Genomic DNA, 288,358 nt, shown 5'->3' on the forward strand with positions numbered 1-288,358 from the left:
ACAAATCACATTTGCATGCTTAATCTCCTGCTTTGTCTCATGAGAGTTTCACAAACATAATGTTTTAGTCTGGATCCTTGTGGAACAGACTATTTGTTTGGTGTGATTACATGGGAACTTTCCTGTTGGAATCCTATTTGTGTCTTCTCCTTTAGGGGTTTTAAATAATGAGAGCTTAGGGGAAAGGCTGCATAGTGTTTAAATTATCTCCCCACTTACGGATGTAGACACAGTATCTGGTATAACTGATTCTGTTTAATGATCCCATTTAAAAATTTCATTTAAAAAATAAAATATACAGATCATTTTCAAATATTATAAAATAAAGAGAGGTTGCAGTTACTAAGCACACTGGGGAACAGTCTCCCATTATGTAGTCAATTGGCATGATCTCAAATGTGGGAACACTGGAAAGACAAGGCAGCATTGTAAGTGTATGGCAAAGAGAAAATAATTACCAGTGTGGGATAGAAGAAAAACACATAAAAGGCAACATGAATAAAAAGGTAATAGTGGATAAAAATTTAAATGTAACTTTGACAGTTGCAAAAATGGAAAATCACTTGTAGCATGAAGAGTATATAGATTTTGTACGGTAATTTTCTAATATATTTCAACAGATTTTGAATTTATCAGGGGAAAGTTTTAGATATAAGTTTTTCAAATAAATATTTTGTACTTCTGGATTACAGTGGGATCTCCCTAAGAAACCCTCGATGTTGTCTCTTCTCATATTCTAATTTACTTATAAAGGCAAACATACACACACACACACACACACACACATAAATGACAAAGCACACAGGATCACTGAAAACTGAGAGGTAACTATACCAGTCAGTGTTTAGTTAGAAATATAGAAACTACACTAAGTAATTCTAAGTGAAATTAAAATGGGAAATTGCACAGAAAGCAGAGGGATCGAAGAACAAAAACAGAACCATGAAGTAACCAAAAATAATAACTTCAAGTGTAGCTACTCCTCCTAAGGACAGGGGAACTCAAGGAAGAGGTGAAATTTACCAGAACCTTACAGCATAGAGAGGTCTCACAGAGTGAAAAGTCAGATCTCCTAGGAGATGACTGATATAGCTGCTGGTTGTACCTGTGAGGACTCCTCCTATCTTCAGATTCTAATAAGAAGTCCTTTGGTAAGAGGATCTGAAAAATGCAGTTTGCAGAGCCCCAAAACTACCATCACAGAGTAAGGGAAGCTGGTTTTGTGTCTGAGAAGTAACAGGCAAAAAACTGGCAAACAAGCTATTGGCATAATCCAAGAGAAAATTTTTTTAAAGATCTTATTTATTTATTTATTTATGTGAGAGGAGAAAGAGAGAGAGAGCGCCAGCACAAGCAGTGGGGAAGAGCAGAGGAAAAGGGTGAAGCAGGCTCCCCACTGAGCAGGGAGCCTGCTATGGGGCTAGATACCAGGACTCCAGGATCATGACCAGAGCCAAAGGCAGACGCTTAACTGACTGAGCCACCCAGGCGCCCCATTAAGAGAAATTTTTAATGAAACAAGATTTGTTAGAAACCTTAGGTTTTACTTCATAAATAAAAACAACCAAATATTGTTTATGTCCTATTTGTCCCATTACTCCAAATTACAAGACATTTACAGGCAGCCAAGGCACTGACTTTATAACTCTTATTTTACCAAAACATTCCTGCATTTAACCACATCTTAGGTAGAGAGACTATTAGGAATCAGAGGGACAGGAAAACAGTATGACTTGCTATTAAAATTGTGTCCTGATGAACACAGATAGGCATGGGTGTCTGTAGGAAAAGTAGAGACAAGATTAGCCCTAAAAGCACCTTAAACTCAGGGCTGTGATGTTTTTTTGTGTATTCCAAGGCACAAAACCACAGACTCTAGAAGGAGACAAATGCTACTCAGTATAGCAGAACTATACTAGTTCTTGGCTTTCCAGAAAACTACACACGGAACACTGAATATTAGTTCATTCTCTAGTCTATATGAGAATAGGTTCAATTATCACTCATTGGCCATTCAAAGTAGGTTAAAATGTCATCCATATGTGTAGTCTTTTGATTAAGGTTAGGGCATAATGGATCCTGATGCCTAATTATAAGTGAGTAGTAAGTCAAACACCATTGTGTTTATGGAAACACCACTGTGCTCATTACAAAGCAAAGGAAAAGTAACCTACTCATGGAAGACCCACAGATAGAAAACTATCTATACCAGATGAAGAATTTAAAAATCACCAAATATTTGGGATAAAACAAAAAGATATAAAGAGAGAAAGGTTGGAGACAAAGTTACATTATGATGCCATTAAAATGTAGATGGGAATTGTATCAGGTATGTGGATAATTTTAATAGTAAACAAGAATTCAGGTTAAATGATGTATGATAAGATGATAACCGTGGGGGGGGTTAATTTATGGTAATCCAAGACAAAGAAAACAGGTGTTTTTCAGGGAGAAATAAGAATTGAAAGGGAGGAAATAATTGAATAACAGTTTTTTAAAGAAGAAAATAGAGGGTATCTAAGATCTATATGACCCAACCCAATATTTTAATTATAGCTAAAGAAATATTAAAACACTTCGGCTTACTGTTTTATATTCTATGAACTTTCTCATATGGTAGTCTCATATGGTGGCTATTTAAATTTAAATTTTAATTAACTATAATTAGATACAGTTAAAAATCCACTTTCTCAATCTGGGTACATTTCAAGTAATCAATAACTACATGTGGCTTGGAGATACTGAATTGTACAATGCAGATATAGAGCACTTGATCATTACAGAAAGTTCTGTTGGCCAGTGCTGTTCTAGAAAATCACTGAGGAAATAAGAAGAGGTGGTCTGAAAGATTTATGCCAAAGGAATGTTATCTCAGTAATATACAAAGAGGAATTTAAAAAAGAAATCCAATCATATTATAGTTCAAATGAATTATAACCATAAAAATTATGAACCATTTAAAACTATTATTTGGAAGGAAATTCCATTATATTAGAAAGCATTCCCACAATAATATGTGAAAAAAATATATAATTAAATATTTGGGATGCTCCTAATTTTGGAAGGTAAAAATGGGCTTACATGTATTTTTGAAATAGTATTAATATATAATATCAATGCTAGTTATCTCTAAGTGGTAGGGTTGTCCAGTATTTCTTTTCTTTTAAAAATATGTTATTTGTCCTGATATAAAAGTATTATTTATAGTCAGTCATGTTATTTTATAGTTAGAAATAAATTCCTTTAAAACAAGATGGACATACATACGTATATAATGCAAGTTAAGTGAACAGAAATTGTGGAATTATTTAAACCAGTATTTTGAAAGGGAGAGCATATTGTCTATGGAACAGTGGACTGTCTCCCCATATGCATGCTTGCCACTCTGCAGAAGGCTTACATCTCATTCAACCACGGTGGACTTCAGAGCTCTTTCTAAGTATTTGCAGTGGAATTTTGAGAAAAACATTCCCTTGCTTTTAAAATAATTTGAATTCAAGTCTCTACAACTAGTACTCCTTTGTCAGTGCGGTAACCTAAGACAGATAGATTTACATGTAAAATACTGTAATCTTTCATATATATTTGGAAAATATATGCTCAGAGTTCTTAAATTAGGAATAAAAGGCAAAGATGAAATATTTATATTCATCTTTTAGTTTGTGTTTATATATTTATGTTCCAGTTTATACAATAATTTACCTGTGAGGTTTTCCTTAAATGAATAAAATAAGTCTATAGAATGTGTGTATCTCTACATGTCTCTATGCCAAAAGTTCATAATATATGAATATCCATATCATACACATACAATTTCTTAGTACCGCAATAAACACTGTATTGCAAAATATTAATTTGCATAAGTGTATAAAATGTTGCAAAAAGAATTTTATAAATTGTATTACTACAATATAAAGTTAATATAAACAAATATACTACATAGACCACAAAAGGTCAAAACATAAATAACATTTGTATAAATTATGAAATACTGTAATATCAGTACTACTTTGTTATAGTGGTAAAGGCATTTTTTCCTATTAGAACATTCTGAATGAAAATAATACAGAATGTCTAAAGTGGAAGAAGTACATGGTCTGGATAAGCTTTATAAAATTCTATATAAATACCACATAACCAAGAACTTTAAAATTGTTACATGATCAGTATTCAACAGTACCCGGTATAATACAAAAACATATTTTCTTATACTATAATACTTTATTTGGCTCTAAAATATTCTATAATCCCAACATGTACATTAATTATAAATATCAAAATGTTTTTGAAAATGTATTTTCAGTGAATTATTTTCTATAGCCTATATGTTATGGCAAGTAAAGATCACAATCATTTTCTAATTCATCTAACATGAAACACATATATCACAAAGTTAGTGAAATCTTTATTTGAATAAAAGCTACATTTAAATGTGAATTGCTGAATCATATTAATTATATAATCAACCAATCAATCTAGAAGGTACTGAACAAATGGCCCTCATCAATGCTGCTTTATACTTACAGTCCATTAAACAGGACCAGGTGAGCAAGGCAATAAAAATATTTTAATCTGGCATCTGATTAGGAGAAACAGAAGACTATCAAATGATCTGGGGTCCATCTTTAGCAATGTATTGTGCTCCTGGGAAGTAAATTAATCTTATGGGATTGTCATCTATAATCTGAATTAAATGTATTATTTTCAGCAGATGACATAATTTCTTGATTATTTTTACATATATAAATTTAAAACTATCAATTTTAAACAATCATCTAAATCTAATATCTATGGTCATTTCATTCTATGAATATAGAAGTATGCCTCTTTCAAAAAAAGGTGATGAATTCTAAAATGCTGGGAACTGTATCATCACTTATAATAATGAATCAAACATTTAAATATGAAATTCTTTTAAATTTTATAAAAATTGTCTAGTATGAGAATATGTATAATTACTTGCATATATTTAAAATTATAAATTTTATATTATTAAGGAGATTATTTTTAAAATATCAATAAATATTTACCACATCCTCTTCTACTTGCTTCATTTTTAGTGGTGATCAAACCAGACCCAAAGCCAAGTGATAAAATGGACAGCAGCAGTATCAGAAGAAGAAAGCTCCTTCAGTTAGGATAGTCATTGAAGGCATTTCTGAGAAGCTGATAGATAGTTCAGCTGAAGAGTGAGCAAGAAAAGCCATGGAAAGAGTCATGTGAAAAACCTTGTAGGCCAGAAATAAAAGAATACAAACAATCTTCAAGACTAAGGGTGTGAAGGGCAGACAGATAAATAAACCTGAGCTGGAAAGGTAAGCCAAGAACAAAACATATAGAGTTTCCTGGGCCATGGGAGGAAATCTAGATAGTATGCTAAGAATACCAAGGTTCCACCAGGTTTAATAACATTATCTGATTTAAATATACACTAAATATACTCTATTATGTGAAGAATGAATAGTAGGGGAAAGAGTAGAAGTATGGAGATCAACTATGAGATATTTTTCATTGTCTCAGCTGAGAGATATTGATAACCTTGACAGAGGAGGTGACAGCTAAACTAGAGAATAATGAATAGGAGGAGTGTAAATTTTAAAACAGAATCAACTGGATTTATTGGGGTATTGTATGTGAGATCAGTACAAAGATGGCATCAAGCCTTCTCTTTATTTTTTTTCTTTTAGTTTTTGGGTAAATCAATATAAACCTACTAAGAGAAGGAAGGTAAGCAGAAGAAAGTATGAAAGACAGTGATGGAACATCGAGTGCTTCATTTTTGGAAGACTGTGTTTAATTCATCTGTTACATATATGCAGATAGAGGTATCAAAAGAGATGTATGAGACTGACCCTTAAAGAAATCAATGACAGAAAACTTAATTTTTAATTATTGACATATATATATATATATATATATATATATATATATATATATATATATATAATGTAAGACATATTTGATGCTCACAATTCTCTTCCCCTTCCCTGATTTGGTGATATCTCACTGAGGTAAGTGTATAATTTTGAAATGTATGATTTGGAGTTTGGGCATGTGACTTGCTTTAGCCAAACAGAACATGGGTAGAAATGACAGTATACAATCTGTGCGCTTAAGGTCTTAAGAGGTATCAAGTACTTTCATTTATCCCTTTTATGTTTCTACAATCTGCCATGAAAAGAGCATGCCCTGGGTATCTGTTGGTTCTGAAACAAGAGACACGTGGAATAATTCTGAACCAATCCTCAGGCTGATGCATAACTGTCCCAGTCACCCTGGAGATCTATGAGCAAAACAAATACATGGTTATAGTTCTAAGCCATAGAGCTTCAAAGGGTTGTTGCTGTACAGAGATATCTCACCAGAAATATCACTGAAAGGCATACAAAAGAATAATTCAAAATAAGATCATCTGGGTTAGAGCATAGAAGAAAAAGAAAAGAAGAATCAAGACTAGGGCAAACCTTTTTGAGGCCTGGTAGAAGAGAAGGAACTAGCAGAAAACTTTTTAGAAATATCAGGGATGTAAAAGTAAGATAAGGCAAGTGAGCACTGATAGAAATCGAGATAACTTCTTTCAAAAAAGTAAAATAGAACAATTGTGCAGAATGCCAATGAGCAGTAGAGAGAGATGAGGACAGAGAAGTGTTCATCCCTTAATTATGATCTCAGTGAATCCTAATTTACATAGGAGATAGATCTTCCAAATTTGCACAAATTGAAGCATATAAAAATATACTAAGGAGCTCATAATCTTCAAGTAGATTTGTATGACATTTAAATCAAAAAAATAAAGCTTCATGGATATATATGTGTGTGTATACACGCACAGACACACACACACATTAGTAGAAATACATAACTATAGGAAATATGATTTCACAAGAATCCATCAGACTTAAGATCCAAAATAAAATGGGATAAAGATAAAGACTGTTGATTGGTGAAGCCATGAAGAATATTCCACAGCTTAAGCTATATTTGTGAGCAGAATGCAGTAGAGGATTTGCAAGTCTGCTTGGCAGAGTGCTAGAGTATTAACAGCTGAAAGAAAATTAATGACTTTACTTTCTTCTACTGAGTTTAGAGAAATGCTTTTTTTCAAACTAAGAAATCTGGCTTTTAATAGATATTTGAAAATCTTCCATGAGACTCCCAGTGCATTACAGAATGATAGTGCATTTATTTAAAAAGTATCCCACTAATCCAGGAATAGAACTAGTGACAAAACATTAATTCTTCATTTACTCAGCACATTTTTATAACATACCTAACAAGATACAGAGCACTTGGCTAGGTAGCAGGGGTAAAATTGTGAACATAAATGAGCATAATACTTGGCATCAATTAATCAAGGTAAAATAAGAATAAAATAAAAATATAACTGTGGAAGTATTACAAAGATGGATGTATAGTGTTAGGAAGTATAATATGACTCAGAAATTCCACTCCTATGTAAATACCCATAAGAACTGGTAACAGGTGTTCAAAAAACAAACAAAACAAAACAAAATCTCCTATACAAATTTCAGCAAAACTATTCACAGTCGTCAAAAGACAGACACAGTAGTCCAAATGTTCATCAGCTGATAAATGGATAAACAAAATGGATACCACTGGTGGTATATCAAACAATAGATATTATTCAGCCATAAAATGAAGGAAATACTGACACATGCATGAATCCTGACAACTTTATGCTAAATGAAGGAAGCCAGACACAAAACACCACATTTTGTACAAAATGTTCTAGAGTATAAGACATATCCAGAATAGGCAAATTCATATATAGAAAGCAGTTTAATGGTTAATTTCATTAGGGTAATGAAATTATCTGGATCTAGATAGTGGTGATGTTTGCACAGCATTATGATTTTACTAAATGCAAAGAACTGTACACTTTAATTTTTTAAATGGTGAGTATGTTATATTTTACCACAACACACACACACACACACACACACACACCAGTGTAGATTCAGAAATCCCAATTTCTGTGTTCAAATCCTAGCTTTACCATTACAACCAATTAGTTGTGTGATCTTAGACAAATAATTATGTTCCTATTTGCCTCAGCTATAAAATGAGAGTAATTTAGTACTCACCTCAGATACTTGTTATAAGAATAGAGTTAATTCAGGCAAAGGCACCTTAAACAAATGTTAACACATAGTAATCATCCAAGAAAAGGTTAAACACTACTGTAAATACTTTGGTATATTCCCAAGAAAAATAAGAAATGTTTAAAAATTAATGCGGGAAGTGAGAGAACAGCAGATTCTAAAGCACTAAAAACAGATGTATGAAAGAACTCTATGAAGAGAATGAAAAAGTGACTTGTAGAATGGGACAAAAAATTGTAAGTCATACATTTGATAAGGGCTAATTATTTAGAATATATTAAAAAAGCAAAAATCTCTCACAACTCATAAATAAACAAAAAAAATTCAACAAGTCTCATTGAACCAAAGGGAGAGAAATGAAGAGTGTTCTTCAAGAAGGAAAAAAGCATGTTTCAAGAAGAAAAGAGTGTTTTTTGTTTATTTTTCAGCTTCACTGATTTATAATTGACAAATACGAACTGTGTATATTTAAGGTGTACAACTTAATGTTTTGATTTATATATACATTGTTAGATGATCACCACATTCAAATTAGTTAACATATCCATTATCTCATTTAGTTAGCATTTTTATGTTCTTTTCCTTTTATTTTGTAGTGAAGACACTTAAGACCTACTCTCTTAGAAACTTTCACATATACAAATCAATACAGTATTGTTAACTATAGTCACCATACTGTACAGTAGATCTCCAGAACTCCTATATCTGGCTGATTTAACACAGAATAATGAAAAAGGTGCTTTATTAGATGCTACTGAAATATCTTGTAAGATGAAGGTTGAAAAATATCCATTTTATTTATAAGGCAAGATACAGACCATTTGAGTGCAGTGATGGAGGAGGAAGTCCTAATTAAGTGGTTTAATGAGTAAGAGATAGGCAAACAAAGAAGACAGAGATTTTAGTCATTTAAATATGTTTTTCTATGAGCAAGACAAGATTTACAGGGAGATACTATGTGTACATGGAGATAGGCAGTGTATTGCTTTTTGTTTGCTTGTGTTATATAATGGCGGTAATTTTAGCGTGATTAAAAGCTGTTAGAAAAGACCAAACTGTCAGTGAAAAGTCAATTATATAAAAGAGAAAATGTATTATTAATAAATAAAAAAAAAGGAGTTGCAAAGAAAGAGCAACAGGATCTCACCCTTTGGGGAGATTAGGCAGATGATAAGAAAGAAGGCCCTCTAATTCTAACAGAAGGAAAGAGTGCAGGTGAGGGCAGATGTAGGCATTCTATGGTATGGCTGCAAAGAGGAAGAAATTGATGGATAGTGATTTTCTTTTCTTTCTAAGATTGGGCCTGGGTGGAAAGTAGCAGAATTTAGAGAAGAAGAAAAGTGGAAAAAAAATATATACACACATACATGAATTAAACTAAGTGACATGAATTAAACTAAGAAGCTAGTGTGATATATGGGTAGTTTCTTGGATCCATTTTAGATTTGGACTCATGGATTTATTGCAAGATAATTTAGTTTATTCTGAAATAACAGTTTTATGTACCACCCAATTAAGGTGCAGAAAAAGTAGACAGGATTTTAAGAGAGATCTGTGACACATACATAAATTGTCAAGGAGTCTTAGAGGAATGTTCTTAAAATGATCAACCACATAATCTAAGGCATAAGGAGAAATGAGAATAAAGGGAAGGTTGATGGATTGGTAGGGAGTATAGGGGTCAATGAACTATGAAAAGTGAATATTTGTACAATAGCCACTTGAGTAATAAAGGGTAGAATGCATCACAGGCTACTTGCAGTTTAAACATCTGTTCTTCTCATAACACAATAGAAGCAATCTAAAGATAAATTAAGTGATCAAGTTCTTAACAGAATGAGTCACAGTTCTTGCCTTTGCTTTACTCTCATGTAATTTTCTCCTAGATTAATTACATTGTGTTCCTTTATTTTTTTTCTATTACTGGACAGATTTTAAATACAAAATAGGAAAAAATACAAATAATTGGTGAATAATAGAGCATTGAGTCATCTCCATGGATTTAGCAACCATGCAATAAGATAACTGCATTAATGCAAATTAGTTATGTTTTCCTCCCAAAAGTTATTTCAACAGAGTATCCTAGGTTTTAATACCTCTTTTTAAATTTAATATTAGTTACTAATCTCCATCTCTTTTTTTTTTTAAGATTTTTTTTTTTTTTTGAGAGAGAGAGTGAGAGAGAGAGAGAGCACAAGAGGGGGGAGCGGGAGAGGGAGAAGCAGACTCCCCGCTGAGCAGGGAGCCTGATGCGGGACTCGATCCCAGGACTCCAGGATCATGACCTGAGCCGAAGGCAGTCGCTTAACCAACTGAGCCACCCAGGCGCCCACTAATCTCCATCTCTTAAAAACATTTTAAGATAATAATATAAACTATTTTGGTTAAAAATAATTATCAACAATGCAAAATTCATTTTCATGTGTCTGTTTATTGGAGTCCCCTAGATTTGAACAAAGAGGCTACCTCACATGTGGAGGACCTTTTCACACACCCCAGTGACACAATGCTGACACACAATTCTGTTCCTTTGAGTCATATCTTTTTTAGAGAGTCAGGAGTGTAATTTGACTATCCATCATTTGTAGAAGTAGAAATTTAAAATTTTCCAGTAGTGATACATGTGTCTAAGCTATCATTGTTTCTGAAAAATATATTTTATTATTATTATACAGATCAGTGACTTATTCTTGCTAAGTGATGTTTCACTTGTACTGGCAATGTTTGAGGAAGATAAAAATTAAATATATATTTCATAGGGAAAATTTTTTAAATTCCACTTCAAACTGTATATGTATATATATAATTATATATTTATAAATATATATTATAACTAGATATATATCTAATTATATAATTATATATTATTTATGCATAAATACATATTTATACATAATATGTGTATTACACATAAATTTATTATACATGAATATACATTTATATATCAACATATAAATAAATATTATTTAAGACACATACACCCATACCTATATGTATAGATGCCAAATGTTTTAAATATTCAGAAGATAAAAAGGAAGAGATCCCTAAAACTAAACATGACAAAATCAAGAAAACAAAGAAAAACAGCTTATTTAATGAAGTCTAATGGTTAAAAGAGTAAAGTTCTAAAATTGCTCTATGTAAATTCCCTCCCTGTCCTATTTAAAGAGAGAATCATAGGGTGACTTCCTACCAGTTTACTAAATAATATTTTCATATGTTGGCAGAGAAAATTATCATGTAGGCTCAAAACCAATGAAATCTATGAGTATCATAGATTCCTTTTTTTTCCTGCTTTGACCATAAATATACATACAAAAAGGATGAGTGGCAAAGAATGAATTTGCTCTTAAGCTGTGAGAACATTCTATGTACAGGCTCATTTTTCTTCTTAAGTGTTGCTTCATAATTAGATTTAACAATAAAACATTAGTTAATACCTTCTTAGTGAAAAGAGATTACCTCCTTCGAAGGACTCCAATAACAGAATATATTTATGATTCCTTAAAATCTTAAGGTACCAAAGAATCTGTAGCTAGCCATTTGACTTAAAGATAAAAGACATTCTTAAGAGAAGTCAGAAAATGCAAGTGGTAGTATGAACACTTCCAAAGCACTGCACATGAAAGAACAGAAATATTTCTTCTGAGAGTAAGCTGGAAAACTCATGCAGCAATTAGTAAGTCCAATCTATCTGGCAAAACTGGAAGATAACATTTAAGGATAGCTTTTAAAAATGCTCTGGATCGGAAGAATAAACATTGTTAAAATGTCTATACTGCCCAGAGCAATCTATACTTTCAATGCCATCCCGATCAAAATACCAATGGCATTTTTCAGAGTGCTGGAACAAACAATCCTAAAATTCGTATGGAAACAGAAAAGACCCTGGATTGCCAAGGAAATGTTGAAAAAGAAAAACAAAGCTGGGGCATCACATTGCCTGATTTCAAGCTATATTACAAAGCTGTGATCACCAAGACAGCATGGTACTGGCATAAAAACAGACACATAGATCAATGGAACAGAATAGAGAGCCCAGAAATGGACCCTCAACTCTATGGTCAACTAATCTTCAACAAAGTAGGAAAAATTATCCAATGGAAAAAAGACAGTCTCTTCAATAAATGGTGCTGGGAAAATTGGACAGCCATATACAGAAGAATGAAACTCAACATTCTCTTACACCATACACAAAGATTAAATGGGTGAAAGACCTCAGTGTGAGACAGGAATCATCAAAATCCTACAGGAGAACACAGGCAGTAACCTTTAGACATCAGCCACAGCAACTTCTTTCAAAACATGTCTCCAAAGGCAAGGGAAACAAAAGCAAAAATGAACTTTTGGGACTTCATCAAGATAAAAAGCTTCTGCACAGCAAAGGAAAGAGTCAACAAAACAAAGAGGCAACCCATGGAATGGGAGAAGATATTTGCAAATGACTCTACAGATAAAGGGCTGTTATCCAAGATCCATAAAGAACTTCTCAAACTTAAAACCCAAAAAACAAATAATCAAGTCAAAAAATGGGCAGAAGACATGAATAGACATTTCTCCAAAGAAGACATACGAATGGCTAACAGACACATGAAAAAATGTTCAACATCATTAGCCATCAGAGAAATTCAAATCAAAACTACACTGAGATACACCTTACACTACTTAGAAGAGCAAAAATTGACAAGGCAGGAAACAACAAATGTTGGAGAGGATGTGGAGAAAGGGGAATCCTCTTACACTGTTGGTGGGAATGCAAGTTGGTACAGCCACTTTGGAAAACAGTGTGGAGGTTCCTCAAAAATTTAAAAATAGAGCTTCCCTATGACCTAACAATTGCACTACTGGATATTTATCCCAAAGATACAGATGTAGTGAAAAGAAGGGGCACATGCACCCCAATGTTCATAGCAGCAATGTCCACAATAGCCAAACTGTGGAAGGAGCTGAGATGCCCTTCAACAGATGAATGGATGAAGAAGATGTGGTCCATATATACAAGGGAATGTTACTCAGCCATCAGAAAGGATGAATACCCACCATTTGCATCAACATGGATGGAACTGGAGGGAATTATGCTAAGTGAAATAAGTCAAGCAGGGAAAGACAATTATCATACAGTTTCACTTATATGTGGAACATAAGGTACAGCATGGAGGACATTAGGAGAAGGAAGGGAAAAATGAAGCGGGGGAAAATCAGAGGGGGAGATGAACCATGAGAGACTATGGACTATGGTAAACAAACTGAGGGTTTCAGAGGGGAGGGGAGTGGGGGGATGGGTGAGCCCGGTAATGGGTATTAAGGAGGGCATGTATTACATGGAGCACTGGGTATTATACGCAAACAATGAATCATGGAACACTACATCAAAAACTAATGATGTAATGTATGGGGATTAACATAAGAATAAAAAAATAAAATAAATAAAAAAAATAAAAAAAATAAATAAATAAAAAATAAAAAAAACTAAGGATGTACTGTATGGTGACTAACATAACATAATAAAATTTTAAAAAGTAATAAAATAAAAATGCTCTGCATTCATTTCTGCTTTGTCTATAAAATATACTATACAAGTACATAATCAGGTCTGTAGAAAACATAGGGAATTATATCATACACAGTTTGCCAGCCCTTCTCTTTTCTTAAGTTCTAACACAAACATCTCTAAACAATCAGACTTAAATTGGTATGTGTGTTTGTGCACCCATGCACATTATTGAATGGTTTAAGCTACTAGAATTGTGGATGTGAATATCCAAAACTAAAATACCTTTTTTCACTATATCACTAAGTGTCATTAAAAAGTAAGATAAAATTCTTTGATTTCCCATAATTGAGGTAATATTTACAGTTAAAACACCAAATTCTTTGAGTTGGGGGAAAACAGGATTTAAATATTTCAATGGTTTTAAGGGTTTTTTTTTTCCATTCTGTATATTTAGATTTTTATTCATTTAGTCTTTAACTAAATATAATACACTATCTATATGCCATATACTGTACTAAAATGTGAGGGTAAAATCACAAAAATTTTATATCCTTTACATAGTAACTATATTGACATTTATTATATAGCACAATAATGGTTAACTATTTTATCTAATATTATTTGACAGAGCTATAATACTTGGTAAAGATCTTTGAATATGGTATATAATATGCTGTTGTATTTTTAAGCATGTACATGGATTTTTATAAGAACTTAAAAATGTAACATTAAAGCAACTTTTAATGTAAGTATGTGTGGAGGTATTTTTAAGATTAAAACTATATATATAGGGTTAATAATCTACTTCCTGCATGTATACATCTGCCTATTCTGGACATTTCATATATATGGAATCATACTCTATTATATACAGTATTTGTGTCCTTTTTCTTTCTCTTAACATAATGGTTTCAAGATCCATCCATGTTGCAGCATAAGTCAGTACTGTTGAGCTCCTCTAATGAATTTTTCATTTCGATTATTAAACTTTGCATCTACAGACTTCCTGTTGTGTCTTTTTTTTATAGTATCTGCCTTTTATTGATATTCTCCACTGGATGCGATATTGTCACCATGCCTTCCTTTAATTACTGAATCCTAGTTTCCTTTAGTTCTTTGAACATGTTTACAATAGCCACTTGGAAATCTTTGTTGGCTAAATCCACCATTTGGGCCCCTTCAAAGGTAGTTTCTATTGTTCCCTTTATTGTTCTTTGTCTAACCGTGCATGGGCCACATTTTCCTGTTCCCCTGAGTCTCTCCTAATTTTGTTGTTATTGCAAACTGAACATTTTAGATATGTTTGTAGCACCTCAATACAGATACCATCGTTTCACCTGGTGGTGATCATTGCTGTTTGCTTGGTGATTTGTTTAATGACTTGTCTATTAACTCTGTGAAGTATATTTTTTCTGCAGTAATTTTCCTGCTCACATTATTTTTCTCCTTGTTTTTATCTTTTAGCCAAGCTACTTAGAGATAATGCCCCTGGAGTGGGGAGTGGTGGTGAGGTATCAGGCATTTACTTGTGAAAGTTTCTGTTTAAATCCCCTTGGCCAGTTTCATTTTTACCCTTTTACTGTTGGGTGTGCTTGTGGCTTGGAGGCTGCAAACATTGTTCAGAGCGATTTTCTACTTTTGAATCACAGTCAACTGGAGACTATGAGCTTAGAGATTACCTCTTTGATTGCTCCTTAGAGGGTGCTGCATTGGGCATGTGCAATCTTCCAGACTGCTGGGGATAAGGGATAAGTGTTATTTTATTTTCAAGCATGATGCCTTTGGGAGTCACCCTCTGGGTTAGGGTAGCTAAGTTTTCATTTAGTGTTAATTTAAGAGGTTGTGTTTAAGCTCCTTGTGCCACTGATGCTTCTACCTTATGTTGATGGGTCTGCTTCTGGCTTGGGGAATGTTTTCAATTCTATCCCAGGTTCTGTTTTGATTGTTCTGAGTGCATGCAATCTAACAAACACACACAACTTTCCCAAACCTAAAAATTGATCAGGATTGCAGGAGGGTTCTTCTGGGCTCTCCTCAATTCTACTAAACTTTTGGCTGCTCTATTGTTTTACTAGTATTATAGACCTATTAGCCTCTTAATTGCCATCCACCAAGATCTCCATTATTTTTGATAATACCCTAGGCATGGAATTCTCCATCTCTGTTCCAAATAAAGTCAATAATACCCTCAGGAAAAGCTGCAGAGCCCTTTGACTACTGCACCAGCGCTGGGGGCAGAATCCGTGTTTCTCAGAGTAGGTACTGGTTGTGGTGGGGACAGTAACCCCTAATGATTTTTGCTTGCCGCTTTCAGCATGGAGGTTCCATGAGCTAGGGCATGGGCAGTCAAGGCCCCATAGTTCTGCCATCTGTCAGGAAGATCCCTGCCATCCCTAAGGAACCACTTACTATTAGTAGGGATTGTGTAGAAGAAGGGAGATCTGTTCTCTCTGCATACCTGCATGGACTAGAGATTTGGTAGCACCAGACTGGATGCTGTGATGAAAAACAAAGGCAGCCTGCCTCTCCAGAGGTGAAATCACAACCCTTCACTGGGAACTGGGAACAGAGTGAGCCCCGGTATTCTCGGCTACACCTGCCTGGAATAGAGCTCCTAGGGTAGGACTTCTGTAATACAGAATTGGGTGGTAGTAGTGGTGGTGTGTGGAACAGGTTATGGCTTAAATGTCATAAATTCTTGCTGTTCCTATCAAGATTTAGTATCCTTTTAGGACAATTTCCAGAGACTTTAAATGATTGTTTTATTATAACTCTCACCAGTTTAACTGTTGTTTTGCTGGGGAGAGACTCTACTCAGCTACCTACTCCACCACTGCAGAGTCCCAGCTGTTTTGTTTTTTGTTTGTTTGTTTTTAATTTCAAATATCAATCATTCATTCCTGTCCCCAGCTTCATTTTCCATTATTTTCCCTCTTGCTATATTTGCTCCAGACACACTAAACTTCCTATTTTTATAAACTTATTTTCAGCTCCTTCTTTCTTCTTTGTTTTCCATGTGCTCTTCCTCTGACTGGAATGATCTTTGTCCACCCTCTGAGCTTCACCTTATTAACTTGTATTCTCATCCTTCAGATCTCCACTTAAACAACATTTCTTAGCCCAGGCTTGGTAAATCATTACCCTTATAGACTGTGCTTCACATTTGCAACTTTTTTTTTTTTTTTTTAAACGGCAGGCTTAATTATTTGTGTTAGTATATTTATTTCTATCTTTTGCACCTTTAGCACCTTCAAGAACCATTTTTTTCCCTTCTTCCCTACTGTATTCCCACAATCCTAGCCGGTACATAATAAATACATGGACACCTGAACTTATGTGAGTCACCATAACAAAAAACAATTATATATAATGAGATCAACAATTGTCTCCCATTCTCAATCCAAGTATTGTTATTAAAAGGATTGAACTGAGGGCGCCTGGGTGGCTCAGTTGGTTAAGCGACTGCCTTCGGCTCAGGTCATGATCCTGGAGTCCCGGGATCGAGTCCCGCATCGGGCTCCCTGCTCGGCAGGGAGTCTGCTTCTCCCTCTGACCCTCCTCCCTCTAATGCTCTCTGTCTCTCATTCTCTCTGTATCAAATAAATAAATAAAATCTAAAAAAAAATAATAAAAAATAAAAAAGGATTGAACTGAAAGATCTTACCATAAAAGTCATGTCTCTATGGGGATAAAACAGAGCATCCCTCCTCTAGATTAGAGGTGGAGAGTAGGCCTCTATTCTCTAGTTTAATCTTCCTGAAAATGTGGACAATTTACCAGGAGATAATCAGTGTTACTACCACTGACCTAAAAACTTTAATCATTTTGAGAATCGGAATCATCCCTAATGGTATTTAAGGTTGGATGAACAATCTTTAGGTGGCCCTAAATTATAGGTAAGACTGGCCAGGTCAGAAGTGGCTTTCTCAGAGTCTCTCACTGATTTGCTAAGCAGGTTTACCTCAGGTCTGTCTATTAATTTCACAATTACATGATCCTGCATTTAAAGAATTATTATTTTTTGGATCCTGCTTACTTCAGTATACCAGGGCGTTGTTGTATTTATTAAATTATCTTTAGATATCTCTTCAAATCATAGCACATCTTGAGTTATGATAAACTTTGATTCATAATGATGAATTTCACCTATCATATCTATTTCATCTGAACATTGCTCCTTCTTTTGTAATTTTAATTAGCAAATTAACAGGACTTTTAAGAAATAAGGAAATATCAAATAAAAATAATTTGTTGGCTTTTTCTAGCACCATTATATAAATTCATTTAAAAATACTGTTTTTTGATATTGTTGGTTTCTACATATGTAAAAGGATATAACCTTTGGAGCTCCAGGTTCAAAACTGCCACCATTTTTACAGCATTAAAACAGATTTTTCCAATTTGAGTCAGATTAATTTATAAAATTAATAAACTACATAGTTTATTTGGTCAGTTAATAGGGGTAGATCTGTACAAAATGTTGATGTAATATGGAGATAACTGCATCCAATATTTTGGCATCAAAGAAGAAGCAGCCCATAATTTGGACTTCAGTGAGGTAAAGAAGACATATTATAGGTGTTGACATCTGCTATGTTTTAAAATCTATGTAGGTAGGAAATTGGAAGTGGAATATGTAGAAATTCATGCAATTAACAAAATGGAAAGAATAGAGTCACAGAGGAATCTGCAGTGTGGTGTATTAAAATAACTAAAAGTAGTTCAGGATGGCTGGAGCAAACAGTAAGGGTGGGTGAAAGATATTTTAAGGTGCTTAAAACCCCATCTTTTTAGCACTCAAACTGTCATGGAAACCAAGATATATCAGCTAGCATTGCAAAGAAATATGCAGAATATGAGTCTGAGCCAGACCTTCTGCCTTAAAGTACTGGTGGAGAATTTTGTCATGGTTATTACAGAGAATGTCAAGATTTCATTCTTGAACATGGAAAATAGTATAACTGATTTACATTGTTCAAGTTTCTCTTAAATATGCAGAGAGGTTGTCATCTACAGTCGTACTGTGACTGAGCCACATTTAATCTGCTGGAAGTAAATTGAAATAAATGGAATATATATGACATTCTGAAGAGTAGAATGCATAAATGTGCAATGAAAATATGTGGTTAAACTGTATAATAAGACATCATAAGGGAAGAAGCCATAAGAAAAGTAGTTAGTATGAAGATCTGACAATTTCACTAGTATAATTACTTCATATATTACATTTCTCTTTGTATAATTAATAATGCTAAGAGGTACAAGCTGACAGATATAGTAAGAAATTGAACTGAGTTAGGAAATGTGGGTTCCAATAACAGCTCTTTTAAAACAATTTTGTCACTTCAGACAAATCCCTAATATCTAGAGTTAATATTGTATCTATAATATTGTAAAATTTTTAAAAATGTGTGATTCTGAGTAGTTTACAATTTAGCAAAAATCTACTTATTGATATTTGAAATATATGTACACCTCTTAAGTGAATAAAGCAAGATATGTAACAGTATTTTGTAACAAATATCATTATTATTAATTTATTAGTTTGGAATATATCAATATATCTTTAATATGATTAATAACTTCTTAAAGGGAAAAATTCTTAAAGACCCCAATTATTGATTTAAATACTCATATTGTTACCAAAATTTCTATGATGTCACTTAATATGTACAAAAATAAAATTAGGCATACATTTCTCAGGCTTAAACACTCAATTCAACCATAAACTAAAATAAAATTACAAATTAAATATAAATCTAATAAAATGAAAATTAACGGTAACAGTATTACTTTAGCAGATGACAGTTTGTGGCTACCAAATATATGCTTACAACACCCATGTAGTATCCACCAATGGCATATTTTCTTTAATTTTTTTTTTTTTAAGATTTTATTTATTTGGGAGAGAGAATGAGATAGAGAGAGCATGAGAGTGGGGAGGGTCAGGGGGAGAAGGAGACTCCCCGCTGAGCAGGGAGCCCGATGTGGGACTCGATCCCAGGACTCCAGGATCACGACCTGAGCCGAAGGCAGTCGCTTAACCAACCGAGCCACCCAGGCGCCCAATTTTCTTTAAATTTTAACAGGTTGAAATTTTATAAAGTATAAATATGTCTCAATGCTTTCACTACTTTTCTCAAAGCAAATTATGAAACTTTTCTTCAACAAGCAGCGACACTTTTGATCTTCACCTGACATAAACTAAATATTTATAGATTAAATCTCCCTTTTCTTTTTAAGATTTTATTTGAGAGAGCAAGAGAGAGCATGAGTGGGGGGCAGAGGAAGAGGGAGAAGCAGACTCCCCACCAAGCCGGGAGCCCCATGCAGGGCTCAATCCCAGGACCCCAGGATCGTGACGTGAGCTGAAGGCAGCTCAACTGACTGACTCAGTCACCCAGGTGCAACAGATTAAATCTCCCTTTATCTTTCCTCATAGTCAATACAATTAATAGAGTTTTTCTGCTAAAGTGAATAATCAGAAACAATTCTAATGAATATACTGAAACTGAGTAAACTGGGTATAAGGTGGACGCCCTGAAAACTTCAGTTGTGTTTATTCTCATTTCCCTCTCTTAATTTCTTTCTCTCTTAAACACAAACACGTTTTCATATTTATATTAGATATAAAATAAAAATCTAAAATGTAAAGGAAATAATATAGAACTAGTTAACCCTGAAATATATAAGTTTGCAAGAGTCTGCAGATGCCTTTTTGAGAGAGAAAACTGGACTTCTGTAATAACTAGCTTTACACTTTCCTCACTATATCACTATTTGCAGCTAACCAAATATAACTAAAGTATATAAAAGTTATTGGCCTCTAATAAAGTCTCTCATCATGGACACTTTCAGGACTAGTTGAAACTCCAATGTGTAAGCAGTGTGAAAAAATATCACTAAATTTTAGAATGTCCTTTTGAAGACAAAACAGTACAGTTTTATATAATTATAATCGAATGCAGCTTTCTAGTAGACATTTCATGTTAGTCTCAGGCAATTAAAAGGAGTGGCTTTTGTGCCGTTCAGCAAAGAGGGGAATTGAGAAACTTCAGTAGGAAAAAAAAAAAATTAAAGAGAAATATGGTAGTGCTATATACTACATTTGTATAATTGTATGATCTTGGCTAAATGATTTACATCCCCTTGCCTAAAGTCCTCATCTGTATAGCCGTGATAATAATGGTATGTTCATCTAAGATTACTATGAAGTTTAAATAAGGCCATGTTTGTAAAAATGTTTAGAAATAATAAACTCTTTTGTTTAGGTCCCATTATTAATACTGGAATACTATCATACAAATTCTTCATTTTCTGAACTAGTAGTCATACATGAAGTGATTTATAGGTATGATATCACTATATGATATACAGTATTTGATGAATAAATGAACTACCGCATCTAACTGGTTAGTTGCCATTTTAGCAGGAGTTACAACACGGTAAAGATTAAGACACTAAAAATCACTAAAATATTTCTAATGATCACAAAAAGAGTCTTATAAAACCCTGGAGCTACATTTCCCTTTCAATTACCAAGATTAGCTCATAATATAATGGCTTTAGTTATATTTCTATATACTGGGAAACATTTATATCAAAGTTCAATTTATGGGGGCGCCTGGGTGGCTCAGTCATTGGGCGTCTGCCTTCGGCTCAGGTCATGGTCCCGGGGTCCTGGGATCGAGCCCCGCAACGGGCTCCCTGCTCCGTGGGAGGCCTGCTTCTCCCTCTCCCACTCCCCCTGCTTGTGTTCCCTCTCTCTCTGTGTCTCTGTCAAATAAATAAAATCTTAAAAAAAAAAAAATTCAATTTATGTAGGTCATTAATAGTTCAGAATCACAGACCTTTCAAGACTGACAATGTGAATACTGTCTTTCATAAAAGGTATTTAGCTCTTTTTTTTTTTTTAAAGATTTTATTTATTTATTTATTTGACAGAGAGAGAGACAGTGAGAGCAGGAACCAAGCAGGGGGAGTGGGAGAGGGAGGAGCAGGCTTCTCGCCAAGCAGGGAGCCCGATGAGGGGCTAGATCCCAGGACCCTGGGATCATGACCTGAGCCGAAGGCAGGTGCTTAATGACTGAGCCACCCATGTACCCCTTTAGCTATTTTTTAATTCATATTCTTTTAATTCCTTTCTGTTACGTTTTCTACATTCAAAGAGTTATTATGTAGAGATGATTACCAAAAAAAGCTATATGATCCTTTTAAAATATTACAATTTAATATTATATCCAATATTAATAAAACATAGCATAATATGGTATTCAGGATGGGCATATCAATACACTTATTAATAATAGTAGAAGTAATTTTCACCCATTTTATGTTAATATTTCACCGTATTCCTTGCCAGAAGAAATCATCCGCAACACTATCATCATGCTTTTGCTGAAAACATATCAGATTTTGGTATCTGAATTACTGGGTTTGAACTCTAGGTCTGATGTGTACTGATTTTGTGATCTTATTCAAATTACTAGGCCTCTTTGATCATGATTTCCCATTTGTAAAACAAGAGCTAATGCCTCCTTAGTGTGTGTGTGTGTGTCTGTGTGTGAGAAAGAGGGAGGAGAAGAGTGTATAAGTGAAAATAACATGCATGAAAGACTTAAAAAATAATAATCTAAGATAATTTTGTTAATGTTATTATTATGATAACCATATTCATACTCATAATCTTGAACTCTTCCAAAAAGAAAATTAAACCACAGATCAAAAATTCCCATTGTTACTGGTTTTGACAATGATAAAGATAGTTACATATTGGCTACACAATTTACTTTCTACACAATTTTATTCAAAGTGATTAATAGTACACAAGAATAGGAAATGTCCAAGTTATAATAGCATAACTGAGATGAACAGATATACAGAAATGTAGCTACTATGAGGCTACGGTGGGAGGTCAGTCAGTTACATGATTTAATGGAGATAAAAGTACAAGGATTTTATTAATATTCTTGACAAAAAATTCTTGGAAGAATTACAGAACTGCAAACTGCTGCCATGTTCTTCTTATAATGGGTCAAAAAGAACTGAGGATATCATAGGCTTACTAAAATTGTACTTTCCCAAAATTGTAGTAACATGTTTTCCCTCTAGAATGTCTACTTGAAATTCCTGATGGTGATTTCCTAAAACATTTAAAAATAAGTATATAAAGACATATTCTCCTCAAATAATTATTCACTTTTAAATCATGAAGAAAATATTTACCAGATTCATGTTAAATGGTAGATGATTGTTTTTGATTGGTTTTAAATATTTTGAAATGCAATTACATCCACATGAAAATTAAATAATTTGTACATCACTTTTTATTGACTCATTCTGCTTGATTTAATGGCATTGTCAAGAGAAGATATTAAATATAAATTGTGAATTAGGTAAATTTAGGGTACTTATTTGAATTAAAGTAGCCATTTTATTTGTGTAAGCCTTTCTTGTTAATCTTTTTCATGCATGTTACATATATGATTATTATTTTACATTAGCAACATCTCCTATCATGTCCTTATGTTTAGTATATGCTTTTGTTCTTTTCCTATTCCGCACTAGAGGGTCAGTAACAAATGGGAAGTTTATGGTTATTTCAGAGTTGGGTGTATTTCAGAACTCATAATCTGATCCAGATCTTACTGCTTTTTACCAAGAATCACTTCATTTTCTGTTTTCCTTTGGTCTAATTTTTAATATAACTGCATTTTACAGTTCTTTATAAAAATTTGCATCTGCAGTTTCTGCTCTTTCTGACAGAACTATTTCAGGAGTTTCCATCCACAATATATTATATTTCTACTTCTCAACTAAGGAAATCCTAGAATCACTCTTCCATTTTTATGTGCCATATTTATGGTTCTACCCTTGATTGATTCTTTCAACATAGATGGAGGGCATTTCTCAAAGGTCTGTGATTATCTAATCTTGCTTGGACAAAGGATGAGTAAATCAGCTGTCAGCTTGTATTTTAGGGATTGCTTTTACAGAATATCGACTCCTGCTTCTCTAACACCCTTTGTTAAAAAGAACCACATGCAATAACAAAGTTATAGGATCAAATATAAAGTGTGTTTTAGATTAAAATTTTTTTAAAAAAATATTTTACCAATCAGCAAAAATCCTACAGTTTAAAATAAATGTTTAAGTGCATTACCTGCACAATGGCTCTACTCCATTAATTTTTTAAAATTTTATTTATTTGAGAGAAGAGAGAGAGTGAACACAATCAGGGAGAGGGGTAGAGAGAGAGAGGGAGAAGCAGACTCCCTGCTGAGCAGGGAGCCCAACATGGGGCTGGATCCCAGAACCCCTAGATCATGACCTGAGCTGAAGGCAGACGCTTAACCGACTGAGCCACCCAGGTGCCCCTGGCTCTACTCCATTATTAAAAATAACTTTATGAGCAAAATTACTATATATCTTTTTTAACAGTGTTATTGAGAAATGTAATGCATATACCGCTTTACTTAACATATTCAATTTGGGGTCTTTCAGCATATTCAGACATTTGTCCACTCATCATTACAAATCTAATTTTAGAATATTTTGTCATCATGAAAAGAACCTATGAGCCTTCAGTCTCCATATCCCTGACTCAGATTTAGGCAACCATGAACCTACTTTTTTATCATTATAGATTTTCCTCTTCTGGATACATCATATGGGTGGTAACAAATAATATATGGTCTTTGTGACTCTCTTTTTCTTAATATATATATATATTTTTTTCTTAATATATATATATATATTTTTTTTTTCAATATATGGGCCTTCTTGGTGTCAGCTTCTATTCTCTGCTTTACCTCCTCTCTTTAGGTAATGCTTTCCTGCTTCTATGCAGGTCTTAAATTTTTGTTGTTAACTGGGCATTTTAGGTAATATATTGTAGCAACTCTAAATAATGATTCACACTCCTCCCAACTCAGGCATTTTTGTCTTTATTATTTCTTTGCCTGCTTCTTTAATGACTTGGATGAGCTACTTTAATGAAGTCTATTTCCCTCACAGTGTGAAACCCTTGATGTTGCTCCTCAGAGGTTATAAATTTGGACTTTCACAGTCTCCCTGACACCGTTTCACTAGCTATGACTAAAATTTTACATGAACTCTGTGACTTTTTTTTTTTTAATCTCTCAGTTGAGTTTTTGAATGATTTGCCATTATTGGAATCACATCCATGAGTTGTCTGCTACTAAGTGCTAGCTGATGATCTGTTGTTTCAACACTCTGGGGACATAAACTGTCCCACATTCTGATCCAGCTAAAGTTGTGTTTCCTTTCAGAGGCTGAGTGTTACCAGGCTTGAGGTTTTCTCCAACCTCAGAAGGGATCTTCTTAGCTGTCACTTTTACTTTTCTCTCTACTGAACTTCTATCTGGTCTTATATTTTACCCTCTCTCAATTGCTCCCAACCTAAATTTCCAATGTTTTCCACACATCTTTATGCATGAACTTCCTCAAAAAAGTCACTCTCTTCTAAGGAAAATGTTTATGGCTCTCTTGTTATGGACTACTTTTCCATCTAGTTAGAACCTCTAAACTTCTGCATTGAAGATGGGGATGGAGACAGAGGCCTGTTCCTCATGGATTATTATCTCTGTTCTACAAAGTGTTGAGTGGTTTAGTAGCCACTAGTTTTCTCCCATTTGGAATGGAACCTCCACTCTATGAGCAAACTGTGGTATCAGAGGTGGAGACCCAGTATTTTCAGCCTGCTTCACCTGGGGAAGAGCTCCCACCTTATAAACGGAGGTTGAGTGAGTCAAGAGAGCTCCCTGCATGGAAAAGAGTATCTGTGTAGAATAAAGCTTCTTGCAACATAGCTGCAGGGACCAGAGAACTTGGTGGCCTGCCCCTTCCAGGATAGAATGGTAGCTTTGGAATGGGACTTAGAGGAAGAAGGAGCCTTTATCCTGGTGACTTTCTATCACACTTAACTGGGTTGAAAGGGAAGAGGAGGTAAGGGAGCAATCATGCTCAAAGGCCAAGACTCTCCCTCTTCTTACTGAGAGTTGAAAGAAGTTTCTCCCTTTGCTATATGCCTTGAAGACAATTTTGAGAGACTTGTTTGTTTGTTTAATAAAGAACTCACAATGCCATTAAAGAAGTTTCTCCCCAGACCAATGGTTGTGGGTTTCTTATTATTTTGCTAGTTCTTATTCCCAAATAAAATAGTTTATATTTTAGTAATATACCTGTCAGAATGGCTATTACCAAAAAGATAAGAAATAACAAGCGTTGCAAGGATATAGAGAAAAGGGAATCTTTTGCACTGTTGGGAATGTAAATTGGTGCCACGGCAATGGAAGACAGTATGGAGGCTCCTCAAAAATTAAAAATAGAACTACCATGTGATCCAACAATTCTACTCTTACATATTTATCTGAAGAAAATGAAAATACTAATTAAAAAATATATATATGCACCCGTGTTCACTGCAGCATTATTAGCAATAGCCAAGGCATAGAAGCATCCTACGTGTCCACTGATTTATGAATGAATGGATATATAGTGTGTGCGTGCATGTGTGTGTGTGTGTGTGCATTATTTGGCCATAAAACAAAATATTTGGCCATAAAAAATAAAGGAAATCTTGCCATTTGCAACAACATGGACCTTGAGGGCATTATGGTAAGTAAAATAGATCAGACAAAGGATGAAAACTATGTAATGAACTTATATGTGGAATCAACCCCCCCCCAAAAAAAACAAACAAACAAAAAAACAAACCCCATAGAACAGATTGGTGGTAAGAGGCAAGGGGTGGGAGATTGGAGAAACAGGTAAATGATTTTTGTTTTTTGGATTTTCTTAGTTTAAATGAACTGAATAATTTTATTTTAAAAATAGGTTTTGAGCCAATAAAGATAAGTTCACTCCTTATCATTGTTACAGTTCTTCTGCCTCCACCCCTTGACCTGTGCTGAGAGGAGCCTAATTAAGCCTCACTCTGATGAATAGCAGTAGGTAGGGGTTGTCATATAAGACAGATAAAGCTCATCCCTAGGAAGGATGGCTATTTCTCAATTAACTTTAGCCGTGAGTTACAGCAAAGCAAATAAAAAAGAGGATCAATAAGGGATCATTACCGTTATATATATATTTCTCTCTTAAGACACATGACCATATTGTGAAACTGTCTTTCTTGTGAACAGTGATATTTATTAGGAGAGGAGATCACTGTTGCAATATTTCTTTTTGTCTCTTTATACAGATTATTACATCTTCTTTTCTCTAATAGAGTTCTATTGTTAATAGAATTTGACCAATTGAGTTTGCTAGAGAGAGCTTAAAATTTACTCTACCTGCAAATTAAATTAGCACATAAGTCATTCTTTAAAAAACTACTAGAAATATCTCCTTAAATAATTTATTTGTTCATATTACTCTTATTCAAAAAGTTCATGTTGTCCCATAATGAATATACTCTTAGCTTGATTTCCACATTAATTATCAAAACTTATTTCCTCTGTAACATCTATCTTGTCCTATAGTCATATTGAAATGTTCATCATCCAAATATATGTGTTTCATTATTCCTGTATGTATGGTCTTTAGACATACTGGTGTCTAATCAAAATGATTTGGCTTATTAAATTTCCATTATTTTAGCATAAAATAATATAAATATTTAGAAATAATGTCATAAAAATATTGAAAATTACACTGCTGCCCACACTTTTATTAAATGTTCTACCTACTAAAATATTCCCTTGCTCTCCTGTTGAACAGTGCTGAGAATTTGATATGTTTATCCCAATATATGTAGGATGTCAGTACATTATACATGGCGCTGCTAAAAGGCAGACATAAACTTGCTGCTACAGCAGCTCAAAACATACTAAAAAACTAACACCTAGAAAAGAAAATAAAACTTAGCGAATAGAATATTCTGATCCTGTTCATTTTGTAAAGAAAATATGCAGTGGAAGGTATAATCCAAGTTCAATGTTCTCTGCAATTTACCTATTTTTCAAACATGTAGCCAACTTTAATTTAATCCATGCTTTGAAGATAACAGTAATATGGATAATTGTAATCCAGGTATTAAGCAAAATGAAGTTATAGTTCATTCACAATTACAAGTCACATGCAATTGCTGGTTTCAGAAGAGGCTGCTACCCCAGCTTGCTATTCTTATCCCCACATCTACATAACCCTTTGCATATATGTACTTTCTCATAGTTTTTGCCTACTGCTCTCTGGAACTATGTTTTAAGGATGAGAAAATTGTTTTTCTTTTTCTTCCTTTTTTTATCTTCTAAATTACATTGTACCAGCATTCAGCATTTTCCTAAAGTCAGAAATCAGTAGATTCAATGCCTCCCTCCCCCCAGAAAAGGGATTTGGGGGAGTAGGGTGTATGAATATTTATGGTTTGTTAAATTTGTAAAACTTGTGTTAAAATTTTTTTGTTGTTGCTGCTTCTGGTGTTTGTTTCTATCTCATAGAGACCATTAATGGACTTTTTTTGTTGCAAATTTTCAGGAAAGCTAAACAATACAGAATTTATTTAACAATAGAATTTACTTTTTTGAGTTCTGAAAAATATACTTAGGGCAATACTTCCCTTGACATAACTGAAATTATGCCCTACCAAAACAGTTCTCTTTTCATTTTTCTTTCCCATAAGATATCTTTCATTCCTCCCAATCCAGTGAGAATGAAGGGCTTTCAAATGCACAAGCAGCATGTGTGAGATACATAGAACTATTTTTATTTTGTTTAACCTCATTTTCTACAGTTCATGAAATGTTATTAACCCATACTTATGATAGCTAACACTGAGTGTTAACTATGTGCCTATGTGTGTACTAAACACTATATGTAGATTATTCCATTGATTCTTCACGCTAGTGTTAGGTTGTAATTCTTTTTTTTTTTTTTAAAGATTTTATTTATTTATTTGAGACAGAGAGAATGAGAGACAGAGAGCATGAGAGGGAGGAGGGTCAGAGGGAGAAGCAGACTCCCTGCCGAGCAGGGAGCCCGATGCGGGACTCGATCCAGGGACTCCAGGATCATGACCTGAGCCGAAGGCAGTCGCCTAACCAACTGAGCCACCCAGGCGCCCCTTAGGTTGTAATTCTTAGTATTACTCTCACTTTGCTGGTAATGAAACCAAGATACAGATAGTATAAGTGACCTTCCAAGTCTACATGATGAATATGAAAATGTGTAGCGAGAGATACGCTATACATCAAGAAAACTGGGTCAACAATAAATGTTTGTTGAACAAAGAAAAAACTTATTTTGTGATATTACTCTATTATTGATGTCTTTTGATATGCCAGAGAACAAAATCAGAGCAACCAAGAGCATTTTATTTGGATGTAGGTGTCTATCAATTATTACAATTATATCCATGGTGAGTCAATCTACCTAACAGAAGCTTGGTAGTCACTGGGAAACGGTCCCCACCAATATTTTTTTTTCTTTTTCTCTCTTTTGCCTACCCTCAAGATCCTCTCATTTCTTCATATTGTCTTTTCTGAATGCAGCTAAAACATAATATGTTTTACCTCAGTCTCCTGGCATTCATACTGAAGATGCCTCCCCACCTCCCACCATGTGCACACACACACATTTCTCAATCAAAAGTTTTAAAATATTGGGGTGCCTTGGTGGCTCTGGTGGTTAAGCACCGACTCTTGATTTCGGCTCAGGTCATGATCTCGGGGTCGTGAGATCGAGCCCTGTGTCGACTTCGCCCTGAAGCTTGGAGCCTGCTTAGGATCCTCTGTCTCCCCCTTCCTCTGTCCCTCCCTGCCCCCCCCTTAAAACAAACAAACAAACAAAAAACAAACAAAAAAACATTAACAACAAAAAAAATTTAAAATATCAAAGAATAATGGCTAGGCAAATAATGTGCTTCCAGGCCATCTTCAAAAAAAACTATTATTTTGTGTCCTTGTGACAAGCATATTTTCAAACACATTTCCAATGTTATAACCATACAGCGAAATCAAAAGCCTAGAATAAATCGTGAAATGAAGAGAACTAAAAATCTCCACTATTTCAGGAATTATTCTCTCAATGCCAGGTCTCATTGGAGAAGATATAATGTGATAATGTAGAAAACAGGCAAATAGTTCACAGGGTAATTTTATATTTTAAATGTAGTATTCCAAAGCAGATTTATTATTCTTATACCTGAAGCCTGTGACTAAGCTGCAGATGGGGCAAATAAATCAGCCCTGCTACAGGCTCTCCAGATTTTAAAAAGAAAAATGTTCTTTCCTAACAAATGCAATAGGAATGACTGCCATCTGCATTTCCTACACCCTCAGAACCAAGTCCTTAAATGATGAGGTACTTACCAATGATGTTCTTTGTAATATTTGAAAGTTGTAACATTTTAATTTCAGATGGTATATTCAATCCATATGTTTACTAGTGCTTCTGGTAACTATTTAAAAAAAAACTAAAATGTTGTAACTTGGATTCAAGTGACTTTTTCCTCTATTCTGGAATATTTCTATATTATCATGTCAATTTTTTAAAAAGTATTTTAAAAAGACAAAAGCAGTTGAAATAGCATCAACTCTTTTTTTTTTTAAGATTTCATTTATTTATTTGAAAGAGAGTGAGTGAGCAAGAGAGAGTTAGAGCATGAGTAGGAGGGTCAGCAGGAGAGGGAGAAGCAGACTCCCTGCTGCAGGGAGCCCAAGGTGGGGCTTGATCCCAAGACCCCAGGATCATAACCTGAACAGAAGGCAGACACTTAACCAACTGAGCCACCCAGGTGCCCCAGTATCAATTCTTAAACATCAATTTAATTTTTATCCTAAACACTTAAAAATTCTCATTAGATTTAACTATCAAACTCCACATGGCTATTTACTGGACCACGTATTAATTAGTGTAAGGAAATTTACTAAATCAGTTTATTTTGATTGTTAATTTAAGATCTGAAATTGTTAAATTATTTATTTTAATATTGTCTCATATTTAAATAATTACTGTGTTGCTAGATTCTAATTTAAATTTCCCACATCAAATCTCCTGGGTGTGTGATAAAGGTGGCTTTAATGAGTTTTAGCAAATAACTGAGAGCACACTTAAAAATAAGCTTTGCAATTTGGAAGTATATGGTCACTAAGAGTAAAGAACAATACACTATTTCTAGAAGGTTCCATAGGGACAATTCATTATGTTATCTTGTATATCAAATTTGGCATCTAGCTCTTAGAATATGAGCTTAAAAATCTCATTTTCATCAGCAAGATAAATAGTAACAGTAACAACAATAAAGCTCAGAGCAACAATTAATAGCATATATTAGCATCAGCCAGTAGTACTACTCCCCCCCCCCCTTAACAAATGAGAAAATTTAAACTAGGAGATTAAACTATTGTCCCTCTCCTCACCCCCACCCGGTTAACGTCAAAACTAAGCAATAAAAGAGACTCAGAATATTTTGTCTCTTCTCACACACATCACCTTCCCTTCTGTGATGGTGAATTGGAAGTAAAAAGGGACATTTCCCATGTCTCCTATTTCTAATTTAATAATCATCAGAGAATACCTCAAAGTCTTCTACATTTACTTTTTTTTTTTTTTTTAAGAGAGCGGGGGAGGAGCAGAGGAAGAGGGAGAGGGAATCTTAAGCAGGCTCCATGCCCCAGCATTTGACCCTGACTTCATGACCTGAGCTGAAATCAAGTGTTGGATGCTTAACGAAATGAGCCACCCAGGTGACCCAAAGTCTACTACATTTAAATAGTAGTGTTGGGGCGCCCAGGTGGCTCAGTCGTTAAGTGGCTGCCTTCGGCTCAGGTCGTGGTCCCGGGGTCCTGGGATCGAGCCCCACATCAGGCTCCAGTCTCCCTGCTCGGCGGAGAGCCTGCTTCTCCCTCTCCCTCTCTCTGCTGCTCTGCCTACTTGTGCTCTCTGTGTGTGTGTTAAACAAATAAATAAAAATCTTAAAAAAAAATAAATTAAAATAAATAAATAAATAAACAAACAAACAAATAAATAAATAAATAAATGTGTTCAGTCTCCTTTGCCCCAGCCTTCAGAAAACTTGGGATGTACATATCTTAGTTTGTGCTATGGCCTCATTGTGGTCATTTACTCATTTAACTGGAGATAGATACTGTCTTTTAAAGTAGAAATCAGAGCATCTCAAAATTGCTTCTCACTTCATAGTAAAGGCTAAAGTACTTACAATGCCCTACAGAGTTCCCCCAACCTCTCTAACCTGCTTTCATACCACTTCCTCTCTCCTGATCATTTATGTCCAGCCATACAATCTTCTTGGCATGTTCCTGAATATGCCATATGCTCACCTGCTTCAGGACCTGTGCTTTCTGTGTCTCTTTCTTCAGATACCCATTTTCTCACTTCCTTCAGATCTCTTAATGTCAACTTACCCAAGATGCCATCCTATAGGACACCCATACTCAATCTCTCTTATCCTGCTTTATTCTCTCAGCACCTTTTGATCCCTAATTTGTGATGTATTTGTTGTTTACTGTTTGTCTACTCTACTAGAATAAGACTTCTAGCAGAACTATAACTGTATTATCTCCTGTTGCATTTCCAGTGCAGAGCATATTATATGGTAAATGATGAACACTTAAGTATTTTTTGAAGAATGAACTATGTGAGAAAATACATTCCCATTCAATAATCTCATTATGTGTTTTAATCTAATTATCAGACACAACAGCACATATCTAACCCCTAGAAGAGAAGATTAGAACACATTTCCTTTTGTTTACTCTCTAATTTTGTCTGAAATTATTTTTGTTTTCTACCCTATCTATACCAGTTTTTCTTTACAGCTAGCTACCCAGGCACTAATATTTGGTACATTAGAAAGAATTCTAAAATAATACCAGAATAAAATTTTAGCAAAGTTATTTTTATGTTTTATAACAATATTAGTTTGAGAGATCTTATTGATCATGCTTATTTTGGGAATAAAAGAAAAAGTTTACATGTACTATAAAATCTATATAAAATATTTTTAAAAAACATGCATTTGTGATTCTAGATTGCTTACAATTTCCCTTATGATGTACTCTGTAAAAAAAAAATAATAAAAAGGAAGAAGAAAGAAAGAAAAAGAAAAAGAAAGACATTCAGATTTTTTTTTCCTCCAGCTGGTTTTGGCAGCTCAATTTTAACACTCTCCAGAGAGCTCTCAGACATTTATGCAATTTAATGGTCTGCTATTATTAAGCCAAAGATATTTTACTTTATGTTGTGATTGCCACAAACATTGCATTAACATTTGAATAATAGGCAATATCACTGAGAATGTATCAATGTATTTTTTTAGTGAATTAATCTATATCTCTTTCTTACAACTTGCTTATTGACGCACGATAAATGCAATAATAACAATAATAAATCATCAAACATTCTGGTAAACTGCCAGGGAGGGGAGGTGGGGAGTGCACAGAATTGAGTTTGTTGAGAGACATTTCAATGCAGGAGAAATGACATGTTTCATATCATCCCACAGTGAGATGACAGAACACATGGGGATGGCTGAATATCAGCACTGCATACAAGTAAGGCATGATTGGAGCCTCTGGTTGCATTTCTGGTTACCCTATGTAACACAGTAATACTGGCTTCATTAAAACAACAGTCAAATCCTGTAGGAGATATTTCATCTGGAATAAGAGAGAGAAAAACAATGTGGAAAATAAAAACAGGAATCATATTCCCCTATAAATCATATCTCCCAACCATCTATAAGAACCCCAGAAATTAGGGTGATAAATACCCAGGGTAGCAAAAAACAAACAAAGAACCATGGTGTGGTTGCTTTGACTAGAATGGAAGGGTGAGATCACTGAAATAGCCCACATTAAAGGCATTCATTATACCAATAATAAGCAAGCTAAACTGGCTACTATAGCAAAAGAGTTGACAATTGAAGGGCATCATTCATGATATATAGATTTAATTATATGCATTGTTAGTGGAGAGACCCCTTAGGAGAATCATAAGGAAGTCCACACAGGAGATGTTCAAGTGTTGGACCACTGGGATGAAGACAGAGAGAGCTACAGAAGAAATCTGACTCAGAATGGGAAAGAAGATACCTAATGATCAGATAAAATACTGAAACCCTGTCCCCATTGTTTTCTTTTTTTCTCTAGTCTTTGCACTAGCCCCTAAGCAATTCCATGGTGGTGGTAGCAGCTGATGGTAATGCTAACCTGTGTTAGCCAAATCTCTGAGAAAGGAGAAATTTCTATTTGCTAGAGCTGTGATTCCAAGAAGGTGGACCAACTACTATTGCCCCCCTTTTTTTCCCCTCTCTGTCCTTTTTGCTGCTTGATCCCAGATATTTAATCACTAAAGCAAAGAATACAGTAACTATAATCCCAGATTTTAGGCAAAAGGAATAAAAAAGGGGATTCCAGGGACTAGAACACACAAAAGAGGTGACAGAGGAGGTCAGTAAAATGACCTCTTCAAATTTTTAATAAACTCCTGCACTTATATCTGAGCTGCACTGATGTGGGTCTGATCCTATTCAGCATACCAAATACAGTAATTTGACTAACAAACAGAACACCACTCATATGCCAGATTGGCTACTGGTGGTACACACCCAAGACACATCTGAGTAGTACAACAGAACCTTTGAAAACTGAACGGACATTGGAAATAACCTGGAAATAACCTGCAGAAGGACGGTTGGCTAGACCTAACCAGATCAACTGCTTGCTGAAACAACAACAACAAAACACTATTCTCAACAGGATTTAATTAAGATCAGTATCCCAAACATATTATTTTAAATGGCCAGCACTCTGTCGACAATTATTCAACACATGGAGAATCCCAAAAAAAAATCTCAGCTCACATGGGAAAATCCAATCAACAGAAGACAATGTTGATATGTTGAATTATCTGACAAAGACTTTAAAGTAGCCATTAAAAAATGTTCCAGGAAGTAATAAAGGATACTACTGAAATGTATGGAAAACTGATCTCAGCAAAGGAAAAAAAAAAAAAAGACAGATGAACCAAATGGAAATTTTACAACTGAAAAATGAAATACCTGAAATAAAAATTTTCACTGTGTAGACTCAATTCAGAATGAGGATGACAGAGAAAAGATAGATCAGTAGAAATTATCCTTCTGAATAAAGAGAGAGAAAGCAATGAAAAAAAAAGGTATGGAGCCTTAGAGGCTTGTGGGGTAATAACAAAAGCATTAGTAGCATTTGTGCCATAAACATCCCAGAAAAAGACAAAGAATACAGTACTAAAAACAAACAAAAAATTGAAAAAAATAATGGGTGAGAAAATTCCCATTATGCTAAAAGATAAAAACTTACAAATTCAAGAAATGCAGTGAACTCCAAACATAAAAAATTAAACAAAATAAAATAAATAAGCCGGACATATTGGAAGGAAACCACTGAAAACTAGTGACCAAGATGATTAATACAGCTTGAGATAAACAGTTGACCCTTGGGTTTGAACTGTGCAAGTCCACTTATGTGGGCATTTTTTTTCACTAAATACAGGATAGTACTGTAAACATATTTTATCTTCCTTATGATTTTCTTAGTAAAATTTTACTTTCTCTAGCCTACTTGACTGTAAGAATACAGGATACAATACATATACAAAAGAAGTGTTCATTGACTCTTTATGCTACCAATACAGCTTCCAGCCAACAGTGGGCTATTGGTAGTTTTGGGGGAGTCAAAAGTTATATGCAGATTTTCACCTATGTGGGCATCAGTGCCCCTAAACCCCACACTGTTCAAGGGTCAATTGTATTTAAACTGAAGCTCTTACTATTCAATTCCCTTATACTATGTCTATGCTATAATCTATTCTGTTCTGGCAGAAGGCTTTGAACAATCATTCTTATCTTCTCCTATTAATTCCAGATTATATACCTCTGTTTCTTGATTCTAAGAGAATATAGTGTCATAGCTTCTGCTTTTTTGTTACATTGAAGATGTACAGAAAAGGATAAAGTGCCACTGATAATGTTAGTATTAGTGACCCAAGGTTATTGTCCTTTATTAATTTTATGGCCTAGTAGAAAAATGGTAATACATTGTCATTTTCTATGCATTTGAAGTATTTTTTAAATGCACTGTTATGATGTATTACATAAGAGTAAATTACTGTGTAAGTCATATATCCTTTACTGTGAATAACACCATTAAAATTACATTAAAAACAGTATTTGCATTTGCTACAATTCAGGCGAGTCTTCAGCAGATAAGTCATTTTGGACCATAGTTATATTTATGAAATAGATTTATGGAAGTTTAAGCAAAAGAAAATTCTGGTTAATATAACAGTACTTTGGATAGGTATACATGATATACAATTGTAGGTATAAAATTGTGAGTAGAAACATTTCTTTTGTGAGTTATTATTAAACTTTCTAATATCCCATTTCTTTCTCTGATTTTCCAGGCATCTCCCCTAGTACAATATAAATGCTACTATCTCAGACTCAATTCTCAGAAAACCTAATCTCACTGAAAAGATTAGAAGGATTTAAAAGAAATCTTAAGGTTGGAAGCTTAAAAGTTCTTTGTATCTATGAAGTCACATAAGAATGTCAAAAGTTCTAAGAAGTGTTGCTGAAAAAAAAACTTTAAAATATACAGAGGTAGCATTTCTTTTGATAGACAGATTTCCTTTTATCTCTTAGAACATTTTTAAATCACTTGGGCAGTTGATTCCTGATCAATCCCCCACAACACATATAGACAGACAGACGTGCACACAGATATGCACAAATGTACAAGGCACACAGAACCCCTGGTTGGCTTATATATTAAAAGATGAGATATTTTGGGGGATAAAACAGATGTAATTAAGCACATTTAATCAGACCATAAACATTTCACCTCTATCTCTTCTTGATAAATTCCCAGTTAAGGTACAAGAACAAGCAAGGAATTTAATTTATGCAGGATGGAGTGGAATCAGTTCCAAATGACATCTGATATCTGTTCATGTAGAAAGACTGCTGGTTGAATGGAGTGGGATGTTAATTATAAGAAGAAAAATTCCTATATTTTAAATATCTGGTAGAGAAATCGTTTCTAAAGTTTAGTACAATGAGAAATTGATAGAAGTGGAACTACAGTGTTAGGTTACTAAGTTATTGTGGAAAGAGTTATTCATTCTGTAACATCCTTCCAAACAAGAGTGGAGTGAAAGGTACAAGTTTTTCAGAATTTTCACATTAAAGAGTCTCTCAATTTACTACTGTTAAAAATAGTTGAAAGTCATGTACAGCTATTAACCTAAATGGATTATTTAGTGTCATGCAGAATAACCTGTTTCTTTAATACTGTTTCCTTCTGAAATCGAAGACACTGGTCATTTGAAATAGTACAAAGGAGAAATCACAGATTTTTTCAGCATGAAGTGACATTTTGGTAAAGATATTAATATGGCTTTCATTTCATTTTCATTTTTGAAAAGCAAAGCATACTAATTTATACATTTTTAAATAATCTATGCCCATAATTATCAAAATGCAGGGAGCAAATACATTACTTGAATCACTTTGGTGAAAATAACTTTCAAGTAAAATGAAAAAATATCATTTATATGGATATCACTTTGAAATAAGTTACAGAAAAAAAATATAGTTCGAATTTAACAGGGGAAAAAAGATTGGAAAGGACTGAAAGCAAGGAAGAAGAGTTGATGCAGTAGAGGAAAAAACACCACTTTTGATTCACAGTCATTTAATTCTCAATTTCCACAATTTTAAGTTTTCCTGGGTTGTACGTGAACCTTCTCTGAAAATCTGCATTGCTTTTTGTAGGAATAAAAGTTTCTTGGAAAGTTAGGTACAATGAACTTGCACATTTTCTATCGTGTAGTAGTTAGCTTTAATCTCAAAGGAGAAAAACTGTTCCAGGTTAAATAGAGCATATGTCACAAGGTATTAGTGGTGGGGAAGGAGATAGGTATTCTGACCAATAAGTAATTTCAAGGATTGTGAAAAATGTCTTTCTTGCATAGGTCAAAAACTAATAAAACTACTATCAGATATTATAAAAGTAACATGGTCTCGGTCTCCTGGTAACTACAGAGAAGTTTTGTGGCAGAATATGATAAATGGTTGTTAATATAACTGTGCCCTGTAGGAGATATAATAAAATGTATACCGAGAGTTTCTCAAAACCTGAATCTACCATATACTTATGGCTAAAATTTAAGGGAATAATTTCTCTGTATTTTTTGCCATTTGAAATTAACTAAAATTAGTAAACCTTTGTACAATGATATAATTGTGAAAATCTTCTGTAAAGAAACCTTTTTTTCAAAAAGATAAAAAAGGGGGGAAGCCTAGGTGGCTCAATCGGTTGGGCATCCGACTCTTGATTTTGGTTCAGGTCATGATCATCCTGGGGTCATGAGATAACCTCCCCCCCCCCGTCAGGCTCTGAGCTCAGCATGTGGCATCTGCTTGGGATTCTCTCTCCCTCTACCCCTCCCCCTACTCATGCTTGTGCTCTCTCTCTCTCTCAAATAAATATAATCTTAAAAACAAATAAAATCTTTTTCAAAAAATTTTAGAGAAACAGAAATGAACAGAAGTAGAAAAATGCTGCATGGAGAAATGCAAACTGGAGAGAAAAATAAAAATAATCAATTTTTATGATGTTCTGGGTAGCTGATAACTGAGATCATATATCAATGCAAGACAATTAAAAGTGATTAGAATAAGTATATCTGTACATAAAATTTTAAAGCAAAATATAGGTGAAAGATCTTGATGGCTTACTTGTTTCCTCTCCTTCTATACATTTACCCCTTGAAGTTAGGTGAAGCCATTTGAGATTTTCTTCGACCAAGGAAAAGTGAGGGACGATGTTGTGCTCCAGATCAGGATAGAAGCATTTAGGAGTTCTTGCTTGACCACTGCCCTCCTCTTCCTCACTGATAGTTACAAATGGAGGTACAAATAGAAGCAGCTGGGAATACTGAGCCATTAAGTGGGGGAAAGCTGCCTCAGAGCTCCCCACTGATTTGCAGCATATTTTCTGTGAGTAAGAACTAAATGTCTGTGGTGTTAATCTTAGGAGATTTTGTCTTTGTGCAGCACAGCATAAACTATCCTATCCTGAGAGATAGATTCAATAAATTATTAAAAAATGGTTGATGTGGTTTTGTACTTGTATGTAAATTTAGATAGTAAAATGGCCACATAGGAATAGAAACATCAAATAGTACTAAAAAATGAAAAAATCATTTTTATTGTTTAGAAAAATGACACACAAAGCCAAAATGGTTGATTATTCAAATACTCCATTGGCTTCATATGATTGATCAGTAAAAATGATAAATCTTTGCATGGGATTTAACACTCAACATAACTTCTATTTTTTACTACTATTAGTGGGAATGCTCTCCCACTAATTTTCCTGTGCTTTAAAATTTGATCAAAAGTGTAGAAAAATCAATGCTAGGTTAGAATTGAGATACACAGGCAGCATTCCTGGTCTGCTGTGTGTAGAGACTGACGTTGGACAGCTCACACAATCTCTGTGACTACTGCTCACATGTAAAGTTAAGGGAGGTGGGATAGCAGGATATCTACTAATTGCTCAATTCCAAAGATCTGCCTGCAGATCTCTGAATATTTGCTCTACTTTACCACTATTACACAATGGCCCTTGTGTCTGTTGTTTCATATTTCTGATTTCTTTCTTCCTATTTCATTGTTTCTGGGGCTTAACAATATTTCAAATCCCCACCAAAATGGAGACTCCTCCATAATGCGTTCACTCCTTTCTCATTAAAAATCATTTCTGTTTGAACTCCACTAGCATACAATCACTACTTCTTGTGGTATTTATTATTTTTGTCAATTAATTTTCAGATTTTGCCTATTTAACATACTATAAGTTTTTCTAAAGTCCACAATACATTCTTAAGATTATTTGTATACCACATAATACTTGCAGTAAGGGAGAAATCTTTTTTTATATATTCTCTAAAAATACTTTTAATAACAATGGATAAAAAAGCACAAAAGGACCCAAAGACAAAAGTAAGGAAAGAAAAAGCTGAACTAGGACTTCTATAGAATTATTTTCCTATAAGGACTTTTTAGAAAAGGGTCACTACCTTTATTCTATCAAATCAAATTATTTGTTCTTTTACTCTATTAATCCATTTTCCCAAATATTATATTTCTATTTACTTTCTATCATCTAAAACTTGAAAACTTTTACTGAATCTAGGTCTCAGAGTTACCAAATACTATAATCACTCTTTGGAGTAAATTTACTTGAAGAACTTTGCACTTCACTGATCCTTAAAGAATAGAGAACAGCAACATTTCAAAATGCATTAGGATCATTTTAAGAACAGAACATTTTATTTATGTAATTCAGGTTCTGTTGCTTATATTGCACATTACCTATTGCTATAGTGTGGAATGAAAGAATTAAAGTTTAGTTAATGGTTATTTCTTAAGTTGCTATATTTTGATGAGAGATATATATGTTCTTTTTTTAAAGTTTCTGCATTTTGAAAAGATATATATATATATCTTTTATATATGAAAAGATATATATATATCTTTTATATATGAAAAAAAAATATATATATATCATCTAACTATCTACTAGGTGAGCACAAAAATAACAAAACAGAGACCATAGTTGTATGGTGTCACCGTGTTTACCATGCCTCTGAAACTGAATGCTTAGGTAGCAAACATGCAGAGCATTCTAAAAGGACTTCTTTATGTGTATAATAAAAGGCCAATATGTAACCCTTATAGTAATAATAAACTGAATTATGGTTTGCATAGTGATTAACAAAATGTTTTTCCCACATACTGCTATATTTAATACTCATATAACAATGAGATAGATAAAACGTATTACTATACAATATTTGTCTATAAAGAAATATGAAGAGGTTAAATTATTTGCCCAATATCAAACTGTTGTAAGCTTTAAAGTCATGATTTGAATCTAAGATTTTTTTATTCTAATTTATACTGTATTCTCTCTGTAATCATGAGTGGGATATCAAAATTTTTCCATTTGGAAAATTTTAATGTCTATTCCTTTAGCTCTTCTAAATAGTAGACCTCACATACACATTAATTAGAGTTGCTTTACCAGCATACAACATGTTTGCTGTTTTCTGGCTGTGAAGCTCTCCATAGCCCCTTCTGAAAATACATTACAATATTATTTTGAGAAATTGTCTCTTCTGTTGAACATGATCTGTTAAGACTATATCAGGGACATGCCCTCCCATGGTTAGTGGTTTGAGCTATCAAATCAGATGTTTCCTCCCAAGACTGAGTCTTATGAAGTACAAAGAGAAGAGAAGACTACTCATGTCATAAAACCCATCCTGTATCCAGTCCTTAAAACTCTGTACTTGATTTAGCTGTAAACAGTGCCCATGTGTCTTTTCCAAGGCTTTCTGTTAATTCTGAGAGCTTATTCTATCTTTCTGGCAACCTCCCTTGCTTAAACTAGCCAGGGTAAATTTGGGTTACTTGCAACCACAAAGTTCTGGTATTACTGGCCATCTTCAACTTATTCATAATTATTTTCTCAACATATTACATGTCATATAGTATCAAAAACATATTTAATAATCAAATGGAATGATTAGAAAATGAATTAATCAATTGTTGAATGAATATATTATTGAATATAATGTATTCTCTGCTGAAAAAAGGAGTCACATATAACATTCAGTGACCTATCTCAAGCCAGAAACACATTAACTCATTAACTTAGAAAATGACATCTTATTACTCGTTACTTGAGAGCTAGAATACATAACATGTAATTACCATTGGGGAAGGCAAGAGTGGTCTTGAATTCTACACATAGTTCTGTACTTCATATAAATGTCTTCACATGTTACTTTTTCAGACTTAGATGAAATGCCACACTCTAAATCTATCTAATGGTATACATTGTGTTTGAGATGCACTATTTAGGTTCATTTAAAGTAAATGTAGCTATTGTTAAATTTAAGGATACCTTTAAAAGATTTTAATGGGGCTTCCATTTTTTAAAAGATGATTAAGTGGTTGTACCTATTCAGTAAGCATCCTTCATGTCTATAACCACGCTATTCTCACAAAGTCATTCCACTATTCATTGATATTATATTATTCTAAATCCATTTTGTATCTCTTGGGCCTATTATTAAATGGAAAGGAACATTAAATAATCAAAACAGATACAAAGGAGATAATTTAGTTTTGTAATAGGTGGGAACAAATTTTAAACAATGTAAGAAACCAGATATCAAATACTGTCTGATCATATAAATTATGATATCAAAAACAAGATTCAACGAACTAATATGATAAAGCATAAATATCCTTTACATACAGAAAGAGCTCTTTCAACATTCCAGAATAATTAATAAACAGCCAAAAATAAAGTCACTTAAAAATAGTCTTAAAGATTTGTATCATAATTAGCATGTGAGAGATCAAAAGTTATTTCATTATTTTTATGAACACTGGATAAATAAAAATGTGTTTTCTATATAACAACAGTAACCATTAGTGGATTTACAAACAGGCATATAACTTTAATCTAAAAACAGAATATAAGGCAATGAACACTGTGTGTGTGTGTGTGAGAGAGAGAGAGAAAGAGAGAGAGAGAAAGAGATTTAAAATTAAATGAAGGACAAGGAAATTGATATAAGTAAAAAAAGCACTGGTCAACAGAAAAGAAGCCAATCAGGATGGCTAATGGTGGAAGAAGACAGTAATGAGAAGAAAGTGGGAGAATTAGGCAGATTATAGAATTGAAATTATATTTCAACAATGATTTTGAATGTTCTACTTAAAAGAAAAATTACATTTTAATCTACATTCTTCTATTCTTTGGCTATCTCCAGTGGATCACCCACACTTAAATCTCAAGAATGCAGATTAAATAGACTTAGGTCTTCCCAGATTTTGTTATATATAGCATGAAATTTTTGAACCTACTTATTTACCAGAGCATACTGTGGAATGTTAGTGAAAACTCTATCAATGCATAGAAAGTCTTCTCCTTCTTAAGCCAAGTATATTAATAGGGTTAATTAATACTTATCCTATCAAACACTGATTTTACTGTTTGTCTCCAAACCCACAGCTATATCTGAATACAGATTGTTTTCACTATTTTAAACAAGGGTAAGATGGTTTATTTTTCTTTTTTAAATAGCCAGAATTTTGACATACATGGACATTCACTTAAAAGTACATAATCCTGATAGCTTGGAAAATAAATGGATCCAAAATATAAGTACTTCATCGTCTCCTTAAATAATTTAAAATTGCAAATATAGTGCTTTTGATCCTTTTATTTTTGAAGAATATTTCACTTTTGTTGGTGAAATTAATGGGAAAATGACAGATATTTATTTATTTTAAAGATTTTTATTTATTTATTTGAGATAGAAAGAGAGAGAGAGAGAGATAGCATGAGAGGGGATAGGGTCAGAGGGAGAAGCAGGCTCCCCGCTGAGCTGGGAGCCCGATGTGGGACTCAATCCCAGGACTCTGGGATCATGACCTGAGCCGAAGGCAGTCCCTTAACCAACTGAGCCATCCAGGCACCCCAATGCCAGATATTTAATAATAATCTAAGTTTTAGAAATATCTAGTCCATAATTAGCTCATAAGCTATAGTTTATCCCAATTATTATCAGTATACTTTATAGATTTCCTTTATTTATGTCATTAACACTGAAAGTTTTTCTCCAAAAGCAAGGGAAACAAAGGCAAAAATGAGCTATTGGAACTTCATCAAGATAAAAAGCCTTTGGGGGCGCCTGGGTGGCTCAGTTGGTTAAGCTACTGCCTTCGTCTCAGGTCATGATCCTGGAGTCCCTGGATCGAGTCCCGCATCAGGCTCCCTGCTCGGCAGGGAGTCTGCTTCTCCCTCTGACCCTCCCGACCCTCCCCCCTCTCATGCTCTCTCTCTCTCAGTCTCTCTCTCAAATAAATAAATAAAATCTTTAAAAAAAAAAAAAAAGATAAAAAGCCTTTGCACAGCAAACTGTCGACAAAACCAAAAGACAACTGATAGAATGGGAGAAGTCTTACCAGATAAAGGGTTAGTATCCAAAATCTATAATGAACTTCTCAAACTCAACACCCAAAGAACAAATAATCTAATCAAGAAATGGTCAGAAGACATGAACAGACACTTCTCCAAGGAAGACATCCAAATGGCCAACAGACACATGAAAAAATGATCAACATCATTTGGCATCAGGGAAATACAAATCAAAACCACAATGAGATACCACCTCCCACCATTCAGAATGGCTAAGATTAATAAGTCAGGAAATGACAGATGTTGGTGAGGATGCCAAGAAAGGGGAACCCTCCTACACTGTTGGTGGGAATGCAAGCTGGTGCAGCCACTCTGGAAAACAGGATGGAGGTTCCTTAAAAAGTTGAAAATAGAGCTACCCTATAACCCAACAATTGCACTACTAGGTATTTACCCTGAAGATACAAATGTAGTGATCTGAAGTGGCACCTGCACCCCAATGTTTATAGCAGCAATGTCCACAATAGCCAAACTATGGAAAGAGCCCAGATGTCCATTGACGAATGGATAAAGATGTGATTCACACATACACACACACACTCTCTCTCTCTCTCTCTCTCTCACACACACACACACACACACACACACACAAAATGGAATACTACTCAGCCATCCAAAAGAATGAAATCTTGCCATCTGCAACAATGTGGATAGAACTAGAGGGTATTATGCTAAGTGAAATAAGTCAACCAAAGAGAGACAATTACCATATGATCTCACTCATATGTGGAATTTAAGAAACAAAACAGAGAATCATGGGGTAAGTGAGGGAAAAGTAAAACAGTGGAGGAAATCAAAGAGGGAGACTAACTATAAGAGACTCAATCATAGGAAACAAACAGGGTTGCTAGAGGGGAAGAGGCAAGGGGATGTGGCAACTGGGTGATGGGCATTAAGGAGGGCAGGTGATGTAATGAGCACTGGGTATAAGACTGATGAATCACTGAACTCTATCTCTGAAACTAATAATATATGTTAATTAATTGAATTTAAATTAAAAAATTTATAATTATATATATTTACCTTGATCTAATCATAAATATATAGACCATAAATGTAAAAATGTAGAATTAGGCCTCATTTTTTTTAAGTCTTGCTTCTTCTAGAAATTTTCTATACATGTCTCAGCAGGCATCTCTCCAACTCTGGCTTTTCAGAAGCACTGTGATCATGAAGTGCAGGTTTAGAAGCATAATTTATAATCAGTCACTTGATTTTTTATATTACAAATATTTTAAAAATTAAAATATATATATATATGAAGGCAGACATCATCTCCAACCGAAGCCCATCAATCATTATTTAGTCTTGTCATCACCCTGTTCATTTTGTCCTGACTCCAAAAGCTCATAAGCTCTGTGGGCCAGTATTAGCTCTAAAACACGGCAACCAAATCCTACTCAATAATTCAGATAGAATCTCTAGTCAATCTTTGTCCTTCATATCTTTGAACATACTCCCTACATTTTATAATCACCCATGTTATGTGTCCTGCTTCCCAAAGTAGAGGTTAAAAGCAAACAAACAAAAAACACGTATGTTTAGAGTGTCCTGTAGTTGGGTATATGCATACGACTCAGGTTCTACCCATCAGATGTCCAAGTGAGATTTGAAATCAGAAGTGAGCAACCGGAGGAGGCAATTGTGCATAAGGGGAATGCAATGTTCATACATGCACCAGGCATCCAGGCAGACATACTTGTTTCTATAATTTTCAACAAACACTGACAGAATGGGTAGCATCCAGTCTTGAGTTTTATAGGATTGGTTTTGTTTGTTTCTGTTTGTTTTTTTTCAGGCTTGATTTTTGAGTTTCTCCTACTGCAGCCATTATGGTGTGGTTGGACATGATTCTTGTCTATAGAGCTATAGACCCTGACTTCTAGCCTTCATGAGACTCTGTGCTACATTTTATTTAATAAAATCTTTCCCTACTTAATCATTACAGAGTAGATTCTCCTTTCCTATATCTAAGCTTCCTGATGGATATACAGTCCTAGCAGATTACAGTAAAAATATTACCAGCCTTGATCGGTATGCTATGCTAAAATTACTCCCCCTCACATACCTTATATACATGTGCTTATCATAGGTCATATAAACCCAATCTAATCTCAGCATATGTTGGAGATTTAGATAGCTCATGTCAATCTGTTACATTTGTCCATAAAATGAGTTTTTCTTACACAGCCATAATTTTCCATGTCAAGATACTTTTGATCCTAACTACTTTTCATCTCTGAAGGTCAATTTCAGGTTTATTCATTATGATGTCAATGTGTTTAGTACATTAATGTATACTATATTAATGCATTATCTGTAAAAGTTCCTACTGACTGCAGATGGTGGGACCTGTTAGCCTCCATAATCATGTGAGCCAATTCCTTAATCAATCAACAAACACAAACATATAGATAGATAGATGATAGATAGATATGGATGGATATATATGAATATATATGGAGATATATATATAAATGTTCTGTTTCTCCAGAGGCTTTTATTTATTTTTTTTAAGATTTATTTATTTGAGAGAGCGAGAATGAGAGAGAGAGAGAGAGAGTATATGAGAGGGGGGAGGGTTAGAGGGAGAAGCAGGCTCCTCGCCGAGCAGGGAGCCCAATGCGGGACTCGATCCAGGGACTCCAGGATCATGACCTGAGCCGAAGGCAGTCACTTAACCAACTGAGCCACCCAGGCGCCCCTCTCTGGAGGCTTTTGACCAATACAGATCTTGGTACTGAAAGTGATTCTAGGGAAACAGAATTATAAGGATGAGTTTTCTTAATTTATACTAGGATATCTGAAATTGGCTTTCTAATCAGATTAGATTTGAAGTTGCCAATGACTTTATTTCCATTAGTAAAGAGAGTAAAGATAGTCCATGATGTGATCTGGCAATAGAGACATACAAAATGTTACCACTGGATCCTCCTAATCAAGCACTTATAAGAAGCAAGGATCTGGGTGACAATGTATACTGTACTTTCAAACATTTTGCCCAAACTAATGACTTTATATTATGACACTGGCTGGCTGCTCTTAACATCACTAGACAAAGTGAGTAAAGAAAAGGATGAGTCCTATGGTTTGAATTCCCAAATAAAATGTTACATAAATCACCCGAACATTTCTATTTGTGCTTTGAAGGAGACTCTCATGTCCTCTAACAACAGAGCTAAGACTGCTGAAAATCAAATATAGAGCCTCATCCTTTGACTAGATGAATTATAAGTTGAATTCCCAGGCTCACAGCATGTCTCCTGTTAAAGTGAGGACATTAACTGGGAAGGAATGGGATCCTGAAAGGAAATATGGATGTATGGGAAGAACCTGATAGAGCCGGGAACACCAAATCCCTAAATTTGATGACTTTTCTCTCCCAGTGGAAGAGACCCTCAAGTGGGCCACTCTACTCCCTTCTTAGGAAATTAACCCTGCATTGCCTGAAGAAACAGCAGTGGACTCCCTTGGGGAAGCTGCCATCCATGACAATGCCAGTTCTTCTTAGGACCCCAACGCTTAACAACCCTCTTTGTTTCTAGAACTATAACTAGAAGTAAATCCCAGCAGGACCCTAAAGGTGAGGTGGAAAGTGTGACCCAGTACTCTCCAAAAGAAGTACTTGAGTTTTCTAACTTATACAGATAGAAATCCAGAGTACATGTATAGATTTAGATATTAAAGGTATAGGATAATGGTGGAAAGAATATTAAGTTGGATCAAGGCAAACTTATTAATATAACCTCAACAACAAATAACATTTTAAAAACTAAAATTTTATGTGTGCTTATAACTCTACTAAAGTTGATAAAGTTAGTGCTATTATAATTAGCATATCAATGATATAATGAAAATCCGACTATAGTTCTTTGAAAATATCTCATCTTATATATACATCCAGCTTAAATTTTGCTAGTATAATTCCATTCATCATTCATATTTAGTGTATACATATAAAAAGTACAAATTTACTAAATGGTTTTACATATATAATTAATCCCTATGACTTTATTTGATACCTTGTATCCAACTAAATAAATACATGTATGAAAGCATAGATAGGTTGGTAGATAATTAGATGTATAGATCAATATATAATGCATTATTTTGTTAGGGTATATTTTAAAATGCCTAACATTGACAGACTTTATGAAGCAATAAACTTGGATTACTCTATAGTTTATCAAAATATATTTTGTTAATTCACATTTATGTAGCATTCATATAGTAAGCTATTAGATAATCTATAAAGTAGTCATACAGGAATTCTATTCCTAATTAAATGAAAACAAAGTGAAATGTTATTCTGAAAAGCAGGCTAAACTTTCTTCTCTCTCTCATTTTTATACACTCATGGGTATTTGATGTTTTCTGGCTATGTTTTAGGTCTGAGTGAACCGAAATAACTGTTCTCTCATATCTTCTGATGTGACATAGATTACTATTGTCAACCTTTTTTTTTCCCTGTTTAAAGGTCTAACTAACATTAATGTACTCCCTTGAAAGAAAATGTTTCAAAAAAAATTTTGAAACTCAACATTCCTATACAGCCACTAAATAGAACGGTAGTTTGAAAGGTATTGTAGATCCTTAGATATCTTTTCTAAAAATAACAACATATATATTAAATTTTAAAACAAGAAATAGATAATTGGAAAATTGGATTTAAAATGTCTGTATCATTTTCTGATACATTTTATGGCTTAAGTTTCTGAAATATAACTTTGCAATCATTTTATTGTTATTTGTACTGTGACTAGTTTGTCTATTTTTATTTCTCACAGAATTTAAATTAAAAATCATCATTTTCATATTTGTGAAGCCAGCCCAGGATTACCTTTAAGTAACCAAAATAACAGAAGATAGAGAAGTCACATCATTTTCTGAGGAATAAAAAAAAAAAATCATTTTTTCTTCTGCTGCATTTTTGCTGCTATTTTATAACACTTTTTAGATTTAGTCAGCATTTTTGAAGCTTGTACAGATTAGAAATCTCTTAAGAAATGCCCTGACAGCAAGAAAATCCATGTTATCTTCTATTCATAAAAATGATCATTCTGGAGAGGTACTTTCCTTCAGTAGCACTTGGAAGCTTGTTTATGGAATGTAGCAGCAGACTGAAATTTTCAGAGAAATTAGAAAAGTACAAAAATATAAAAATTATGTAATGCCTACCAATAGAAAAATTATTAAGTAATAGGAAATTCTGTAAACATACAAATATTACTGGCATAGGAAACTGAATTGTGAGTGCACAAGTAATTCAGTTCCTAATGGAAAGAGAATGGAATTTGAGAACTACATAATTTAACCTATAATGGTATGCAGAAAAGTCAGGAAGAAAAATTCCCCAGCTACTGCTGGAACTTAACACATCTTATAACAGTATTCTGGATGATGATGTCATGGACTACTTTGGCCTCTACCCATCATGAGGTTGCCTGGGCTAACAAAGAATGTTTCCTAGGATAGTCAGGTACCCAGGGAACTAAAAGGAAATTCTGACCTACCCCAAATATTCTCCCCAACTATTTCTTTATTATGCCTGTTGGATATTATAAATACAGAAAATATCAAGTTAGATTTTACAGCTAGTAAATTCATTCTACTTGGAACAATGTTATTTCCATACCTCTACTGTATATAATAAAATATGTTTATTTCAATCTCCATTTTTATTTACTCTCATTCCGTTATTGTTCAGTTGCTTAATAATTAAAATTATTATACAGTATGCATGTATCATACTTTCAAATTAACAATATAGCCCTTATATATTATCTTAATCTCTGCCAAATGTAGACATGTCCTGCTGTCATTTGTTATTTCTTGTTTTGGGTACCTTGCATTTCATGAGGCTTTTAAAAAACTCAGTTTCATTCCTTTAGTCCGCCAAGTATTATATTCTCTAAGTCCACATGTAAAATTACTGACTAATTATTGACACCAAGTCATAATCTGATTGAATTAAAAACAGAATTTCTACATCTTTTGAATTAAAAATTAGGACCTAGAAACCCATGGAAATATACATATATCTTCAACACTTAACATATGATGACTTTATTTTTTTTTTTTTAAGATTTTATTTATTGACAAAGAGAGACACAGTGAGAGAGGGAACACAAGCAGGGGGAGTGGGAGAGGAAGAAGCAGACTTCCCGCTGAGCAGGGAGCCTGATGTGGGGCTCAATCCCAGGACCCTGGAATCATGACCTGAGCCAAAGGCAGACGCTTAACGACTGAGCCACCCAGGCGCCCCCATATGATGACTTTAATACAGATAAAACTATATTATCCACGTGCTTAAGATTCACTGATACAAAAAAAAAAAAATTCCACCTAATGAATGGAAATAACTTTCTTTGAAAGAACTAAAAATGCTTTGAATGAAAAGAAAAAGAAAAATATCACAATAAGTTATCAGTAACATGCTGACATTTATTGATGTCACATTGAAATTTAAATTCTTTGTGGCCCTGGGCTTCTTGATATTTGATGCAATTAAAAATAGCTAATGGGGTTTGCCATTTTGGTTTTTGTTGTTATTGTTGTTTGGATAGCTGCTGGTTTGTTAGCTGGTTTATTGATGGTTTTTTAACTTCAATGGGAAAATGCAAAAAAAAATGAAATTAAGTCTGGACCAGCTAAAGGACTCTTATGCTCTAGTAATATTATCATCTTCTATTAATAAACTGGATTTCTCTCAGGAAACTCAAGATCCATTCAATATTTCTCATAACATTTGGGGCAAGTAGACAAAGGGAAGATGGAATGTCAACCTATATAATAGGGAAACTGAAAAAGAAGTAAGGTGCTCTATAAAGATTATTGTCTCTAGCTGAAACAGGACCAAAAGCCATTTCTTTAAAAAAAAAAAAAAAAAAAAAAAAGCCTTTAGCTACTTTGACCCAGAGTGGGTGAAATTCATGCTTATATTTTTACTGCCATTTGCTTTGGAATACTCCATAGTATAAAAATGATCTCAGCATAAATTATAAATATATCAATACAAATATCTCATGTTGAGATGAATATATTGTGTCATTTCCCTCAGGAAGTTAATTTGTACTACTTCTGATGAAAAGCTGCTCATCTTACTTATTACAAGATGGTTATTTTATAACACTTTAATATAAATGCTTGACCTTTAGAAATCTAGTTCTTTTGGAGAAAATCCCAGATGCGCTTACAATTAGAACCAATGTCGAATATTTTGTGTTGCCAGACCACTAATTAAACTCCTGCACATAACCTTTTTCTTCCTGAAATGCAACATTTAGTAAATTTTTTTATAATTATGCAAACATTGTTTTGCATAGCATTTGCATTTTAATGAGTTTGGGGGAAATCACAATTTAGAATGAAGTCAGAATCTGAAAGAAAAGATGCTGTACTAAAGTTAAAAAGCTGCCATCTAATCCTCACGACACACGCTACTTTCAGGAAGGCTGCAATTCCTTTGCCATTTTAAAGTCCCGTATTTTCAGTTTATTTTTTTTTCTGTTTTTGAAGAAGTTTAAATACCAAACCCACAAAGGACAGAATAAGAATCTTCCAGAGTAAAGAACAACTGTCCTCTTTCCCACAGCTTTTTCTTTAATATTACCTCTCAAATATGTGTCTATGGTTCCTGTCTTCTATTTGGTTAGATGAACCTTCAGTAAGCTCAAAACCTAAGGGCCAATGTAGGCAGAAATATAATTCCCATCATAATTCCCTTGATTTCAGCCATATTTCAACCAGAAATGAATAGAGTAGCATAGTATTAACAAGATTAAATGTATATTAATTGTTTGATTAAAGGAAATTTTTATGAATTACCTTAAAATATTTGAATTTCTTAATTTGTTAAACATTTTGATCTCACACCGATTTTCTGTTCTTTAGAATATAATCAGTATACATGAGCCTCAAACTTGCATATAAGAGAATGTTATAAGTAAAGACCTGGCTCAAGTTGTGGCATGACTCATGTGAAACATTTGGTATCTCAGTTGTCTGAGCCTTTTGCTAAATTTTCTATGCCAGGATGTGCTTTATAAAATAAAATATATGAACCAATAAATAGGAGTAAAAGTTATTATAGGACAAGCAATATCACACAATAGATATATAGATGACAGATACATACATGCACATATATGTATATGCATGTATGTCAGCAAAGACATACATCTTTAAATATATCACTGCCAAGACATTTAATTTGTAGTCACAGTCACTTCATTCATTTAACTCATCTACAGATTTCTTACTATAAGATATCTTTTAAGTATAAACGTGAAATAAAAATATATTTAGACAAACAGAAAATGGAGAATTCATCACAGCAGAAATGCTTAAAAGGATATGCTAAATAGTGATTATCACACATATGGTAAGAGAAAGCCTTTGGAAGCCTGGAGATACAGGAAGGAAATAACAACAATAAAAGAGCAAAATGCAGGGGGCGCCTGGGTGGCTCAGTCGTTGAGCGTCTGCCTTCGGCTCAGGTCATGATCCCAGGGTCCTGGGATCAAGTCCCGCATCGGGCTCCCTGCTCCGCGGGAGGCCTGCTTCTCCCTCTCCCACTCCCCCTGCTTGTTCCTGCTCTTACTATGTCTCTCTCTGTCAAATAAATAAATAAAATCTTTAAAAAAAAGAACAAAATGCAGGTAAATCTAAATAAATATTGTCAATGTAAAATGATAACAATAATGTCTTGTGCAGTTTTAAGTATACATAAAACAACATATTCAAAAATACGCACCTATCTGGAGGGTTTAATGTGGTAAAAATGTGTAAGGCCTATGCATTTCCTGGAATGTGGTACAAGTACTAATTTATATTAAAATATGTTAAGCTAATTAAAAATGTTATAATCTGTAGGGTGAGCACCTAAGAATAGTAAGAGTATACGTAAACATCAATTAACAGAGGAATAAATGGAATAAGAAAATACTTAACCCATCCAAAAGAATATAGGAAAGGAGAAAAAAATGTAATATAGAACAAATGAAACAAATGGAAAACAAATAATGTAGGGATATATTTAAACCCAAGTACAAAACAATTATATTAAATATAAATGGACTAAAATCTCCAAATAAAAGACAAAAGTAATATTAAACAAAGGAGTATCCCAGAAATAGGTATTAAAAAGGAAAATATGTTTATTTTATAAAAATACAACTTATAAGATAAACTGAAGTTTGGGGAATACATAACATAGCTTAACATAACATAGTTTGAGCTACATAACATAGCTCAAATTAAAAAAGAAAAATTTTAGAACTACTTGGAAATTATTTAAAAAAAAATTGACACAAGGGCCTCTAACTTATTTTTTTTTTAGATTTTATTTATTTATTCATGAGAGAGAGAGAGAGGCAGATGGAGAAGCAGGCTCCCCAAGGAGCAGGGAGCCCAATGCAGGACTCGATCCCAGGACCCTGGGATCATGACCTGAGCCAAAGGCAGATGTTTAACCATCTGAGCCATCCAGGTGCCCAGGCCTCTAATTTATTTATATTGCATGTGTGTGTATATATATATGTACACATTTATGTATGTGTATGTGTATATCTATGAAGACATATAGGGAAGTGAATCCAACACTTGCTACACTCAAAACCATATGAGAGTCTGGTGTACAGACTGAAACATTTTTGTTCTTCAACACAACTTTCAAACATTTGAATATGTTACACCTGAGATGCCACCTAAAAATCTCTCTTCCTGAAAAATCTCTTGAGATTATTCTTATCCCTAGCCTGATATGAAAATCATAGGAAAAAAAGAATATACACAAATTATATTATTTCTAAATATCCAACTATTATTCTAAAAGAATTAGCATATGCTAAGTCAGTATGAATCCAGCATTCATTACTTTTGCACTCAATGCACACGCTGCTAACAAATTACAAGAAATCATTACAAATTATAAAAGCCCTCACAGTAGGGATTTTTCTCAGCAACTTTCCCTTGAGCCACCAGTAGCCACTAGTAATCCTCTACATTAGGAAAATTATAAAAAACAATTTCATTTCTCTGTATGTTTTCAAAATAAAAAGGAAAAATATACCAAAAAACAATTATTGATGACCCTATGTTGTATCAATGATGCAGTGACACTAGAAATTAAGAACCAAAGATTAAACAAAATTACCAAGTAACTTAGAAATCTTATCTTCAAATGCCATATTGATTCACAGACAAAGTTGGAAATCAAGCATGAAATGTCTACTTAGAAAGCAATAAAAATAAAAAATAAAAATAAAACAACCTATATATCGAATTTCTAAAATACAGGCAAAATAATACCCAGAGTAAAATCTATAGCTACAAAAGTTCATTATTAAATAACAAATTAACTAAAGATTACAAGGAAACAAAAATTAAAGAATAAAAAGAGCAAGACCTTATGATGTTTCCTAAAGCTAAAGAAAGGAATTCTATTGTTAAATGTATAAAATATTAAATATAAAGCAGAAAACTTGAGAATTATAAGTTTATGAATAGCAAGGTCCTTGAAAATAACAATTGTATTAAACTCTAGCTAATTAGAAAACACAAGACAACACATATACATATGTAAAAAATCAGGATAAAATTGAGAAAGTCAAATAAAACTTTATTATATGACAATTGAAATTTAAAGCCATTAATATTAATAATTATATCAAGTCATGTAAATTAGTAAGTTGACAATAAAACCCTGGAAAGTGATGATAAATTCATAAAAAGAACTAATCTTCCTAAGAGTAATATTTATCTTAATTATTAGCAATAAAAATTTTTGCATCCTTTCAGACCATTTTATTTTAAATATTTCAGGGTACAGAGTAAAAAGGAATGTTTTTCATGTCTTTGTATAAAATAAGCATAAAAGTATAAGATTGAAAACAAAATTTCTAAAAACACATATAAAAGACCAATTTGTAAGTGCACGTATATATTCAAAAGTATTTAAAAATTATAAAAGCAAATAAAAGTAAATGTTACTGTACTAAATGGCTATTATGCAATATTATTACTTCACCTCCTGTTCTTAAGATTTTTAAATTAGAAATGTAAAGATTCCGCCTTATTTATTATCTATTTAATATCAAGCCAACACTAGGTAGAATGGTTACAGAACGTAAAGTCCCATGAAATTCAGGAACAAGAAAATGATGTCTACTATAACCATTAGTATTGTACTTTATCTCAGAAATGTGACAAAATGGTATTAACATCATCATAAAATCAAGTAAGTAAATAAGAAAAAAACAAAGAGAGAAAAACTACCCTTATTTGCAGATAATACAATTCTCTCCCTGGAAATAATAAGTGAAACTGCCTTTAAATTATAAAGAACTGTGAGAAATAAATAAGACACATTCAATTAGAAAAAAAACAGATAAAGAACCTATAAAGTTATCCCAAATGGAAGAAATTCACATTGTACATACTCAACTCTTGTTATTACTCCAAGAAGTGAAAATCAAAATGGGATAAAATTTTGCATATCACATTGGAAAAAAAAATTTAAACTTAATTCTTGGTATGGTGAATGTGTAAGAGAAAAGTACTTTTCACACACTGCTGGTGAATGTGTAAAAGAGGACAGAGAATGTTGTTGTATAAGACAAAAACAAAAACAATAAAAAAATCCATATATATTTCCTTTGATCTAGCAATTCTATTTCAGGTTTGGTGAATTCATTTAAGCAAATACTTTGAAGGCCTTAAAAGTGAGGACATATATCTATCTTACTGACATAAAGTGATATTCATAATTTATATGTAACTAAAAAAAGTTATAAATCATATATATGTACACAAAATACAATACTAATTTTCTATAAGGGAGGTTGTTCTTTCCATGACATAAGTAGGGAGTTGACAAAGACAAAAGGAAAGCATTTCTGGGGGTCACCTCTGGGAATTTAGGGATTGTTGTTCTATGTTGCAGAATGGCCCATACTCTCGTACTCCTAGACAGATCAGGTCCCTGGTGATAAGTCTCCTGGGTTTACTAAAAGAATCATGTTATGTTCCTTGAGAAACCAGGTCCACTTCCGTGAGGAGCCAAATTCACAATATACTGAAGCCATGAGACCCTGTCCCTCCCCTGATTATAGATCTGTCCTGGCTTAAGATCCAACATGGTTGAATATGATGCTGGGTTTGACATGATCCTATAATATATATCAAAAGCTCTGGGCAGACACAAAAGGTAATGGAGGTTTTGTGAAGAGAGAGGATGTGCATGCAGCTCCAATGAGAGCCTGAACATGCTGGCTTAGAGGACACAGGAAAAAAAAAAAAAAAAGGAATACTGGATTTAAGGCACAACCTCAGTGACTAAATTTAAACAAACAAATGTGATACATCTCTTTGGAGAAGGACTAACATTGTCACAGTGAAATTTAGAGAAAAGCATGAATATAAGCACCAGGCTTATATAACATTTCCTAATTCCTCCTCTCAGTTATATATGAAAAATCAATTACTTAAGATATAAAATTGAGGTTGATATTTGTGTGTTTTTAAATGATCGCAATACAAAATGAAATACTTATTTTCCGTAAAAATATCTATGATGTCATAACAGAATTGGTAATTATGAAGGCCAAATTAACTCAGGTTCTATTCAAAGTAGGGAGACAAGAATGTGGAAGGACGTATCTGAGGGTAAATTCCAGCCAATGGTGTCAGTTTTTAACACCCAGTGTAAAGTAGTTCAGTTCTTAAGTGGATTGGATAGTCTGAGGCAGTATGATCACTGGAGTGAGTGCTCTGATAAACACCAGGGACTTAGCCTTTCTGGACACAGTAGAAGCAGGAATGTGCCCAAGAATGTTTCTCTTTGTATACCACCTTTTTTTCTGTCCCTTAAGGACTTTTAGAATGCTTTGGGGAGAATCAAAATAAAACATGCGTGACTTGATTAGGGAAAATGGATTCATAAAATTCTTTGACTTTTCTTCTGTCAGTACCAGGTTTAAGAGAAACATTTGGGATGAAGTGGGCTTTCCGTGGACCCCAATGATCTCTGTCAACAAGAACAGACTCACCAAAGTTCTGAGGTACATATATTCATACTACCTCAAACTGGGCATGCCATCTGAGATATAAGCCAATATATCAGAATATTGATAATCAGGCATTAATAATTGAGAGTGTATAAATGGACCTGGGCTCCAGCTGCAGCACAAATTTAGTTGAAACATACTCCTGAATTTCTACAGGAATAGGAACTAACATATAGAAGAAAAGGAAGTCTGTGTAAAAAAAATGCATGGGATTTGAAAATGTTTCTATTGCCAAGGTAACTGAGACTTAAAAGAAAGTTGTCATCTGGGAGGGTAGAGAACCACAGAGCTGTACAAGTCAAATTTACAGTATATAAGACTATAGCAGAGAAGGAGTTTGCTTTTAAGATAGGGGCCCTTACTATGAAATCAGTTGAAAAGAAGGCGGCTATCAAGGAGGCTTAGCTCAGGCCCATTTTAAGTAGGGAAAAGCTGGACCTAATTGTATGGAACAACTTGGATCCTCCTGCTAATCAAAGAGCTTCCTAGCCTCTCCCTGTTACCAAGACAACTGAGGGTATATATAAGAGGAGGAAAAGAATTTGGTTACTTAAGAGCAGGAGAAACCCAAAATATTTGAAATAAAGACGAAGACAATTCTATATAAGAATTTATCCTACTAGCTTAGAGCTCTTATTTTGACTATAAACCATTTTAGAAACCAGCAATGTTGAAAGTATCAAACTGACAAAGAAAAAAATTAAAAATAAATAAAACTTTGATTCCATCACTAAAATATCATAAATATGAATAAGAAGAGAATTGCAAAAAGGCTACTGCCTGAAAAAAAATCCACTGGAATTACTCCCAGATTTTAAAATCTTTGGGGAACTTCAGATGATAGCACTGGAATTAAATTTAAATCATATAAGATCCACCCAAGTATATGGCCTTACCGTAATATGATGGCATCACCTTACTCCAGGAGTTAGTGATACCAGGAGATTAGACTAGAGGGGTTCCTCATGTTGTGCTGAATGAAGTCCACATTTGAAGTTGAATTTTACATTTTCGTATCCATACCAACCCTCTTCAGGAATATAATAATGGGTTAGAAGAGTGTTTCTCTAAGTGTGGTTCATGATCCAGCACCATCAGCATCACCCAGACCTACTGAGCCCTAGAATTACTGAATGAGAAACACCTGAGGTAGGGTTGACATGCTGAGGTTTAACATCCAGATGATTCTCATGAGCACTAAAGTTTGTGATCTCCTGGGCTAAATATACAGGGATAACATTTAACCTAGAAGTTTGCATATAAGGCTAAAATTCCCCCAAAAGGTGATGGGATAAAGAAAGAAGTCATTACACCTTACATGAAAGGTATGGTAACACCTTATAAATTTCTATAGGAAACACATGAGTTCATAGATGGAGGTGGTAAAACTAGATTAAGGGAAAAAAGAGAGGGGTAGAAACCAGATGGAAGGGGAGAAAAGGAAAGGAGAAATAAAAAATAAAGGGGAAAGAAACTAGAAGAGGAGAGATTGGATAGAGGAAGAATCCAGATCAAGGGAGAGAAAACTGACATAGGGAGAAGCCAGACAGAGGGAGAGAAAGGGGTGGAGAGGAAAAGGGGAACTGATTTTAAATTGTTCCCAAAATATTCTGCTTTCAGTGGGATTAAGTCTGCAACCTTGGGAAAATTGAGACTGATCAGTTTCTTCACATTTCACTGCATGAAGAGTTTAAAAGTAGACTGAGTATTTAGATATGAGGAAACCCAGAGTTCTTTGCAATTCAGTAGAAACAGAGAAACTTCATAGAAGGTATAGGCCTTCCTAATAATATAGGATTGTAAATCTTAAATTGGGTTTAATTTTTTATTCCCAACTGAAGACTGAGTCATACCAATTTTCTACTATATATCAGTAATGAATGCTACATGTGGTTTAACTATATAGTGTTTGTACGTGTGTATATATATGTATAAAGTACATATTAATGATATAATTTACAGCCAATATACAATCGTGATATATAAAATGATAGTGTGCTCACTATGTGTGCACATATACATATGTATGTATACAGATTATACAAATATCAAAGGACATTTTCTCTTAGTAATGGTATTAAGAGGAGTTAAATTCCACTCTTTATTCCATTTTATGTATAGTTGATGTTTAATATATTTTCATTGAATTTTGGAGGATATCCTATGTTTACAAAACAGGTGTATATATGTATTTGTTTTTCCCTAAGGCAGATACCTATGTTTCAACAATACTAGCACATTTTATGCTATTTTATTTTTACTAAGAACATGTTTGAAATGTGAAATGTGAAGTAATGGGACAAACTTTTTAGCAAGCTTACAGAATTCGTACAAAAATATTTTCATTTAAAAAAAAAAAAAACTAAACTGGATGGCCGTACATTTATTCCAATAATATCACCATTCTATTCTTGGACCTTATCTTTTTAAATTGCTTCCAAAACCTTCAGGATATTACTTCAAATATCAAATAGGTAAAAATATTTTTCATCTTAAGATGGAAATACAAATAACGTTTAGAGTTGGGCTTGCCTAATAAAAGGGGATATCTAGTTGCACAGAACTTTCTTTTCATTATTTTACTTAAAGTTAGGTGTGATTTAAAAGTGACAATATTATTTTCTTCTGTGTGGCCTCCATGCTACTTTTTATAAAGCAATTAAAATAAAGAAGTTTTGAAATTATTATTAATAATCATTTCAATGTAAGACCAAGCATAAAATCTCAAACATAAATTTGAATGCTTAATTTCTGCAATTTTTATATCAAAAGATGCCTTTTACCACATAGTCACTGTATCATCTTCTATGACTTTACAGAGGATATAGTATGTTTGTGGTTTTATGGAATTTTTTTAATCTTACTAATGGAGCTTTAAACTGACCTGGAAAATACTGAAATTAAGTTTTATTTTTAATCTAAGTACTCTGCACTTGGCAGCCAAAGAGGAGGTGAAGGGCAATACTGTAGCTGTTTAGGCGAAATTACTGGGAGATTAAGGCTGCCTGTTTTCCTCCTCAGATCTTTGCCATATATATCATATTCTCTATGGTTCAGCCTGGCCTTTTTAGCCTCATTTGCCTGAGCCAAGGCTGTGTAGTCAGTAATGTAACTGCCCAAAGAACCAATCCTATTTGTCCAAGTGAAGATATTTCTTCTTTGCTAAATGAGAAAGCAGGGTACCATACCAATCATTAGAAACATTGAGATACGTTAAATAAATGTATTAACATTATCCACTAGGGAATTTGATTTCTCAGAAATACTTGCCTGTAAATCCTGGGATATATCTGCAGAAGAAATAGCCTCTTAAATATATGTCGGTTGCTCCATTTTTGCAGGGCACAGATTTACAATCTTCAGTTTCTATTTCACAGATGTTTCTTTCGTATTTTTGCAGACAGCTACAGTTGCAGTTGTGCAAATGGACCAAGCAGAGGTCATGCACTGATGTACTCTGGTTTCCTAAGCAGTCTTCAACACTGAGGATATAGAATCGGTCCATGTAAACAGAACAGCTGGATCTGCAACATGCAAAAACAAAAAATCCAATTAGTCATAAAATTTAAATATTTATCACATATTCACTTAAATACACAGGAGAGCAAATCAATAAATATGGTTGTGGGGCACACTTTTAAAATATTCTTATAGAAAATGTCGATACTTGGCAAAACTTAATACTGCTTATTGTGTGGAATGACTAAAAAGAACTCTGGCAAAAGACAGACCTAGACTCAAACACAGGTCCTGCCACTTAACTGCTATGTATCCTAGGAGAGTGGAGGCTAAAGGACAAGGTTAGTGTCTGTCAGGATTTCTGTGGAAGTGTGCATTGTGAGTGCCTGACAATTAGTTTTTTTGATTGCAATATAAGTGCCCAACATAAATTTTTGAGTGTGGAGGCATTCATTTCAAAGATATTTATCCTGAATAAACATACTGCCAGCTACACAACTAGGCTGACCCACCTGAAGTTCCCTTTTCGGAAAGCCTTGGTTGACCTAGGTGACCGACCTTTTGTGTGACCCTGCTTTTCCCTTCCCACTCTTTAGCTTCGCTGGCTGGTGTGTTTTAAATTCACCAACAGAGTGAATCCGAGAAACCCTAGACACCACTCCCTCCATCTCAATAAAGCCACAACTCTAGGTCTGCTTTCTCTTCACCTGAGATGCAGCCTGTCTGGCCTGTCCTGTGTCTGCCGGAACCTGGGTCAAAACAAAACAAAACAAAAACTTGCTTTTTCACTGAGGTGCATCTTACAATCATAATAAAAACCACAGGGGGCGCTGCTGCAGCAACACCGGCTTGGGGAAATGCCTGCAAGGGCTCTCCCCAGCTTAGCACCGGCCCACGTGACCGCCCCAGGCATTCCCAGCGGGTAGGTGAGTGTCCCAGGCATTGGCAGCCGACAAGTGAGGGCCGAGTGCCCCAGCCAGGCATTCCTAATCGATAGCATCACTATCAATAGGCTGAGACGCGCACAAACAAGTTTGAAGTATCTAACCTCATGCCTAAGAAAAATGGGGTTTTAATTAATAATAGTTTCTATTGAAAGTATTCATTCATTCATTTCTATATTCATTCCATAAATATATATTTGCATGTTCTATATGACTGGCACTGACCTAAATATATTGAACATTCTTGGGTCTTATCTACAGGCTAGGCACCACCTTTGGTAAAGTGGATTATGAGATGCCATTTTATTACAATTATACACTATATAATATGAACACATTTATTCCTTTGAATATTGCATATACATGCACATAAAGCATCAGAAAAAGAAGGCGTAAGGTGAGAAAGACACTAATTCATAGAGACAATCTTTGGTCTAAAATAAAGTGTTGTGATTTTAAAGTATCCTTTGCCAACTATTCAAAGGGCACTTAAGATAATCATATAAACATGTCAATGAGTTGAGAAGAGCAATGTCAAATTACTTTGCTTGTTATTATTAGTGAAAATTAACCTACTGAACCTAAGTCATTACACTCATAAATTTATATGATGGTAGGTGTTTGGAGCCAACAAGAATGTTAAAGGTCAATTAGTTCAAACCTTTCTTCTTGTAGTTGTGAGAAACTTAGCCATTTAATGCAATTTCCCAAGGATCACTGAGATTGTTAATGGCAGTCGGTATAGTTGATGCTTTGATATATTCAAAGCACTATCCTTGGAATGGGAACCTTGGGTCTAACTCTTCTCTAACTTATTTAGAAGTTTTTGTGCCCTAGTTTTCTCATCTGTAAAATTATCAGTACTACATCTATTTCATAGAAGAGAATTAAGTGTGTTTATTACTGGGCAGGTAAGTCTGATACCAACCATATCATATGTATATATGTTTACTTGAAACAAAGTTATTGAACACAGGCTTGGCAGCTATATATGGAGACTGATTATAGTAGTTTCTTATTAGAAATTCAAGTAGGATGATGTGATTTTCCAATACGGTTAACAAATTCTAATACATTTCTGAATATAACATAGTATGTCCTTGATTAACATGAAAGTTTAATTCCTGGAAAACCCAATGATTATTAAAATTTTATAAAAATATTTTGTACTTTTATACATTTGTATACATTTGTAAAATGAAGTTAAGATATTGGCTCAGATGTTTATAAAAAGGCTTTATATCCATATTAATGTATGTTGGGACTTTTGGAAATTGTGCAAACCATGGAACACTTTTTGCCGTTGTTGTTCATGGAACTATTCCGTGCATTGAAAGATTTATAACACTCATTGTCCACCACTTACCTGCTAAATGCCAGCTATTTCAACCAATTATACATAACAGTACAATGACCCTAGAATCCAAAATGTCCCCAGAATGTAAGACCATCTCTCTGAAAATCATTGACCTAAATAAGTTTCTCCAGTTTAGTAAAACACACACCCAATCATGTACAAGTTTGTGGAGTATTTTGTCATCCGAGTTAATAATAGGCATGTAAATGCTGGCATACATGTATATATGGATACCTAGTGCTAAGATAAATTGCTATTAAATTGAAAACTTCTCAGTGACAAATACATCAATTTTGTTAGAAAGTCAAGAAAATTATAGGGGTCCACATATATTATTTATAATTTTAAACTGTTCTTATAATTTCATAGAACTTTTACTTTGAGTAAATAAATTGGACTAAAAGACTTCATGAATGTATTACTAACTTTATTATTAAATAAGCCAATTTGAATTGTGCTTAAGTTAGAGACAAGATTGAAAGAACAAAGCAAAAACAAGTCAGTTGAAAATATGATCTCATATATAAATATCGTGATTTAAACTTTTTCATCATTTAGTTTTTTAATGGGAAAATACTCTGGGAAGAGATGAAATTAAGGATATCACTCTACCTATTACCCTAAATCCTAAGATTATGATCCATATGCCTGATATAGAGTAGATGCTCCATTAATATTGTTTAATTATATAATCATCACATGTATATTAAAATTGAATTATGCTCAAGAGAAAGGTCATCTTAAATGTTCTGAATAAACAGCTTCATGAAATTCCAAGTCTTAGGAGATAATTTGAAAAGTAATGCAAAAAGGTTAGACCTATAAAAAGCTATGTAGATATAATGAAGTAAAATAAAAAATCTGGCCCAGGTAGCACAAAATCATATAACATGCATACATTTTTTATTGTTTGACATATGAAATTAAAGCATGCAAAGTCATAGAGCCTGAAGCTATAATATAGTCAAACTCTGACTTTACATCGTAACATATACATTGGTTTGCACCCAGAGGAAAAAAAAAAAGCTACATGGGAGGTAATTATGTATACATTAGCTAAGTTTCAACCCATACTGTAGTTGAAACTTAATGATACAAAAGTGTTTCCTTTAATGAAGTTTATTATAATTAACTTTTGGCATGGATATGGAACTACAATGGTATCTACTTTAGAATTGCTTAAATGAATTAATGACCTCTATATCATTTTACTATAAAGCTTAAAGAAGCAAGGTTATTTCATTTTCCAGGGGACAATAAAAGGGAAAAATATATATATGCATGTAAGTGCAATACACAAAAGGATCTAGTCACTAGAGAAATGTTGTTTAGTAGTAGCAAGACTAACCGAAAACAAAAAATACATACACATACATGGGGACATACAATAAGCCATATTGATATGCAGTTCACTTTCCATTTTTTTCTTTTTTTTTTTTTCCTGAAAGTAACATGCAACAAAACTTCTGCATGGGACTCAGAAAAGTTTGCATGACACATCCAAAATTAAAAATAGGGGCGCCTGGGTGGCTCAGTCAGTTCAGCATCTGACTCTTGGTTTCCGCTTAGGTCTTGATCTCATGGTTCCTGAGATCTAGTCCCCTGTGGGCTCCACGCTAAGGGGAAGGCCACTGGAAGATTCTTTCCCTCTGCCCCTCCCTCTTCTCACAGGTGCATGCACGTGTGTGTGCTCTCTAAAATAAATAAATATCGAAATAAACACAAAACAAGACATTCAACTTCTTAATTAAAAAGTCATCAATATCATGGCAAAAATTAAAATAGTCTTAGAAATTAATAATCATCAGACTTCCTGGTTCAGAAGTAATTTAAGAAAACCATAATCAAAATATATTTCTGTGGCAAATTCACATAAAGTTGTATTTATTATATAAGCCTCCTGACTCTACAGAAATAGGTTTTGCAACTATACTTGATTTTATCATGGACTTTTAGATTTTACACTTTAAAATAGAACTTTTGCTTATAACTGAAAAATAAAGTTTTGGTTATATTTAGCATTTCATGGAAAATGTGAAATTTTTTTTAAAATAGCTCAAGAAAGAAACAGGTTTATTTTAAAGGTCCCAGAAAGAAAGGCAGAAAATTATTGCTATAACACAAACTACTTGTATGTTTAGAAAGTGGAAATAATAGTTATTTTAGTAATATAAAAAGATACTTTCTAAATGATATAGAGTAACCATGAGATGTGTTCTGAGGAGACCATTAATTTATCTATGGATACCTGGGGTCAGGTATCAGATATCATTTTCACATTTTGCCCAATGTTTTCTAATTAGGGAGTACTCAAATGTTTAATAAATATATGAATGAATAGATTTCATTTTGTTATGATATTTCTGATAGTAGGGACTGGTGACTTGGGCACAAATTTAAACTTCATAAATGGGTTGAAGCTATGAACACTTTACAGTCTGGGCTTGGTGTTGCCAAGTTACTATCCCATAATTACAAAAACTACACTAGGTCCAGAGTGACAAAACGGCTGGTGAAATTTTTTCCTCCCATTAAGCTTTTCCAAATTCCCAAATAATGTTTTTGAACATTTTAGGGCAAAAATGTGGTAATACTCAAACCTGTGTAAAATACTTCATTTCCATTATGCCCTGTAAACTGCATTTATATAGAATACATTTCAAAAGAAAAATGTTTATGATTAGCAACTAAAAGACTTCATGGAATATTCAGAGTTTGCTTCTACATAAAGTGTAAAGCTGTAGTCCAGTTTTATTTATGGTCTCATAGTGAACTCATAGTGAACCATTTTCCCAGTCCCTTCTACTAAAGTTTCGGTGTATTCCCATTAAACTGTGGGCAAATTTCTTGTATATCAAGATCCTATATGTACATGAGTTGTTCTCAAAGCTCTCTGTTGGTCCGCTGTTTGTTTTTACAGTGGCACCATATGGATTTTATAGTTATCATAGCAGATGGTACATGAAGTCTCACCCAATAACTCTTCCTTTTCAAAGATGAATCAGCTATTTATAAAATATTATTATTTTTATAGTTTTTTGAACTTGTTGATTAGTTTCTAAAATAATAAGCAATATTATTGGTATAGCATTCATGTGTGAATTAACTTGATAAATTGCTATCTTGGCCAGATTAAGGCATAATATCTAAATCCATGGACTACATTTTTTTTTTTTAAGATTTTATTTATTTATCTGACAGAGAGAGACACAGCGAGAGAGGGAACACAAGCAGGGGGAGTGGGAGAGGGAGAAGCAGTCTCCCCACTGAGCAGGGAGCCCGATGCGGGGCTCGATCCCAAGACCCTGGGATCATGACCCGAGCCGAAGGCAGACGCTTAACGACTGAACCACCCTGGCGCGCCCATGGACTACATTTTAATGTGTTCAGAACATCTATTATTTTCTCTTTTTAATCAAAATTAATTGTGCAATAGACTTTTTTATAGAGAACATGAGCATCTTTTGAAAGTTACTTCTAAGATTTTGCGTATCTTGCTATTATAGTAGGTGATATATTATGTAATTTCTAGATTTTGTGGCTGATATAAAAACTGTTAAATTTATATGAAGTACTTATATTTGCAAAATTTGTTAAGCTCTATTTCAGTATTAATTATGAGACAATGTCAAAAGCCATAACAATACTGATTATTTTTAAGATTCCAAAATTTTTATTTATTTATTTATTTATTTATTTATTTGAGACAGAGAGAATGAGAGAGAGAGAGAGCACATGAGAGGGGGGAGGGTCAGAGGCAGAAGCAGGCTCCCTGCCGAGCAGGGAGCCCGATGCGGGACTCGATCCAGGGACTCCAGGATCATGACCTGAGCCGAAGGCAGTCGCTTAACCAACTGAGCCACCCAGGCGCCCCCAAAATTTTCTGAGTGTCAAGAAAAGTTTACCATAAAAAAAGAAACACAAAGTCAGAAAAAATGTAATTATATCACAGAACAAAAAATACTTCTAATAAAAAACTCCTGAAAATCATTGTTTCAGTACACTAATATTTACTTAGTTCTACTGCATGTGTCATTTATGACTGACTTCTTTCCCGTAGCATAAGGTTTTCAAGGTGCACCCATACTGTGGCCATGTTTTAGTAATCCATTCTTTCTTATTGCTGAATAATATTCCATGTATAAATATAACACATTTTATTTATCAGTTGATGAACTTTTTCAAAGCACCTGCATGCACCATTTTACATTCCACCAGCAGTATATGAGGGTTCCAGTTTCTCCAAATCCTCACCAACGCCAATACTTGTTACTAATCTTTCTTTTTGATCATATTATTGATACTAGCAGATGTAAATTATTATGTTGTTTTCATTTACATTTCCAGTCTTTTTCCATCATTAAACAGAATGTAATTATGTTGCTGCTGCTTTTTCTGCTTCTGCTTCTTCTTCCTCCTCTTCTCCTTGTTCAGCATACTTTATCAAGTTGAGGAAGTTCCACTGTATTCTTCATTTGTTGATTGTTTTTATCATGAAGAGGTGTTAGATTCTGTAAAATGTCTTCCCCCCCCCGCAACTATTGGAATTATGTGTTATCCTTTTTTCCCATTATTCTATTGACATGGTACATTTACATTAATTGATTTTAGGATGTTAAAACCGCCTTGTATCCCTGTGATAATTTCCCCATGGTCATGATGTATAATCTTTTTTATATGTTGCTGCATTTGTTGTGCTATAACTATACTGAGGGGTTTTGTGTTCAGATTATCAAGACATATTGGTCTGTAGTTTTCTTGTGATGTCTTTGGTTTTGTCATCATTGTAATACTGGTCTAATAGAATAAGTTTAAAAATGTGTCCTCCTCATTTAGTTTTGGAAGAGTTTGTGAATAATTTCTATTAATTCTGCTTCAATGTTTGCTAGCATTCCCCAGTGAAGCTATTTAGGACTGAACATTTCTTAGTGTGAAGTTTTATTTGTTTGTTGAATTACTAACTTAATCTTTTTGCTTGTAATAAATATATTCAGATTTTCTATTTCTTTTGAATCAGTTCTACTAGTTTATATTTTTCTGGGAACGTCCGCATTTCATCACAGCTACCTACATTTTGGGATATACAGTTGTTCATAGTGTTTTCTTTTTTTTTTTTTTTTAAAGATTTTATTTATTTATTTGAGAGAGAGAGAATGAGAGAGAGCACATGAGAGGGGGGAGGGTCAGAGGGAGAAGCAGGCTCCCCGCCGAGCAGGGAGCCCGATGCGGGACTCGATCCAGGGACTCCAGGATCATGACCTGAGCTGAAGGCAGTCGCTTAACCAACTGAGCCACCCAGGCGCCCCATAGTGTTTTCTTATAATCCTTTTTCTTTCTGTAATTTAAGTAAAGTTTTATCTCTCTTGATTTTAGTAATTTGATTCTTCTCTCTCTTTTTCTTAGCATTGGTAAGGCCTATTCATTTTGTTAGTCCTTTTCAAAAATGGACTTTTGGCTTTGTTGATATTCTCTATTTTCCTATACTCTACTTAATTAATTTCACTCTACAGTTTATGATTTTCCTCCTTTGGCTTGCTTTAGATTTAATTTTTTTCCTTTTCCATTATGTTAAGGTAGAAGTTTAGGATATTGATTAAGATCTTCTTTTTTTTAACACAGGCATTTACAGCTATAATTTTTATTCTAAATGTTGCATTGCCTACATCCTATGAATTTTTTATTTACTTTAATTAATCTTAAATGATTTTCTAATGTCCCTTGTACATTCACTGACTTATGTGGAGTGTGTAATTTGATTCTCATATGTTTGTAAATTACTGAATTGCTTATTGTTTTTGATTCCTAATTTCAATACATTGTGGTCAGAAAACATATTTTTTATTATTGTAATCCCCTTAAATATATTGCAGCTTGTATTAACATATGATCTATCTTGGAAAATGTTCAATGTGCATTAGAGAAGAATGCCATTCTGCTGTTGTTGAGTGGAGTGTTCTATAGATACCTGCCAGTTCTAGTAGATTTATAGTGTTCTTCATTTTTTTTATACTTTTGTTCATCTACCAAATGTTATATCCACTACTGAAAGTGGAGTGTTGGAGTTTCCAACTATTATTATTGAATTGGTCATTTCTTTCTTTAATTCTGTCAGGTTTTGTTTCATGTATTTTGAGTTTCTGTTGTTAAGTGCATATATGTTTATAATTGCTACATCTTCTCATGATTCCTTTGTCATTTTAAAATGTTGTTTGTTTTTGCATCAACCTTTTTTTTTTTTAAGATTTTATTTACTTATTTGACAGAGACAACGAGAGCAGGAACACAAGCAGGGGGAGTGGGAGAGGGAGAAGCAGGCTTCCCACTGAGCAGGGAGCCCGATATGGGACTCGATCCCAGGACTCTGGGATCATACCCTGAGCCGAAGGCAGACACTTAACGACTGAGCCACCCAGGCGCCCACCATTTTTTTTCTTTTAAATTCTATTTTGTCTGATATTAATAGAGATACTCCAGCTTTCTATGGTTGCTGATTGAATGGTATCTTTTTCTTACCTTTTACTTTCAACCCTTTTGTACATTTAAGTATACAGTGTGTGTCCTATAGATGGTATATACTGTCTATATCCAGAAACTATCTAACCTGAAAATCTTTGCCTTTGATAGGATTTTAATCCATTTTATTTTAATGTTATTATTAATATAGTTGGATTTATGCTTGTCATTCTCATTTTTGTTATCCATATATCTCATGTCGTTTTTATATCTCTAATATTCTGATACTACTTACTTTTGTATTAAGTAAATACTTTGTAGGGCAAATTTTTAGTATCTATAATGCTGTTTTTACTACATGAGTTATTTTCTTAATAGTTGCTCTGAAGTTTACCATACACACCTTAACTTATCAGATCTACCACAGATTTAATCTATCACAGATACTAATTTAATTCTAGTGTGATATAGAAAAATATTACTGTAGGTCTTTCTCTCTCCCCCTCTTTTTTTGTGCTTATGTTGTACATGATAGAATACACATTATGTAAATAATATATAATAACTATACATGCATATGTTTGAGATATAAATTCCAATCATTTTAAACAACAAAACATTATTATTAATTACTAAAAAATAGTTCAGGAGGCTAAAAGCAAAAACACAAGAAATAACTAGTATTGGCAAGGATGTGGCGAAAAAAGAACCCTTATGTACTGTTGGTGGAAATGCAAATTGGTGCAGCCACTGTGGAAAACAGTATGGAAGTTATAAAACAGAATATTACTCAACCATAAAGAAGAATGAAATCTTGCCATTTGTAACAACATGGAAAGACTTAGAGGGTGTAAGGACAAGAGAAATAAGTCAGTCAGAGAAAGACAAATACTATATGATTTTACATGTAGAATTTAGAAACAAAACAAAATTAGAAAGCAACAAAATACAACAACAAAAAAACCCAAACTCTTAAATACAGAGTACAAACTGGTGGTTGCCAGAAGGAAGGTGGGTGAGAGATAGTTGAAATCCATAAAGGGAATTAAGAGTACATTTTTTTTAAAACATTTTACTTATTTATTTAAGAGAGAGAAAGAGAGAGAGTATGTGGAGGAGGGGCAGAGGGAGAATGGAGAAGCAGACTCCCTGATGAGCAGTGTGTTGGGTGAGGAGCTCAATCTCAGAACCCCAAGGTCATGACCTGAGCCTAAGGCAGACACTAAACCAACTGAGCCACCCAGGTGCCCCAAGAGTACATTTTTTTGATGAGCACTGAGAAATGTATAGAATTGTTGAATCATTAAAAAAAAAAAAAAATTTGGCTTGTCAGTACAATTATAACTTTTTGATAAATAGGTAATATTCTTTGCTCAAATGATGCATAAATACCTGAATTTATTAATTTCATCTTTACAAAGAGCTTCATGTTGACATCCACTTTCTTCATAATCAGTTGTATTTTGCAAGACCATCTTGGAATACATAGACACCAATATCCCTTATTGTCTTCTTTAGTCAAACAACTGCACTCATTTGCACACATCTATAAAAAAATTAAAAAAAAAAGAATTTTGTAAATGTCCGTTGCATTACAATATTACAGTCATTTCAGTTTGAAGTTCATGCTTTCCTTTGTATATTAAATTCATGTTTTCCTTTAGCAAAGATAAAATAAACTCAGTTTTGATTTATTTCAAAATCATTTTAAACAGTCATATTCAGTTTATTTATGATGGAAATATATATATTGTAAAAAACTAAATAAATCAACATCCATTATTCAGTTGTTTTAAAATATCTTTAATGTAATTTGAATCAAAATTTTATAGACATTGCTTATATGTTAGCTGATACGGTGGCAGTAGCACTCTCCTGATAACCAGATCCATGAAAAAACTGTTTCCTTTATCACTAGTTTTTTCTCCTTCAGTGAGTTATTTGGACTCATGTTTGAACTGAGTATAACATTTTACTGACTCCTTTATTAAAAATGAATTACATAAAATCTTTAACGTATCTTTATTTCATATTTGCATGGAAGTCATAATTTTACCTGTTTAAAAAAACATATATCATTTTAACCATTTTAGAGGTCTTTCACAAATACTCCCAGTGTATTTACCTTAAAGGATTAAGTAAATTTTGTCGCCAAAGTGCATCTCTTATGACAGCTTAAAACCAGGCATATCTTTTCCTAGCTCTCAGAAGTGAATTCAAAACCACAATAGAACTTTGATAGTTCCTCTTTTTTTTTTTTTTCATTTTCCTCTCAATACTTTTATGTTTCCTTTATGGTGTTGGTTTATAGCCAATAAATTATTTCTTATCAATGGCTACAATGATTACAAATTTAGTTTCATGGTCTGATCCTTTGGTGATAGATCAATGATTTATAGAAATCTAATCTCTGTTGGGTAAGAGTCAACTGGAATTTCTTTCTCCATTTTTCTATTTGGAGCTCTAGTAAATTAAAAATTTTTAGTCTACTGGGAAAGAGAACATCTCTTTGCATGGACAGGTACTTTTTTTTTCAAATGCTATTTACCCTTAGCCTACAGCTAAAATATTATAAATTCAATCCCTCAGTTTTCTCTACATGTGTTTGTATGTCTGAGTGTTTGTACTTCAGAAAAAAATATTTATCCCTTACTGTTTGAATGTGTAATCATTTTCTATATGCAGGGGGTATTTGTTGTACAGTTTCTTAAATCAAAGCGGTACTGTTAAAATTTGCTTCCAAAGTTAAATTAGCACTTACAGAAGGAAATAATTATTAACATTTTATAACTTACATTATTCTCTCTTCATATATATTATATAATAATGTATAATAATATATGTATACAAATATACACATATTATTAGCTTTTTCTGAAATTTGTGATTATATTACACTTTGTCAACCCAATTATGTTAGTGTGTAGTTTTTATAAAAAACAAGGATATTATCTTTTCATTACCTCAGTAAAATAATCAAGTTAGGAAATTAACTTTGATATAATATTATATTTTATAACCAATAAATTTTATTCCAAATTTTCCAATTATTCTAATATACTATATACAAATCCAACATATAAATTCTCTTCCTTCGACATGACTAGAAAATACAAAGCACCAAAACTTCAAATTACCCAGAAGTAGAATGCATACATAAGCACAAGTGATTAATGATTTTGTTTTTGCTCCTTGTTGGTCTGTACTGTTTTGTAGAGATTGTATTGGAAAGTTTGAATTTGCATGCTTTCCATTATCTTGTTTACTTTGAAAGTCCTCTTAGTTGATTTGGTTCAATTATGAAAGCAATACAATTTAATTAGTCATTCTACAATCCAATTCCTCTTGTGCTCTGCACACACACATGTTTTCTTCATTTCTTGTAAAAAGCTTTTCAATTTTTTTCTTTTTATTTTTCTGAAGTTTTTATTTTTATAACAGTTAGTTAACATACAGTGTTATATTAGTTTCAGGTGTACAATAATTTAACCCTTCTATATATCACCCTGTGCTCATGACAAATGCCCTCCTTAACTCCCATCACATATATAACCCATCCTCCCACCCACCTTCCTCTGGTAACCATCAATTTGTTCTTTATATTTAAGAATCTATTTTTTGGTTTGCCTCTCTCACTTTTTTTTTTCCTCATTGCTTGTTTGTTTTATTTCTTAAATTCCACATATGAGTGAAAGTATATGGTATTTGCCTTTCTCTGACTTATTTTGTTCAACGTAATACTTTTAGCTCCATCCATGTCTGTGCAAATGGCAAGATTTCAATCTTTTTATGGCTGAATAATATTCCATTGTATATATATACCACTTCTCCTTTATCCATTCATCAGTTGATGGACATATGGGCTCTTTCCATAATTTGGCTATTGTAGATAATGCTTTTATAAACATTGGAGTGTGTGTATTCCTTTAAATTAGTATTTTTGTATTCTCTGGGTAAATAACCTAGTAATGCAATTGCTGGATAGTAGGATAGTTCTATTTTTGACTTTTTGAGGAATCTCCATACTGTTTTCCACAGTGGCTGCACCAGTTTGCATTCTCAGCAACAGTGTAAGAGGGTTTCCCTTACTCCATATCCTCACCAACACCTGTTGTTTCTTATTGATTTTACCCATTCTGATAGGTGTGAGGTGATATTTCACTGTGGTTTTAACTTGTACTTCCATGATGATCAGTGATGTTTGAGTCTTTTCATGGGTCTGTTGGCCATCATATGTCTGTTGGCTGTCTTCATTGGAAAAATGTCTATTCATGTCTTCTGCCCATTTTTAATAGGATTCATTTTTTAGGTGTTGAATTTTATATTATCATTGTACTTTCAGCATGCATAGTCCTGTTAAATTGTCTGTTTGTACGGTCTGCTTGTTGGAGGAAATTATATGGGTTTTCAAAAAAGTGGAAGAAGACTAGGCTGCACAGTCAAGTGTAGTCCCTGAGGACAGGGCCATTTTTTGTGGCTATCCCCTTTTTATTATTCAGACTTTGACACTATGTCTCTAACAGCAGCTTCTGTACTCATTGACTGTCTCCACTTGTAGCACCTGCTCCATTTTCCTACTTGGCTATGTCGTTTGTTTCGGGGGCCTAGTCAGGAGTACATAGATTGATCCATTTGGCTCATGCAAACTGCTAAAGACCAATGCTTCCCACATACTGGGTTTCTATACCTTTTGCTTGTTTGTTTGCATCTTTTTAGTATAGTATGGGATGATTCAATGCAACATAAGGAAAAAATTAAACACTACCAACTTACCATCCTGAAAGCCTAGAGTCTGTGAAGACTTGTGTATACTTAATTCTCAATTTCTACTAAAAAATATTAAAAAATGCATAATTTGCTATTTTATAATGAAGAGAAAAATGCCATACACCAAAGACTTTTGTATTTTCAGTTATTATAAATCTAGGTCACTAAATAATACATAATAAAATCTTAGAAAAAATAATGTTTTAACAACAAGGAATAATAGTGCAGAAATCAGATTATGGCAAACTATTACTCCACATAAAAATATACTTTTCTTTTTTGCTTTATTTTCCCAAAATAATTATTACTGGGATTTAAGAAAACCTGAAAGAACTAAAAGAAAACTTGTCTAATGAATTTTCCTCAAAATAATATATAAAAAAAAATACTATCCTTGGTGTAAAGATTGTAATATGAACACCTAAATTACACTGAAAGCTTTGTTAAGACTCTTTTAGTACATGTTGAAGATGGTTAATTTTTCTTACTGCAATTATTTACTATCTCTAAAAACCATTGCAAGTAATTGCTGCAATTGAAAAATACTTAATTTGGTATTTCAGCAGTGTTTCTCATCTGTTCATATAGTCTAGTCTTCTACTAAAATTTTAGATTTCTATAATTAAATTTAGACATAAGAAAAGGTCTCCCAGAAAAACTTATAAGACAGTAAATTATATCAATGGGTACATACAAAGTTGAATCTACAATGCACATTTAGGGGAAAGATTTCTCAATTTTTGAATATATGGAAAATCAAGAAATCTACTTCAATAAGTCCATTAACCCTCTGAAATTTTGTGCAAAACATTGTGCTTGTGTGTGCATAAGTTATTGTGAGAGAACTGTTTCTAGCTTTCATCAGATTTTCAATGGATTCTGATTAAAAAAAAAGAAAGAAAGGTTGAAATCTACTCATGTATGCCCAAGATTAGAGTAAGAGAAATTACTCTGGGAAGTTCAGCACTTACATGTATTAATATGTGATTACTATTATACTAATCATTATAATTATTATAATCAACTTATAATAGTTAACTTATAATTATATTATAATTAATAATCAATTATTAACATCTGTAATTGTACAAAAAGCCAATATTAAAAACGTACATGAAAAATGGAATGAGATTTTATTTTACTCTTGATAATTAAAGAATATTTATTTGATAAGGAAATGTAATATAGTCATAAATCTGGGCAAAAGATAATCTTTTCTTCCCAAGGGGAAGAGAAGTAAAACAGTACGGGAAAATCCTTTTATGGTAATTCATTATTACTGATGTAGGTAGGTAACACAATAATACACACAAAATTAACTTGGGCTGAATAGAAGTTAAGCTACAAGAATATTTACAACATACTTCAGAAAAATGTTCTGTATATATAAGTAAATGACTAAATAATGATATCATTTCATGGAAAATCATATTTTTGTATAAATTATTTTGCCATTTCCATATTATATTGGTAAAATCACTTAGTAAAGAGATACCAAAGGGGAGAAACTCTAAGACCTAATATATGACATATTTACTATTTGTTGGCCCATGTCAATTAAATAGATCTGTAGGGGTGCCTGGGTGCCTCAGTCGTTAAGCATCTGCCTTCAGCTCAGGTCATGATCCCAGGGTCCCTGGGATGGAGCCCCACATTGGGCTCCCTGCTTGGTGGGAAGCCTGCTTCTCCCTCTCCCACTTCCCCCTGCTTGTGTTCCTGCTCTCTGCTATCTCTCTCTCTGTCAAAAAAAAAAAAAAAAAAGCTTTAAAATAAATAAAAAAACAGATCTGTAAAGAGACTTCACCCATAGGAGTGAGTGACTTCTTTATAAGATATGTAGAAACCTGGGTTCTTAGAAAAGTATTTGTCAAAGTAAAAATTGCACTAGACAAAATTCAACAAGCAAGAAAGGCTTTATTCAAGACTATTGCAATAGAAGAGAGAGATGGAACTCAACTTTGCGGAAACAAGACAAGAAAGATTTTAAGTGCTGGCATTAGCTAGAGGAAAACTACTGGAGGAAATTAGGGGAGAGACTGATCAATGAAATGAGTAAGGCACATTGAGTTATTCTTGAGTTTGCAAAGGTTTTGCTTTGTTAGTGGGCCTTCTGTGTTTGCTAATTGGTGCCCACTGAAGTTAGGCTCCTACTCTCTCACAGGATGTTTACATTTACATCTCTCTCTCTCAATGTTTACATTTCAAAGAAATAGTTCCCAGGTCCTTAAGAAAGACAGTTCCTGGGTCCTAAAACTGGCAAGAGGAGGAAAGTCGATTTGCATATATTTCAGAGAGACAGAAAATGAACTTATAATTGCAAATTTTCTGAAGTAAATGCTCTAAGAAAAAGGAGACCAAGGGTCTTTAGTCAATAAGAAGCCTATCTAAAATTCAGTTAAGGTGAGGGAAACATTAAGAATGCCTTGGTTATATTCCTAGCTAAATAAAAACATATTTGGATGAATTAGAATCCAAATTTATACTGGCATGGACCTAGTAAAAAATACTGAAATAGTTAAATCTGGTAAAGATCTTTCCTATTCCAACTTTTAGTGTCCGTCTGTTTCTTCTGTGTGGTTTTAAAAGCATTCTCTGTCCCCAGTAACTCATAATAATATATAATCTCAGAACCTTTTTGTAGCAAAAAATGTAAAAGAAAAAAAAAAAAAAAGAACTCACTTATATTTATGTGCTTTCCTTCCAGAAGTGTTTGCATTTAAAAAGACCTAAAGAGAGGACATTTTTTAACACAAAGAAAGGAAAGAATACTTTTGGAATTTTAGTCTTTGATGATAAGAACTGAAATGAACCAAATTTCCTGTCCTATATTTAAAAATACTGAGAAAAAATATATATATATAAAAACTTACTCTTTGCTCCATGAAATACTTTTTCTTGGAAAGTAAGACTGTGAACCAACTAAAATAAGTTATTTACCAAGCATAAAACCTTGTTCATGAACCTCACTTTAAGATTCTCATCACATTCTGTCCACCAGTACAAAGCTTTATTCATGAACTCTAAGCAATCCTTACAAGTACCCACCCCCTACAACTAAGGCTCTAGAGCATATAAACATCTTTCCATAAATTCTTCCTCTGAGACACTAGTAAGAGTCTATTAGGGGTTGTTTTCAATTATTATGGCAAATCTAAAAGAATTAGTTTCTCTTGATCAGCAGAATTGTCTGGTGGTCTTTTGGAGGCTCAGTTGTGAACAAACACAAAATACTGCAAAATCCAATTAAAATACTCTCACTACAAAAGCTCACGACACTAGACCACAAACAGTGCACTACTCTGGGACCACTGGACATTTATCTCTCCTTAGCTGTGACAGGGACATAAATATAGTATCAGGTCTGAACTCCAATTTATTTTCATCAAATTCCCAAATGTTATTTTTCTTCTTTTAAGAATAAGGAATCATTTTAGGAATCCTTTGATTATGTGATCCAATTTGATCCAAAGAGAAAAGCAATTTCCTCACTTCTCTGGTGAGTCTAAAAGAGTATTCTACTGGAAGAGGACAAGCATAGCTCTCACAGTTTCATCATTCAGATGACCTAAATAAAAATGAGTTGAGAAAGTCAGAGTAATCTACATTCCTTGAACACAATTTTCCTTGAGTCACCTTTTCAAAATCTTGTAAACACTTGTCCAGCCCTTAGTTTGGACTGACTGCTCTTTGGTAGGTTTTGGTGACATGACATTGCACAGGCACCTACTAAGTTTTCATGGGGCCTTCTCAGTCTCATAAGCTTCAATACCACACATTCCTCCCTTCATGTTGTTAAGTCAGATACATATCTCTCTAATTGCTATAACTTCTCAAAGGGCGAGCTGAAATTGCTCGGGCCACTCTGGAGAGAATTTGACATGAACAAGATCATTCATTTGACAGATATATTAGAACCAAAAAAGAAAGACTCTCATGAGGAGACTCTCCATCCCATGAGTCTAATAGAGAGATTACTCTGTTGAATGCACGAGGCCCCTCTTTCCTTTTCATGCTTCTGGGATTAATAAGCACTAGATTTTTAATTATATTGCTCAATGGAATTATCAAGGATATGAGTTATTGTTTAAACTGTTACTAAACTATCCAAAGAACTGGATACCTGAGAACAGAATGGGAAGATGGAGTTTATTGAGTAGACAATTATAGTACACTTTCAAGAGTGTTTAAACTATCTGTAATAATAAGTTGTGTATATGTGTATGTGTGTGAAAATGAGCTTTTCTGCATTTAAGCCTCTCCTGCTCTTTGAAGATAGAAGAAAATTAACCTTTAATAGTCATGTATTTGCCTGAAGCTAGCTCCCCATTGTTTTTTCATTTGCTATTTCATTTTTTCTTTTTTGGTTGGGATATTTTTTTAAATTAATTTATCATAAATACATTTTCTATCAATATATGTACATTTTAGGACTATTGTTCAGATAAACATTCAAAAATGAAAGGAAAAGGACAATGATTAACTGTGCTTTATATGTTTTTCCCTTTGCCAAAAATTTAACAAACAGAAAATGTGTACCTGTGTGTGTAATATAATTAGTCTTTTAGATGAAAAGAAAATTATACCCTTAGAAATCTGGCAAAGTCAAAAGTCTTGCTTTTTTTAATATATGAATGCTGAGGTTTATTTACATTAAAAAGAGCTTATGTAATTTCCCAATAAATAACTGAATCCTTAGGCAATTAGAATGATTTAATCTATCTTTTAAAGAACTATTCTAGATTAGAGGAGAAGAGGGTGGCAGAGGAGTAGAACTAAATTTTGTCTGGTCCCAGGAATTCAGCTAGATAGGTATCAAACCATTCTGAACACCTACAAACTCAACAGGAGACTGAAGAAAGGAATAGCAGTAACTCTATGAACACAAAAGTGACCACTTTCTGGAAGGTAGGACATGCGGAGAAGTGAATCCAAGGGGATATTCAGGAAGATAGATGGCGGGGAGGGGGCCAAATTTTAAAAGTCGGCTCCGCTGAAGGACATGGCTCCAGTGGCTAAGCGGGGGCTGGAACCCTCGCTGGGACAGTGTGCTCTCAGGACCCTCAGGATACAGGAAGACCGGGGGTACCTGAGTGTGGCAGAGCTCCCAGGAATAGGAGTGGGGAAGCCAGCTGCAGAGATGGAGCCGAGGAGTGGGTTCTCAGCTCGGGGTTGCCATAAACTGTGATCCACAGCAATCGGGCCACTGCTCTTCCAGCAGGGACCCAACAAGTGGCAGATGGGGGAGACTCCTCTTCCTCCCCAGGGAGGAGCAGCACAGGAGCGCACCACAGGGATCTGCTGGGTTTGGAGACTCCACACTGGGTCATGTGCCAGAGAGAAATGCTGGGTCACAGACTGGGTGAGCACAGAGTGGGGCCAGAGACTGGGGAGACAGGAGTGACTGACTGCTTTTCTCTGGGGGTGCACTGAGGAGTGGGGCCCCGAGTTCTCGGCTCCTCTGGTCAGAGATTGGGAGGCCACCATTTTCACTCTCATCCTCCAAAGCTGTATGGAAAGCTTGCAAGGAACAAAATCTCCCGAGAGCAAACCCAAGCAGATTACTTAGCCCAGACCGGGCAAGAGCGGGGCAATTCCGCCTCTGGCAAAGACATTTGGGAACCACGGCAACAGGCCCCTCCCCCAGAAGATCAGCAAGAACAGCCAGACAAGACCAAGTTTACCGATCAATGAGAATGGCAGAACTCCAATGCTAGGGGAATACAACACATAGAATTCATGGCTTTTTTCCCATGATTCTTTAGTCTTTCAAAGTTAATTTTTTAAATTTTCTTTATTTTTTCTTTTTCTATTTTTTTAAAATTTTTCTTTTTCCCTTTTTCAACCAACATCTTATCAATCCCTTTTTTAAAAATCTTTTTTATTTTTCATTTTTAGAGTCATATTCTATCCCTTCATAGTAGTTAAACTTATTTTTGGTACATATATAAGTTGTTCTTTCTTTAAAATTTTGGGATACAGTTTCTTCTAACAGACCAAAATATACCCTAAATCTCTAGTGTGTGGCTTTGTTCTAGTCTCCTGACTGATCACATTCTCTCCCTTTTTTTTTTTCTAATTTTTCTTCTTTCATTTTTCAACCAACTTCTTATCAATTCCTTTTATGAAATCTTTTATAATTTTCATCTTTACAGTCATATTCCATCCCTTCATCGTATTTACCCTTATTTTTGTACATACATAATTTTTTCTTTCTTTAAAATTTTGGGAGGCACTTTGTTTTAACAGACCAAAATACACCCAAAATCTAGTGTGTGGCACTGATCTATGCACCAGCCTGATCATATTCAGTCATATTCTTTTTTTTTTTAATCTTTTTTCTTTCTTTCCCTTTCTTTTCCCCCAGTTGCAGGTCTCTTCTGATTTGTTTAGTGTATATTTTTCTGGAGACATTGTTACCTTTTTAGCATTTTGTTCTCTCATTCATCTATTCTCCTCTGGACAAAATGACAAAACGGAAAAACTCACGTCAAAAAAAAAAAAAAGAACAAGAGGCAGTACCGACTGCCAGGGACCTAATAATTACGGACATTAGTAAGATATTGGAACTAGAGTTCAGAAAGACGATTATAAAGAAACTAGTTGGGCTTGAAAAAAGCATGGAAGATAATAGAGAATCCCTTTCTGGAGAAATAAAAGAGCTAAAATCTAACCAAGTCAAAATCAAGAAGGCTATTAATGAAGTGCAATAAAAAATGGAGGCTCTAACTGCTAAGATAAATGATACAGAAGACAGAATTAGTGACATAGAAGACCAAATGATGGAGTATAAAGAAGCTGGGAAAAAGAGAGATAAACAGTTACTGGATCACGAGGGTAGAATTCAAAGATAAGTGACACCATAAGATGAAACAATATTAGAATAATTGGGATCCCAGAAGAGGAAGAAAGAGAGAGGGGAGGAAGGTATATTGGAGCAAATTATAGCAGAGAACTTCCCTAATTTGGGGAAGGAAACAGGCATCAAAATCCAGGAGGCACAGAAAACCCCCCTTAAAATCAACAAAAATAGGTCAACACCCTGACATCTAGTAGTAAAGCTTCCAAGTCTCAGAGACAAAGAGAAAATCCTAAAAACAGCTCAGGACAAGAGGTCTGTAACCTACAATGGTAGAAACATTAGATTGGCAACAGACCTATCCACAGAGACTTGGCAGGCCAGAAAGGACTGGCATGATATATTCAGAGACTAAATGAGAAAAATATGCAGCCAAGAATACTCTATCCAGCTAGGCTGTCATTGAAAATAGAAGGAGAGATAAAAAGCTTCCAGGACAAACAAACACTTAAAGAATTTGGAAACACCAAACCAGCCCTAGAAGAAATCTTGAAAGGGGTCCTCTAAGCAAAGAGAGAGCCTAAAAGTAACATAGATCAGAAAGGCACACAGACAATATACAGTAACAGACACCTTACAGGCAATACAGTGGCACTAAATTCATATCTTTCAACAGTTACCCTGAATATAGATGGGCTAAATGCCCCAATCAAAAGACACAGGCTATCAGATTGGATAAAAAAAAAAAAAAACCATTGATATGCTGTCTTCAAGAGACTCATTTTAGACCCAAAGACATCTCCAGATTGAAAGCAAGGGGTGGAAGACCATTTACCATGCTAATGGACATCAAAAGAAAGCTGGGGTGGCAATCCTTATATCAGACAAATTAGATTTTAAACCAAAGACTATAATAAGAGATGAGAAAGGACACTATATCCTACTTAAAGGGTCTATCCAACACGAAGATCTAACAATTCTAAATATCTATGCCCCTAACATGGGAGCAGCCAATTACATAAGCCAATTAATAACAAAAGCAAAGAAACACATCAACAACAATACAGTAATAGTAGGAGACTTTAACACCCCCTCACTGAAATGGAAAGATCATCTAAGCAAAAGATCAACAAGGAAATAAAGACTTTAAATGACACACTGCGTCCAATGGACTTCACAGATATATTCAGAAGATTCCATCCCAAAGCAACAGAATACACATTCTTCTCTAGTGCCCATGGAACATTCTCCTGAATGGATCACATCCTAGGTCACAAATCAGGTCTCAACCGGTACCAAAAGATTGGGATCATTCCCTGCATATTTTCAGATCACAATGCTTTGAAACTAGAACTCAATCACAAGAAGAAAATCAGAAAGAACTCAGATACATGGAGGCTAAAGAACATGCTACTAAAGAATGAATGGCTCAACCAGGAAATTAAAGAATTAAAAAATTCATGGAAACCAATGGAAATGAAAACACAACTGTTCAAAAAAAAGAAAACACAACTGTTCAAAATCTTTGTGATACAGGAAAGGCAGTTCTAAGAGGAAAGTATATAGCAATACAAGCCTTTCTCAAGAAACAAGAAAGGTCTCAAATACACAACCTAACCGTACACGTTTTTTTTTAAGATTTTATTCATTTATTTGAGAGAGAGAGAGAATGAGAGAGCACATGAGAGGGGGGGGGGGTCAGAGGGAGAAGCAGACCCCCTGCTGAGCAGGGAGCCCGATGAGGGACTCGATCCAGGGACTCCAGGATCATGACCTGAGCCGAAGGCAGTCGCTTAACCAACTGAGCCACCCAGGCACCCCCATAACCGTACACTTAAAGAAGCTAGAGAAAAAACAGCAAATAAAGCCTAAACCCAGCAGGAGAAGAGAAATAATAAAGATCAGAGCAGAAATCAATGAACTAGAAACCAAAAGAACAGTAGAACAGATCAACGAACCTAGGAGCTGGTTCTTTGAAAGAATTAGTAAGATTGATAAACCCCTGGCCAGACTTATCAAAAAGAAAAGAGAAAGGACCCAAATAAATAAAATCATGAATGAAAGAGGAGAGATCACAACCAACACCAAAGAAATACAATTATAAGAACATATTATGAGCAACTATATGCCAGTAAATTAGATAATCTGGAAGAAATGGATGCAATCCTGGAAAAGTATAAACTACCAAAACTGAACCAGGAAGAAATACAAAACCTGAACAAACCTATAACCACTAAGGAAATTGAACCAAAAATCTCCCAACAAACAAAAGCCCAGGGCCAGATGGCTTCCCAAGGGAATTCTACGAAACATTTCAAGAATAATTAATACCTATTCTACTGAAACTGTTCCAAAAAATGGAAATGGAAGGAAAACTTCCAAACTCATTTTATGAGGCCAGCATTACCTTGATCTTCAAACCAACAAAGACCCCATCAAAAAGGAGAACTACAGACCAAAATCCCCGATAAACATGGGTGCAAAAATTCTCACCAAAATACTAGCCAGTAGGATCCAACAGTACATTAAAAGGATTATTCACCACGACCAAGTGGGATTCATCCCTGGGCTGCAAGGTGGGTTCAACATCTGCAAATCAATCAATTTGACACAATACATTAACAAAAGAAAGAACAAGAATCATATGATCCTCTCAATAGATGCAGAAAAAGCATTTGACAAAGTACAGCATCCTTTCTTGATTAAAACTCTTCAAAGTGTAGGGATAGAGGGTATATACCTCAATATCATAAAAGCCACCTATGAAATATCCACAGTAAATATCATCCTCAATGGGGAAAAACTGAAACCTTTTCCCCTAAGGTCAGGAACATGGCAGGGGTGTCCACTATCACCACTGCTATTTAACATAGTACTAGAAATCCTAACCTCAGCAATCAGACAACAAAAAGAAATATAAGACATCAGGATAGGCAAAGAAGAAGTGAAACTCTCACTCTTCGGAGATGATATGATACTTTATGTGGAAAACCCAAAAGACTCCACCCCAAAACTGCTAGAACTCATACAGGAATTCAGTAAAGTGGCAGGTTATAAAATCAATGCACAGAAGTCAGTGGCATTCCTATACACCAACAAGAAGACAGAAGAAAGAGATATTAAGGAGTTTATCTCATTTACAACTGCACCAAAACCATAAGATACCTAGGAATAAATCTAACCAAAGAAGCAAAGATAGTGTACTCAGAAAATTACAGAATACTCATGAAAGAAATTGAGGAAGACACAAAGAAATGGAAAAACGTTCCATGCTCATGGATTGGAAGAACAAATATTGTGAAAATGTCAATGCTACCTAGAGCAATCTACTCATTTAATGCAATCCTTATCAAAATACCATCCACTTTTTTCAAAGAAATGGAATAATAACCCTAAAATTTGTATGGAACCAGAAAAGACCCCGAATAGCCAGAGGAATGTTGAAAAAGAAAAGCAAAGCTGGTGGCATCACAATTCCCGACTTCAAGTTCTATTACAAAGCTGTAATCATCAAGACAGTATGGTACTGTCACAAAAACAGACACATAGATCAATGGAACAGAATGGAGAGCCCAGAAATGGACCCTCAACTCTCTGGTCAACTAATCTTTATGTCCAATGAAAAAAAGACAGTCTCTTCAAGAAATGTTGTTGGGAAAATTGGACAGCCACATGCAGAAGAAGGAAACTGGACCATTTCCTTACACCACACACAAAAACATACTCAAAATGGATGAAAGACCTAAATGTGAGACAGGAATTCATCAAAATCCTTGACGAGAACACAAGCAGCAACCTCTTCGACCTCAGCCACAAAAACTTCTTCCTAGACAAATAGCCAAATGCAAGGGAAGCAAGGGCAAATTTGGGACTTCATCAAGATAAAATGCTTTTGCACAGCAAAGGAAACAGTCATCAAAACGAAAAGACAACCGACAGAATGGGAGAAGATATTTGCAAATGACATATCAGATAGGGCTAGTATCCAAAATCTATAAAGAACTCATCAAACTCAACACCCAAAGAACAAATAATCCAATCAAGAAATGGTCAGAAGACATGAACAGACATTTCTGTAAAGAAGACATACAAATCGCCAATGGACACATGAAAAACTGTTTAACATCACTCAGCATCAAGGAAATATAAATCAAAACTTCAATGAGATACCACCTCACACCAGTCAGAATGGCTAAAATTAACAAGTCAGGAAATGTCAATGTTGGCGGTGATGTGGAGAAAGGGGAACCCTCCTACACTGTTGGTGGGAATGCAAGCTGGTGCAGCCACTCAGGAAAATAGTATGGAGGTTCCTCAAAAAGTTGAAAATAGAGCTACCCTACGACCCAGCAATTGCACTACTGGGTATTTAACCCAATGATACAAATGCAATGATCCAAAGTGGTACGTGCACTCCAATGTTGATAGCAGCAATGTCCACAATAGCCAAACTATGGAAAGAGCCAAGATGTCCATATATATATATCTCTTCTTTATCCATTCATCTGTGTATACACACACACACGCACACAAACACACACTGGAATATTATGGAGCCATCAAAAATCCCGAATCTTGCCACTTGCAACAATGTGGATGGAACTAGAGGATATTATGTTAAGTGAAATAAGTCAATCAGAGAAAGACAAGTATCATATGATTGCACTGATATGAGGAATTTGAGAAACAAGACAGAGGATCATAGGGCAAGGGAGGAAAAAAGGAAACAAGATGAAACCAGAGAGGGAGACAAACCATAAGAGAGTCTTAATCTCAGGAAACAAACTGAGGGTTGCTGGAGTGGTGGGGGGTGGGATGGATGGGTTGGATGGGTGATGGACGTTGGGGAGGGTATGTGCTATGGTGAGCACTGTGAATTATGTAAGATTGATGAATCACATACCTGTACCTCTAAAACAAATAATACAATATATGTTTAAAAAAAAAAAAAGAAGAGAGTAGGAAGTGAAAAATGAAAGGGGGGGAGTGGGAGATGAACCATGAGAGACTATGGACTCTGAGAAACAAACTGAGGGTTTTAGAGGGGAGGGGGGTGAGGGGATGGGTTGGCCCAGTGATGGGTATTAAGGAGGGCACATATTGCATGGAGCACTGCATGTTATACACAAACAATGAATCACGGAACACTACATCTAAAACTAATGATGTAATGTATGGGGATTAACATAACAACAAAAAAATTAAAAAAAAACTAATGATGTAAAGTATGGTGAGTAACGTAACATAATAAAATAAAATTAAAAAAATAAAATAAAGAACTATTCTATCATTGTTTCCTTAGATTGTTTATTACAAAAATATCAAATTGAAATATTTGACATTTTAATAATGGATATCATTTAAAAGGTTTTTAATCTTGTGAATTCTTATTGATTCTACTACATTTATGTATTGAAATGTTTTACTGATGATACTATAAATCAAAAGGACTTAACATGATGGTGTAAATTGCAATTTCCAAATCTTTCGTTAACATCAAGACTTTATACTGACATAAATTGAATTAACAAATTATTATTGGATACCTGCACAACTTTTGAGTAAGGAATATATACAAATATTATTCTCTAAATATAATTTTAAATTATCCCTTTTCCTTACAGAATGAAAACCAGGACATGCAAATATTAAGTGATGTATATTTATGTTTATATGTCTATATTTATGTTTATTTTGCCTAACATAAAAGTTGTCAAAGTGATATAAAATGTGTGACAATGAAAAAATAAAATAACTAACAGTTATTGGATTGCTATCTTTGTGTTTTTTCTTGAGTCTAAAAAAACAAATATTAGTTACTTTATTTAAAGTTGGTAATTATTTTAAAAGAATACAGAGAAATTGAAAGATGTATACAAGATAACTATGATTTGCTTGCTTGTTTCCTAAGAGAAGGTATGCATTTACTTAATTAGTAAATTTAACATAATATGTAATGCTCTTTTATATGCTGATAAAATTAAATATATCTTAAAGATAAAAACTTTAATCATCTATGTGCATAGTCATGCATCTTTGAATGGCTAAATACATACATGTAAAATTATATTAAGCTTAATCCCAATGTTTGTGAATTTTAAAAATATGTATCTAGTTGAGGGCTTAAGTGAAATTAAAAGTTCTGAGAAATTTGAAGTCTATTTGCCTGTTTTTGTAATGCTCTCCAGCTGGTTCTTTTTTTTTCAAAAATTTTATTTATTTATTTGTCAGAGAGAGAGAGAGAAAGAGGGCACAAGCAGGGGGAGCTGTAGGCAGAGCAGGCAGACAGCAAAGGGAGAAGCACACTCCCCGCTCCAGCTGAGCAAGGAGCCTGATGTGGGACTTGATCCCAGGACCCTGGGGTCATGACCTGAGCCAAAAGTAGATGCTTAACTGACTGGGCCACCCAAACATCCCTCCAGCTGGTTCTTTTTGAAGTAAATAGTGACTTGTATTATTTTTTATAATGTTAGCTCAGTGTTAATGGATTTATTCATAATGAAAAGGTTTTACTGAAAATTTTACTGAAAATTTACTGACAAACCTAAAATCTAGTGTTTGTGAGGCACGACTTCCCAGAAAATGTTTCTATAAAATAGCCAAATTAAGGTTTGTCCAGACAAGAGAGTTTACAAATATTCTGTTAATTCTCTAAACTTTTTGGAAAATTCCTCAATCTCTTTGATAAGAAGTTCCTTATTTGTTTAAAATTAAGATTCTAAAATTTTTCTTATTGTTATTTGTTTGATAATATTACCTAATTTGTATAAGATAGACATGAGATGGGGAAAATGAGGGCCATTCTTTGTATTCCTGCCTTAGGCCCCATAATTGTAATGTGGTAAAATTGTCCAGAGATTAGATATCTCCTAGAAATGTACGTATATTCCAAAAGGCAATGGGAATGCTTTATGATCTTTAAACAAAAGGGTGACATAATCACAACTGTGTTCAAGAGGCTTTACTTGGTCAACAAACTGTAACATGAATAGAACACAAAAAGACTAGAGATAAAATGAAATAATTTTTTATTACCTGTCTTTTTATAAATATAAAGCATAAAAAAATGAAAGATTTCCAAGTAGATTGTTGAGAATTTGTTTCTGAGGTTATATATCAGCTACACACACATATTGAAACTGAATGTGCAACTTTAACAATTTTAGCTTTTTTTTTCAAATTAGAAAATTATGAGTTAAAGAGACAAATCAGGAACTACTACATAAATGTACCTTACCTTTATTGTTCCTTCACATAGGAACCAACGTACATAATCAAGGTCTTCAGATGTGTTCACATAGACTGCCTCTTCAGTATAGTTTGCAGAGAGAAAGAAGTAGGCATCAATAATAGCCACTTCACAATTTCCATCTTCAGATCCTTTCAAAAGACTGAAAATTAAATAATCTTTCACAAACTTAAATTTACATGAAATTATCAAAGACAGTCGTCAAATTACTTGGTAATATCAATTTGACAATGTCTATCACAAAATAAGCTTCTATATGTATAGAATCCCAAATCTGATAAAGACAAAGTAGAATAAGGCCCAACTTTCGCATTTTATAAATGAACTGAGAAATAGAGCATCAAAACAAGACACATATTCCAGGCTAGTGTATTTTTTTAAATAATTAAATGTCAAATAAATTTCCAATTAATGATTATAAAGATGATTTCATAGATAAAAATATAATAAATTTTGTATTAAAAGCACTTTTATTCTTTATATACTATAGCTGCAAAAGCAATTATTTCAAAAGTTATTTGGAAAACATCCTTAAAATCTTTATAATAGAAAAATCATTAGTACCCCATCCTAGCACTCTGATAAAAAAGAAGGGAGTGTATTTATATGGGGGTGGGAAGGTGTCAGTATAGATATAGATATGCATACATGTACATATATAATTTAGCTATTTTGCACTCTGTTAGACATAATATCTGTAATACAATAAAAAATGACATTGCAAGAAAGCAAAAGAATGTGACCTATATTCAAGAGGAAAGAGTAAAGGGGCGCCTGGGTGGCTCAGTTGGTTAAGCGACTGCCTTCGGCTCAGGTCATGATCCTGGAGTCCCGGGATCGAGTCCCGCATCAGGCTTCCTACTCAACGGGGAGTTTGCTTCTCCCTCTGACCCTCCTCCCTCTCATGCTCTCTGTATCTCATTCTCTCTCTCTCAAATAAATAAATAAAAACCTTAGAAAAAAAAAAAAAGAAAGTAAAAACATGACCCAGACTTAGAACTATATAAAGATTGTAAAATATCTATGATAAATATGTTGAAGTATCTATAGAAAACGGTTAATATAATTGGTAAACAGGGAATTAGGGAATGAGAGTTTTGGAAATGAAATGTAAACAAACAAAGAAAGAAAGATATCCCAGAATTGTGGAGAGAAAGGAACTAATGCTGAACCTAGAACCTGTGATTTTTATTAATGGTGTAATTCTCAGGTAGTGAAACAACATAGGAGACTGGATACAGTTTCTTTTAAACATAACTAAACCTCCTAGTAAAGTGACCAATAAAATTTGTTAGGTAGATAATATTCATCCACAGAATCCTAGCAAATAGTCCTGTTTTAGAATTGCTTATGGTTAACAAACCTAAAATCTAGTGTTTGTGAGGCACGACTTCCCAGAAAATATTATTTTCTTACAATAACACAACTTACAACTGAATTGTAAAGTAGAGATGGTTCACAAGCTGAAATCTTCCTGCTGTGTGCAAATCTATTTAGATATCTTATATGTAACTCTAGAAAAAAAAAAGGAAGAAGCTAGGAAGCCTTGAGGAATGTTCCAGACCTTTCAACCTTACCAGTGTAATTTAACTGCTAGTAATTTTAAGATTATAAAAATTATTACTAGTTTAGTAATAAAATAATCAGTGGGTGAGATTATCAGCAGATCAGCCACAAGAGAAGAAAATATCTGTAAATTTAATGATGCCAATAAGAATCATATCTTCAATGTGCTGAGATAAAATAACTCAAACATGGCTAACCTAGCCTATATTATCAATTGATAAATGCTCCTTTCTATTTTCTGAAGGAGTTTAAATAGAATTCAATGAACTCTTTATTGAATATTTGGGAGAACTTTGATAAAGACAATATATTTCCAGTGGTTTTCTTTGTGGAAATATATTTTAAAACTAATTATTTTAGAGCTTATAGGACTATTCTGATTTTATCTATATTATTGAATCAGTTTGTCAACTAGTATTTTTCTATGAATTTGTCCATTTCATCTAAGTTGTCCAATTTATAGGCACCGAGTTCTCTATAATGTTGTATCTGATTAAATATTTGGACCTAACTGAGATATCATCCCTTCTTCCTCCCAAAGCCTCAAAAAGGAGGTAATGATAAAATAAAACAAAAGTGTTAACTCACAAAGAGAATGAGAAGGAGGCAACAGTGAGCAAATATTTTCTGAGCAAATATTTTCAATAAATTTCAAGAAGCTGAAAAGATGGTGGAAATGTAGTAACAAAATTATCAGAATGGCAATAATCAAAAGACAAAAGTGTAATTAGAGGACATACTTATAAAAAACCAAATTCATGTACTTGGCAGATATCTTAAGATACTCAGGACTTAAACGTGTCTGAGAATGTAGTACTGGGTTCTGGCAACAGGGAAAGTAGTTGACATAGCTTTTCTTTCAAATCACAAATCCAGGTAATTATTCTGACCCACCACTCATCTCCCTGCTGGCCCACAAACAAATAATTTTCAAGGTGTATTCTCAGGAGAAAGAGGATCTTAGAGTCTCCTGCCTCAAGGATACCAAGCTCATTGGAATTCTGCCATTGAATGGCCAGCTGTCAACTTGCAATCCTCCAATAGAGCTGCCATTTATCAAAACCCATGTTCACATGGTAAGCTTCCAATAAGTATTGTTAGGTCATCACCATTAAATATGATTATCCAACATTTGGCAGAAAGATTCCAAATAAGAAAAAATAAACCATCATTAAAAATACTTACAGAAACAGAGACACTGAATGGAAGAAAAAAATTTAAAACTAATCAAAACTGTAATAATCTTAGAGTTACAAGAAAATTTGTTTTATCTATATAAAAGAACAGAATGTCATGGAAATGTACAATTTAGACAAGAGTAAAAATGTCTAGAAAAGTAAAAAAAATAAAAAATTCAACACTAGTTTTCATATATTTAATTGGGGGAATAGAGTAGAAAATAGGGCAAAATAAAAATAAACGGAAAACATAAGAATTATGAGAAAATGGGATCAATTTAGGAGAGGCAATATCAAATTTTTGGGCTTAGAGGCACAGAAATAGGAACAGAAAAGACGGATTATTAGTGAAATAATACAGAGATTACCCCAAAATTGAAAGGCACATGCTTCCATATAAAAGGGTTTATCAAGTGCTTACACATGAACAAGAATACAGTCATGGGAATGTAAATTGGTGCAGCCACTATGGAAATCAGTATGGAGGTTCCTCAAAAAAAATTAAAAATAGAACTCTTATATGGTCCCACAACTCCACTTCTTAGTATTTATCTCATGTTAACAAAAATACTAATTCAAAAAGATATATGCATCCCCATGTTCACTGCAGAATTATTTACAATAGCTAAGGCATGAACAATCTAATTGTCCATCGGTGGGTGAATAGCACATGCACATGTGCACACACACACACACAGAAATATTATTTGGTCCTAAAAAAAGAAGAAAATCTTGCCGTTTGCAACAACATAGATGGAACTTAAGGGCATTATGCTAAGTGAAATAAGTCAGACAGAGAAAGATAAATACAGTATATTTCAATTATATGTAGAATGTAAAAGGGAAGAAAAAACAGAAACGCATAGATACAGAGAACAGATTTGTGGTTGCCAGAAGTGGGAGTGGCGGATAGGAGAAACACATGATGGTGATCAAAAAGTACAAACTTCCAGTTATAAAATAAATAAGTCCTGGGATGGGATCAATGTACAGCATGGTGACTATAGCTAACAATACTGTATTGTATATTTGAAAGTTGCTAAGAGAGTAAATCTTGAAAGTTCTTATCACAAGAAAAGAAATGTAACCATGTGTGGTATGGATATTAACTAGAATTATTATGGTGACTGTTTTGCAATACATACAAATATAGAATCCTTATGTTATACATTTGAAACTAACATAATGTTATATGGCAATTATTAACTCAATTTTAAAAATTTATGATCTAAAACATAAACCCCAACATAGTGGAATTTTAGAACACTGGAGTAAAGAACATAGAAAAAGCCTTCCAGGGAGATAACCACAAGTTGAGTATAAAAAATCAAAAGGTGACTTGTTACATACACAATTCCACATTACTGCATGCCTTCCTTTCTTTTTGCTGTATTATATATCTCATGGATTGCCATATCAGTACAAGGAGCATTGCATAATCATTTTTACATTTGTGTTCATTCTTTTGCTCAAATAACCAATGATGCCAATTATAATCTTGTACATATATTACTTAGCATGTGGATGGAAGCATGTGTGATGGGAAAGCTAAGTCAAACAGTATACACATTTATAATATTGATGGATATTGTGAAATGGCTTGCTCAGATTTTATAATGATTTTACATTTCATGAGCAATGTATAAAATCTCTCAAATTTTTGCCATATTTATGAAAGATTATATATTTATGTTTTTAAAATCTGCTTTGTTCTCATTATGAGTAAAGCTGAACACTTTCTCGTATATTTAGGAATACTTTTTATACCTTCTGAACAGTTTTTGTTTGTTTGTTTTGCTGTTTGACTGCTTCCATGATGTCGTCCACAGACACTTTTTCTTGTCATGTAGTCGAATGACTAGTCTTTTCTTTCTGGCAACTAAATTTTGGTTGGTAGCTGAAAAAAGGTCTTCCCCATCCAAATTTATAAAGTAATTCTCCAAAATTTTTCTGATATATTTATCATTTAAATTTTTATTTTAAAAACTTATTGATATGAATTTAACTCAGAGTATTCTGTTAAGATACAAATCAGACTTTTTTTTTTTTTTCCAGATGATGATCCAGTTGTTCAAGCTCAATTACTGAGCAATTCCTATTTACCCTAATGACTGAGATGGAAATTCTATTAGATGTTAAATTTTCTGTATGACTTGATTTTATTTTTGGACGTTGTATTTGCACAGTTTTGACTATCAGTGCCACAGTACCATGCTCTTCATTATTGAAGCTATATAATATGCTTTATTATTTGGCAGAACTAAATCTCTGCCCCACGACCCACATAATGCACTTTTACAGAGTCTAGCTGGCTTTATTTATTTAGTTTTCCAAGTGGACTTTAATAAATAGAACAAATATAAAAGCATTGGTGTTATTATACTGAAATCTTCATAAATATATAAAAGAATATGGAGATCTGAAATCTTTAATACATTAGGTCTCCTTTCCAATAGCATGGTATATCTGTAGAATTTTTTTTTCCAGATTTGTGTGTTTGTAACTATACTATAGCAATATTTAAAGTTTTCTCAATGTAGAACTCATGTAACATTTTTGTTAATTTTAGTCCTGGGTATTTTAATATTTTCACTGCTGTTTTTTTTTTTTTTTTTCCACTAAATCCTTTAATTGGCTCTTCTCTGTATATGAAAGCCACTTATTTTTATTTATTTATTTTTTTAAAGATTTTATTTATTTATTTGAGAGAGAGAGAATGAGAGACAGAGAGCACGAGAGGGAAGAGGGCAGAGGGAGAAGCAGACCCCCTGCTGAGCAGGGAGCCCGATGCGGGACTCGATCCCGGGACTCCAGGATCATGACCTGAGCCGAAGGCAGTCGCTTAACCAACTGAGCCACCCAGGCGCCCCAAAAGCCACTTATTTTTATTTAATAGTTAACAAAATCCCGTTACTGTAAACATTTTTTATAGGTAATGTAAGTGAAACGTACTAAAATACATTTGGTTTTTAAAACTCAGATTTGTTTTTTAAATCTTGAAGTAAGGCCTGAAAATCTTCTTTTTTTTTTCTTTTAAGATTTTATTTATTTATTTGAGAGAGAGAGCACAAAGGGAGAGCGAGAGGGAGAAGTAGATTTCCCACTAAGTAAAGAGCCCAATGTGGGGCTCGATTCCAGGACTCTGAGATCATGACCTGAGCCAAAGGCAGATGAGCCACCCCCGCACGCCAAGGCCAGAAAATCTTAAATGGATATAGAAATAACAGCAGGTATTTAACAAAAGACTTGAAAGAGGAGCAGTATAATAAGAAAAAGTACTCTTGATCAAGATTGCTTTGGAGATACAGGAATTTCCAATCTCCAATTAATCATTATAAAATTATAAAAGTCATTTAAATGAATAGATTATAATTAATATCTTACAATATCTTTTACCACAAATAAGATCTACTACTTCATGGGGCGCCTGGGTGGCTCAGTTGGTTAAGCGACTGCCTTCGGCTCAGGTCATGATCCTGGAGTCCCGGGATCGAGTCCCGCATTGGGCTCCCTGCTCGGCGGGGAGTCTGCTTCTCCCTCTGACCCCCCTCCCTCTCATGCTCTCTGTCTCTCATTCTCTCTGTCTCAAATAAATAAATAAAATCTTAAAAAAAAAATAATGTTTTGGGAGATTCATCCATGTTACACATATAGTTCTAGTTCATTTAACTTGAAAAGAAAATATGAATTCTTACATTACTGGTAAGAGGGTAAATCTGGACAAATATTTAGTAGAGCAATTTGGAAATACTGAGTAAATTTCAGAGAATATATATCCTATGACCCAGAAATTTCATTTTATACACAATCTTTAGAAACTATCACACATATGCAAAAAATGTGAATAAGGTTTTTGATAGCAGTGATTTTAATAATGAAAACATGGAAGTAATCTAACTAGTGAAATGGACAAATGGTACAATACTATATAACAGCTAAAATAGCATTTTAATAAAGCAGTGTATGGTAATTTTAGAAAAATGATCAAACTATTAAAAACATGTAAGTATACAAATAATACTTGAGAAAATCTATGTGTGAAAAATTACTTAATTTGAAACCTTATAAAGCAAAATATATTCTCTTATACCTCACTCACTATAATTTTTTATATAATCTATTTTTGCTCAGAACCAGTGTATTGGGATTGGATATTTAGTTAGTTCAGGTAGCCAACATATAGTACATCATTAGTGTATTGGGATTGAATGAGCTAACTACAGGAGAAAAATAAGACATCTCCAAAAGAGATGCAGGTCAGTAAATAGGCAAGATCTACTTTGCAATTTTATTTCAATGTTTTTATGCAATGCTGGATAGCAACTGCTTATACCATCTCAGTAAATCACAATCAAAGAAGTCCTTGAAATTAGTGTTATTTAGGGGTCCTCTGCTTTAAGAAAATCTGGCATATTAAAACATGGGCTTAAACATATATAGTAAGGGGCGCCTGGGTGGCTCAGTTGGTTGAGCGGCTGCCTTCGGCTCGGGTCGTGATCCCAGGGTCCCGGGATCGAGTCCCACATCGGGCTTCCTGCTCGGCGGGGAGTCTGCTTCTCCCTCTGACCCTCCTCCCTCTCATGCTCTCTGTCTCTCATTCTCTCTCTCGCAAATAAATAAATAAAATCTTAAAAAAAAAAATAAAAAAAAAAGATCTACTACTTCATAAAGAAAAAAAGAGAATTTAAAGTACATATTGGTTTGCAATATCAATTCAGAAGCACAGAACTCTTTCATTTAGAAAAAGAAAAACTTCACTAACACATATTAAATGTTGTAAATGTGTGTTTCAAATTCAGTTAACGAAGTTGTAATGATCACAAGCTTTAAAAAAAAGAAAGGAATTCAGAGAACTTATGTCTTTATTTTTGCTATGATTTCATCTTTTCTTAACTAGATTCATATTATCTTATTTCACTTCACAACTCATTATCCACTCTGTCAGTATCTCCTTTTCTCAAACCTAATAATACATATAATGAACATAGATGATGACATTGAAAAGAAACGGTGCATGTCAGCTCTTTCTCAAGTTGTGCACTGTAGACCAATTGTCCTTGAAGGGGCTTCTTCTACTTAATTATCATCCCTTCTTTGTAGAGCAATCATATTGGCAAGAATTGATTGGGCGTGTAAGACACTTCACTTAGTTGGTAGAAAAATCTCTTAATTAAAAATAATTTTACTACTGGAAAAATTAATGCACCCCATGCAAATTTACCAGCTTGATTTTAATGTTCCTCTTCAATTATATTTTAAGAGAAAAAAAGGAAATGAGATCTTAACAGCATCAACCGGAAAAAAAAAAAAAAAGAATTACATAAAAGACGTAATTCTATTTACATACTTTCAAAATTTAACCTAACTTCTTTTTTTGTTTTGAAAACTTTCCTGGGAGAATTGTTTTATTGAATCTTTCTACTGGCAGTAAAAAGGAATTTGGGTAGCCCTACTTAACTATTTATTGACTATTTAGCTTCATCACACTGCCTTCTTTAGCTTGGACAGCCCAAGTCATTTAGATTCTCAGAGGTGGAGGTCACATAATTCTTATTTTTGTAATCATCACCTTATGTTCATTAAGTTCTGAACTTAGTTTCATGAAAGGATAATGTCTAAATACACTTACATTACCTTAATGTTAACTGCTCAAAGCTGATTTATGCATGAACAGTTTTGACTTCATATTATCCCATGTCCTAAAAAATCTATTTGTTTTACTTTAAAATAAACTTACTTTATCATTCATAAAACTATGTTTACTCGGGCACCTGGGTGGCTCAGTCATTAAGTGTCTGCCTTCGGCTCAGGTCATGATCCCAGGGTCCTGTGATCGAGTCCCACATTGGGCTCCCTGCTCTGCGGGAAGCCTGCTTCTCCCTCTCCCACTCCCCCTGCTTGTGTTCCCTCATTTGCTGTGTCTCTCTCTGTCAAATAAATAAATAAAATCTTAAAAAAAAAACACTATGTTTACTCAGAGATGATTTATTAACAAGCTGTTTGATTTCCTATTACGCCTCCTATTTTTCCTAAAAATATATTTGCTATTTTATTTTTGTGAATATGTTCCCTGTAGCTATTTTTGGTTCTCAGAGAATTTAATGTTTATAATTTAGTGAATGTATACATGCATTATTTCTACTTTGAGACAAAGGAAAATCGAGTATAAAAATGATGCAGGCCCTGAAGTCCATGAACTGATTGGGCTGGGAACAGTAAATTATGTTTCTCATACCGTGGATGTAAAGCATTTGGGCAGCCTTTCAAGGTCTCTATGTCCACCTTACTACTGTACCACTTTCATTGTTCTCTAATGCAAGTCCAGCAGTAGTAGGTTTTAAAAGTCCCTCAGGTGATTAGAATATGTGGCTAAGGTTTAAAACCACTAAATTAACACAATCCCTAAATAGTCCTGAGACCAGATATATCAGGTAACTTCTCTAACCTCAGTTGTTGTTCTTGTTTGCTTGTTTTGTGTCATTTTTAAAATAGTAAGTATTCATAATACAATCTCCTGAGTTCCTTTTAGCACTAACATAAAATAGTCAACAGGTCATTGCTCTCTTCTACCACTTTTGGTGTTGAGTGTGATTTGTTTAATGAACCGATAACTATTTCTGTCATTAGGGGTTGTTAACTCTTCAGAATAACATTTTAGAGCATAATGAAATAAATTATCATGTCTACTGTCTAAAAAGCTAATTGTTAGTTTACTTCAACACCATTTTAATATAATAGTAGTGCTGTAAGTGCAGCTGTTGTCAGTTGAATAAAATAAGCCATTAGTTGAGAACAGACATATCAAATATACTCATTTGCTGATTGTTGATAAACTATAATGCCAAAATATCATCGACAGAAGAAATAGTCTTTAAAAGATTTACCTGAAGTACCATACAGTGTTAAGAATGTCGATCAATTTGCATGAGCTAAGTCAAATAGTATACAAAGTGTAATCATAGAACAGAAAATTATGTTCATCAAAATAAATTTTGAAATAAGAACTGCCATTGTATAAAATAATTAAAACATATTTAATAAAATGTGTTGGAATTATTTCAAGTGTTAAAGCCAGAAACCTAGAATTCCCATTGACACCTGTCACTTGCTGTCTGTATTCACTTCATAAACAAGAAATTCCATGTACTTCAAGCTTCCATCCCCTCACAAGATAACTAATATTCAACTAATTCTATCAGTTTTCCATTCTCCACTTGATCGCTTTTTAAATGTGTCAAACTCAACAGTGATTTCCTATTCCTTTTAGAATAAAAATATAAATATTTAACCCAGCATTTTAGTTCTGGCATGGCCCTCTCCCCAAATCTTATTTCTATTCTTGCTCTCAGAGATCCAGCCAGGTCTTCAAAGGATTCATCTCTTCTAATTCAGTGGAAGTTTTTTTTAACCCACTTTATTGGGGGTATGATTGACATATAAAAAGTTGTAGATATTTAATGTATACAACTTGATGTGTTTGGAGTTACATATACATATGTGAACCATAATCAAAATCAATGTCATAAATTTATCTATCACCTCTAGAACTTTCTTCCCACCCACTTTGTTTTTTTTGTTATTTTGGTTTTTTTCTTTTGTGATAAGAACATTTAATATAATATCTACCTTCTTAGCAAAATTTTAAATATATAATATGGTACCATTAATCATAGGCCCTATGTTGTACAGTAGATTTCAAAACTGCTTTATCTTGCATAACTGAAACTTTGTATCCTTTGAAACATAGTGTTTTTAAAAATATAATTCCCTCAAACTAAAATGCACTCTTCTCCAACTTCTCTACCCTGGCTTTATTCTTTGTACCTTTGTTCAAGGGTCATTTTATAAAGGAAACCTTACCTGACCTCCCAACTTACACTTCCAATTGTCCATAATTTTTTCATTTTTTTCCTTTCATTATAAGCTTTCATGAGAGGCTATTTCTTTCTGTAGGAACATTTTATTTCAATTTACAATTATACACTCATCATTGTATGTGCCCAATAATTCCTCTCCAAAAAACAGATCTATAAGAGTAGGGAATAGCTCTAGCTTTCTTCATTATTATATATCTTGCACCAAGCAGAATTCCTGGGAGGTAGTGGGTGTTAAGCATACGTCTATTAAAGGAACAAATCAGAGAACACAGTATTAAATACATTTTTTACTTTATTTTGTGTTTTGAGATATAAAATATTTAGTATAATTAGAAAATATACTTACCTAATAGATTTTGAAGTAATTCAGGCATATTTTATTTTATTTTATTTTTTTAAAGATTTTATTTATTTATTTATTTGAGAGAGAGAGACAGAGAGAGAGAGAGAGAGAGAGAGAGAGAGAAACAGCATGAGAGGGGATAGGGTCAGAGGGAGAAGCAGACTCCCCGCCGAGCAGGGAGCCCAATGCGGGACTCGATCCAGGGACTCCAGGATCATGACCTGAGCCGAAAGCAGTCGCTTAACCAACTGAGCCACCCAGGCGCCCTCAGGCATATTTTAAAGAAATTAATTGGATTACCTTTAAATCCCAGTTGCCACACATATTTAAATTGAGGAGGAGGTTGGACTTTCATGGCTCAAATATCATGGCGGATGGTTCCACAGTAGCAGGGGTACAGATGAATTAAGCAAACATTCTTCACAATCCAACACGAGTATCTTGTGCACTCTAAAGTACATACATACTAGAAAAGGAAGCAATGCAAAATGATATATATCTTATTGAAATATGTTTATAAGTATTTTGCTTATAAATATATATAAATATACAGCTGATTTCTAAAAGTACCAATTAAAGTTTATAAGACATACCCTTTATGCTACTTTTGTTTATTTCTTTTATTCTTTTAACTTCTCTTTCTGTACTATCTTTCATCATGTTCATGTTCAAAATGCTTATGTGATATTCTTTTGGCTAGATTGACTCATTCATCAATCTACAACAGTCCCTTATGCTCTGTTTTCTGGGAGATATATATATATCTGATTGGGCTGGGAACAGTAAATTGTTTCTCATACCGTGGATGTAAAGCATTTGGGCAGCCTTTCAAGGTCTCTATGTCCACCTTACTACTGTACCACTTTCATTGTTCTCTAATGCAAAATGATATATATCTTATTGAAATATGTTTATATATATATATATATATATATATATATATATATATATATATATGACAAAGTATGTTCCCTAGTGTGTATTAGCCTGGGTTTTTGTCCTGTTAAGTACACAGCCTGAGGGTGGGACAGACACCATGACCATCCAGGGATCCCACTGTAGCCAGAAGAAGTCCCTGACCAGTAGGGCACCATGAGGTACTCTGACCAAATGCCAGGGGTCAGATAGATTTAAAACTGTGTCAACGGCTCTGACACCAGAGCTTTGTACATGACCCAGCATGTGCCCCAGCCTAGGGCTGCCCCTCCAATGAGTTCATGACAGAGCCAGGAGTCCCAGAGCACCGGCCAGTCAGTGCCTCCAGAGAAGCCCAGGGCTGCTCCCCTAACTGAAGGCACATCACAATGCCAAGAGATGCTCCACTTAGCACTCATACCTTCTACAGAAGGAAACCAATCAGCAGAAATAGCATAATGATTACCCAGTTTCTGAGATCTTCCACCCCACTCAGCTTCCACCCAGACCTAAGTTAATTGGGCTTTTCCTCTAAAGAAGTCACAATTTCGGGGTGCCTGGGTGGCTCAGTCGGTTAAGCGTCTGCCTTTGGCTCAGGTCATGATCCCAGGGTCCTGGGATTGAGCCCCACATCGGGCTCCCTGTTCAGTGGGAAGCCTGCTTCTCCCTCTCCCACTCCCCCTGCTTGTGTTCCCTCTCTCACTGTGTCTCTCTCTGTCAAATAAATAAAATCTTTTAAAAAATAAGTAAGTAAGTAAGTAAGTAAGTAAATAAATAAATAAATAAATAAATAAGTCACAATTTCTGTGGTATATGAACATGTATATTACAAATTAAAAGTAACTATGGTATTAAGAGATACACTATTTAAAGCACAGGTGAACCAATAGGATTAACACAATGAAATGCCAAGGTACTATTCGAATTTGTTGGGTTTTTAAAAATTTGTATATCATTTGAAAATATTTTAATATGATTAGGACATATTTTCTAATAATATGATTTGTCTATGGTGATCCCTAGTATCTTCAAAGACAGAATTTGTATCTGGTTACATCCACAATGGAATTAATAAAATTTAAACAATTTCAAGTCACATTCAAGCCATCATTAAGTTTTAATACAGGCTACTTTACTGAGGTTTTAGAATGGCATAAACTAATAAGATAAATTTAAGCTCTGGGGACAGACTACTATTGCATATTCTGTTTAGAGCATACGCTACATTTATTTCTAACTCTCCAAGCTTTCAGTGAGAAAATTCCCCCGAATTGGCCAAGGTTAGAATAGCTGAGTCATGGGGCGCAAAGAATCACAAACATCTGAAATTTCCTTTATTGCAATTACTACACTAAGTGATCTTTGTACTCACTGTTTCAAGCCATGATGACCTTTTACCTGGGTTCACAATACAATTGCCTAATAGCTAGACAAAATATGAATATTAAAGTGGAAGCCTTTATATTAATTAATAAATGGCCATATAACTAGCTGGAATCAACACTAAAGATGAGAAATAATCTGAAAAATTAATTAATTGATTAATTAATTAAGGAAAAGTAGTCATTCTGAATTCGTGTGGACATGGTAACTAATAAAATACTACCTATTAAAACACTATTTTCTTAATTCTTATAAACTTAAATAGAAAGACTTGATGATTCAGCATAATTTGACCAAATTGGTGTCTGTAAAACTCAGTTACTCTAAAATGGCCTCTCTTTTACATTAAAGTTAATTTCCAGTAGTATGAATGGTCTTCTCTGCCATTAAGTTACCTAAGGTTCTACAGTGACCTCAGATAACATGGTAGTAATAATTTTTCTCCATCAATTTTATTTGGTTCCATGAGGATTAAAAACATTCACATGGAAACGCTCACTTAACTATTTTATTTTTTAATTCCCCCAAATTAACACTTGGAATTAATGCTTTAAAAATAATCCTTAGGGGCGCCTGGGTGGCTCAGTCGTTAAGCGTCTGCCTTCGGCTCAGGTCATGATCCCAGGGTCCTGGGATCGAGCCCCGCATCGGGCTCCCTGCTCAGCGGGAAGCCTGCTTCTCCCTCTCCCACTCCCGCTGCTTGTGTTCCCTCTCTCACTGTGTCTCTCTCTGTCAAATAAATAAATAAATAAATCTTAAAAAAAAAAGAAAAAAAAAATCCTTAGTTTTTTTTTTTTTTGCAGGAGGGCAGAAAATAATCCTTAGTTTTAATACTCCTCATTGAATTCATGTATTAGGTAACAAATGTTTGTTAGAAAATCTGTGGCAGTCTGGAAATCTGTGGCAGCAATCCTGTGGAAATCTGTGGCAGTTTCAACCTTCATCCATGAAATAGAAATATGGCTCTTTTTATATAAAATGGGTTAAACTGTTGTGGTAGAGTGGATTTAGTGTGACCAACTCAACTGTTAGCCTGGGACTTGACCTTGTTTGTATTGAAATTCCTGTGTCCAATGAAGGCACTCCATCCTCTGCAAACCACGATAGTTAGTTGTCCTCAGTAGATTATACATTCAAAGTATTATTCCTGAAATGAATGAGAATGAGGAACAGAGCTGAGCTGGCATGTGATGATAGAAATTATCTTCTGTTGTTTCAGGCCTCTGAAATATTTGTGTATGCACCTGTGTGTTTGTGGGGGTTAACCACCACAGCATAACTTATCTAACACTCTTTTTTTTTTTTTTTAAAGATTTTATTTATTTATTTGACGGAGAGAGAGGCACAGTGAGAGAGGGTACAGCAAGAGAGGGCACACAAGTAGGGGGAGTGGGAGAGGGAGAAGCAGGCTTCCCGCGAGCAGGGAGCCTGATGCGGGGCTTGATCCCAGGACCCTGGGACCGCGACTTGAGCCAAAGTCAGACGCTTAACGACTGAGCCACCCAGGCGCCCCACTTACCTAACACTCTTATCAAAAGTTTCCTCAATCTAGAGATGAGACTAAACTCATTTTCTGAGGATTGTTTCAAATTTGAATATCTATCAACTATATTAAATTTGCCCTTATCCTACAAAATATATAGCTCATATTTCTGTAAGAAAATTAATATTACATTTATTGCAGTAAATAGTGTATATTTATAAATTGCTAATAAAATATATACAGAAAATAGCAGTGTCAATTTATCCTGTACTTGACTGCCAAGTTTATATATAAAAATTGAAAATGGCAAACAATTCAGCATTTATACTATTTCTTTTGGAAGTGAGTGGGGTGCCAGGGGGCGGGGATATACAAACATGCATTTGGATGTGAACATCTATCTTGTTGTTGACAGTGAACTAATTGACTGGCACATATTAGAAACCTACACTTGAACTGACTTTGAACTTCAATAAGCCTGTGAGAGCATAATTTTGGTAAACAAAGAGTGAAATTAAGACAATGATGAAGTAGTTTCACAATGGCAGTAAAAAGAAGCAAGAAAATCAAGAGAATGGCCCATAAAAAGGAAAGCAATCATTTTTTTTTTTTTTTGGCATCACATGTCAGTATATGTTATATCAGAAAGGAGCAAATTTTGCAGTACCAAAGTTTAATGACTTTTATTTGATTGACACAAAATACATATTCATAAAAATTTTATAATCCTAACCAACTGATTTAACATCTCATATGCCAAATGTATTTGATGATGCTTTCCTTAAGGTTTTTCCTTTTTTTATAAAGGGAGACTGATCTTGATTGATAGTATGAAGAAACTTTAAAAACAACTCTAGATGTTGATTTATTATTCTAACAGCCACATTTCTTAGGCTAGATAATGATTTCTTTTAGATATCCTGCTTCTCTTGCTGTATTAAGTATCTTAAACTTCTCTCTTTCAAAGAAACTATATCCCTAAATCATGCCTTATACTTAGGACTACAAGATCTATATTCCCTGATGATTCTATATTTATATTTATTTTAAGCACTTATCAATTTTTATAAACTGTGTAAGAATATGTAGACATGTTTTGCCTAGGTCTATTTTACTATTTTGGAGTGAAGAAAAATTAAATTTATATATAATATATGAATATATATTATATAAGTACATAGATAATGTAATATAAATAATATGAAATTATTTTATAAATAATTACATATTTATATAATTATATAATAAACAGAATTATTTATTTATAAATATAATATAAATATATATGTGTAAATATATAATAATATATTATCTACAAAATAAATAGTATGTATTTAAAGATTTTATTTATTTATTTTTAGAGAAGGAGAGAGAGTGCACATGGGAGGGGCAGAGGGAGAAGGAGAGAGAGAATCTCAAACAGACTCATGCTGAGCACGGAGCCCACGGCAGGGCTCAATCTCACGATCCTGAGATCTTGACCTGAGCTGAAATCAAGAGTCTGACACTTAACGACGGAATCACCCAGATGCTCCATTATCCATATGTATTTAAAGTGTTTACTTAGCAAGTGATATTCTCCCCCACCTTTTCTTGGCTTTTTACGTTTTGAGGTTTTTTTAAGTATTTATTTTTATTTCAGTTAGTTTACATACAGGTGTACAATAGAGTGATTCAACAATTCCATACATCACCCAGTGTTCATCACAAGTGCAATTTTTAATCCCCATCACCTATTTAACTCATCCCCTCCCCCTCCCCCTCTGGTAACTAACAGTTTGTTCTCTATAATTAACAGTCTGTTTCTTGATTTTTCATTCTCTCTTTTTTCCCTTTTCTCATTTGTTTTGTTTCTTAAATCCCACATATGAGTGAAATCATATGGTATTTGTCTTTGTCCTACTGACATATTTCACTTAGAATTATACAGTCTAGCTCCATTCATGTCATTGTGAATGTCAGATTTCATTCTTGGCTAAATTATATATAATTATATAGTTATAGATATATATTATATATATATTATTATGTTCGATGGAATCACTGAGTTCCTTAAGTCTATTGTTTTGCATAATTTTTTTCTCTCTTTTGTTCAGCTTGATTACTTCCCATTACTCTGTCTTCTAGGTCATTATTTAATTCCTCTGCTTGCTTCTTCCTGCCTTCCATTTATTCCATCAAGTGTGTTTCTGATTTTGGTTTTGAGCCCCTTATCTCTGCTGTTATTCCTTATCTGTGTCAACGGTCTCACTGATGTCCTCCACTCTTCTCTCAATTCCAGTAAGTATCTTCATATTTTTTAAAGATTATTTATTTATTTATTTATTTATTTATTTATTTATTTAGTGAGGTGGGGAGAGAAAGAGAAAGAGAGAGAGCAGAGGGAGTGGCAGAGGGAGAGCGAGAGAATCTCAAGCAGACTCCCTGCTGAGCAAGCCAAGCCCCCTGACCTTTAAAACTCTAGGCTTTAAGCCCTGCTGATTGTCAGAAGTCACAAAATTTGGTCCCTTTTGATTTCCAAGCCAGTTGCTATGGGGATTCCTTTTCCTCATGAGCTCCCAGCCTTTCTCCATGACTGCAGCTCCCTTCCCACCACAAAGGCCAAGATCCGTTTCTCTCCCTACCCCTGTCTCCATCTTTGCAGCCTCCTTTGATGTAACCCTTTCTCTTAGTTGTGGGGTTTGTTCTGTCAGTCTTCAGGGCAATTTCTGGGATATTCAGGATGATTTGATAGTTACCTAGTTGTCATCATAGTTTTTCCTGTATCATTTTTTTTTAAAAGATTTTATTTATTTATTTGAGAGAGAGAGAATGAGAGAGAGCAAGCACATGAGAGGGGGGAGGGTCAGAGGGAGAAGCAGACTCCCTGCCGAACAGGGAGCCCGATGCGGGACTCGATCCCGGGACTCCAGGATCACAACCTGAGCCGAAGGCAGTCGCTTAACCAACTGAGCCACCCAGGCGCCCCTGTATCATTTTTTATAATCAATTTCTACCTCACTGATTTTACATTTTATATTTAGCTACTTAAATATTAAATATTTTCCTAAATAAGCTACCGAATATATTTTCATAAATGGGTAGATATGAGTATGACTTTACCTGCTGGTTCTCATAAAATAGATCAAATTGGACCATATTAAAAATACTAAAATTCACCACGGCATCCTCTTTGGGGGTGATTCTAGATAATTTTATAATTTCTTCAGGTCTTTCTTATATTTAAATCAGGAGTTTTAATGAGGAAATTAGGGACAATGTGCTTCTGTGGGTCAATTAGGTTCATTTTAAAGTTCAGCTCATTCACCTTGGTTACCACCACTGAGTTATTAAAATCATTACTAAAGAGATAGAATAGAATTAAAAAGAAGTGGTTAGAAAATTAGAACTTTGGGGCACCTGGGTGGCTCAGTTGGGTAAGCGGCTGCCTTCGGCTCAGGTCATGATCCCAGGGTCCCCGGGATTGAGCCCCGCATTGGGCTCCCTGCTCGGCGGGGAGCCTGCTTCTCCCTCTAACTCTGCCTGCCTCTCTGCCTACTTGTTCTCTCTCTCTATCTCTCTGTCAAATAAATAAATAAAATCTTAAAAAAAAAAAGAAAATTAGAACTTTGCAGAGTAAGAGTAACAGAGGCACCTAGTTTTTTAAAACTGAAATTTATGTATCCTGATTTCTATATTCACTGTTCAAATGAGATGAGTAATTTTAATTTTCTTTGCAAGAAAATTTAACTGGGTGACAGTCTATATTAAGCCTTTTTGTTACAATTATGTAGTTAAACTTTGCACCTCATTGTAAAGAGTTCTAGTCATCAGCATATTGTCAGAAGGAATTTTTGTAAATTAAGAAAGATTGCTTGCAAAAACATACTAACTTTGTGAAGGGCATCTAGAAAGATAAAGAATTAGGACTTCAGGTGATTAGCTGAGAAAAATTGGTAACTGACAAAGAAGTGGTGAAGCAAATGCCTTTCTCTGTTCACATAACAGATGTAAGAATAATTAGGGGCTGGCCCAGATTTGCTAATAGTAAATCTAGTCAAAATACAATGGCAACAACCAACAAAAATACTGCCGCTCCTATTCTTTCAGGACGTACAAGATTCCTTTTGTGACCATTCATCTGCATGCAATTCTTATTCCCTGAACTTTTCTGTCCAATCATAGGTTCAGGTAAGAAAAGATTATGAAGAGCTGGGGAAAGGAGGTAGGAAATATATTTAACATTAAGCCATCAGTTTGAGGAAATAATTCTTCTTTTTTTCTTTCTCCAAATTTTTCTTTAAATTGCAGTTAGTTAACATACAATGTAATATTAGTTTTAAGTATAGAATTTAGTGATTCACCACTTACATACAACACTCAGTGCTCATCACAAGTGCCCTCCTTAATACCCTATCACCTATATAACCCATCCTCATGCCCACTTCCCCTCCAGTAACCCACAGTTGGTCCCCCATAGTTAAGATCTGTTTCTTCATTTGCCTCTCTTTCTCCCCCTATGTTCATTTGTTTTGTTTCTTAACTCTCACATATGAGTGAAATCACATGGTATTTGTCTTTCTCTGACTGATTTATTTTGCTTAGTGTAAGACTCTCTAGATCCATCCACGTCTTTGCAAATGGCAATATTTCATTCCTTTTTAATCCTTCCTTATATATTTTTTTAAAAGATTTTAGTTATTCATTTAAGAGAGAGAGAGAAAGAGCACAAGCAGAGGGAGAAGCAGAGGGGAGGGAGAAGCAGACTCCCCGCTGAGCTGGGAGCCCAACGTGGGGCTTGATCCCAGGACCTGGAGATCATGACCTGAGCTGAAGGCAGACACTTAACCATCTGAGGCACCCAGGAGCCCCTAAGATACAATCATCAAACCTAAACTTAGAATGACTACTGTAAAGCATGGGATAGGACCATGACCTGTCTTATTCAGCAGTGTATGCCTAGGTACAGTTTCTACAAAGTAGTTTTTCCATAAATATTATTTCATTAAGAACAACTAGTCACATGGCACAAATAAGAAGGCTACAAAATCTGAGATGAAAAGAAGGGTAGAAGCATTTTCCATAGAGACCCCTGACAAAGGCTTTCACCAAAACTTATTGTGGAAGAATGAAAGTTAGTTAACCCATGGGCCTCTGTGATTACCCCTGATTACATCTGCCCTCAAGATGATAGCTGTATAGTAAATTATGTATGATTCTCACTTTGTAGTGTTGATCACCTCATTTTTAATTAATGCTTTCATTGGTTTCTTAGAGTGCTAGGTGAAACATAACTTCATAATTTGTTAATGATAATATCAGGATCATATAGATCACAATTTATAAAAACTCGGTGTCCATATTGGGGAAGAATACCAGTTAAACAGTGTTCCATGTATAAACCAGCCCTGGTGCAATGCCTGTTATACCAGACAAGTAATTGATAGAACCCCATTTAATTCTCCAATGTATCCTGGTGTGGGTGATAGATTAGTAAGTCACGTACACATGCAGGATATGTTAGCAGGGGCTATTCCTGTCTGAGTGAGTAATGGAAGAGCAAAATGTTAAAAGACAAGATCTCACTTTATGAGCATGCCTGCTGTTTCCCTAAGTAGGTGACAAATGGACTCACAAGCACGCCTACCATTTCAAAGTAAACACAGAATTTTAACCAATGAATGATGAGCCTATTCCTTCCAAGATACAGAACCAACCTTTTTGTCTGACCTGCACTGATTCATCTGTATCAATTAGTTACAGACAGTCCTAAAACTAGATTTCAACTATTCACAGGATTGCACTAGTTTGGAGTAGGTTGTCACTTCTTATACTTAAGCTGTTTTAATTTACTTTATCACCTGACATAAAAATTCTGCTGAAAGTAGGCAAAAGAAACGATAAAATGTATGCTTGAAACACCCTCCGTTCTTGCTTTTATAAATTGATAATAGTATAAAATCAAATAAAATCAATTTTTTAAATATGAGAGTTTTTTAATATATTCATAATTTAGGTTTATTCATCATTAGCTATTATACAGCTAGTACTAATTATTATAATCACATAAAAATATGTGGAATTGCAGTTATTATTTATTGTAAATCAGTTAATTCTTCGAAGATGGGGATACCTGTTGCTTAATCATTGCTTGCCGCCTAGGAAGGCAGTGTCAAGGGGACTCAGCTAATACTATGTGAGTCCAACCGTAAAAGAAGTTCCTACCACTTTTTGTTATTAACAACGTAGGACAATAAAATCATTTGGCAATCAGTTAAACACTAACCCTAGGAAAATTTTTTTTCTTGAGTTCTTTGAAAAAATTTATTCCAAGTCAAAACATGTTGTTTGTGCTTGCTTATTTAAAATATGCTTGGGATTCAAATGATTAAAATATATTGCAGAACTAAAATAAAGAAGTAACATATGCACAGGAAAAAGACTTAAAAGTTTAAAGCTACTGTGAGGACATGATTCTCTTTCAAACATTATTTTAGGCAACATCAACTTCCCTACCAAAAATCTGAACAGAACAGGATAAATTACCCACTTAATGAAGTAGATAGAGAAAGTCATTGAGAAACTAGTCTATGAAAGAGAGAGAAGAGCAAAGGAGTAACAATTTCTGAGGTATAAGACATGGACCAGGAGATTATTGAAGTGGACCCTGATTATATAGCCTTCCTAAAGCTACTTCAAGCAGTTCAATGACTCTTTAATTTAGCCATTTTATGTTTAATAAATCTGGAATCCTGCTCCTGCCTCCCCCCTCCTTAAAAACAAAGTAGAGAGAACTCGTTCTCATCATGTATTTCATGCTACTTAACCTCTAAATTTTTCAGCTAAATGTTCAATAATATAAATAAGAGGAAAAATTGAAACAAATTTGGTGTGCCTAGGTGGCTCTTCCCCCAGGTCATGCTCTCTCTCACGCTCTCTCTCTCTCTCTCAAATAAATAAAATCTTAAAAAAATTCAAACAAATTTAATCTAAGTCAGTATTTCAATATTTTTAAAAAGATTTCATTTATTTATTTGTCAGAGAGAGAGAGAGCACAAGCACGGGGAGTGGCAGGCAGAGGCAGAGGGAAAGCAGGCTCCCCACTGAGCAGGGAGCCCTATGCGGGACTCAACCCAAGGACACTGAGATCATGACCTGAGTGGAAGGCAGACGCTTAACCATCTGAGCCACCCAGGCATCCCTAAGTCAGTATTTCAGAGGGAAGGACTGAAAAGCAGAGTTTGTGACCAACCAGCATATATACTTCTTTCTGAACTGAAAGTAACTAGTCTATTCCCAACAAAGGAAGAAAAAGAATAAGAAAGCAATTTGATTTAACCAACTCTATGTACCTAACTCAGTTGCAGCACCCACATAAACTGGAAAAAATGTTTCTCAATTTAGAATGTTATCTTATGCTAGGGGTCTGCTAGTTTGAGACAAAAGCTTCTCTTCTTTAAGTCTGAGCTTCTTTAACTTTCATGACGACTGTTTTTCTTTCTGTGCACAGGTTTTACTATTCTCCAACTTACACAACCTAAACTTCCTAAGTCCAGTTTTCTCAACCACAGTGGTATAAATATTTGGACCTGATATTTCTTTGTTGTGGGGGCTGTCATGTCCATTGCGAGATGCTTAGCAGCAAACCTGGCTGCTAAGGCAGGCACCAGAAGCAGACACAATCTGTATTTGTGACAACCATAAATGTCTCTAGACATTTGTATCCCCCAGGGGACAGAAATTACACTTGGTTGCTCTGGGATCTTTTGTATCTGACCTTACCTATTCTTTTCCAGAGATGTCTATATCTCTCACCACAAACTATGGCACTATCCATCCATTCTCTAAACCTCAAGAAATGTCTCTGAGGATTGATAAAGAATGAACGTATTGCTGTATTTTTCTGGTTGAGGGTACAATTACAAGGTACCTTTACGAGCTAAGGATAGTTATGGGCCAGTAGGAAATAGTTTCAGCTTTTCTGTTCAACTTAGGCTTTAGTAGCAGATCATAGTGTAAATATTAGATTTTTTCATTTTGTGTATGTGTGCAAACTAATATTTTGAGTGTCTATAACATATTTAGCTTATCCAGCATTCCTTTCTTTGATTTGTTGACCTTTACATTTTTTTACATTAAAAAAAAAACCAACATTGAGGGGTATTTTGTGTATCACATAATTCTTTCCGTCTTCACCAAATGTATCTCTCCCCAAATTCAGTGTCAAGTTAGCTTTGACTACCCTATTACTAAGAGAGATGTCTCCTGTTGGTCAGTTTGTGGAGGTTGTGTTCTTCCTACATAGAAGCATCCTTCCAAAGAGGTTCCCATCTGCTACACTTGGCATGACTTGCCTTTGCTGAAATTTTGCTGCCTTCCCTGGAAGAAGGGTAGTCCTGTACAAAGAAACAAAGATATCTACCTACAAAGAGCTTAAATTTCAGCCTAATATACACTTATAGACAATGAAAAAGATATGTGAAGAACTATACTGTTATCTGGGAAACTGGATGGCAATGGTTGTTAAAAAGAAACTAAAAAAAGGAGATGACATGTATGAACCAGAAGTGAGTATTTAACATTTTCCACTGGGTGTCTATGGAAGAACTCACTGAAAAGGTAAACATTTGAGAAAATACCTAAACAGAATGAAAAACCCCACAAACCAGAAATTTGGGTCAAAATCTTTAAGATAAAGGCCCTGAGGCAGAACAGAGTATGCCTGGTTTCTTCTGGGAACTTCGAGGGCACTGTTGCTATTTTAGTGTGAGCTAGAAGGAATATGAACATTGAGCCTCCGGTTTAATGCTTACCTGATCTAGCCCCTGAAAAGCCTAATTTTGTGAGACTTCAAATTCTTGTGTGCATATGTGTGTGTGAAAGAGAGAGAAAGAGAGAGGGAGAGATTGAAAGAGAGAGAGAAATATTCTGTTTAGATTTTCTGTTGTTGCAACTAAAATTTTAAAACTCTAACTCCTACCCCAAATGCAAATTGTATTCATATGGAATTCTAATTTGAGCTTTACTTCTCTCAGTGTTCAGTATGAGTTTGCATAAGTCACGCTTGCTGCAAATTATTGTAAAAAAAAAAAAAGATTTAACTAGAGGATGGAAATAGAGAAGAGGAATGAAACAGATGGTAAAGTTAAACTAGATGAGTTTTAAATTTTGTTTTTTTGTTGGTTCCCCAGTGAAACCTTATAGGAAACTTAAAAAGATGAGATAAAACATAAACTGCTTTCTTATATCTGCATCCCAGGACCAGTTATAAAACAAGAGAACCAAAGGAGCTGTATATAAAGCTCTCATGGTATTTTTTTTGATGGTATAAAAAGCAGCAGTCAACAATTCTGCCATAACATTAGGAAGTTATAATATATTTGGATAGGCACAGACCAGAAATTGTGGCTCTAACTATGTATAATATCTATTAAAATGAAATTAAATTTATTAGTAAATCACTGAAACTCTAAGAAACCCTGAATCATTGCTATGAGGTGATGTAAATAGCATTTAATCGCACAGTGCCTATATTTTTAGTTTATTGTGTGCATAGTATCAATCATATTTTTAATTTAGTGGCTGTAATTTTTTCATTTTTATAAACATGAAAATGACAATCAGAACAGTTCTCTCCCTGTTTGAGTTCTTAATTTTTTTCAATGATTTATTTTTGGTGGCTATTGGAAATCTGACTCTCATTTGGGGTATAACAATTGTTTTATCATGTGGCTATTTATATTATTACTATTGAGATTAATATTGACATTGTGAAAATGCTTGATTAGAAATTCCTCATCACAATTTCAGTGAGAAAGTTCAGCATCCTTCTGCCACTTTAATTATAGAGAAAATGAATTGAAAAAAGGGAAATTTAACTCATGATGAGGAGCATGGCTTAGAATTAATAAGGTTCTGACATACTTTTTTTTTACACTTAATATTGTCCATCCTATTGCATTTAATATAAACTTCCTAATCTTAAAGTAATTATGGAATATGTTTTATCCTTCACAATACTACAATTAAATGTATATTCAAAAGAAGTAAATCATTTTTTCTGATTATAATTTTCATCTAATTCCATTAACAGGAGTAGACCACTTTCACATTGTTGGTTTATTTCCTTTTAGCCCATATTATGCATATCTGTACAATACAAATATCATCCAGCCTCCACTTGCCAACACAACTCTGGTTAACCTTGGTGTTAAGTTAGATCTGGATTTTAACTCAGAGTCTCTCTGTGATTCCCTAAGCCATTCTTCCCCATGATTCTCTGTGGCTCCCTGCTTCCCTGTCCCTGTGTGTATTAACTTGTTCCTAGACTATATAGATTACAGGCCTCAGATATTTCACTCTTTCCATTAAAATGCAAATCTATAGGGAAAATTTACATTTATTTAAAATGACAAAGTCTTGAGTGATTATGGGGATGGGTAAGTCAGAAACTGTATCACCTTGTGCCATCTAACTGGCTCCTCCAACCCCCTGCACTTCTTACTGCCTGGAAAAGCCTGGGCTCTTGATATATAATCTTTCATGATGTCTGAACACTCTGGGAGGTGAAACCCAATGGATAATCTCTGTGGGAGTAGTGCTGCCATGCCTGTTGACCTTTCCCACAACACAGGAAATACATATTTTATTTTATTACAAGAAGATAAATACCTTACATATACACATCTAAACCCAAATTACAGTTAGAATAATATAGCCATTTCGATCTGAGTATTTTCCAAATATCCCAATACACTTGAAAAACATAGTCTAAATTGGAGGTGTATTCTATTATGGGGACACATTATAATATTTAAGCTATTCTCGTTGCTTAATTTGATTATTTCTATTCTAAAATAAACAACAATATAGTGAATATTTTCTACACATGTTTAATATAATCCTGCTTTCTTACTTCAGGTATTTCTAGATTATTACAGCTATTTTCAGGTATTTCTGAATTATTACAGATGAAAAAACTTTAGGTATATACGCTAAATTGCCAACTGGTGGTCCTATTTTCCCTGAATACATGCGAAAATACTGTTGCAATAAATATGTATACTTTTGTGTTTTGATGGAAAAGTATAAAACGGTATGTCCATACTGCCTTAAATGATATTTCATCTATTTGAACATTTTAAAAGTGTGCTTATTTTCCATTTGCATTTTTATCTAAAGATTATTTATAAAAATCTACTGTTGAAATTTATTGTTTTTTCTTTAAAAATTACTGATATAGTATACATATAATTTTGCATGAAGTAACAAATATGCCCCACTATGACAGAGTGTTTTTTAATTTCTTGGCAAGCAATCAAGGGTCAAGGAGATCACTTAGGGCATAGAGCCGAAGTGAAAATAGTAATATTCAAGCCTTTATTCACTTATTGCCACAGTGCTGTTAACAGGAACAAAGAGGCTCCAGGTATTTTTCCCCCCAGAGGAACAACATGAGGCAAGATCCAGTGGCTGCAACACAGATGAGGGAACCCTCTCATTGCCCTGAAGAAAAGGCTCTTGACTATGGACTTGGTGGAAAGGTAGAGAAAGAGGGCTAGGGGTGGAAAAGTATTAAGTCAATGTGGAAAATTTGGCTCAGTCAAGGCCCCCCTACATAAAGAGGTCTCCCTGGAGGCACACGGGAAATGCCCCAGCTACGGCCCTCAGCTCCCCCATAATGAAAAAGGCCTCTGAATAAGGTACATGTGTTGTTGAGAAGAATAAGTAATCTGCAACTGTTGTGTGTACCATTTTGTAGTCATTTAGGTAAGTGGATTGATAGTACTATTCACATTTTGTATATCCCTCCCGATTTTCTGTCTACTTATTCTACCAATTACTGAAAGGAAAGTATTCATCTCTCAAATATAATTTTACTTTTACTTATTCCTTTTTTGGATTATGTCAGTTTCTGGTTCATATATTTTGAATCTCTTTTATTAAATGTATAACTCAGTATGATTAGTTGACCCACTTATTTTTGTGAAATAAAGTCCCCCATCTTTGATAGTTCCTGATATTGAAATCTACCTTATTAATAAAACTATACCAGTATTTAATTTGCCTAATTTTTATTTATCTCTCTCATTATTTTACTTTCAATATGTCTCTATCTTTTTTATATAAAATGAGTATCTTTTCAACATTTGAGTTTTGCTTCAGGTACCATTAATAATCTCTGCCTAGTAACTGAAGTGTGTAATCAATTTATATTTACTGTGATCCTGGATATAGTTGAATTTAAGTGTATCATTTTGCTTGCATTATGCCTGCTCTCTTCTTTGCTCTGAATATAAATATATTTGTTTTCTCCAAATAGGAGGAGAAATAGTCAAATCTCTTCCTAAAATATTATAGTTTATCATATAGTCTCCTTGAATTTGGTCGATATATTCAAAAGTTAATAATGCAAAATTAGAGTAGAAAAACAAATATCAGTTAAAAATTCCAAAAATGCATTTTATATTTACAAGCTAAAAATAATTTGACTATAATATATATTTTATTTTCTTTAATATATCACATTGAACTTAAGTATCATGAAAATATAAATTAAGTTAATTGAATATAAACTATTTCAAAACTTCAATATATCCATAACTAAGATTATTAGTCAGTAGGGAAAAACATATTTTTGAAAAAATATTATAGTGTTAAAAACATTCGTAATGCACATTATCTTCGTCATCACCTAAATTTTAACCCAATGGGAAGGCCAATAGCATTTCCTTCTTGCTAATATTTTATCTAATGAAAAGTCATTAAACTTAAAGTAGAATTATAGAAAAAGCAGATTTGGCAAGGTGATAGTAAGTCCAGTCTAGTTCCTTAAAAAAGAAATTAAAACTGGATTTAGAGTCAGTAACATATAGATAATTGTTGACATACAAGAACAGGTGAGATTTTCCAGGAAGAAATGATGGTGAAGGAAGAGAAATTTAAAAATAAAAGTCAGAGATAAATTCTCAGAGACTATCTCAAGACAAAACAGAAACCAAAGCCCAAATATAAATAATATAATATAAAAGAAATTCAAACCAAAGCAGGAAAGACATTTCAATTAGACAATTTCCTATTAAGGAAAGGGTAAATATATTTTAAAGGAAAAAGAGATGCTAGTACATTCTTTATACTGAAAGTAGTTATGTATAGTACTTAAAAGTATGAGTTGTAGAGTTGCTTGGAATAAATTTAAATCTAGCTTTATCCATCCTTACCAATATGTATGAATTTGGGAAAATATTAAAAGCTCAATAGACATTTTAATTTTCTATAAAATGTAATGGTATTTATGTGAAGATCAAATGAAATAATGACCATAAATGACATGCTGTAATATCAACGTTTTATAGCTGTAAAATGAATGTTATGTTCTTATCCTATGTGTTCTTGCATAATAACATTTTTATATTTTAGCATATGTTTCCAGAAGTATACACATAAATTTGTCCATGATTCATTTCATAAATTGACTTTTTATTACTTTAAAAATATTTTATTAAAATATTTTGTATTTAGAGAAAACAATAAAATGAATGCCATAATCCTACTGTCCTTGTTTACCAAAACAGTTTTAAGAAATAAAGCATCATAAATGGATTAGAAGTTCCTTCTGTACTCTCAATGATCTTTTCCCCACATCTCTTTATAGAGAGCCCTTCTAGTAAAGCCAGTGTGTATATTTCTGATATGTGTGTTTATACTTTTGCTATATATTTATCAATCATAGAAAGTATGGACTTTCTTGTGTATAAAAATTTTAATTAATTATTATCAGGCTATCTATGTCAGTCTTCAGTAAGATTTTGAAATTCAACATTATGTTTTGATATTTAAAATATTAATACTTGTAGCTATTGTTCACTAATTTTAACTACTCATTATAATACCATGGTGTGATTCTGCCATGATGAATTTTTCCACTCTCCTATCCATAGGCTTTTTAAAAAATATTATTTATTTATTTATTTATTTATTTATTTATTTATTTATTTATTTATTTATTTATTATTTTTATTGTGTTATGTTAGTCACCATACAGTATCCTTAGGCTTTAAGTTTGTTTTAGATTTGGTGTGAAAATTCTTGTATATGGCTCTTTCAGTGCATGCCTGATAATATTTCCAATAGATATATCTGAAAGTGGAAATGCTGAGTTGTAGATATGCCTTACTGTCTGTCGCACACCCATTGGTGTACTTGTAAAGTCATTTCAAAAACTATCCACCAATAAAAAGAGTATTTGTATATCCTAACTATCTCACTAACTTTATTCTCCATCTAGTTTAAGACCTAATGGCATTAGTAACTGTGGTTTTACATATACAGAGATATATTGCCAAGACTCAATTAGCTATATACTTATTTTATAATAAACACACTGCTTAGAACTCTTGTTAATGCCCTTCCAACATAATTCTTACAAGTTAAAAATCTTCATTACTAAACTTTATTTATTTATTTTTTTTAAAAATTTTTTATTCTTATGTTAATCCCCATACATTACATCATTAGTTTTAGATGAAGTGTTCCATGATTCATTGTTTGTGCACAACACCCAGTGCTCCATGCAGAATGTGCCCTCCTCAGTACCCACCACCAGGCCAACCCATCCTCCCACCCCCCTCCCCTCTAGAACCCTGTTTGTTTTTCAGAGTCCATCGTCTCTCATGGTTCGTCTACCCCTCCGATTTCCCCCGCTTCATTCTTCCCCTCCCTCTACCTTCTTCTTCTTCTTCTTTTTTTTTTTCTTAACATATATTGCATTATTTGTTTCAGAGGTACAGATCTGAGATTCAACAGTCTTGCACAATTCACAGCGCTTACCAGAGCACATACCCTCCCCAGTGTCTATCACCCAGTCAACCCATCCCTCCCACCCCACCCCCCACTCCAACAACACTCAGTTTGTTTCCTGCAATTAAGAATTCCTCATATCAGTGAGATCATATGATACATGTCTTTCTCTTTTTGACTTGTTTCACTCAACATAATACCCTCCAGGTCCATCCACGTCGTTGCAAATGGCAAGATCTCATTCCTTTTGATGGCTGCATAATATTCCATTGTATATATATACCACATCTTCTTTATCCATTCATCTGTCGATGGACATCTTGGCTCTTTCCACAGTTTGGCTATTGTGGACATTGCTTCTATAAACATTGGGGTGCACGTACCCCTTCGGATCCCTACTTTTGTATCTTTGGGGTAAATACCCAGTAGTGCAATTGCTGGATCATAGGGTAGCTCTATTTTCAACTTTTTGAGGAACCTCCATACTGTTTTCCATTTTTTTTTTAAAGATTTTATTTATTTATTTGAGACAGAGAGAATGAGAGACAGAGAGCATGAGAAGGAGGAGGGTCAGAGGGAGAAGCAGACTCCCTGCCGAGCAGGGAGCCCAATGCGGGACTCGATCCCGGGACTCCAGGATCATGACCTGAGCCGAAGGCAGTCGCTTAACCAACTGAGCCACTCAGGCGCCCGCTCCATACTGTTTTCCAGAGTGGCTGCACCAGCTTGCATTCCCACCAACAGTGTAGGAGGGTTCCCCTTTCTTCGCATCCCCGCCAACATCTATCGTTTCCTGACTTGTTAATTTTAGCCATTCTGACTGGTGTGAGGTGGCATCTCATTGAGGTTTTGATTTGGATTTCCCTGATGCTGAGCGATATTGAGCACTTTTTCATGTGTCTGTTGGCCATTTGGATGTCTTCTTTGGAAAAATGTCTGTTCATGTCTTTTGCCCATTTCTTGATTGGATTCTTTGTTCTTTGGGTGTTGAGTTTGATGACTTCTTTATAGATTTTGGATACTAGCCCTTTATCTGATATGTCATTTGCAAATATCTTCTCCCATTCTGTCGGTTGTCTTTTGGTTTTGTTGACTGTTTCCTTTGCTTTGCAAAAGCTTTTTATCTTGATGAAGTCCCAATAGTTCATTTTTACCCTTGCTTCCCTTGCCTTTGGCGATGTTTCTAGGAAGAAGTTGCTTCGGTTGAGGTCAAAGAGGTTGCTGCCTGTGTTCTCCTTTAGGATTTTGATGGACTCCTGTCTCACATTGAGGTCTTTCAACCACTTGGAGTCTATTTTTGTGTGTGGTGTAAGGAAATGGTCCAGTTTCATTCTTCTGCATGTGGCTATCCAATTTTCCCAACACCATTTGTTGAAGAGACTGTCTTTGTTCCATTGGACATTCTTTCCTGCTTTGTCAAAGATTAGTTGACCATAGAGTTGAGGGTCCATTTCTGGGCTCTCTATTCTGTTCCATTGATCTATGTGTCTATTTTTGTGCCAGTACCATGCTGTCTTGATGATGACAGCTTTGTAATAGAGCTTGAAGTCTGGAATTGTGATGCCGCCGGCTTTGCTTTTCTTTTTCAATATTCCTCTGGCTATGCGGGGTCTTTTCTGGTTCCATACAAATTTTAGGATTATTTGTTCCATTTCTTTGAAAAAAGTGGATGGTATTTTGATGGGGATTGCATTGAATGTGTAGATTGCTCTAGGTAGCATTGACATCTTCACAATATTTGTTCTTCCAATCCATGAGCATGGAACGTTTTTCCATTTCTTTGTGTCTTCCTCAATTTCTTTCATGAGTATTTTATAGTTTTCTGAGTACAGATCCTTTGTCTCTTTGGTTAGATTTATTCCTAGGTATCTTATGGTTTTGGGTGCAATTGTAAATGGGATCGACTCCTTAATTTCTCTTTCTTCTGTCTTGTTGTTGGTGTATAGGAATGCCACTGACTTCTGTGCATTGATTTTATATCCTGCCACTTGACTGAATTCCTGTATGAGTTCTAGCAGTTTTGGGGTGGAGTCTTTTGGGTTTTCCACATAAAGTATCCTATCATCTGCAAAGAGTGAGAGTTTGACTTCTTCTTTGCCAATTTGGATGCCTTTGATTTCTTTTTGTTGTCTGATTGCTGTGGCTAGGACTTCCAATACTATGTTGAATAGCAGTGGTGATAGTGGACATCCCTGCCGCGTTCCTGACCTTAGGGGGAAAGCTCTCAGTTTTTCCCCATTGAGAATAATATTTGCTGTAGGTTTTTCATAGATGGCTTTTATGATATTGAGGTATGTACCCTCTATCCCTATACTCTGAAGAGTTTTGATCAAGAAAGGATGCTGTACTTTGTCAAAAGCTTTTTCTACATCTATTGAGAGGATCATATGATTCTTGTTCTTTCTTTTGTTAATGTATTGTATCACATTGATTGATTTGCGGATGTTGAATCAACCTTGCAGCCCAGGGATAAATCCCACTTGGTCATGGTGAATAATCCTTTTTATGTACTGTTGGATCCTATTGGCTAGTATTTTGGTGAGAATTTTTGCATCCATGTTCATCAGGGATATTGGTCTGTATAAACTTTATTTATTTTTTAAAGATTTTTATTTATTTGACAGAGAGAGACACAGGGAGGAAGGGAACACAAGCAGGGGAGAAGCAGGCTTCCCGCAGAGCAGGGAGCCCGATGCGGGGCTCATCCCAGGATCCTGGAATCATGACCTGAGCCGAAGGCAGACGCTTAACAACTGAGCCACCCAGGCACCCCTCCATTACTAAACTTTATATAAGTCATGTTTAAATATACATATAAAGATATAATTCTCTGGTTTAGATTAATAAAAGCATTTGAAATACAGACTGCCTGAAGCTATTGTATTTTCAAGTGCTAAATTACTCTGCCATGTATTAAATTACTTACTCTGAATCTTCCACTTATATTGAAACACCATCCTTCATTCAGACAGTTGATGCTGAGCAGTCTACAGTGGTCAATTACTTTCTCACAGTTTTTTCCAGTAAATCCTGGCAAACAACTGTAAATACATCCATGTAAATAAGAAAAGTTACAATTTAAATATTTTCACAAAAGCCTATTAACAGTTTGACAAAAATAATAATGCTTTGTTTAAATTACATGCAACATATATTATTACCTGATATTTTTAATCATTAATTTTGTCTATGCATGCTTGTGTTCTTAGCAAAGGAGAAAAAAATTATTTATTTAGTGAGAATCAGAGTAAACTGCGTTCATTTAATAGTCTTAATATTATCTTTTGAGAATTTAATAGTAAAACTAATTTTGGCCTAACTGAATATTTAACAATAAAATATAAGTTTTGGAAAACTATTGGAATAAATAAGACAATTTTTAAAATGTGAAAAAAGGGTGACAAGTGAGATTTCTAGTGCTAGGAAAGCTATTATGTACTGATGATGTGCTACAAGGATTTAATGACACACATAAATTTGAGACATAGTATAAACAGTTACAGTGAACAGTAATAGTATGGTCACAGGCTACTTATAGGGTTTTATTTATAGTCATCTTTACTTTTTTTCTAAATAAAGCAATCTTGCAGTGTAAGTGCCTAGGAATAAGCTTTTTTTATGTTAACTGATTTAATTAATTAATTAATTAATTTTTTATTATGTTATGTTAATCACCATACATTACACCATTAGTTTTTGATGTAGTGTTCCATGATTCATTGTTTGTGTATAACACCCAGTGCTCCATGCAGAACGTGCCCTCTTTAATACCCATCACCAGGCTAACCCATCCTCCCACCCCCTCCTCCCCCCTAGAACCCTCAGTTTGTTTTTCAGAGTCTATCGTCTCTTGTAGTTCATCTCCCCCTCCGATTTCCCCCATAAGCTTTTTTGATTGTAATGGCAATGCCTGACATTAAGCTTTTGATTGCCAAGGCATCCATTTCAGACACCCATCTCAAATAAACATATTGCCATCTGTATGACACAGAGACTAGCTACACAACAAGATAAGAAGACAGGCCTTCCCCACCCATGAAGTTCTCTTTATACAAATCCCTGTGTAACTAAATAACTGGCCACTTCCTTTCCCGCTCTCTAACTCCCACTCTTTCGTTCTAAATTCACCAGTAAAGAGTGAATCTGTGAAACCGTAGGTGCCCCACTCTTGACCCCAATAAATGCACAACCCCAGGTCCACATAGTCTCTCTTTCTCGCTCTCTCTGCCAACAACTTGGCTGCTGGCCTGTGGGTATGCCCTTTACACCCCAGTACTTGGGTAATAACCTTGTTTATCAAAGATCCCTGATGGTTGGTGCAAAGCACATCTTGCAAGCATAAGAACCACAGAGGACACAACATTGGCTCTTGTGGGGGAAACATATATGGAGGCTGCCAAGAGTAATATCAGCCCTGGTGAGTGCCCCAGGTGTTCCTAGCTGATAGCATCTCAATAGATATGTTGAGACACACAAAACAAATCTGGATTCCAGGTTACTGCAATTCATTAGCTGCAATCAATAAGATGCTAAGAATACATGGTGTATTGTCTTCCTTTGCCCTCACTCTCATTAATTTGTGAGAAATATTCCTGTACTTTAAATCATGTTTAGCAAACTTTCTATTGAAAGTGAATGGAGCTCCAAATTAAATGACAATGTATCTCTCTAAAGTAGATACTAGAGATTTTAAGGCCAAAATAATACTTTTCTTCTTCTTTTTAGAGAGAGTGAGGGAGAGTGCGTGTGGAGGGGGGCAGAGGGAAAGAGAGAGAAAGAATCTTAGGTATGTTCCATACCCAGCACAGAGCCCAGCATGGGGGTCGACCTCATGACCTGAGCAGAAATCAAGAATCAGGCACTTAAATGACTGAGCCACCCAGGAGCCCCCAAAATACTTCTTAAGACTAAGTTGTTATAAACTGATTTAATAACAAAGTGAATTATATCATATATTAATTATTTCAAATATCTCATAAGAACACAGGGTAATTTCATAAAAGAAGGAATCAAAGGCCATGTTGACACAGTTTAACTGAAATAACATCAGTAAAATGCTTTAATAATTCTCTTTTCCTACTGTTCAAGGTATAGCCTGGCACTGACACCTTGTAGAATTAAACATTCCCTCATTTATGTCAGGAATACCATCCATTTTTTTTTTAGCACCTACTATGTGCCAGCAACTAGGCTAATTGTTTTAACACTATTTTCTATTTTCTCATTCAATCCTTATAAATCCCATGTGATACATATCATTACCACTATATTAAATGAAGGAACAAACTCAGAGAAGTTAAGAGATTTACTTTGGTCATACAACTAATTTTAGAGCTGTTATTAAAATTAAATATGGTCTTAACTTTAAAAGTATTGTATCTGTTACTCTATTAATAAAACCTGTTAGGACATGTTTACCTTACTTCCCTCATTCTGAGGATCTACCTAGAAACCCAGAAATTATTCCAAGTACCACTTTGTTGTGAAAGGTATCATTCCCACCCTTTCCTACTGGGGATAAGGAGTAGCAGGAATAAGGAAACACCAGAATATCCTCAAATTTTGGTGGGTTGTACTTATCATGTCTCAATTCTCCTTTGAGAGAGAATGAATCAAACTGTCCAAGACTAGCTAAAGACATGTGTGTTATTTGGTCTTATATTGTTCTGGAGTATGGTTTCCAAAGAGAAGGATCAGAGCTATAAATTAAGTGAAGAACTAATATTCAGTCCTTCATGAGATCAGATCAACAGGTTGCTGAATGAAGATTAAGGAGCAGCAACTCTGAGAAAGAGGTTTCTAAACAAAGCAGAACTTACTAATTATGAACTATTGTGCCAAAGTGTTAGCACTCTCACAATATACTAAGAAGGAAGCCCCAAAACACCATCTTTAAAACTTGGCCCAGGGAGGTTTAACCCAAAGGCAGAGGAAACCCATAATGAGAAAATTTTCCTGTTGAGTTACGGCTATCAACCCTCCATGTCTAAATTCCTACTCCTAGTTTGAAATCTAAGAGGAGTTTTTGAATCTCATCCTAATGATATCCTAACAACTCAGCCTGCAGCCAGGGAAAGAAAAGGCTTAAATAGTATTCTTGCCACTTAAGAATTTAAACCAGAGAAAACAAAATCAAAGAAAAATAAATAAAAGCAAACTCTAGAATAATATGGACGCTTTGAGAAATTCTACTACAAAAGTGCAAGTAAACATGAAAGATGCTAAAGATAAAGGGAAATACATAAAAGAAGAGAGAAATTTCAAATAGAATAAACAGTTCAGCTCAATAAGTTAAACAGATAAGACTTTTTATGAAATATAATATAGAAGATAATATGGTGAGATAGTATATAAATAGGGAGATGACTTAGTGGCTAACAAAAATTAAAATAGAGCCAAGTGAGTTAAGAAAGAAGTGCTTTGAAATAAAAGTAGATAGAAATAAAATATGTTCAATATAAACAATAAAGTCTGAATTGTCACCTCACTCCCCCCCAAAAATGTCAAAAGTAGGGTACAATTCATACTTGAGAATATATAGCAAAAAGTGAAAGAAAAAGAAAATATAAAAAATGAACACTTAAAACACAGTGAATCAGAATATTTTAACAGTTTGAAACACATTTTATGAACTGGTCTGTGTGAATATCAGAACATAATAGCTAATATTTGGCAATTTAAAAAATCTGTAAATTTTATTATATTTAGTTTTTCTACCCTTTCTTCATTCATATTTTTACCTTGAAAAATAAACTATATTGGCCTACTTACACATTCCCTATGACATTACAATATTAAGCAAAACTGATTTTTTAAAGTTTTTTTACAGGACATGTACAGCACCTAATAATTTTATTTTAAATGAAGATTTAGCACAAAATTACACTGACTACACTTCACATCAAGAAACAAGTACTACAATTAATAAGACTAGAGTCATTTATTTAAAAAGATCATGAGAAAGATATTTTTCTGGAATGTATAATTAAGAAATCAAGGGAAAGAACACAAATACACAAAAATAAAAATGCAAAAGGGAATATGAGGACAAATGGAAGCTAGCAACACTACATATTCCTCAGTGCAAATATGCTAAAACGTTTATGTTAAAACATAGATTGCCAAAATTGAATAAAAATGAAAATAGCTGAATAGAACAAAATATTTGGTGGAACTAACTAAAAGATGCTAGGCTTATTTATTTATATGGATGAAGAATTCCAATTCCTATGAAATAGATGATTCTCATGGTATGTAAGTTTTGATCCTTAGAAAATGTATGCTAGCTATCAGAATTTGAATGCAAAAGCCTCAAAATGTACAACAGAAATAGTTACCACTAAACTCATATTTGAAAATGAAAAAAAATATGCTGTATTCATTGACACAAAATTCTATTTCTAGGACTTTATCCTGAAGAAATACTCAGATGTAATAAATATACATTTATATCCATATTTTCCCCATGATATTCCAAATGAAGCACCTACAGAAAGCAGAAACTGCTAATGTAAGAAGTCATTCTAGCCCACCACCCTAGTCTATCACCACTGTTCCCATAATACCAATAATCCAAGGACATTATAAACAAGAAGCCAATTCCTGTCCAAATTGTCCATTCTTCTTCAGAAACTTTGGTCATCAAAAGTTTCACGTTAATGAATCTGATTCTAATTGTATATTTAAAAATATATATTTTATTTAGCTAATTTAGTACCAATTTAGGGTTTTTTTCATACATAAAGTGTAGATTTTGCGCTATCCTATTACTGTTGAACTGAGAAGAAACATGCTGTTCTCAGGCAACTGCAAGTGGTTCTCCATGACTAGAGTTCAAAGTAAATAATGAGAGTAGCAAGAGATGAGAGGAGAAAGAGATCATGAAGGAATTTGTAAGAGTTACCAATATTCAGAAGTATCAAAAACTTAAGAGTGAAAATCAGGAGACTGGAAGTAGGGAATGGGAATGAAAGAAAATAAACAACCAAGTATTAAAAGATGAAAGAAGCCTTGTATGAATCAATAGTAATATGTTATTATACTGGAGACTGTGATCAACTTAAATCTTTTTAACTGAAGTTCAAAAAAAAAAAGTGAGATTGAGATGCTTCAGAGAGACAAAGCGTTGTCAGGTAAACCTTTAGCTCTGAAATTAAGAGGAAGCCTCATCTCCTTACCTTCAAAAATGCTGTTCCCTCCTAAACATTCCCTCATTTATGTCAGGAATATCATCCATTTTTTTCTGCCATCCACTGGTATATGTGGGATCATGTAAATCCATGGTGCTTCTCATGCCACCACTTCTCCTTATACTGTGATCATTTCATAAACTCAAACTCTCCAGAGCCTGAATAACAGCACTAACCTTTCATGCCGGCTCTACTACAACAGCTGCCACTCTTCCCAGAACATTGCGTCAACTTTACTGCCCATACCTTCACGTCTTTTTGACCCTAACCATGCCAGACTTTCTACTGTGCATGCCAATACTACGGTCAACTCAGGCTGCTTCTCAGCTTTCCACTGCCCATGGCTTTGCTGACTTCACTGATAACCTTTATTACTCAAACTGTTCCTATAAAGTAGCTGGGGAACTGTTCTACCTCCTTAGAGATCCATGCATTTAGAAGAGTCTTATAGCAGAGGTCTGCATACTTAGGTCCTTTTGGTTTACATATAGCTCTTTACAATCAGGAGATCCATGGATGAATCCAGGCACTGGTACTCATTTCCACCCTTGAGATAAATTCTCCTTGTTGGAAAGAAATATTATTTTAGGGCTTCGGAGATCCTTTCCTCTTCTTTTTTTTTCTTTTTCCCATCTCTTCCTTCCTTCCTTCCTTCCTTCCTTCCTTCCTTCCTTCCTTCCTTCCTTCCTTCCTTCCTTCCTTCCTTCCTTTCCTCATAGTTCAGAAAAGCTCCCCCACCCCCAAAAAAAGAAAAGAAAAGAAAAGAAAAGGCTCCAAAACATTTACATTCCGTTAATGGTAAACTTATATTTCTTTGATGTAAAGCCAATCACATAATGTTTACTATGTTTTTTGGGGGGGAGGCAACAAAAGTTCATTGTTTCACAAATCTGGATACATAATTTTCCTCGTGGAACGCCGTATTTCTTCCACATGATGTCTACTTTCCTATCCACTAACAAATCCCGGGGATTTGCTCACATAATTTATTTCTTTTAGTTCTAGACCTTAAATACAATTTCCTCCATGGATGTCCCATCTGCTTCAGGAGCCCTATTTTAGCACCTATTTTATATATGTACCTTGATATTCTATCATTATCTATTTATGTTCACCTATGTGAGTATATGAACATGTATGTACACACATGCACATGTACAAACATACATGTACACATTTTAATTTTCATTTTTAATCCATATTCCCTTTTGAAATTTTTATTCTAGTCCATTTTATATTTAGAAAGAATATTTTCCAGTTATCTTCTTCAGATAGGTCACCTGGGTGATAGGTTTTCTGATTGTCTGCATAAATATAAATATTTCTCTCACCACCCAATATATAGTAGTCATGTGTAAGATTTCGAGGAGGCAGTATTTTCTCTGGGTAGTCTTATAGATGCTTTCTAAAGCTATGTTATACCACTGTCCTGAAGCGACTAGTATTGAAAATAAACAATGTGATGCCATGCTGATTACTTTTCCTTTGTAGGTAAATTGTTTTTTCCTGCCTTAAAGCTTGATAGATATTTCACTGTGTGTTTTTTATCATCAATCTAGCTTGGATAGAGTGTTTTTAATACCCAGACTCAGCCCTTGCTCCAGCTCATAGAAATATTCTACAACTTGATTAATTATTGCTTCTCCTCCATATGTTCTTTTATTCCTTCTAGAGCTGCTATCATTCATACGTTAGATCTCCTTGATCTATTCTCCAAGACACTCAACTTTCTTCATCATGATTCATTAACTAATTCATCCATTAAGCTCTTCAATAAATAATCCTTGAGCTCCTTCTGTAAGTAGTTATTTTCCTAGCCATGGTGCATATTCAGTGAAAAAGTTTGTTTTTTTTTTTTTTTTCTTTCCTCATGGTAGAGGACAGGAAATAAAGACTTAGATAAAGAATATTTCAAGAGAAATGCAGGTTACAGTATATGGCAAGCACAGGTTATTGCTGTTTTCCCAAAGTATGCATCATGGACAGCTTCATGGGCAATTACTATTTCATAAGACCAGGATAAATTTAGGGTGAGGTCATGTATGTACGTGAAGATAAAAGCAGATCCCCACGTATTTACTCTTTTCTCTACTTTAAAATATTTCTTCCATAAAGCATTCAAGATTTCCATAATTTGGATTACCACTTTCCTTCCAATTTTCCATCCACGTCATTAATTGATTAGTATGTTTTTTAGTTGTAGTCTTGATATGTATGTATATCTATGTGCCCTCCTCTGGAATCTTTTCACTTATTTTAACTACAGTTATCTAATTTTATATGACCTCTCTCTCCTCCAGAGATTCTAATATCCTCAATTTGTGATCGTTTTATTTTAACTCATGCTCTTTTCTCTCTGGCCTCTCTTGCATCCAGAATTTTTCTTTGCTAACTCAGTGTCTTAAGTGCAGTATCCTTCAGTGAATGGAAGGAAAAATTGGGCCAAGAAAGTTGAAGAAACCAGGACATCAGTCCTCTCCTTACGGTCTCTGAGGCCAGAGAAATCTGGCCTCTTTCCTCCTTGGTATCACTGAGCAAACTCTCACTGAGAGTCTACAGTCCTTAAATTCAGAACTTAATTGACTCTTTATGGCAAAGGAGAACAAGAACACGTAAGTAGGTTGATTTCTGACCTACCCTCAAATAGTCAGTGTTTATACTGATGAAGTAGCTGCTATTTTCTGGTTATTGTTCTGTTGTCCCTCTGCTAATTTACAAATGCTTCCTAGCTCACAAAGCAAGAGAATCTGCATAAATTGCTTCTGTTGAGATTGTCAGGGAAGCTAAAACTTAACCTATTTATCTGATCAAGTTGTCTAGCAATCATTTTGGTCAAAAAAGTCAGCTGTTTAAGTATGGGAAGAGGAGAAAGAAATGCCATTCAGTTTACCATGTTCATGGAATAGCCAATGTATAATTATATTTTTGTATGAAACTATTGTTTTATAATAAATATTAAAGTAGTAGGAAACAGTAAATATTTTTAGAGGGTAGAAGGATGTAAACTAGAAGGTAAGAAGGATGTAAATAATTGTGATGAAAATATCCAAGGTGTTATTTTTAGTGGTAAAAGGGGAGCTAATATATAGAAGAACAGAGGACATGAATAAGATACATGTAAGGAAAAGAAAAGAAAGATAATGGAAATAAAATATGATAATGGAAAAGCTAGGAGAAAATAACACACACTTTTATCTTCTTTTCTTTTTCCTCCCAAAATGATTTCCTATAACTACTTGAAATGTCTCTCCATTATTGGGTTACAATTTGTCAATTAAGCCAATATTTATTAGACAATTAGCTTTACTCTATTTCTTGGATAGAGTACCACAAACTTTGTTCAATGACCTATGGAATACATACTACTGGTTTTAATGAGAAATTAGGCTCTTTTGGGGACACAGCATTGAATAAAACAGAGTAAGCAAGTTTCATCATCAGCATTTTGAAAAATACTTCATCTAATGCAGTAATACTGGCATTTACTACATATATTTATTTTTAAAGTGTAAAGAATTCACAAAATAAAATGAAAATCAATGAACCTAAATAATTACCACATTTTAAATGCAAGTTTTTAAAATATATTTTTCAAAACCCCAAGGAAAACATAAGCTTAAGAAAATTAAAAATGAAATGTTTCAATGCTGTTATAAATAATTGGTAGGAAAATTATTAATGTATTGAAACAATGAAGTAACCACTCCATAAAACAACAAAAATGAAAATTGAAAATTAAATACTATTTGATTTTTTTAAAGAGCTAGCTTCAAAAATAGTATGTCAACAGTGTCACTTATGGATTGCAAGCATATTCTTGCTTAAAGTTTTCTAGCTGCTGAAATGGCTCTTTCAAACTCTAAACTATTCTAGGAAATGGAACGAGATAGTTATAAAATAACTCTAAATAATTTTCTCTGACTCTGTTATCTTGAGATACTCCTATCACTTGTTTGAAGACTTGGAGGAGGTTTAGCTACATTTTTTTTTCCCCCTGGGTCCTTACCATTCAATTATGCGTGAGTTGTAATTTTTGTCACAAAGAAAGCATTGTGATTCACTTTTGTCTTCTTTGGTTTCATAATCTATAGATGGAAATTCTGATGCAGAGTTACTTGTATCAATTTCAACACTGTCATGTACTTATTCCACTTCTTGGAAAAAAAACCCTTTGAGGTAGATAGACTTATTCTTACAATAGAAGCTTTGCAAAACCACTATATGCTTGCTTACTGTAACTTGTTAGGGCATAGACAAATGTCTAACTTATACACTACTCATTTTATCACTTTATCTTTTCTGCTTAAACTGAGAAATTGAGTCATCGCCTGGATCTCAAAACATATATGATTCATATTTCACAGTTCTTTAAGCCTTAAAACAATATTATTAGACAAAAGTAGCTATATTTTCTAATGAAAATTAGCATGTATACTAATTTATAATGTTAATATTATGATTTATAATTTATAAAAACACTATAAGTTAAAGTAGAGAGAGTAATTGAGAAGAACTATTTTCAGAATGTTTATCAAGATTGACAGGAAAGAAATTTTGAGGAGACAATTGAGCAAAACACCCAATGATGTGTATATCAAGCTACCATAGTTTCTGGGGGAAACGTCCTTTAAATAGGAGACCAACAAATACAGAGGCTTGAAGTAGGAGATGTTAAGGTATTCCAGAAACTTCTCAAAGACCAAAGTGGCAGGAATTGAGTAATGAAAGGGAATGTGTTGGAGAGATAGGCAGAAGCAGTTTATGGCTAGACTTATAAACATTTTAAATAACTTATATTTTATTTAAATGTTATGGAAACCTGTTGAATGGTAGTATCAGGGTAGTAACATATGAAAACAAAAAACAAAAAACAAAAAACAAAAACCACACTCTCCTGTGTGGAAGAGATTATAAGGAAGCAAACTATCTCAAACTTAGTTTAACTGTAGTTTTACCATCTAAGATGATGGCAAGTCTGTCTTCTAATTGTTCAGGCCGAAAATTATACAGCCATTATATTTACTTTTTTTCTCTTTAACTCAATCCAGTATAAGAGGATATCCAATTGATTCCATCTTAAAAATGTATCCATAATTCAAGCACTTCTTTTCATGTCCTCTCCTATTCTGGTCCAAGTCACTATCTTCTCCTATCCAGATTACTGCATTAGCTCCTAATAGATCTCTTTACATCTATCTATGTCACTCCACAGCTCAACACAACAGTCAAAGTACCATTTTAAAAGATAAGGAAGATAATGTCCTTCATTTGCCAGCAACACTTCCTATTTTATTTAGAGTGAAATTCTAGAGTGGCATGCATGGTCTGCAACGGTCCCTATCTCTGGTTTCCTCTCCATTTTCACTACTTTCCCCTGCTTTCTCCAGACCAGTTACACTGGTCTCATTACAGTGATCTCAGTAGCCAGGGATTGTGCTTGGGATACTTCCTCTGTCACGGACATTTTTTCTCCAGAGAGTTGCATGTTCCATCATCTCACTCAAATCACTGCTTTCTTAGTGAGGCTTTCATTCAATGTCCCACATATACTTAAATGAAGTCAAAACAAGGAGGTCAAGTGGGAGGCTATCAAACTGTTCCAGATGAGAATTTTTGGTGGCTTGAACAAGGGTGTTGACTTCATAATGATAAAAATGTTCATATCCACGAAATGTATTTATGAGAGAACTTAAAGTGTTTGCTGATGATGGACAAGAAGTGGGCTGAGATAGAGACAGAGAAATCAAAGGTAAGTCTAAAGAACACTGACAGGAAAGCAGGTTTATCCAGGGATTGAAAATAAACCCATTAATTTGGAATATATTAAGTTTGAGATGACACATTAGACATGTATGAAAGAAAGTGGACCCAGGTTTACCCGATGGGATATAGAGTTAAACAGGTTTTGTGTTTTCAGGTCAATAGAACATAGAAAAAGAGAAAAAAAAGGAGTTTAAGAATGGATATATGGCTATGCTTTGTAAAAAGCAAAATGAAGACCAAGGCCAAGGGTGATGGGCAGAGGATAGTGAGTGCAAACAAATAATTAGAGGTGCCTGCTGGTTGTAGGAAAAAAATTACATAATTTTGGTGTTAAAGTACACAAATGAGTTAACTTGAAATACATGAATTGGTGATCAGAGAGTAGAAACTTAAATCAAAATGTTGTAGGGTACGCAATTACAGGTCAGGATAAATTATAACATATGACCATGGGAAATTTGCCAAGATCAGGAGGAAGAGGAAAAGTCATTACAAAATAATTGCAAAGAACGTAAGTAACCAAGGTGGGTGAATTTACAAGATGGATATCAAAGTCATCAGGGAAGATGACAACAGTGGTTGAGAAAAGGACAGCAAGCCAGATGCTAAAGCCTTTAGTAAGAGATGGGCAGGAACTGAGAGAAGAAAAGATACTTGAAAAGGAGCCTTGGGAGGAAGGAACAAAGAGTTAGAGACTAGTATAGATAATGTCCTATGCTAAAAATAGATAGGCTTTTCAGAGGAAGAAATATGGTCTGGATATGATAACAAGGGCAAGGCTTTCTATACATTTCCTTTCACAGGTTGTGGAAGAAGGAACAGTAGCTACCTAAGGGAACTATACATTCTCAGGTTTCAGTTAGAAAAAGAAAGTATACAAAAGAGAATTTGCTGCTAACAACATGCGATCCAGAAGGCATAGCAAAATAGTATTGGATATTAAGAAGTATTTGATGTTGTGCAGAACATTATGGGGCTAAGATTCATTTGATCAAGTATGCCATGGAAAACTTAGAAGTCACACAATGTTGAGTCAACCTTTATGCACAGAGGTCTGCACTAACTTCTGTTATAATGTTTCATTATTTATTATTTACAGGGAAATTAATAATTCCAGGACTAATGCGATGACGATCATACTGATGTGAACATATATTGTCAAAATGAAGCACTTAGGGGATCAGATTGAGAATGACTTCTGTCAATTATAATTCCCTGAAAATATAAAATTATGCTAACAATAGTGGAAGCTACTTTTGATGAGGAAATGTCAATAATGTCCTAGATATTTTTAATTGTAATATAGTTGATAACCAGCATCTACAATGATAAAACTATAAACTTTAACAAACTTTTTTCTACACTAAATTTCAGAATGATTTATTCAAAAGAGGAAGTTAGCCTTATAAATATGGCTATTGATTTCAAGAGAAGAAAATGCAGCAGCCAGCTTTTGATATAATTAACTCCAAGAAATTGAGGTGTCCTATTAGTTGAGAGTTACTGAGTGACCAAGTGGAGGCCCTCCATTAATTAACAAATTCTGATCCAAATGTGTGATTGCTATTTTAAAACACATCTTTCAGACTTAATGTGAAAATATAACTTTATTATATGTTGAAAGGAAATATGTTGACCTACGCATTTCTGTGTATATAGTGTTCTATTTGAAAGTCACATCGCATGCTTAATTAGGTTTGCTTGTGACACAAACTGAAAACCCTAATTCTATCCATGGCTGACATGGTGAGACATCATGCAAACTAATGAAATGCTGAAACTGACTTGAGGAAAATAAATTGTGTTAATACATTGAGTTGACACTTACGCAGGGCAAACAGGCTCTAATTGCAACTCAGTGAGTAGGAAAAAGGAAAATTAAAAAAGGAATAAGCTGTGAGAATAAAATAGAGCATCATTATCCCATGAAATATCTTAGAATTTGGGTGGAAAAAATAAAATTTAGAAAGCAAAAATATGCATATCACAAAATTTCTATTTTTTTAAAGATAGTGTATTTATATATATATATATATATTTCCAATATCTAGTTTATGGTGTCTTTTACAAAGATGACTCTCAATAAATATTTGTTAAACAATTGATTTTAGAGTAGAAAAAAATTATTGTAAGAGAAATACTCTAGCTGGTTTTATTAACATTTATTTCCTGATTAAGCTTTCCTCATTTCATTCTGATTGTTCAGAATGTGATTATCTTTATATATAGAAAATATTAGAGTCATTGCATTCAGCAAATATTCAAATAGATAAGTATGTCTTCATATTTGTGTATGTGTGCGAGTGTGTGTGTGTGTGTGTGTGTGTGTGTGTGTGATGGCAATTAGGAGTGTGATTCAGGATAGTCTTCAAAGCCTTTATGTGGTCTTATGTTAAAAATGCTTCCCAAACTAGTGTATAAGGAGGATTCAGAATCCTGTATGTCAGGTCACAATGCCCTTCGCTCCCTACCTCTACACCTCCATCAAATAGGATGATGATCCCTCCATCAGGGATCCTAGAAAGCCTCGCTGGAACTGTGGTCTGAAGTGCCTTGGACATTTCCACTCACATAAATGGAATGGGGCTTACAGAGACCTGCCACTTTAGCAGGAGCTTCCGAGGGCTGTCCACTGAGCTCTGTGAGCTCTGACAAGACTTCATACCTCCAACTTAATGCCAAAACTCACAGTCGCCCCACCATGATCCATGTTTGCGGCCATAATGGTTAACCCATTGTTACCATTTACCCAGACACTGCAAGAACCCAGAGCCTCCCAGGTCCTTCCTCACCATTTGGATCTTTCCCCCAATCTATACACATTTTTTCATTTTGACTCTAATCTTTCAGTGATGGCTACTCTTTCTCCCTCACCCCTCATATTTCAGGGGCTGGATCAGGTAGGTGTCCTTTTTCCTCATTGTGTCTTCAAAAGGATCACTGTCCCATCCTTCTCCTTAAAAATCTCAGTTATTTGAAGATGATGCCATCAAACCATGCTACTCATATCTCCTCCTGTTGCTTTCATAGCCGGCCCTCCTGGGCATTCCCTCTAATTCTTTAATGTTTAACACCTGGCTTTTATATCTTTTTGTAATATAATCCCAGTCTTATTTGGTTATTTCAATATCTGCAGAGTTGATTCACTTAAAATTCTAGCATTTTGGAGGAGGATACTGAGGAAGATTTCAATATTCATCCTAACTTTACAACCTGTTCCCACTGTAGTATTCCATATACTACCATCATGCATAATTCTATTCCTTCCATAATCTTAAATTCCTTAATATTAATTTCAAGTATTTCATATTCCACTCACAGCCTCATTTCTCTTTCCAGCTCACTCCTTCTAGTCCTTTTTTTCTCCCCAACAATTCTCCACTCCTCATAATCCACTGACCCTACCAACACTTCAATGTCTCTTATCCCCTATCATGTCATCACTTCAATAATTACCTAAATTATATTACATGGTCCATTTCTATACTTAATTCTTGCATACACCCTCAAATCATTTGCCCCAATTCCCTCCATTATTGTTGCCTGGTTAAAATTCAACCCTAGTTTAATTCAACACTCAGGCTATTTTATGTGGGCATATGAATAACAACATGTGGCTTGAGGATGTAACACTTGACTGTAAATTAATCTTCACTAATTCTTCACTTCAGTTAGTATCTCTATTGATATGTATCAATAATGTTATTTCCCTCCTACTCATCTGTATAACTATTTCACACCTTCTCATCTCACCTTGCTTCCTACCTCACTTGACGAATTAATCAGAGGACAGTTTCCAAATGATTACTCACCACATATTCAAAGCACCTCTGTAAGTACAAATATTCTACTTTGCCTGCTATTCCAATTGATGTAACATACACCATCCTATCAAAGCCAACTCCTTTGCTTGTATACTATATATCCCGTCCTATCTAGCCTAATATTTTAAAATTTCCTGCTTTGAACGTTCTTCAGCTGCCACTCTATTACTTATATTTCTGCTACTTTTTATAGATAAAGTCCAGTTCTTTCATTCTATTCACTTGTAGACTGAGTATAATCAGTATTTTTCCCCATTCTTCTTCTTTGTTTTGTTTTGTTTTGTTTGGATGGCCCATGTAGGGAGTGAATTTTTCCCATTATTCTGTCAAAATGTTCCTTTAAAAAGTAAAAACTGAAAAAAACAACCACAAAGCAACAAAAAAACATTGTCTCCAATTGCCAATTGCATAGATCAATTTTCACTTTCCTCTAACTAGATCTAACCACATACTTTGAGAAGTCTACCACTGTCTTAATATTCTTAAAATATTTTATAGTTTCTGTAATCACCATTTGTATTTTTTTCACCTCAACTCACTGACTCCTACATTTTAGCTTCATATTCCATTCCTTTAACTCTAGGGTCCACAGTCTCAGTCTGCAAACCTCTCACTTCTCTATCAAGGCTCACTGTAAACTAATCTCATTCAGTTTCCTAGTTTTAAATGCCATCTCCATGTGGCTAGCTTTCAAATGTATATATGTAGCCCAGACATCTCTAAAATAGCAACTAGCATCCCTGAAAGCCTACCTTAATGTCTTCACTTGGCTATATTATGTGTTTCAGCTAATACGTGCAACACTGATTTCTTGATTTCTACCCCTCTCAATCATGTTTCTCTTCTTATAGACCTCCCCATTTTAGAAAATTCTATTCCTAACCTTTCAATGGAGTAAATAACCTTAGAATTATGCTTGACCTCTTTTTATCCAGGCCTTCAGAAAAATACTGAATCTTCTTCAGATATATGTCCCAAACGTGATCCTTAATTACCATCATCACGTGTCACCTTAGTGATGGTGTCAGTCATCACTCTCTCTAGGCTGTATTATAAATGAGTAGCTTCTTTGCTGTTCTCCCTGCTTCTTCTATGATTGGGATCATACATTAGTAGTCTAGTCTACAAAAGTGAGTCAGAGTGATCTTTAAAACCTTACCTACCTACTAAACTATAAGTTTGTTAAGAGGAGGATATTTTGCCTGTTTTTCTTATTTTCTACTGCAGTAGAACAGTTCCTATTGCAGTAGGAAAGCTTATGGAAAAGTAGGCACTCAATAAATAGTTATTAAATTCATGAATTTCATTTCACATTTAGAGTTAAGACCTTCCATCTCACTCAGTGAAATCCCAAATATTTATTATAAGCAAATTAAATAATGAATTAAATAGCTTTTTTAGAAAATGTTCTATGTGTTCTATAGTAAAGGGATCCAGAGATACAGAAATGAATAAAACACAGTTATTCTCTTGAATATGGTACAGGAGAATAGACTTTCTTTTTTTTTTTTTTTTTAGATTTTATTTATTTTATATATATATATATATATTTATTTATTTATTTATTTATTTATTTGAGAGAGAGAGCGTGAGAGCAAGAGCAGGGAGGAGAGGAAGAAGCAGGTTCCCTGCTGAGCATGGAGCCCAACATGGGGCTCGATCCCAGGACCCTGAGATCATGACCCGAGCTGAAGGCTGATGCTTAACCAACTGAGCCACTCAGGTGCCCCAAGAATAGACTTTCACAGTAATTCAAAATTATAGTCTATGAAGTAGTCAACTATATTATAGGAATATTTGTTTTTTTTTTTTTTTTTTAGTAGATAATAATCAGGTAAAAAATAGAACTATGAATAGTACAAAAAATTAACTATTTAAAATCTATGATTGAGGGGTGCCTGGGTGGCTCAGTTGGTTAAGCGACTGCCTTCAGCTCAGGTCATGATCCTGGAGTCCCGGGATCGAGTCCCGCATCGGGCTCCCTGCTCGGCAGGGAGTCTGCTTCTCCCTCTGACCCTCCCCCTCTCATGCTTTCTCTATCTCATTCTCGCTCTAAAATCTGTGATTGAAAGTAATTCAGTTTACATAGATCCTGGCTTTTTTTAATACTTTCAGTCCTATACTTATTGGTATTTTTTTGGCTGTGTCCCCTTGCTAGATTTCCTCATGGTGGCAAGATGGCCTCCTGTGGCTCAGCTACATGCTTCAAGAAAATTTGTCAATGTCACTATAGAGATTTACTGTTTTACATTTCTTTAAAATCTCCAGCAGGAGGTTCAGTTTCACCCAAGTGCAGACTTTCTGCCAAATGGTTATTTAAGCTATCAAAGGGCAAAAAAAGTGCAAACAATTCATTTCCTGTGGCTAAAAAAACAACTCCCCCTTTTTTTTTTCACCATTGTAGACAGAGAGCAATGATGATAGAGAAGAGTGGGAAACAATTCTCTGGTTTCTGTTCTCCCATTTCTGTGTCAAGTCCTGGTGCTGGAAATGGGTAAAAGTTTCCATACCATAAGATTCACTATGAATGACCTTATTGTCTAACCAGTGCTGACTCTAAAAGTTAGGTCACACTTCTGGTCATACACTCCATTAACTTCTGGGTCCTTGTGTATTTGAGAGCCAAGAAACTCAAAACTCACGTGCATGCAGCCTTCTTTTGTTATCACACTACAATTATATTAAGAGTCACTGATACCTCGTGGAGGATAGATTAAGGATCTGCCTCTCAGGAGCCCACAGATAGGTAGACATCCAATCTATCTTAATCTCTGAGATCTCATCCCATTTTCACCCCCTCCAAAGACACTTCTCTCTCCTATTTCCCTAAGCATAATCCTAATGTCTTATAATTTGCAATTCATTATCTTAATCTCTTGTACATTGCTTTGAGTATTGCGTCTCCTCCAAGATGCTTTCTTTTCATCCTTGTCCATCCCATACTGTATTTCAGAATGCTGACTTGTGACTTCAGTCTGGGTCCTACTACTGTGCTGCACTAGCAGCAGGTCAGAGGTGAGAGGAGAATAAGGTCAGGTATTTATTTCCTCTACTCCCTCACTGCCAGATTGTATGTTGGCAGTAACTGTGTTTATTTACATAAGTTCATAGTTCATGTCAGAATGTTCTATACTATAGCTATACTTCTCTCTCTGTTCTACTAACTGCAATCTCAGCTTTCCCTTTCATCAGTATGGAAGGGAAACAGCCTCCACTCTTTCTAAACTCAGGATGATTACTCAAACATTATTGGTTTCCCTTAGCTCTTCTCAAATCCTTTAGTTTTTTCATTCAGTATTTCTAGATTACTCTGAATGAAACATCCCTTTTCAGGCAGAACCGTAGCTGATTTCAAGTATTCAGAGAAACTCTTCAAGCATTCTTCTAAATAATTTCTTCCATTTTCTGCCATCACTGTATCCCACAAACTGTACTTTATTTTAAAAATTTTAGCCAAGGGGCACCTGGGTAACTCAGTCGGTTAAGCATCTGCCTTCGGCTCAGGTCATGATCCCAGGCTCCTGGGATTGGCTGGCACCAGGCTCCTTCCTCAGCAGGGAGTTTGCTTCTCCCTCTCCCTTTGCCCTTCCTCCTCCACTTGTGCTCTGTCTCTCGCTTTCTCTCTCTCAAATAAATAAAATCTTTAAAAAATTTAGCCCCAAAAATAAATAATAAAAATTTTAGCCGAAGCATTAACACCTCGGTCAAAAATTCCTCAGTAATTTCAGAAAATGACCAAAATTAAGTTCTACCTGTTTGATGACACCAAGACATCAATTATCCATTTTCTTTTTTCCACCAAATTCTACTTGCATTCCACTTGCTCCCAGAAATGCCACTTACGATGTCACTACTGTTACTTATTGCTCTTAAAAATAACATTTTTTTAAGATTTATTTATTTATTTGAGAGAGTGAGAATGAGAGAGAGAGAGAGCGTACACGACGGGGGGAGGGTTAGAGGGAGAAGCAGGCTCCTCGCTGAGCAGGGAGCCTGATGCGGGACTCAATCCAGGGACTCCAGGATTATGACCTGAGCCGAAGGCAGTCGCTTAACCAACTGAGCCACCCAGATGCCCAAAAATAACATTTTTTTATACTAAGTTCATAGACACCTAAAGGTTTTGATAGTCTAGGTGTTAAGGGAAATGCTAGTGTATAAACACAGGTAAAAATTAACTCCTTTCTGACACTGTGTTACTGTGGTTACTTAGGTACCAAATAAATTTTCATAACTAGTGGTTTACACTCCTTCTCAAGGAAGTAATTTTGTTTCAGTTCCTCTCTCATCTAATCATAGGAATTGAGATCTAGTCTATATGTTTAAATGGAGAGCCTGATACCATCATCAGTGTTCTAGTCTCTTCATTTTACTTCTTCCCAGCCCCACATTTTTTTTTCTCCCAAATTCAGAATATAAGAGCAAAAGCTTGGGTTGAAGTGTATGGATGTAGGAGGGAAAGAGGTATAGGAGGATTTCTGCATAGATGTTATTTGAGCTCAGCTCATCTTAACCAGTAACTCTTAAAGTATGGTCTCCAAATCAGCAGCATCAGCATCACTTGAGAATTTGTTAGGAATGCACATTTGCAATCGGTACCCCAGATTTATTGAATTAGAACTCCAGGGGTGGGAAATAGTTGTTTGTGTTTTAAATAGCCCTTCAGGAGATTCTAAAAAAGCTAAAGTCCATTACCACCAAAGTGTGAGAATCATTGATCTAGAAAAAATATACTTTCTAAGATAGCAAAACACAGATAAATTGTTTCTTTTTTTTATTTTTTAAAGGTATTTAAGTTGAAGGGCTTTCATTTTTCTTTTTATTTTCAGTCATTCTCTTAATTTCCTTTGGGACAAGAAAAAGAGACTCCAAGACTAATTTTTTTTTTGTCATTTTTTTCAACTTCATGCTTTATTAATTTATGTTGATTATAGCTATATCACTTAATCTGAGTCAGAGTTGGAAATGATTTTGACTATCAGTGGTGAGTTTAGGGGGTTTGAATCTCGGTGCTGGAAATTCTGCTCTTGTGTTCCACATCTGTATGATACTCTTAACTTCTGAGGCTTAGGCTTTCACTCATCATTCAAATTAGACTTTGTTATTTCTGCCTTGTTGAGGCAGTTCTGTGTTTACTCTCCTTTCACTTTCCTTATACTTTACCTTCTATTAATCAGCAGTCTAATTTAACCAAAGGAGGGGACCATGTTTTTAATTAAGTGGATTGGAGATGAGCAAAATGTTTGCCAAATTCTTAAAGAATGTGGTCATTTCAACAATTAGAACACATATAGTGGGGCTCACATTAATTTCATGAGTAAGTTTACTTCAAAGTTGTTATACTAGTTTACCTGCATGACATATTTCATCCATCCTAGAGAAACCTAACTGGAATTTTTACAACATCCATCCTATCTAGCACATGCTTAACAAAGCATTCTAGATTGAACTCCATAATTTTAAAATTAAATCTATTAATTAATAACAGAACAATCAACTGAGAGATGGCAATAATGCCTCTGGTTATCTAGTTTTCCTGTTGATGATATTTAAAACAAAGCCTTCTAGACATCAGAATAATACTAAAAATAAGGACCAATAAAATCATCCTACCTAATAAAAATAAAATAAATATTATATATGTGAATGTATATTTACATATTTACACAATGCTACCTATATTTTTATTTTTTTATTTTTTATTTTTTTTAAAGATTTTATTTATTTATTTGACAGAGAGAGACACAGCGAGAGAGGGAACACAAGCAGGAGGAGTGGGAGATGGAGAAGCAGGCCTCCCGCTGAGCAGGGAGCCCGATGTGGGGCTTGATCCCAGGACCCTGGGACCATGACCTGAGCCGAAGGCAGACGCTTAACCGGTTGACTGAGCCACCCAGGCGCCCCACTACCTATATTTTTAAATGTTGATCACTTTTCTATGTATATTTATAAATATACTTGCACTATAAGGCTCAGAACTAGAAATTTTAAATTAAAAAGTCAATATTTTTAAAAGGAAAGCAATTGAATTTATTGATAAATTAATATAAGATTGAATGCATACACAAATTTGCCTAGACCTTCCAAGATTTTGTATAATGAAGAAGCTTCTCTTCATTTTCTTTTGAAAATGTCACATTTTAAAAGCTTGGTATGTTTTTAAACTTTGCAATTAAGTTCCTTCTGAAATCTATGAAAATACTGTCCTTGGTACCTCTGTGATGTGTATGCATATTCTGTTTCTTTTCAGTATATTTAAGGCTTTCCTGTACCATAGCTAATAATTTTCTGCTTTTATGGATATTCTAACATTTTGAGACTGTTTACCGCCCTTCAGTATGCCCAACAGAACTTACTTTAAGCAGCCAGATAAAAGTCAAGTAAGCGTGAAGAGTACAAATTGTACTTCCTAATGGTGTGAGAAACTATCTATAAAGCTATTTGAAATGGACTAAAATTACAGGCCCAGATAACTAGGTCACTTCTGTCATTTACAAATGAGTAACTTTTAGAAAATCCTTATTTAAAGAAAACAATATTTTTAAAAATCCTGCCTAAAGACCCTAAAAAACTGTCAACTGAGGTCTGCAAATTGAAGGAAGAGATGGCTTACTCTATACTTTCAAAATATAATAACATTGTCTATGTATAGTAGACATACTTACATTTATCTTTTCTTTATAGACCTTTAAATATTATTCAGTTATCCTATATATCTCCATTATAAAACAAAAATGTTTTACAACTTTTTGTCCAAATTATGCCTGAGAATTTCTTAGTTTTTTTAAAATAACTCATAAAAACACATTAAAACGTTTCTACCTTAACTTAAATTAGAATATTAGATGCCATTAAATAAAATTTAAGCTTAAAACAGAACATTCTTTTATTTTTGTCCACATGGTCTTAAAACTCATGTATTTTTGTCTAAAAAAATAGGAAAGTAATTAATATACCTGCAATGATAATCTTTCTCATATTTCGTACATGTGGTATTATTCTTGCAAGGAAATGACTCACGTGGTATTTGAAGTTGTCTCTTACAAAGCTTGCCTGTAAATATTGGTGAACAGATGTACATAGTACCCTAAGAAAGATCAGAAAATATTTTTTACAAACGTTTTTGGATATTTCAAAGATAATAAAAGGCGAGGAATGGAAGCTATTTTTATAAGCATGCAGAAGTTGTCTGTATAATAATGTGAAAGAATCTATTTTCCAAAATGTCACAACAATCATCTCACATACTTTTCCTACCACCTGAATTAAACACTTAATTGAGAATTAGGAACTATCCTTCCCTCCCCCTTGAATGTAAGCAAGCTGTGACTATGAAGAAAGTGATGCTCTGTGATTTTCAAAGTTCTGTTTAAAAGGCCATACCATGTCTGTCTAATTATTTGGGATGCTTGCTCTTGGAACCCAGCCACAATGCTGTGAAGAAGCCCAGGCCTTACAGAGAAGTTATATTTAGGATTCTGGATTGATAGTTCCAGGTGAGGGCCCAGCTGATAGCCAGTATCAACCATCAAATATGTGAGTTAGGAAGACTTTAAGATATTAATATGAATTTATAATAGAAATTCAAAAATGAATCTTACTAAAAGAAAAAGATAGTGAGTTGTGGAAATTATTACATTATTTCCTAGTCTTATTTATTTAAATGTTAAATTCAAATGTTAAAATATAAAAGTATCAAATAAACAAAAAATTAAAAATAACTAAAAATGAAATGTTTACAAAATTATATTGTTCACAAGGGATAATTTCAGTGGAAGAGCAAAGTGAAATTTGTTTCTAAATTGGGGTTTTTATTTAAAATAGGAAAACAAAAAATCAACAAATGAAGTATCTTTTCTGATACTTCTGATTTTGAAATTTATAATATGTTAATGAAACTTTAATTATATTTGTACTTTTCAGATAGTTTGGTAATGGTAAATGTATATATAAATCACTCTCTTAGATTCAGACTTACATTTGGAATATGAACGCAGTCAGCATCATTCTGACATGGTGTTGATGAACACTCATTCACATTGGTTTCACAGTTTTCATCAAAAAATCCTTCTGGGCATTCACAAATGTAAGCAGAGATTTTATTTTGGCAAATTTCCCCTTTTCAACAAGACTGAGAAATAGAACATTCCATTGACTCCTCACAGTATGCACCTTAAAAGATCACACACACAGACACAAAGAAAATATAAATATAAAATATGGAAAAACTCATTATAGAGAAGGTCTTCAGAATTCATTTAAAAAACCCAGATTTATCATGGAATAATGTGTGTATCATAAAATTTACCCATTGCAAGTCTATAATTCAATAACTTTTGCAAATGTGTAGAGGTATTTGATCATCAGTATTATTCAGTTTTACATATTTCCATTACCCAAAGAAGAGCTCTTTTATTGTCTCTCTTTGTTCCCAACTCTAGCCCGAGGCAATCATGAATTTTTCTGTCTCTATTGATTTGCTGTTTCTGTGCATTTTATATAAATGGAATGGTACACTATGTTGTCTTTTGTGGTTGGCTTCTTTTGCTTAGGATAAAGTTTTGAGGATTTGTCATGTTGTATTGGGTATCAGTATTTTGTTACATTTTCTTGCTAAAAAGTACTTCACAATGTGTACATCTTGTTTATTCATTCATCAGTTGGTAAACATTTGGGTTGTTTCCACTTTTTAACATTTTTTTATTGAGATATAATTGACATATTAACATTATATTAGTTTACCTTTTTTATTTGGTAAAATTCCCCTGTGAAGCCATCATTACATTAGTTTTAAGTGTACAACATAATGATTCAATATATGTATATATTACAAGATGATCACCACCATAAGTCTACTTAACATTCATCATCACACATAGTCACAATTTTTTTCTTGTGATGAGAACTTTTAAGATCTACTCTCTTAGCAACTAACTTTTATGAATAAATGAATTCATGCACAAGTATTTGGGTGGATATATATTTTCAGATCTCTTATACAAATTTCTTCCTGAGGTGTATGGTAAATACATGTGTAACTTTTTAAGAACCTGCCAAACTGTTTTACAAAGTGGCTGTGCCTCATCTTACATTCACATTAGCAGTGTATAAGATATCCTGTTTCTCTCCATTCTTGCCAACATTTGATATTATCTATCTTCTTTATTATAGCCATTCTAGGGGTGTGAAATCATATCACCTTGTGGTTTCAATTTGCATTTCTATAAGTTTAACAATTTTGAGTATCTTCTCATATGCTAAATGGCAATTTCTATATCTTCTCTAAGGCCATTTCTACTCATATAGACTGCAAAATATGGTATTATTTATTTTCTTAATATTGAGCAGTAAGTGGTTTTTGTATATTCTGAATATGATTTTGCCATGAAATACGTGACTGCAAATACTTTGTCCTTTACTTGCCTTGCTTTTTCTTTTCATGTTCTTACTTAGTGACTTTTTGATAGGAAAGTTTTGATTTAAGCCCAAATTACACATATTTTTTAGTTTCATTAAATACAACTTGTAATGTTTTCTTTCATATATCATGCTTTTGGGGTCACATAAGAACTCTTTGCCTAGCCAATGGTCATAAATACTTTCTCTTATGTCATATCAGAAGTTTATGATTTTAGTTCTTAACTTTAGATCTCTGATCCATTTGAGTTTTTTATTTTTTGTTTTAATATGGTGTGAGACAATGGTATGAGTTATTTCATATATATTTTTATTTTTAATTAATTAATGTTGAAATATAATTGCCCCAGTAATTTTTTTAGAGATTGCCCTTTGTCCATTTAATTGTCTTTTTCACTACTGTGGAAAATCAATTGGCCATAAACATAACAGTTTATTTCAGATTCTCAGTTCTGTCCCATGGCATATATACTCATCCATATTCAATAACACACTGTCTAGATAAATGGAGCTTGATAGAAAGTTTTGAAATTAGGCAGTCATCCAATTTTTTCTTTTTTGTTGTTATTGTAGTTGCTTTTGTTTTTGCAGTTTCACATAAACTTTTGTATGAGTTTGTCACTTTGTACACAAAAGCCTGGTGGAAAATTGATTAACTATTTTAATGAATCAATAGATAAATTTGGGAAGAATTGTTATATTAAAAATATGAAGTTCCAATCAATGAATATGCAATATCTCTGCATTTGTTTAGGTTTTCTTTCATCTCTCTCAGCAAAGTTGTGGAGTTTTCAGTTAAAGTCTTGTATTTAATTAATGAAATCTATACCAAAGCATTTATTCTTTTGATAGTATTGTAGAGGAAATGTCTTCTTATTTTGGGTGAGTATGTGCTATGGTGAGAACTGTGAATTGTGTATGAATCACAGTTCTGATGAATCACAGACCTGTATCCCTGAAACATATAATACATTATATGTTAATAAATAATAAATTTAAAAATAAATAAAAATGATTTTGTAAATTCTGTTGCTAGTATATAGAAAGGGAATTAACTTTAGTATGTTATCTTGTATCCTGCAAACTTTATAAACTCATTGATTAGTCTGGTAGTCCTTTTTTGGATTCCTTAGGATTGTCTACATATGAGATATTGTCATGTGTTAATAAAGACAGTTTTACTTCTTTCTTTTCAACCTGTATGTCCTTTTATCTCCCCATCAAACTGTCTGGAACATCCTATACAATGTTAACTACAAATAGTGAGAGTGGATATCACTTTTGTATTCATTCTAAAAGCAAAATCTGTCAGCCTGACATTATCATATGATGTTATCTGGACAATTGTCATAAATATATTTTTTAACAGGTTGAGAGAGCTTTGTTCTCTAATTTGTTTGGGTTTTTATAATAAATATGCATTGCATTTTTCAAATGGTTTTTCTGCATCTATTGAGAGTATTGTATGGTTTGTTCTTTTTTTAGTAATATAGTATTAAATTAGTTCATCTCTTAGATGTTAAACCAATCTTGCATTCCTGAGAAAAAACACATTTTGTCAGAGTACAAAAATAGTTTTATGTTACTGGATTGGGTGTACTCTTATTTTGTTGAGGATTTTCAATTTATATTCATAAGTGATATTTGTTTTTAGTTTTCTTGTCTTGTGCTGTCTTTGCCTGGTTTTGGTATGAGAGTAGTACCAGCCTCATAAAAGGAGTTGAAAAGTATTATTTTTTCTTCTTTTTCCCCTTTTCTTTGTGAAAAGTTTGTAAGGACTTGTACTAATCTCTTCCATATTTGCTAAGTCTATATAGGTTTTCTATTTCTTCTTGAGACAATTTTAGTAATTTGTGTTTTTATAGAATTTGTCTATTTAGTTTAAGTAGTCTAATTTATTTGTATAATGGTGTTCACAGTATTTCTTTATAATCCATTTATTTTGAATGGCCACTAATAATGTCCCCACTTTAAACATTGGTTTTATTGATTTGTGCCTCCCCCTATTTTTTTCTCGGTTACTCTAACTGAGGATATATTCATTTTGTTTTACTCAAGTATCAATGTTTGGTTTCATTGACTTTTCTCACAAGTTTTAGTGATTTTTGCACTAATCTTACCATTTCCTTTCTTTTGTGTGTTTGTGGTCCAATTTATCTTCTTTTTCTAGTTATTTAAGGTAGAAGCTGATAATATTGATTTGAGGTCTTTTGTTTTGTTTTATTTTGCTTATTTACCTGACAGAGAGAGAGAGAGAGAGAGAATTAGCAGGGGGAGAGGCAGAGGGAGAGGGAGAAGCAGGCTCCCCACTGAGCAGGGAGCCCAATGTGGGGCTCGATCTCAGGACCCCGAGATCATGACCTGAGCTGAAGGCAGACGCTTAGACAACTGAGACACCCAGACACCTCAAGACCTTTTTCTTTTTTAATGTAGGAATTTAGAACTATGACTTTTCCTATAATCATTGTTTTAGCTACATTTAATACATTTTGATATGGTGTGTGTATATATGTGTAATTTCTTCAGTAGGTTATTTAAAAAATTTGTTTAATTTCCAAATATTTGGAGATTACCCCAAAGTTTCTGCTGTTGATTTCTAATTTAATTCTCTTAAGATTGGTAAGCATATATTGCCTGTATTTTATTTTATTTTTTCTCCATTTAGTTCTTTTAATGAGTACAAATCAGAGTATTAATTTTTTAAAAATACATATTTTCAGTGTTGTGCAACCATCACCACTATATAATTCCAAAATATTTCAATCATCTCAAAAAGAAACCCCAAGACTACTGGTAATTTTCAGCTGCCCTTTCCCCAGTGTCTTTGAATCCACTAATCTCATTTTTGTCTCTGTGGATTTGCCTGTTCTGACCTGAATTTTAATTCTCTTACATTTATTGAAACTTACTTTATGGCTATGTTCATTTGTTTATATATTGGCTACCAACACCAGAGTTGAGCAAGTGCATGTTCGGTACTTGATGCAATGTTAGAGTGAGTGCCTCCTTAAAGTCTATGCCCTGGACAAGTCACTTGCCTCCCTCTTGTCCCCACACTGATAAGATCATGTGAGTAGAGTTAATAAAGTAATGGATGCTATTAAGGTCTAGGAGTTGCACTGCAGCTTTTATAAGACCTGGATCACTAGGTGTTTCACTGCAGAGTTGAGAGAATTTTGTGAGATTGTATTCAATCTGTTGTCATAAGGCACATTATAGTGGCAATAAAAAAGTAACTACAGTAGTGGCCTGACAATTCTTGCCATGCCTCTTAATTCCTAGATTTCAAAAACAAAATTTACTCTTTTATTCTTGTTGGCCTGAACAGAGCTTTGGGTAATTCACACATGTTGGGCTGAATGGGGAAATATCTGACTTCCTGTTAAAAATGGCATAGTTGGCCTCCAGAAATTATCTACAGAAAAATTTAAAAAGTATTTGTTTTCCAAGTTCATAAACCTTGTCAACCAATTCACTACATATCCCAAAGCTAACAAGCATATAACACATTCATTAGAAAAAAAATCTTTTTTTTTAAAAAAAGATTTTATTTATTTATTTGAGACAGAGAGAATGAGAGACAGAGAGCATGAGAGGGAGGAGGGTCAAAGGGAGAAGCAGACTCCCTACTGAGCAGGGAGCCCGATGCGGGACTCGATCCCGGGACTCCAGGATCATGACCTGAGCCGAAGGCAGTCGCTTAACCAACTGAGCCACCCAGGTGCCCCCCAAAAAAAATCTTTATATCAAACCCATTCATTATTATGTGAACAGGAACATTAAGAAACATTTAGTTATGAAAAATTAAATTTCTTAGCAACAGTAGATAAGACAAAAAAAACCCCACTTAGATAATATGCTGTTAATTCATTTGATGTTTGGATTGTGAGTTAAATTCTAAAATATAACAGCATAAAGGTAGTATAAAATGTTGACTGACCACACTATTGACATTATTATATTAAAATAAAGCAACTTCTAATTTCAGGAAATCAGTATATGAATAATTATTTTGATCATGTAAAGAAATGAATGTGTATTTCTTAGTGCTATTATATATCAACATCATATTATCCTATTTAATAATTAAATATAGGGAATAATATTTAATTACATTTAAGACCTAAATGTTAGCATCATGTAGGAAATTTTATGCATGATACTGCCTTATATATATGTAATGCTTGGCATTTCTATAGCATATGCATTCATATTTTTTTATAAATTCCTTTAGACAAATCTGGGATTTATAAAGAGCCACAATTATCCAGTGTATATTTTAATTTTCTTCTAAGTTAAACTAATTTTTCTAGAGGTTAAGCAACTTGCCACATGTCACATAATTGGTTAATTAATGACAAATTAGTAATAAAATTTTGTGCATTCCACCTAATCCATTATAACTCTATGCTCTTTCATGATACTAGATTAGTTCTGTAAAAAAAAAAAAAAAGGTAGAAGACTGAAATATCAATTTATTTTTAGCATTAATCCAATATTACAACTCTAGGGTACAACATTATGTTGTCCAGCATTATATGTGGAATATAAAAAAGACACAAAAATAATTGTTTACTTGGTTTCCTCTATAAACAAGATTATATAATCTAAATATGAATCCTTTGTCATGTATGCAGTTTGCAAATCTGTTGCTTATCTTTTCATGCTTTTAATGGGGAATTTCTTTTTTTTTAAATTAAATTTAATTTAATTATGTTATGTTAGTCACCATCCAGTACATCATTAGTTTTTCATGTAGGGTTCCATGATTCATTGTTTGCGTATAACCCCAGTGCTCCATGCAATACGTGCCCTCCTTAATACCCATCACCAGGCTAACCCATCCCCAAACCCTCTCCCCTCTAAAACCCTCAGTTTGTTTCTCAGAGTCCATAGTCTCTCATGGTTCATCTCCCCCTCTGGTTCCCCCCCCCCATTTTTCCCTTTTCTCCTAATGTCTAGACAAAAAAAAATTGATGACTTCCAGTTTATGTATTTATGTATTTATATATTTATTATTTTTTCATGGATTGTGCTTTTGGCATCATGTCTAAGAGCTCTCCTTCAGTCACTATGTTCCAAATGTTTTCTTCTATAAAACAGTTGTTAAAACAACTAGAGTTATTTTTGTTAATAATGTCATAGTATATGACATAGCATATGAAAAGTAGTAAGTTAAGAATATAAAAAGATATATTGCATGGGTAATTAAAAAATATAAAGAATAATAAATTATGTGTGATTGTGTTGTTGTTGTTGTTGTTCTTTTAATGGATATATGGTTTCTTCTAAGACATTAAAATTGCAGACCAAACTGTGATTTCCTAAACACTAATTGAATTGTACTTACGAAGCTTCACATGTTCTATTATTCAAAAGGGAATGACAAGATTCAAGCAAAGGTACTCTTTCTTGTGATCTGATATATTGCCCTTGATGGAAGTTTTGTGCAAAGTAGATCATGAAGAAGGGAGATGATTTCTCAGAAAAGAATGGATGTTGGAAACGTCATTCATCATAGAAGATTAGCACTGCTGAAAAAAGTGAAGATTCACAAGGATGAAAAAAGGCTCTTCTCTTGGCCTCAGGAACTTGAGGCCTGGACTCTAATAAAGGAGGTATATTTGGGCACTTTTGTTGTGCAGAGATGTAAGTGGTCCTCTAAGACTAGGTCCTGGCCTCAGGGACAACTGGGTGTTTGCATGAGCTAGTCTAAATGTTGTCCATGAGGTGAATTCTGAGGTCAACTCATCTAGTGTCTAAGTATACATTTCCTGACTTAATTCCTTTTTATTATCCTCTCAGTAATGCCATGTGGATTTAGCATTGCTATGGATAACTGAAAAGAAATTCATGCACATACTTGGTGCAAAGTAGCATGGGATACTGGCAAAGAATCACAGTGGCTAGAAATGATCCACCAAATAGTTAAGAAGAAGTTAGCAACTGAGTAGCTGATAGCTCACTAATGACAATCAGATTGGTTTTTGGAACACTGGCAGAGACAGCATAGCTTATTATTCTTCCACAGCTATCTGAACTTCTTATCTACCCATATATATTCTAGCCAATGTGATTTTTTTAGAAATTCTGGGTATCTAGCCCGAGCCAAAGCCTTTAAGTACTAGTATACTTCCTTCCATCTCTCACCTTCTTGCACTGGCCACCTGGAGGTCACATGTACTAGTTGGCATATCTAAAATATTCCATCAGACTGGATTCCTGAGTTGCTACTTGGAAGAGGTCTACCCTGCAGAGGCATCAGATGTTCAATAGCCCCCATGTGCATTAAAAAAAAAAAAATTGGTTTAAGGTGTATTAGTTAATTCAACATAACCCAGACTAGTATAACCACTACAAAATATTTTACGAAATTGGGTTCTGCTATAATAAGCACTTAAAATTTATGGCATAAGCTTAATGAATGGTGATCAGTGAGGAAATGTGAAAGGCTGAAAAGATATTAATCCATATTTTAAAGTATCACCTGATGTAACTTGAGAGAAATTTGAATGCATGCTTATTCAACAGCTATAGCAGAAGAGGTTGAAAAAAAAAATCAGTAGAATGTTTCACTTGCTATTTACTGGTTTGGGCAAGAAAAATACATAAAGTAGATGTACTAGGGACTATTTGCAAACACAAATACAAGACTAGATGTATTGGAAATATTAGGGACCAATATTAGGAATGAAAATTAGGTATGGCTATTTATAGGTATGGATTAGTGTGGCCTAGAATATATGGGTTCTGTTTCTATTTCTTCATTTTATTAATGTGTTTGTGTTAGTCACCATGTGAAAATAAACCACTTTATATCAAAATATGGGGCATTAAAAAAAAAACTGTTCAATGTAAAAACAATTACTGGTAGGCAACACACCTTTCCATTTTAGACTTATTAAAATGCTATGTTCACTGCAAGCTGAAGATGAATTTGAATAGAATGCTACATTTTGTTTTGCTATGTTTTATATGAGCAGCTACATAAAGTACAAATAAATCATGAAAAAACTTTAAGGAAGTATACTATATCTAAAAAAACAGCCTATTGTAGGAACATTTCAGCAATCTGAATTTAAAAATAAAAACTTAAATACCTTAAAAAATGTTATCATAGAGAAAGAAAATAATTTAAAGTTAACATCAATAATTCAAATTCTTCAGTCTTTTTTTTTTTTTTTTTGAGAGAGAGAGCCCGCATGCATGAGTGCACAAGAGCGCTGGGGAGGGATGGGGGCAGAAGGAGAGAATCTCAAGCACACTTGGTGCTGGGGATTGGGGGGTGAGCCCAATGTGGGGATTGAACTCATGACCCTGAGATCATGACTTGAACTGAAACCAAAGTCAGATGCTTAACTGACTGAGCCACCCACGTGCCCCTAGATTCTTCAAAGTCTTTCTATCCTTTCCTTTTACGTACTCAAATATACAACCAATTACTGTAAGCATTAAGAAAATTGGTGTACAGAAAATTAGTGTACAGAAAACAATAGTCCATTTGTTTGGAACCCAAATTAGAATTTTTCAGGCAGGGAGAACAACTTTATCTGTATATTATTAACTTAAAAATGGCAATGAATCTGTAATGAGTTTAAACTGTTTGGTCACAACTAATCAAGAAGTGCTAAGGAAAGAGAATTACCATAATGGAGTATTTTTCTGAGGGAAAAGCAGGGGAATGGAGACATTGGGTCATATTTGGATCACTAGATCGCTTGTCCCAAATTTTTACAACATTTGAAAATATCTCATGATTATGTGTGGTATTGTTGGATTTCTTAAAACCAACTATGGTGTACAAAAGTTAAGCAATTTTCAGAGGAGCAAGATGGCAGAGGAGTAGGAGACCTAAATTTTGTCTGGTCCCAGGAATTCAGCTAGATAGGGATCAAAACCATTCTGAACACTTACGAACTCAACAGGAGATTGAAGAAAAGAATAGCAGCAACTCTCTGAACAGAAAACTGACCACTTTCTGGAAGGTAGGACGTGCAGAGAAGTGAATCGGAGGCGATATTCGGGAAGATAGATGGCGGGGGAGGGGGCCTCCATCAGCCACTACTGGCAAATGATAGAGCACAAAATTAGAACTTTTAGAAGTCGGCTATGCTGAGGGACCTCCCTCCAGTGGCTAAGCAGGGGGTGGAACCCTTGCTGGGACAGTGTGGCCTCAGGACCCTCGGGGTCACAGAAAGACCAGGGCTGTGTGAGAGCTGCAGAGCTCCCAGGTATCAGAGCAGGGAAGCTGGCTGCAGAGAGGGAGCCAAGGCATGGGCTCTCAGCTTGGGGTTGCCATAAAATGTGATCCGTGGAACAGTCGGGCCACTGTTCCTCCATCAGGGACCCAACAAGTGACAGATCCGGGGAGACTCCCCTTGCTCCCCCGGGAGGAGCGGTGCAGGAGCTCACCACAGGAATCTGCTGGGTTTGGAGACTCCAAACGGGGTCATGTGCCAGAGATAGAAACGCTAGGTCACAGGCCGGGTGAGCACAGAGTGTGGTCAGAGACTGGGGAGATGGGGGTGATTGACTGCTTTTCTCTGGGTTCTCACTGAGGAGTGGGGCCCCGAGTTCTCTGCTCCTCCAGGGCAGAGACTGGGAGGCCGCCATTTTCACTCTCCTCCTCCAAAGCTATACGGAAAGCTTGCAGGGAACAAAAGCTACGAGAGCAAACCTGAGCAGATTACTTAGACTGACGCCGGCAAGGGCAGTGCATTTCCACCTTCAGGCAAAAACATCTGAGAACCATGGCAACATCCCCTTCCCCAGAAGATCAGCAAGAACAGCCAGCCAAGACCAAGTTTACTGATCAATGAGAATGGCAGAACTCCAGTGCTAGGGGAATACAACACATAGAATTCATGGCTTTTTTCCCATGATTCTTTAGTTTCCCAAAATTAATTTTTTAAATTTTTTAAATTTTCTTTGTTTCTTTTTCTTTCTTTTGTTTTTTTTTGAATTTTTCTTTTTCCCTTTTTCAACCAACATCTTATCAATTCCTATTTTAAAAAATCTTTTTTATTTTTCATTTTTAGAGTCATATTCTATCCCTTCATAGTAATTAACCTTATTTTTGGTATATATATATAAGTTGTTCTCTCTTTAAAATTTTGTGATACAGTTTCTTCTAACAGACCAAAATATACCCTAAATCTCTAGTGTATGGCTTTGTTTTAGTCTCCTGCCTGATCACATTCTCTCCCTCCTTTTTTCTTAATTCCTCTTCTTTCTTTTTTCAACCAACTTCTTACCAATTCTTTTTATAAAATCTTTTATAATTTTCATCTTTACAGTCATATTCCATCCCTTCATTGTATTTACCCTTATTTTTGTACATATATAAGTTTTTCTTTCTTTAAAACTTTGGGAGTCACTCTCTTCTAATAGTCTAAAATATGCCCAAAATCTAGTGTGTGCACTGATCCATGCACCAGCCTAATCATAATTGATCATATTCTGTTTTTTTTTTTAATCTTTTTCTCTTTTCTTTCTTTCCCTTTCATTTCCCCTTCTTTCAGGTCTCTTCTGATTTGTTTAGTGTCTATTTTTCTGGGGTCATTGTTACCCTGTAGCATTTTGTTCTCTCATTCATCTATTCTCCTCTGGACAAAATGACAAGATGGAAAAAAGTCACCTCAAAAAAAGAAAAAGAGGCAGTACTGACAGCCAAGGACATAATCAATATCGACATTAGTACGATGTCTGATCTAGAGTTCAGAATGACAATTTTAAAGATACTAGCTGGACTTGAAAAAAGCATGGAAGATATTAAAGAAACCCTTTTCTGGAGAAATAAAAGAACTAAAATCTAACCACGTTGAAATCAAAAAGGCTATTAATGAGGTGCAATCAAAAAATGGAGGCCCTAACTGCTAGGAAAAATGAGGCAGAAGAGAGAATTAGTGATATAGAAGACCAAATGATGGAAAATAAAGAAGCTGAGAAAAAGAGAGATAACTACTGGATCACGAGGGCAGAATTCGAGAGATAAGTGATACCATAAGACAAAACAATATTAGAATAATTGAGATCCCAGAAGAAGAAGAAAGAGAGGGAGGGGCAGAAGGTATATTGGAGCAAAGTATAGCAGAGAACTTCCCTAATTTGGGGAAAGAAACAGGTATCAAAATCCAGGAGGCACAGAGAACACCCTTAAAATCAATAAAAATAGGTGAACAACCCGACATCTAATAGTGAAACTTAAGAGTCTCAGAGACAAAGAGAAAATCCTGAAAGCAGCTCAGGAGAAGACATCTGTAACCTACAATGGTAGAAACATTAGGTTGGCAACAGACCTATCCACAGAGACCTGGCAGGCCAGAAAGGACTGGTATGTTATATTCAGAGCACTAAATGAGAAAAGTATGCAGCCAAGAATACTATATCCAGCTAGGCTGTCATTGAAAATAGAAGGAGAGATAAAAATCTTCCAGGACAAACAAAAAGTAAAGGAATTTGCAAACATGCAACCAGCCCTACAAGAAATATTGAAAGGGGTCCTCTGAGCAAAGAGAGAGCCTAAAAGTAACATAGATCAGAAAGGCACACAGACAATATACAGTAACAGTCACCTTACAGGCAATACAATGGCACTAAATTCATATCTTTCAGTAGTTATCCTGAATGTAAATGGGCTAAATGCCCCAATCAAAAGACACAAACTATCAGATTGGATAAAAAAACCAAGACCCATCGATATGCTTTGCAATCATTTTAGACCCAAAGACACCCCCAGATTGAAAGTGAGGGGGTGGAAAACCGTTTACCATGCTAATGGACACCAAAAGAAAGCTGGAGTGGCAATCCTTATATCAGACAAATTAGATTTTAACACAAAGACTCTAATAAGAGATAAGGAAGGACACTATATCATACTTAAAGGGTCTATTCAACAAGAAGATCTAACAATTGTAAATATCTATGCCCCTAACATGGGAGCAGCCAATTACATAAGGCAATTAATAACAAAAGCAAAGAAACACATTGGCAGCAATACAATAACAGTGGGGGACTTTAACACCCCCCTCACTGAAATGGACAGATCATCTAAGCAAAAGATCAACAAGGAAATAAAGACTAAATGACATACTGGAACAAATGGACTTCACAGACATATTCAGAACATTCCATCCCAAAGCAACGGAATACACATTCTTCTCTAGTGCCCATGGAACATTCTCCAGAAAAGATCACATCCCAGGTCACAAATTAGGTCTCAACCAGTACCAAAAGATTGGGATCATTCCCTGCATATTTTCAGACCACAATGCTTTGAAACTAGAACTCAATCACAAGAGGAAAGTTGGAAAGAACTCAAACACATGGAGGCAAAAGAGCATCCTACTGAAGAATGAATGGGTCAACCAGGAAATTAAAGAAGAATTAAAAACATTCATGGAAACAAATGAAAATGACAACACAACTGTTCAAAATCTTTGGGATGCAGCAAAGGCGGTCCTAAGAGGAAAGTATATAGTAATACAAGCCTTTCTCAAGAAACAAGAAAGGTCTCAAATACACAACCTAACCCTACACCTCAAGGAGCTGGAGAAAGAACAGCAAATAAAGCCTAAACCCAGCAGGAGAAGAGAAATAATAAAGAGCAGAGCAGAAATCAATGAACTAGAAACCAAAAGAACAGTAGAACAGATCAACAAAACTAGGAGCTGGTTCTTTGAAAGAATTAACAAGATTGATAAACCCCTGGCCAGACTTATCAAAGAGAAAAGAGAAAGGACCCAAATAAATAAAATCATGAATGAAAGAGGAGAGATCACAACCAACACCAAAGAAATACAGTTATAAGAACATATTATGAGCAACTATATGCCAGCAAATTAGATAATCTGGAAGAAATGGATGCATTCCTAGGGATGTATAAACTACCAAAACTGAACCAGGAAGAAATAAAAAACCTGAACAGACCTATAACCACTAAGGAAATCGAAGCAGTCATCAGAAATCTCCCAACAAACAAAAGCCCAGGGCCAGATGGCTTCCCGGGGGAATTCTACCAAACATTTAAAGAAGAATTAATATCTATTCTTTTGAAACTGTTCCAAAATAGAAATTGAAGGAAAACTTCCAAACTCGTTTTATGAGGCCAGCATTACCTTGATCCCCAAACCAGACAAAAGCCCCATCAAAAAGGAGAATTACAGACCAATATCCTTGATGAACATGGATGCAAAAATTCTCACCAAAATACTAGCCAATAAGATCCAACAGTACATTAAAATGATTGTTCACCACAACCAAGTGGGATTCATCCCTGGGCTGCAAGGTGGGTTCAACATCTGCAAATCAATCCATGTGATACGATGCATTAATAAAAGAAAGAACAAGAACTATATGATCCTCTCAATAGATGCAGAAAAAGCATTTGACAAAGTAAAGCATTCTTTCTTGATCAAAACTCTTCAGAGTATAGGGATAGAGGGTATATACCTCAAGCTCATAAAAGCCATCAATGAAAAACCCACAGCGAATATCATTCTCAATGGGGAAAAACTGAGAGCTTTCCCCCTAAGGTCAGGAACGCGGCAGGGATGTCCACTATCACCACTGCTATTCAACATAGTATTGGAAGTCCTAGCCACAGCAGTCAGACAACAAAAAAATAAAAGGCATCCAAATCGGCAAAGAAGAAGTCAAACTCTCACTCTTTGCAGATGATATGATATTTTATGTGGAAAACCCAAAAGACTCCACCCCAAAACTGCTAGAACTCATACAGGAATTCAGTCAAGTGGCAGGATATAAAATCAAGGCACAGAAATCAGTGGCATTCTTATACACCAACAACAAGACAGAAGAAAGAGAAAATAAGGAGTCGATCCCATTTACAATTGCACCCAAAACCATAAGATACCTAGGAATAAATCTAACCAAAGAGGCAAAGGATCTTACTCAGAAAACTATAAAATACTCATGAAAGAAACTGAGGAAGACACAAGGAAATGAAAAAACATTCCATGCTCATGGATTGGAAGAACAAATATTGTGAAGATGTCAATGCTACCTAGAGAATCTACACATTCAAAGCAATCCCTATCAAAATACCATCAACTCTTTTCAAAGAAATGGACCAAATAATCCTAAAATTTGTATGGAACCAGAAAATACCCCGAATAACCAGAGGAATGTTGAAAAAGCAAAGCAAAGCTGGTGGCATCACAATTCCTGACTTTAAGCTCTATTAAAAGCTGTCATCATCAAGACAGTATGGTACTGGCACAAAAACAGACACAGATCAGTGGAACAGAATAGAAAGCCCAGAAATGGACCCTCAACGCTATGGTCAACTCATCTTTGACAAAGCAGGAAAGAATGTCCAATGGAAAAAAGACAGTCTTTTCAACAAATGGTGTTGGGAAAATTGGACAGGCACATGCAGAAGAATGAATCTGACCATTTCCTTACACCACACACAAAAATCGACTCAAAATGGTGAAACACCTAAAAGTGAGACAGGAATCCATCAAAATCCTTGAGGAGAACACAGGCAGCAACCTCTTCGACCTTAGCCACAGCAACTTCTTCCTAGAAATATCGCCAAAGGCAAGGGAAACAAGGGCAAAAATGAACTATTGGGACTTCATCAAGATAAAAAGCTTTTGCACACAAAGGAAGCAGTCAACAAAACCAAAAGACAACCAACAGAATGGGAGAAGATATTTGCAAATGACATATCAAATAAAGGGCTAGTATCCAAAATCTATAAAAAACTTATTAAACTCAATGCCCAAAGAACATACGATCCAATCAAGAAATGGGCAGAAGACATGAACAGACATTTTTCCAAAGAAGACATCCAAATGGCCAACAGACACATGAAAAAGTGCTCAACATCGCTTGGCATCAGGGAAATCCAAATCAAAACCTCAATGAGATGCCACCTCACACCAGTCAGAATGGCTAAAATTAACAAGTCAGGAAACGACCGATGTTGGCGGGGATGCGGATAAAGGGGAACCCTCCTACACTGTTGGTGGGAATGCAAGCTGGTGCAGCCACTGGAAAACAGTATGGAGGTTCCTCAAAAAGTTGTAAATAGAGCTACCCTATGACCCAGCAATTGCAATACTGGGTATTTACCCCAAAGATACAAATGTAGGGATCAGAAGGGGGATGTGCACCCTGATGTTTATAGCAGCAATGTCCACAATAGCTGAACTATGGAAAGAGCCAAGATGTCTATCCACAGATGAATGGGTAAAGAAGATGTGGTCTATTGGGCGCCTGGGTGGCTCAGTCGTTAAGCGTCTGCCTTCGGCTCAGGTCATGATCCCAGGGCCCTGGGATGGAGTCCCACATAGGGCTCCCTGCTCGGCAGGAAGCCTGCTTCTCGCTCTCCCACTCCCCCTGCTTGTGTTCCTGCTCTCGCTATCTCTCTCTATGTCAAATAAATAAATAAAATCTTAAAAAAAAAAAAGAAGATGTGGTATATATATACAATGGAATGTTATGCAGCCATCAAAATGAATGAAATCTTGCCATTTACAAAGACATGGATGGAACTGGAGGGTATTATGCTGAGTGAAATAAGTCCATCAGAGAAAGACATGTTTCATATGATCTCACTGATATCAGGAATTCTTTTTTTTTTAATATTATATATTTATTTACAGAGAGAGACACAGTGAGAGCAGGAACACAAGCAGGGGGAGTAGGAGAGGGAGAAGCAGGCCCCCCGCCGAGCAGGGAGCCCGATGTGGGGCTCGATCTCAGGACCCTGGGATCATAACCTGAGTCAAAGGCAGACGCTTAACCACTGAGCCACCCAGGCGCCCCTGATATCAGGAATTCTTAATCTCAGGAAACAAACTGAGGGTTGCTGGAGTGGTGGGGGTGGGAGGGATGGGGTGGTTGGGTGATAGACATTGGGGAGGGTAAGTGCTATGGTGAGTGCTGTGAATTGTGTGAGACTGTTGAAATTCAGACCTGTACCTCTGAAACAAATAATACATTATATGTTTAAAAAAAAAAAAAAAGAAGATAGCAGGAAAGGAAAAATGAAGGTGGGGCGGGAATCAGAGGGAGAGATGAACCATGAGAGACTATGGACTCTGTGAAACAAACTAAGGGTTTTAGAGGGGAGGGGGGCCAGTCATTTGTTAGCCTGGTATGGGTATTAAAGAGGGCACATACTGAGTGGAGCACTGGGTGTTATACGCAAACAATCATGGAACACTATATCAAAAACTAATGATGTAATATATGCTGATTAACATAGCATAATAAAATAAAATAAAACAAATAAATAAATAAAATATAAATGAAAAAAACAGTTAAGCAATTTCCTTTACTTGGAGTTTGAACAACACTGAGCCATATAATTAAAAATGTACCATTTTACTTACTTACTTACTTACTTACTAGTGATTTTGTTCACTTTTTCCATTGAATCTTACATTCCCTCTGATTTTTTGTTTGTTTGTTTGTCTTGCTGGTATATATTCTAAATAATCCTTTCATGTTATTTTGGTAGGTCACAATCTTTCTGATTTTTAGCACATATAGGGTGTTTGTTTGGTCTTCATACTTGAGCACAAGTTCAGCTGTGTATAAAATTAAATGATGAACATAATTTGGGTTTAGAGCTCAGTAGATAAGAAAGATGTAACTTTTTAAAAATTCTGTCATTTTGGGGCGCCTGGGTGGCTCAGTCGTTAAGCGTCTGCCTTCAGCTCAGGTCATGATCCCAGGGTCCTGGGATCGAGCCCCGCATTGGGATCCTTGCTCTGCAGGAGGCCTGCTTCTCCCTCTCCCACTCCTCTTGCTTGTGTTCCCTCTCTCGCTGTGTCTCTCTCTGTCAAATAAATGAATAAAATCATTAAAAAAATAATTTCTGCCATTTTATGCACTTCATAAAGAAATTTGGTGCTAATATGATTATTTTTGTAAATTTCCTGGTGTTTTATTATGTTTTGAGGTTGGATATTGGTGGAGTCCTTCTCACATTTCTTAGGAATTTTAACATTTTCACTAACATGTTTTTGAGTGTCTTTTTCCTACTTAATACTTTCTTGACCATTTCAATCTACTCAAGTGTTTCTTCAGATTGTTTCTTTTTAAAATTTTTTTAAGGATTTTATTTATTTATTTGACAGAGAAAGACACAGCGAGAGGGAACACAAGCAGGGGGAGTGGGAGCGGGAGAAGCAGGCTTCCCACTGAGCTGGAATCCCCAATGCGGGCCTTGATCCCAGGACCCTGGGATCATGACCTGACCTGAATGCAGATGCTTAATGACTGAGCCACCCAGCTGCCCCTTTTTTTAAAAAAAATTATTATTTGTTTTACTATTTTTATATTTTATTAATTTCTTCCCTCCTTGCTCTCATTGCTTCCTTCTGGAATTTCTATTATATAAAGGCTGATATTTCTGCAGTTATCTTCTATAACGCACATCTCCTCATTTTTTCCATGATTTATTGTCTGCTTTGTCTTCTGGGAAAAGTCCTCTACCATATTTCAACACACATACTAATCATTATTCATGCTATTTTTTAGGCCTATGATTCTTAAATTAGTGATCATGGATTTCTGAGAAATCCGAAATTTTTAATAATTGTCACAGTATCCTTGTGGATGCTCCTAAAAGTATTTTTTTTTCCTTTTTTAGTTCAGCATCCATTCAAATATAAGCTTCATTCAGGTAGGTAATTTTGTCTGTTAACTGACTTGATAAGCAAATAGAATAGTCCTTATCTTTGTTCAGTTTAGAATAGTGCTTATAAATGTAGATTCTTGTATAGGATTTCACTTTTCTGATCTAAAGGAGAGTTATGATGGACAGCTTGGTGGATATATTGACACCTGATTTTCCCAGGATGAGATCACCTCATATCTTCTGGACAGCCTTCTGGACAGCCTTAAATTCCACAAAACTCTGATTAGCATTACCATTGACTGTGCTTACTTTAGGTCTTTCCTTTGTCAGAATGCTCCGTTCTGAGAGCTATTCCTCAGTTGGTTCCTTTTTAACATCTTTCTTTCTCTCCTCTAAGTCTTCCTTGCATAGAATTAGCCTATGCCTGTATTTTCTCTGATTTTCTTTATAGCTTTATTGTCCACACTAAGATCTTTTCTGAAATAGTTATCCCAACTGTTCCTACTGGTGTTTTTAAATTAATTTTCCTAAAGACTGCCTAGTGACCCATTCTTACAAGTTTGACTCTGAGCTTGGAATCTCTCCAAGATTTAAAAATAGGCAGAGCTGTTCTTTCCACTGCCAAAGTATGTTATAGTGAAATGTTTCAAGCCGTGTTTTTTTCTGTCTTGGCTTTTTAATCTATCTGATACAATCATCTCTCAATTTTCCCAGAATTCCTGAAAAAAAAAAAAGTCTGATAATAGTCTCCATTTTCTTCCCCAGCAATGCGTGGTTGTTCATTTTAAGGGAATGTTTAATGGAAAGGGATATATATACTAGACTCCCAAATTAATCAGACTTTTCTTACCGAAATATGTTCTCCCCCACAGGTATGAAGTAAGTAAAACAATACTCCGATTCAGTAATTTACATTAATGCTTTGTTGATAGGGGTGTTACTTGTATTAAGTAATATATTAACATATAAAACAGATTTTCACCTCATGAAGTCATGAGTTTACATAGAAATTTAATAGATGTAAAAGACAAGTAAATGAATGTATAATATGTTTAATGGTGACAGATATTGTAAAGAAAAAGGTGGCAGTGTGTTTGAAACTAGGAGTTCTGGAGGGTATGTTCATTTTGTATAGAGTGGTCAAGGAAAGCCTCAATGATGAGGGGAATAACAGACCTGTAGAGAGAGAGACATAAGTCTTATGGCTCCTGAAATAGAGTAATTTTAACACAACTCCCCTCACCTTGATATATTTTTCATTTTTTAAAATTTTATTTTATTATGTTATGTAAATTATCATACATTACATCTATAGTTTTTGATGTATTGTTCCATGATTCATTGTTTGCGTATAACACCCAGGGCTCCATTCAATATGTGCCCTCTTTAATACCCATCACCAGGCTAACCCATCCCCCCACTTCCCTCCTCTCTAGAGTACATACCACCTTCTAAAATAATATATATCATAAGTATTTGTTATATTCATGATTTATTGCCTTCATTCAAATATAAGCTCCACTCACATAGGTAATTTTGTCTGTTTTTTTAACTGACATTTCATAAGCAAATACAATGCTGTTGTCCCATAACAAACTTTCCATAAGTATTTGTTGAATGAACGCATGAATGAATAAATGAACAAGGAACACTTCAACAGACACAACAGCAAGTGTAAAAACTTTGAGTTGAGGCAATGCTTATGGTGTTCAAAAGCAGAGAGAAAGCTAGAAGACTGAGTCAACAAGAGGACGCAAAAGGAGGTAAGTTCAGAGAAGGAATGTCAGAAGGAGGGTGGAATGAACTATTTCAGAAACCTAGGCTTTTGTGCTTTTTATTTTAAATTGTATGGAAACAAGATGGAGCATTTTGGGCTGAGGTTTGGCATAATCTCACATTTTTAAAAGATTACTTTAAAAGTAGATTATTTATGGCCAAGAAGGAAAACAGAGAGACTGGTTTTTAGACTACTGTATTATTCCAGACATGGAATTATGGAAATTAGATTAAGATGGTAATGAAGAAGACAGTGAGAAAGATCACACTCTAAATATATGTTGGAAATAAATACTGCTAGATTTGCTGATGGATTTAAAAGAGAAAGAAAAGATAAGGATAACTCAATGTTTTTTTGATGTGAGCAACCAGAAAGTGAAGTAGGTTTGTTGGTGGTTGGTTGGTTGATTGCTTTTTTTTTTTTCCCTGAGATGACAAAACAGGGTTTGGGAGAAGAAAGTGGAATTCAGTTTTAAACATGCTGATTTTGAGATATCTATTACACATATGAGTGAAGACGTCTTATAGACAGTTAATCATAGTGATCTGCAGTTTAGGACTGAAGCCTGAACTGAAGATTTAAGTTGAGATTCTCTAGCATATAAATAGTATTTAAATCCAAAGGACTGGATGTTATTTCTGAGGAAATAAATGTGGATAGAGAAGAGAGCCTTTAAATTTAATTCTTGGTGCATGTCAATATACAGTAGGAATTGTAGAGATAAAGAAGTATCTGAAAAGGGATAGAGAAGGAATAACCAAGGAGTGAGGAAGCAGGAGAAACAAGAGTGTGGTACACAAGAAGTTGAGTGAAGAAATATGTCAAAAATACGACGTATGTCAAATGCTGCTAATAGCTAAAATAAGATGAAGAATTAAACTGAATTAGCAATTAGGTTTAGCAATGGTGTTTTAAACAGCCATTGGTAGTGATGTTTCTGTGGAGTAGTGAGGATAAACACTTGCATGGGTTCAAGAGAGAATGAGAAGGGTGTATATAACCCCTGCCTATTCAAAGTGTAGTAATCTCTGACCTGGTAGCATCAGAATTTCACCTGAAATCTCTTTATAAATGCAGAATACCAGACTTCACTGAAGGAATACCTGATTTTACCAAAATTTCCAAATGATTAATATCTAAAGTAAAATTTATGAAGCACTATTCTAAATATCTCTTTTAAGTTTTATTTTATGGAGAACAGTGATATGAAGTAGCAACTAAGGAGGTCTTTGGAGTCTGTCAAAGCATGTTTGTGAAAAGATGGGTTGAACTGTTTAGGGAAGGAAGATTGATAATTGAGACAAGAAAGAGGATGGTTTCTGGACTAACGTATTTGAGTAGGGTAGAGAGACACATGGGATCCTATTCACAGGTAGAGGGATTAGCTACAGGTGGAAGACACCAATGTACAAAGAGAGACTGAGTTAGACAGGCAAAGAATTAAGTTGATAGGGGTGTGCAGGCAGAGCCTGAAAGTCTTTTTCTGATTGCTTCTAATTTTTATTGAAGCGAAAGGAAGACCCTGATGGTGTATAATCAAAGGGGTGGAGGTTTGAGGAGAAAAGATAGGCATGACAGGTTGTCAAGAATATTGAGAGAATGCAATATTAAACAAAAATTTCAGGCATCGATAATTATCATTTTATATCAAAAAATAAATAAAAGTAACACACAACCATACACACATAACCCAAATACTTTAAACTAAAATACTTAAGCAGAAATTCTATTAAATCAGCTAAGTAACTTTAACGGAAATTATAATGGGGCTTCTATAAAACAAACTGGCTCTGCTATCCTAACAACATGCATGTATTCATAAAAAAATCACAATGAATGGAAGATCATCTTCTTTTTTTTAAGATTTTATTTATTTATTTGAGAGAGAGAGAATGAGAGACAGAGAGCACGAGAGGGAAGAGGGTCAGAGGGAGAAGCAGACCCCCGCTGAGCAGGGAGCCTGATGTGGGACTCGATCCCGGGACTCCAGGATCATGACCTGAGCCGAAGGCAGTCGCTTAACCAACTGAGCCACCCAGGCGCCCGGAAGATCATCTTATTTTATTATGATTTCAATAAGTTCTTTTGGTCAATCCTCTAATGAAATGTCAAAAATTTCCAAAGCAATTCTGAGTAAAATAATGCAGTGCAGTTAGTTGGACATTTTATTCATGCAAATTCATTTTGGTCTACTTTCATGTAAGAATGAAGCTATTGTACATGAAGGATAGGCCACACAAAGGCATCACCCAATGGAAGAGCAATTTGCCTTTCATTCCTATGGGAAGAGAAAGAAATGGTTGCTAGGAGCACTTTTCAAGGACTAGAAAAGTAAAATAAGCAGCAAACACAAGAAAATGAGAGAAAAATAGCTAACTCGTTGACTCATGTTTGATTATAGTTTTAAGACTTTGTCAAGATGAATAATTGATTCAAAGTAAGAATATTTAATGCAGGGTGCCTGGGTGGCTCAGTTGGTTAAGTGACTGCCTTCAGCTCAGGTCATGATCCTGGAGTCCGGGGATCAAGTCCTGCATCGTGCTCCCTGCTCAGCGAGGACCCTGCTTCTCCCTCTGACCCTCCCCGCTCTCATGTACTCGCTCTCATTCTCGCTCTCTCAAATAAACAAATAAATCTTTAAAAAAAAAAAGAATATTTAATGCAGATGCTTAACATTCATGTATGCTAAAAGTAACTGTACAAAGGTTTATGTTTAGGTATTTCAGATAAATAAAAAAAGACTTAAATTATCTTAAGCACATTTCAACAAACACCAGTTAAGTACTCTTATTCTCATGTTATTCAGTTTCAATTGTGCATGGTGTGAGATTTTAACAGTTAAAAATATCAACTTTGTTAAGTTCCTAATGTGTGGCTCTCACTACTCTGCTCTTCCACTCAAATGAGCGGGCTTGAGCCCATACCCTATTACAAAGAGATGAATACCTAGTATTTTCCTTTACAGCAAAGACCTGTGTTTTTTTTTTTTCCTGAAGAGCCAGATGGTAATTATTTTAGATCTTGTGGGCCTTAGGGTCTCTTGAACTCTGCTATTGTATCATGAAAGCAGCTGTAGACTATATGTAAAGGCATGAAAATAACTATTTTACTTTTAGTTTTTAAAGCACTTTATTAGTATTAACCTAAGCAGTTTTGTGAGATAGACACTGTCATTACCCATTGTTATAGAACAAATATTTGCGTCTCCCCCAAATTCATATGTTGAAACCCTACCTCTGATGTGATTGTTTTAGGAGGTGGGGCCTTTGAGAAGTAATTAAAATTTGGGATTAGATGAGGTCATAAGGCTAGAACCCTCATGAATGGGATTAAGGTCCTTATAAAAGTCATGAGGAAGCTGCTTTTCCTCTCTGCTCTCAGTCATGCGAGGATGCAATGAGAAGTTGGCAGTATGCATCCTGGAAGACGGCCTTCACTGGAATCTGACCACGGTAACACCCTGATCTTGGACTTCCAGCCTCCAGAACTGTAAGAAATGAATTTCTGTTGTTTGTAGCCACCAAGTCTATGGTATTTTTGTGATAGTGGCCCAAGTTGACTAAAATGTCCATTGTGGGTGAGATAATTAGGCACATGAGAGATACAGTTCAAGGCATACATTGTCCTTATATTATTAATAGGAAACTTTGAGGAATGTCTGAAAGAAGCACAAAATACAAGACTGCATTTAGAGAAGTACCCAAAGACATATGAATCATGCATAGAACAACAACAATAACAACAAAAAACACAAAAGCACACATAAGCAAATAGGTGTGGCTCTTAAAATAAATCCATTCGCACCCTCAAACTCTAAGCAACAGAAAGCTGAAATCAAGAAGGTTCCTAGAACATTGAGCTAGAGTATGGGACGGGTGTGGTGAAATCCAAATTAGACTCTAGGTATGTATTGAAAAAAGGATCATAGATTACATATCCCAGTGTGCAATTTTAGGTTGGGATACATGACACTAAGTACTATTCACCTTCCAAAGTTTTCACTTAATAAATGAAAGTTTTTGTAATAGAGAAACTGCATTTCCAATTAGAAACTTTTTTTGAGCAACAGCAACAATTGATATTAACAAAAGAAATGAAAAGATGATCTGCTATCAGTACTAAAAGTATCTGTCTTAAGGTTACAATTACTATATCTCCAATTAGATAGGCGAGTAAAGCCTCTATAAATCTAATTTCATTTTCATGTTTAATCAAAGCCTTAAAGATTTGAACAGGGATCTGTCTAATCTCTGGCTGAAAGTACTTCATATCCAATATCAGACAAACATGTTTCTTCGTGAAATTGAAAAAACAATTCATAAGACACACATGAAAAGTGTCAGTATTTCAAAAGAAGAGTTGCAAAATAGGGAACCCACCCTTCTCTGGAGCAGAGATACTGCTAGAAGGCAAATTGGGTAGAGATGTACAATTCATGGATTAATAAAATATGAGATGTGTTTTTAAAAAAATAATGTCAATCTTTTGATAATTATCAAGGAGATTAAAATATAATAAAATAGGGGCACCTGAGTGGCTCAGATGTTAAGCATCTGCCTTCCGCTCTGGTCATGATCCCAGGATCCTGGGATTGAGCCCCGCATCGGGCTCTCTGCTCGGCGGGAAGCCTGCTTCTCCCTCTCCCATTCCCCCTGCTTGTGTTCCCCCTCTCACTGTGTCTCTCTGTCAAATAAATAAATAAAATCTTAAAAAAAAATAAAAAATAAAATAAAATATAATAAAATAGTTAAGAATTCTATGCTAGTAAAAACTGAAAAGTGAAAAACATATACCAAAATTAACATAAATAAGTATGTAATAGTTAATATATCAATAATATAAAATATAACTTGTAAAGAAAATAATCAGAGAACTATCCTCCAAAAGGACACTGAGCCTGGATTTTCTGAATCTTCAAAATCTGTGAAAGTTATAAAATTTCATGCATTATGTTGTAGAACTGCCCTATTCAACAGAAATAAAATGTCACATGCATTTTGAGATTTTCTAGAACTACCTTAAAAAAATAAAGGAAGCAAGTAAAATTAATTTTAAGTATACATTTAATTGACCCTAATAGATCTCAAATAAAATTATTTTAACATCAATATAAAACATTATTACTGTTGTGTTTTACTTTTTTCATACCGAATTTTTTGGTGGGAAAGTGGTATTTTTCACTTCCAGCACTTCGCAATTTGAAAGCCAAATTCCAAGTGCTTGAAGCCATGTGGCTAGTGGCTCTGTACTGAATAGTACATTTCTAGAGTAAAGGAAAAAATAAGTCTTCCAATCTTGTCTCACAAAGCTTTTCTAAGCTTGATAGCAAATACTTTACTAACCATAACAAGAGTGGAAGAATCTTAAATGAAATGTGAGCAATTAAATTTCAGTGATATGGAAAAGTAGTAATAACCACATCAAGTTAGGTCCACTCTCAGATTGGAAATTTTTAGAAAATCTATGAATATAATCTCACATCAATAGAAATAACAGCCTACAAATCTGAAGGATAATGAAATTAAAGAGTTTTAAGAATCTTCATTTCAATAAATTTTGCTGAATTTACTATTTATCCATAGCAAATCAACAACAAAAGACTCCTAACTCTCATCTCATCTTACTAAAATAGTCATCAATCCAGTTAGATTGTGTATTTAAATGTGACAGATAAGACAATAAAAATTATAGAAAAGTATGATTTCTGAAACATGACAGAAATCATTAAAATTTCATGAAAAATAAGAACATCTATTTATTCAAAGACTACATTTAGAGAGTGAAAACCAAGTAAGAGAATGGGACAAAATGTTTTTAACACCCGTAACAAGTAAAGACACAGCATATTAGGAGCTCCTAACAAATAAATAAAAACATATGTTAATAATATATAATGTATATGTATATGATATAAATGTATATATTTTGCACAACCACTATATATACATATATGTATCTATATACATGTGTGTCCATGTGTGTATGTATACATGTATATGAATGCATATGTGTAATTATATACATATGTGTATGTGTGTATGTATATACATGCAAGTGTATGTGTGTGTGTATATACATATGCATGTGTATGTATACACATAAGTATATGTGCATATATGTGGTGTATATGTGTATATATGTAGATGTCTGTATCTATATATATGTACACATAAAGCCAGTGAATAGGATAAAAAAGGACAAAAGACTTAAATAGACCTTTCACAAAAGAAGATATCAAATGTCCTTTAAAAACTAAAAGTAGTCAATATTATTAGTAAACATAGAAACTTAAACCAAAATAAATGCTGCTACATACTTGCCAGAGTGACTGTACTAAAAATCGTTGACACACAGGGGATGTGTGCATGTAGAGCAAAGAGAAGTTTCATACACTGCTGATAGGACTGTAAGTTAGCACAACCCCTTTGGAAACAATGCATTATTATTTATTAACATTTAATCAGATACATACATAAACCATGACCAAAAAGTCCACCAGAAACTATGACTAGAAAGTATATATATTTCATATGTATACATATATATATGCATATAATGCATGCATGTATATATATATATACACCTCCTATGCATGTGTGTGTGTGTGTGTGTGTATCCTTACAAAAAGCAAACAAGAGACAAGGGCAAGAAAGTTTATAGTAGTAGCATTATTCATAATAGCCTCAAGCTGAAAATTGCCAAAATGATGTCCATCATTAGAATAGGTATGTAATTTTGATATGTTCATACAATCAAAAAGCACACAGCTATGTGTTTAGCTAACGTTAAAACTCTCACAAATATAACATGAATAAAAAAGGCTAGACATAATAGAGAACATACCATAGAATCCTATTCATATAAAAATCAAGTGAAGGAAACAAAAGTAAATTGTAAAAGTTCAGGACAATCTTTATCTTTGGGAGTTGAGGGTAGGAGATAGTTACTTGGAAAGCATATGAACAAACCTCCTGGGATGCAGACAATGTTTTATTTCTTTATGTCATAGTTATGTGGAATTTTATTTTGTGAGAAACTTGTATTCAAAAATTAAATGCAATTTTAAAATACAGTTAAAATAGTTAAAATGTAATAGTTGCATTTAAAAATAGTTAAAGCCGTGCACAAAATCAAAAGATTAAAAAATAACTTGTATTATATATGACAGGAAGATGTTCTTCCTTGTTTCTAGATGTTTGCTTCTGTCATTGGTAATCAAATGTTAGCCAACCTCAGAATCACTGGAGGGCTTGTTAAAACAGATTCCTGGACCTTGTTTCCAAAGCTTGTGATTCAGTAGGTCTGCATTTGGTACCAAAATTGAGAATTTTCATTTCCAGTAAGTTCCCAGGTGATACTGATGCTGTTGATGCAAGACCACAAGTTATAAACCACTGACTTTTGCTATTCTTTTCAAAAATATACTTTCCTCTGTCCTATAGTCACCTGACTGACTCATTGTTACATTCATCCCAGCCCCAACTCCAGCCAAGCCACAAAACAGAAAGTATCCCTATCCCCCAACCACAATTATTACATTTAGAGGATACTCTCCATAATACTTTCCTTAGAAACTTCTCTCTATATTTTATTCCTCTAAGTTTCTAATATCTACACTCTGTGGTATTCCTTAGGGTTTATTTTATCCCCTAGAATTTTTGTATCATGGCTATTGAATAAATTAACAAATCTCATCAATTTCTCAATTTTCTGCATGGTTTTAACTTTTCCTTTAGGTTCATGTCCTTCTTGTCTTTAGTTCTCCCTATTTCAAAGGCAAATTTAACCGCAGATTTCTTAGGAACCCCCTTCCTTCTATATTCCTAATATGTAATGAATTTAGAATGAAATCTTCATCCTGGTAGCTGTCTGCCTTGCAAACTCAGCCAAAGACTGCAAAGGCTTTTCTATATATGAAATTTTTACTTGCCTCTTACCTGGTGGAGTATACTATTCCTTTCACTAAATGGCCGGAAATTAAAAATCCATTGCCCTCTTTTCATTCTGCCCCCTCAGCAATTTTATTTCTATTTTCCTTCGTTCTTTTCCTGGTCTAACCTTGCTCTTAAGACTTTTCTGGTGGTCTGTGAGTTATCTCATTATTTTCTTTATCCCAGTTTTACTTTTCACAAAAAACACTTTCATAGAAAATAAATACTTCTATGTTCTTCACCCTCTGCTTTCAGAACCAATACTTTCCTTACCGTGTTCTTTTCATTCACTCTGGGCCACCAAAACATGTTTTTAATATACAATATTAAATAAGTGCTGTCAGCTTCTTATGCTTGAAAAATGATATGTTTTCTATGTTTAATAAAAAGTCTCCGTTTTACATTTCATCAGTCCATCTCTTTTTCTTAATCAAGACACAGTTACATTTTTTAGAGAAGTTTTGAGACAATTATGTTAAGTTTATAAATGCTTTGGAATTTTGTTTCACAAATATATTCAAGTACTCTAGTGTTCAGATGATGTGTTAAATATTAATTTGGGTGTATATGGGCAATGGATCTCTCTCCTCTATCTGAAGATGGCAGAAAAATTATATCTTTAACTACCATCACACGGAGAAGCTATTAATAAGGGGCAAGAAAACCTTCTTTGCCTTTCCAACTTAAAATGGATATAAACTATCACTCTACATTTTCTGCTCAAATGAAATTCATGTCAAGGAGGTAAACCATAAAGTTAGAGGTTGTTCTTCTTCGATGTCTCTGTGTCTGAGAATTTTATTCCAGACATTTATAACCAATAAAAATTGAATGGCTAATGTGATTAAATGTGTAATTCAGTTGCAAAGCTCTCCTTTGACCAACTGTCTTAGTCAGTTGCACAGCTTTTAGTTGTATATAAATATATATTTGATTACAAAGGTAATGTTGAATACTGTGATTAGTTACTCTTTCAAAAGGATAAGAAAAGATTTATTTTGTATATGAATAATGGCTTAAAAAGTTACATTTTAAAAACCTCGGATTACAAGGTTTATATACATTCTCTCTAATCAGAGAGGACAACATACAGTAAATTTTAAATAAACTTAGCAAATGTACATAGGTAAAACAACTAAATTTTTGAAATATGGTTTCTTGTTCAAATTTGTATCTTCTGTAGACACTTGTTTTATCTTTTGGGAGCACATTAAAATGATAGCAGTAGTTTACTCATAATTAAAGGATGCCAAGAATCAATAGAAGCATGAAAGCAAAGAGACTGAGTAGGTAATTTAATTTTTTGTTTTTCTAAAGTTGTTCAGCAGAATTTTTCTGCCTTATAACAGATTAGCTTCACTATTAACCAATGTTTTAGAGGTAGAAAAAATTTCCAAAGGTCTAAACCAAATTTTATTTGTTTCAATTTCTCCTCATGTGATTTCTTTCTTCCATAAGAATTTTGAACAACGAGCAGGGGCTAAGAGACCTTTTACTAATCATACAAAGATTAAGCATATAAATACGGTGTACTCAGAATTCTAAAATTTTAGAAAATCATATAATATTGATGTACTATATAGTGTTAACTGAACATAATAAAAAAAAATAAAGTTACCTGCACCTCAAAAAAAAAAGAAAAAAAAAAGAAAAGAAAAAGAAATAAAGACCTTCCTAGCCTCAAAAAGAAAAAAAAAAAAGAAAAAAAAAAGGAAATTTAAAGGACTAAAAATTTTTAACATTGAAAGTAAAAGATTAAGGGGGCATTTTATAACTGTGTTTTAAGTATAAAGAGAGATACATACTTGAGAAATATAATTGTTCTACTTAATTACAGGGGTTGAACTAGAATTACTCACTAGGATAGGCAGCACATTTGAGTCAGCATAAAATACACTCAACAATTAGAAACATGCGATAATAAGAGAGACCACATAATTGAATAGTAGTATCCTGTTCAATGCTGGACGTAAACCACTCATGATTAACTCATAAATTTTATTATAGAGGAAATTCATTCAGATTTGAAACATTTTTAATAGCATGGAGCGATAATATATGGTTTATTATATTCAGGATACTATTTTTGAAATAGTAATGAATGAAAACAGGAGATTCCAAATTATATATTTCTATTTAGGTATGTTTCCATTTAAGTAGACTGTATTGAGAGCAGGATACATAATTAACACAAAATATGCATAATACATTTTATGATCAGAGAACAAACATACAGTGATTTTTCATTTTATTGGTAATAAAATCACCAATTAAAAGAATAATATATTATGTATATCAAATGAGAATTTGTACTCATCTAGTTAGCAAATTTATTTTAATTTTTGTAATGATATTATCCACTGTTGATGAAGATGGTGTATAACGACTTCTTTTATATACCAATAGAATTATAAACTTGCTCGCCAAGTCTTGAAGGAAATTTCTTAGTATGCATATTTCAAGAATCTTAAAAAAATGTTTATACTTTTGATGCAATAATTTTATGTCTAAGAATTTATTCTAAATTTTACTCCAAAAATAATTGGTGATACACGCTGAGATTTGTATTTATATTATAGTGTTATATAATAGCAAACTTTTAAAAATAAACTTGCAAATAGTAGAATGGTTAAATAAATATGTTAACATGATAGAACACTAAATCTCCATTAAATTTAATAACTACATTAAACATTTTCATAGTGTACCAGCCACTGCCACACATTTTTACATATATTAATTCTTAAATCTCATATCTTTTCTATAAAGTAGTCACTGTCATTAAACTCATTTTTTTAGAAACACTGAGATTAAGTAACTACCTAATGTCATAGGTAGAGCTGGAATTTATGCCAAATTTATGCTCCTCTCTCACTACTCTCCCTCTAAAACTATTAAGAGAGAAGATAGTGTAATGACTACCTCATAGACCCACCTATGCTTCCATGTCTGCAATAAAATGAAAAAAATTATATACAATGTAGAAAATCCTGCATAATTATTGAGAACCCAGAATCACTGAATAATCTCCTTTAAATATAATAAATCTCTTATAATTTTTTTTAAAGATTTTTAAAATTTATTTGACAGAGAGAGAGACAGCGAGAGAGGGAACACAAGGGGGGGAGTGGGAGAGGGAGAAGCAGGCTTCCCACCAAGCAGAGAACCCGAGGTGGGGCTTGATCCCAGGATCCTAGGATCATGACCCGAGCCGAAGGCAGACGCTTAACGACAGCCACCTAGGCGCCCCTAAATCTCTTATAAATTTTAAATACAAAAAAAGTTGGATCAATTTGCTCTAAAGATATCAAAACCTGTCAAATAGATAAAAGCGACACCTTGCATCATTGCTAATAAATCCTTCTCCTGAGGCTGCAAGATGGAATTGTGGGCTATAAATAAAAGATGTTCTGGCACAAGACTTCGGGCAACATTTAATTGGAAGAGAAATTACTTGGGGCAGGAACACGGTGTGCAACCAGACATACTACTCGGAATCCTCTTTTAATAGCCACTGGAGTTCAACAGCATTGGAAAACAGCTTATCCTGCCAGCCTCCAGGATTCTTCCACCAGATACAGAAAGTTAAAAGAAAGAAGCCCAGTGAGGCAGGATTACTCAGCGCATTTTTCAGTGGTCAGGGAAATGGAGTTGTGAATAGTCAAGAGAAAGCTAAATACTGAAACCTGACCCCTACCACGTGGCTCCACTATCCATAAAGAGAAATAGCAATTGATAAAATACCCTTCTAGAATGCTCACTTCTCTGGTCCCAGACTCACTTCTCAATCTGCTAATTTACTTTGGTATCAGGAATACTCCAGTTTACAACCTGAAAAGATGGCACAAGAACTGGAATACACAGTAAGGTAAAGCAAAGAGAAAAATCTGCATTGTCTATGGAGAAATACCAGGGGAAAAATTTCTTTCTTACTTAGAATGGATTCCCAGAAAATTAAAATAATTTGAAGCTAACAAAAATATCCTGGAAAATAAATGAGGAAAGTAATACTTGATAGGCAGAGGGAAAGGACATTTTTAATGATTGTAATGACAATATTAGTTGATGTTTTATAGTAACACTTTGTGTTTACCTAGCTAGGCAGAGTCCTACTAGCTTTACATGAATAGCTGCCTTAAACCACCCCTCTATTGGGTAGTATTATTCCCACTATACATGAGGAAAAGGAAGCATAGGGATGTTGAGTAATTTGCTTAAATTGACACATCTATAAATGTTTAAACCTGTGTCAGAGCCAAGGGTCCATGTGTATCTCCTGCATTTAACCAGAGGTCATATTACCTTTTTCTTGTACCTCCCTCAAATTACTGCTTTAACTTGTACTGTTCAAAGTTCTTGAAAGAATTTTCTACACCCACAGCTGCTAAATCTGGCTTCCCTCCCCACCCCCCTGGCCAAACATTCCAAGTTGTGGACAAGATCACTAATAATCATCATACTGCAGAATCCAATGAACCCTTTCAGTGTTTTTGTTAATTGAACTGCCACAGAGCAGTGATTAAAGTATGGATTGTTCCCTACTTAAAAAAAAAAAAATTGTGAACCCTTACCATGAGATGTAATTTAAAACACTTAACTTTAAGTGTGCTATCTTAACACAATTTTAATTGTACACTTCAGTGTTATTAACTATAGACACTATGTTTTACAATAGGTCCCTAGAACTTATTCATATCTTGCATAATTGAAATTTTATAGCCTTTGGGGGGGGAAATAAACCTCTCCATTTCCGTCTCCCTCCTGTCTTTGGAAATTACCATTCTACACTGTGTTTCTAGGAGTTTGACTATTTTAGATATCTCATATAAGTGGATTCAATTCATGCAGCATTTGTCATTCTGTGACTGGCTTATTTTACTTAGTACAATGGTTTATTCATGTTGTTGTAAATGGCAGGATTTCCTTCTTTTTAAAGGCTGAATACTATTCTATTGGATGCATTTATTATATTTTCTTTATCTATTTATCCATCAATTCATGTATGTTGTTTCCATATCTTGGTTATTGTGAATAATTATGCAATGAACATTGGAGAGAAGATATCGTCTTGGGATCCTGATCTCAATTCTCTTTTGGATGTATATACTGAGAAGTGGGATTACTGAATCATTTGATAGGTTTATTTTTAATTTTTTAGGACCCTCAATGGCCCCATAACAGCTGCACCATGTTACATTCTCAACAGTGTCCAAGCGTTCCAATGTCTTCAAATGCTACCCAATATTTATTTTCTGTTCTTTTGGTAATAGCCATTCTAACAAGCGTGACATGATATCTCATTGTTTTGGTATGCATTTCCCTGATGATTAGTGATGTTGAACACATTTTCATATACTTGTTAGCCATTTGTAGGTCTTCTTTGGAAAAATATCCATTCAAGACTTTTTATCATTTTTAAATTGGGTTTATTATTATTTTTATCAGCTTTTGAGTTAAAGGAGTTCCTTATATATTTTTGGATATAGACACCTTATCAGTATAGGGTTTGCAAACATATTCTCCCATTTTGTAGGTGGTTGTCTTTATTTCATTGATTCTTTTTTTTTTTTTTTTTGAGAGAAAGAGAGAGAGAGAGTGCTTGTGAGAGATGGGGAAGGGCAGAGGGAGAGAGAATCTTAAACAGGCTCCAGGCCCAGCGCAGAACCCAATGCAGGGCTTGATCTCACAACCCTGAGATCATGACCCGAGCCGAAATCAAGAGTCAGATGCTCAACCCACTGAGCCACCCAGGTGCCGTTTTATGGATCATTTTTTTATGCAAAAGTTTTTAGTTTGATATATTTCTACTTGTCTATTGTTGCCTGTGTTTTTTGGTGTCATATCCAGGGAATATTTGCCAAGACAAATCTCAAGAAGGTTTTTCCTTTTGTTTTCTTTTAGGAATTTCCAGTTTCCAGTTTATGTTTTAAGTCTTTAATCCATTTTAAATTGATTTTTGTGTATGGTATAACTTAAGGGTCCAATTTCATTGTTTTCAATGTGGAAATCCAGCTTTCTCAATGTCCTTTGTTAAAGAAACTATGCTTTCTCCATTGTGTATTCTTGTTCCCCTGTTGAAGTCAGTTGATATATATGGTGGGTTTATTTCCGGTCTCCCTATTCTTTTCCAGTGGTATATATGTCTGTCTTCAAGCCAGTACTATAGTTTTGATTACTGTAGTTTTGTAGTATATTATGAAATCAGGAAGGGTGATGCCTCCAGCTTTGTTCCTTATTAAGATTTCTTTGGCTATTTAGGATCTTTTGTGGTTCCATATGCATTTAGACTGTTTTCCATATCTCTAAAAATTATTGTGATTTTTGGGGTGCCTGGGTGGCTCAGTTGGTTAAGCGTCTTCCTTTGGCCCAGGTCATGACCCTGGAGTTCCAGGATTGAGCCACGCATTGGTCTCCCCGCTCAGCGGAGTCTGCTTCTCCCTCTGCCCTTCACCCTCCTTGTGTTCTCTCTCTCATTCTCTCTGTCTTGTGATTTTTATGGATATAGCATTGAATTTGTAAATCACTTTGGGTAGTAGGGACATTTTAACAATATATCTTCCAATACATGAATATGGAATGTCTTTTCATTTATTTATGTCTTAATTTCTTACGTCAATGTGTTGTGGTTTTCAGGATACAAAATCTTCCATCTACTTGGTTAAGCTTATTCCTAAGTATTTTATTCTTTCTAATGTTAGTGTGAACAGGCTTGTTTCTCCAATTTCCTTTTCAGATAGTTCATTGTTAGTGTATAGCAATTGATTTTTGCATATTTATTTTGTATCTTGTAACTTTACTGAATTTGTTTATTAGTTCTAACACACGTTTTCAAATGGGGTCTTAGGGTTTTCTATTTTCTTTCTTTTAATTTATTTTTAAAATTTATTATTATTATTTATTTAAGCAATCTCTATAACCCATGTGGGGTTTGAACTCACAACCCTGAGATCAAGAGTTGAATGCTCTTCTGACTGAGCCAGTCAGGAGCCCCTAAATGGGGCCTTAGGGTATTTTTTATATAAAATATCATGGTGTCTGCTAATAGGAATATATTTACTTATTTTCCAATTTGGATGTCTATTTCTTTTTCTTTCCTAATTGCTCTGACAAGTACTTCCAGTATTGTGTTACATATAAACGGTGAGAAGAGACATTCTTGTCTTGCTCTTGATCTTTGAAGAAAAGTTTTTAATTTTTTTTCATTGAGTATGATGCCAATACTGGACTTCTTATATATGTCCTTTATTATATTAAGGTACATCATTCCTTCTATATCTCATTTGTTGAAAATTTTTATCATGAAAGGATATTGAATTTTGTCAAACGCTTTTTTTCTGCATCCAATGAGATGATAATGTGATTTGTAGCCTTCATTCTACTTATGCAGTGTATCACATTAATTGATTTGTGTTTGTGGAACCATGCTTGCTTCCAAGGGATAAATCCCATTTGATAATGGTGTATGATCCTGTTGAATTTGGTTGGCCAGTATTTTGTTGAGATGTTTTGCATCTATGTTGATTGGATATATTAACCTGTACTTTTCTTGTAGTGCTTTGCCTGGGCTTTGATATGTGGATAATACTGGCCTTATAAAATGAGTTTGGAAGTGTTCTTTCCTCTTCAATTTTTGAAAGAGTTTAAGAAGGGTTATATTAATTCTTCTTTAAATGTTTGGTAGAATTCACCAGTGAAATCATGTGGTCCTAAGATTTTCTTTGTTTGGAGGTTTTTAAGTACTGATTAAATCTACCCACTAGTTATTAGTCTTTTCAGATTTTCTATTTCTTCATGGATTTCATGGTTCACTATTTGTAGGTTGTGTTTGTCTGTGTGTGTTTAATTTATTCATTCCTTCAAGGTTATCCAATCTGTTGGCATATAATTGTTGAGAGTAGTTTTCTATGATCCTTTTTATTTTTGTGATATCAGTTGTCATGACTTTTCTTTCATTCCTGATTTTATTTTTTGAGTTATCTTTTTTTTGTTTCAGTCTAACTAAAAGTGTGTCAATTTTGTTGTTTTTTAAAACAACCAACTCTTAATTTTGATTTTTCTATTATTTGTCTATTCTCTATTCTGTTTATTTATGCACTAATATTCGTTAATTCCTTTTTTTTCTTTGCTAACTTTTGCCTTATTTAGTTGGTTCTTTATCTAGTTCAATGAGGTTTAAATTTAGGTAGTTTGAGATCTTTCTTTATTTTCGATAATGGTGTTTATCATTATAATCTCCCACACTTAGTATTGTCTCTGATATATCCCATAAGTTTTGAAATACTGTGCTTTAATTTTCATTTATATAAAGGTATTTTCTGATTTCCCTTTTGATTTTTTCTTTGGTCTATTCATTGGTCAGGAGTATGCTGCTTAATTTCCACAAATTTGTAAATTTTCTAATTCCTTCTGCTATTGATTTCAATTTTCATTTCATCCTGGTCAGAAAACATGATTTAAATCTTCTTAAATATTTGTTTATTAAGTATGAGAGTAACACATTATTGATGGCAATATTCTCATATGTTGAAACAAATTTTGATCAGATAGTGTTCCTGAACACATGCATATTGAGAAATAAATTTTATTAGATAAGATCTGGATCAAATTATCTCCAAATGTCCATTAATGTTATAATGGAAATGAAGTATAAAGTCAAAGTAAGCTTTGAAAAATTGAGCTAGTTATTTCAGTAATAATGCCTATTTTAAACTTAAAACTCACAAAGAAATGACTACAAAACTAAATGTACTTCATCATTTTATGAACTTGTCTAAATTTTTGAAGTTCAAATATAAACCTTTCATAAGGTTTACACTTGATATATTGACACAATATCTCAGTGAATATTTTTCGTTTTTTGTATTTTTTTTAAAATTTGGAATGCAAAGAATACAAATTCTTAACCAGATTCCTTCTGGAAAAATATCCAATAATAATGGCACACTCCAGATTTGCAAAGGTAACATTAAAAAATACTGCAGTATTTTCAGAGAAGGTATTAAGCTTGTTATAAGACAGCACTGAAATAGTTATTTCATAAATAAGTTGGTTTCCTAAATTTAATTATTGGTATGATAAAGATGAAGTTATTATGTGTCAGGTGCTTTTCTAGGCACTGGAATAAATAAAAGGCACAATAAATAAAAGAGATACAAATTTAACCCTTCCTTAAACTTTCATTCTGGTGGGAAAACACAGAAAACAAACAAATAATAACTACCTATTATTTTAATTATTATTACAATATACAGTAAGTTAGACTTGACAAGTGTTATCACAAACACAAAGCAATAGGGAGAATGGAGAGTGCTTGGGTGGGGATATAAGGTTCATTTTTAAATAATGTGGTCAGGAAATGCCTAGATGTACAGAACAATCAGGTGACAGTGTGACTGTAAAAGAATAGAGAGATAGGAGATGAGGTCAGAGATAGAACAACCCCAGAACTTGTAGGTCCTTGTCAGACACTTTAAGAGCTCCTGTTTTTAGTGATAAAGGCAGCTACTAACGAGAATGGTTTGACAGAGTGATATGATCTGATTCGCGTTTATTTTTTTCCATTTTTTAAATTTAAATTCAATTAATTAACATATGTATTATTGGTTTCAGAGGTAGTCAGTGATTCATCAGTCTTATATAATACCCAGTGCTAATTATATCACGTGCCCTCCTTAATGCCCATCACCAAGTTACCCCATCTCCCCACCCCATCCCCTCCAGCAACCCTCAGTTTGTTTCCTATGATCAAGAGTCTCTTATGGTGTGTCTCCCTCTCTGGTTTTGTCTTGTTTTATTTTTTCCTCTCTTCCTCTATGATCTTCTGTCAGATTTAAACAGAATCATTCTTGCTGATGTTGAAGGCAGAAACAGGTAGAATGATTAATTAGAACAACATGTCAGTAAACCAGGCTAAAGATGGTACTGAGATGGTAACAACAGAAGTAATAAAAAGTGTTCAGATTTTAATTATATTTTGTAGGTAGGAGCAATAGGATTTTTGAGGGATTCAATTTAGATGTAAGAGAAAGAGAAGTCAAAGATAAATGCAAGTTTTTTTGCCTTGACCAATTGGAACAATAGACAGATAATAAGGAAGGTAGGAGTGGAGGAAGAAATGAAAAGTATTCGGTGACAGAGGCACCTGGGTGGCTCAGTCAGTTGAGTGTCTGCCTTCGGCTCAGGTCATGATCCTAGGGTCCTGGGATCGAGCCCCACGTTGGGCTCCCAGCTCAGTGAGGAGCTGGCTTCTCCCTCTCCCTCTGCCTGTCGCTAGGCCTACTTGTGCTCTCTCTCTGTCAAATTAATAAATAAATAAAATCTTTAAAAAGAAGTGTTTGGGTACATGTTGAATTTAACATGGTAACAGGCATTCAAGAAAACATACCAGGTGGCAATTTAATGTAAAATTATAGAGTGCATAGGAAAAGCGGTCTGGAGGTTAATATTGGGGCATTTTCAGGTTATGGAATTTTAAAAAAGTATTAGCCTGGGGTGCCTGGGTGGCTCAGTCAGTTAAGCGACTGCCTTCGGCTCAGATCACGATCTTGGAGTCCTGCGATCGAGTCCCACATCGGGCTCCCTGCTCAGCGGGGGGTCTGCTTCTCCCTCTCCCGCTCTTCCTGCTTGTGTTCCCTCTCTCGCTGTGTCTCTCTCTGTCAAATAAATAAATAAAATCTTAAAAAAAAAAGTATTAGCCTGGATAAGAAGATCAAGGGAATGAGAACAGAGAAGAGAAAAATTACAAAAGCTGTGTTTTGCCTCCCCCCCTCCCCAGTGTCAAGAATTTAATGAGATAGAAAGAACTAACAAAGGACACAATGTGGGAGGAGCCAGGGTGCAGTGTCCTGCAGTCCAAGTGAAGATCATACTTCAAAGAGCAGAGAAGAATCAATGTTTTAACAGACACGAACCATTCTAGAGTATGTTCTTTCATCTGCAACACCAGGGATTGGAATATGATTCCAATGCACTGTAAAGTAATTCTAAGCCCTAAAATTTTATAGGAATCATAAAGATATAAGATTCAAAAGAAATAGAATGATTTAATAAGATTACATTTTCACAGGAAATTCTTTTTAGTGCTATAAAATTGTGACTTAGAGAATGTTTGAGGTTGGAAAAATCCCGGAAATAATTAAATCTTTCTCAAACTCATCATATTAGAGATGAAAGTAATAACATCCAGTCAGGTTCAGTGACTATGAAACATCCAAAAATTTGGGTCAGCCTACAGGCTCTTAGAGACAAATTTATTACATTTTCTAAAGGCTAAAAGAAAAAAAAAATAGAAATATTTCAGGAGTTGTTAATGAGATGATGACTTTATAGGGATATTTTCTAATGGAAACTAGTACCAGAGGGAACTTCATAATCACTTTTAAAATTTTAATATATACTCACTCTCTACTTAAATAGATCTGGATTTGTCTCTTCAATTTATTTCATTTACTTTTAATCTTTGTTTTGGCCCATAGGAAAAAGTAATGGGTTGAAATGCCATGTTTTGTTTTGACAATGAGACCTGAAATATGAATTACACTCTTCAAATCATTTCAGTAGTTTAGACAATGATAACACAGACCTCTATTCCCTATTGCCTTAGTCACACGTCCTCTTGAAAATTAGATTTTTAACATAAATGTAGTTGATCCCATCATCTTTCCCTCTAAACCTGGCCCTTCTGTGTACATAGCACTTCAGTGAAAATGAAAAAGGACCAAGTGGGAAAGGGACAATGTAGAATGTTGAGTGGTGACAGCCCTTGGGATCCAAACTTTGTTAAACATTGTGGGCCTTGTTGAGGACATAAACTATTATCTAGAGGTGGTGGGAAGCACCAAGACTGTCACATTATAATTTGAAGATGGAAAGGGTAATGTTAAATAAAAAACAAACAAAAAATATATATATAAAGTTTTCCAAAATTTGAATAAAATTGAAGAAACACTCTTAAAAATATATCACTTTTGAGGGTGCCTGGGTGGCTCAGTTGGTTAAGCAACTGCCTTCGGCTCAGGTCATGATCCTGGAGTCCTGGGATCGAGTCCCACGTCGGGCTCCCTGCTCAGCGGGGGGTCTGCTTCTCCCTCTGACCCTCTTCCCTCTCGTGCTCTCTGTCTCATTCTCTCTCTCTCTCAAATAAATAAATAAAATCTTTAAAAAAATTAAAAAAAAATATATCACTTTTGAGAGGCTACATAGAGCCCTGAATCTCTCCCCTTCTTCTTCCCTTTGCTGGATGATGCACATACACTAGAAACACTGACATATGCTACTCCTTACATCCCCTTAATATGAAAACTATATTAATATTTTAAGGCTTTATTTATATCTTTACTTCTCTGTGAAAACCTACTTATCTTATTCCAATCAAAATCTTTCTTTTCTCTACTTCTTTTACTCCGTTATCTCTACCATTCATGGCATGCTTAACATTTATTATACATATGATCTCGGGGGCTGAAGGGCTAATATTTTGCAAGATTTGTATTTTGCATTGTTGCTGGGTCAGTCACTTGAATAATGAATGAAGGAATAAATTAACATCACATATGAACCTAAAGTTACTAAATTTTATGTCTAACAGATTTTCTCACCAATTTAAGGGAAAAATGGAAAGACAAATTCTTATGAGTGTGCTTCATTAACTGTTTAGGTTATAGAGCTATAAAACAAAAAAATTATCAACATTTTTAAAAAGATTTTATTTATTTATTTGTCAGAGAGAGGGGGAGTACAAACGGGGGGAGGGACACAAGCAGAAAGAGAAGCAGGCTCCCTGCCGAGCAAGGAGCCCAATGTGAGGCAATGCGGACTCTATCCCAGGACCCAGGGATCATGACCTGAGCCTAAGGCAAATACTTAACTGACTGAACCACCCAGGCATCCCAATCAACATTTTTAAAATGGTAGCTATCTCATAAAATGTTGCCGTTGTGCTACAGTAAGTGAAATGCAGTGTAATCTTAATTATTTAGGAAAGTAAAGGCTTTAGACTTAAAGATACATATGTAAGTCAAAGATTGAAATGCTTCACATTTTACTATTTATTATTTCTGAGTTCTATTTTCACTGCTTTCTTAATTGAGTTTTGCTTTATATATCTGAATACAAAATATATAACGTTTAACATGAGACATCCCTCATTATAAGTCAAAAATATCAGTAAAAATTCAAAGTAAATAATTATATAATTATAGTCACTGATAGAATGGCTAAGAAATAGAAAGGAAGGGACAGACTGAATTATTGACTTAAATGGAAAACTGTATAAAGGGTGCATGGGATCTGTATATAGTATTTCTTAAAACTGCATGTGAATCTATAATTATCTCTAAATAAAAGAGGCTATTAAAATTTTTCACACTGAACATAAAATTTTATTTAAAAATTCATTATGAACAAGAATACAAGAGTCCAGCAGCAATGAAAGCTATTAATATAATTGGCCATATTAGAAGATTAATGAATCATTCCATTCAATGTAAGAAAAAATGTTTAATGAAACTCCACATACTCTGGATCAAAAATGCCAGAACATTAAGAACAAAAGGGAAATTCCTAAACCTGATAATGGTTATTTACTAACAATGAGAAACACACATTATTTTTAATGGTGAAGCATTATAAACATTTTCTTTAAAAATCAGGAGCAAGGGCAGGAAGACTGCAATCACTGCATCTATTCAATGCTTTACTAAAGGACTCAGCCAGAACAATATGATGAGAATAAAAAAGAAAAGAACAAATGAGGTTATGATTGTCTATTCAGTATTATCCAGCATTTTTCATCTCAGGGGATACACAGAAATTTCTAAAAGAATCAGATCAATATCTTGCCACAATTTTAAACCATTTGTGACATGGCAGTGTTCCACGGCAAATGGTTGGCAAACCCTGTTCTATATAGTAAACCCATATAGTGATAGGAAATCTTCTGGAAAAACATGTTCATCAAGTTTGCTGCACAAAATACCAATATACAAAACAAATAAATTACTCATGTACTTTTTTTTTAAAGATTTTTATTTATTTATTTAACAGAGAGAGAGAGCACAAGTAGGCAGAGCGGCAGACAGAGGGAGAGGGAGAAACAGGCTCTCTGCCGAGCAGGGAGCCTGATGTGGGACTCGATCCCAGGACTCTGGGACCATGACCTGAGCCGAAGGCAGCCGCTTAACCGACTGAGCCACCCAGGCGCCCCTCATGTACTTTTAATATACAAGAAAAAGATTGGCTCAAAACATATATGGAGACAATTACAATTTTTTTTGCAAATCAAAAAAATATTTAAATAAATGTAGAAACAGATTATGGATATAATATTTAATATTTTATAGAAACCATTCTCCCCAAAATTAATCTAAAAATTCAGTAAATTTCTAATCAAAAGCCTAACTTGATACTCAAAGGCAGAGTCAAGGATAGCCAAGATAGCTTTGTGAATTGTGTAAGACTGATGAATCACAGACCTGTACCTCTGAAACAAATAATACATTATATGTTAAAAAAAAAAGAAGAAGAAGAAGATAGTAGGAAGGGAAAAATGAAGGGGGGGAAATCGGAGGGGGAGACGAACCATGAGAGACGATGGACTCTGAAAAACAAACAGGGTTCTAGAGGGGATGGGGGTGGGGGAATGGGTTAGCCTGGTGATGGGCATTAAAGAGGGCACGTGCTGAATGAAGCACTGGGTGTTATACGCAAACAATGAATCATGGAACACTACATCAAATAAATAAATAAATAAATAAATAAATAAATAGATAGATAGAAAAAAAAAGAAAGGAGAAAGATCTTATCAGATTATCAAAGTTATAAACCTTATAAATCTATAAGAAAGTATAGTATTTTTGTGTAATATTGTTTAAGAGATCAATGGTGAATCATTTATAAAGTGAAAATTTAGTAATTGTTTCCCATTTTTCTTCACCTATATTGCATTAAAAATTTTTGAGATGATTTTACTCAATTTATAAAATCCTACTATTTATAAAATTTATTTATTTGAGAGAGCGAGCACATGCGCTTGCACACACAAGCGAGGATGGGGTAGGGTGGGGAGGGACTGATGAAGAGGGAGACCTACTCCACTCTGGGACTTGATCCCAGGACCCTGAGATCATGACCTGAGCTAAAGGCAGACACTTAACCGACTGAGACACCCAGGCACCCCAATATAAAATCCTACTATTTTAATAAAATAATTTTTAATAGAAAATGTTTCAAAATAATTAATGTCCTGACAATTGCAGTTATGAATGTTTTGAGTGTCAGAAATTAATTATAGGGTTAAAAAGCACGCATTAGTGTATAAGAATGGTGATACAGGCTTTGAGCTGTTTTTGTGTTAGAACATTTCCAAATGCATGCATGAACATTAATGCTTAGATGGTCATTGAAGGACGTAAGAAGAATTACAATTTCTTCAGTATGTAGTTTTTACATGAAAATCAACTTCTTTGATTTTTATCACCAGAAATACAATGGGAAATTGAGAGAAAAGAAACCAACTTAAATTGGTTATCATGTACTTAACTAAAAAATTTACCCACAGAATAACATATAACATTTAGTGCAGTGAACATGGAGGTAAAAATATCCGCTTTAGGATCCTGATCTCAAAACTTTGGATATATACTGAGAAGTGAGATTGCTGAATCATATGGTAGTTGTATTTTTAATTTTTTGAAGATTATCCATATTGTTTTCCATAGTGGCTACACAGTTTTATATTCCCATCAACAGTACAAGTGGGGAAGATTTCTCCTTGTTCTTAGTTTTATAACTTAATGCCTTCAATGTCTCCTTTATGTGAACATTTGATAAAACAGTCTCTGGCATTATGCTTTCTGTCAATTTCAAGTTTGCCTTCTATTTTAAATATTGTACTTTGGGGTATTTCTAACTTTTTCTTATTCTTGTATATATACTCACAATTTCAACCACAATCTTTTCCAGGTGTCATCCCCACATTTCAATTAAGTTAAATTCAACAAACATTCATAAACACAGAACTGTAATATGAGATTAGAAATGCTATAATGGATCTCCCTTTAAAGTGCTAAGAAAACACAAGTAAGCGAATAGTTTATACAGAGCAGAGAAATCCATGGAAAAAATTTGATATTGTGGGTGAATAGGAGCTCATCACATGAAGGGGGTGCTTCAGGCAGAAGGAACAGCATTGTGAAGGTTAAATAGCTATAGAATTTTTAGAATAATGGTGAGTGGGTTAATGTGACTAAAGCACAGAACTGCTTGTAAATCAATGGAAAGAATGAGTGATTACATGTAAGCTCAAGTAAGGATGAAACTACAGTTCCAGGGGTCTTTTAGGCAATTGTTCAAATCTGCATTTTAATCTGTACTGGTCGCTCCTCAGTGAAACAAGGTATTTTCTTGATATAGGTTTCCAAGATGAAATAGCATTGAGGTATGTTTGCTAGAATCAATACCATATCTCTACTTTGACCCATCTTGCAGATTTATAATACGTGCTAGTATGTTAACAACCTGGAAGTCCTTCAGTAGGAAAGACCTTCTGCCTTTTGTTTAACACATTTTCTAAACATTTTAGGAAATGATAATTTCCCCCATCTGGAATATTATTATATCAAGAAAAAATTCCAGGGAATAGAGTTTGGGAAATTTGATTTTTAGGATGTGCTCTCTTATGATGTTTTTTACTTTATGTCTCACATGCAGTTCCCTCTGATGAGCCTTTCTCACATTTCCAAAAACATCCTAGTCAGGCTTATACATAACACTAAAAACCACTTGTACTCACATCATATACTTGTACAAAAATATTCAGAAGATATCTTTGAAATTTTTTTTCTGTAGGACTAATGACATCATTTTATATTTCTTTGCATCACCAAGAAGACACACAATTGTCTAAAGAACATTTTGTGTTCATCTAAGTAGCACCGATTATATAACAAAGTATTTAACATATCATAGGAACATAATACATGCTTTTGAAGGAATGATAATTAACTCACAACTTAATTTCTTAAGTTTTCTGAGCCAAGGAGCAGAAATACATCCTTTGCTGATCATATTTTTTTTTGCCACATACTATTATCATTTGTATTTATTAGTAGTAATGTTTTATACTCACATAGCATAATACTGACTTTTACTAGATTTATTCATTGCCCAGTATTTCTCTTTAGCATTTATATGTTTATGTTTTGTATCACCTTAAACATTTATATTTTTGTAAGGAACTTTTAACTTTTTACATTTCTATACTATACCTTGACATTAACTGCATTTGCTACAGATCTGTTCTATTTAAGAAAGTCCATGAACAGATTTTTCCAAGTCTCTAAAATTCTTATTTGAATATACACAATGAAAGAGCCCGATTTTAGAAATCATGAATACCATGAGATGGAATTACAAAACCTTTCCACAGTTTAGAAAAATGAACTAAAGTAATTTAGTCCTTCAACTGTTCTACGTACTGGCAGACAACTACAGATAAAAACTACATAAATTCTGGTATGCTTTATATATTTTGGAAGATTTCATTGCTATAATATAAGGCATAATATCCTGAGGAACACTGTTTCTTTTCCTTAACACCATTTACATGTGGTGTCTATGAAATAAGGTAAAGTAAGCAAAATCAACATAAAAAATAGAACCATAAAGCTAGAAGAAACTGAATATACATCTAGCCCAAATTATCTTTTTTTGTAGAAAAAAAGGGCACTGAAACCCAAGGAAATGAATTGACCTTTGCGAGCACGTTCAGAAATGCTATTTCCTGAATCCTGCTGAGGCCTAGCCAGGAATGGCCTAGCCAGGCCATTTCAAAAGTCATATATGAAGCTGTTAAATTTGCTTGCTTGGAGAACTAACTATAATTTCCTCCGAGAGGCCCTCACTGAGGTAGTTTTCTGTTCTGTGGCATGATTCACTCTCAAATACTATTCCTTTGTAACTGAATACCTGGTTTCTCTTCTTTATAAACTCAGTAAGAATTTTTAATTATTTTATTTCACTTTTGCTTGCTTTCTGACAGGGAGGGAGATAGCAATCTTTCTTATGAGGCTGACAACTCTGTCAACACAAGGACCCCAACTCTCTGTTCTCCACTATACCTCTGTCACTTGTGTCTGGAACAAACATGATAGGAACTCAATAAATATTAATTAAATGAATGAATGGATGGATGAGAATGTCTATACACTCAGTGCTAATTTGATATTTCTTAATGTTTATAATTAAAATATAATTAAAACAGACATAAGCTTTTTTTCCCCTTAAAACCACTGACAGCATTGTTTTCTTCTTAATCACACAAGAGTATAATTTGTTCAATCATTAGAATCCCTTGTTTATAGGACCCCTTAGCTCAGGATTTCTCAGAGTAACTCATGAAATACCTGATGCTCTATTCTATATCTAACTATGTCGTACTATAGATAGATCACTCAGTCCCACCTCAGACCTATTAATTTAGATTAGCTGGTTTGGAGTTATATGGGCTAATTTCTAAATTTTGAAAATAAATTCTTATGCAATTGAAAGTTTAAGATCTGGATTTTTTAAATTCACCTATGGTAGAGCTACTTTTGACTCCATGCTGACATAAATTACTATTTTGCATTAATTCTGAAAATGAGTATAAGTATACTTGTGTTCCCTTACTATTAAGAATATTAATCAAATACAAGTCTATGTTAAATGATGAAGTCTGAGGTAATCCTCAAGTTAGTTACTTGAACTTTTTCCTTATATTCATGGGATCAGAAGATATATTTTTTAAAGATTTATTTATTTGTTTGACAGAGAGAGAGAGAAAGAGATCACAAGTAGGCAGGCAGGCAGAGGGAGAGGGAGAAGCAGGCTCTCTGCTGAGCACAGAGCCCGATGTGGGGCTTGATCCCAGGATGCTGGGATCATGACCCGAGCCGAAGGCAGATGTTTAACTGACTGAGCCACCTGGGCACCCCATGATATTTTTAATGATTTTTTTTAAAGATTTTATTTATTTATTTATTAGAGAGCGAGCGAGAGAGAAACAGCATGAGAGAGGAGAGGGTCAGGGGGAGAAGCAGGCTCCCCACTGAGCCGGGAGCCCGATGTGGGACTCGATCCCAGGACCCTGGGATCATGACCTGAGCCGAAGGCAGTCGCTTAACCAACTGAGCCACCCAGGCGCCCAATATTTTTAATGATTAAGCTATAGGGAATAAATAAATAACAGCAAAAACAGTAATAACAGACTTTAATAATATTCATCAGGATGGTTCAGTGGTTAAAAGTAAGGGTTCCTGGGATGCCTGGGTGGCTCAGTCGGTTAAGCGTCTGCCTTCGGCTCAGGTCATGATCCCAGAGTCCTGGGATCAAGTCCCACATCAGGCTCCTTGCTCAGCAGGGAGCCTGCTTCTCCCTCTGCCTGCCTCTCTCTCTCACTCTCTCTCTGACAAATAAATAAAATATTAAAAAAAAAAGTAAGGGTTCCTATGTCTGGGTCTGAAATTTCATGAATGTAGCTTTATTAGAAAGCCTGCTAATACTATGCAAATTACTAAAAAACTGCTGGCAAGTCCTTTTCTTTACTACATATTCTGATTGTACATTAGAGTACCTATTCTTCAGTATGTTCTCCATATATCAGTTTTTATTAATTTCAGATCCTACTTTTAAAGTTTTTCTTGGATAACTATTTCTATAATAAATTTTGGTTTTGTGGATTTAAAATGTAGAACCCTATTTGATTTTAAGCATGTATGGAATGAATTTCAGAACCAAGTCATCTAGTTTAAAGATGTAATTGATTTATTCTATTCCTCCCCCTTCACAAGAAAGGATATTATAAAAAACAACAAACACAATTGGTATTTATTTCGTCACAAGACCTACTCACACGAAGAGAGCACAATGCTGTATTGTTTAGTGGAAAAGTCAGTTTGGGAACCCTCTGTGGCATCAACAAGCTACCTAACTTTAAGCAAGTTACTGAGTATTTCTGACTCTTAAAAAAAAAGTCTACCAAAAAAAAAAAAAAAAGAAAGAAAAAAATCACTTAGTAACATCATAGCAAGGGTTGAAGAAGGTAACTTAAGAAATGCATAAAATATCTGACCTCTTCTCCTTTAACATCAACATTTTTTATGCTACAAAGAAAATCTCACAAAGTAGCTTCTAGGCTCCCTGGCATATTGGGAAAATCATTCTGCTAGGCAGTCTACCTTAGGTCTTCTATGTTAGGAATTTCTACCTGCCACGATTGTTATTTTAGTATAATTACCATTGCACTTATAAAATGTTCAGCTATCAAGCTATTAAACCATTATTAAACCCTTTATTTTAAAACAAAATCACAATATATATAAAATATCAAAGAATATAAACTATTTGATTACATTTATACTGAGCTGCCAGAGCTGACACACATACACACACACACACACACACATACACACACAGAGTCTTCCTTTTTCTCAATATTGTATTCAATGATCTCTCCATTTATCTGTCTTTTCTGGCTTGTTGCTTGCCTACCTCTAAGGCCTTATCTTGTTTTTACTGTTAACATCGGAATATGTTGTGCATATCATTTATCTTTTTATTAATCTGACAAAGGACCTCAAGAATGAATTCTGTTTAGCAATTGAAAATGAATTTAATTGTTGCCAAGTCAGTAATTGAAAAGCATTTTTCAGATTTTGGGGGTTGAATTTGTTAATATTTTGATAATTATTTGGGTTTAGGCTTATTTAGCTTTCCCTAATTTGAGAATTCAAGGCTTTATTTTTAGTTATCCACAGTGTGTGAGTATTTCTCATAACCTTTTGGACTAGGTGGAAAATGATCACTTTCATTAATACTATGTGCTAATCACATGAAAAAAATATTTAAAGCTGGATTTTACTAGCCCATAGTTTAAATAAACTTACTATAGATGTAAAATAATATTCATCTATTACATTTAAACTCTAAAGTTCCTCATAATTATATAAAGAGAGAAAACATTTTAAATTTAATTGCACAACTCAATTTTTTATAGTAGCATAAAATTCAATGTATCTGCTAATTTTATTTTTTAACTTGCTAAGACTTTAATCCTTTTTTACATCTAATGGCTTCCTCCCTGGTATGAGGTTAGATTTACTTAAAGTTGTTTTTGATTAGGAAAAAGTTTACCTGATAGCAAAAACATACATTAAACCGATTGCAAAACTGGAAAATTATGGGTTAATAATAGAGGTGTACTAAGACTTAGTCTTAAGGACAGTCATAAACTAAAAAAGTATTCTTGTATAATTTTTGCCTTCATATAGAAATATCATGTCACTGTTTCATATTTGCCCATCTCTGGAATCCTTAAATTCAGCTCTATTCTATCCATATTCTGTGAAATTTATTTTTTAAAGATTTTTTTTTTTTTTTTAATTCATGAGAGACAGAGCGAGAGAGAAAGGCAGAGGGAGAAGCAGGCTCCCAAGGAGCAGGGAGCCCGATGCAGGACCTGAGATCATGACCTGAGCCGAAGGTAGACGCTTAACCATCTGAGCCACCCAGGCGCCCTGTGAAATTTATTTTTAAAAGATATTTTTAATAAGTTAACTTATCTTTGATTGTTTAAAGCCCTAAACTATTGGTTAACAATTTTGTGATATAATAGAACAAAATTTTTCACATAAAAATCTCCCATTTAGTTTATAATATCAATAAGATGTATGATTACTGCTCATAATTTAGGAGAAATAAAAATGTGGGACCAAAGCTGTAAAGTTTGAAAATTTTTAAGTAGTATAAATAATATAGGTTTGATCCCCAAGGATTTTGAATCTGTTATGACTCTATGTTTCTTGTTGCTCCAAAGTCATTTTGCTTAATTTCAGTTAACTGACCTGATTTATCACCTGATTTATGAAATTTATAGTTCTTCTTTCATTAAATTGTGTTAAGATACAAGAGATAGCATATCAATATTGACAGATAACACTTATAGCAGCATTTTAGAAAAACAATAAAAATAAAACTTTAGTCAAGATATGAATTTTTCTTTAGCAAAATAATCTTCAAAAGTTACGCCTAATTAATACTTTTTCATCAAGTAAAATTTCACCAGGTAGTATGTTTAAAGTATATCCACTTCAAAGAGAAACAAATGGATTTTCTAAATCTGGAAGTGTAAATGATATAGTATTTTTCAAATGCTTTGATTTGAAGAGGTACCATCTTCTGTTTTCATGACTTTGATTCATTGTTGTGTAGATAGAGTTAAACTCAAGATAATACTGAGAGGTGTGCAAGCTGTTAACTTCACAGTGATTAATGGCAAGACAAGATATCAGGCATCTAAGAGTTGAGAAACTATTAACTTGGGAGAAAGCTAAAAAAGCCAGAGGGAAATAATAAGTCACACTAACAAAAGGCAATGAAAAAACAAGACATGGCTCCTGATGGTATTTTGATATATTCCTGAATCCATGCTAAACTGTCAAAAGGCATTTTAAAAATAGTGTTTATGTGATATAAATCCAAACTTGTCTATGAAATAGAACAAGGAACTAATACATCAATATAGCAAAAATTAAGAAATAGATGAAACATAGTAAACAAGTTTTCTATGATTTTGAATACAGAAAAGTATAAGAACTTCTAATTCTTACAAAATTTAAAGGTTTTTAAAGTTAGAATTTTAGGAGAAAAGGCCAGACAAAATAAAGACATGCTAATTATAATGTGTATAAATAGCTCTCATATAACATTAGTTACCAGTTATTAAGCACTGTCCATGTTCCTGAAGTATTTATCCTCACAGCATCTCACTAGATAAATGTTTGCTTTATTTTTGTAAACATTTTATAAATTTCATAAATTTTGTAACCTGAAATTCAGAAAATTATTTTTAAGGTTGTACAAAAGTATTTACTCACAGTTCAAAATCATTAATTAAACTTTGTCTTATTCACTTGCTTAAATCATACATCTTCCCTAGTAGTGTAATATTTGTGAAGGTAGATACCATGACTATCTTTTTTACTATTAAATATGCATAAAATGTGAAAAGAACCTAACTCATATAAAAATTAAATAGGCATTTAATAAACTAACTTGAAATCTGTTTCTCTCATTTTGCAATGTTAGTTATTTCTTTTAAATAGTAACAAATTATTTTGATACTACTTTTGTAAGACTATAAAAAGCATTTCAGTCCAAAGGACTGAATAACAACATGAGTTAACCTGAACAACTTAGGAAAAATTAAACATATTGTCACCTAATAATATTAATAATCTACTTGGGTTCTATATTTTGTCAAACAAAATATATTTTATAACTCTACCGTTAAAATTTTCACACTCTTTCATTTGAAGCACAAAGAATTATCTACACATTTAAAATATGACATTCAGTATACCATATTGTAAACATTTTATATTCTTCTGTATGGTTCTCAGGCATGTATGTGCTATTTCTTTCAAGTAACATTGTAACATGTCTTTCAGAAAATTCCATTTGCTCTTTTTTTGCATGTATTTATTTACTCATTCATTTGCTCTTTCTATTATTTTCTATTGTATTTCATTCAACATTCATTGAGCACATAATGAATACATGTATTTCAATATATTAGAGGGTCCATATGCACAGATGAATACAAAATGATAACTTGTCTAAGTGCAGCAGCATGCAAACATGTAAAATCAGACAAACAGGTGCACAGGTACCATTTGTAGGATGTTCTGGGTTTTGTGGATGCAGAGAGAGCAATAAGTAATGAAACATGAGGGAGTTAGGGAACACTTTGCTAAGGAAGCAATATGTGGGCTGAAATTGGAAAAATGAGTTAGGTGTCTAGCTTCATGATGACAAGGAGTGGAAAAAGTGAAAAGCATTTCAGGAAGGGGAAATGGCATACCAAGACCATTTAAACAGAGTATGTGAATTAGAATGGCTGAATCTAAGAGATATGCTCAGGTCAGATTTTTGATTAAGCGTTCTTTAGCAGAGGCACTACTGGTATATTGGACAATTCTTTGTTCTTCATAACAATTCTTTGGGGGATGTTTAACATCATTGGCCCCCATCTACTAAATTCCAGTACCACTCACTAGTCCTTGTCTACAGCCTGGCAGACCACTCACTAGTCCTTGTGACAAGGTCAAACCTTGCTCACCCTACCCACTACTTTCTCAGATGCCTTGTATGAGAACTGTAATGCCACACACATACCTGCCCCATGGTACTAAGGGGCACTATTGAGTATTGAGGAATTTGGACAATATTCAGTGGAAGATAAGGATAAAATGATGTTAGATGACCAACATGATCACATATGACATCATACTCTGACATCACCCTGCATGATTGTATCGCATTTTATAAAATTGAAGGCATAAATCATTTGTTATAAGCTATTCAAATTGTAAGAGAATGACAGGAATCCTCCTTAAAGTGTGAAAAGTTTTAAGATTCTTTGAGAATCCAGTTATAAAATGTACTAATTTTTAGGGTATGACAGCTCAACACTTGTTACTGCTTCACAGACATGAAACTGCACGAGGTCATATCTGTTTGTCTTTTAACAGTTCTTTATGGTCTTCAAAGATAAACATGACAAGATATTTTATTCATCTACATACATATTTACATATACACTCACATACTCACTGAGACACACATTGCTTTATAAAGCTCTCACAAATATAGTTTTGAAAAATTCTGATTTCTTTGAAGTGATTTTTTTGGTCAATTTTCTTAACAATTTGGCAATTGTAAATGCAATGTTTTTAATAACTACATTGTGAAAACAAGTAACAACTTAAGTCCTGATGAAAATAATGGTCAAAATAAACTCAATGTTTCAGCCAAATTATTTCATTCAATAAAGCTGTGTCCACACACATGATTCTCTTCAATATTATTACACAATTTGCTCAATGTTCATTATGTTTATATATTCCACACTGGGACATGTGAATTTGTGTATGATTTTTAAGGTGTTTTACCAGTGATGGGGCTATGAATGTATTATGTGATCAAGTTAAAAGACACACACTTCAGTTTTCTTCAATATCCTGGTGCGAAGGCTTGTCGTTCCCCACCCCCGCCACCCTCAACAATCTGGAGAAAAGTAGGTTCAACTCAGTGCCGTTCTCTCCATTCTATCATTTCTATTCATCATTAGCATTTGACTGGAAATCATATGGTGTATTATCTGGAAGCAATAGTGCATGACATGTTAGTTAGAAACAACAGTTCTGATTAAATGTTAGGTTTGTGAATTTGATTCTCACCTTAGGGAACTAACGCCCACATCCGTATGCACCAGTTAATTTGTTCTCAGCGTATTTGCTTTCCATCATAAGCTCTGGCCTAAGAACAAAAATAACCTAGTCCAAAAGATTCTTGGAACCATCTGCTCCACTTTGCCTTATGAGACTTCTGTTGTTATCCTTTACTAAAGCATGACTTGGGTGATGTTCTCAATGACGTATTGTTTTCCTCCTGTTTGTTTTGGCTTTCTTCCTGTAAGGAATTTGTGAATTATCTCCAGCTGCCTACAGCTTAGATAGCCAATTATACAACTTTAGCCTTATTGGGTACATATGGGATATGTGAAAGATATTTTTAATTAAAATCTTTGAGTTGTCAAATCATAAAAAAATAAATTCTTACGGGATTTTTCTGAAATTTTTATAATCATAAAAACACACTGAGTTGTTAACAACTTTCTCAAATTGTACTTTTGTATCAGAATGTGTATAATTTAAAACAAATAAAAGAACAAAACTGAGAGTAAAGTTGGTACATCGTGCTGTCTATAATTATTAACTACTGAAAACAGAAAACTACTAGTAGCTGATTTGGATTTCACTGTGTTCATAGTCAACTGTGAGGTAAAATAAAAAAAGAAAGAAAATTCAATCAGATAAACAGAAAACGTTTTCAGAATCTTGTTTGAAAGCAAAGACAAGAAAAATAAGCCTTTCAAAGAAAGAATTTTGTGCATTTCCTTCCTTTACTTTCCTCAGAATATTTAGTTTTTTCTTTGGTCCTCTCTTCTCCCACCTTCTGTTCCTTCATTCTTCTGTTTTCTGCTTTGAAGTAATTTTCTTTCTTTACTTAGGCTTCTCACCTTTTTATGTTTCTTGTTCTTCATACAACCTCTTTGAGACTTCTTCATTTTAGATGCTAATTAGCACTTGCTAATTGAAATTTTAAAAGCTGAGTATTATAAACACTTTAGCACATCACAAAATACTGTGATCATAGGCAGATTTCAAAATAGTTTCATGTGTAAAATAGAAGATGATAAGGCCTCTGCTGTCTTTTAAAGACAGTGTGAAAAACAGAATATGTGTCTAAACTTTACACTTATTTTCACAGTGCATGTCTAATTCTGTCATTCTTACACAGTTTGAAAACAAACCAGGCTTTTATTGGTTTCTGGCTTGTGTGATTATTGCCATCAAAATCCTGGCCTATTAGCTCCTTCCAAGGCACCATAGATATCACAGATTTTACAATATTCACTCCAGATTCCCCTAAGTCTGTTTCACAGTTTCTCACAGAAAAGGAAATATGAATAAATAGAACAACAATCCCAGGTATAAGAGAAAAAGAGATCCTTCGTAGGGAGTCCAATTTCAATGCCATTTTTTTTTTTTTAGTTAAATTGTATTTATTAGATGTTAGAGGTTGGATCTTCTGAAAATCAGATGTTGAGACAAAGTTTAGTGTATAGAAGGGAGGCAGGAAGGAAGTATCCTGGAGAGAGGTAAAGTGGAGAGCCATACAGTAACCAGAGCCTCTGGTGATCAGGACTAGTGTGGAACTAAAAATGGCTGATCAGAGTGGGAAATGGCTGGGCCTTTATACTTTGTACTTCTTCATCCAAAGTACTTTATACTTTGTACTTCTTCATCCGACAGTGTGGATGTACACTGCTCTGAGAAGAGTTTGACCTTGAAAGAGGTAACTCTTCTGCTCAGGAAATCTCTGAGGTAACTGCCCACTGAAGACTTCCTACCATAAGCACTCCCAGCAGCTAGGGCAATAAGTCTCCTTAATGGGTGTGGATGATATATCTCCACATCCAACACCTAAGAAATAGTTCACATCTTTGGATTTTTGATGATTAATTTTGTTGTAAAACACAACATCTTCTTAGCTTATCTTTGTAATGGGAGTTTTTGATGTACTTGAAACTCACTTCTTGGGGCGCCTGGGTGGCTCAGTTGGTTAAGCGACTGCCTTCGGCTCAGGTCATGATCCTGGAGTCCCGGGATCGAGTCCCGCATCGGGCTCCCTGCTCGGCAGGGAGTCTGCTTCTTCCTCTGACCCTCTTCCCTCTCGTGCTCTCTGTCTCTCATTCTCTCTCTCTCAAATAAATAAATAAAATCTTTAAAAAAAAAAAAGAAACTCACTCTTTGGATATTACTCATTTTATTCAAGTACACATCAGCTTCACATTAACTTTTAAATGTAGGTAAGATTTGTCAGCTTTCATTGACACATTTCTTTGATTTTTCTTTATTTTTTCTCCCTTTGGGAGTACTTATAAATATAACTACTAGCAAAATTATTGCTATTTTTCATTCGTTACTTTTCTTGGACATTTTCTACATTAATCTGAAAAAAGGAAGCTTCCAGATAAATGGGTGTAGTCAACTCTAAGCATGGGGAATAATAGTGCCTTTAAATCTGGCACAAAGTAGAAGAAGATAATAAAGACTCATGTTTATGGTGTTTATTAGTAGTACTATTTAAACATTTGAGGATAAATGAGAGAATACCTTTAATTTGTTTATATACAACACGCACACAAACACAGCTTGACCATGTTTTTTTTTTTTTTTTTTTTTTTGAGACAGAGAGAACGAGAGAGAGAGAGCACATGAGAGTGGGGAGGGTCAGAGGCAGAAGCAGGCTCCCCGCCGAGCAGGGAGCCCGATGCAGGACTCGATCCCAGGACTCCAGGATCATGACCTGAGCCGAAGGCAGTCGCTTAACCAACTGAGCCACCCAGGTGCCCGTCAGCTTGACCATGTTTTAATTACATGTTAATTCAAGGAATTTATGTACTTATTACTTTAACCTAAATGGATTAATTGACAGGTAATAACTCAGATGCCTCTTCAGCAGTATCTAATAATTCCTTTTACATTGTAAATGCTCAATAAATAAATATTTGAATGATAATTTATCAGTCTTTAGAATTATTGGCATATACAGTTTTGTCATATTTTTAACCTCAGAAATCCTAGTTTTGTCATTAGCTTAAAGTTTGTTCATATACAATAAATAGTAACATTAGCAAATCTGTAGTCATTTGAATGCTAAACCTGCTGTGAATTTTTCAGTTGCTGCCTCTACAGTGAGAAAGTTCTCATACCGTTGTACTGTTTCTTAAATATAGGTACTGATCTCTACCTTTTTGTTTTTAATTTAAATGTATATTTTAACATTTTATCTTTATAAAGATTGATTCCAAAATAATTATTTCATATTATTTTAAAACTTAACTCAAAAGTATATTATCAATGAACAACTTATTTATATCAATACATTTAAAATAAATAATTTTACATATTTTGTTTTGTTAAATGTTTAAAGAAAAATAAATATTTTTTCTTAATTTGAAAATTATTCACAGTAAATTAGGGAAGCTTCACTAGTCTGATTTTTTTATATATCTATATGTAATTTTTTATAATATTTAGTAATAATAATTTAATTAAATGAGATAATATATGCCCCTTTTATAACAATTCTTAGCATCTTGTAAGTGTAAAATGAATGCTAACTCTTACTAACAGCGACTAAGTAAACAAGTAGCTAAATAGAATATGATAAATCTTTCCAATAATAAAACTGTCAAGTTCTAACATTTAAGGAATATTTGTATCATTCTGACAAAAAACACTATTTTGACTGTAATTTTAAACAGAAAACATTTTAAAGAACAGAAATAAGAATGTAGAAAGATGACTTTTACTAAATTAAATTTCCCTAAATTAAATGAGATGTTCTAATATTGAGTCAGATTTATCTGCTTGAAATAATTAAGTTTCTTAGTGTATATCAGACATATTTATAGAAAGCACTAAAGTAAGATTAATTGTATTATAGCTTATAATGTATTACATCACTCATGATAATAACATGTAATGAGTTGAATTCACTGGGCATTTTCAATCTGTATCCCTAATTTAATAAAAAGTGCATCACTGAAACTGGCATGTGTCTACAGTCAAATGTCATTTGGAAAATTTGCAGACTATTTACTAGTGGAGTCAATGGACATTGCCCCTATGTAAATTCTGAGCCAGAGTATTACAGAGAGAAAGCCTTATGTGCATTATTCCAACCTAAGGGAATTATGCGTTGACAAATATCATTCAGGCCTAAGATACTGGTCTTATACATGGTCATGCAATAAATCATTATACTTGCATATATCATATACTTGACCTCCCATCAGTAATTAGAGACAATCTAATTATTTTGGGTCCAAATATGAGCAACCATCCATTAAAAACCAACAAATTCTAATAAGCAATCAGTCTAATAATGGGTAATCCAAAAGGGCACCTTCACTTAAAGAAGAATTTCTTGGGCATTAAATCACAAACAAGATCCACAAGGTCTTTAAAAACAAATTCACCTGCAAAACCCAGAGAAATCTTTACAGATACACAAACTGGGATTGATTTGTTCATTCATATATATATTTTTTTCATTTTATGGATGAAGAAACTTTGGCAAAACTGGTTTTGAAACCAAAGTTTTTCTGACTTCAAAACTGTTGAAAATGTTAGTGCTGTTCGCTAATATTTCTGGTTCTCCTTCTGAACATGTGAGGATATAGAACCTCTCTACTTTCTTGAGCTTAGGTATGGCTTGTGATTGAATTTAGCCAGAGAAATTTGTGTAGATGGGGCATATGTTACTTAAGGATGAAAGCAATTTTGCTGGTAAAAGCTTCTCCAGGGCTGTCTTTCATTGCAACAGCAATCCTGGTTGACGTGGAAGTAGAGGACTGAATGTCCTTTGCTTGATAGTTGCCTTGGAATGTCAGCTAACCTTGCAGTTGTGCCTGTATTAGTGAGAAATAAATCTTTCTTGTTCTAAGTCACTGCTAGCATTGTTTGTTTGGCTTGTTGGTTAGCTGCCCTGGCATAGCATCACATTCAGATACATAAAAACAAATTCAAGCTTACTCCAGTATTTTATAATGTCAGTGAACCAAATTGAAAATTATTCTAGAAAATTAACATTTTTACCTACAAATCATACTTAAACATACTTACCTATTTCTAACCCTAATGAAGCCTGTACAAGTTTGAGAAAAATCCTCAAATATCAGTCAATTTCTTTGCATGATGGTCCACGGTATCTCAAGCTCATCAAGTACAAAGTTAACTTTTCATTTCACTCTACCCTCAAAACCTGTGTTATCCATTGAACATAAAATCATCTCAGTGGGGAACCTGGAAGCAATCCTATTTCTTTTTTTTTTTTAATATTTTATTTATTTATTTGACAGAGAGACACAGCAAGAGAGGGAATACAAGCAGGGGAATGGGAGAGGGAGAAGCAGGCTTCCCACGGAGCAGGGAGCCCAATGCGGGGCTCGATCCCAGGACCCTGGGATCATGACCTGAGCCGAAGGCTGACGCTTAATGACTGAGCCACCCAGGCACCCCAGCAATCCTATTTCTTAACCCTCCATACCACCACACATAATCAATTACACAGCAAATCATATTGACTCTTAACATGTATTTGTATCATTGGTGACACTTAGTTCAGGCCTGAATCTTTGGATTATAATAATTAGATTTACTGCAACCTCCCAAACTCCAAATTATCTTCTATCCTTGTTAATTAAGATACTATGCTAAAATTCAAAACTGATCATGCATAAAGTACTTTAATGGATACTTGTTATAGCACCCATGAACTTTTCTACTACTGAATTTCACATCTTCCACTGGGATTTCATTGTACACATTTTTTGTCTTCTTTTTCCCCTAACCTGTGACTTGCTCAAGGGGAGACCATGGAGTCATCTTTTCAGATTCAGTTCTCAACTTACTCCCATCCCCATCTCCCACCCTTCTCTCCTACTTGGTTCTCAGCCTAATCTCAAGGAATATTCCATGGGAATCCTGGCTGGCAGATGAAGGTGAAAGGTAAGAACACTTAAAGACAGTATTATTAATACAAATCTGAATAAGGCATCCTCAATAATAGTTTCAGAACTTTTTGATTAATTTTCCAAATGTCATTTATCACTTCAATGCTTAAGATAAGTCACATTTTTGTTAATAGAACTGCTCAGAAATGACGTTTCTATTGTTTAATTCAGGATTTACATTATCTAATTCAGCACAGGCAAAGCATGAAACATTTGGAATTTAGGGTATACCTAGTATAAGCAATATTTTGTGCTTGTCCACAAAGCATAGATGCACTTATTTTATTTGATTCTTGAAAAATGAAACAAAGAATATTATTTTTTTATTACCCACTAGGAATAATGTAATTTGCCAGGCACTGGAGAGATATTGCCGTTCCAAGTTAAAAACCATTATCAGGGCTATTTTAAGCCAAAATAGCATCTAAAAAGGTACACTTACTCATATTCGTTTAAATATTATTCAAATTGGAATAATAGAGATAATTTGTTAAGTCGTATCTCTGTAATGAGTAAAACGTACTTGCAAAATGATCTGACCAAAAAAATAAATAAAGGGAATGCAGAATTTTAATAGGGTTAATGTTTGAGAGAATTTACTCTTAAATTTGTCCTCATATTTTCTTTGATTTAAGAAAATCAGAGAGAAAAACTTCTGCTATGATAGAATTATGTACATAGTTGTCAAGAGCTGATGAGATGACTCCTGCTATGTGAACTTTACCTAAATTAATTGAACAAGACACACCTATTGGTTTGAAAAGCCATCTGTACTAGTATATCACAGGGAGAGAGAGAAGATGTGCTGAATGTATATGTCACAGAAACTGGGGATATTTAATTAATATTCTCACTTATTAGAAAATATCAAACAGTTGATATTCATAGTGATGTTTTAAATGCCAGTGATATTAATTTGAAATAATTGTTCTCATTCTGAACATTATTTTGCATAGGTAAGCCGGTTGAATTCAGAGACTTTAATAATTTAAATGTGAAATAAAATGACTAAAGAATCAACCATAGTAGTTTTCAGCATCAATATTAAGGATGTACAAATAAGATAATAAGGTTGTATATAATATTGAAGATAAGGAGACATTTAATCTTCCAATTTAATGAAAAGGAAGAATAAAATGAATATTCTTGTGTAGTTTTTTTTCCAAAGGGAATACAGCAAGAAATGCCTGATACAAGATAGGTGCTTAATAAACATTTGTTAAATAAATCAGTGAACAAAAGATGTTCATGTTATACTCTTGCAAAGATCTTAAATATCTGTATACATAGAGCTTAGTAAAAAGCAAACAAAAAGACTTAGCAAACATTCAAAGAGACTGAAATAGTTGAAAGTATCTTTACAGGGGTGCCTGGGTGGTGCAGTTGGTTGAGCTTCTGACTCTTGGTTTTGGCTCAGGTCATGATCTCAGCATCAGGAGATTGAGCTACTGTTGGTCTTTGTGCTCCGCACTCAGTGTGGAGTCTGCTTAAGACTCTCTGCGCCTCCCTACCCTCTCAAATAAATAAATAAATCTTTTTTCTTTAATATTTTATTTATTTATTTGAGAGAGAGAGAGAGGGAGCACAAGCAGGAGAGCGGCAGACAGAAGGAAAGGGAGAAGCAGATTCCCTGCTGAGCAGGGAGCCCCATGGCAGGCTCCATCCCAGGACCCTGAGATCACGACCTGAGCTGAAGGCAGATGCTTAACTGACTGAGTCACCCAGGCTCCCCTAAATAAATAAATCTTAAAAAAAGAAAGGGTGCCTGAGTGGCTCAGCTGGTTAAGCGTCTGACTTCAGCTCAGGTCATGATCTTGGGGTCCTGGGATAGAGCCCCATGTCAGGCTCTCTGCTCAGCGGGAAGTCTGCTTCTCTCTTCCATTCTCCCTTTGTGCTCTCCCCATCCTCTCTCTCTCTCTCTCTCAAATAAACAAAATCTTAAAAAAAAAGAAAAGAAAATATCTACAGTTATGGGGTAACAACAATAACAACAGTATAATAACTTCTCTTTCCTGAGGGGTGGTCATTATATTATGGTTAATTCTTAGTTAGTGACAGTTCAAATTTGTGTGTATATATATATACATATATATATATGTATGTTCACATGCCCTCTCCCCCCCACACACACATATATTTCTCCCATTTATATATTCCTTCAGAGTAAAAAAGGAATGGGAAAAGAAAGAAGAAAACATCCAGAGACTGGAAAAGAGAAAAGAAAAAGGAGTGAGTTATGGAGCCTACTAAACTTCATTCCCATCAAATGTTATCTCCCTAGAGATAATCACATCTTTTTATATTTACATTTAACTCAGTAAATCCAAAAAGTAAAGAAATAAAAAGACAAAGTCTTTTGTCTCCTGTAGACAAAATATAAATTTATACATGCCTAACACAAATATTTACATTTTTAAAAAATGCAGAATAAAATGTGACTTATATCATCATACCTACAGATATTAAAGTGTTCCAGGTCTTCCATCTTGATTATTATATTTTTCTCTGTTTGGGTTCTATATGGTAAAGAAAGTAAAAAACAAAAACTCTCCACAATTGTGGCACTGTTTAACCTGTCTCATTAGACCTGAAAATTTGTGCATTATCACTAGGCCAGTTGGAAATAATTACATTATCAATAATAGGGAAAAAGAGATTAAATAAATATTTGTTTTGTTTATTCAGATTTACACTGACCCAGAACCAGAAGCTGGTTCCAGTGTAACCCAGATATTCCACTAGCTACTTCCTCAATTAAATACACGAAGGTTTGTTCTGGTGTTATTTAGTGGTATTTTGGCCTGAGTAGATAAATGGATTACTACAAATGACACAACAGCTAATTTATAACTGTATAATAAATTAATTTGTAGTATGTATCAATTAACTGTACATACACACACAAACTTTCACAACCTTAGCTATCTTATTAAAGTGACAAACTATTCCATTAACATGATGCATTCCTTCTAAAGATTTGGATTATATGGAATTCTTAGCAAACTCTCATTTCCACTTTAAATAAAAACATTTACTAAACCGTCAATAATACTATTTTCACATATGAAGGTCAAATTCTGTTTCTATATCAAATATTAGGAGATAAGTTACCAAAAAATGTATTTTCAGTTTTTAACATATTTTCCAAGTTTAGTTTCTCCAAATATTAGTAAAATATTATGATTTTCTACAGAAAGTGTATTATGTAATTCATCAGATTAATTGAATGAAATCAGCTATAGGACTCTACAGATCTACTTCTTTCTGTTATGAGTCAGCCAAAGATGGCCCCTGTGTATTGGCCCCTAAGTTGTTTACTACTTTACAGAAAGCTGGGTCCATTAAACTCAACAGCCCATCAGTGACAAACTTGGATTTTTACACATCCAATTGTTTTATATATAGCCCAATAAGCATTATTTTTAGCAAATTAGAGCCTACCTGCATTACATATATAGCAAAACTGCAACTGACATTTACTAGCTATAGATAAAACATACCCTGGAACTACAAAAGACCCCAAGCAGCTGCCCTTCAAAAGTCTCTGACCTGGCAACTCCCAGCTGTACTGCTGAGCAACATCACCTCCATACGTGAGACCTCTCCTCACTTCCCCTCTTCCCTTGGAGTTCTTTTGCCCTCTTTGCCTTCTGGGTGATGGTTCTGAGCTCCTGTTTTTGAAAGTCTCCTGATGTGAGCATCTTACTTGTAATACCAGTCCAAACCCAAATAAAGCCCTCTGTGGGCTACTGTCACCTATATGGCTATTTCCTTCATCAGCCCTGAAATCTTTGAACTCACTAGACCCTCTCAAATTTCAACTGTATTCAATAAATTTTAAATGTGATTTTTCAATCTTGTACCACAATAAACTACCACTGTACATTTATTATGATGGCTAAAAGAAAAAAAAAAGAAATCTTACAACACCAGTGTTAGTGAAATGCCAAGTAACAAGTACTCATACATTATTGATGAAAAGTAGGACTATGGTACAGCACTCTGGTAAACAGTTTGGCAGTTTCTTATAAAATTAAAAAGTACTTACCATATGACTTAGCAATGTTATTCTTGGGTATTTGCCATATAAAATGAAATCTTACTACCCTAGAGAATGAAACATAAATCCTATACATGAATGCTAATAGCAGTTTTATCCATAATCATAAAAAATGGAAATAACTCAAATGTCTTTAAATGAGTGACTATGTAAGCAAAGTCTGGTACATGTACATAATTGGATACTACTCAGCAATAAAAAGGAATGAACTATGACAACATGCAATAGTTGAATGAATTTCGAAGATATGCTGGTAAAAATTCAGTCTCAAAAGCTTATGTCATGTATAAATCTTTTATATGACATTCTTGAAAACACAAACTATAATGATAAAGAATAGGTCAGTGGTTGTCTGTTTCTGGGATGGGGGAAATGTGACTATAAAAGGAATAGCATGAAGAAGGCTTTGGGGTGATGGAACTGTCCTGTATCCTAATTGTAATGGCAATTATACAAACCTACACACATGTTAAAATTTATAGAACTTCAAAATGCATAGAAAATCAATTTTACTCTATGCTACTTTAAAAATAAAAACTAAAAATTATTTGGATAAATAGGATGGAAATTAGCATTATTAAAATTATATTTATCTTTTCTCCTTCAATTGTGTATTTGTCTATTAGCACATAGAAACAACTTTTGAAATATCCCATTATTATATCACTGTATTTTGATTTCACACCAAAATTCTTAAGTTTTGCAATAGCTTTTATGTTTATAATTTAATAGAATCTTTCACTGAATTTAAAACTATTTATTATCCCACAATAGATATATTAAATTGTGTTACATGAATTACCTTTTAAAACAGGTTTACTTCTTATGATTATTATGTGTTGTCAGTATGTCAAATTTTTGACATATGCACAATTTCCAATCTCATTATAGTTACAGTTTGTTTTGCTCCAAGTTTCCATTCTATGATTCAATAATTAAGCTGTTTTCTCTTGATTTACAAACATTCAAAACAATACTCCTTTACGAAGACTTTTTTTTTCTCATCTAGATTACTGAAGGAGAGTTTTAACTGGTTTCTCTGCTTCTATCATTGCCCCCAGTCGTATATTTGCTATATGCTATAGTGAAATATGCTGTATTCCACTCTCACCACAGCAGCCAGAATGATCCTCCAATTGTTGACAGTAAGACATAAATAGAGCTTAAAGAATGTATTTTAAAAAACAAAGAAATTAGTGGTAGGATTAAGTATGGATTAATTATTTTCCAAAATGTGTCATGAAATAAAGACCAAAAAAACCCAAAACAAAACAAAAAACAAAGAAAATAGACATAAATAGAAAAAAGGAGAAAGAATTGTGACCAAGAATATAAACTATGTCAATAACGTAAATGGGTTGAGAGAAAACCCATAAAACAAAACATAATATACACCATTGTGTGGAAAAAACTCATTAGAATAGTTGCGGGCGCCTGGGTGGCTCAGTTGGTTAGGCGACTGCCTTCGGCTCAGATCATGATCCTGGAGTCCCGGAATCGAGTCCCGCATCGGGCTCCCTGCTCGGCGGGGAGTCTGCTTCTCCCTCTGACCCTCCTCCCTCTCATGCTCTCTGTCTCTCATTCTCTCTCTCGCAAATAAATAAAAATCTTAAAAGAAAAAAAAAAAGAATAGTCGCAAATAAAAACAGGGAAAAATACATTGGCCAAAGCAAATATTATATAGAATGGAAAATCTTAGATTTTCCCTTTAATATCAGGAACATGGTTAAAATTTCCACCATTACCGCAACTATTTATTACAGTCCTGGAAGTCTTGGTCAATTCAATAAGAACAAATATTAAAAGGAAATAAGAAACATATAGGGGTTTGAGAAGTCCAGGGACCAAATATAGAAAATGATATTACTACAAGAGGCAGTAAGTAGCACACAACAAACTTCACTGAAAGTTGACTGGACAGGGTTGCTTAAGAGCAGAAGCATGACACCATCCAGAGACTTAACAGAAAGTCACCATCAAGAAGAGAAGGAAGGCAAGGAATTCCCAGAGAGGAATGAGAGAATGGGCTTGCTTTTCTAAGTGATTTCACCCAACAGTACCATGGAGTCTCCGGGTTTGAGAGCTCTGAAAGGCAGTAGTGACTTTTTATCACCATATGGCTCCATCATATTAATGGCCAAGAGATGCTGGGTATAGTTTCACCGGTTATGCAGAACAAACAGGATCTAAATGGCTAAATCTCTGCTGGTTCCAGCTATTTTAAAAATAACTGGATATGTAAAAATTTTACTTTGGCAACAACAGGCTTTTGAGATAACAGGTCTCACCCTGTAATAAAGAAATAAACAAACTAGAATCAATACCCAGAGACATCTTTGCCTTATTTATAAAACAAGATACAAGAATTATAAGGGGAATATTATTAATATAACTATTTATAAAAAAATTAAGTTATCTATTGAGAAAATGCATAGAATGAACAGATAAAATACTAAATATGAGTTCCACAAGGTTCCACAAAGATACAAAATTAATGCACAACATTCAGTGTGATTATCTTCTAAAAATAATTACAAAATATAATCAGAAATAAGATATTCACTAGAGTAACAAAAACTGTTACACATGATTCGTTTAAGTACATATAAAAGGACACAGACACACTCACATACATAGAGAGGAACATACACATACAAGGCCTTTATGAGGAAATCTATAAAATAATTAAGAAATATGAAAAATAATGAAATATTTCACTTTATCACATGCCATAAAGTAACATGAAGATGTCTGTTCTCTTCAAATTGCTCTAAATTTACGTAATATGAAATCGCATCTTTAGTGAAATGACAAAATTATTCTAACATATATACAGAAGTATAAAGAGCCATGAATGAGTAAGTTACCATTAGAAAATAATAATAATGTATAGGAATAATTATCCAGCAAATCTAAAACAATACAAAAACTATATTAATAAAAACTGATGGATTTAATTACAAATTATTTTTCATGAAGGCACCATGGGCAAAGTTAATAGATCAAGAGATATATTTACAATATCTACAAGTTAGAAGGAATTAAAAACCACCATGCAAATGTCACTCTTGAAAATAAACAAGTCACAATACTAATACTTTGAGAACCCCAGTGGCTTGTCCACTCTTCTCCCCATTGTATCCAGCCAGAATCTCAGTGACTTCTCTTTTAGATTTACATCAGAGAGGAACTAAGGATAGATCAGGAAAGTTAAACCAATGAATTTTCCTGTGACAATTTACCCATATAAGGGCAGCCAGTGTATGTGTCTAGAAACTTAAACAGGGAGTCTTGGCAAGAGACCTCTTCTCCTGGTGCTTCCTTCCTTATTTAATGAAACACACCCTTCCCTCATAGAGCCAATGGTAGGAAGAGGGAAACTGACATACATCTGACTGTTTTTTTCTTTTCTCTCTCTTTTCCAAATCTCCTCATACTTTCTTGGGCAAGAAGTAGGGAGATTTTCTATTACTTACCCTTTGTATTTCCCCATTGTTATCACCAGTTGGGCTAGCTGACAGATTAAGGGTAATTCTGTACACTAAGGGAGAAGTCTATGTCCTATCCAATATACGGAAATCCATTGTTTATCTGAAATTCAAATTTAATCAAACTTTTTGTATTTTTATTTGCTAAATCTGGCAACCCTAATATTATACTTCAAATTCTAAAAGTCCATGAACTACATTAAGCATTATATTGCAAGCAACAATGTATCACCAATCTTTTGATCTCCCAAGTAAATTGCATAAAAATGGCATTAATATTGTAGGAAGTTTTGACATGGAAAGTCTAAGAAAGCATTTTTGTTTCAGTGAAATCCTTTCAGGTACACATTTTAATTCTTCATAAAATATTAAAAATTTCCAATATGGTAAATGTAAATAGATATAGATTTATTTTTCATTGAACTGTTCAAGGACATAATATCTCTGTGTATCTTGTTACTAGAAAATACTTTAGGTAAGTCTAAAAATAAAAAAAATCAAAGTATGAAAAATGTATACTTTTTCAAATTTTTCAGAGTCACATAAACTTCCTGGGAAATTAGATTTGTTATTTTCCTTTTAAAAGCATTCCTCTTTTTTTCTGTTTTATTTCTTTAAAACATTGGCCTTCTATTTCTCAATTGGGGGGGTACTTTTCCATTAACACTTGTGAATACCAGTAAGCATAAGAAGGAAAAAAAATAGTTGAAATAAGCCTGAGGAATTTAAGCCTCAACAAATCTCTAACTATCCTCAAAGAACTTTCTTCCTCAGCTATACATAGCCATCTCTTCTGCCAAGCATCTGTTGAGGAAATGATGTAAGTAAATTTCCAAAGATTTTAAATCCCTAGCTCTAGACTAAGTTTAGAAATTGCCAGATTGCACTGTGACTTAAAATCATATCAAAGAAAAATGCACAAGCTTCTTCCATGTGGCATTTAAAAATTTACTTATGGATTTTTAAAATTGCATATATTAGAGATTGGATATAACATAACACGTTCTCAGGAAATGGTTGTTTCTAGAAGATTTGTGGTAAAACGATCATCTTTTAAAGGTACATGCTTTAAAGAACTAGTAACAAGCAACAGAAGGGTCTATGCCAATGACTTAAATGCTATCTTCAACAAGTATTAATAAAGAAAACAATTTGCTAATATCATTAATCTTATAAAAACCTTCCTTCTACCACTAACAGCTGTGATTCTGAAAAATTTTAAACATCAAAGCTTTCTGAGTTTCCTCTTCTCTAATAAATGTAAATAGAAGTATAATGGCAATTATTATATAGCATTGTTTTGAGGATTACATGTAAATAATACATAAGATATAGTGGCCACTATACCCAACATTTAGTAAATAATAAATGACAGCTGACATTTTTATTATTATTTAATCCACATGAGTTTAATATATTAGATTGGTTTTAAAAGTGATGAAGCTTGATGTCCTCAATATGATCTGTTCAACCTTCATATGCATTCCAATATTTCTTTGCATTAAAAACAATATTCATTTAAATATCAGATGCCGTGGTTAACATTGTGTTAGCCAGTTTGGAGACACAGAGATAATTTGGAATTGGCAGCAACTGAGCTGATATAGACCGAAGTTATATTTAGCATAATCAAAGAGAGTGAATCATAAAACTCTAGTATTGGAAGTGTCATCCACATGAATGTAAAAGTTATTAAGTGTGCTGTCAAAAAGGGAAATTGTTACCTAGATGCTAATTTCATGTAGAAGGATGGATGTGGATATAGTGTGCAGTATTGTAAGTAAAAGTGGCGACGTAAAAATTATGGTATAGAAAGTTTGCCGGAGCTAAAAATAAAATGAAGATGAATGTAGATGAATGTTAGAAACAGGGTTGTAAATTGAATTGAGAGAAGGGGGAAAATTAGTGGTTTTCAGATCTTAGCTTAGCATATCACAACCAGCACTTCACTTGCTTTGATATCATTGTAATTTATGTTGAAATCTACTGTGATTCAGAAAGAACATTTCATCCAAAATTTTAAAATTCCAGATATGGTCCCATTATCATTGAAGCTAGAGAGCAATTAGAAAGAAATATATTCCTGACCATAAAATAAAATGCTTTGGAAAATAGAATTTGATGAATTCTTTCCCTCTACTTTGAATTACAGGGGTTTGTTTTGTTGTTGTTGTTTGTTTTGTTTTGTATTTTGCTCTTAATGGGAATCATGTGGTTATGAAAATTACTATTCTATTTCTAATAAAATATTTTAGGGTATTTTTAATGCAAACTATAGTGGTAGAGTCATGTCCCTTAAGTATCTTAGAATATGTGCTTTAAACTCTGTATTTCCTAAAAATTTCCTTATCATTTTCGTTCTAAATGAAACATAATCAGGAACAAAATATATGACTTAAATGGGATAGGAGAGGTTTGATTGGATTATTCTGTTTTATTCTGTTAATCTCTTTTATATATAGTTTAAATGTAGAAGATTATATGTATTCACCATATATCTTGTATTAATTCACATTATTCAATTACTAAATAAATAGTACTTTCTTTGTATACAACCTAACATGATATTGCCAATTTTCATGCACTTTGAAGGCAATCATAAGATACACCAGAATAGGGGCACCTGGGTGGCTCTCCCCCTGCTTATGTGCATGCTCTCTCACTCTCTCTTAAATAAATAAAATCTTTTTTTTTTTTTTAAAGATACACTAGGGATGCCTGGGTGGTTCAGTCGTTAGGCACCTGCCTTGGGCTTGGGTCATGATCCCAGGGTCCTGGGATTGAGCTCCGCATTGGGCTCCCTGCTCGGTGGGAGGCCTGCTTCTCCCTTTCCCGCTACCCCTGTTTGTGTTCCCTCTCTTGCTGTGTCTCTCTCTGTTGAATAAAAAAGAAAAAAAAAAGATACACTAGAATATATATTTGCTTTATTATTCTTCTAAAACAAAATCTCAGAGTTGAAAGATCCTTAAAAGGAAGTGGTGTACTAATATGGAAATGGGATGCAATTTTTTTTCTAAGTCAGAATGTAATCAACGTCTAGTAAACATAACTTCCCTGGATGAATCTAGATATGTTTGGAAGATCCAAATTTTCTCTTGAAAGACAGGGTGCTGTTGTGATCACAAAAGGGAGAGATTTTATAAATATTTTATAAATTATGTATTCTATATCTAAGAAGAACAAGTGCTATCATCAAAATTTCAGAAACATATTCTTACAGGAAAATTTGTGAAACATATCTGATATAAAAATGTTTTACTAAAAGCTCTTACATATTTTAATGTTTTTGAATAATATGCCTTAATGTTTTGAAGTCTTCACTGATCATGACTCATTCACAAATTATTTAAAATTCATTAGAGCACTTTAATCATGTGGCACATATATAGAAATATATTATTTGTATAAGAATGTGATTTCAGTTACAGGTAAAATTGACAGAAAGGATGCAGTTCAAATGAGAATGAGTCAAACACTAAGGACTTTATTTTAGTGCCCTTGTGAATAAGCACTCCATTTCATTAACTGATTGACTTAGTCATTTTTCACTCAAAATTTATTACTTCTACTTAATTCCAAGATCAGTGTTTGCAAACACTATTTTTCATAACAGCATCTCTCTCCTAGTCTTTATACTTCCTCACTAATGTGCTTTTATCTGGTATTTCTTCTCCTATGTGCCTAAAAATTAAAATAAATTTCCCTGTATCCAAACTACTAAGGGCCTTAGGCTATGTTCTGATAAGCACTAGCAAGGAAAGCAAATAAAACAATTCCTCCTCATGAGTAGTCTATCTCATCAAGTAAGATAATTGAATTAAGGCAATTTCCTTAGAAATTAAAATATATATCAAATAATAAGCTCAATTAGGCTAAATGCATATATTATATTATATTGTGGGCAAGGGGGGGATTCAGGTCAGAATGTTATTCTCATAAAAATAAATGAAACTAAAGGAAAGGAGGTGAGGGATTATATGGTTAAAATAAATTGATAAATAATAGATAAAAGTTGATGGGCGTCATACTTAATACGTCCTTTCTGTGTGGCAGATAAAAAGTATCTATCGCATGGAGATGGGATGAGGGGAAACTTTAGGAAAAAGTGGTTGAACAACAACAAAAGTTTGAGATTTTGGAAAAGTAGCAGTAGACAATCAGAGAAGTTCCTATTTAAGCACCCAAAGCAGATGGCAGATCAAAGTTGAGGGTACTGCTGAGTGTGAAGACTAGAGATATATTTGTAAAGCCATAAAAAATGTTGGGATTTCCACCACCCATGGTCAGTAACTGTAAAAAGAACAGAGAAAACACATGATCTGAATAATCCAAACATAACTATATGCATCATAGGGTATGATAGAAGTGTGACAACTAAGTTTTGATTAGTTATAAAAAGGCAAAAACTTTTTGCAAGAAGAAACTAACAATAATCTAGTGCATCTCAAACAGTGTAAAATAGTATTTGTATTTTATATGCAAGATCTAAGTCACACTTCAAAATAATCCTCTTTTTTCCCCCTCAACTACTGCATGTGAAAAAACTTAGCTTCAGAAAAGTTAATTGTCTTGGTAAAGATCAATAAACAGCAGATATGGAATCATATCCAAGTCCTTGAGCTCAAAAAACCTATTTTCCTAACAAAACAAACTGTCTCCTCAGGAGAAAAAAAAATTGATTTGGGCTCCAAACATGAAATGTAGATTGATTTGAAAGTGAGAGAATTAGAAGGAAAACTCGTATTTCAAGATGGTGATGAGGTTCTTGACATCTTTGTGGGTGTGTGTTGCTATAGTAAAATGACTGTGATATTCATAGGAGTTGAGATAATCAGAGAATTTGAAGTGAGATTTTAAAATAGTTATGATAGAATTTGCAATGGGGAAAAGAAAGGATTATAAGCCAGGTGTTGGATCCATCAGTTAATGGTGAGGAAACAAGAAGATAATAAATGACAATGTTGAAAGAAGTAACAAATCTGATATGAGGTGACATGAAGCTCAAAGAAGATTTTGAAAGACATGGCTAAAAGAATAGTTTGGTAAGTGCAATTGTTAGCTAAGAGGAAGCAATAATGGCCACACAGCATGTGCGAATGACATGGAAGAATGAGTAAATTTTGCTAAGATAAGCTACAGAAGAAGAAGAAGCCAGAGAATCACTTAGGTTTCACAATATGAAAAAGAAAAAAAGGAAGTGCTCTATGGTAGACTATCACATATGGCTGCAGCAATATTTCCAACTAAATATGGTCTTCCAGAACATTTGCTCTACCCTTTAACCTGAGAGAACTTTTATAAGATCTTCAACAAAAAGAATGTAGAAAGAATTATTTTATGTCACTTCTGAGGCTAGGTCGTAAAAGGTGATACAGCTCATTCTTCTCTCCAGAGGCTGGTTATGGAATTCTGGTACCATGTTGTGAAAGCTAATATCATGCACAGAGGGTATATGTAAGTATTCCATCCCATAGCACCAGCTAACATTTCTGTCAAGAGCCAGTCATCTGCTAGAACTGTGAAGTTCTAGGTGAATATTATAAACAATTTTCAGATGATTCTAGTACCCAGCCTTTGAGCCGCTCCTAACAGCGATTATCAAAGCATGATAAAAGCAAATTGCTGATTTATGAGCAAAAATAATGTTGTCATTAGTTTAAGCCACTAAGTTTAGGGTTAGTCTGTTACACAACAATAAATAACCAGTAAAAGCTCTGTGAGGTAGTTGAAGATGTAAGAGCATAAGAATTAAAAGTGCTGAAAGGGTTTGAAGTGAGCAGTAAAGGAGGAAAAATGAAGAAAGGGATCCTGAGAGTCTACACAAAACAAAACAAAGCAAAACAAAAAAAAAAACAAAAACAAAAAACAGGAAGAGACTTGTTTTTTTGGCTGAAGCTGAGAACATTACCTAAGGTTTACAGAAGGAAATATGCTTGTGATTATAGACTATAAAACCAGTAAGTTAAAGTTGTTGATAAAAGTCAGATTTTTTTTTTTTTCCCCAGACTGAAATGCTGATAAAAGAGAACAAAATGTTGCTGAGAAGTAACCATATCTATCTTGGAAAAAGTAACCACCTCCCAGTCAGGGACTGTCTACCAACAGTCTGATATATATCAAGTACTTAATTATTATTGTATTTCTTTCCTCATAGGGTAGATACCACCATTAAATATCATCTGCATAGGGAAATACTGTACAAACTTCAAAACACCAAGCAAATGTAGTTAGAAGTTCTTGGGTTTTGTTCACAAAAACAAACTACCAATTAGTAAATAATAGTCATATTCAATCTTTCTACCATTGGTCTTCAAATATACACATTGGAGCAATGAGTTTACTTATTAAAGATGTTTCAGAGTTCTAAAACCAACCCTTGAAAACTCAAGATTAGAGGGGGGTTAAATTTATATATATTGTGTCAAAATGCTTTGGGAAGTAAAAGATGTTCATTTGAAAACAATTTTACATTTAATTAATGATATGTAGTCAGACATTGAATTTTCTATAAGCAAATGCTGAAAAGAATAAGGCACTATTTTGAGAGTAACACCTCAGATTTAATCAGAATTTTACTGGTGTGTAAAAATAAATGTACATGATGTATGTCGTTTTACCTTACCTAAAGTTTAGACTCATTTATAAATTTCAGTCCTCCCTGCCACAACACACCTTCCAGTTATCATCTTTCATAAAGTAATTTAATTTATTCAAATATTGTGCTCTAGACTCAGAAGATAATAATTAAAGAATATCATAGAAATGATTATATGAATTCAGTAAGCTAAAATTGTTATTTGCTCTGTAGTTCTCACCACATCAAATGAAATTCTTCATTATACAAATATAATGCCTATTACATGAGTAATAATGATTAAGGAACAATTTTCAGAGGAAAGATATTGCAAGTGCTATCTTGTAAGAGCACTTGGTTCACAAAAGCAGTCATGATGGCATTAGAGAAATCAGTTCCTTGTAACACTGCAGCTGAAGTGAAACCTCAGTCCTTAAATGCCAATTATTGGGCTCATCTGCCATGATGCATACTAATTAGATTCTGTTAGAAAACAGAATAAACTCTATGAAAAATGCCCCTTAACAGATCTAAGTTCAGGAATATCCAGTGTAGGAGCCAAGGACAGACCTCCTAAAAATGTACCATTTGGGCATATTGAGCATTTTGAGTTAAAAAGTTACTTAAGAAAGAGCTAGTGCAAGAAAAACACTCTGATCTCCCTTTATCTCCAATAGGGAGGAAATAAATCTCCCATGTGAAATGTACCATCCCTCTACCAGGATGTAATGAGACAATCTTACCACCAGAGATAAGAAATTCAGAGCCAAAAAGGCTGTATAAACAACCTTTGTTAAACTACCCTTGCTAATTTACCACCTCAGACCAAATTCTGTTTAGAATTCTTTACTAATTGAAGCTCCCAAACATAAGTTTTCTTTTTTCTGCCAATTTCTCACATACTTAATGTCTCTTTGTCTCAAAAGTATAAAAACTGCCTGCCTTGATCATTTCTTCAAATCTCAATTTCATTATTGGGCCTCCTCCATACAATTAAACATTTTTCTCTTTCTTCTGTTGATCTTTCTCATGTCAAATTAATTCTTAAATCAGCTAGAAGAATATTGAAAGGTTGAGAAAAGTTTTTCTCCCCAACACCATCATATCAGGTACGGCCATCAAAATGGATCTGTCATAGGTAGACACAGGTACCAATGGAATAAAATCTAATGCATAAGTGACAGAAAAATAAATTACTGTCTTTCCAACTTACTCAATTGATGTCTCATCAAAATGTACCTCTTAGTTTCTTATATTAGTTTTAAATTTACTCTTTAGCTTGATAAAGAATTCCACTGAATTGCAGCACAATTTGGTATCAAAACATATTAATCATTTGCAAATATTTGTCTTGAATCAGGAAATGCTCATTTTGGGGACCATTTCTAAAAATGTTCCTGAATATGTATGCAGTTAATAAAGTTCTTAAGGTAAGCCTGATCATAATGAAGAAGGTTGTAAAAAATTGGAATTTTTGATTACTGTAATCAAATCGACAAATTCAAAAAAAACAAGCATGATCGTATGTACTGAAAGGGATGTTTATAATGATACGTTAGTAATTCTTGTATGGAATTTCATAGCTAGCATCTAAAAAGGTAATGCCATTGAGTATCAACAGACAAAATAGAATAACAAAATTACCTATAGAATAAAACATTCTGTAAGTTCAACTTTCTAGATTTTTATTTTAAAGGTTTTTTTCACTAAATAAAAGTTGAAACCATACGTTAAAAATTGTTCTGTATCTAAAAAATAAGTTTATGGCTTTTCCCCATAAAACACATTTCAAAGTCCCAAGATGGAGTAATTAGAGAGTTTCTGCATGGGATTCTATAAACTGTCACACCTGCTTACTTGAACAAAGAATTAAAACATGCAGACTTCAACAGAATTCAAGAACTCATTAAAAGACTTACACTGCACCAGCAGAAAATACTTAATACAGAAAAAAGCATCAGTCATTTTCAAGCAGTCATCAAGTGATTTTTAAATCACTGGAACTGACAAATCAGAAGTGAAAAATTATCACAATTATATAGGCAGTATTGCAATGTATAGAACATCTGTCATTAATAAGGGCCAATTCAACATCCTACAAGGGGAGGCACTGGTACATTCAATATTACAAGGCTAAAAGTGGCTTTTATACTTTTTTTCACTTTAACAACAATGCAATTTCACAATTTTCATAGTTGGTATGAAAACTGAACACATTATGAATCAAAGATAAGCAGATATTCACATTATCCACATGGCCATGCATAGCAAGACCATATCTTTCATTTTCAAGAGATGGTATATTTGTTTTAATATTCTTTCCGGTGTCCTAAGAAAATACATAGCAAAAACTGTGATCCTTTTCTTTCCATATATGACAACAAGAGTGTATAATACTCAAATATAACCCTGTGACTTCAAATTGAAAAAAAAAGTTTGCTTCATATGTATTCTGAAGTATGTCTGTCAGAAGAGAGTCATAGTACTTTGAATCCCTTTAAGATTAAGAATAGCCTCCTCTTACTTTCTTGATTATGAAATATTTATTCAGTACCTTATATGCACTACAAGCTGGGGCTGTCAATTTGACTAGATTGTAGGCCTTGCTGTCAAGGACTTTGTAAATCAGTAGAAGGAATAAAGGTAGTGAATTTTGGAGAAGAAAAGGAAAAGAAAGGGAACTTCATTCTAGAGAAGGTAAAAAATATGAGCAACGACAGGGAAAATGTGAATGTTTATGAATTATCCATAGAAAATCACTAGAACTATTTGATTATAGAAGATTGGTTTGGAAGTAGGTTGATAAAAGTAAATAGAAGACAATTGTATAAATATTCAAATGCTAGGGGTAAAAAAGGAGACCAGGTTTGACTGTATTAGTAAAATAGAAGAAATAAGCATTGAATGAAGAGTTGTGTCAAACAATGGCAAAAGTAGCAACAGCTAAAATTAATTGAATACCTACTGTGTGTCTGTCACTTTACCAAGTACTTTACATGAATTGTTTCATTAGTCCTCAGGAAAACAAAAAACAAACAAACAAACAAAAAAACACAACAAGAGATGAGTATTTCAATTCTCATAATTTTACAGATCAGAAATTTAAAATTTAGAAGGCTTAAATAATATTCTGAAGATCAGAAATCTAGGGAATTGTAGATTCTTGGTCTTGGAACACAAGTCTGCCTAACTCCAATGGCAATCTATATTAACCAGATCTATGCTGTGTTTCCTATCTCATTTATTCTACACAGTGAGTGCGGAAGGAATATTACATTTCCTTCATATCATACATGAAGTAATAAAAAATTACATGACTAAAATTTATATATCATTGTTATGGAATCCAATAGCCAAACTTATTTAACTCTCAATTCCATCTTTCTACCATGTAATATATGCAAAGGGAAGGTGATTAGAATCTTTTAAAATCATTTAAAAAGATATATTTAGAAAATTAAGTTGGTTGTACTAGGTACAATTATTTGGGCAGGACATAATATATTTATCATAGCTACTCAATTATCTTTCTTTAGAAGTTTAACTTCTTGACAGCACTCCATTTATCAAAGCTGCCTCATCTATAGTTGTGAATTTAATTTAAAAATACTTACCAACAGGTGCTTGGGTGGCTCAGTTGGTTAAGTGTCTGCCTTTGGCTCAGGTCTGGGACTGAGTCCCACATTGGGCTCCCTGCTTAGTGGGGGTCTGCTTCACCCTCTGCCCTTCCCCTCGCCTATGCTCTCTTTCTCAAATAAATAAATAAAATCTTCAAAAAAATTTTACCATTATATGTCAAGTGAATTCAGTATCATTTTGTCAAAAATTGATCTTTATGCCTCATTATATATACTTGATGCCTAAAATGACACATATCTACCTGGAGTTCTCTGTTTAGGGTCCCTGCATAGTTACCTGTTTAGACATAAATAGAGGGGCGCCTGGGTGGCTCAGTCTTTAAGCATCTGCTTTCAGCTCAGGTCATGATCCCAGGGTCCTGGGATTGAGCCCCGCATCAGGCTCCCTGCTCAGCGGGAAGCCTGCTTCTCCCTTCTCCCCCTGCTTTGTTCCCTCTCTCGCTGTGTCTCTCTCTGTCAAATAGATAAATAAAATCTTAAAAAAAAAAAAAAAAAACATAGAGAAAAGTTCTAGAGATTAAAAAAAACAAAACAAACTCCCCCCCCCAAAAAAAAAGAACAAGAGCAATACTGACATTGGTGATTGTGTTACTTTGCACTACTGTGAATAGCTTTTTTTCAGATGAACTTTCTCACAGAAAACTATAGAACTGTATTAAAACACACAAATTCTCTTTACAAGAAAAAAATTGTACCCATGTATGGTGAGGGAAGTTAACTAGACTTATTGTGGTGATCATTTAACAGTATTTACAAATATCAAATCATTATGTTGTACACCTGAAACTAATATAATGTTATATGTCAATTATATCTTGATTTAAAAATGTTACACACACACACATAAACTACGCCAAGTCCTTGAAGAGTGAACAAAACCAGCCAGAATTAGAAAGCATCAGTAAACAAAACAAAACCAAAAAAATCAACAGAAATTAATTTGAAGAAAAGATATGGGGAGAAAAATGATTGCACTACAATAACTAGTGCCAGAGTGACAAGTAGGAAAATAATAATGTGTCTATCATATGTGTAATTGTAGATGAAAAGGAGAGAGAGATTTTGGTGGTAAAAAATAATTTAAAATAATGGTCTAAAACTTTCCAAACATAGTGAAAAACATTAGCTTACAAATTCAAGAAGTTTGATCATCTCTAGGTAGGATAGATACAAAGAAAATCACTGCTATGCAGGGTACAGTCAAGAACTCTGAACAGACCAGAGAAGCAACATTACATTCTGGCTTAAGACAATAATATCAATGGAGTAAAACCATCCAAATTATAATTCTATTTCCACCATTTTCTCAAAAGGTTAAGTAGAGATGAGATTAATTATTTTGTGGACTTGTTTTCTGGTAAAAAGAAAAGCACGTGATAAATAGTAAATAACTGTTCTATTTATTCAATAGTAATGAAAAGGCATTCAAAGTGTCACAACATATATGTTTTATAACTTTAACTACATTATATACTTTATTCAGCATTCAAGTCCTTTCATTTGTAATCAATTAATTCTCTCATTTATTAATACAATAAAAAAATTCATGATCATCCTGAGATCCTGTAATTATCAATAATTACTATTTATAAAGTGAATAATATATACTAGATGTTGCGTGGACACATAAATTGTCTCCAGACAATTTACAGTGGAATGGGCAACACTTGGATTCATTGTTCTGTCAATCAAAGGAGGATTATCACAATAGAAGGAAGACTATCAAAAGGTGCAAAGTGAGCTTCAGTTATTTATCAAGATGAGTAGGGTAAGTAGCAAAGGAAATCATTCATGTTAGTAATTAGATACAGAACTTTTGTTTTTCAGTGTTATATTACTATGGATTATGCTGTGTTTAGAACTACAGGTCACCGGGGCGCCTGGGTGGCTCAGTTGGTTAAGCGACTGCCTTCGGCTCAGGTCATGATCCTGGAGTCCCGGGATCGAGTCCCGCATCGGGCTCCTTGCTTGGCAGGGAGTCTGCTTCTCCCTCTGACCCTCCCCCCTCTCATGTGCTCTCTCTCTCATTCTCTCTCTCAAATAAATAAATAAAGTCTTTAAAAAAAAAAAAAAAAAAGAACTACAGGTCACCATCAATGCTGATAATGATCACAGTGACCAGAGAATCAAGAAAATACCATGGAATGAAGTTTTACATTGTAAAAATAATAATTATCCAAAGTAAAGTACATTAACTCTTTCCTAGTCAACACCTAAACAATTATGTATGTCATTAAATGTGTTAGATTAACTTGTGTAAATATTTGCCATAATTTTAATTCCAAACTTTATGAATGCTAAGCCTCAGAGTTGAGTGTACAGGTAGAGTGCCAATTAGCTCATGTAATATGATTATTCACAATATTTAACAAATTACGCTTATGAGAATAAGGACTAGATTGATTCTCTCCATGGCAGGGGGTTAGAACGAAGGTCAAACTGACAGATTAATTTTCCAACCTTTATCAGAATTGAGTTTCAAATAGGATTAAAGTTCAATTATTAAAAATGAAAAAAGTTATATTTGATTTAGCTCCTCCTAGCTTTCCTTTCCATGAACAAAATACTTTTTTCCACAAATTCTACCTCCTGGTAGGTAGGGGCTTTGAAAATGGAGAAACCTACTTTGTATTGGAAAATATTCTGCACACCTTCTGATTTAAACTACTAACAAAATGTCCTAACAGTATCTGTCACTACACAGATTAGACCTCCTGTTATCTGAGGTTATCACATCTTAAAAGATAGATTATTCCTCCAATGCCATACCATGGTTTCTTGAAGTCATTCATCTTGGATACAGAGATCCCAGCTTGCCTTGCAAACAAACTTTTTTGAATCTCGAAACTAAAATTATTTTTTTCTAGCTATAAATTAGTCCTAAACTAAGACTGAAGAGTTTATTTTCTGACAATCACTTTTTCTTATATAAAACTCATATTTTAAAAGTGTGAAAGTAAGTCAGGAAGTGACCATCTATAGAATGAGAATTTTAATGGTTGAAATTGCTCAAAAAGATACACTAAATTTTTTTTTCAATAAACCTTACAAAGTTATAAAGTTAGAGCAAATCGCTTTATAATAGATACATAAATCTTATATAACATCTCAAATTTAGAATTACAATGAAGAATATAATTTCATTGTTTTTTATTAGACCTTTATTAAGTCTACTTTTATAATGTCTGATATTGCAGTTTGACCTCACAGTTAATTATTCTTATTCATACTCTTGGTGTCTTAAAATTTAGGAATATGTGTTTTTCTAAAGGATAACTAATATTAAAATAGGATTGGTGTACTCTATACCTTATTTCTTTGCAGACATGATTTAAATTGATTGAAGACAGATACATACATACATATATATATACACACATACATATGTACTTTATAAGCTTTAAAAATGTGATGTTTCTTATATATTTTTGGCTATGGCTTTAAGTCACAGAATACTGCAATAAACAGGTTCCAAAAAATAACCCAATCTATAATAGTTACTGTATCTTCTAATAGAGTTATCATCCTAGTTTGCCCATGATAACAGCAGTTTATGCTCATGGAATGTGAGACAGTATATGCTAAGATATCAGTTCTCCCCAATTACCAAACTACCACTTGTCCTGGATTTCTAATTACCATTATTCATACTTTCATTAAAATAAACAGGGGTGTGTTTGATAGATTTCCACTTTGTATTTTAAATTCTGCCATGGTCTTTTCTAAGACTATTAGAAATATATAGGCAATATATTATGTAACATGAGGATAAATTAGCAAGTTAGCCAATGATAACCCACTTCTCTTTTTTCTAGTCCTTTCCAGATGCAAAGAATATTATATCTCTCACTTAAGGATAGCTTGAAGGATTTTGAAGACCCAAAAAGCCACAAATAACTGACTCCTTCCTGTTTCAGTAGATAGGAGAAGGATCTGATAATGCTGCCCATGAACACAAAGCTTCCTGATTGCAAGTAAGCTGGGTCAGTGGGAATCACAGGAAATTATGAGTTATGTCTGTGTTTTATATGAGAGACAAACAGAGGCCAAGCAGTGCTGTCATAAAGTGTATAGAGAGTTATCTCTATATGTTCTTGGTATAGATGTTTGTTCATACCGTTGATCACAGGTATGGTATAAATTGGGGGTTGATAAAGTATAACTCTAAGCCAAATATGACCTTCCACCTATTTTTGTAAATAAAGTTTTATTGGAACAAATGAAATTCACTCATTTACATATTGTCTATGGCTTCTTTCACACTACAATAGCAGAGTTGAGTTATTGCAATGGAGATCATACGGCTCAGAAAGTCTAAAATATTTACTATCTGATCCTTTACAGAAAAGAAGTTTACAAGTCCCTGACATAAATATACTATTACTTACATATTTTGTTTTGTGCTGTTTAATTCTTATTTTATAATAAATACTTAAAATGTAAAAAGATAAAAAGCAATTTATATTTTTATTCTTTTAATTTAATTTTATTATGTTAGTCACCATACATCATTAATTTTTGATGTAGTGATCCACGATTCATTGTTTTCATATAACACCCAGTGCTCCATGCAATATGTGCCCTCCTTGATACCTATCACCAGGCTAACCCATCCTGCCACCTCCCATCCCCCTAAAACCCTCAGTTTGTTTTTCAGAGTCCATAGTCTCTCATGGTTCATCTCTCCCTCCAATTTCCCCCCTTCATTTTTCCCTTCCTTCTCCTAACGTCCTCCATGCTATCCCTTATGTTCCACAAATAAGTGAAACCATCTGATAATTGACTTTCTCTGCTTGATTTATTTCACTTGGCATAATCTCCTCTGGTCCCATCCATGTTGATGTTACAGTTGGGTATTCATCCTTTCTGATGGCTGAGTAATATTCCATTGTATATATGGACCATATCTTCTTTATCCATTCATCTGTTGAAGGGCATCTCGGCTCTTTCCACAGTTTGGCTATTGCAGACATTGCTGCTATGAACATTGGGGTGCATATGGCTCTTCTTGTCACTACATCTGTGTCTTTGGGGTAAACACCCAGTAGTGTAATTGCAGGGTCATAGGGTAGCTCTATTTTTAATTTTTTGAGGCACCTCCACACTGTTTTCCAAAGTGGCTGTACCGTACAACTTGTATTCCCACCAATAGTGTAAAAGGGTTCCCCTTTCTCCACAACCTCTCCAATATTTGTTGTTTCTTGCCCTGTCCATTTTGGCCATTCTAACTGGTGTAAGGTGGTATCTCAATGTGGTTTTGACTTGAATTTCCCTAATGGCTAATGATGATGAACATTTTTTCATGTGTCTGTTAGCCATTTGTATGTCTTCTCTGGAGAAGTGTCTGTTCAAGTCTTCTGCCCATTTTTTGACTTGATTATTTGTTTTTTGGGTGTTGAGTTTGAGAAGTTCTTTATAGATCTTGGGTACCAGCCCTTTATCTGTAGTGTCATTTGCAAATACCTTCTCCCATTCTGTGGGTTGCCTCTTTGTTTTGTTGACCATTTCCTTTGCTGTGCAGAAGCTTTTTATCTTGATGAAGTCCCAAAAGTTCATTTTTGCTTTTGTTTCACTAGCTTTTGGAGATGTATCTTGAAAGAAGTTGCTGTGAGAGATGTCAAAGAGGTTACCGCTTATGTTCTCCTCTAGGATTTTGATGGATTCCTGTCTCACATTGAGGTTTTTCATCCATTTTGAGTTTATCTTTGTGGATGGTGTTAGAGAATGGTCGAGTTTCAGTCTTCTGCACGTGGCTGTCCAATTTTCCCAGCACTATTTATTGAAGAGACTGTTTTTTTCCATTGCATATTTTTTTCCTGCTTTGTCAAAGATTATTTTTCCATAGAGTTGAGGGTCCATATCTGGGCTCTCTATTCTGTTCCATTGGTCTATATGTCTGTTTTTGTGCCAGTACCATGCTGTCTGGGTGATCACAGCTTTGTAATATAGCTTGAAATCGGGCAATGTGAAGCCCCCAGCTTTGTTTTTATTTTTCAACATTTCCTTGGTGATTTGGGGTCTTTTCTGATTCCATACAAAATTTAGGATTGTTTGTTCCAGCACTTTGAAAAATGTCATTGGAATTTTGATCGGGATGGCATTAAAGGTATAGATTGCTCTGGGTAGCATAGACATTTTAACAATGTTTATTCTTCTGATCCATGAGCATGGAATGCTTTTCCATCTTTTTGTGTCCTCTTCAATTTCTTTCATGAGTGTTCTGTAGTTCCTAGAGTATAGATCTTTTACTTCTTTGATTAGGTTTATTCCGAGGTACCTTATGGTTTTTGGTGTTATTGTAAATGGAATCATTTCTCTAATTTCTCTTTCTACAGTTGCATTGTTAGTTTATAAGAAAGCACTAGATTTCTGTGCATTGATTTTGTATCCTGCCACATTACTGAATTGCTGTATGAGTTCTAGTAATTTGGGGGTGGAGTCTTTGGGTTTTCCACATAAAGTATCATTCATCTGTGAAGAGAGAGAGTTTGACTTCTTATTTGCCAATTTAAATACCTTTTATTTCTTTTTGTTGTCTGATTGCTGTTGCTAGGACTTCTAGTACTACGTTGAACAATAGTGGTGAGAGTGGGCATCCTTGATGTGTTCCTGATCTTAAGGGAAAGGCTCTCAGCTTTTCCCCATTAAGGCTGATATTTGCTGTGGGCTTTTCATAGATGGATTTTATGAACTTGAAGAATGTTCCCTCTATCCCTATACTCTGAAGAGTTTTAATCAAGAAAGGATGCTGTATTTTTTCAAATTCTTTTTCTGCATCAGTTGAGAGGACCATATGGTTCTTCTCTCTCCTCTTATTAATGTGTTCTATCACATTGATTGATTTGCAAATGTTGAACCACCTTTGTATCCTGGGGATAAATCCCACTTGGTCGTAGTGGATGATCCTTTTAATGTATTGCTGGATCCCATTAGCTAGGATTTTGTTGAGGATTTTGGAATCCATATTCATCAGGTATATCAGTGAAATTCTCCTTTTTGGGGGGTCTTTGCCTGGTTTGGGGTTAAGGTACTGCTGGCCTCATAGAATGAGTCTGGAAGCTTTCCTTCTGTTTCTATTTTTTCAAACAGCTTCAGGAGGAGAGGTATTATTTCTTCTTTGAATGTTTGGTAGAATTCCCCAGGGAATCCACCAGGTTCTGGACTCTTGTTTTTTAGGAGGTTTTTGATCACTGCTTCAATCTCATTACTGGTTATTGGCCTATTCAGGTTGTCAATTTCTTCCCATTTCAGTTTTGGGAGTTTATAGGTTTCCAGGAAGGCATCCATTTCCTCCAGGTTGCTCAACTTATTGGCATATAGTTGTTGATAATAATTTCTAATAATTGTTTCTATTTCCTTGTTGTTAGTCGTGATCTCTCCCTTTTCATTCATAATTTTATTAATTTGGGTCCTTTCTCTTTTCTTTTGGAAAGTCTGGCCAGTGGCTTATTGATCTTATTAATTCTTTCAAAGAACCAAAAAAGCAATTTATATTTTTAATTTAAAAGTTTCAAATTTATGTTTACCCGGAAAGTTGATAATGAATATGCAGTTTGCCCCTATACTATGTCACTATTAATGATCCATCACAGACTATTACTGGTATCATTGACTATATGAAAATCAGAAGATACACATTAGTTGAAGAACCATCAGCATGTATCTTAAAGGTTAGTAATTATCTTATAAGACTGCCTTCCAATGATGAATCAGGTGCAGAAGCCGAAGGTATTCTTATATATTACTCTGTGAAGAATGTCTTTTCATTTACATCAAGTGACCGTCCCAAAATGATTTCTCTCATTTTCTATTGCAAGTTTCTCTGTACATATATGAGTAAAATGACAGTTATATAAACGTGTCAGCTGAATTAACACAATAACTTCGCACACAGTTAAAAGATGCCAGCTGCTTGATATTAGTAAAATTAGAGGCTTAAATAAATTAGCAGTTAATTTCAACAATGGTTTGATTTTTCCATCCAATTAATTGAATTATAATAAAGCTTTTCATGTTTATTCTGTTGAATGCAAAATATATTAGGAACGCTTCTGAAAATTCAGTAAGTTGTTCAAAGATAAAGTTATTGGTTCTTGTGTTAAAATTATAAATAAAAATTTCGTTAAGTATATCATGATGTATACATTGTTTTGATTAAGTTGAGAAAAAGATGGAATTAGGTTGAAAAAAGGATGAGAAAGAAATACACTTGGAATTTATTATAGTGCACACATAATTCACATTTTAATCCAAACTAGTGATATTCACATAATTGAAACAGAATGTATAGTTGAAAGAATCATCTAAATTTTGGTCCATTTTGCTCAGAACCATAACAAGCATGTAATCAAACAACTTAATAAATTAAGCACACAAAAAATCAGTTTTTGAAAGTTTTAGTGAATAGTCCTTATTTTTAAAGAGTGATTAAAATGTATTCCTGCATAACTCAACAGAGATACTGAACATATTCAATAAGTTAGAAGTGTATAATATTATAAACACTATATCTGTGCTCTGGAATAACTGGACTTGTGGGAAGCAATATTTGAGGAGGATCCTATATTTTATGGATAAATTTATGTACCAGAACATAATGAAAATAAATTGAGAAGCCTTACAACTTTGCAGCAACTAAGATTAGTCAAACATTCAAAGGAATGATATGTGAAGATCATTTATTTCACAAGGTTTTTTTCTTTTAAAGTAATGTTTGTCAAAGAAAATAATACTGAACAGAATAAAAATATGGCTCCTATTAAAAAACTGATTTTTGTATTTTATACACAAAATTGAATTGAGACTACATTCCACTTAGCAGATTTCTTTTGAGATTAACAGGAACCTCAACAGTTCAGTGAAAATATCCTCAATTAAGAATGGCATAGTTAGGAGTCAACTGAAGGCATTAACAATTTCAAATTTATTAATCATAAATGCAACTTTGATGAGGGTATAACTTTATAAAAAATAAAATAATAAGACCACATTACAAATATTTATTCTTCATAAAAGTATTAGCAACATATTATTTATAGATAAATATGGCTAAACACAGTTTCTGCTTATATTGTTTTGTAATGTTCAGATAATCAATAAAAAGTATGTTTTAAAATTTCCTTTGATCTGCAGAGACTGAAGATCAAGTTATAATTATCTTCTTTGAAAATAATTTTATTAAAAATAATTTTTGAATAGGACTACTTTATGTGTCTGCCTATTTAATTAAACCAATTTGCAGGTCAATAGATAAATATTTCAAATATTATATAATTGCAACTGTTTTTAGCTACCTCTTTTGCTCAAAAATGTCATGGTCTGGAAAGATAAATTATATGGTTTTCATACATATGCAGGATACAGTAAAATACTGTATAAATCTTTCAACTCATAACCTTTTTCAAGGAACAAGAAGACTTGAGGGATAAAAGACCTGAAAAGATTTTTTTTTTAAAGATAGTTATTAGAATCTTTATTGCCTGCATTACTACCAACACTTGTTAACTATGGGACAGTGGTTAATGTATTCTACCAAAATTTCAAATCTCCCTCAATGGAGTTAGGTGGAAGGACCTGCAAGAGAAACACTAAGAGATATTACCATTCTCTGTAATTTGGAAGACATGCATCTTTTTGTTGTACTCTCACAAAAGGAGTCTGTAGGTGTCTTCTAATTGTGGCTGGAGACACCACTGCTTAAAGGCATTTTGAAGAGGGTCAGATACACTGATAATTAGTTATATTTCCCAGAAAATGTGAAACTGTAGAAGAGTTTAAAGATGAGACTAGAATGTTTTAAACATATTTTCATTATTTAAACATTTAATCAATAGTTAGGAAAGTATTGATTTAAATGGTGATTTCATTCCACATCTTTAAATTCATTTGAGAAGAAATAAAAAAATTTTTACTCTTCATAAAATGGGATTTGTCTGTAATGACATTACATAAGGAAATAAGTTAGATATAATTATGCAAAGTGTGTGCAAAATTTGCAAAATTATGCAAATTATGTGCACTATGTCTAAAAATATTTTAGAACTTAAGAACAAAATATATTTTATCATGGTGAAAAACTTGTCAACTGGTGTCCAAAACTTGTCTTATATGGAATATTTAGCAGGATCATTTAATTGTTAACCAAACTGATTAAACATATCCCTAAAACGTATTCAGAGTGTAGAACCTCTAAAATTTCATTTTTCAATAATTAATGAAACATTTCAAATTTAATTTGAAGCAAATAAGACAAAAATTAAAATGATTTGTATGCATGCATATATACATACATACACATGTGCATTTTTTACCTGAAAATGGTTCACCACATTCACAGATGAAATTATTTATAGTAATATTGCCACAATTCCCATGGAACAGATATGCGACTGACATTGGCCAATAACTTCTGAACAATTTATGCCTATTCAAATGAAAGAAATTAATTTTTCAATTAGATTAAAAATATTTACACTGTATATAGTTAACTATGGTCACTAATTTTCCCCAAATTCCTTTAATAATGATGATCAAAATTTTGTCAAATGTAACTCTAATTAAGAAATAAGGGGCATCTGGGTTGTTCAGTCTGTTAAGTGACCCACTCTTGATTTCAGCTCAGGTCAGGGTCATGGAATTGAGGTCTGCATCGGGCTTGTGCTCAGCACAGTCTGCTTGAAATTCCCTTCCATCCCCTCTGCCCTTCCCCCTACTCCAGTGCTCTAAATAAATAAATAAATAAATAAAATAATAAACAAATAAAACTTCATGATGATGTATTTAAATTGAAATAAAAATTAATTTCAATCAGCTTGACATCTTCAATAAGCTTTTTCCATCTTCTGACCCACACTACAGTATTCAAATATTTTTCTGATTGTTGATATTTGAGCTTTAGATGATTTTCATGATAATTTTAATTTGTTAATCATGTTTTGACATTAGATAATATTAATATATGTACATATCAGTTCTTCAACATACAGTGGTAGTCCTGCAGTGGAATTTACAAAGTGACATATTCAAAAGTATATTGTGTCTTAGCCCTATCACCTGGCCAAAGTGATAATTCAAAAGAGAAAAATGTAAAAAATTGACACCATTCGAAGAGAAACCTGGTCATAAAGTTTTAGTCAAGCAAGATGAATAAACTCTAGAGATATGTTATACAACATTGTGTGTACTGTGAACAATTCTTTATTGTACAGTTAAAAATTTATTAAGAGGGTAGATGTCATATTAAGTGTTCTTTCCACAATATAATAAAATAAAATAATAAAAGAAAATCTGAAATTATGGGGGAGAAAAAGAGAAAAGGCTACTTGGATTCTCAGAAATTATGCACCAACTTCTAAACTCTACATTTTTTTGCCCTATCTGTTCTATCAGGTTTCCAAATCTCACTAATATAAACTATTGTGGTCCTACAATATCACATACCATAACCTTTCATAGCATACTTTTCTATGCAGTTAATCAGCTCATAATATCCTTTGTAGAGGAATGTGCCTAGAAAATTCCAGGGCATGGCAAATGGACACATGTTACTATAAAACAGTTGCCCATAATTTAGCAATAGGCCAGCCACCCCTCCATTTTAACTGAATCCTTAATTTAATTTGTAAGCAGTTTTTGCCATTATCATTGATTCCTTTCAAATTCTTTATAGACTGACAGCCCTGCCACAATAATACAGAACTCTTCTTCCTTCATTTACCTCCAAACAACCCTGACACAATAAAAATTTAGGTAAATATATTTATGTGCCAAATATTTCCATGTACAAAAACTAAATTAACAAGAGAATGTTCAATAGGACATATCCTATTTCAATCTTAGTGTAATGGGCTAAGTTGTGAGCCCTCAAAATTCATATTTAAAATCCTAACTTCCAGACCTCATAGTGTGACTGTATTTGGAAACAGGATCTTTAGAGAGGTAATAAAGATTAAATGAGGTCATTAAGGTGGGTCCTAATCTAATGTGACTGATGTCCTCATAAGAAGAAAAATTTTGGTCATACAGACACATACAGAGGGAAGACACAGGGAGAATACGGCTATCTACAGACCAAGGAGTGAGGCCTCAGAAGAAACCATTCTTGCTTACATGATACTTTGATCTCCAACATTTAACCTCTAGAATGCGAGAAAATAAATTTCTGTTGTTGAAGCCACTCAAACTACGGTTCTTTGTTACGGCATCACTAGCAAATTAATACAGTTAATATTCTCAATTTCTTTGGTAATTCTACATATTTCTGTATCATCTGAGACTTAAAATTGAAACAATTATTATAAAGTGGTATTATGCTATATGCTCAGTATTATGGTATTTAACATTTAATGATTTAAATTATCTATGGCTGTGTTTCTAATAAATAAACAAACAAACATTGGGTAAAAACAAACCACCTTAGTATACAACTAAGATAAAATCATTGAAATAGCATTCTATGACATATGACATATGACATATATGCCAATTAATATTCCGATAGATGGTAGAAATTTTCTAACTAAACATTGTTTAAAATACTTTGGACAAACTAAAATGTATGCTTTAGGATCTCTCAATTAAATTGCTTTTTCATTCACCCCAAATCAGCAATTTGACTGCTTTCACTTTTTTGCTGACCTGCCTTAATTTAATTTTATTTTTTTAAAAGATTTTATTCATTTATTTATTTGAGAGAAAGAGTGAGAGAGAGAGCATGAGCAGGGGGAGGGGCAGAGGGAGAAGCAGACTCCACGCAGAGCAGGGAGCCTGCCACAGGGCTAGATCCCTGGGTCCTGGGATCATGACCTGAGCAGAAAGCAGATGCTTAACCAACTGAGCCTCTCAGGTACCCCATGACCTGTCTTAATTTTAATTATCTGAAAACCTCCAGGAAGACTTGGGGTTACTTACATTTTTGTTCACCAATGCCAGTAAGAATAAAATGAGAATTTGATCCCAATTAGAGGCAGAGGATGTTCAGTGGATATTGCTGTAATTAACTTCTGAAATGGTCTTAGTACTTACTTCCCTACCACAGAGTCTAAAATTACTCTGAAAGATTGGTTTAGGTGAATTTTAGAACCTACAAGGGTTTATTGGGATATTTTATTATACAGTCTTCTCAAGCTTGGATCCAGTATAGTCTTCCCAGGCACACAGAAGAAAAACCTTCTGAAGTCCCCTAAAGCCTGCCTGAAAAAAATCTACAGTTGTATCTCTGAGCCTCATCTTTCTATCATATCAACTGCTCACCCTCTTTCCTCTCTCTTGACCAAAATGTACTACCAATCTGTTATTTGTTTTCCCATACTATCATTACAAAATGCATCAAGCAATTCCCTTTTCTAGGTCTTCCTTGTTTTACCCATTACCTTTGTAACTCTCTATGCCAGGTCTCTAAATTCCCAGTAAAAAAAACTCTTTCATAAGTTCCTATAGATTAAATTTTTCCCTACATTTCTCTTCATTTCCCTCTGATGACCCAAATTCCCTAGTAAACTTTCAAGTAGTGATAGTTGATTTTCCCTTAAATCCTCACTTCAGTCTCAGATAGTATAGTTTACATTGTTTTTAGATTGCTGGCTTCATCTACTAACCAAATGTCCTTTTTTTTACAACCTTCCCTCATCATTGCCTCTCATTTAGTTTATTATAACCAAGTTTATCAATTATATCAAGTTCTTTCCTTCCTTTCCACTCTTATTTATTAATCACTTTATAGGGCCACATCAATATCCATTAAAAACATTGCTCTTGGGCAGCTGGGTGGCTCAGTCTGTTAAGTGACCTACTCTTGGTTTTGGCTCAGGTCATGACCTCAGGGTCATGAGATTGAGTCCTACATTGGGCTCTGCACCAGGCATGGAACCTGCTTAAGATTCTCTCTCTCTCTCTCTCTATCTCCCCTGGCCCTCCCCCAACAGGTCTCATGCATGTGTGCTCTCTCTCTCTCTCTCTCTCAAAAAAAAAAAAAAAAAAAAAAAAAAAAAGAACATTGCTCTTGGCTCACAATTATCTTTTCTTTTCCAATTCTTCCAAGCAACTTCATGCCTTCCCCACAACCACACACCTCTTTATCTTCCTCTGCTCAGATTCACACTTAATTCCTACATTATCACCCAGAACTGTTTAAACTAAATACCATAAGCTTGGAAATTTCATTCTATGACTAATACTATTCTGATAGTGTTTTTTTTAAATATATGAAACATTAAGAGTGAATGTTGAGAAAGATGTTAAAATAGGTATTTCAGGGTCAAATATACATTTTTAAAAATCCCTGTTATTTAAATAAGCAAAAAAATTATTTTAGAGAATGCCTGATAGGAATTTTATGTCCAGATTCCAAATTTAGCCCATTCTAAAAAATCTACAAATTTTTTAGAAATGTAGTTTGTTTTTTGGAAAGTAACAGTTTGTGAACTCAGTTTATTTTCTTATTTTAATAGAATTATGTTATTATTTTTGTTAAGATTTTATTTACTTATTTGTCAGAGAGAGAGAGAGCACAAGCAGGGGGAGCGGCAGACAGAGGGAGAAGCAGGCTCCCCGCTGAGCAAGGAGCAGAATGGGGACTCTATCCCAGGACCCTGGGATCATGACCTGAGCCGAAGGCAGATGCTTAACCAACTGAGCCACCCAGGCATCCCGAATTATGTTATTTTTTTAAAAAAATAATCTTACCTTTAAATGGTCTGTGACAGATGCATTCATATCCTTGCTCATTCCATTTTCCTCTTTTATTAATGCAAATGCCATTATTTTCACATGGCTTATAAGAGCACGCATCAAGTTCCTGGCAACATTTTCCAGAAAATGGAGGCTGGCAATGGCAGCTGTATGTCTTGCTCCAAACTTCAGTAAGACATTTACCGTGCCCAGAGCAAAATTCTGAACTCAGAGATTTCTGGCAGAACTGCTCTTTCACTGTCACATTTAGTCGTAGCCCCAGGTGACAAAGCGATGGACCACTTGCTGTTACTGTGATAAAATAATGTGCCCCAATACTCAACCACCGAGAATTAACAGTATGCATTCCTTTTAGTTTGCAACCAAAAAGTAACTGATCTTCAGTTGTGGTGTTCTGCAGACAGTCAATGAATGATGCTTCAGAAACATTCATCAAATTTATTTCTGGAGACTGAAGAGATGGTTCAGAAGAAATTACAAGGATGTCTCCCAATTGAATTTGTAAAGGGCGAATCTGGGAAACAACTTGATTGCCTGAAGTATTCATTTTAGTATTTACATCCCCAAACCAGCAATCTCCATAGAAGTCCATGCAGATGTTTTCTGTTAGTGTCCAATTCACCACATATGATAATGGCTGTATATGCCATTCTTGCACAAATTTCCATTTACATGTTGTTTTTCCATTTATAAATGTGCTATGAAGAACCACTAGGCTCAGAAGCATAATTGACTTGTTAATCATTTTGGGCAATCGTATTTTATTGTCATGAAAGTGTCATAAAAAATTGCTGCAAAATGGATTTTAGCATTGCTGAAAATTTCCAAGCAGAGATTTTGTTCAACGATCCCGGGAACTGGCTTTTCTTCTAATCCCAAAATACAAATGGATTGGTGACAGTGGATTTTGATCAACAGTGGAGTTCACCTGGTTTAAATATCCCTTTAAACATAGAAATATACACTATTAGTAATGTTTTTCCTAAGTTACTTAAAGATATAGACAATTCTAAGCTGGTTTCTGTAAGGACTGTGCCGCCACCATCTAGGTAACTTGTTTGTGAAACAAGGCCAGAAAAAATGTGGTGAAGATATGCTGCATCTCATCCTTGTCTATAGAGTTATGTGCTTCTGAAATGTTTTGGTTTTGTTACATAATTAAACCAGCAATTTACTGCAGTATTTTGTATGTTCTCTTTACACCAAGCTTCAACAAAACTGAAATACAGGAATAATCAAGATCCTTCTTTTATGGGTGGCTTTAATTTTCTTCATTTATAAGTATTCCTCTTGATTAGGTTTAGAACACTTTAAAAACACCATCCATAAAATAAGAACAAAAATGATTTAAATATAATGTTCATGTAATATTTTCATATAAATATAAGCTATAATGTACCTGTTGGTGACAAATCATGTTCCTCTAATCCAGGAGGTGGGAACTCCCAGATATACAAGATATTCTAGAAAATTTTGTCATGTAAACAATTAAACTCGGAATGACACTTCACCCAACTTCTGCAGAAATGTGGGAGTATAGTAGGCAAAGAAGGAAAAGGAAGTGTAAAATGGAATAATGCAAGGATGATAAATAGAAGTTGTATGGTACTGACTTCTCTTTCATCACACACCACTGGTGTGTGTGGGGGGGTGGGGGGGTGGGATTAATTCTGTCTGGAAGGCATCATTACTCCCAGAGGCAAAACAAAACAAAACAAACAAAAAAACCACTAAAAACAAAACAACAACAAAACAAAACAAAACAAGAGATTTTTGAGATTTAATATTGACCCAATTAAAAAAAAAAAAAAGTAACTACAACTCATTGAGGGTTTTCTCGGTGTAAATCACTCCAGTACTTGATTAATAATAAAAACCATAAGAGTGCTTGGGTGGCTTAGTTGGTTAAGCCTCCAAGTCTTGATTTCCACTCAGGTCATGATCTCGGTTGTGAGATCAAGCCCTGAGTCCCTCTCAGCATGGGATTTGCTTGAGATTCTCTCTCGCCCTGTGTCTCTACCCTTCTCCCAACCTCTCCACTTATGCATGCACTCTTTCTCTCAAAATAAATAAATAAAATCTTAAAAAAAAACCCTGTAATCATCACAGTTTAAGGCCACATGGGTTTTAATTCCCTTCAGACTCATATAGAGAAGAATATATTATATTAAATATGTTCATTTAAAGAAATTAATATAGAAGTATTAAATTAACACAGTAGTATTGAAGATTGAGTTAGACTATATAAGAATATACAAGCCATTCAATAAATGATAGCTTTTTGTTTTGTTATTGTCCAATTTCACTCAGCAAGTAAGTGTCATGTCTTGGATTAAAATCCAGGTTTGTCAGATTCAAAAACCCACCGTTTTTAACTATACCTTGACTGTCAATTAAATATTGTTAAATGATCTATGTCATTATATGATGTAATTAATTTGTTAATTCGTATAAAATATTTATGTTAAATCTGATTTTTTTTGAGATTTATTTATTTTAGAGAGAGAGAGCACAGTGGGGGGGGGGCAGAAGGAGAGGGAGAGAAAAACTTAAGCAGACTTCACGCTGAGCACAGAGTGGAGGAGGGGTGTTGAGCTCAGGACCCTAGATCACAACCTGAACCAAAATCAAGAGTCAGACCCTTAAACAACTGTGCCACCCAGGTGTCCCAAGTCCAATTTCTTTCTTTCTTTTTTTTTTTTTTTAAAGATTTTATTTATTTATTCATGAGAGACGAGAGAGAGAGAGAGAGAGGCAGAGGGAGAAGCCGGCTCCCAAGGAGCAGGGAGCCTGATGTGGGACTCGATCCCAGGACCCTGGGATCATGACCTGAGCTGAAGGCAGATGCTTAACCATCTGAGCCACCCAGGTGCCCCCAAGTCCAATTTCTTAATGACCATTCTAGATCATGTAGAAATTAAATTTGGGGGTGCCTGGGTGGCACAGTTGGTTTAGGGTCTGACTCTTGGTTTTGACACAGGTCATGATCCCAGGGTCCTGGGATAGAGCCCCACATCTGACTCGCTGATCAGCGGGGAGCCTGCTTCTTCCTCTGCCGCTCCCCCTGCTTGTGCTCTCTCTCTCTCTCTGGATAAATAAAATCTTTAAAAAAAAAGAAATTAAATTTGAGTTGTAAATTTCCTCTTTTAAAATTCAGTTGTAAGTATTATAAATCTATAAAATATAAATTCATATAAGTAATATATTACCTTAAAATATGCATACGGAAAAGGTAAAATTATAACTTTCCTAGAATTAAAAGTTATGAATGATCATGTTCATTTCAAATATGTTAGTCATAATTTCTGAATATAAATGAATAATCTTGCTAAAATTTAAGAATACTTTAAACAAATATATGTGATCCCAATCTATGTGCAAAGTAATATGCTAAGGAATTCATCAGTGACCAAGTGAAATGGGTATCAACGTGAAAAACTAAGAACTTAATGAAGGAAACAGAATTATTAGGCAAGCAACATCATTAATTATGAAAATAATAGTCTAGAGAAGTATGAGAATATGTATCAGGGACATTAATAGGACACAAGAGAAAGCTTGAACAGTAAAAGGAAATCACCTGGGAAAACTGTCAAGGGAAGAGTATTCTAGGAGAAAATATCTATCTAAAGATTTGAGATGAGCATGACATTGGATACTTCTGAATAAGTAAGAGAAGTTGAGCTTCTAAGTGTAGAGGAAAAATAAATCATGATAAAATATAAGCTCTTGTTTAGAGAGAGATTATATTAAGAAGGGGAAGGCATTATCAACAAGGGCTCACATTTTATCTGAGGGCAGTGGAGAACCTCTTGGAAACTCTTGGTTTTATTTTATTTTATTTTATTTTATTTTATTTTATTTTATTTTATTTTATTATTTTATTTTATTTTATTTTATTTTTTATAAAATAAAACCTTAAAGTTTTATGTAGGGATTAGTAACAGCAAATTTTATTTTAATGACAGTTTATTGGAAGGGTGGGTGATGGCTTGGTGGACACAACTGGGGAGTCAAGACATTTGTGGAGTCAGTCATACTAATCTAGAGAAAGAACAGTGATGGCTTGATTAATACAGAGGCTGTAGAAATATAACAACACTGGTGGAATCCAGAAATATTGAAATAGTAGAATTATACTATTATATATAATAGTATACCTTATATAATTATAAGGACTTTAAGGCTGCTGACCTAACTAAGGAGAGGGAAAGAAATCCAGGAGGACCAGATACAGAAACAAGATGGCAAGGGGTAAGGATATGTCACAATCACTTAAACATACACCAAATTTGAAGTGTACTGGAGTGACATCTTTGTAGAAGTATTCAGATTTCTGGTATATACAGATGAAAGCATAGGAGAGAAAACTGGGCTGGAGTTCTAAATCTGATTACATTAATCACATTTTTTTAATATTTCAATATGTATGTGAAGTTGTTGGAAAATTGTTTTAAATGAAAAAGACTTGATCTTGTTTAAATCATGAGGAAAGTATACATAGGGAGATAATAAAGCAGTATGGAAGAAAATATATGTCAATGAATACAGTTCAAGTAGGAGAAAAGAAAGAAGTTTATTGTAGATTATTAAGGTTGTGACTGTGGTGGAAGAAATCTGAGGATTTTACCTTGTGGGATCTTCTATTTTCTTTGTAAAATAGGGGATAATTAGGGAAATGGTGAGTTTGAAAGAAAGACAAGAATGGACAAGACTTGAAGTGAACAGTGAGGAAAATGTGAGAGAATGTTCATTAGGAAAAAATAGAAGGATCACTAGGCAATATTGAAATAGCTGTAAATCACAAATTTATAGCAGTATAAATCTGCACAGGTGCATTATTTCCCCAGTAGCCTAGTTGAAAAATATAAAATAAAAAATTAAGTAGTAAATGGGTTTAAACAAACACAGTCACCAATTTATTTCCACACTGAGATGCTCAGAAACAAATTTCATTTGCATTGAAGCAGAATTAGGTCTGTGTGACATTTTTAGACTAGCTGCAGATGTGAGCTCGCATTACTGCATGGCTAATCCCGTGCTTCTCAGAATTCTCTGGGTCCCTAATTATTGTGCATTTATATTTTGTAAGAGAAAATCACTTGATAGTTGCATTTCTGTCTCCAGAAAATTTAAATAAATAAAAATAGAAGCTAAAAAAATCCCTATGAGGTCAATTTGCTTCTATATATGTTGAATACAAAATACTTTGGATTTTATTAGGATAATGATTAATATAAACATCACATATGGATAAATTTAAATAAGGAGCTATAATTTAGACTCAAAAGGCAATGGTATGGATGCAGTTTTTCACTTATAAAGACACTGTTAAAATTCTGTCCAAAGTAGCAAGTCAAAGGACATTCTGTTCACTTCTAAACACACAAACACACACATACATGCACACATATATTTTCACATGTGTTTAAGATTTGAAATCAGGAATCATGATCATTCCATGTGATATTGTCACCTTTTAAATTCATGATTCAAGAAGTCTAGAAATCCAGGGACTATGATGGAGCCATTCATAACATAATTACAACCATAATATTACTTTGCAGCAATGCTACCGGGATACTATTTCACAGGAAAATCCACTGAGCTGTACTACTTTTGTAGTCCAGTTACTTTAAATATAAAGCTCAACATATTCAATAGTTAATAAAACATAGGTAACTTTTCTTCCATTCACATTTAGAAATCATCTTAAATGACCTCCTTTATTTTGTTTTATTTTTTATTTTTTTAAGATTTTTTTTAAATTTATTTATTTGAGAGAGAGAATGAGAGAGAGAGAGCAGGAGAGGGGGGAGGGTCAGAGGGAGAAGCAGACTCCCTGCCGAGCAGGGAGCCCGATGTGGGACTTGATCCTGGGACTCCAGGATCATGACCTGAGCTGAAGGCAGTCGCTTAACCAACTGAGCCACCCAGGCGCCCCTAAATGACCTCCTTTAAAAAATAAGGAAAGAGATTCAAACAAATCCATTTTATATAAACAAAGAACAATCTGAATATAATGTGCCTATTTGCATTGTGCTCAATACATAATATCATGAACTGTGTAAACTTTAATAAATTCCACAAAACAGTGATCCTTTTCATTTTTACCCCATTATGAGTATGGTTTCCAAAATAAAGAGCTTTATTTTTATAAATTAAATATTATAACTGATGAAACATACGCAAATTGAAAATTAGGAATGTAGGAGATAGAATGAACAGATATAAAAATTCTAATGTTTTGTTCCTGACCTCTAGAGAGTGACACAGCACATTTTGGACACCACATATTGGACTGAAATTGTGGGAGGAGGGCAAAATATGTGTTTTAGAAAGGTCAATATAACTATCAGCATCATGGAAGATGAAAATTCTAGCAGGGAGTCCAGAAAGGGGAAAATGGTAAATTTTAAAATTAAATCTGAGGGAAAATCAATGGAGAAGAGATAACCAATTTAGGAAGAAGAATATTCGGGACATGATTTCCAAGAGGACATGAAATTAAGCAAAGGGATTTAGGTGAGAAATGACAGATCCTGAAGAACAGTGATGTTCAAAGTGACAGAAGATATTTCAAAATAACTGCATTTTGTTAAGGAAAACAAAGGAGGGAAAGGTTTCAAGAATTTTTAGAGTTAGAGTACTTATTTAAATTAGGAAGTGATTTTACTAAATTTGATCATTAAGATGCAGTTTAATTGATGTGATAGGAACAGAAAGATTAGAGTGAGATGGTGGGTTTACAGGAGTAAGAGAAAAATCCAATGGTGAAAACTCCTTGGGGGTAAAAAAAAGTATATGAAAGAAAGAAGAGTGAATAAAGAAGTCACCAAAGGGGAGTTAAAAATCTCATTTTAGACTTCAGTTCCTAAAAAAAGCTTTGTTTGGACTCAAAACTTTATGTTGGGTACCCCTTCACATGTGTCTTCATATTGTGATATGTATTCATCAAGTACCTATTCACAGGAAATAGTGTGCAAAAATGCATTTTCATTCTATTCCCTAAAAATCATTTTACTTCTATCCTTCACCTTTATATTATTTTAAACTAAAGAAAGTCAAGAATGCAATAAATATCAGGAATGTGTAGGGGTCAGTGATGTTAGAAGGTGGAACGAGCCATAAGACCGTGCATCTCAAGGATGAATTTAGGAATGAAGAATGATAAAGGATTAGGTTTGGGGATGAAGTAAGGTCAGAACTTTTTTCCTGCTCATTTTCATTTAGGTATAAATGTATAATTTTATGAAACTATTTTTATCATGCTGAAATGGCCAGGAATTAAATTGTCTGTCATTATTTTAAAACTATTTTCCTTTTTATTCCACATGCTCAAAGAATACATTTCAGCATTTGTAAGTGGTTATTACTGAAGAGTACTTAAAAGAAATAGAGTTTGTCTTCTGTGAATTAAAATAGGTTTTCTCTAAGTAACCTAGACTAGAAAATATTTTTCAATAGCCTCACCATGTCTGTGTGTGTGCCTGTGTGTGTGTAGCTTTCAGTACAACCTAAGTAATCAGAACATAATAGCATCACTATTTTATTCTCGTTTTGTAGATGATTAAAACAAAAATTTAAATGATCACATCAAGGTTCATTATTTACCTCATTCAAGATCATAAGTCCTATCTCATGGCTAAGATCATATATTTTGCTAGAATGCTTTCTAGTTCAATGAAGAAAAAATACATTTCAGGGGACCATCTAAATTATACTTGTCATAATCTACTTAGTGTATAACATCAGTATCCAAAGTGGTAATGGAAATGGAAAGAAATGTGTTGTAACTCAAGTGAAGAATGAATGATGTTTGGTAACTAACTTAATATATAATATAAAGGAGTTATCACTTTTAAGGATGATCATTTTAATTAGTATTATGAATTCTGTATTAACTTTGCTATATCTTGTAGTTAAATTGTATCAAAACATTTCATTTCATATATGATATTGTGAAAGGTACAGATTGTTGTTGACACATCAGAATATATTCTAATGAATCAGAAGCTATCTAGTAATACTCCAAGTTTTTAATATATTCTCAGCAAGATTATCATTATCTAGAAATTAAAAATATTAATGTTAAGCAGAAAATGGTGATAATAATAGCATCCTACCTTCACCAATATGATTATTTGCTTTTAGGAAACAGAAATGGTTTTATAAAATCAAAATTTGGATAAATCATGCCTTATTATTTTTTAAAATATTTTATTTATTTATCTGAGAAAGAGAGAGAGAGAGAGCACAAGCTGGCAGAGCTGCAGGCAGAAGCAGGCTCCCCACTGAGCAGAGAGCTGGATGTGGCACTAGATCCCAAGGTCCTGGGATCATGACCTGAGCCAAAGGCACATGCTTAACCAACTGAGCCACTCCCACAACCCAGATCATGCTTTATTTTAGACTTCCTTTCTCACCTTATTTAATTCAGAATATTATTTTATAGATTCAATCTCTTTTCCTTTTTCAAATTAGGTGAAACTTCCTTTCTATTGTCTATACATTTGAGCTTCCATAAAAAATTTTAAAGAAATGCTTTTTGTTGTTTTAAAATAGTCACCTTGGGCACCTGGGTGGCTCAGTTGGTTAAGCGACTGCCTTCGGCTCAGGTCATGATCCTGGAGTCCCAGGATCGAGTCCCACATCGGGCTCCCTGCTCGGCAGGGAGTCTGCTTCTCCCTCTGACCCTCTTTCCTCTCGTGCTCTCTCTCTCATTCTCTCTCTCTCAAATAAATAAATAATCTAAAAAAAAAAAAATCAGTCACCTTTTTTATTGAAATTTACATGATTAAAATATATGAAAATCCAGGGGCCCCTGGGTGGCTCAGTCGTTAAGCATCTGCCTTCAGCTCAGGTCATGATCCTGGGGTCCAGGGATCGAGCCCCGCATCAGGCCCCCTGCTCCGCGGGAAGCCTGCTTCTCCCTCTCCCACTCCCCCTGCTTGTGTTCCCTCTCTCACTGTGTCTCTCTCTGTAAAATACATGAAAACCCAGACGCTATATGTAGCTCATAGTCAAAACACGTTTTGAGAGCTGAAACTATTTTTCCCCTTTTAGGTATCAATCCTTGCTTTCTAAAATTTATTCCTTGAAAATGTTAAATACCATAGAAGTGGTAGACTTTCCTACATCTTTTAGTATGTGCTAGAGTTATAATTATCCCTTGCTGAGGTCTTGGATAAACGATTTTTATGTACCCTGGTATCCTGTTGGAGGCCCACATTCTTTGAGGAACTAAATGTCAAAACAAGGAAATAGTAGCTGTAGTGGACATGACTGACCTGGACACGGCCCTACCATTAGGTTGTAATACTGTTTGTAACATTCCCACCTTCTGTTAAAATAAAACTTGTAAATTACAGTTTTTGAAAGACAAACCAGAACTACAGAATTTAGGATATTTACTCTCAACTAACAAAGTGGTTCTATTTACAATATAATTTACTTGAAAAAAAAGTCATAGAGCTAAAACAAGATGATTTATATTTCTAAATGGTTTAAGGAAATTAAAGGAAAGGTAAAGTCCAGTCCAGAAAGAGGAAAATTAGAAGCCATAATGAAGGTGCTTGAAAAAAGGAACCCTAAACTGAAAAGATATTGTGAAAGTGGGGCACCTGGGTGGCTCAGTTGGTTAAGCGACTGCCTTCGGCTCAGGTCATGATCCTGGAGTCCCTGGATCGAGTCCCGCATGGCCGGGGGGGGGGGGGTGTCCCTGCTCGGCGGGGAGTCTGCTTCTCCCTGTGCCCCTCCCCCCTCTCATGTGCTCGCTCTCATTCTCTCTCTCTCAAATAAATAAATAAAATCTTAAAAAAAAAAGATATTGTGAAAGTGAAAAAGAATTAAAATACAGACATAGAAAAGATAAAATAATTAAGACAGCAAACTATTATGTGACCCTAACATATACAAGACAGTGCTCTCTATTAAAAGTAACAAACATGTAGAATATTTTCCTGAACATGTTAAAATTTATTATTCCTTATTAAGATTTTGTTTTATTATTACTAAAGTTTAAAAAAGAATAATTTAAGTCATTAAAATGATATTTCATGAGGACGTTATGAAGTAAACACAGCTCTCAACTCTAAAAACTATTACTTGTTCTATCCAACTCCCGGTAGAATGTACAATCAATTCTTTAATCTATTTTTTCAAGAAATTACTTCTATGATACCAAATTATATGTATAATATTTCATATATTTTATATTTTATACATGTTATATATATATTTTATACATATATTTTTCATTTTATCTAACATCAAATATTGCAGCATAAACTTGTTTGCTTTATAATCCTCTTAATGTTCATAAGAATAATAATGATGACCTCTATTTTATCTATAATGTTACTAATTTGTGTCTTCTCTCTTTTTTCCTTGGCTGGTGTCTACCAATTATATTGGCCTTTCAAAGAATGAATTTCTGCTTTTGATTTTCTTTAATGTTTTCTTATTTTTAATTGTATTGATGTCTGCTCTAATTTTTACTATTTTTCTTATGTTCACTTAGGTTAAATTTGTTCTTCTTTATCAAATATCTTAAGGTGGAAACTTACTGATTATAGATCTTTCTTATTTTTCTAATATATGAATTTGATGTTATACATTTTCCTCTGTGCACTGCTTTTAATGCATCTCACCACGTCTGATAAGCTGCATTTTCATTTTCATTTAGTTCAAAATATTTTCAATTTTTCTTGAGACTTCTTTGACCAATGTGTTTGTTAAAAGTGAATTGCTAAATTTATAAATATTTGCACATTTTTCAGCTTTCTGGTATTGAAGTCTAGTTCTATTCTATTGTGGCCTGAGAATATACTTTGTACAATTTCATTCCTTAAAATTTGTTTAGGTGTGTTTTAAAGCCTAGAATGTGATCTATCTTGCTGAACTCTCCATGTGTACTCAAGAAGAATGTGCCTTCTCCTATTGTTGGATGAGATATTCTGTAAATGGCAATTAGATCAAGTATATTGATAGTTTTGAAGTGGTCAGCCATAACTTTATTAGATTTTTCCATGTTTGACTTATGGATTACTGACAGGAGTATGTTTTCTCTTTCTCCTGTCAGTTCTATCAGCTATTGCCTAAAATATTTGAAACACTTATTAGGCACATTAAAGACTGTTACGTCTTCTTGGAGAATTGACCCCTATGTTATTATCTAGCATACCTCATTATCTCCATAATTTCCCTTGTTATAAAGACTGCTTTATCTGTAATTAATCTAGCTACTCCAGCTTTCTTTTGATTTGTAGTAATGTGGTATATCTCTACCCATCACTTTAACCTATCGGAGTCTTTATATTTAAATGAGTTTCTTGTAGACAACATATGAACAAGTCTTGTTTTGTGTTTCTCCATTCTAGTAAACTCTGTCTTTTTTTGTCACTGTATTACATTCATTGCCAGAGGACTCTTTTTCTGTATGCTCTGATTTTGAGTATTAATATAATTATTTTTATCTCATTTTTTAGAACATAAATTATACTTCTTATAATACATTTTTATTGCTTGCCCTAGAGTTTATTGCTTGACATAAAGTTTATATTTTTAGCTAATCAATGCCATCTTTAAAAAAAGGTATTCTTTTTATGTGTAGCACCTGCACCTTCTGTGAGAATATACTCCATTTCTCCCTCTGTCCCTTGTGATAATGTTGTCATTCATTATCCATATGTTGTTAATTACCCCATACAGTGCTATTATTGCTTTGAATGTTATTCTTAAATCAATTAAAAATAAGAAAAAATAAGAGACTGCATTTTATCTTTATTTATTCCTTCTCCGATTCTCTTCCTTTCTTTGTGGATCTGAGTTTCTGACCTGTATCATTTCACTCTCCTTAACAAACTTCTTTTTAGCATTTTTTGAATGATGCATTTGTCTGCAATGAATTTCCCCAGTTTTTGTTGGTCTGAGAAAGTCTTTATCTTTCACTCTTTAAGTATAATTTTATTTAGTATAGAATTCTAGGTTAGCAAGACTATTCTTTTTCTTTTTTAAATTTTTATTCCTAGGTATCTTCTTATTTTTGGTGTAATTGTAAATGGGATCGTTTTCTTAATTTCTCTTTCTGTTGCTTCATTATTAGTATATAAAAATGTCCTGGATTTCTGTTCATTAATTTTGTATTCTGTGACTACTGAATTTTTGTATCAGTTCTAGCAGTTTTGGGGTGGAGTCTTTTGGGTTTTCTACATAGAGTATCATGTTATCTGCAAATAGTGGAAGTTTTACTTCTTCCTTGCTGATTTGGATGACTTTTATTTATTTTGTTGTTGTTGTCTGCTTGCTGAGGGTAGGACTTCCAGCACTTTGTTAAATAACAATGGTGAGAGTGGACATCCCCGTCTTGTTCCTGACCATAGAGGAAAAGCTCTCAGTTTTTCCTCATTGAGGATGATACTAGCTGTGGGTATTCCATATATGGCCTTTATGATGTTGAGGTACGTTCCCTCTATCACTACTTTGTTGATGGTTCATGAATGAATGCTATACTTCGTCAAATTTTTTTTTTTTCTGCATCTATTGAGAGGATCATATGGTTTTTATCCTTTCTTTTATTAATGTGGTGGATCGCATTGATTGACTTGTGAGTATTGAAATACCCTTGCAGCCCAGGAATAAATCCCACTTGATCATGGTGAATAATTCTTTTAATGTACTATTGAGTTTGATTTGCTAGTATCTTGTTGAGAATTTTTGCATCAGAAATACTGACCTGCAATTCTCCTTTTTAGTGGGGTCTTTGTCTGGTTTTAAAATCAATGTATGCTGGTCTCATAGAATGAGTTTGGCAGTTTTCCTCCCATTTCTATTTTTTGGAACAGTTGAGAAGAATAGGTACTAACTCTTTAAATATCTGGTAGAATTCTCTTGGTGAGCTATCTGGCCCTGGACTTTGGTTTGTTTGGGTATTTTTTTGATTATTTATTCAATTTCTTTGCTGGTTATGGATCTGTTCAAATTTTCTATTTCTTCTTGTGTCAGTTTTGGTAGTTTATATGTTTCTAGGAATTTATTCATTTCTTCCAGTTTCCTCAACTTGTTGGCATATAGTTTATAGTTTTTCATCATATTCTATTATAATTGTTTGTATTTCTATGGTTTTGGTTGTGATCTTTCTTCTTTCATTGGTAATTTTATTTATTTGGGTCCTAACACTTCTTTTTGATAAGTCTGGCTAGGGATTAATCAATTTAATTATTTTTTTCAGAAAACCAGCTCCTGGTTTCATTGATCTGTTCTACTGGGTTTTTCGTTTCTATATCACTTATTTCTACTCTAATCTTTATTATTTCCCTTCTTCTCCTGGCTTTAGGCTTTATTTGCAGTTTTTTTTTTTTTTTTTCAAGCACCTTTAGGTTTAAGGTTAGGTTGTATATTTGAGACCTTCCTGCTGAGTAAGGAAGGCCCAGTATTGGTATACACTTCCTTCTTAGGACCACTTTTGCTGCATCCCAAAGGTTTTGGGCTGTCACGTTCTCATTTTTATTTGTTTCAATGTATTTTTTTAAAGTTCTTCCTTAATTTCCTGGTTAACCCATTCATTCTTGAGTAGGATGTTCTTTAATCTTGATGTATTAGTGGCTTTTCCAATTTTTTTCTTCTGGTTGACTTCAAATTTCATAGCCTTGTGGTCTGAAAATATGCATGGTATGATCTCGATCTTTTTGTACTTGTTGAGGGTGGATTTATGACCAGTATGTGATCTATTCTGGAGAATGTCCCATGTGCACTTGAAAAGAATGTGTGCTCTGCTGCTGCTTTAGGATGAAATGTTCTAAATAGATCTGTTAAGTCCTTCTGGTCCAGTATGTCATTCAAAGCCATTGTTTCCTTTTGGATCTTCTACTTAGATGATCTGTCCATTACTATGAATGGGGTGTTAAATTTCCCTACTATTATTGCATTATTATTAATGAGTTTCTTTATGTTTGTTATTAATTGTTTTATATATTTGGGTGCTTTCACATCGGGGGCATAAATATTTACAATCGTTAGATCTTCTTGTTGGATAGACCCTTTATTATGTTATAGTGCCTTTCATCATCTCTTGTTACAGTCTTTGGTTTAAAATCTGGTTTGTCTGATATTATAATGGCTACTCCAGCTTTCTTTTGATGTCCATTACCATAATAAATAATTCTCCATCTGCTCATTTTCACTCTGTTGGTGTCTTTAGGTCTAAAGTGAGTTTCTTGTAGGCAACATAAAAATGGGTCTTTTTTTTTTTTTTATCCATTCTAATACCCTATGACTTTTGATTGGAGCTTTTAGTTAATTTACATTGAGTGATTATTCATAGATAAGAAGTTAATGTCATAGTATTAGCTGTAAAGATGTTGTTTCTATAGATATTTTCTGTTCCTTTCTAGTCTTCTTTGCTTTTCATTTTTCTTTCCCATTCAAAGAGTCCCTTTTAATATTTCTTGCAGGACTGGTTTAGTAGTCACAAACTACTTTAGTTTTTGTTTGTCTGGGAAACTCTTTATCTCTCCTTCTATTCTGAATGACAGCCTAGCTGGATAAAGTATCCTTAGTTGCATAAATATTCCCATTCAGTACATTGAATACATTATACCACTTTCTTCTGGCCTGCCAAGTTTATGTGGATAAGTCTGCTGCTAATTTTATTGGTCTTCCCTTGTAAGTTAAGGATTTCTTTTCCCTTGTTGCTTTTAAGAATTTTTCCTTATCTCTGTATTTTGCAAATTTTACTACAATATGTCTTGGTGTTTCCCTGCTTTTGTTGATTTTGGTGGGAGTTCTCTGTACCTCTTGGATTTGGATGTCTGTTTTCCTCCCCAAATTAGGGAAATTTTCAGCTATAATTTTCTCAAATAAACCTTGTAACTCCTTTTCCCTCTCTTATTCTTCTGGGACTCCTATGATATAAATGTTATTACACTTTATGAAGTCACTGAGTTCTCTAAGTCTAATTTTGTGATCCAGTATTTTTCTTTCCCTCTTCTTTTCAGCTTAATTTTTTCCCATAATTTTATCTTCTATATCATTTATTTGTTCCTCTGATTCTTCCATCCTTATGGTCATTACATCCAGTCAGTTTAGCATCTTGGTTATAACACTTTATTTCAGCCTGACTAGTTTTTAGGTCTTTAATCTCTGCAGTAAAGGACTCCCTGGTGTCTTCTATCCTTTTCTCAAACCCAGCTAGTATTCCTATGATTGTTGTTTTAAATTCTTGTTCAGGCATATTACTTATATCTATTTCAATTAGATCTCTGGCCATGACCTTTTCTTGTTCTTTCTTTTGGGATGAATTCTTCCATCTTGGCATTTTTATCTTGGTCTCTGCCTTCCATTTGTTAGGAAAGCATGTCATGTTTCCTGCTTCTGAGAGTAATAGCTATATTAAGAAGAGGTCGTATACTGTCCAGGGCCTGGCGCTTCAGGAAGTGTTTCTGGTGTATGCTGTGTGCACTCTGATGTATTTTGGCTATTTTTTCCCTCCAGTCAGTCTTCTGCAGAGTTTCTCCTTGCCTGTGGTGGGGAGTGTTTGGACCTTGTTCATTGTGTGGTGAGTTTTTCACTAGGTGTGTTTTGGTTGGCTTGTTAAAAGAAGCTAGATCCTGTTTCCACTAGAGGTAAAGCTTTACAGCCCTATTTGATCAACATACTTGGTGCATGCGGGGGGGTTGTGCTGGTCTTCTGGGGAAGCGGCCCACTGCTGCTCTGACTCTCAGGCAACTCGCCCTAGTAAAGAAGCACATGCAGAGCACAAGGTGGCAAGGCTTGGTGTAATCAGCTCAGGCATCCACTGTGGGCACTCTGCTGCTTCCTAAAGTCAATCTGTGCTGATGGGTGGGGGTAAAAATGGTGTCAGCTTGCTCCCTCCTCTGTGGAGAGTGGAGTTCATGAAGAAGAAGAGCTTGCTCTCACAGAAGAGCAAGCCCTCATGTGTCCCAGGCAACAGTTAGATCCTTGCCTTTACCCTGTCTGTGTCCAAGCCATCTGCCCACCTGGTGGCACAGTGCTCTTGTGTTTTACCTCCGATGTGCTGGCTGGTTTTCAAAACTCCAAATTTTAGGGACTCAGTGCAGCATGGACCCATGCTGATCCTCTGGGGGAAAGTCTTGCCAGGCTGTTGCTGGAGCAGGTTTGTCCCAGAAGGGCAGTTTCAGGAACACACAGGGGCTTGAAGTTTATGGTGAAGCACAGCAAAAAGCCCACCTCCAGGTTAGCTGTCCTCAGCAGCTGCATCTGCTCCTATGCTAATGAGCAGGGCAGCAAAATGGTACCCACTGGCCTTTTGTCCCTGGAGAGGTAGTGCCACCTCTCCCAAATGCACTCCAAGAAGGGAAACTATCTCTCTCAGAGCAATCCTGGGGATCCTCAGACCACACTGTCTTTTCCCAGGCTTCTGCCCTCCTTCTTCATAGGAGTACCACTACACACTTGTCAGCTCCTTCAGGTGATGGCATGGACTTCTAAACCTTCAGTCTTTGAACACCACTGCTTGTAAAAACTTGCAATAATCAGTCCCTCTCATTTTCCCAGTCAATGGTTTTGGGGAAGTGTTTTTTCTTGCACAATCCTTTATATGCTGTTCAGTCTCTCTCTTTCTCTCCTCTCTTTGTGATCAGAATTCCCTCCCCTCTGCAGCACCTGCAGTTCTTCTCTCCCCCAAATCACATCTCCTTACCTCCTTCCTTCCATGATGTGGCCTCTTTTCTCCTTCTATTTTTGAAGCTTGTTCTCTCAGTCCTCAGATTTCTTGGGTGTTCAAAATGATTTAATATTTATCTAGCTGTGTTCAAGGGATGAAGCAAGCATAGGGTCCTTCTACTACCCCACCATTTTAACTGCTGCAGGATTTTTCTTTTAAATCTTTATATCACTGCATCTCTTCTTATTTGCATAGTTTCTGTTAAGAAACTAATTTTTATCATTGTTCACCTTGTGAGGTGATTTTTTCCCTCTTTACTTCATTCAAGATTCTCCTTGTCATTTTCTGCAGTTTGAATATGACAATGCCAAGAGGTTTTCTTTGTTTGTTTGTTTTTCTGTATTTATTTTGCTTAGTGTTCTCTGAGATCCCTGGATCTTTTTTGTTGTCTGTTATTAATTTTGGAAAGTTCTCAGCCATTATTTCCTCAAATATTTCTTCAGTCTTAGTCTCTCTTTCTTCACCTTCTGATGTTCCAAAACACGTTACACTTTTAAAATGATCCTACACTTCCTTGATATGCTGCTTTTCTCCCCATCATGTTCCTCTTTCAGTTTTAATATGGGAAGTTTCTATTGCTATGTTTTCAAGCTCACTGATCTTTCCTCAGTTTTTCAGCTGTGTCCAGTCTACTAAGGAATCCATCAAAGTCTTCTTTATTTCTGTTAGTGTTTTGTGTTGTTTTGTTTTGTAATTTCTAGCATTTCTTTTTAATTCTTTCTTAGAGTTTCCATCTCTCTGTTCACATTACCCACATGTTCTTGCATTATTTCTTTCTTTTCCATTAAATCTTTTAACATATTATTCATAGCTATTTTAAATTATCTGTATAATTTTAATATCTGTGTCATATCAGAGTTTGGATCTGATGCTTGCTTTGTCTCTTCAGACTGTGTTTTTTTTCTTGCCTTTTGGAAGGCCTTGCAATTTTTGTTGAAACCCAAACATATTGTTATTGGATAATAAGAACTGACGTAAATGGGCCTTCAGTGTGACAGTCTTCATATATCTGACTAGCACTTGGGCTTTATTTAGTGTTTGATAAACCTATAGGTGTCAATAGCTTCAAATTCCTTTAGTGACTTTTTGTCTTCTCTCTTGACTTTGGACTTTTGTAAGTACTCCTTACAGAGAACATCTGATTCTTGCAGCTATTCCAGATGTAACCTGGTCTTTATACTGAAGGCCTGTTGGTTTGGTGTTAGTGTGTAAGGGAGGGCAAGCATTCTATAATCTTCAAGTTAAATCTCAATATTTTATTGAGTCTGTGACTTAATCTTTAGCCTTGATAAATGATTCTCCTTATATAACTTGCCCCTCTTAAGTGAGAAAGGAAAGCTAGAGGGGGCTGGAATGTGAGGGATGTCTTTATCCATAGCTGTGAAACAAGACTATGGTAAAACTTTCCGCCTGGAAACTAGGCTTTGGCCATAAAGAAGGTTTGGGTTTATTTCAAAAGGATTACTCTTCCCCTCCCATTACCTGGGTCTCAAGGGATCATTCTCAGATATTTATAGTAAGAACTTGGTACATATGTTGAAGGTAAAACCCATGAAATTGTGGGGGCCTACCTAAGGCTGTGGCTTCCAGGAGTTTCTTCTCATACTAGTCCACACTTAGCCTTTAGAAATTCATTAAAATTGCCATTTAAAGTTCCTAACAGTGTATGCCTCCAGTGGCTGGGGCTATAAGTTAGAGGATTCTGTTATGACTCTCCTTATTTACCCATCTCTCCAGATTTCAGGGTGGCAGTTTCCACTGCAACCTGTTTATTGATAGGTCCAAAAAAGTCATTGATTTTCATTTTGCTCAGCTTTACTTTATATGTCAGGGCTATAATCTGAAGTCTACATTGAATTTTACTGTTTTTTTTTTTTACTGAATTTTCAGATATGCTAGTGATTATCTACCATCTAAGGAAAGGGTTTTGTATACTTCCAACATTATATGGATATAGCACAATTTGGTTATCCATTCAGCTGTTGATGAGCATTGGTGTTGTTTCCAGGTACTGTCTATTACAAATAAAGCTACATTAAACATAAAAGTACAAGTCTTTGTGTGGAAATACATTTTTACTGATCATATCTGAATACCTAGGAGTGAAATGGATGATTCATATAGTTGGTGCCTGTTTAACTTCTTAAGAAACTCCCAAATGTTTTCCAAAATTGTTTTACCATCATACCTTTTCATCAGCAGTTTTTGAGGTTCCAGTTACTCCAAACCATCTCCAACATTTGGTATGATAGTCTTTAATTTTAGTAGTTCTAACACATATCTCATTATGGTTTAATGTAATTACTAATGATTTTGAGCATCTCTTTCAGGCTTATTTGCCATCTGCATATATTATTTAAAGTATTTGTTTAAATTTTTTGCTTACTCTTAATAGGGCTGTTTGTTTGTTTATAATTGAATTTTGGGAATGGTTTACATTCTTGACATACAAATCCTCTGCCAGATATATGATGTGCAAGTATTTTCTCTCAGTCTGTAGCTTAAATTTTCATTCTCTCAAGAGTATCTTTTATAAAACAGATCTTAGTTGATGATGCCCAAATTATCAATTTTACTCAAAGCTCTGTAACTAAATATAAAACCCCTATCAATATGGTGAAATACAACAAGTAATCATTTTGGCTTTGTTTTTATTTTTGTTTTTTTTTGCTTGTTTACTTCCCCCCTGTAGACTTCCATCTTCAATCTCTGCAATCTGGACTGACTTCTTTCCAGATGGACACCCAACTGTCTTGCTGGAACTTCCTACACATATCATCCTGCCTATTCATTTTGCCTCACTTCTCAGTTGGATCCTTGTTTCCTGGACCACACATATTAGTTCTCTATATGAGTCCTCCTTTTGGTGGAGATCATTTTCCAATAGGCCTCTCATCAAGAGTGAATGGAAGACACAGTTTAAAACCTCAAATATCAGAAAATATAATTGGAGCCACTCCTAAAAATATCTAAGTATAAGTGGCATCCTATTAGATTCACCTTTCTTCTTCTTCTTCTTCTTTTTTGTTTTTGACTGAGTGTAGAGTGCTGGATTGAGGATAATTTTCCTTAAGGAAAGGCATTACTTCATTTCCTTCTTTTTTTAATGAAAAGTACAATAAAATTCTTATTTTTCATCCTTTGTAGATGACATTTCTCTTGGTTTTTCTCTCACAAACCTTTATCTATGATGTCCTAAAATTTTCATGATTAAGACTTGAATGTCATCTGTCATTCATTTAGGTGTATCAAAATAAGGTGTGTGTGTGTGTGTGTGTGTGTGTGTATTGTTAGTGTTGTTAATTTAGAAACCTTTGTCCTTTAACTGTAAAATAGTATTCCTCAAGGCAATTATTTTACTTAGTGGTTTCTTTATTCCACTGAGAAGTATGGTGCAAACAATATTTGATGACATCCATGATATTCTCCATTTGCTAGTTGTTCTTTTTGAGGCTGAACTTCAGAATATTCTTTATACTTAAAATACTTTAATGCTTTTATTTGTAAATAAGAGACACTTTCTTACCAATTCCTTGAGGATATGTTTTTAACTTCTTACCTAAAGATTACAGTTGCATTCTGGCAGTCATGCATGGAAATTGACAAACAGTAACACAACTATGCTTCTTTTGTTTTTATTTTTATTTTTGCAAGAGAAATACATTATGCATGCCATTACTTAAAAGAGCTGTAAGAAAATAACACACCTGCTTGTTTTCCTACTAATGGTATATGTTATTTTTATCTACTAGAGAAACATTTTCCTCTAACTACCATGTAGATAATTCTATTTTAAACCAGAGAAAACTATTAACTAAAATTATTAACATCTTAATGCATGCTTATTGCATGTGTGTGTGTGATAGTTGCAGTTGTGCTATATATAAGAATAATTTAATAATTTAATAAGACAAAACTGACCAGTGCTCTTTACAAATAGGGGTACTCTGGTGGGATGGAAAGAATATTACTCTTAGAGTACAGAAAATCAGACTTAAATCTTCATCATTCTATGACCTAGAATTAACAACTTAAACTTCTCCATGTGCTTTATCGTACAATTTCTTAGCCAAACTTCTTATATTTTGCTATGCACTGAGGAAACCATATGCCCTAAACTAGATTAGCCAAATTATTTTTAATTGTTATTCCAGTCTTCCCAGGTATTATTTTTTTCTGATTTAAAAATGAGTAAAATTGGTCTCAGAAAGATCAAATAACTCATATAAGATCATATAGTTTGTAGGTGATAACCTGAGGATCCAAAACCACTCTCATACACCGGTTACCACTATTTTTGTGAAATTTCTCCTTAACGTCCCCTGGCACCCTTAGACATTACTACCTATAGTTATTCATTATGCCTTACAGATACATTTACAGATACAAATATGAGGAAAAAAATATATTGCAAAGTAATTTTAATTGTAGAAATCTATTCAATATTCTAAAACTCTCTTGGAAGATATATACATATAATACATCCCCTAACACATACATATTAAGGCTGAAACGTATTTCCAGAATGATGACTACAGGAAAAGAAGGAAGAAGAAGAAAAAAAAGAAGAAAGGAAGGAAAGAAAGAAAGGGGGAGGAAAAAGAAAGGGAAATTAAAAAGTTCAAGTCATAAGGATGCTGGAGCCATTAAATAAAGTGATATATTGGGGCACCTGGGTGGCTCAATTGGTTAAGTGGCTGCTTTCTGCTCATGTCATGATCTCCAGGACCTGGGATTGAACCCTGCATCAGGCTTCCTGCTCGGCAGGGAGTCTCCTTCTCTCTCTCTCTTTCTCTCTCTCTCTCCCTTTGCCCCCCCTACAACTTGTTCTCTCTTTCTCAAATAAATAAATAAAAATCTTAAGAAAAAATAGGTGATATATATGAAAACTTCAAGCACAATTTTGGCATATACTATGTTCCCAGTTAAATTCTGTAAGATGTAACAGATTTTCTAAGATTGTGTACTCTGGCTACAAATATGAGGAAATCTTCTATTTATAGGCCTACATAGTCTATATGCAAAAATACATATTTCTCATGTAACTGTATCTACTTCTAAGCAATAGGCCTGTGGTTAGACAAGGTCATTGCTAATCTCTACGGATATTAAAGCACTTTTAAGTATGGTGAGTTTAAAGTCCTTAGGAGTGTGATCTTAACAATGAAGAGAGGAATTATGGCATGTAAGCAACTCTTCAGAAGTCTCATTTAGGGTTAGGATTGATTAAAAAAAAGTATACTGGAAGTATGAATGGTAATTTGATTCCAGAGAAAATGTAAAGAAATAGAAAAACAGAAATTACGTGATAGAGTAAAACAATTTCTTCAAGATGTCAGAATAAGAGTTAACATTTTATTGAGGGCTTAACATCCACCAGGCTCTATGCTAAATGTTATATACTTTTAACTTTCTACCTTGGAAATTAGCACAAATATTTACCTCCATTTTATAACTGAGGCATGAAAATGTACAAAGATGCATATTGTTACAAACTCCTCTCTCACCATAAATTCTCTTAAAATTCTCCCCATTAAAAATATTTTTCTTGAAGGCAATATAGTATAAAAGAAAGAAGAGTTTATGAAGAAACAGTGGAACTAGATTATGGTCCAGACACTGCTACTTACTAGTCAGAGCGTCTACTTACAATAGCAGTAGAGAACTCATTTTCTCATTGGGGAAAAAAAAATAGAGTTTGATTAAACAATCTTTCATATACCTTTCAATTCTAACACTGTATGCTGTTGTACTTTCTTTAAAATAATAAAATATACTGTTTATAATGGTTAATTTTATTTACCAACTTCAATGGACCATGGGATACCCAGATATCTGGTTAAACATTACTTCTGGGTTTGACTGTGAGGGCGTTTCTAGAAAAGATTAGTATTTGAAAGATTGTAAGGAGAAATTGTATCTAGAAAAGATAAGTAAAGCAGATAGCACTTCTCAAGGGTGAGGGTGGTTGTCACCCACTCTCCTGGAGGCCTGAATAGAACAAAAAGGCAGAGTAAGGTTGAATTCTCTCTGAATAACTGCATGAGTTGGAACACTGGTGTTCTACTCGTGGACTGGTAATTACACCATACAATCCCAGGCCTTCAGACTGAGACTAAAAGATACCACCAGCTTTCCTAGGCTTCCAGTTTGTAGACAGCAAATCATAAGACTCCTCAGCCCCCATAATCATGTGAACCAATTTCTCTCATGGTAAATATCTTCATATTTTTATAAATAAATAGATGAATAGGTAATAGATAAGTAGATAAATAGAAGATAGATGATGATAGATAGATGATAGATAGATGATAGATAGATAGATAGATAGATAGATAGATAGATAGATAGATAGATAGATAATTACTTCCATCACCTACTGGTTTTGTTTCTCTGGAAAACCCTAATAAACTATTATTCCTGATAATATTTGGATTATGTGAAAAACAACTCCATATTTAGGGTTCTCTATATCTATTATATGAATTGATTTCTTCATTCATTTAGAAATTATTCCAAACTTTAGTTTGCTTAAGTAGAACATGCCACTAATGCAAAATTCTTACTCTTAGAACATACAAACTGGCTTATGAACCAAAGGAAAACCATATTTGGAAGTGCTATATATGTAACATATTTTATTATTTTCTCTTCCATTTTGAAATAGTTAAGAATTTGAGCACCTGGGTGGCTTAGTCATTAAGCGTCTGCGTTCGGCTCAGGTCATGGTCCCAGGGTCCTGGGATTGAGTCCCACATCGGGCTCCCTGCTCCACAGGAAGCCTGCTTCTCCCTCTCCCACTTCCCCTGCTTGTGTTCCCTCTCTCACTGTGTCTCTCTCCCGTCAAATAAATAAATAAACTCTTAAAAAAAAAAGAAATAGTTAAGAATTTATACCTTGCATTTTTAATAGCTTGTTTCCATTCCATGGGACATGGTCAATAATAATAATCAATAATAAAAAATTTCTTTTTTAAAAAAGATTTTATTTATTTGACAGAGACCACAAGCAGGAGGAATGACAGAGGGCGAGGGAGAAGCAGATTCCCCACTGAGCAGGGAGCCCAATGTGGGGCTCAATCCCAGGACCCCAGGATTATGACCCCAGCCTAAGACAGACACTTAACCAACTGAGTCACCCAGCCATGCCAATAAAAAATTTTCTAAACCTATTTTTTCCCCTCAAAAAGCACTTAATCTTGTTTTTTTAAAGCACTAAAATCAGTATTTCTTACTCTACACAAATTTATCAATTACCAATGAATTAATTTGGATTAACATGTATATTAATAAAGTTACATTTGAAACAGTATGTAGGTAAACATATAAATGGGTAAAGGAACTATAAAACTATAAATGATGCTTCTACTTCCTTATCAATATGCAGGCCATTTTAGTATTTCTGAGTTCATTCAAGCTAAAGAAAACTAACAAGTTAAAATGAAAGGGCTTAAATAAATTTTATATTTGCAAATTAACAATTAAAATATAGTGGCAGGAAGTTAAAGTTTAATTCTTTCAACCAAGTAGAGATAATTACATCATACATAAAGCCCAATGGATGTTTACCATCATTGCTGTAAATTATAGAAGTTGATCACAAAAGGGAATAATTTATATGTTATTATATATATATTATTTATTATTACATATAATATAGTTATTATATTATTATTATATTCTATCTCTCTCCAAGAATATACAAGTTGAAATGGTGTAAGTTTGAGGCAAGACGGTTAAAATTCAGCTTAAAATAATTTGATGTTAAAAGTTTCCAGATGACGGGGCGCCTGGGTGGCTCAGTCGTTAAGCGTCTGCCTTCGGCTCAGGTCATGATCCCAGGGTCCTGGGATCGAGCCCTGCATCAGGCTCCCTGCTCGGCGGGAAGCCTGCGTCTCCCTCTCCCACTCCCCCTGCTTGTGTTCCCTCTCTCGCTGTGTCTCTCTCTGTCAAATAAATAAAATCTTAAAAAAAAAAAAAAAAGTTTCCAGATGATGGTTACTGTATTCAACCATCTTCCTATTTAGATAGGTAGCAGAAAAAAAAAAAAAAAAAAAAAAGATAATAAAAAAAGTTAACAATTATTAGCTTATAATAGACAATCTTTCTTTATTTTTTTTAAAGATTTTATTTATTTATTTGACAGAGACACAGCCAGAGAGGGAACACAAGCAGGGGGAGTGGGAGAGGGAGAAGCAGGCTCCCCCCAGAGCAGGGAGCCCGATGCGGGGCTCGATCCCAGGACCCCGGGATCATGACCTGAGCTGAAGGCAGATGCTTAACAACTGAGTTACCCAGGTGCCCCGACAATCTTTCTTTAAAGTGCTTAACATATACGAATGAACTAAGCCTCACAGCATTTTTTTTTTTTTTTTTTTTTTTTTGGCAGAGAGAAAGACAGCCAGAGACGGAACACAAGCAGGGGGAGAGGGAGAGGGAGAAGCAGGCTCCTGGCCAAGCAGGGAGCCAGATGCGGGGCTCGATCCCAGGACCCTGGGATCGTGACCTGAGCCGAAGGCAGTCGCTTAACGACTGAGCCACCCAGGCGCCCCACAGCATTTCTAAAATAAAGAACTATTATCTCCATTTGATAGATGAAGAAACTGAGTCCCAGAAAGATAATATCCCCCGTGTATCACGGCTAGTATTTGGCACAGTCTGAATCTAGTTCCAAGCATTCTTCTTTGAGTGCATGGCTTTCAGTCAATCATTTAAATCACTGGACTAACTTGAAAAAAATGTATTTCAACAAAATTAAGAAACATATGAAAAATATGCAGAATTAAACATACGCTATGAAAACTGTATTTTTTTGCCTCCAATTTTCCACCTTCAACTCTTCCCTAAAAGGAAAGAAACTTTTTTGTGTGTGTTTCACCACTATATAGCAAGTTGGCAAACACATGGTAAACATTTAACAATATTTTGTTGAAACATCGGTGTCCCATGCACATTAAATAAGGAAATGGATGTTTCAGAATCTATTTGCTCCAAATTTAGTGAATATACTACCTAATGGGGAAATGTAGGGTTTCTTTTTTGTTTGTTTAGGCCATGAGAAAAGTTGTGAAAACATCTTAATTGTAATATCTAAACCCTGTGAGGTTAAGGGGTTTTATCTGGTTTTTGTTCAATGCTATATACACAAAGGCCACTTCAGAAAAAAAAAATGTGGAAGACTTTGGAATGACGGAAAATGATTATTGTGTGTCATGTCTAGCACTTCTGAGGTATCTTTGTCTTTCATCTTTTTGAGCTATTTTACAACTCTGTAAACTTTAGGATACTGATAGGAATGCAAAAGATCCTCTGTTGAAATATAATTTGTGGCCCTTGGAAATACAACTGATTATCACATTGTGAAATATTTATCAGTTTTGCATCTAGTAATAAATTCATTTCATATCTCTAATGTCATGTGTGTGTTTGTGCCTTACATTCTCCTTGGAGTTAGTTTTAACATCTTGGTTTCCTCATTAAATGGTGATTTAAATAACATCTTTAATGGGTATTCATTTTATATTTGAGTTATGATTTTACCCTTAAAAATATATTTTAATACCTAAAGCAATGCATGACAAACAGTAGATGCTTAAAAATATTTGTTAGTGAATGACTTAATAAATCATCAATGAGAGAATGAATAAAATATGTTTTCTGAAACAACACAGTTACTCTTCAGTCCTTACCAGCCGGAATTCCTAGTTATACTTGACCACATGACTCAGAACACTCACAAAATATGTAATAACTCTATAATAAATCAACACTCTTCTAACCACATTTGGATTTTTACTCTTAAAGAGTTAATTTAAGAATATTACTGTGCATATTGGATTAACTTTTCAAATGCATACAATATCTTAAATGTATTTGCTTTTTCTCTTAATTTGTTATAATGGGGTAAGAACACTTAATGTAAGAGTACAATACATATATTTACTATAGGTATAATGTACGGCAGAGCTCTCAAGTTTATTCATCTTGCTTAACTGAAACTTTATGCCTGTTGATTAGTAATTCCATATATCCTCCTTCCCTCCACCCCATTCATTGACAACCATTACTCCAGTCTGAATTTATAAATTTGACTTTTTGGATACCTCAGATAAGTAAAATCATGCAGTATTTATTTCTCTGTGACTGGCTTATTTCACTTGGCATAATATCCAAAGGTTCATACATATTGTTGTTTATTGAAGAATTTCCCTCTTTTTTTAAGACTAATAATGCTTCTTTTATCCATTCATCTTTTGATATAGATTCAGGTTGTTTCCGCATCTTGGCTATTGTGAATAGTGCCGTAATGAACATGGGAGTACAAATATATTCTCAAGATCCTAATTTTAATTCCAATGAATAAACACCCAGAAATGGATTGCAGGACTATATTATAATTCTATTTTTAATATTTTGAGGAGCCTCCATACTCATTTCAGAGCAGCTACAATATTTTGCATTCCTCCCAACTGTGTGTCAGGGTTCAATTTTTCCACATCTTCACCAACACTTATCTTTTTCTTTTTTTATATAATAGCCATCCTTACAGGTGTGAAGGTATATCTCATTGTGGTTCTATCTGACTTGCATTTCTATAACGATTGAGCATTTTCTCAATATACCTATATTGGCCACATATATGCCTTCTTTGGAGAAATATCTATTTAGTCATTAGCAGATTTTTAAAATATGTTATTGTGGGGTTTTTTTATTGTCTACTTTTTTTTTGCTACTGAGTTGTGTAAGATCTTTATATAGTTTGTAGATAAAGCCCTTATCAGATATATGGTTTGCAAATAGTTTCTTCCATTCTATATTGAAACATTTTGTGGGGATTGTTCTTAAGTTTTGAAATACACATGCATATATATTTCTCAAAACACATGCAAGCATATATATTTTAAGATTTCTATCCATTTTTGCATCTAAATATATGCTAATTTTTATTATCCAATTTGCATATACCATATAAATAATCCAATCTTCTCTGTAAGACTACTGAATATGTATTTAATTTAATTTTATCTTTCCTTGTATTCTCACATATTTTTAACAACTTTTGTGCAGGTGTGCTATAAAACCTAATGAATTCTGAAATTTTGGATAACTGAACTTTTTACAATTCTATCAGTAATTCTGTTTTTTACCTTCCACTTGATCCTCTCTAGCTACTAAAAATTTAGCATAACATTTAAGTATAATGTTCCTGAAAACAACAAAACATGAAAATCAAGGTTAAATCTAGGATATAACATTTTAACATTCAAGATCATTTCAATATTTAGTTTGATTGCTGATTATGTCTTAGGAATTATGTGTACAACTAAATGTAAATGGAACCCTCAAAACATCAGGAAAAAAATACTTGTTGATGTCATAGGATACATCAAATTCCAAGAATAAAACTGTTATATACGATTCTTTTTTTTAATACAGCTTATATATTTCTAGGTGGCGGGTGGGTTGCAATTATATAGATAAATTAGGGATAGTCTGTATTAATAGAGAATAAGTTTTCCATTATTAGAAGTTTACTAAAAGAGGCTGAGTGATTATTTCTCAAGGAAGTTATAAAAGAAATAAAAACACTGAGTGTTAAGTTCAACTTGGTGACTTCCAGGGGTCTTCTAACTCTAGCATAATACAAACCTTTTGACCTATGGTCTTTGTCTATAATTCATCCAGTTCTCTGGTGATGCGAGCTTTTGGATTTCTGGATACCACTAGGAAACTTTCTGTGTATCTATGATGAGGCATTTGTCATCTCCTTGTCTAGTGGATGGAAATGATCTCTGAAGTTAACAACTTTATTTCCTTTGTATTCCCTTTTCTATATGACAATAACAGCCTATATCTAATGCAAAAGGATATTGGAAAGTTAATTAAAAAATGTGAACATTTTTAGAAACTAAAGCATTTCATAAATATATAATGTAACTATAAGACTGCAAACACTTTATGGGCAGGATCTGCCTTTCTATAATCTATTCTTAACCCACAAACTAATTATTATATCTTGCCTATTAATGGTTGTTGTTGAGTGAATAAATGAATAGATGCATGATGCACCAGTTTTCTTGCAAAAACCTTACTCATGAATTCTACCTTGGGAAACAGTATGTATTTGTCTAGACAAACTCATTTGTGACTGGAATTTAGCTGTTTATTATAAGCTAGGCACTGACAACTTAACCCTTAAATTTTTATAATTTCGGGTGCCTGGGTGGCTCAGTTGGTTAAGTGACTGCCTTTGGCTCAGGTCATGATCCTGGAGTCCTAGGATCAAGTATGCATAGGATTCCCTGCTCAGCAAGGAGTCTGCTTCTCTCTCTGATCTCCCCCCCCCCATGCTCTCTCTCTCTAACAAATAAATAAATAAATCTTTTAAAAAAGTATTATAATTTCATTTTAATAATAGGAACACCTACTAGATTAATGAGTTTAAAAATTGAAGTGATTACATCGGTGTATCTTATTGAACAAGCCAAATTCTCTTGGCTATACCTGTCTCTCCAAAATTCAGCTACTTGCTTCAAATGAACCACTATGATGACATCCCATTTTGTGCAGTTCTGTCACACGAGGATAATGTCCATAATATCTGGCTCTTCCTATCACTTCTAGTTTCAGATGAAGTACCACGCTACAAGGCACAGAATCAGGCTTTTCAAGTGACTTCAAAATAGGTAAGGGAGTGCAACTTGAGCATTTGGTGGCATTAAAGGTGTCATGGGGAAACTTTGACCAAAGGAATCAGAATACCTTATGTAACTAAGAGATAAATTTCCTCTGAATTTGCCATCAAGGGACCATTAAGGCAAGGTTTTGCTGTGAGGTCTGTCTTGTGATGTCCTAAGTAAGAAAGTAATCTTGTTTCTATGTTCCTTCTGAGATTGCACATTCCAATAAACTACTAGTGCATGTGCCTTACATCAAGATCCTTTTCAAGAATCTGAACTAAAAGTTGGTACATAAATTGTCCTAGTAAGCAGACCCTTAGTTTGGGATTTAGAATTAGGTTTTCCTCCTTGCCGGAAATCAATAGAGATCATACTGTTGATAAAAATTCTGGTGGAAATAACCCCTAGGCTATGCAGTGACATCTAATTAGTTAAAATTTCACCCAAGTTAAGTGGAATGGGATGAGATGCAATTAAGAGGAAACACATTGGGTTAATCATGTAGCTGTGATACTTAATCAGGATAGGGACAATGATCATTTTGAGGATTTTATAGTAGGATGGATTCTCTTGGTGGCAAAAAAAGGCCCTGGAAAAAGGGAAATAATAAATATAGTGCAGCAACTTGTTAGCTTAAGGCATGATCTGAAATACAGAATGGCCCTATGGTACTTTAAAAGAGATTCACAGAGCTAAAAATTGGCTTAGAATGTAAAAGTGGCAAAACTGCAAAACAGACTAACAGTATAATCTTAACAGATGTCCTATGATAAAGTAATGGCCTTGACAGGAAAAAAAAAGTGAATTACTGGGAGCTGAGATTGAAGAATTGACAATCCTAGGGATGGATGCCATCTTTAAATATCTCTGATGTCTCCTAAACAGAAGGAAAAGTCCCTCACTCCTGACCAGAAAAAAAGAAGTCTCCTTTTGCTTACTGGATCATACATTAATCTCATCTTTCAGAATGATGTTTGTTCTCTTCAATGCATGCTCCACCTTCACCCGATTGTTCTAGACTGACAACCTCTGTCAGATAACAGATTTGCACCAACAGGGAATTTCAAGCCCTACTTCAAAAAGTAATAGCCTATAAACCAAGCAAATTTCAGGATCCACTACTATGTATCTATAGGAATCAAATATGACAATGGATCTTAAAAGTAGAAGATTGTGGAAGGTTGGAATATAAAGATAGATATTTGACATTCAATAACATAGAAGCATTTCCTTTAATTTGGCAAGGCCAATTGTGGCCAGTCCTAATAAGATAACACTGAGATCTAGATTCAACAATGATCCAAGGGAAATTAAGTGGAGATATCAGAACTTCCTAGTATATTACTGAAGTTTCATGAAAGAAGGAATTATAGAATGAATCTAATATGCAACTGAGATATGAGAACTGATCATGTGATTTTGCTCCCAGAGAGGTCCAGAAAATATACTCTTTATTGAGAGAGAAATTATAACCTTTACTCAGGCAATAAAGAATGCCCCATTGAGAGAGATACTTAAAACTCTGAGCTGGTCAGTAGTGGCTATTTTCTTAGGAAACATCTGTATTGAAGGTTAGGGAGGTTGCCATGGAATTTTGCTTTCTCATGTAAGGGGAGATTGTGAAATTTCAGAATATCAGAAACTGGAAGAGTCCAATGCATCTGTAGACCCAAATCTATGGTTATCTCTACCATTACCAAGCATAAACTTGGGATAGATTTACTAATTACTTGGCAAAACATTTTATGCAAGCCCCAGTGAACTGTGACTTATTGATATCAGAAGGAAGGTCCAAATAAAAACCATTTTATCTTGTCATCCAAGATGGGAAATCAGAAGAACTGAAAAATACTGTTGGTTGTTCATATAAAATCCACAAACCAGTCACCTGCTTGGGCCTTCCACAAACCAGCTAGATCATGGGGAGTAATGATGGTATCCCTTAATAAAACTAGGTGGTAACTCAAGTCATAGCTTCTGTGCAACATGCAGTATGGTGGCAGCTGTGAGAATGTACCTCACAGACCTCCAAAACAGAAAACTTAGTTGAGCTGAACATTACAGAAATGCTAAAGCAAGGTCATTCCTGAGAGATACAGCATTCTTCTGATGGCCAACTTTCACTTGATGAGGACTCCCAGATGAACTTGCTGCATTTTGCTTTGATTGCAAAGTGGTCTAGGATACTTCCACATAATCTTCAGTCTTTATCAAAATCTGTTCTCCAGAGAAACAGAACCAGTAGAAAATTATCTATCTATCTATCTATCTATCAATCATCTATCTATCTACACATTGCTATCTCAATCCTTATTTCTATCTATAGAGATACCTACAGATATCTATAGATATAAATATACAGACATATCTATAGATAGATCTATATCTACAGATCCATAGAGATAAGATATAGATGTAAATAGTGGCACTAGGTTAGTGTTTGATAACTGGGTACTATGGCCTAGCTAATTTGATATGTAAAACCAACCATCACAGTTAACCCCTTGTCAACTTGGTACCTATATTCATCTTTTAAACCACACTCAGGTGTTCCTGGCTGGCTCAGTCAGTAGAGCATACAACTCTTGATCTTGGGGTCATAAATTCAAGCCCCACATTGGGCATAGAGATTATTTAAAACACACACATACATATACACACACTCAATTCCCAAATAAAAACATTAAAGTCATACTTCAGTTTAACATGATACAACTGTTCTGTATACAACCAAAACCACACCAGTCCTTTCCGCACAGGAAGATGAAAGTCCCTGGGTGATGTTTCATTTTTCTCCTTGATATCCTACAATGTAAACACTTTACTGTTAACTTAGCTATTATTAACCTATCTTATGTTAAATAAGGGGATATGAAAGGGAGTTAAAGATATTTTATTACATATGTGTATTTTATAGCTATGATCTACATTTATAGTCAGTTGACTTTAAGTGAAAAAAATTACTCTCAGTAGTATAAGTGGGCTTCATTCAACCAGTTCAAGGCTTTAATGGCAATAAATAAATAAATAAATAAATAAATAAATAAATAAATTAATTAATTAATTAAATAAAATTGAAGTTTCCAGGGGAAGAAAGACAAGACTATAACACAGAAATCATGTCTGAGTTTCCGGCCTACAGGCCTGCCCTGCAAATAGATTTTAGACTTGTCAGCCCCCACAATGTATATCTCCTACTCTCTTACTGGTTCTGTTTCTTGGGGGAAACCTGATTGATACAATATACAAACATTCACAGCAAATTACAGAAGAAATACTCATAACTCACACACCTCATTTCTGCAACTGCTCAGTAATCATAATGTTATATGTGCATAAATAATATTTATAACTATCTTCTACTCCCCATTCCACCCATCACCTATCTCTCTTTGCTCTCAGCAAGTACTTCTGCATGTGGTAGCTCTTTAGCTGGTATGGTGATTCAAACCTTCAATACTAAAGTGTCTGAACCATTAGTTGTCCTACCTGAATTGACTGTTGTAGTTCTCCATTAACTTTTATCACAAGGCATAGTAATACTAAGACATAGCCTAAGGGATCTCTGGTATTCCAGAGATACTCTTCTTTACTTCCATTGTGAAGTAGTAGTCTAATTTCCCCTTGGTAGTCAAGATCAATCACCCCAGCCAGGACAGTAACTCCCTTTTTTACCTGTCTATTCCAAGGCATGAGGAATCAAAGTGGTTGGGTGGCCATTTTAACTTCTGGTTCAATGAAATGGTTCTGTCAACTGGTGGAAGCATTCTTCCTTTTGGAACTAAGACCCTTGGCCAGCAGAGCATAAGATCATGGAGACAAGAAGTAAAAGTTTGCTGGTGGGTCACTACATGATAATAATAATAATAATAATAATAATAATAATAATAATAATAATAATAAGTGGTCCCACTCCCATTTCTACTCCTTGATTTTTGGGCCCATGAATCTTAGTAATGGGAGAAACAGCACCATATATTAGACATTGATTCAGAACATATCCAGCTTCCTAGCCTTCTTTCCCCAGCCTTTCAAGGTATTACCTCTTACCTAGCACTATAACTGAATCTTTAAAAAGGCCATTCCACCATTTTATCAAGCCAGCTGCTTCAGGATGATGGAAAACATGGTAAAACCAGTGTTTCCATGAGTCTGGACCCATTGATGTAGTTCATTTCCTCTGAAGTGAGTTCCTTGATCAGAAAGCAACGTTGCATGGAATACCATGACACTGAATAAGACAATCTGTAAGTCCATGGATGGTAGTTTTGCCTCTTCCTCAGATTTCCCTTGTCACTAGATTTTCCAATCTAGTTCTTTCCAAGTCCCTGACCATCCATCCAAACATGGAAGGATCAACTTATATCATGATCTGACAAGATTCCCAGACTTTCTGCCTCTCCCCCACCAATTATTCCCACAGGAATTTATCTAATAAAATCTTTGCATGTTCAATCCTATTTTCTTGTTTGTTTCTTAAAGAACTCAGACTCACAGAGGTATCTTTACTGGAAAAGAGCAACATAGATTCTGGCATTTATATGAAACTAACTAGTGAATCTTTTCTTCTTCATATTTATATGCTGGAAGAATCAAAAACAGTTCCTCTTTTCATGACATGGACATGTACCTTTACAGCCTTTCATCTAGGATGTTAACTGCCCTACTTTAGCTCACTAAGTAGTCTTCAGAAATCTTGATTATTTTGATTCCATAAAACAGCACTCAGGTCCACTTATAGATTATATCCTGTCAACTAGACTGCTGATGAAGAAATGAAAAATTCCTAAATGTTTTAATAAATACATGTATATAGAGAGTAGGAGAAAAAAGCATGAAGAATCACAGGCCAACTGTTATTGGTATTTTTGAAAGTCCATTGGTCTGAGGCATCCTGGAATATCTCTTTTGTGGTAAAAGATGCCATTATTCCTCTCAGGTCTCACCACTATTCATAATCCATAGCATGTGATGGATCTCTGGATAGCAAAGATTTTGAAACACTGATTGAACATATTTTTCAGTTGACTTAAGAAGCTGCTCATTTTGGGACTGTATAAAATCCCAATGAAGAAATGGCACTGTGTAAAATCCAGGTGCCTATTTAAGTTTTCCTGACACTCAAGGCAAATGATTTACCATATTTTATGAACCTATCTGAATGTGTTGAAATTGGGAGTGTGGGGAGTATTTGGTAAACCCAAATAGACAGATTACTAAGTTTCTGGAGAAAGGCCATGCCATTTTCTGTCTCTCAACCTTTAAAAAAGTTCCACATCTGCTATTGAACCATAGTGAAAACTAACCACCAGGCCATGGGATTGAGCGACTTTTAATAAGGTAAGCGCCTTCAGGTATATAATGTCCTAAGGTTAGGCAGTCTCAACAGTAATCTATTCTGGAATAGCACTAGTACACTCTGGTTAGACTCAGGGAGGTCCAGAGGGCATTATAATTACAGATTCCTATATCCCCTCTTTCACTACACTGAATCTTTTTCCTTAACTCATACTATAGCCACAGTGGGATTTTCCATATGACCTATTTTATGGTAAGGATAATACTTAGGTATGACTCACATATGGGTTGGCTTGTGATAGCACTAGCCAGGAACGGACTTCATTCCAGTTCCACATAGGATGACCCACAGGATAATGGTAAGCAGAAATCCTCTCAATGAATAGAACCCTGAGCACAATGAACACTTGGTTGTAACTTCCAAGAGAATAGATGACATCTTTTACATGTTATCCAGCTTCTTTCAAGATCATCCCAGTGTTAGGACAGAAAGGTCATAAATTTCATGGTGGCAGGAATGGAGGCTATGCATGGGCCTAACAACACAGACTCCCTCTCAACAGGACTGATACAGTTAATTCCACTGTTCTGTGCCTGTAAAATAATCATATTATGAGTCCTGATATCACACTGTTCCTCAGAAAGACCAGTAAGATACCTATGATAATTCAAATACATTGGGTCTACCTTAGATGAAAATCATTATTCCAGACCAAAATGGATAAATAGTCAGAATCTGGGTTTGATATTCTGTACATAGTACCTTCATAAGCAGCTGTAATTGAGGTTTCACTCAGTATCTTACTTATAAACATCATAATTCATGCAACATTGTCTTAGGCTAACAGGACAATTTTATGGCAAAAGAGCGAGTGCAATATGCTTATTGACCATGGGATTCACTGGTGGTACTATATGCAATGACCTATGCTCTGGCTAAGAAAACTCTTAAATAGATCACTGAGTATATATGCAGCATAGTTGCAGTACATATATTGAAATAATGAACAACATTTGAGACTGTGACTTCACAGGATTTATAAAGATGAAATGATATATTTCACCAAATGATCTACTTATGGAATTCTGTCCTCACAACCCTGGGCTCTGTTTCTGGTTCTTACAGACAACACACTGCCAGGAGTACACAAAAACATCTCACTGAAATTGAAGCTGTAACTATAACCGGCCACTTGACCTTCTCGTGCCATTGAACCACCAAAATGTGCTTACTGTGCAGGCAGAGGTGGGATATTTGATAGTATCCAAGCAATTGGGAAGATTTACAACCAGGATGTGGAAGATTCACTCAGCATCATTTCTTCCATGCCTCCTGAAAAGTCTGTATTTCAGCAATAATAATCCAATGAGAGTATGATCACTAAAGGGTCAGGCATCTAAAATATGGGAAGTTCTAGGTTTCTTTTCTTGTCAAGCTTCTTAGACAAATTAAAGTACTTCTGCAAGAGTTTGGGAAGTCCAGAGAGGTAATCCAGAAGGAAGATGATAAATATCAGTTAATGCCTCAGGCAGTAGCTATAGGAAGAAGGATTATAGATTGTTTCATTTGCCTTTTTGAGTTCTTTAGGAAATCACAATTAGCCACCACAGGGGATACTATGTTTGATTAGACTTTTAGATTCCCTGTTGGACGCTTTCTATTCTTTAAAAAAAAAAAAATGTAGTTCAAGAGCTAGGTATAATGGGTGAGCATTATAAATAATTATGTCTGAATGATGCAAGGTGTGAACTACATCAGACATATTTTATGCTACACTTAAAATTATCTCAACCCAACTGATGCTCTGGCTTTTGGGTGCTTACTTTCTCTTAATTTTGTGTTATCTCTCTGACCCCCTCTTTTAAGATCTGTATGGTTTTATTCACTGAGGTTAATATCTGGAGCCTCTAGGCTCAGATGAAATCCAAGGCAACATGAGGTAGGATCTGGCTTCCCCAGAAGTTTCATAAGATACTGGAGGATACAATTCAGAAGTTCAAGTAAGCTAAAAGCATATGGAACAAACTTTGACCAACGGGATACAATGCATAGGGGGATAGACTAATAAATTCCTTTTCTATTACTTCCTCTGAAGAAATGCTCTGAAGCAATGACTTCTGTATACATTCCCCAGAGTTTTCTTGTGAGCCTGAAATACATTTTCTTTAAGAAGGAGAAGCCAACTTGGTAACATATCTTCTTATGTTTTCTTCTTCTTCTTCTTCTTTTTTTAAAGATTTTATTTATTTGACAGAGAGAGAGACAGCAAGGGCAGGAACACAAGCAGGGGGAGTGGGAGAGGGAGAAGCAGGCTCCCCGCCGAGGAGGGAGCCCGATGCGGGACTCAATCCTGGGACCCTGGGATCATGACCCAAGCTGAAGGCAGACGCTTAACAACTGAGCCACCCAGGCGCCCACCTCATGTTTTCTTCTTACTTTTTCCTGTCTCATTTATGTTTTTCCTCAGTCTCACTGCCTTGGGATTGTATCTTCAAAAAAAATAAAAAAATAATTAAAACCTAAGTTTTAACTGAGGGTTCTATTTTTACAAAGGATCTAGGATAAATATAGTCATTCCACTTGCCACCGTCTTGCCACTTGCCAGTTAATATTTAAAATGAGAAGATGCTGCAACTCATTTGATTTGGTGGGCCAACTGATGCAATCTTTTGAGGGAGGAATTTCTTGATGTCTTTCAAATTTTAAATTCACATAACATTTGATCCAAAGCAGAGGTAAGTAAACTATGGCCATGGGCCAAATCCAGCCCACCAGTTATTTTTGTAAGCCTTTCAGAACACAACATACCCATTAGTTTAGTCATTATCTATGGCTGTTTTCCAGCTACAGCACGAGAGTTGGGTAGGTGTGACAGAAACCACATGGCTCACAGAGCTTAACACATTTACTATTTAAACTTAACAGAAAGTTAGCAGAACCTTGGTTTAAATAATAAGTAAACATGGATTATTATTTTTTTAAAGATTTATTTATTTATTTTAGAGACAGTGTGCATGCATGTAGGGGGGTAGCAGAGGGACAGGGAGAGAAAGTCTTAAGCAGACTGTGCTGAGTGCAGAACCTGAGGCAGGGCTTGATCTTATGACCCTGAGATCACAACCTGAGCCAAAACCAAGAGTCCAAAGCTTAACCGACTATGCCACGCAGGTACCCAAAAATAGATTATTTTTAAAGAAGCACATAAAAAACAGAATTTTTGTTTCACTCCAAGAATTAAATTAGATTCATGTTCTTTCTTTTCCATGCCTCATTTTTTTTTTTTTCCTGGTAAATCAATATATCTACCATCTTGATAGAATATTAGTTAACCTCAGCCACATTTCTTAACTGCTTTATGCCTCTGTTTTTTCATATATGAACAGGAAACCTTGGAAAGTATGCATTTCCACTGAATTCTAAACATTATGTATATAGAGGGCAAGGCCACAACATTTAAGGCCTCTTGGTCGTCATCTTTTTTGGTTCCTGTGTTTGCACATTATTGGCACTTAAAAAAAAGATGTCTGCCTCATATTTTTCTCTTCAAATATTCTAATAAATATATTTTTCTAGAGAAATAAAGGAATTAGATTGCCTCCAGTTTCCAATATGCTAGGTAAGATGTTTAGACTCTTCTTAACAGGAAAACTGATGAATGGCAAAATTTTGATTTTTTTAGATTCCTTCTGCAATAGAAATATATATGAACAATCTGTGTTTCTTCAAAATTTATTTTTTATTTTAGAGAGAGAGCACATGCACATGGGGTGAAGGGGCAGAGGGAGAAAGAGGGAGAGGATCTCAAGCAGATTCCCCAGTGAACACGGAGCCCACCACAGGGCTCGATTCCATGACCCTGAGATCATGACCTGAGCCAAAATCACAAGTCAGACGTTTAACTGACAGAGCCACTCAGGCGCCTCGAATAATCTACGCTTCTTAGGACGCAATGAAAAGTGTAGATAATGTTACTCCCAATTTTATTACTCAGTACTTTGAAAATTTTTAGGCCCATGATACTTTATTGGTCCTTGATCAGGAAACAGACAGAATGCCAACAGAGTCGAGGATAGGAAATCTGACAGAAATCAAAGTTCTATAGACCAGGGAAAATGAGCAAGAGTTTATTTGTTATAAGAAATGGCTCCAAGAGATATGGGACAATGACTGTGATACCACTATTGCATCTGCCACACTTAACATGGTGTGAATTATACAGAGGACGCTTCATAAACGTTTTTCAATAACAATGAGTGAAAAACAGGGCACCTGGGTGGCTCGGTTGTTGGGCGTCTGCCTTCGACTCAGGTCATGGTCCCAGGGTCCTGGGATCGAGCCCCGCATCGGGCTCCCTGCTCAGCGGGAAGCCTGCTTCTCCCTCTCACTCCCCCTGCTTGTGTTCCCTCTCTTGCTGTGTCTCACTCTGTCAAATAAATAAATATTTAAATTAAAAAAAAAACAACACAAGGGGCGCCTGGGTGGCTCAGATGGTTAAGCGTCTGCCTTCGGCTCAGGTCATGATCTCAGTGTCCTGGGATCGAGCCCCACATTGGGCTCCCTGCTCAGCGGGAGGCCTGCTTCTCCCCCTCCCACTCCCCCTGCTTGTGTTCCCTCTCTCGCTGTGTCTCTCTCTGTCAAATAAATAAATAAAATCTTAAAAAAAAAAAAAACAAACAATGAGTGAAAAACAAAGGATACTGTTGAGTTTAACATTCGGGCTTCTGTGATTAACTGAAACACTATGCAAAAAGAAAGATAAAATGCAGCACCTAGGAGTTTACTATGATCTGACAGAACCAGAAAGATATAGCTAACTGAAGATCTGAATCTCAAAATTCAGATTACATGGGAGGAAACATTCAAGTTCTTGTATGCAGATAGGAGCAGTATATCATAGTTTTAAATGGAAAGGAAGATCAACATAAATTCTAAAAACTAGCATAAACGCTAAAGCCAGGACAGGATCTCTTGATTTTAAACAGTCTGCTCAGTGTTGGCAAATAAGGTTAGTATATGCATTTGTGGGCCAGGTGCCACAGCCAGGGGCAGGAATCAACAGGTGCTTCCAGCTGCTGACTGAAAGACAAGAAAGAGAGCTCAAATAGATTAGGGCTATCTAATTAAGTGCCACTCTCAGAACCAAATGATATATTAACCTTTTGCTTCATCAATAAGATTTAGAACATCTTGATTTTTTATAAGTTTAATTAACCTAATTAATAAGATCTGCTCTGGTGATGTAACTTCTCAGAATCTAGAATAGAATTTGTTAACTTTGTGTAAATTCTTTTGTGATGTATTAAGTGATTTAATACATGTAAAATGGTTAGAACTCTACTAGGCACTTGTTAAGCATTCTCTATATAAATTGCTATTATTGTTATTTTTACTGCTGTTGCTATTTTATGCAAAACCCATAAGAAATGAAATTAGAGGGGTTTTTTTTTTTAAGATTTTAAAAAGTTAGGGGCGCCTGGGTGGCTCAGTTGGTTAAGCGACTGCCTTCGGCTCAGATCATGATCCTGGAGTCCCAGGATCGAGTCCCGCATCGGGCTCCCCGCTCAGCGGGGAGGCTGCATCTCCCTCTGACCTTCCCCCCCTCATGCTCTATCTCATTCTCTCTCTCAAATAAATAAATAAAATCTTAAAAAAAAAAAAAAAAAGATTTTAAAAAGTTGGTAGACTATTAACAATTTTTTTTATGGAAAAAATAAAAATCAATTTAAGTGACTCATCTACCTACTAAGTTACACAAAATTATGTGCTTAAGAAGAAATAAACAGATTCAGAAAATAATTTAAAATAAAAATACTGAGATTGTAGTCAGTCTTATAAATCAAGGTATGAATTCATATTTATTCTGGTATATATATATATGTATATATATATATATATATATTTTTTTTTTATTTGAGACAGAGAGAACGAGAGAGAGAGAGCACATGAGAGGGGGGAGGGTCAGAGGGAGAAGCGGGTTCCTTGCTCAGCAGGGAGCCCGATGTGGGACTCGATCCCGGGACTCCAGGATCATGACCTGAGCTGAAGGCAGTCGCTTAACCGACTGAGCCACCCAGGCGCCCCTGGTATATATTTGTAAGGCCTTCATATTCCTGTTAAATCAGAATAATCTAAAGCCATAATATTTTTCTTTGATCCTAAATTGTTTGATACCCCTATTATGGTACATGATGTTGGAGTACTTGCTTTGTTCTGCCATGGCCTGGTGAATTAATTGTATCTAATTCTTCTTGTTCTGCTTTAGCCTTTCTTCAAGATTAGATCAAAACACGAAGTAGTACAGCTACAGTCTCTGATGCATTAGTTCAAGAAACAATGTAATATCACATTTGTCACCTTTTTTATCAAGCTATGTATCAAAAGCACTTTGCAGTATAATGTGGAAAAGTGATAATTCCAGCAAAGCAGCCCAGATTTCACAATTGGACAATCAGGATCATTTCCTCATTTCTGCCACCCTGCAGTACAGGTTTAACAAACAGGAAAGATTAGGAATGATTCTAAAACATCCTTTTTCCACAGTCCCGAGATGGATATGTACTAAAAAGCTTTAAAGTAAACATTACCTGGGGCGCCTGGATGGCTCAGTCATTAAGCGTCTGCCTTCGGCTCAGGTCATGATCCCAGGGTCCTGGGATCGAGCCCCACATCGGGCTCCCTGATCTGCGGGAAGCCTGCTTTCTCTCTCCCACTCCCCCTGCTTGTGTTCCCTCTTATGCTGTGTCTCTCTCTGTCAAATAAATAAATAAAATCTTAAAGAAAAAAATAAATAAACATTACCAACAGGAAAATTGTAGGAATAGTTTGTTTTTAGATAAACTAAAGGATATATTCCCTGCTTCTATTTCCTAAGGTTTCCATATATATTCCTTTTTGGTAGGGTTTGTTTTGGATTAAAAAAAAAATTAAAAAATTTAATTGTACCTGTTCCCCCAATTTAATATTTATGGGTGCCAATTTTATAAATTGTTTATACTGAAAACAAAAAAGGAGAAATGCTATAATTTTTAATTAAAAAGATATGTATAAGTTAATATTACTAGCTACTTTTTAAAAAAATGGCAGAGCTCTATTTTTGTGTAATTAATTGCCAGAACTAAACAGAAAGTATTTGTGACAATAAGGAATGCTTTATAAAAAATATTAAATTTGAGGGTTCCAATGAACACTATAGCTTTCCCATACTAATAGCCTCTAATCAGAGCAAACATGAGGCCTTTTTCTCTTCTTCCGTCTATAAAGCTTCCCCACTCTTCTGCCTGCCTTAGAGTCTCTGCCAAACACAAGTGATGATTCCTGACTCCCTTGGAATAGCATGTTCTGGATAAATAACATTTGCTTATTCTTTGAATGGTGTATACTGAACTGTGAACTCCCAAGTTCATATGTTGAAGTCCTATCCCCCAGTATATCAGAATGTTATGACATCTGGAGACAGAACCTTTAAAGCGGTCACTCTTATTGAATGAAGACATTAAAGTGGATCCTAATCCAATATGACTTGTGTTCTTACAAGAGGATATTAGGATACAGACACATATGGAGGAAAGACCATGTGAAGGCACAGAGCAAAGAAGACCATCTACAAGCCAAGGAGAGAGGCCCTCAAAAAAAAAGTCAAAGCTCAGTCTTGGATCTTCTAGCCTCCAGACTCATGAGAAAATAAATTCTATTGTTTAAGACATCAAGTCTGTGATACTTTGTTACACTGATCAGAACTTAGGTAATTCTAAATTTGAATTCAACAAACTTCATAGGGCAATTAACCAAACACTACTGCCTAGAAGAAAGTATAGAGATACAACTATATAACCCAGGGAAGTCCAACTTAAACATGAGCTTCAAAATAAGGCCACTCCTGATTATTGAAGCATACTACTTACTCTGGCAGAAGTTATTAATGATACTACCGCTTCTCTAGATGGAATACAGATCAGTCTCAACTTATTGGCATGCATGGTGATGGACAGTAACATTAGTCTAGATTTCTTGTTGGCTACTCTTAGTGATATCTGTGCCTTTGCTAATGCATCCTATTGTACTTGGATCAATGAACCAGGCAAGATAGAACAGGCTGTACATCAACTTAAGGAAAAAGCTATTTGGTTCTCTAAACTTGGTCCTCATGGCCTATGGGATTAGTTTTCTTGGTCTGGGTTGGGCAACTGGGGTTCCTATTTCCAAAACACATTACAAGGATTATGAAGTGGTTGTTTTTGTCATAGTAAGCATGATGCTGGTCTGTTGCATTCCATCCATTATGCATTAAGAGACTTAACTGCTCTAAAGAGTTGTTCTCTAATCAAATAATCCCTATGATGATACCAAAGCAAAAAAGGTCAAGAAAATATTGGAATATATTTATCTTTGAAGATAACTGAACAATCTCTAAGTAGTGAAGATCTGGATCTCTAGCTTTCTTTGAATTGGTCAACCTCCAATAAGTGAATAACCAAAAGAGGTGACTAAGATATCAAATATAAAAACAGACAATGGCTAGGTCATGTATGAAAATATAACCCACCAGTTCAGGAAGGCAAGCAATCCCTACAGCAAAAAATGACCAAGACCTTATTAATAACTAAAAGCTTCCCTAATTTTTGTCCCCACTTCCAATTTAGGACCAAATAGAGAAGCCAAATATGTACGTGTTCCCAATCACATTAGATGCCCTACTTCTACTTAGCCTACCTAAAGTTTCTCCATGCCAACAGCCTCTAATCAGGGCATATCTGAAACCTTCCCTTTCCTCCACTACAAAACTTCCCCACTCCTCTGCCTGCCTTTAAGTCTCTGCCCAAAGCAAGTGATGGTTCCTGACTTCCTTGCTATAACAAACTCTGAATAACTTTGCTTGTTCTTATTTTGGTGGTCTTCATTTCCATACTTATGCCTAATTTAGCTGCTACTAGATAATGTGATGTTTGTGTTTCTACCTTTCAAATGCTTCTCATTGATCAAGTGAAAAATGATGATGAGAGAGTCTGAGAAATATAGTTGTATCAATGAGAATTCTCCAGAGAAACAGAACCAATAGAACATGTATATATATGTGTGTGTGTTTGTGTGTATGTATATAAATGTATGTGTGTATATATATAATACTAAATACATATGATTTATTAAAATGAAGTGGTTAATGTGATTATGGAGGCTGGAAAGCCCCAAGATGTGCAGGGTGAATCAAATTGGCAAGCTGGACACCTAGGACAGCAAATGGTTGAGTTCTGGTCCTCGTCTGAAGGTCTTAGAGCCAGTAGATCTGATGGTGTAGTTCCACTCTGAAGGTCAGCAGGCTTAAGACTTGGGAAACATGTATTTCACTTTGAGTCCAAAGGCAGGATAAAAGGCCAGTTTCCCAGGTGGAAGACTGTCAGCAAGAGGAATTCTCTCTTACTTGGGATAGGGTCAGTTTTCTTGTTCTATTCAGTCTTTCAACTGATTAGATATGGTCCACCCATATTAGGAAGGGCTATCAGTTTTACTCCGTTTATGGAATTAAATGTTAATCTCACCAAAAAACACCCTCACATAAGTACCCAGAATAACGTTAAACCAAGTATCTGAGCACTTCGTGATTCAGTCAAGTTAACACACGATTAACCAACCCAATGATATGCAGGTTTCTAGCCCCTGCTATACAAGAAAGAGTGGAAACAATTCTGAGCATCATTAGACAATATGCAGCACAAAGTAACATTGTCTAAGAGAAGGTAGAAGAGGAACCTGTGGTAGGAACTGAAATGTGGTTATGTGATGATGAATTCAATTTGAGAAACATGAAGTTTAAGATACAGTGATATATTCAAGTGAGCATGGCAAAGAAGCAGTTCATGGCTTACTTATGAATCAAAGAAAAGATAATGGTAGTAAAGATATAAATTGGAGAGTGATGGGATTCCAGATGACAAGTAAAGCATGGAGATAAGAGAAATCTCTTGTTAAGCACTACAGTTAAAGAAAACAATAGCATCCAGGACTAAGTTCTGAGAAATTCTAATGCCTACAGGGTAGATAGGAAGATGATAAGGGGGAAAAAGTGGCTGAGAAGGAACAGCAGAAATTTATCTTTTTGAGGAAAGCAGAGAGTAAAGTATCATGAATGAGAGATGAAGGAAATATTTACAAAGCCTAGATGGTCATCTGTATCAAGTAGAACTGGGAGGACTAGTTGATGAATGAACATAATCAGCTATGCTTTACAATATGGTGGTCATTATTGGCTTTAACAGAGTTTCTCTAACGTGCTTTAAGCGAATGCCAACTTGATGTTATTTGAAGTGCCTGCAAACTTATGGTTTTCATCCTATGGTGGACTAGATATCTGGATAATGTCTAAAAATGCTAGAAAAAAATGTGGTCTTTTTAAATGATTGGATGAGGTGGTATATAACAAAAGAAAGTTATAGAAACCAGAAATCAAACAAGAACTCTGTAAAACCTTAACAGATAAAAGTATAAACGTTTATAAAAGAATAAAATAGACATGACTCTTTAGGGAGATTTAACATGCTTGTGGGCAGAAAGACTCAATATTGTCAGGTTGTTAAAAGTCCTTAAATTAATCTATAAATTTCAATCCAATACATTTAAAATCAAAATAACAACTGTATTTTTTTATGGGATCCAAGAATCTTAGATTCATGTGGCAAAGCAAATGAATAAGAATTGCTAAACAATTTTTAAAACTAGACAGATGGGTATGGATTTACATTATCACGTATCAAAATACATCCTATGTAAAATATCATTCAAATAAAGATATGTGTGTTATAATTAAGATGAACCACACCTGCAAAACCCTAAATATTTCTGAATGGAAATATATGTAATAGATATCATACACATACAAATGAAGAAAGATTGCAGAGAAAAATCTGGGAGAATAAACAGCAAATTTAGCAAACTTAAGAGTGGTCCTTCTCAGAACTTAGTGGGTTTGGGGTATTATCAGTAATATCTTATAACATGAATATATTCACTATTAGTTGGGAAATTGAAAGTTCATTAAAAAACAAACAACAAACATCGGAACTGAAGAAGCAGGGATTATAGGCTAACAGATATGTTAAGAAGATTGCCCCTTGGAGGAAGAAGGAAGGAAGGAAGAAAGGAAGGAAGGAAGGAAGGAAGGAAGGAAGGAAGGAAGGAAGGAAAGGAAAGAAGAAAGAAAGAAAGAAAGAAAGAAAGAAAGAAAGAAAGAAAGAAAGAAAGAAAGAAAGAAAAAGAAAGAAAGAAAGAAAAAGAAAAAGGAAGGAAGGAAGGAAAGGAAGGTAGGAAGGAAGGAAAAAAAAAGTCTGTTTAACTGGAAAGATTTACAGATATGCAAAATACTAGGACACGCTTAAATATTGATGGGAATAAGTCATTGGAGAGGGAGAGCTGAAGAAACAGAAGATGAATAATGGATCCAGGAAATGTGAGGAGGTATTGGACTTTGCTGGGAGCAGGAATCCTGCAGAATGTGCTGATGCTGATAGATTTTCAAATTTGTACTGAGAAGAGAATGATTAACAGAGCAGGGCTTTTGGGTCAGACTGCCTGAGTGTGAATTTCCTCCTTTGCCTCTTACTAGCTGTGTGACCCTGGGAAAGTTACTTACACCTCTCTGTGTGTCAATTTCCTCATTTGTTAGGTAGCAATAAAAATAGAATCTAATTTAGAGGATTGTTAAGAAGACTAATGAAATGTACTTTGAACAGTCCCTAGCACAATAAGTGTTTAATATGGCTTAGAAATTATTACAATCCTCCCCTCCCCCAAGAAATATGTGGGAAGGTTATCAGATGATTGAAAAACTAAACATTTTAGGAGAATTAAGAAAACAAGAAAAGCAGTTGAAGAATAAAAGAGAATAAGAATAATAGAGAAAATGATTTGATTGTTGGACAATTACAAAAGTGCATTAAAAATTGGCAATTGCGGATCTCTAGTAAACTCTCTGGGTATTTTATCTCTTTACTTACATATTTGAAAAAATGATTTACAAGTATCTAATACACACTTATATTTAGCATTCCTTTTGTACCAGGTACTGTTGTTAAGTGTTTCACAAGCATTACCTCATTTAATTCTCAAAACAAATTGTTATATAAAAAGCAAGTAAGTCCAGCTTTACCTTTACCCAGTATTATAACATTTGCTGTAATCCCCCCCCAAAAGTATGTTCTTAAGCAGCGGACTCTTCATCATCCATTCGAACATTAAAACATAGCTGTGATCTATTCATGACACAGCTGTCAATGGCAACCCTTTCAAAGTATAAAGAGATTGTATCACTTTTTTTATTTTTTATTTTTTTCCAAACCCTCATATGACCTCTTCTCGTGTTCAAAATCTCATACCTTAATAAAGCTTAAAAGGCCCTACATGATCTAGCATCCTGCTAGGTCTCTGATCTCATAGCCCTTTCTCACTGCACTCCAGTCATACAAGAATCTTGCTACACCTTGAATATTACAAGAATATGTTCCAATGTCAAGGAGAGAAAATATAGCTTCTTTTATAATTCTGGCAAAATGGATAATGTGGTTTAAACAATAAGTGAACTAAATGGAAATTAATGGAAAGAAATAGAGAAGTTATTAAAGTAATGCTCTTTCAGTTAAATTGCTCTCCATTGTATTTAAAGTTTCCTTCATTATTCTATTACACTGCAGAATATATATTCTGCAGATTAGATAATGTCTAGATGGAAACTGACCAATCAATGACATTTAGTTCGATAATCATTTTGAAACTTTTAATCTACTCAGACTAGATGGCTGCTACAGGAAAAAAAAAAAAAATTGGCACACTGAGGTTTTAGTGTCAAACAATACTTATTAAAGGGTGAATCATTTAGGTACTATAGTAATCAAATCCGGAAAGGTCAGTGCAAACACCCATGTGACAGCAAAGAGAATTCTGGCATTAAATTAACTATGCTATAAAATTTTGGTTTACTCTTTATTAATAAGAGTTTAAATGAAATGATGTGCTATAATTTAGGTCAGGGAAGATTAAGACAAATTTTGATTGTCTGTTTATGGTCATTTATCCATCCTTAACATAGATAGAGTCAGGTATGGAGACACCTAGAGTTGGAAGATGCATTAGCACTCACATAGTCCAAACATCTTATGTTACAGATAAGGAAACAGGCTTAGAGAATTGAAGCACTTGGCCAAATGGAAGGTCTCGATCTCTTGTGTTCTGTCCATGAATATATGCCATGTGTCTCAAGCCTTTGCCAATTCTTTCTTTCAACTGTCTATCTAATTTGTGTGCATTTAATCTATACTTTTGTCCAGACACACAAAAACAAATACATTTCCCATTTTAGAGTTGTACCTTCCAAAATCAAAATGAGAACCCATATGAAAGCATAGTGAAACGCTATACAAATCTAGGGTGTTTACATTTTGAGAATTTGGGTACACAGGGCAATTTTTTGTCCTGGAATTCTGGTCAGCCAATTGTTAACTGGGTGTCCTTGACCAGGTGTTTTGACCACTCTAAACTGATTCTTCACCAGTATAATAATAACATATCTTCTTCCTACCACAAAGGGTTTTTGCAAAAAGAGGATGTAAGAGGACTAAGTAAGACGATGCATGTAAAAGTACTTTGAAAAATATAATATGCAACACAGATATAATGAACTGAATTACAAAGAATGATGACTGTAATCTAACAAAATAGTAAAATATGAAATAGTTTATAATGAATCATATTTGCAAATCAGTATATTATAATACTATTTCAAATTACCACGTTGACTTATATAGGCAAGTATAAATCTTACAATGGTACTTATATGTAGCAATATGTGTTATCACATGTAAGGGTCTCTAGTTATTAAGAACAACATAAAACTAATGTTTGAAAATTTAATCATTGTCTGATGCCACTTCATTGTCTGAGAAAACTTCACTGTCAATAAAAATACAGCAGTTTGCTGTAAAAAAAAATTAAGATGAAAACTATGTTCTTTGAGATAAAATTGACTTGAGTTAAAATTTAATTCTTGAAAGTATTAACAGTATTCATGAACTATCTATTGATTCAATTCTCTCTGAAGTACAGTTCTTCAAACACCTTCTGTCACGCATTTGATCCAACCAGATGTGTAATCTCAAATGCATGAAAACCAAAGGGAGAACCCTGATGAAAGCTTTGCTGCCACTATAGCATGCAGCCATCTGTGAAGCCTTATTTTAATATTATTGCTTCAGTGGGTATTTATCTTTGCAAAGGAAAGAAAGTTCAGATTGATATGTTCCTACGTCTTTACACGTGCTGAATGTTTACATTTGTAATAAGGGGAGTCCTATGTCGTTTTTAAACAGTCTTACCACATCTTAGACCAGAAGGAACACAAGAACAGAATTAGGTCTAAATGAAGTTTTCTGGCCCCCAACTCACTATTTTCTCCATTAAACCATTGTTCCAATAATAAGACCAAATTGATTGTGTATTAAAGGAACAGAATAAACTCTAAGCTGCCGCAATGTCTAGTTTCAGTGGTATAAATTCTCTGTGGGTAGTAAGAAGAATGAACTAAGAAGGGCGATAGGAAGGGAGGTTTTAAACTTTAGAGCTGATGTTTTAATACCTTCTTAAGCTATACTATATTTGTTAAATAAAAGTCATCTAAAACGTCAAATACTCAAGCTAATTTGTGCTTCTAGAATTGAGACTCATAAAGTCCACTGACCTGAATAAGATAATATTAGAATAAAATTAACTTTTTAAACTGGTGCCAAATATAGGTAAAATTCTTCTAAATATGCATGTTACTAGTAGCAAAGCTAAATTAATAAGTGAGCACATATTATTATATAGGAGACAGCAATACTCTTTTAAAAATGAAAAAAAAAATTAAAATCCCTAGTACTACAAAAGATGTTTTATTAGTAATATTTTTATTTAGTACATTTATTTATTCTTTCATGTTAGTAAATATAATTACTTACACAGCTTGCATGAATTTATTCGCAGCCTCAATCTCCCGGTCACTCCCTGTATCCTCATGTTTCTTTTCTGCAAATTTTCCAGGAGTATATCCTTGAAAGTTGAGTGATCATACACACATTGAATGGTACAAATTATGTCTCATTCATTTAATAAATGTATGTGTGTATACATATATATATGTATGTATGAATGTATATACAATCAGAAATTCTAAATTAACATAAAATTGCCACTAACAAGTGTATAACCTTAGGTAAAATCCTTTTTTGAGTAAACAGGTTTGATTCTCAAAGATTATTGAAATTTACTGACAGTTGTTGATGAATAAGATTTAACCATGATACAATCTGTAATCTTTACAAGATAATCAAGCTGAATTTTGGGGTGAGATAACTGATTCTGAATCTTTTGCATTTTAAAATCACAACTAAGTTACCTATTATTTTGCTGTATCTCATACTATATTTTAATACATCTTTCAACTTAATTGCACATTTACTTTGAACTTTAAATATTGACTTTCCTATCAAAAAACCCTATCAGCATTTCCAAGATTTAAATACCAGATGCATAACGTTTTACATTTTCCCCAAGAGTTGATTTAAGCTGTCTTACAAATGATTCTGGCCTTGCCTGTGAGGACAGTAGTGCATTTACTAGAAATTATTGTAGTCAGAGTTTGGTTGCAGCCCAACAACACTGCTTCAATGAGATACATAAATTATCTCCTTTCTCAAAACGAAAGTGTATCCACAAAAGATCCCTTTGATGACTACCCACACAACATTCAAAAAACCCACAAGATTTCAAACAGGCCAAGTGCCCACTATTGTAGATAATGGAATGCAATTTCCCTGGAACCTAGAAATAAAGGTGCTTGATTTTCTAATGAGCTAGAAGGCTGGCAGACCATAAAATCTGAGAGATCAACATGGCTGGAAGGCTTGAACAAAGTTAATACAAATCAAATAAACAATATTTCCATTTGATATGAATTTCCTTGATATAAATATATTTATGTGTTCGAATCTGTATCACACACTTTACCTGTATTTAACTTTATTCTAAATATAGACAGATTTGGCTTTCTTTAGTTGCTTTGAGTAAATAGTTTATGAATACTAAAATTACTTCCAAACATCTGATTATATCCAGATACTTCTTTGTTCCCAGTTGCTTTTAAATGAATTGCAACAATTTTTCTTTTTTTTTTTTTAAAGATTTTATTTATTTATTTGAGAGAGAGAGAGACCATGGGGGGGGGGTCAGAGGGAGAAGCAGACTCCCTGCCGAGCAGGGAGCCCGACATGGGACTCGATCCTGGGACTCCAGGATTATGACCTGAGCCGAAGGCAGTCGCTTAACCAACTGAGCCACCCAGGCGCCCGAATTGCAACAATTTTTCATAAAAGCAACTAGATATAGAAAAGATATCTGTCTGCCCATGATAACTATCATTTGACTCAGACTTAATAAATTCCAAATTATTTTAAAATATATCATTGCATTCATACTTGAGTAAAGTTCTTACAATTGTTGGACTCTATCTAATTTTAAAATACTTAATATTATTTTCCAAATAGTCATTCACATTGAGAATTCTCACAAACTGTAGTTAAGGATAGCAACAGACCGTGTATGTGTGCACATGTGTGTATGTGTAATCATGTTTTAAAATACTCAGTATATCTTTCAACCCTGATCACATGTGTATTATATGAAAAAATGAAGAATAATTGGTTTTGACAATACCCCTTATAGTATTCTATAGTCTATTTTTCATTATTACATTTTAAGAAGACTACAAGTTTTAAATTACCTAAGGGAAGGTGAAAAATCTTTCACAGTTTGTATCCCCAACTGCATTGCAGTGACCTAACTACCTACTACTTAATAAACCTTGACATTGGTAACATTAAAAATGATGATGGTAAATGATTATGAATAAGTCTATCAGTGGCATTTATTTTTGAAAAGGGATACATATTTTAGCACTCAAATATATTGTACACAAGAGATTGATCTCTTCTAGTGTTATTTTGGAAATATGAACACAAATGCCAAAACACACACTGACCTCTCCCTTTTCTGAACTAATTACACTTATTACACAGAAAGGTAGATTGGGCAGTCATTTATATAATTAGAACCTGATCACAGTTTGCCAATATTTTATATTGTTTTGCATTGATATTTTTCTATTTAGTTATGTTTTGCACCTTAGTTTAGTTTGTTAGATTTATATAATATGTATCTAGTTTAGTGTGTTTCAGATGGTATGTGTGTATATGTGTAATTACATTATCCTTCTCATATTAGGTTTGCCTCACTGGGAATTGATAAAACATTTGTTTCTGGCAAAGGGAATCCTTCATCCAGATCTTTTCAAGATTTTGTTTTCTTTTAATCAATTTATTCTGTGTTACTCATTAATCTTCTCCATCTCATGCAAGAGCATAGTCAGCACTGACCCCAATGGAATCTGCTTAAAGCTCATATTTATGTAGAGTCATAACTGTATGTACTTCTTTTTTTTGCTTTAATATTGTGACCCGCAATTTGCTGCTTTCTAGACCAAAATACCAGATGAGTTTGAGAAGAACAACCTTGGCCCTGTAAAAGTTGCCTGCAGCATCATGTAGCAAATGGTCTACTTTTCTCTGCCACAATTAGAGTGAGGGATATGGGGCCATAACAGTGACGGCCTTAGCTTCAGGTAGGGAGTGAAAAATGTCATTGTGAGCACTAAATCAAACTTTCCCATTCCTTATTGGCAGAGCGGAGACTGGGAAATGACTCACTGATAGATCCTACTTGAAGGAGGGGCTGAGAGTTGTTATTGTTTTCCATTTAACTCTTTCATGGCTACATGCGTGGCCTTTGGAAACTGGATATGGTTTGATGCTGCACATTATATTTTATGGCAGTAGCTTATGCAAGTGGTTTATTCATGAGGACATGTGAGTTCTTACAGAAATTATTTTCTTCATTTAACTCTACATTTGCAGAACATCGGTTTATAATGCGTATTTCCCAATTTAAGAGTTGCACTTGGTAGGTAACTTGGCTCAAATAATTTTTAGAGTACAAGACCATTGTATATTCTGAGTAAAGATTTCATGTACAGCAAAATAGGAAAACAATCAAAACTTTCAATTGTGAGATGATCCAATTAGTTTAAGAAAGTTCAAGTGCAAATAAACCAATTAGTTTAAGAAATTTCTGTCTTGGTGCCTCACTGAGGCAAAAAAATAGCTAATAGATGATTACCTTAACAAAATGTAATTTTTACATAATATAGTGACCTTGAACAACACAGTGGTTAGGAACACTGACTCCCTGCACAGTTGGAAATTCATGTTTAACTTTTGACTCCCCAAAATCTTAACTACTAATAGCCTATCTTTACCTGGAAGCCTTACCAATAACCAGTCAATTAACACAAACTTTGTATGTTATATGTGTTATATACTGTATTCTTACAACAATGAAAGCTAAAGAAAAGAAAATGTTATTAAGAAATCATAAAAAAGAGAAAATACACTTATAGTACTATACTGTATTTATAGAAAAAATATGCATGTAAGTAGACCCATGCAGTTCAAAATTGTGCTGTTCAATGGTCAACCGTACATTTTTCTAACTGAAGTATAAGTTTTCAAAAACCTTCTTTACAGGATAATTTAAAACAGCTGATAATTATAGGCAAATTATTTATTAATAACTTTTGCAAGTTGCATAAGAAAAACTACTATTTTACTTAAAAGGTATTAAGGAGGCTGCTTAGACACTGAATCTAATTTTACCTGAGAAATTATAAGAAAAAAATATTTTATTGGAAAAAAATTGGGGTAGGGTTATATGCATAAAGTTGAAGATATTGGGAAGAAAAAAGTTATCTCTAAGTATTAAAGTGCTGTTTAGTTGGAATATATGGCTGGCTGTTAATAGGGATTGGGCATGCCAGTATATATTTCAAATTCATATTTAGATATTAACTAAATTTTTTACATGTTTATTTTTTAAAAATCATTTTACAGAATTTGATTTGATAGATGAAATCACATAGCAGTTATCTCAAAATTGAATAATTTTAAGAATATTAAAGGTTTAGATAATTTTTAATTCATAAAGAAATCTAAATAAATACCTTAGAGTGAACAGAAAGAGAATTTTCATAAATTGTGTTATAAAAGTTAATATTTTTGTTTAAAAGGTACGCTAAGCT

The 288,358-nt window shown here is 34.2% G+C and overlaps 1 protein-coding gene and 1 long non-coding RNA gene across 2 annotated transcripts; one reads left to right on the forward strand and one right to left on the reverse strand.

Annotated features, from left to right (window-relative positions):
* Positions 1 to 70,359: 70,359 nt before the first annotated feature.
* EYS (eyes shut homolog) lies at positions 70,360 to 235,216 on the reverse strand. The gene is given in 10 exon segments (XM_045865411.2): positions 70,360 to 70,457; positions 70,460 to 70,532; positions 87,787 to 87,929; positions 99,063 to 99,228; positions 120,248 to 120,362; positions 142,054 to 142,184; positions 143,076 to 143,269; positions 230,094 to 230,159; positions 230,162 to 230,206; positions 234,466 to 235,216. Coding segments are annotated over 10 exon segments (1,782 nt in total).
* Positions 174,590 to 201,896, forward strand: LOC129045513 (uncharacterized). The gene is made up of 3 exons (XR_008505320.2): positions 174,590 to 174,708; positions 198,695 to 199,239; positions 201,878 to 201,896. It is a non-coding gene; the product is annotated as an uncharacterized LOC129045513 (long non-coding RNA).
* Positions 235,217 to 288,358: the final 53,142 nt, after the last annotated feature.

The sequence above is a fragment of the Mirounga angustirostris genome, unplaced genomic scaffold, assembly GCF_029215605.1.
Source record: "Mirounga angustirostris isolate CCGP_5_RB_7025 unplaced genomic scaffold, mMirAng1.0.hap1 SCAF_8, whole genome shotgun sequence".
Lineage (NCBI taxonomy): Eukaryota > Metazoa > Chordata > Mammalia > Carnivora > Phocidae > Mirounga > Mirounga angustirostris.